This window comes from Erythrolamprus reginae, chromosome 7 (assembly GCF_031021105.1).
Source record: "Erythrolamprus reginae isolate rEryReg1 chromosome 7, rEryReg1.hap1, whole genome shotgun sequence".
NCBI lineage: Eukaryota > Metazoa > Chordata > Lepidosauria > Squamata > Dipsadidae > Erythrolamprus > Erythrolamprus reginae.
The window spans coordinates 61333398-61610746 of record NC_091956.1 but is presented as its reverse complement, the minus strand read 5'-3'; the positions used below and the strand labels follow the sequence as shown (position 1 = coordinate 61610746).

Sequence of the window (277349 nt, the reverse complement as noted above, 5' to 3'; positions counted from 1 at the left end):
AAACCCCAATATATAAAAAACAAGCAAACAATCGAATAATACGCAAAAACTACATGGGCAAGGGGAGATGTTTCAATATACATACCATATTTATATAACTGGCACAAAACATAAGGTATCTGGCTTTAAAAAAAACAAAGACGTGTTTCTGTGTGGCTTTGTTGAAGGAAATCTATTATTTTATTATAGTTTATATATTCTTTTAGTTTTCTCAGTACTATATAAATACAGGTCATGTTGTTTCAGGGAGGAAAAATGCAAGATAGTCACTACAACACCATGAAATTAGACAGGTTCAGTATTGTTCTTCAAATAATGTTCAGAAGATGAACGGAACAATTGTGCTTGGTATTTAATGAATGCCAATCTTTGATCTGCCAAACACTTGCCATCACAAATCCAGAAGAATGGAAGTCTAAGAGGGATGGTTTGACACACTCTCCCAATATGGTAAGGAGTGGAATAAATGTTCAGCTGATGTAAATCAAGAGTTATTTGGAGCATCCTATTGAATATGAGACAAAAAAAAATTGATTTCTGTAAATCTAATTTTTCTTTCTACTCAAGAGAATATTACGTGATTTATTTTTTGAAATATAGTGTAAAACGTTGTCAACTTAACATTATTTAGATTCCACCTTTTGTACAAAACATCTTGAAATGGTGTACAAAATGAAGAGCTTTCAGTGAATATAGTTTGAAATATATAGCATAAAACAACACTGATCGGAAAAGAACCAGGGGGCTTAAAAATATTTTCAACATGTGTCTAATCCTAAATTAATGTATTATGTTTAGAAAGAAACAAGAGTAGATATAAGACAAATTGTCACAATGAAGGTTCCTTAGAGCTATAACATGTTGTTCAGTAACAATTCTTCTGATTGCAAGATGTGGAGAGGAGTAACCCACTGTGATGTAGAATTTTCAGTAAATTCAGAACAGTGTCAGAAAACATATTTTAAGATCAATGACATTCTGTAATTGGAATAAAACATTCCATATCTGAAAATCTGCATCCCTCTGATTATCAGTAGTTGTAGTCTGCTGAACTTGAGGAGGATCTCCTATAACAGCAATAGAACTTAAAGACCAGAGGTGTCAAAATCTAAGGCCCAGGGGCCAGATCTGGCCCATGGGGTGCTTAGATCTAGCCCATGATGCCACTCTGGAAACAGCAACGGACTGGCCCATAGTACCTCTGCTAGTGAAAATGGAGCTTGGGAGGGCCACATGTAGTCCTCCAAACCTCCATTTTCCCTGGAAGAAGGTTGCAGGAAGCTTTCACAGCTGTAAACAGAGCCCGAGAGCCCATTTTTGCTGGCAAAATGTTTGATAGAGAGTGATGTCAAGTGGCCATGCCTACCTTGGCCATGCCCAGTCCAGCCCCCAAGGTCAAACACAAAGCTGATGTGGCCCTCAATGAAATTGGGCTTGACATCCCTGTTATTGACCATCCCTCTGTCCTTGACTCTTGAACGTGCTAATGCTGTTTAAAGCTGTGTAAGATTAATCATTCCAGCTCTCTGATATCTTGTTTCCAATACTGTATATGCAACTATAATTATAATTCCATTTCCACTCTCACAAACATATACACATACAATAATTCTACAATATTAATGTGAATCAAACTGGCAGCAAAATATATGAAAGTTTCTCTTATGTATAGAATCACATTTCTTATTTAGATGGGGGTGTTGTGTAGTATGAAAGCAGTTCACATGAAACATAGATTACCTTCTCCTGTTAAAGTCCAACAGAGAATATCAAGAAACAATTCCAGACATTGAATGGAAGAACCACTTAAAGAACAATCAGCAGTGGATATAGTAATGAGAATAGATATTAATTGATGGAAGTTCCCACAAGAGTGTATCTTTTTTCTCAAAACGTACATGGTTATATTTAAAAAATACTGCAGGATTTTTGTTTTATTTTATATTTCACTATTACAAAACATTTTGTTAATAAATCCACAAATAACTGAAATCATATAAAGCAAGTGACCTCAAAATTCACCATTCTACAGTATAGTTCTGGAGTGAGGTTTGAGGGATATTCTATTAGCGAAATCCAGAATGTACTGTATAACATCTAATTCTAGTTCTAAAATAAAGTGTGGACTCACTTTTCCAGTATACATTTGAACTAATAGCTTTACTGATAGTAAAATCTCAGACCTCTGTGAATGCTTTAATTTATTTACATAATCAAGCAAGATATTCAGCATAAAGAATTATGTCCTAACTGAAGCAAGTAAGTCTCTATTCACAATTGTAAATCTAATTGGGCAGCCAGATCAATTAGGTATTCAGTAGGAAAACTACGCAGAGAACAAAGAAGAGCACTCGTGTCAGTAGCAATGATAAAAAGGATTCCCAAAATGTTCAGAAATAAAGTCCAGGCTTCTTATTTCCTTTGAGTCCAGACTGTCAGGTCCCTTGAAATCTCTATAGGACCATTCAACATCCTTAGGTTCTGATTGGTCCTTTCCAGATACTAAAGAGGATGCTGCTTTTTGATCATATGGCTAGCAGTGGTTACAATTAACATATCCAGCTATTTATTATTCTAATTCACTTACTTTCTGGTCCATCTGCTTTTTTCAAGTAGTAAATGAAACATTTCTTTGGTTTCTTGCAATAAATAAGTTACATATAACATATATATATATATATATAGTACTCTGACATTTTTTTTCTCTCTCTCTCTGTGTATACATGAAATATATTTCATGTACAGTACTGGTTTTTTTAGAGGGGAAAGGGCTTTTTGTGCCAAGATAGGATGTACATTTTACAAAAATAAATAATACAATTTCAGTAGAGGTCCATGATGTGTAGGGCAAGTGGAGTGTCTCTATGTTATATTTCATAGCAGCACAATATAACATTGACATGTCATATATTCTGTAATTGATTATTAATCATTGAGGGTTCTTAAGAAATCATACCAATGAATGAAAAAGACAAACAAAATAAAAATTGGGGAATTTTAAAAAGTTATGTTTGTTAAAGGTGTAACATGTTTGGGTGAATTGATTCATTGCTGAATAAAGCTCGACAATCTAGGAATGAATGGAGAGTAGTATAATTCCTTTAATTAGAAATTTAGCAGAAATATACATATAGAGGCTGGTTCCTGAATATGTGAAAGAAACAGCCTGCAGAAATATTTTTCTTTCTTTTTTTTTGTATCATCTTGGATTCCAATTGGAAACATTTTATGCGTAGTCTGTTGTTTTTAATACCAAGATAAAAAGATGGAACAATGAAAGATCACAATGATAAGAAAAATAGAATGGAGTGGAATAGAATAGAATAGAATAGAATAGGAATTTGGCCTTGGATGCATATGCTCTCATGTAAATACTCACCTCAGAAAAAAATAAGGTTCCTTAATTTTTTTTTAAAAAAGGATCTTTGTGTTAAGTGACATTTATTACAAATAAAATGGGCTTGTTCTGTCAAAAAATAAATAACACCCCAGCATTTGTTTGCATTTTATTGAACACAGTCTATAAAAATCGTCAGTAACAGTAGCACTGTTCAGGTCTTTCATCATCATCTCTTCCTGTCTAGGCCAGACTTTCCTTAGACAAGAGTTAGCAAATGCTATACGGTAAATGGTATACAGTGTTCCCTCGATTTTCACGGGGGATGCGTTCCAAGACTGCCCGCAAAAGTCGAATTTCCGCGAAGTAGAGATGCAGAAGTAAATACACTATTTTTGGCTATGAACAATATCACAAGCCTTCACTTAACACTTTAAACCCCTAAAGTGCCATTTCCCATTCCTTTAGCAACCATTTTAGATCATTACTCACCATGTTTATTTATTAATGTTTATTTAAAAAAATATTTATTAAAGTCGGATGAAAGTTTGGCGATGACATATGATGTCATCGGGCGGGAAAAACCATGGTATAGGGAAAAAACACACAAAGTATTTTTTAATTAATATTTTTGAAAAACCGTGGTATAGACTTTTCACGAAGTTTGAACCCGCGAAAATCGAGGGAACACTGTATTCTGGATGTTATAAAAAGAGTGCTAGAGAGCTTTCTGGCCTGAAAGGCAGGTTATAAGCAAATAATCCATCTTGTTGTAGGCCAAAGTGTTTTTTTTTACCCTACTTTCACGGCATTAACTACATATGTCTAACATTTCTTGAGTTAGAGAATTATATTCTATAATATTTAATATTATAATATCTAATATTTTAATGTGGACTTTTGAGGTTGATTCTTTTTTTCTTGTGACATCCTACAAGTATGTTTAATAAAGAAATAAAGTAAATAAGCCAAAACTTTTACTTTTCAGTTTAGCAGTTTCTGCAGTTCAAATCACAGACTGCTATCTTGCTCTCCTTATTAAGGATGACCATCTCATAATACATTTCCTCAAGACAGCCTACTGGATAGTCACAGCCTGAGGCTTCAGGGCAGCATGTGGCCTCCCACAATTTCAAGCAAGAACATTGCAATTTTTAATGTGTGAGAAGGTGAAAGTTATTAAATACAATACCTGTCTTAATTTACTTGTTATGTTTTTATTAAACTCGGCTTCATTATATTTAGTTTTATGGCATGACCTTATCAATTGTTTTCTGTCTGATCTACTATGGGGGGAATATCTCCTGATGATTATGTTTGTCCATCGTTTTCGATGGACAAACCTTGACATCTTGGAGGGGATATTAAGACTTGCACATGAATTGGATTAAAGTGACAATACAGTATCTCCTACCATGCCACTAAAGGCCAAAATTGGCCCTTGGGCTAAATCATTACACACATTGCTACATGTTGATGCATGGCAATCCTGCAGCTCTGAAGCATACTTACCGGCAAGCTGAAAATTAAAATAAGCCTACCAGCATATATTACTGTCCGTCCAATATTCTGGTGATCATATAGGCAGCAAATTTGCTTAGCAACTTGTATTTGGTGGGTCATCTCATAAGTAATTCAGATCTTCTCCAAATTACTTTTTCATATTAAACATGTAATATCATTTATTTGCATGACTGGTTTTCTTTTTCAGAGAGAAATATTTTCATGGAAGATAAAGTCAAATAATATAACACACATTTTTACAATGTCTCTGTTTTAAAGAAGGCCAATTCTGACAATTATAAAACACAAATATTAAATTATATGAAGTCATTTTATATATTATGGCTTGCTATTATTTCCATGGTAACATTTATCAGAGGCAGATGTGTTCACAGTTTAGATGAAAACAAATGTTCTTAGGCAATTTCAAGCCAAAAATAGCAGCTCTGCTCATAGATTTCTTATATCAAATTGTTATTCAAATGGAAAATATGCTTAGTTGATAAATTAAGTATTATAGATGGAAAAAATAGAAATAAATAAATGCGGATCTGAAAAAAACCCTTGATTTTACTAAGTGATTATTTCAAACTTATTTCCCACTAAGAAGGCTGCATAACAATCTTGTTGCTGCATTTTGTACTAGCCACAACTTGGGACGATACATGCATAAGGGTGCCCACTAAACCACATCACTTTAGTCATAGAATTATACATTTGGAATGGGCCAAATATATAATTCTATTGAATTGAATTCCCAGCTTTGACTAGGAATTAAAATTTGAGAAATTTTGCAGTAGCTTTGCATTCTAGACTGCTTGAACAAGCACTATAGATGTATTGGTAATTTACATAGTATGCTTATTAGTCAAGAGCTTTATTTACCACCGACCTGGCATTGAGTAGCAACAGCCTGAGCCCAGGCCCAAGATTGCACTCGTCACCAGTACCCTGAATTGAGGTCATGGAGCCGGAACAAGGGATCGTTATTAAGCAGCGATCCCTCTTTCCCTGGAATGGCTAGCTCCATGGCTCCCGCCATATCTGCCTCTCCCCCGCAGCACCGGGATATTCTGACCCCCTGCCACCCCAGAGATAGGTGCCCCCTCCCCTCCTGTCTCTCCAATGTCAGGTCACTCCTATTCATCACATCCAATCATGTCATTCCTATTCATCACATCCATACCAAAATTCCACCCACCCCATTTATCCCATTTATCCCACCCATTTATTTATTCCATTCATTTATTCATTTATTCCATTCATATTTCTACACCCACCCCAATTATCTATCTAATTATCTAATTGCCCACCCCTGGTCTAGCAGATGTTATTTATTTATTTATTTATTTATTTATTTATTTTTTCATTAATTAATTTATTTATTTATTTATTAATTAGACTTCTATACCGCTTTTCTCAAAATGACTCTTTTGATCAGAGAAGACTGTGCCAAATAAAAATGGAATATTTGTGATTACTGTTATCTATTGTATTTCTTCTGTCTTCTTCACTGAACACCTATGTACTGTTTCTATTTTTTACCTTTGAAATTGTATGAAGAAGCTCTTTTTATTGTTAACATTATTGCTAATGCCTGCTCATTTTGTACTCTAGTTTTCCTAACAGTTTTATAAATTGGACTGTATATGTATATATGTATATGTGAATTTTAAATTTCAGTTTTACACTAAGACACATTAGTTTCTTTTGTCTTCAGTTTTGCCTACATTTTTCCCCTTTAGAATTCTTTGGGTTGATTCTTTAACATTTAATTTCTATAGAAACTCAAATTGGAGCCCATTTTCCTGTTCTCTTTCTATGAGATTTTGCTCTTTAAATCCACATTCCTGAAACTGAGGTACACTGTACATGGTACATTGATGTAAAATTATCAGTTTAAGCTATCTTTTCCTTGAAGAGATTATAGCTGGGTAAAATAATTCAGCTTGAAGTGAGAACGATCCAGACAGTGAGACAATGACGTAGCACAGGGCAATTAGCTTTATATCTTCATGACAGTCATAATAACACCCACAGCTAAATGGCTATATCTGTCAAGGTTTCAAAAGTTATTGTCCTCAGTCCAACAACATGTTACTGACCATCATATAAAACATTGATGTCTTCAAACTTTCATGGATATAAATGAAGGAGAGACTTAAGCTAGATGACCCTGTGTTGGCTATACAGTAAAATACTTACTAATGAATTATTATGTATAGCTTAGCTGAGGTTTTTATGTAAATATCTTATTCTTAATTTATGATGTTCTTATTTGTGTAACATTCTAACTATTGACATTTGTCCTATGAATATATAGCTTTGGAAATTGACCACTAAGGCAATAAAACAGACTTGTCTCTAAGAGAAAACAAAAGAATATATTTTTTCAAAGGATTTGCTTGGCAAGTTGATCTACCTTCAAGAACAGCATAATGTTTAATTGAAGGAGAAGTCTAGACAATGGCAAAGTTAAAGTTAACAAAACAACACTTATGCTCATCCATGCTGTATATATATATATATGCACACAAACACACACACACAATTGAACAATTGATCTTTGAAAATCGTTGTAAGAAATTTAAGGGCAGGCATAAACAATTTGAGTTGAGGATATTATATTGTAGACTTAGAGAATATTGCAGAAGAGACAGAGTAACGACACGGACACAAGAGCTGGATTTAAAACTGGGTCATTTTTATTAAAATAAATTTGCATAATTTATTTAATTAAATTAGCATAATAAACATACCTAACTATGACCCAACAATGGACCTGCAGGGTCAAACAATTGCTTCCGGGGCGGAAAATGACGTAGAATAAACTTCTGGGGCAACTCAATGGGCGTAGCTCCATGCTAGTCCAGGTGAGGGACCCCTCCCTCACCTGGGACCCTGCCATGCACTTGCCTGTGGGAGGTCCCACCGGCTAACCCCTAACAGGGGAAATTAAATGTGCGGGACTCAAAGACAGGTTCCCCCCAACTGCTCTAGTCGTCAAAACCACAAGCTTGGAGAGAACCTGTCAATCATCCCCAAAGATGCCCAACGGAGAACACGCAGTTGCTAAACCACCACCCAATTTTCCGCCCCTAACCTGCCTACCCAAATGACCAAAGGTAAGCCAATTAGCCTATCAGGTGCAAGCACCCCCTAATCGCTTATCCTTCTCCACAGTGTGGAATAGGCGAAAAAATGGCCCGGCTAAAAGGCCAGACCGCCAAAAATTCCTATTCGGCCCCCTAGGGCGACCCATAATAGCACACTGAAAAATAGGGAGGGCGGGCGGGTGTCTGCTCACGACGATGTCCGAGCGAAAAGGCTGAGCCCGGGCCTGCACGCCCTTTTATAGGGCTGGCAGGCCCTGCCCGGACACGTCATTGATCAGGCCATTCTGGCCTGATCAACGGCTGAAGTCTCGCGATCTCGCGAGACTTCGGCCGAACAAACATGGCGGCTACGCCATGTGTCCTTGTGTCTGCCCGAGCCCTCCTGCAAAAGGCACCGGCGGATAAGTCCGCCGGCACTATTTTGAAAGAATGTATACTGATGTTAATATCTTTTCTTGAAATAATGATTTTAATCCTTTATATTTCTTTTTGTTTCCATCTGCTACTTTTGTTTTACCTTTAGAGAAAATACATGTATCCTTGATATGCAAATTTCTATTCCTTACATCTAAATCAAGTGAGAATATGTGTGTAATTCAGTTCAGCCTTGAGCTCCTAGAAAATAAAAGAGAAAAAGTAAGCTTAAGTAAACAGGCTAATATTTTATTTATTCTTTCCCCACAGAATGGATATTAGAAAATAGAAGGAAGAAGTTGCACATGAATTAATTGGTGATGCCTGGTATTTGATTTAATTGGTCTGCAGAACAAACCAAAACACATTTTGGAGAAATATTTCCACTGCTTAACTTCTGGCATCATGCTTAATATACAACAAGTATTATTTATTTCTGCATTTGGTTACTTTAAATATTATTTTTACTTATCTCATTTATTACATTTTTAGTGTGTTTATTTATAAGATGTGAAACACACGTGGCCCCAAAATTACTTTGCCTAAAGCAAGACTAGAACTCACAATCTCTTTGTTTCTGAGCCATCAGCTTAATTTTAAAAAACCCTAAAGGAGGAATATTCAAAAACAATAATGTGATAATAGATACAGTTTTCAAAGTTGCCATCAAATCCTTGTTATATATCTTTATGTCAATATAAACAACGGATGTAATCTGTGTTCTTATGTTTTGTATGCAGAAACAGTAACAAATCCTATTTTAAATACTCACTGAGTACTTAAAATTCTTTGCAGCTCCTGCATTTTCTCTCTTCCTAAAGTAACAGGTAGATAGGGATGATGAAACAAAGATATCATCTCACCTAGTGGTTATTTTCCACCAGTTATGAAGATGGTCAAGTATTTCTAAACAGAAAACCAAAATATTTTTAGCATCCCCACCAAATAACAAAATATGTTTTTATTAAACATGAAAAGCAAAATAACTTTCAAGTAGATAAATCTGAGAGCAATAGTGAAAGTATCATGAAATATTTAATTTGATTAATAATATGCAGATTCAAAAATTTGATTTGAATTTTAGATATAGTCTCACTGTTTCTAAACAAATGGACTTGATTCTCCCTAGAAATGTTCCATAGTTCTTCTGTCCTATGTAGACTTACTATATTGTTAAGAAGGGAAAATGTTATCTATAGTTTATAGAGAAAAATTTCCCCTTTTTATCAATATAGTAAGTCTACATAGGACAGAAGGAAACATGTGTATTTAAAGTAGCAGAATACATAAACAAACATGAGGTTTTTGTCCATATCTGCACAATCTCTGTACATGCATTTGTGTGAGAATATATTTCTATATGTCTAGTTAGAATAGAATAGAATCTTTATGGATAATCTAAAATATGAAATGCTTAGTTTAATATTTAAAAACCTCAAAGCATAAATTGCTGTTTTTTTTCCTTCAGATATTGTTCTAAGAGATCAGTGAGAAAAGTTAGAATAGGTTAGACAGTCTAGTTATTTGTAGATATGTAATATTCCAGATGCACAGTGACCTAAAAGTCAAGAATGTCTAAAATTTCAGAAGGTTGCCAAACAATGAAGATAGTTTCAGCCTTTGAACTGCTGTGAATTAGGGAAAATTGAGTCAGATTTTACTAAAATGTGCTGAATCATATGGTTAACTATGGGCTTGATCTTTTATTGACAAAAATGAAAGCACCTGGAAAATCTTAGGTCTGGTTTCCCACTGGACATGGAAAATATGGAGTGTAAGTCAGAGATGAAAAGACATAAAGTGATGTGTTGTATCCAGGAATGCGAGCAGAAATTCCTATGATAAAATAATCTTTAGAAAAAAGTATAAATTGTAGAAAATGCAATAAGTGGATCCTTTAGCAATAAAATGTAACTTTTCTCCAAATCCACATCAAGAACTAAAAGGACATAGAAATTAATACCCCTCATTTTGTTAGAACCCAGTATCATGCATTGAAAGTATATATGGTGGTACCTCTACTTACAAACTTAATTCATTCCATTACCAGGTTCTTAAGTAGAAAAGTTTGTAAGACAAAGCAATTTTTCCCATAGAAATCAATGTAAAAGTAAATAAAGTGTGCGATTGGGGAAACCACAGGGAGGGTGGAGGCCCTGTTTCCTCCCAGGAGATTCCTAGAGAGGCCTCATGGAGGCTTCTCCCTGCCTTTTCTGGCCCAGTTTCCTCCCAGGAGATTCCTAGAGAGGCCCCACAGAGGCTTCTCCCTACCTTTTCCGGCCCTGTTTCCTCCAAGGAGATTCCTAGAGAGGCCCTACAGAGGCTTCTCTCTGCCTTTTCCAGTTATAATTTTGGAGAGTTTGTAAGTGGAAAATGGTTCTTGAGAAGATGCAAAAAAATCTTGAACACCCGGTTCTTATCTAGAAAAGTTCGTAAGTAGAGGCGTTCTTAGGTAGAGGTACCACTGTATACATTTTAGAAAAAGACAGTGTTTAAGATTCAGTATACTAAAAGTTTCTTTTTCCCACTATTATAATCAAGGTTACTTTGTGATCATATTTGGTTCTTTTTATAAAAAACATCTTTTTTAGCATTATAGATGAATGTAAAAAATCAAATGAAATCTAAATGGTGTAAAATTAGTTTATATATATATATATTACATATTACATTTTAATGGTGCATAACCAACCCTTGAGACTGAAAATAATATCTGTTTCTTTCTAGTTGCCAAGTATTACCTACATAGAAACCCAATGAGGCTTTGGAGACAATGAAAAAATTGAAATATTTGATCCATGTTTTAAGGAAAATAAAAATGTGCTAAAATAACAAATAAAAATATACGTAACTTTTATATATTTTTGAAGGCTTTAGCAATGAACAATTTAGTAGAATTTTTAGTAAGAAAGAACTAAATACTTGTATCATATTAGGGGAGTAATATATTCCATAGAAAATTCCATAGAAATTCAAAACTTATAGTGTTGCCTGGATTGAATACAAAGAGGAAAGAGAAACTTTTAATACTAAAAATAGCTAACCCAGAATTCTGTTTCTGTTGCCCAACAGCTATTAACTTTTTAATACCAAAAAGACCCTGGAAGCTAAAGAGTGTTCTGTCGAGCTCTCTGGTAGAATCCTCCCAAAAATTCACAGGTACAAATTTCAGACACACACACGTTTGAAAATTCAAAACAATGTTCTTTATAATGAAAATTCACATAAACAAAGCCCTCTTTTGGTATAGCAAAGAGCACTCGTCTCCACACAAACTGGTAAATTGTACAAGTCCCTTATCAGTTCTGTGATACCTAGCTTGCAGCTGTGAGGCAATTCACAGTCCTTCTTCTTCCACAAAGTGAAACACACTTTGCTCTGGTTTAGTTTCAAAGCGGGGAAAAATCAGCACACAAAAAGTCAAAGTCAGTAAAGCAGTCATGAAACACAAAGATCAGATAATCCTCCACAATGGCCAAACTGACAGGCTGCTATTTATAGCAGCCTCACTAATTATCACAGCACCACCCAACCACATGTGGCCTCATTTTCTTTGATAATAATCTCTCAGTTGTTGTTGCCTATGCATCGCTCTCGGCATGCGTGACTGTATCATTAACTCTTGTTCTGAATCCAAGGAGGAGCTAGATAATTGATCTCCTTCTGAGCTGTCTGCCACACTCTCCTCCTCCCTGTCACTCATGTCTTCTTGGTCAGAGGAGCCTTCATCAGCAGATTCCACTGGGGGCAAAACAGGCCTGAAGCATGTGGATGTCTGCCCCATATCCACAGTCCTTGGGGCAGGAGCTAGGCCAGAGCTAACCACAACAAAGAGTACTCTTTCTTTTTATTGAAAAGTATACTGTATCTCTTGAATTTGGTATTTAAGCTGCTAAAATAGTGCTTTAAAAGCCAGCCTAGATATATTGACAAGGCATCAGCTTTTAATTGAAAGATTTTCATTCGTTTTGCATATGACTTTATGATCACTAAATGTTACTGAAGTGAGATATTTGCCTTCAAAGATGCATCACAGAAACTAGCCTACAGATTATTCTTCTAAAATATCTTTCTATCTTTTCTTTACTTGAAGTTAGAAATTGTTGAAAAATGTCTCTTTCATGTGAAAAGCAAGTAGATCAAAGCCCATTGAAAGAACCAATAGTATCAGTAAAACTGTGCTTCATTGAAACTCTGAATCCAGATGAAATTCTTACTCTGTGTGAAGTTTAAACTTTCAGATAAAGCATTGCACATGTACTTTACATTACCTATTACATACAACCAAAAATATTTTCCTTATTTTAATTGGAGCAATATTTCTCCAACATCACTAGAAAAACCAAGATGGATGGAAAGAAGGCAGGCAGGCTGGCCAGGAAGGAAGGAAAATACTGAAATTTTCCCTGCTTATCAGATATATTTTTAAAAGCCTACATTGTGAAATTGCAAACTTGCTGTTACGATGAAGATTGGCATCTGTTGAAACAGTAAAATGAGATATGACATTACATATGTTTTAGTTACTATCTTGATACTCACCCTAACCATACAGGCAGTGGTAGGCTGCTGCATGGTCATGTGGGTTTGGGCAACCCCTTAGCTGTCATTGCAGGCTGGGGCCGGCCACTTGCCCTGGCGCTATGCTTTCCATATGTAACTATCTTTCTGGCTTATTTCCCTCACCCATACTTGCCAGCTGAGTTTTGCACTGCCCCTGTTGTACTCACTGGAGCTGCCTGGGCTGATGAGTAGCACGTTTGAAACTCTGTTTCATGACCAAAGGGGGTATGTAACCAATGAACCACTTGTGAATGTAAGTGCAGCTCACCTCTGCATACAGGGGAATGATGATGATGATGATGATGATGATAGTAATTGATAGATTGTTTAGGGAAACAGACTGTATATCCACAAAACAATTTAAAGAACAGTGTTAGGAGAAAGTCTTAATAGTAATGGGCTGTTCAGACATAGAATCAGTACAAAATACTGTATATACTACAGTGGTACCTCATCATACGAACTTAATTGGTTCCAGGAGGAGGTTCCTAAGGTGAAAAGTTCGTAAGAAGAAACAATGTTTCCCATAGGAATCAATGTAAAAGCAAATAATGCATGCAAATCCTTCAGGAAAATCCCAAACTTTAGAAGGGAGGCGAACAGAGGGCAGGGAGGAGCAGCTAAAGGGGGTGGGTGGAAGAAGCAAGGCTAGGCTAAAGGGTGAGTGGGAAGGAAGAAAGGCAAGGGGGGCGCCCCTCCCTTTTCTTTCTTCAAAAGACACCGTTTCAGTGCCTTTGCAAGCACATTGTTCTCTGCAAAATCTTTCCTCCTCCAAGCCGCCCCTCCCTTTTCTTTCTTCAAAAGACACCGTTTCAGTGCCTTTGCAAGCACATTGTTCTCTGCAAAATCTTTCCTCCTCCAAGCTGCCCCTCCCTTTTCTTTCTTCAAAAAAGGGGGAAAAAAGAAACCCCTTCATCCCAGCAGCAGCTGCTTGGGTTCGTAAGGTGAAAATAGTTCGGAAAAAGAGGCAAAAAAATCTTAAACACCGGGTTCATATCTTGAAAAGTTCGTTAGAAGAGGCGTTCGTAAGATGAGGTACCACTGTATATACAGACACAAGGTAACCTATTTACATTTCTAAACACAATCTCAATATCCAATACAAACCAGTTAACGTCTGCACACAGCTCTGGAGATAATAATAATAATAATAATAATAATAATAATAATTAATAATAATAATAATAATAATAATAATAATAATAATAATAATAATAATTCTTTATGCTGAATTTCTCTGTCTTACTAAAATATTTCAGGGTTAGAGACAATTCTGGATTACAGTTACTAACCCCTTTGATATTGTACTAGGTATAATATCAACTTTATTTTATCAAAATTGGATTATCAGTTTAGCAGAATTTAGTACAATTAGCACAGCAATCAAATACCGTACATTGGATTAAGGGAGGTAATTTGTACATTGCATACTCTGGACACAGGAATAGCCTCTTTTTTTAAAAAAATAAGTTTTTATTCACAAATAGAAAAACAAGACAATTCAAATAGCCTCCTAAAGTTCCCATAGGGAAGCAATGGAGCTAAATCATAACTTTACCACAAAATGAGGATTTAAAAGAAGAAGAAGAAAAAAAATCACTGAAAGGGTATAATTAAAGCCTCCCATGAGAAAATACTTAGTGGGTTAAATGCTGCAGTTTTTGTTGTTTTTACATCAGATGAGCTGGAAGGAAACAGAAAATTGCAACAGGTCTGATTGAAAAAATGGGTTATGAGAAAAAGTAGAAGATAGCTTCACTTAGTTACTGAAGTTATGTCTACATAGCATTATTTAAGGTTTTAAATATGTGCCTGTATTTATATTAGTATCTTTATAGTAGGAAAATGGCTGGCATAATATCAGTACATATTCATTCTTTTGCACAAAACTTCCTGGAAGTATTTTTACCAATAAACAATATCCATGAAAATTTATACTGCATAACGACTTTGGTTGAGATGACAATTTGATATATGAGCAAATATTCAAGTATTTAAGTTCTCTCCAACATACACCTCTTGTTCTTTCTATAACAATATCTATAATACTGATATGCAACCATAATTAAAATGACTGTATTTTCACATTGGTAAAGAGGGACACCATTGATGGGGGAGAGAGGTACTTGATTAAAATTTTGTCTATAAGGAGCAAAAAAATATCTTTCTTTCTCTCTCTCTCTCTCTCTGTCCCTCTTTCTTTCTCTTCCTTCCTCCCCCTCTTTTTTTCTTTCTCTCTCCCTCCCTCTCTCTTTCTTTCTCTTTCACTCCTTCCCTCCCTCTCACTCTTTCTCTCTCTCTCTCCCTCTGTCCCTTTCTATTTCTCTATCCCTTTCTTTCTTTCTCTTTCTCCCTTCCTCTTTTTTCTCTCTTTCTCTCTTCCTCCTTCCCTTTCTCTCTTCCTCCTTCCCTTTCTCTCTATTTCTCTCTTTCTCCCTCCTCTATTTTTCTTTCTCTCTCTCCCTCCTTCCCTCCCTCTCTCTCTCTTTTTCCCTCCCTCCCTCCATTTCTATTTCTCTCTCTTTCTCTCACCCTACCTTTCTGTCTATTGCTCTCTCCCTTCATCTTTGAGTTTCAGTTTAGTATCTATGACCATGACTTGCAGGCTGCTTGGTTTTTCATAACATTAAAAAAAATCAGTTTGTTAACTCCATTTATCTATCTATCTATCTATCTATCTATCTATCTATCTATCTATCTATCTATCTATCTATCTATCTATCTGATTTCTATGCTGCCCTTCTCGAGTCTCCCAATTAATTATAATTAATGATATAATGAATTATATCATGAATTGGACCCCGATTAAAGTGGTACATTGTTCAAAATTGTCTTAATGTTAAAAATTTAATAGTTTAGTATTCACATTTTGAGCATGGGATTTTTTAGACTTTACAATCTGGCCTGTTGAGTCTTCCTTGTAATACAAATTGGATCTTTACAGTCAGGCTATAAGCCCATTGTTAAGGCAAAAGAAAACACACATACTATAGTTCTTTGCCAATAAAACAGCAGGATGCATTCTGAATTTGTCTGCACTAGATTCATGGAACAGATTTCCATGTGTCAATGTTTTCCAGAAAGACCAAATTAATTGTCTTTATACATGCAAAAATGTACCTTTTAAGAACTACATACACATTCTTGATATGTTTCAGAATTATGTCAGACAATCAGATTTCTGTGCAATATAGTGTTACATTGACTGCCTAATCAAACATAATCTTTTAAATATAATATAATCATCTTTCCTTCACTAATTGTAAATGGAGAGTGCTGATTAGACTTTCCATTTAATTATACTTTACTGCTTTGCCTTTTCAGAAATTTCGTTTCCATCATTATGCAGAGACGAAGATATACATACAATGCAGAATACCCATCCTGCTGCATTGAAGTCCCCTTCCCTTAGGGATGGGAAGTTCAGAAACTAATGTGTAATCCTCTTAAGCTGAATGTAGTTACAGTCATTCATGAGATCAAGCATCTTGATTGCCCTACATTTCTCAATAATGCGAAGTTTTTGAAATACATCTGTCAAGCAAAATTACAATATAACCACAGACTTTAACCCTCACAGTGGCGATTCTGCATTGCAAGAGCAAGGCCAGAGAAGATACATATTCTATTTCTCCTCCATGAATAAGTTGAATGTGTTAAAAAATGTACAGGTAGTCCTGGACTTACCATGTTCCCCCAAAATAAGACAGGATCTTATTTTCTTTTAACCCCCAAATTATGGTTCCGGTCTTTTTATCCTGGGGGAAAGGGGATGGGACAGGTCTTGTCATCTTACTGGAGTCTGGCACCTCTATTGCATCTCTCAGCTGGTCTGTGAACGGAAAAACCTTGCACAGTTAAGAAAAACTTCTCACGAGCTTGAGATAAGTTTTTCTTTGCGGCGCAAAGTGTTTCCCTGCATAGACTGGTCAAGAGACACGATGGAACTGCGTTTTCAGTAAGATGTGCATTTCATGTTGGAGTGGTGGTGGTCGGGGCGGGTGATGGATCAGGCTAGGCCACAAGATGTAAACCCTGGTTGGAAGCCCCTGGAAGCACAGAAGATGCCGATTGGGCCAATCACGTGCTGTCTCCTGGCAGCTAGGGCAGAGAGGTGGTGAAGGGAGCCTTAGCCTTAGCAGGGAGCTGTAATCATAGAGCATACTCCAGGAGTGGCCACTGCCAGAAGACTCTCTGCCTCAACTTCCGGAAGATTCAGCAGCAGGTTGCTGGCCCGACCAGCCTATTACTGCTCAGTTGGTGAGTGGCACTCTGCCCGGATGAGTGGGCACTATGACAAGAGGTGTTGGGTGGTTGCTCTCTTTGAGTGTGGGGCAGGACTTTGCAGGGAAGGAGGATGGATAGATGGATGGATGGATGGGTAGGAGGTGGGTGAGTGCCAAGAACACTGGGGAGGGATAGAACAAAGAGGCAGCTTTGGATCAAATCAGCGGATCCACAAGTCACGATTAAGGAGCCCAGCTGCCATTAGCTGACTGGGGAACTCAGGAAACCTGCTGTGTTTGCAATATCCACCCTTTCCCAGGACCTATTTTTGAGGGAGGATTTATTTTTTTATATTTATTTATTTATTTATTTATTTACTTACTTACTTACTTACTTACTTACTTACTTACTTACTTACTTACTTACTTACTAGATTTGTATCCTGCCTCTCTCCGAAGACTCGGGGTGGCTAACAACAATAAAAAAGACAATGTAAACAAATCTAATATTAAAAATAATCTAAAAAACCCCAATTTAAAGAACCACTCTTACATACAAGCATAAAATGTATAAATTCTATAAGCCTAGGGGAAAGGGAAATTTCAATTCCCCCATGCCTGATGACAGAGGTGGGTTTTAAGGAGCTTGCGAAAGGCAAGGAGGGTGAAGGCAACTCTGATATCTGGGGGGAGCTGGTTCCAGAGGGTCAGGGCCACCACAGACAAGGCTCTTCTCCTGGGTCCCGCCAAACGACATTGCTTAGTCGATGGGACCTGGAGAAGGCCAACTCTGTGGGACCTAACCGGTCGTTGGGATTCATGCGGCAGAAGGCGGTCCCGGAGATATTCTGGTCCGATGCCATGAAGGGCTTTATAAGTCATAACCAACACTTTGAATTTTGACCGGAAATTGATCGGCAACCAATGCAGACTGCGGAGTGTTGGTGTAACATGGGCATACCTTGGGAAATCCATGATTGCTCTTGCAGCTGCATTCTGCATGATCTGAAGTTTCCGAACACTTTTCAAAGGTAGCCCCATGTAGAGAGTGTTACAGTAGTCGAACCTCGAGGTGATGATTTATGCAAACTCCAAAAATCAGGCTTGTCCTTATTTTCAGGACATGTCATCTTTTTGGGGAAATATGGTAGGACCACATTGAGACTAGAAAATATATTATTAAGTCAGGCATCATGTGACTGCATCTGATTTTACAACCTTTTGCTTATGGTTGTTAAAGAAATCACCACAATATTTAAGGGGTGTACAACATGATCCCAACTTATGATCTTCAGTGTTGGCTTTTCCACTGAGTTTGCTGATAGGACCAATGATATGACTGCAACATGTAATTGTCATAAGTGTAAACTGGTTATCAAGTGCAAGTTACTTGATCATAGAAACACTGTGATAATTCTAAATGTGAGAACTGGTTGCAAGTCACTTTGTCAGTGATTTGTTTCAGTGTGGTCATAATTTTGGACATTCTCTAAACAAGTGGTCAAAACTTGAGGATTAATAACATATTACATACATTTGTATAACACTTAGCAGATTTCTTCTACTTCTATTGTTTACATTCTTAATATGTTCCTTGTAAAGACACATAAACCATCTTCAAAGATGATGCATTTTGGCCATGCAGACTTCCTGAAATTCTATCCCCTTTCAACCTTGTTGTTCTAAGGCCATAAAATTTAAAGGGGAACTACTGTATAATCTCATTTATTTGATCATGAAACCAGTTCTTATTCAAAATACAAATCTGATTAAACTCAAACTCAAAATACCCATCAGAATACAATTGAAGATGTGAAATACTAAAGAAGTACAAAGAAACTACTGGCACGTATCTTCATCTTTCAAAATCTTTTAACATTTAAGTGCTAAATAGGTCATTCTTGCTTACTGTTTGCCTTGTTTAGCAATCATTTATAGTTACAACAGTGTTGAAAACTACATTGCCAATTCCAATTATAGTTGCTAAGCAAGAATATCCTGTAAAGAATTTACGAAACTATAGATTTTGCATTTCTGCACCCAATTTGAATGAAATCCTCCTTCTAATGCTTAGCTTAACAGTGGTTGTGAAAACAATCTTGAAATGTGGATTAACATATGTAATATAGTTTTAAAAAAGAGAATGCCGTTTTAGGATGCATCAACAGAAAACGTGAGAAATAATAGCTATACTTTATTCCAGTTGGCAAGGTCCCATCTTGAGCAGTTTATCAAAGAAATTGGAGCAGGTCCAGGGAAGGCCAGCAAGAGACTGGAAATTAATGCTGAAGAAACAATAATGAAATAAATGGGAACATTAAACTGTAAGAGAAGAAGATTGAAGGTCATATTGTAGCATCTTGAGATATGTACAAGTTTGTCACACAAAAGAATCATGAAACCTAATTCTCTAGAACACGGGTTTCCAACCTTGGCAACTTTAAGACTTATGAACTTCAACTCCCAAAATGCCCAGCCAGCGATTCAACGCCAGCCAGGATTTGTGGCAGGGCCAGGGAAACGTGGTCCTCGGCCTCTGGCGCCATTTTGTGGCTGGGATCTCTTGAGATCTCGCGAGATCCCGGCCATGCCTTGTCATTGGCCCTTGCTGATGACGTTGCTGGGGCAGAGCCTGCCAGCCCTATAAAAGGGCTGCGCAGGCTCGGGGCTTCCTTTCGCTCCAGACAACGAGCAGGCGAACACCCGCCCTCCTTCCCCATCTTTCAGTGTGCTACAGGGGTCACCCTTAGGGGGCCGAATAGGAATTTTTGGCAGTCTCGGTATTTCCTGCGACCATTTTTTCACCTATTCCATACTGCGGTGCGGGACGACCAGTTAGGGGGTGCTTCGCTCCTTGATTAGTTCTAATTGGCTTACCTCTGGTCATTGGGTTGGCAGGTTAGGGGCGGAAATTGGGAGGTGTTTAGCAACTGCGTGTTCTCTGTTGGGCATCTTTGGGGATGATTGGCAGACTCTCTCCAAGGGCTCATGGTGCCTTTTAAATCAACTTGAGCAATTGGGGAGAACCTGCCTCTGGGTCTCGTCCATTTCAATTCCCTTTCAGGGATTGGACGGCGAGACCTCCCACATGCATGGCATGGATGGGATCCAGGTGAGGGTGCAGCCCTTTCACCTGGATCAGCATGGAGCTGCGCCCTATGTTGCCCCGGAAGTTTTTATTGCGTCATTTCCGCCCTGGAAGTATTTCAGTTGACCTCTGTGGGTCCATGTTAGGTTGAATTAAATTAATTTTTATTTAATTAATAAAAATGACCCAGTTTTAAATCCAGCTCTGTGTCCGCATTGTTATTCCGCCTCTGCTACAATTCCTAAACCAGGAATTCTGGGAGTTGAAGTCCCAAACTCTTAAAGTTGCCAAGGTTGAGACCCCTGCTCTAGAACACAGAATAATAGACTAATGCGTTCTTCCAGATATGATGCAAAGTATCCAGGGGTGGGCTGCTTCCTGTATGTGGGGGGGGACGCAGTGGGGTAACAAAAATGGAGCTCCACCCCAGAGCACCCAATTTGCAAAGAAAGATGTTGAAAGAAAATGCATAAGCCACGCCCACATTGTGGTAATAAAAAATTTGGTATCCCTTCACTGAAGGTATCATTTTTAAAGCACTACATTAACATGGGACAAAACTGTTTGCAGGATCGCCTGTTCTTTGGTTTTTAGTTGTTTTGGATACTCTCAATGCACAAGTGTTGGTGAATTGGTATCCAGAAAGTACATCTTCATAGGAATGCAGCCTGCTGGAATGAGGTCTCATCTGAGACTATTATCCCATTCTGATAATAGTCTGGAAAACCTAGCTATTTACCCAGGCTTTGACCTGCATCATCATCATCATCCTGTTTGTGATCTTTTGTATTTTCTTTGTTGTTGAATTGCCCTCTTGTAATTATTTTGCATCTATTTTTGTCATTTCTTTGGTTAATTTTTGTATTCTGATGTTTTATGGTATTTATTGTTGTGAAATGCCCGGAGTCTGGTATAATTGGGTGGTATTGAAACTTATTTATTTATTTATTTATTTATTTATTTATTTATTTATTTATTTATTTATTTATTTATTTATTTATTTATTTGATTGATTGATTGATTGACTGATTGGTTGATCTGATTTGTATGCCGCCCCTCTCCGTAGACTAATGAAATAAGGTAAGAGGAAGATAGATTCATCTCCCCTTGCCTATGTAATTTTATGTATGGAATGTTTGTGTGTATGCTTTTATATAAGGGTTTTTAAAGGTTTTTTTTAATGTAAAATTGTTATTTTAGATTTTAATATTAGATTTGTTATTGTATATTGTTTTTGTCACTGCTGTGAGCCGCCCCGAGTCTGCGGAGAGGGGCGGCATACAAATCTAATAAATAAATAAATAAATAAATAAATAAATAAATAATAATAATAATAATACAAAACATTAGGAGAAATAAAAAATAATTTCCAATTAACACAACCAGTTTCATCGTGTAGCTCAAATGGACGGGCTAGCTTTCAATGAACACATACTTATGAGAAAAAAGAAAGAACATAATGCTTTTAAAGAAATGATTTAATGTGATCCCTGGCCTGAACAAGGGATTCAATTCAGTGGCCTAAATTTTGCTATAAATTATTTCATAAATATATGGATCCACTTTAGCATCTATGCAATAGTTCTTAGCAGCCTACATAATAACAAATACAGGTACATCAAAATATGCTCAAAGAAATACTTCTGGATTAGATTCTGTTCCATTTTTTTCATTCTTTCCCTCCTTGAATATCCCAACAGATTTCAAAATACTTATCTTCTTTGGTGCTCATACAGTGGATGGTTAGGAGGGAGGGAAAGGAGTTTGTAAAATGAGACAAAGTAGTCATGAAACAAGCATTTGACCACATGTAGTTTAATAGTTTGATTTACGGCGGCTTCACTCTGGAATCCGTGTGTGTGGTTTTCTTTTTCTTGCTGACTTTAGTTTGCTGTATCAGTTTGCAATCTTGGCAAACTTTGGGAACATCCCCCCCCCCAATAAAAGTAAATGCGCTCAGTAGGCAATTTGCATCTTGCTTCTGTCTAGTCATGAGATCATGATAATCAAGAAACAAGGTCCCTAGTAGAAATCTAGGTCACTTGGATGCAATTTATTTTTTCCAGCAAGAGGAATAAAAGAATGGCACAGCATCTTTTATAGCAGGCTGCAGCTGTGGAAACACCAAGTCTTTCATACTTTCAAGAGCTAAGTGCCACTGCAAACCCCCAAACACACTCCCTTTCAGTGATCTTATAATTGCAGCATTATTTAGATTAATTGCCTTGAAACTGCACAGATTTAGCAGAAAACTTGATTAGGAAACCAAAATTGTTTGAAGAAACAATTGTAATGAGAGAGATCCTAGTGGAGTTAAAATACATTTTGATATCCTGTTCCAAGCAAAGAAAGAAATACATTTTAACTGACTAAAGCCTACAGTTTACTCATTTGGTCAAGGGAAAGAGCAGACGAATCAAAATAAATTTATTCAAATTTGGGGTCGAACTTATTCAGGAATTATTTTGTTTCTGGATTTAGATATATTTAGATATATAAGTTTATTTTAATAAGTATTCATTTATTCATACCTTTTCAAATCCAAGATTGTTTCCATACTACATATTTTTAAACACAAGATTCTTCAACACACACATTTTAAATAACAAACACGTCTGTGTACTACACACACATACATAATTTTAACACTACTAAAAATTAGATACATACCAGCAGCAACTGGCTCTTTGGTCTATGTAGCCAGGCTAATATGTAGCCAGCCCTTCATGGCATCGGACCAGAATATCTCCGGGACCGCCTTCTGCCGCATGAATCCCAGCGACCGATTAGGTCCCACAGAGTGGGCCTTCTCCGAGTCCCGTCGACTAAACAATGTCGTTTGGCGGGTCCCAGGGGAAGAGCCTTCTCTTTGGCCGCCCCGATCCTCTGGAGCCAGCTCCCCCCAGAGATTAGAACTGCCCCCACCCTCCTTGCCTTTCGTAAACTCCTTAAAACCCACCTCTGCAGTCAGGCATGGGCAAATTGAGACATCTTCCCCGGGCCTATACAATTCATGTATGGTATGTTTGTGTGTATGTCTGCTTTAATAACAGGGTTTTTTAAAAAATGTTTTTAAATTATTAGATTTGTCTTGAATTGTTTTATTGTTGTTGTGAGCAGCTCCGAGTCTACGAAGAGGGGCAGCATACAAATAAATAAATGAATGAATGAATGAATGAATGAATGAATGAATAAGTTATATAGCATGGACTTTCAATCCATCCCTCAGATGAATTGCTCAGGAACCCCCTGTATACAACATTCCTGGTTTTGCTCTCTGGCTGGAGGATGACCAGGCTGTCAGGTGAACTTATTCTGGAGCATCCAAAATAGAACTGGCCATGTGAGAAACTGCTGAAAAGGAATGTAACTTTCCGTAATCACACCTATATCTCCTTTGATGTGAGGTACTACTGCTGCAAATGTCCCTGGAAAATTGCAAAAGTGAAATAATAGGTAAAATATATGAATGGGGTCAAAATATTTATTGAGATGCCCCTGGAAGAGTTAATTTTTTTTAACCAAAGGCAAGTTGAGAAAGTATTTGCAAATGCAGTTAGCCGAGATTACGTCTACTGTGATGGCACTAATTCTAGCTGATATAAATTGATCTTTGAGAAAATTGTTGTTCTGAAATCATTTGAAACAAGTTGCTTAAATTGGTGAAATATCTGAGGAGCTAAATGTTTAATGAATTCACAAAATATCTTTGCCTTCCTCTCTCCTACTGCTGTTATGAAGGCAGAAAAACCAGAGAACATTACTACAATGGTTTTGCCTGATTTATGGATCAGTTGCATGGGTTTTTTTTTTTTTACTTGAACCAGTGATTACCTGATATCAATCTCAGAATATCAAATATATTCTGTGAATTTTTTTTAAAAAAAGGAAACTTCAGATCATGCTTTCCCAAATATGCCCACATTACACCAACACTCCGCAGTCTGCATTGGTTGCCGATCAGTTTCTGGTCACAATTCAAAGTGTTGGTTATGACCTATAAAGCCCTTCATGGCACCGGACCAGATTATCTCAGGGACCGCCTTCAGCTGCATGAGTCCCAGCGACCAGTTAGGTCCCACAGAGTGGATCTTCTCCGGGTCCCGTCAACTAAGCAATGTCGTTTGGCGGGACCCAGGGAAGAGTCTTCTCTGTGGCAGACCCGGCCTTCTGGAACCAACTCCTCCCAGAGATTAGAACTGCCCCCACCCTCCTTGCCTTTCGTAAACAACTTAAAACCCACCTCTGCCGCCAGGCATGGGGGAATTGAGATCCTCTTTCCCCCTAGGCCTTTACAATTCTATGCATGGTATGTATGTATGTATGTATGTATGGTTTTTATATTAATGGATTTTTAATCATTTCTAATACCAAATTACTATTGTACACTGTTTTATTGTCGCTGTTAGCCGCCCCGAGTCTCCGGAGAGGGGTGGCATACAAATCCAATAAATAAGTAAAAATAAATAAATTATTTAATTAAAATATCAGATTAAACTGCTTTAGCTAATGATAGCTACTGACCATTGAAATTGAAGGCAGAGAGTAACATAGAATACATTGCATTATTTCACTTAGATCACTGCAGATTGAATTATGTCATAGTTGGAATGAAAAGCATCTTGTTTTCTGATGCACTTGTTGTCCTTTGTTGCTGGCTTCTTTTTAGTATTAAATGTCATTTGAAACACAACAAATTGCCTAGTGTGTATCCAATTACAGCTATCATGGGAAATCATAAAGTCAAAACAGAAGCAGCTAAAATCATGAGGCAAAGGAAACTTCAGTTGCATTGGAAAAAAAAACCCTTGTCAGACTCAATTATTTAGGGCCTTGGAAACTTGTGCTCCAGTATATTTTTTTTATTGCATAGAAGAAACTAAGGAAGAAAAGGGTTTTTTTAAAAAACAAAAAACCAGAGCATTATAAAACTATATTCAAACGCTTTTACTACACAAAATATACAGATATACATGCATGCAGTGTTCCCTCGATTTTCGTGGGTTCGAACTTCGCGGAACGTCTATACCACGGTTTTTCAAAAATATTAATTAAAAAATACTTCACGGTTTTCCACCCTATACCATGTTTTTCCCCGCCCGATGACGTCATATGTCATTGCCAAACTTTTGTCTGCCTTTCAAAAACATTTTTTTAATAAACTTTAATAAATAAATATGATGAGTAATAATCTAAATGGTTGCTAAGGGAATGTGAAATTGTAATTTAGGGGTTTAAAGTGTTAAGGGAAGGCTTGTGATACTGTTCATAGCCAAAAATAGTGTATTTACTTCCGCATCTCTACTTCGCGGAAATTCAACTTTCGCGGGCAGTCTCAGAACGCATCCCCCGCGAAAATTGAGGGAACGCTGTACATCCTTTGTAATCCTTTGCACTTGTATTTTAAAAAAAATATAGATCTAAAGGTAGAAGATAAAAATATTTTGGAGCAGTATCAAGGAAGATGTAGGGTTATGATTAAAACATTCTTCCCTGCTATTGTTACCCTTGGATTTACAAGAACGCTTCCCAGTCCTGCCAAGTTTGTATTTAGAGAGTGAATATGACCAAGAGTGAATATAACCAAGCTGCATGAAATAATAGAGAAAAAAGTTATATTTGAGGCTTAATCTCAAATCTTAATCTCCTAGAGGTAAGAAATAGTACAGAAAATTGATAAAAGAAACAAAAGGGCCACAGTACAATAGCATTGTGCTAACCGTAATGGTGGTATTTGATTTTGGAAAAAGTGATCAGAGGAGACATCTACATACACAAAGGTCTTCTCCAGTTCTAGTCAGTTTTCAGACAGAAAGCAATGGATGGCACTTAGAAACATAGAAGACTGATGGCAGAAAAAGACCTCATCATCCATCTAGTCTGCCCTTATACTATTTTTTGTATTTTATCTTAGGATGGATCTATGTTCATCCCAGGCATGTTTAAATTCAGTTACTGTGGATTTACCAACCACGTCTGTTGGAAGTTTTTTCCAAGGATCTACTACTCTTTCAGTCAAATAATATTTTCTCATGTTGCTTTTGATCTTTCTCCCAACTAACTTCAGATTGTGTCCCCTTGTTCTTGTGTTCACTTTCCTATTAAAAACACTTCCCTCCTGAATCTTATTTAACCCTTTGACATATTTAAATGTTTTGATCATGTCCCCCCCTTTTCCTTCTGTCCTCCAGACTATACAGATTGAGTTCATTAAGTCTTTCCTGATACGTTTTATGCTTAAGACCTTCCACCATTCTTGTAGCCCGTCTTTGGACCCGTTCAATTTTGTCAATATCTTTTTGTAGGTGAGGTCTCCAGAACTGAACGCAGTATTCCAAATGTGGTCTCACCAGCGCTCTATATAAGGGGATCACAATCTCCCTCTTCCTGCTTGTTATACCTCTATGTTATACTTATGAATCATTTTGTCTTCTTTACTCCTCAATGATGGGCATGTATCTCTTTGGTGATGAAATGCCTTTTCATCGCCAAGCTCATTCACTTTGTATGGATACTTAATTAAATAAATGGTCTTCTAGCTCAGTGTTTCCCAACCTTGGCAACTTGAAGATATTTGGACTTCAACTCCCAGAACGCTGGCTGGGGAATTCTGGGAGTTGAAGTCCAGATATCTTCAAGTTGCCAAGGTTGGGAAACACTGTTCTAGCTATTTGGCATTGTTTGGCATGGTTCTAGTTTTCTCTTAGAAATTTTGATGTCCAGCAGCAGAAACCATAAAAACAAATCATGGATGGAAAGTGAACACTATCGCTTCCTGAACATATAAAACAATAAAAAACCAACTTATCTGTTGAAACCCACATTTCCCCAGATTTTCTTATTTGTCTTTCTTAATAGTTTCTCATAGAACTATGTACCAGGCAGACATCTTGAAAGAAACATATTAGAAATCGTAAAGTTAATTTCCTTCAAATAAAATTCAACTACAGTATTCTGATTTAATGAACTCGTACTGTAGTTTTCAAGGCAATAATATGGAAGTTATTTACCACTTTCTATTATGTAGTCCTAGATGTGTTCAGGGATCCCCCCCCTTTTCTTCACACTCTAGTTAACAGCCAAATATTTTCAATTTGCCTCCCATCCAATTACTAACCTGCTTCACCCAGCTTAGCTTTCAAGCTCAAGCAATGCTGGCGAAATGCTGCCATCTGCTGCCTGTGCAATGCAATATTGAGAAAAATGTCCATTTCTTTTTTAAAAAATGGGCAATTAATACATATTTGGGAATCTATTTTGGTACTTGGGAACTTATGTTGGAGTTATGCTAGATGAGAATAGATACATTGTGATACATCTATATTTTTTTCATTGTGAAATTTATCAGCTCCTTTATTCTTAAATTACCATTGTACAATTTAGATGTAAAACAGATTTGTTAAGGCCATTTAATGTAAATTATTGATTTTTCTCATTAAAAAAATGCTATGATGAAGCGTTTTTGGTTTATGAAACCAAAATGTAGGTTGCAAATCAGAAATGAGTTTCTCATATTCTCATCTTTTAAATTACTTTTTAAAAACTTATGTCAATTTTTCTTTGGCTGCCTTCTATAGAGTCATGTTTAGTTGTAATGTTTTTAATCTTGTTTGTACACATTGTAAAATACCATTAATGCATATAATGTATTATGAACCTACTGTTATGATATTTAATATTTACTATAATTAACTACATAATATGTGATTCTTTAGGAAGCTGTACTTTTTAAATTTTTTTACTTTTTTAAAACTTAAGTCAATTTTTCTTTGGCTGTCTTCTATAGAGTCATGTTTAGTTGTAATGTTGTAATGTTTTTAATCTTGTTTGTACACATTGTAAAATACCATTAATGCATATAACCTACTGTTATGATATTTAATATTTACTATAATTAACTATATAATATGTGATTCTTTAGGAAGCTGTACTTTAAGAGATTTTTAGAGTGATCTTCATCATTTTGTATTTTCAGTCATCTTTAGAGCCCGAAAAAACAAAATTATGAACCCAAGCAAAAGTTTTGCAAGAAGAGGGAATTGTATAATCCTTCATATCGAACAGATCTAGTATTAGAATTGAACCTATAAAACTCTACTAGTTTTGAGTTAGGAAGACTAAATAAAACATGTATTCTAGGTAAAATGTTCCTCATTGAGAGGCACATCTGAGACTAGAAAGCACTGAGTGCAACAAATGAAAACTTTCACAAAAGATGGAATTAGCAGACATATATGTCTACTTTGAACTATATTTGAAGTTAATTATTAATATTATTATTTATTATTATTTATTAGATTTGTATGCCATCCCTCTCCGCAGACTTGGGGCGGCTCACAGCAGTGATAAAACAGTATACAATGACAAATCTAATATTAAGTCTAAAATAACAATTTTACATTAAAAATCTAAAAAAACCCTTATATAAAAACATACACACAAACATTCCATACATAAAACTACATAGGCAAGGGGAGATGTCTCAGTTCCTCCATGCCTGACGGCAGAGGTAGGTTTTAAGAAGTTTACGAAAGGCAAGGAGGGTGGGGGCAGTCCTGATCTCCGGGGGAGCTTGTTCAAGAGGGTTGGGGCCACCACAGAGAAGGCTCTTCCCCTGGGTCCCGCCAGCCGACATTGTTTAGTCGATGGGACCTGGGGAAGGCCAACTCTGTGGGACCTAACTGGCCGCTGGGATTCGTGCGGCAGAAGGCGGTCTCGCAGATATTCTGGTCCGGTGCCATGAAGGGCTTTATATGTCATAACCGATCGGCAACCAATGCAGACTGCGGAATGTTGGTGTAACATGGGCATACCTAGGGAAGCCCATGATTGCTATTGCAGCTGCATTCTGCACGATCTGAAGTTTCCGAACACTCTTCAAAGGTAGCCCCATGTAGAGAGTGTTACATCGCCTTGAGGTGATGAGGGCATGAGTGACTGTGAACAGTGACTCCCGGTCCAACTGGTGCACCAGGCGAACCTGGGCAAACGCCCCCCTCGCCACAGCTGAAAGATATTTCTCTAATGTGAGCTGTGGATCAAGGAGGACGCCCAAGTTGCGGACCCTCTCTGAGGGGGTCAATGATTCCCCCCCCCCGGCTGATGGACGGACAGATGGAATTGTCCTTGGGAGGCAAAACCCACAGCCACTCCGTCTTATCCGGGTTGAATTTGAGTCTGTTGACACCCATCCAGACCCCAACAGTCTCCAGACACCGGCACATCACTTCCACTGCTTCGTTGACTGGACATGGGATGGAGATGTACAGCTGGGTATCATCGGTGCTATTATATACAGATCCATAAATTTTTCTAAAGGAAATTCTGCATATGCTCTCTTTAAAAATACATTCTTCAAGTACTATTAGAATTTCCACTTGCATCCTCATTGGGCAGTTCAGTGCAAAAATATGTTTGGCTCACATATGAAGTCAAGATAAGAAGACATAGATGCATTGTGAATGTAAAAACAGAAACACATTTCATATGGTCAATACTAACATGAATATTTTTCCTGTAACAAAGTAAATTGATACAGACATTTTTTCCATTTCTATAATCCCAGGCATCATTTGTTCATATGATGCCTGGGATTAATTTCAAAAACATTTGTTCAATGCATAATCATTATTATGACGACAATACTTGATCCAAACAGCAACTTAATAAAACAGATATTCAATATTTCAAGGCAGGAGACCTTATTCCATCCTTAATAAATAGCTGTCTAGTCTTTTATTGGAAATCTCAGTGAGAAGGTCCCAGACAAATAGATTAGTTGATCTATCATACCATTTAATAGAAACTAGAAATTCAATAATGTTGCACTGCTTTGTCCCGGCCAGCTTTCAAAGACATGATAATGTTCAACAACATCCTGAAAAGATATTTTTCTTTATAAATTTATACCAGAGTATATAATACAGTGGTACATCTACTTATGAACTTAATTCGTTCTGTGACCAGGTTCTTAAGTAGAAAATTTTGTAAGAAGAAGCAATTTTTCCCATAGGAATCAATGTAAAAACAAATAATGCGTGCAATTCGGGAAACCACAGGGAGGGTGGAGGCCCTGTTTCCTCCCAGGAGATTCCTAGAGAAGTCCCACGGAGAGTTCTCTCTGTCTTTTCCAGTTACAGTTTCGGAGGCTTGGGTTTGTAAGTGGAAAATGGTTCTTGAGAAGAGGCAAACAAATCTTGAACAATCAGTTCTTATTTAGAAAAGTTTGTACGTAGAGGCATTCTTAGGTAGTATCCGGTTTTTTAGTTTAACTACTATTATATACTGCCAGAGATAGGCACTGTTGACAATCACTAATTTCCTGAAATTTTCAAAAACCAGGTGCATATTCCCTGGCTAGCCAACTATTTGTTCCAACTACTGATATAAACTCTATGCAGACACAGTCTTTCATGTCAAATGCAGTAAAGTTTTGTTCTAGATTCTGTGAACATTGAATTTTAGATCCAGTAAAGTTGAGTAGGAATCAATAAATAAAAATTGTATGTACCATCACCAGCAGTTCTACCGGGTTGTTCTAGCATCTGGTCAACCATAACAACAGGAAGCATAGGTGACACATCACAGCATGGGTTTTCGATTAATTGTCTGATGCCACATTGTTTGTCAGGCATTTGAACAGGACTTAAAAGCTACACTCATGGTACTAAGTGTATACTACAATATACCATAGACAGTCACATATTTTTGAGTTCCAGGGTTTTATGTATCAGAATATAGTAAAAATCATCTGATCTTTAGTAGGTCTTCTTTTTGGAAAATAAATGGTGAAATGATTTAATATGCCATATATGTTGTTGTTCATCTGAGATTTTATTTACCTTCTTTTAATGATTTACCTGTTAATGATTCTTATTATTTTTACTATGTCCATGGATATGAGGATGAATTCGACCAATGAAACTAACCTGCGGGAACTGATGGGATAATGGGACAAGGTAAGAGGATATGTGGTCAATAGAATTTGAGAACAAGCTATAAAGAATAAATTAGAGTTATTTTATAATATGTAAATGGATATATTATTCTTGAGTTAAAACAGTATATAGAAAATATGCCCCCATTTTGGTGGAGGGGTATGAATGTTGTCTGGTGGCGGGCACTTTGACCAATGAGCACATTGTTATATGTTGTGTGCATGTTCCATTGTTTTAATGGTATTATAAAAATCAATTTAAAAAAAAAAGATTTTTACTTTGTCCTGATACGTAAAACCATATAATAAAAGAGGGTGTACTTTCTTTTTCACATCAGATGACACATGTAATAAATAATATAGAAAATTGTAATTGGCTTAACTGATGCATTAAGATCATTGATAAGATTATTTCAATTACTAGATAAATGTTCAAATAATTTAAACTGAATCCAAAGAAAGATTGCTTCTCTACTTTCTACTGGAGATGCTCACTTAAAAGATATGGTCCTATGCCAGCTCAAAGTTTATACAGTGGTACCTCGACATACGAGTTTAATTCGTTCCAGACCCGAGCTCGTAAGTCGATCAACTCGCATCTCGAACGAATGCCTTTAGACTTTGTTTTTCGCGCCGAGATAACTGGAAGCAAGGAGATTCTTGCGCTACCTAGTGGAAGCTCGGCTCGTATCCCGAATTTGAGCTTGGGTGTCAAACAGAAATTTCACTCGCGTCGCGGCTTGTAACTTGGAATACTCTCATGTGGAGCAGCTCATATCTAGAGGTACTACTGTATATTTTTTGTACCTTCAGGTGACTCATGACAGTTCATGATATTGATCCAGAATGTGGTATATATAAACTTGTTTTCTATTTAACCAATATTCTTTGCATGTGAATGTTACACTAATGAGTGGATAACCGCCTACTATCTGGAATTCTGCTCTAGGCTCTTTTTTTTGGGGGGGGGAAGTCTTTTGAACCCTGATGATTGCTTGGACTAGTCTCTCCAATTTTCTTGGCATGATTTCCCAAAGATGTGCCCTTGTCTTCTTTGTAAGACTGAGAATGATCGGCCAAAGCTTATGGTATTAGAACTAGAAGTCTCCGGGTCTCTAGCCAAAATGACAACTTAGTGCTCTTTAAATATGCCAGAGGTGTTATATTTGCATTATAAAATTGCATTAGCACTTGTTTCCATTACTGCACACAATATATTTTAAATAAATATTTTAATTCTATTATTGGCATTGTACACTTAGAAAGCATATGGTCTGTTACAATTTTATCAAAATGTGAAAAAATGAATGTTACAGAAGTAACAAATGTAAAAAAAGAGTATTTTTCTTACTTTTCCTGAAAGTAAGAAAACTATTCTGTATAGGAAAACATTGATAGCAAAAACAGAATTTAGATTAAGAAACAGGCAGAAAAAAGGAAGATAAAATATTAACAAGAACAACCCACTCCCAAACCCCCGCCCCACATTTTTCAACACAGTATAATAGAAGCTTCATGGAAACATAAGGTCATTGTATAATTTCCCCAAATTTAAAACAGAGATGTTTAAAAATTACCGTTTATAAGTGACATTTAGGATTCTCCTTACTACAGGATCATTTTTAGGATAAACTTCTTAGGATAAACTTTATACTCAGTTATGAACACCTGAGCAAAATACATATATGTATTATACAAATAAAGAATGCTGCATGCAAATACTCATAACTTTCTGCTTTTGTCTTTAAAATACATAAAAGTATTTCAGATACTTCGTCAGATAGAGACTGTGCACATTTTCACAATGCATTTTAAAGATAAAAGTTATTCCTGCTGTTCGTAGCTGATTCCATATGTATATTTTTCATACTAGAGTATCTGTATTGCATTACTGATAGAGCAATCATACACAGCTACTCAAAAGCAATTCTCACTAAGTTTAGATGATTTTACCCCCTGGGATAGGAAGTGAAATTACAATCCAGGCTTCAACCTTGTACATGCTGAATTTGATGGAACTTGATCTTGAGTAGACTCTTCTATGACTGCACTATGAGTACATTTTAAAAACCGGTCTCCTGCTCCAAGAGTGCAGCAACTTATACGTTTAATAAATATGTTTATTTCAAATTCTTCTAACACAGAATACTCTGCAGTGTATCAAAAAGATCACTCAAAGGTCCTGCCGGAAGGCCGCGCTTAGAATAATACCCATAATAATACTAAGTATAGTGCTATATGCCTTTTTAATACTTAGGCAAACAATCCCCACTATGCCCCCTGTGAGTAAGAGTCATCATTTTTATTAGGTATAAGCATCTTCTAATTTCTCCAGATGACAGAACTGAAATATCAACAGGGTGGTTTGTCATTCCAAAGTGGTATTAATTGGAACCAACAGAGTTAAATTTTCTATTCTCACTTTGCACTCAACCACATTATCTGTTTTATAAACTCTGTTGTTTGTTCAATTTTATAATGTATATCAGTTTCCATAAAAGCTAAAAATACTGCAATTTGGGGAAACAAGGGGTGGGTGGGAATCATTCAGAAGTTCTCACACATCCTTGTCAAAAATAATGCAATCCTAAAGTGCTCATGAGCTTGAACTGGTTAAGAGGACCCCTTGAACATAAAACAATAATAAGTTTAAGATTATCATTGTTTGAAATATTCAGATTTGAACAACTGGCGGATAGGAAATGTATAGTGTCAGGAAGAATACGATAATTTCATTCCTTCATTCAGCATCTGCAAAATTGCTTCTCTCAACAAATCAACATGGTTGATATTTTTACATTTCGAAACAACATATTCAACTTGTGTACAAGCACGCCCTTCACAACAAAACATTTTGCAGCCATTTTTAGAGCTAATCATTCTTAATTTAAAAATCACAAACCAAACAAGAAATAAAGGATAAAGATCAGGTTGCCACATATAAGATATTTTGCTTGAAAATATAATGCATGCAGTAGAAACAAATTTAACCAATTGTAATTAAATAAAAAAAACAAAACACCATATTTGTCCTTCTCAGCAGCATAGTTGTAATTATTTTAAATGTGTCTAACCACTGGCCCTGGTTAAAACAAAGTATGTCCTTTTTATCTACACTGATAAAATGGCTTGAGTATTTTATGTACTTGTATTTTGATAATGTCAGTTCTATACATACTGTTCAGCTTCTCCATCTTTTGGTTGTGTTGTACCATTTCTGCACTCTTCACTTACATTTGCTGCTGTCTTTTCTGGAAGAGATGCTAAATCTTTAAAAACATCCACATAATGCCCAAATCCAGGGCCCCAGTTCAAAAGGTTGTCCCAGTTGAAATTCCCTCCTTGTGGTCCAAGTTTCAAAGGGGAAGTATCATTAATGCTGGATGCAGGTGCAGGTGCTTGGGCACCCACAGGACCACCACCCTCTCCTCTGCGGCCTGGATATCTCCTAGGCTTAAGTCTAGCACCATAATTGTCTTCATCATCAGCATCTGATTCATTAACTTGAGATAGTTTGGGCATTCTTGACGTATACACCATGGGTTTTTCGCGATCATATTCCATCTCAGAACATGTAAAAGAGTCATGGGAATCACTGTCAGATGATGATTCTGGAGCTGGAATACCATCAGCTGGATTTCTTGTTCTTGACAGAGGCCTTCTGCAGTCTTCCTCGGAAGAAGACCTTCCATGATCAGCACTGCAAATGCTTGGATTTCTAGGGCGTGGAGTGTTAAGTCTTTCTACTTCTTCAATAGAAAGCCCTACAGGAGGACCACTTTCAAGGGAAATTTGTCCTATTGGTTGGTTTAAGCGACTTCCAGGTCTGGAACTATGACCTGTAATCATTTGAGGACTCTTGCTTCTTCTGCTTAATCTACTGGGATAATTAAAGATAGCAGTTTGGCAGACTTCATTGTGCATTTCCAAAGGGCTCCCTTCTCTTATAGAAAGATGCATTTCCCTTGCTGGACTATTTCTGTAGAAAGTGGATGCTTTGGAGAATGGAGCAGGGCTATGACGAGAAAGATGGCTTGGTGTAGGGCAAGCAGAGTGATTTAGTGGAGTCGTCCTTAGACCTTGACTATATGACGGTTGGTAGGTTAGGCTACTTGCTCCCAAGGGCATAGGCGACTGTCTTGCAAACCCTAATGGACTGTGCCTTTGAATGGAAAATTTAGGAGTGTGACTTCGGAACTGCTTATAGTGCTGAATGATGTCTGCATCTGAAGGAGCTATACTGCTTGCATTATCAATGTCATAGTGTTCTATCTCTGTTTCTGGGGAAGCTAGAGGAGCACTGGGTATAGTTTCTGTGTTGTGTGATATATCTGTTTCATCAAATATGAGATAAGGATTTTCTCTTTCGATTATGTCAGGTTTCGGGTTTCCTTCAGGTTGCTTCCGGATGGTCATATCATCACCGTAGGGCGGGATGTTATCAGGATCATCAAATGCGTCGTTCTCACTGCCCTTCTTTTTCTTTTCCTTTGTTTTCTTCTCTTCTTTTGGAACTTTTGCCTTCTTTCCTTTGCACTGATTGCACAGGATCAGGCTAAGCACAAGCAACGCCAACAAAGTAGCACAGCTGCACACAATGGCTGGAACCGCCCATAGTGGTAAAGAAAGTTCAGCTGGATAGAGCTGAGGAATACATTCATAGGCGCCATTTATTCCTGCTTTGCATACATTTCCGTGGGCACATATGGCACCAAGGCACACAACTAGTATTTCACAGGTTGTTCCGGTGTGTGATTCTGGACAACTGCAAATAAATCCAGCTCTTTCGTCAGGTTCACAAGTGCCTCCATTGCGACAGGGGTTAGATGCACAGGCTCCAGGATGAACGCATTCATATGTATACCACTGGTTAATACACATTAGTTCTCCTCTACAAGGATTGCTGGCACAGATGTTGGGACCTCGACAGCCAATCTTCACAGAGGAATCTGATTTAGATATGGTAGCAAGGCTATGTTGTCCTGTGAAGGGAAGGCTTTCGTCACCATATTTCAGGTAGGCAATGCATCCATCAAAATCTAAGAAAACAGAAGAAAAAAAATGGATTTGAAAGTTGCAGTTTAACTAATTTAACAATTTTAATTGACAATGTAATGTATAAAAATAATCTTATAAAGCAATAATCCTCAAATGGGATTTAGGTCACATTCCTAAACCAAAATAAACGTACTACATATACCTGTCATATAAACTTTATTTCCTACCTTTATTATTTTTTAATATAAACTTAAGGTGTCAAATATCCAAGACACATTTTCTCTCCTGTTTCCCCCCAACAAAAACCCTGTCAATTGATTTGGCATGAGAGATAGATTGGGCCAAACATATCTTGCTGGCTTTCGTGGGACTTTTTGCCCGATGCCAGACTGGCTCTGTATTTATGACAATTAGGTAGGAACAACTTTAATCAACACTAAATTTAAACATTTAGCATTTACAGAAAGTCAGTAATATATCATAATCAGTTTGGGATGAAGGCCCCAGTCTAGAAACCAGGAGAATGTGAACTCTAGTTCTTCCTTAACCATGAAAAACAGCTAAGTGGCCTTGAGTCAGTCATTCTCACTCAGCCCAACCCCAAGACAGGATATAAGCAATCAATCAATCAATCAATCAACCAATCAATAAATGTGTAGATCCCTCAACATCTGGCACCATCAAAAAACAATGTACACTCTGTCAAAAACTATTTTAAATTATATACAATTAAAACTTGTGATTCCTGTACTCCTTAATAGCCAAAACAATACACCATAGGGCAAAATGTTTTGAAGCAAAATATCTTAAATGGGTTATTATTATTATTATTATTATTATTATTATTATTATTATTATTATTATTATTATTATTATTATTATTATTTAGATTTGTATGCCGCCCCTCTCCATAGACTCGGGGTGGCTCACAATAAAAACAATGTACAGTAATACCTCATGATACGAACTTAATTGGTGCAAGGAGGAGGTTCGTAAGACGAAAGGTTCGTAAGACGAAACATTGTTTCCCATAGGAAACAATGTAAAGTCAATTAATCCGTGCAACCAAAACCCCCCCGCAAAAAAACGGCTTTCCGGCTGTTTTAAAAGGTGACAGCCAGCCTGGGGGGCTTCCCAGCACCCCCCCCGAACCCGGGTTCGGGGTTCGGGGGGTGCTGACAAGCCCCCCAGGCTGGCTGTGACATTTTAAAACACCCGCGCCGCTTCGCAGCTGTCTCCTGAAGCCGAACGCGGAAGTTTGGGTTTGCCGTTCGGCTTCAGGAGACAGCTGCGAAGCGGCGCGGGTGTTTTAAAAGGTCGCAGCCGGCCTGGGGGGCTTCCCAGCAACCTCCCGAACCGAACCCGGGGTTCAGCAAAATTTTGCCTCTTCTTACGAACTTTGTTCGAGTTACGAACCGGTGTTCGGGAGACTTCTGGGAAGCCCCGCCGCCCGGCTGTCACCTTTTAAAACAGCCGCGCGGCTTCCCAGCAGTCTCCGAATGCAGGTTTGTAACTCGAAAAAAGTTCGTAAGAAGAGGCAAAATTTTGCTGAACCCCGGGTTCGTATCACGAGTTGTTCGTAAGACGAGGGGTTCGTATCTTGAGGTACCACTGTACAGTAACAAATCTAATATTTATGTTATGTTACAAAATGCATCCAAAATCTGAAACCCATAACTCCTTTATAGCTGAAATAACTTTATAAAACATTCTATGGATTAAACATGATCAGAAATTAGTTTATGCCATAATATAAAATCCTGTACTGATGTCCTGTAAGGTAGTCCTTGACTTACAACAGTTCATTTAGTGACCTTTCAAATTTACAATGGCACTGAAAAAAAGTGATTTATGGCCATTTTGCACACCTAAAATTGTTGCAGCATCGCCCTGTTCACCCGATCTACATTCAGATGCTTGGCAACTGACTCACATTTAATCAATTCTGAGTAGAAAAAAGAAGAAAATTTGAAATAAAGTTTATTTTTCTTAAATGTGGGCATATTAAACCAAGCAAAGTAATATGAGTAATTGTGTCTTCCTGGTGTGGTTGATGAATGTCTGTATGGGTAAGAACTTAAGAAGCACGTAGAATCATAATCCTCCAGGATTACAACACCATCTTAACATAATTAGCTGTACTGTGTAGATAAAGATATATTCCGTGCCTCAGGATCTGTTGTAGTTCATCTATGATAGTGGTAGTCCATTCACCCTGGCTCTACTGTATAATGATACAGGAATGGTTTTTTGCCCATTCCACAAGTTGTAAATTATGTGAGGTCAAGGACCATGGGAAAATAAACTTTATTTGGAGTGAAAGTGTGAACCAATGAAGATAGTAAAGTTACACATTTTTTTTAGATTTGTTATTCTAAATTGACTTTCTGTGCTTATCCTTTACTGTAATGAAAATTATGGGCCTTCAAGTCATTTTTGTGGTCATCATTTGTGACCACAAAATTAGATTTTCTCAGGGTGATGTGTTCCAAGCCTGGCCCTTCATATTTTAAAGCAATGCACCCGTCATTGCTGTAACTGAATTCACCGATCTTATTGGTAACTGTCCTCCCCACCCACCTTTTCCCATTCCTTAGTATTATAACCATGTCCAAAGCATGATCATGTGAACCTGGTCATTATTCTTGCAATGATAACTCTAGATTCACTTTCACATACATATGAACTGTATGATATAATATATCATATTTATAATATACAGTGGTACCTCGAGATACGAGTTTAATTCGTTCTGGACCTGGGCTCTTAAGTCGAGCAGCTCTTATCTCGAACGACTTTTCCCCATAGGAATTAATGTAAATAATTTTAATTGGTTCCAGCCCTCAAAAAACTCACAAAGTTAGTCTAAATTATGCAGAAAGACATGTTTTTAATGAAGAAATGTACATGTACATATAAATGAATAATGAAGTTTCTTTCACTTAACTTGTAAACTTTCTTAAAGTTTTAAATTTACATATGTTCAACTTCTCTGCCACCCAATCCTGTAGGACAGAGGTCCCCAACCCTTTTTGCACCAGGGACCGGCTTTAAGCGATCAAGAGAGGAATGGGTGAATGAATGGACGGAGGGTGGGAAGGAAGGAAGGAAAGAGGGAAGGGACAGGAACAGAGGAAGGAAGCAAGGAAACTTATGAAAGGGGAGAGTAAGAGAGGAATGAGTGAAGGGAGGGAGGGAGGGAAGAAGGTGGGAAGGAGAAAGAAAAGAAGAAATAGAGGAAGGGAAGGTAAAAGAGAGAAAGAAAAAGCAAGAAAGAAAGAAAGAAAGAAAGGGGGAAGGGACAGGAACAGAGGAAGGAAGCAAGGAAACTTATGAAAGGGGAGAGTAAGAGAGGAATGAGTGAAATGAGGGAGGGAGGGAAGAAGGTGGGAAGGAGAAAGAAAAGAAGAAATAGAGGAAGGGAAGGTAAAAGAGAGAAAGAAAAAGAGCAAGAAAGAAAGCTGCAAGCACCCCCCGAGCCCCCCAGGCCGGCTGCAACCTTTTAAAACACGCGCGCCGCTTCGCAGCTGTCTCCTGAAGCCGAACGCGGAAGTTAGAGTTTGGCTTCAGGAGACAGCTCCTTGGCGCTTGTATCTCGAATTTGGGCTTGTAAGTAGAACAAAAATATCTCTCCCCTCCCAGCTCTTATCTCGAGTTGCTCTTAAGTAGAGCAGCTCTTATGTCGGGGTTCCACTGTACATATGAACTATATGAACTGATCTTGGCAGTTATAAGCACGGCATCTGAATTCTCTGCCCAGTGTTAGTCTTTTTAATTGATAGAAGCAGTAATGGGCTCCTACGAGTACGGTCAGGTATGCAGAACCGGTAGCAAAATTTTGATTTTTTTTTTCTTTTTTCCCCTTTTGAGCTCTTTGTATGTTTTTCCTATCGCAGTAAATGAGGTTGAATGTGTATAATTTTAGAAGAGCTGTGCATGTGTGTGTGTACGTACACTTTATATAGTAGATAATCAGGGGTGGGCTACTGCCCAGATTGGGGGGGAGATGCAGTGGGGTAGCGAAAATGGAGCTCCACCCCAGACCACTCAATTTGCACTGAAAGATGTTGAAACAAAATGCATAAGTCATGCCCACAGTGTGGTAGTAAAAATTTTGGTAGTCCATCACTGGGTAGAATATAATACTTTTAGCTTAGGGTTGAGCTATGGGATCCTTGGTGTTCTTGCAATAATTTCACTATGAAACTAGGTAACATCTTCTGTGCTAGACAAGAATGAGGTTTGATCTGTTTTATACACTACTGGTTTGCCCTGTCAGTATTGGCAGGAATGACAGCACACAAGATTCTTAGAACACATTCCTAACAGCTTTAGTTAAGACAGATAGTTCTGTCACAGTTCCATCTGCACAAGCAGCTTGCGCAAATGGCACATGTGCATACATGGTCCCTCACTGTTTGTGAAAGTGGGGTTGCGTGTGCACACACACTCACCTGCCACATCTTTACCCTGTTCTAAATAGTTCAAGGCTAAAAGTAGGCTGTGACCTGGGGCTTACGTACAAGGTGTACCGTATATACTCGAGTATAAGCCGACCCGAGTATAAGCCGAGGCACCAATTTTTGCCACAAAAACTGGGAAAACGTATTGACCCGAGTATAAGCCGAGGTTAGAAAATGCAGTGGCTACTGGTAACTTATAAAAATGGAAAACAATAAAATTACATTAATTGAGACATGTTTTAGAATATTTATTTTAAAGAAAACCAGTAAACTAGCTCTGTAAATTTAAAAGAGGGTAAACAAATTAACAATATTAACAATAAATTAAAAAGTAAAAAAAGTAGCTCGATCAGGAACAAAGCTAAAACCTAAGAGTTAAAATCCTTCAAAACTGGATTCCTTCTCATCATTAATTGGATTTACATTATTGTTCTGTTTTTATATATGCTGTGAGCCACCCTGAGTCCTTGGAGAGGGATTGCATACAAATCCAATTAAACAAACAAACAAACAAACAAACAAATAAATAAGTGTATCCAAAGAAGAGCTTCAGCATTAGCTGCTGTGAGGTTATCAGCATAGAAAACCAAATAGATAGATAGATAGATAGATAGATAGATAGATAGATAGATATAGATAGAAAGATAGACAGACAGACAGACAGACAGACAGAAAAATAGATAGATAGATAGAAATAGATACAGATAGATAGATAGATAGATAGATACAGATAGATATAGATAGAAAGATAGATAGACAGACAGACAGATAGAAAAATAGATAGATAGATAGAAATAGATACAGATAGATAGATAGATAGATAGATAGATAGATAGATAGAAAAATAGTTAGATAGAAAGATAGACAGATAGAAAAAGAATTCCTGTCTAGCTCTGCCTCATAACACATTATTAGATCCTATCCAAGCAAGGACAGCAACTACCACAAAATACCAATGCAGAGAGAGCAAGGAATAGTTACTCACCATTGCTTTTTTCCCCTCTCGGTTGGAGCAAATGGCTGCCTCTGCTTGAGCTAGGGAGAGGAACTACGGCGTGCGAGAGGGGACAAAAGCTGGTGCCTCCTCGCTCTGGCTCAAGCAATGGCGCCCTCGTGTGGTGACTTTGTCAATGACCCGAGTATAAGCCGAGGCTGTGTTTTTCAGCCCATTTTTTGGGCTGAAAAACTCGGCTTATACTCGAGTATATACGGTATATATTATATTTAATAATAAAATGATGTCTTTGCTGTTGCCCTTATGGTTGGCAAAATCTACAGGGCTAAATATGATTAATTAGCTCACAACTAGCCAGCCCAAATGGACTAGTCTTTATCTCAAACTCTAATACAGGTTAAGCAAAGGAATCTGAGTTCAAATGAGAATATACTTTGGCAGAAAGGTATCCTGTTCTGGTTCCACCTAGAAATGTCCTAAATGACAGCTACAAACACTTCTACAGAGGAATTATAGAGTCTGTCATCTGCATATAATGTCTGGTTTGGTTTTGCAACCCAACACTTGGGTTGACAGACACTTCAGAAGATAATTAGAACTGCAGAAAAAAATAATTACTACCAAACTGCCTTCCATTGAGAACTTGTATACTGTACGAGTCAAAAGTGGGCTGTGAAAATATTTACAGAACCTTCACATCCTGTACATATGCACTAAAGATAAATTCTTTGTGTGTCCAATCACACATGGCCAATAAATAAATAATTCAATTCTATTCTATTCCATTCCATTCCATGTTATATTTTATGTTCTTTAAATATTTTTGAACATAGATGAACTATACATGTTATGGACTGAATCAACTCATCCATATATCATTACATCTGCATAACACTAACAAGAAATACTATTTATTTTACTGAAGACATTCAATTGAACATTTTCAATTCAGTTGAAAAAAAGAAGACAACGATTGCTCTTGAACTGTGATTGGAATGAATAATAATATCTCTAGGTTTCATAGAAACAGAAAACATAGAAGTCTGACGGCAGAAAAAGACCTCATGGTCCATCTAGTCTGCCCTTATACTATTTTCTGTATTTTATCTTAGGATGGATATATGTTTATCCCAGGCATGTTTAAATTCAGTTACTGTGGATTTATCTACCACATCTGCTGGAAGTTTGTTCCAAGGATCTACTACTCTTTCAGTAAAATAATATTTTCTCATGTTGCTTTTGATCTTTCCCCCAACTAACTTCAGATTGTGTCCCCTTGTTCTTGTGTTCACTTTCCTATTAAAAACACTTCCCTCCTGGACCTTATTTAACCCTTTAATATATTTAAATGTTTCGATCATGTCCCCCCTTTTCCTTCTGTCCTCCAGACTATACAGATTGAGTTCATTAAGTCTTTCCTGATACGTTTTATGCTTAAGACCTTCCACCATTCTTGTAGCCCGTCTTGGAACCCATTCAATTTTGTCAATATCTTTTTGTAGGTGAGGTCTCCAGAACTGAACACAGTATTCCAAATGTGGTCTCACCAGCATTCTATATAGCGGGATCATAATCTCCCTCTTCCTGCTTGTTATACCTCTAGCTATGCAGCCAAGCATCCTACTTGCTTTCCCTACCGCCTGACTGCACTGTTCACCCATTTTGAGACTGTCAGAAATCACTACCCCTAAATCATTTTCTTTTGAAGTTTTTGCTAACACAGAACTGCCAATACAATACTCCGATTGAGGATTACTTTTCCCCAAGTGCATTATTTTACATTTGGAAACATTAAACTGCAGTTTCCATTGCTTTGACCATTTATCTAGTAAAGCTAAATCATTTACCATATTGCAGACGCCTCCAGGAATATCAACCCTATTGCACACTTTAGAGTCGTCGGCAAATAGGCAAACCTTCCCTACCAAACCTTCCCCTATGTCACTCACAAACATATTTCAAAGAGCTTTAGGAATTTGCAATGTAATCTAAAGAGAGGGGTATCAAGTAATTTTTTTACTGTGCAGTGGGAAAATTGCCCAGAACATTTTTCTTCAAATGTGTTTTTCTCCATTACTTTTGTATGTATATTGAATTGTTATACGTACCGGTACTAATTTTTCCTTATTTTTTTCTGTTGATATTTATGAACATCCAAGTTCATGCAGTTATAACTTTCTATAACTTTGGCATGGCATATGAAGTATAATTAAATATTAAGAAAACATGGTATAAAAATGGAATTTACATTTCTACATGGCAGATTCTTATAGCTTTTTAACATAAAGCACCCATTACATTGGGGGAAAATATCCCACAGGTTTATTACATATTAAAGTAGGGGGTATATTTGACTAAACGATACACGTTAACAGCATAATAGAGTTGGAAAGGAACTTAGAGGACTTCTAGTTCAACCCCCTGGCTCAAGCAGAAATCTCTCTATATCACGGGTTTCAAACTTGACATGTCATGTTGCTGTCACATGATATATCATGACATTTTTCCCATTCACAGAGCTCAGATGTGTGTGATGCATCTGGCTCATGAGCTGCCAGTGCGACACACCTGCTTTATACCATTTCAAATAAATGATGGTCCAATCTTAAAAATCGCCAGTGTTGGAGGAAAAATTGGTTTTATTCACATCATTTTATTCACACCTTAAAGCAGTGGTTTTCAACCTTTTTTGAGCCAAGGCACATTTTTTACATTTACAAAACCATGGGGCACATTGGGGGGGGGGGGCGCTAAAAAAAGTTTGGACAAAAAAATTCTCTCTTCCTTTCGCTCCATTTCTCTCTCCCTCTTTCGCTCCCTCTTTTTTTCTCTCTCCATCCCTTTCTTTCTCTCTTCCTTCTTTCCTCTTTTTTGCTCTTTCTCTCTCCCTCCCTACCTCCCTCTATATCTTTCTCTCTCCCACCTTCCCTCCCTCTCTTTCTTTCTTTCTTTCTCTCTCTTGCTCTCTCTCTTGCTTTCTTTCTCTCTTGTTCTCTTTCTCTTTCTTTCTTTCTCTCTCTTGCTTGCTTTCTCTCTTATTTTCTTTCTCTCTCTCTTTGCTCTTTCTTTCTTTCTCTCTCTTTCTTTCTTTCTCTTGTTTTCTTTCTCTCTGAGCTTCGCGGCACACCTGACCATGTCTCGCGGCACACTAGTGTGCCACGGCACACTGGTTGAAAAACACTGCCTTAAAGAATTGAGGTTATTGTTGATTTAATTCAGAAGTGGGTTCCTCTTGGTTCTAAAGAACCAGGAGTAACTTGGTGGCCTGGATCGCTGGAACAGGCAGCAACCCAGCCTTGCGACGCACCTAAGCTGGTCCTCTCCGCAGTGCCATAGACACAATCTTGTTTTTTTGCTTCTGTGCCTGTGCATAAGCTGTGTTTTAGCACAGAGCATGCACATAGACCATGTCCCTAAGCGAACCGGCAGTGAAGAAAACTGGAACCAACCGCTGATTTAATTATTTATATTGTACCCAATGAAAAAGCAGAATAAAATTACAGCAATTACAATTCCTTATATGATGAAAATTCCTTAAAATAAATAATTTTCATATAAATAAATCTAAAACATCATCTATACTGCTTTCATTAGTCCTTAGTATCTGAATATGAATTAATTTTATATATTTAAAAATAAACCAGGCAAAAATATAATAACAAATAAGCTTTTTAGCACAGTATAGACAATTAAACAATTATACTAATATCATATGGTGATTAAAAATTACAATGCATGCTTCTGCTTAAATGAGTTATTATAAGATGGGTACTGAAAAGACTGGGCACTATTGAATATTCCAAAGCATCATACAATTTTTAAAAGGTTATGAATAAATTCTGCCCCTTTTTTGGATACAGACTAAGTTTAAAAAAACCTTTGTTACACTATTATGATGCAGTTCATGACCAGTGCATTACAGGACTTTAATTTCCACATAAATTCAGGGAAGACTAGGAATCTTATATAATGCACAAATGGATTCTGGAACTTTAGATGTTTATTCAATCCCTCTGCTATTTTAAATTAAGATAGCCTTGTATTAACTGCTTCTGCATTTGTATTATTATTATTATTATTATTATTATTACAGTAGTCCCTCACCTATCGCTGGTGTTACGTTCCAGACCAGGCCGCGATAGGTGAAATCCGCGATGGGGAATTTATCGACTGATAGTACTTATTTAAGTATTTATATTGTAATTGTTTGGTAAGTTTTCATTGTTTTAAGTGTTTATAAACCCTTCCCACACAGTATTTATTTTAGATACAGTATTTAAATACAGTATTTACAATTTTAGATATTTATTTATTTTTTTGAAAAACCTGCTGATCGAGTTTGGCGGGCTATTTAAATCTGCCGATCGACTTCCTCAGAAACCCGCGATGAAGTGAAGCCACAGTAGGTGAAGCACGGTATAGCGAGGGACTACTGTATATCCCTTATCTGAAATTGACTATTCATGTTATTATTTTTCTTCTTACCTGGTTCACTGCTTCTAGAAAGATGGTTAATTGGGATCCCACCAAGAGAAATTGTCAAGACGTTTAATCCTCCAAAATCTTGTGTGACGTGTAGAATGTCTCGACTATGCATCTTGTCAACAGTGATCAGTGTGGAAGTCCCATTCTTTTCAATTAACAGAAGATGCCAGTGACCATCGGAAACATAAGCTTCAGGAATACTTCTTTCCACCTTTCCACCTACTCCAGCATCAGAAACATACTGCACTTTGCCATTTTTTATCTGCAGTTAAAAAACAGAGGAAATGTTTAAGAAATAGATGTTTATGTAGACTTTAATGCCTACAGATTGTGTGCACAATGGTTTAAGTGCTTAAATGGTTTTGTGTGATCACATTGCTGGACAAAACTAGTAAAAACCTTCCACAAACATTATGCAATTCAAGTATTTATGCATTCTACAAATATGTACAGTAAGTAATAGCTATTACTCAAAATTTTGTTATTTAAGGTTTATGAAGAAGTATTATTTCCACAGAAATATGAATCCATATGTAGAATATTATACAAGCTTTTAAACTTTCTTCAACACTAATCAGCATGATCCATACAACCATTGGCTTGCGTTCCACAAGGCCTTTGTGCATTGTCATTATCAAATGTCTACTTGTCTACATTGCTGACATATCTACTGCTGACTTGCTGTACTTTTCCATTTTTAACAATAAATTGACCAGAACAATATTTCATCATTTTAAGACACTTGAGATGAAACTTTTCTTTGTTGAGTGTCTATAAAATTAAACATAATGATGAAATGGTGCACTGAACAATAAAACAGGCACAGAGAGTGCGAGAGAGAGAGACAGAGAGAGAGACTTGGACAAGGAAAAATATGTACATCTGCCAAATCAAATAATATTTAAAAATCTGCTGTTTTTTAAATCAGTAACCTTCTGTTTACAAGGAAAGTGTTGTCACCATTGTTCTATTCTATCATTTATTATAAAAGTGAACCAAAAAAGCATTTTTAAAAACTGCATATAAAGTAATTTTGTATTCCAGAGATACCTAACATATCAATAACTCACAACAGACAGCTTATTTCAGCTTTATGTAGAAATGAGATTTCCATAGGAACACATGCTATTCTCTTGCACAGTACAGTGTTCCTTCAATTTTAGCAGGTTCAAACTTCGCGAATAGCCTATACCACAGTTTTTCAAAAAATATTAATTAAAAAATACTTCGCGTTTTTTTCCCTATACAGTACCACGGTTTTTCCCATCCGATGATGTCATACGTCATCGCCAAACTAATAATTTTTGCAAATAAATAACAAAAAAATTAATTATTGTTAACCACTTAATAAATAATTATGTAATAATGGTGAGTAAATGGTTGTTAAGGGAATGGGAAATGGTAATTTAGGTGGTTAAAGTGTTAAGGGATGGCTTGTGATACTGTCCATAGTAAAAAATGGTGCATTTACTTCTGCATCTCAACTTCGCGGAAATTCGACTTTCGCGGGCGGTCTTGGAACGCATCCCCCGCAGAAATCGAGGGAACACTGTATTGCCAAATCTATCTATCTCTCTTTCTCCCTTCCTCCCCTCTCATTTAGAGTTGATCTGAACACACAGCAGGAGTAATTTAAAGCCATTATTGATGACTGAATCCATTGCTTTCTCTTCTTAATCAATCATCAATCTAGTTAGATGGCTAATTAGAACTCAATATAAATGCTTTTACCAAACAATTTAAAATTTGACATGAAAATTGACTTAGGTGTTGGTATGCTTAAAAGATTCTGAATTGGAACATGATGTTTTTATAGGGATCTGAATAAGGAAGAAAACTTAATAAAAGAAAATGTTTTTAAAAACCTGTAGCGTGCAAAGTTTCATTAAGAATATATGTGGTTAACATTGTTCCAACTGCCATTCAAATACCTAGCACATGGAGTCAAGACAAAACTGATTAGAAGCCAAATCATTCAGCTGTTTTAGTAGCTGGAGCTATGCCCAGCACTAGTCAACATTCTGGTATTTCTAAGCTACAATAATTAGGATGAACTCAGAATACACAAAGAACATTTATTATTTATTTATTATTTGGATTTATATGCTGCCCCACTCCCAAAGGACTCTGGGCGGCTAACATTACATAGTTAGCTGCCTAATCAAATATATTTACCTTCACAGTAGTATAGTTGCTGTTTTCCTGAATATGGATTAATACTCCACTTTTACTCCTTGTCCTGAATTTCACCTCCAGACTATCCATATTTTGAGGCTCCGTAATGGCATTTCCAGTATAATATCTCATCATATGCTCCCATTTTCTATTTTGCCTCATGTGATAGTCAAGACGTCCTTTGCCCTCTAAGGACAAGGCAGTGTCAGCTGAAACATCTAAAACAAATATTGGTATTTCATTAATAAAATCTTGACATTTCCAGTTTGCTTTCTACCCATTTCCTGAAAAATTATATATAATTTTTCACATTCACCATCATCAGGGTGAAGTTGTAAGCTTAGTGCTGCTGTAGATATAGTTTGTTTGCAACTGCCATTTGTTCCTTATAAATAGTGGTGGGGGTATTTAATACCATGGTATTTAATACCATGCAAAACATGTGCAGCCACATACATTGGACAAACTAATCAAAGAATAAACGCACGCATTGCAGAACATAAAAATACAGTCAAAAAAGAAGAAAAAACTTCCTCCCTTGTCCAGCACATTAAAAAAACAGGACATGAAATTGACTTCGAAAAAACTAAATTACTTTCCAAAACAGAACACGTATATAAAAGAATAATCATGGAAGCCATAGAGATAGAAAAACACCCCCTCAGCATGAATAAACGTGATGACACGTCCTGCTTACCAGAAATTTGGAAACCAGCCCTAAACAAAAAAACATATCATAATCATCACCATGTCAATCCTTCAACTAAATGTGATTCCACCAATCAATCAAATCATTAAAACATAGCCACCCAATCTATTTGCTACATTCAAACCAAATCTCCACCCCCACCACTATTTATAAGGAACAAATGGCAGTTGCAAACAAACTATATCTACAGCAGCACGAAGCTTACAACTTCAGCCTGATGATGGCGAATGTGATTTCACTGAAATGTCGCATAGACACTCAAAATATTACATGGGGCAAAACCCGAACTCAGAACAATCTACATACATATACCCGTGAAAATCTACGAAAACAAATATATATATATAATTTTAAAGATAATTCAACTATGCAGAAAATAATGATTCTATGCAGTTACAAAAAAAGAGTGAAAATCTGGTTTTTACTTTTTAATAATGAAGAAAAAATAGATAATATCATCATCTTTTATTGCATAACAGTTTATCTTACTTTATGTAGTATAATCAGATTAAGTACTTGGATAAAAAAGCTAGATAAAAGTGATAAAATGTCTGCAAGTATACATTACGTCATTTTTAAATTGTTGATTTCTTATAGAATTATTTGTATAATATTTAACTTTCTATATGTTGATAGAATAAGTCCAATCACTATGTATCATTCCATACATAAAATTGAAATGCTAATTATGAAAAAGATAAATAAATATTATATTTACATTTTTCACAGTGTTTTCCTGTTAGTCCTTCTTTACAACTACACTGTTGCCATGACCAATGATCCAGACATGTACCACCATGTTGACAAGGGTTAATTGCACAAATTCCTTCTAGTCTTGGACACCTAAATAAACAAAGAAATTTAATTTCAATTGCTCCACCTATCACATATGTTTATGCAGATCAGAATACCACATATGGTCTCTTCTCTGTTTTCTAACAAAAGTGAGTGATATTTGTAAGTTCTATAGAAATTTGAACTTAAGATCTTCCCAGATGCATTATTTATATTATTTCCTTATTTATTCATCATGTATATTGAGGGAGCTTGGGTAGAAAGAAAATGAGTGTAGTTTAAAAATTGGGCGAAAAAACATTAATAAACTATGCTACTCTAACGTCTGAAGTGTAAATGTTCTAGAAGCTCTTGTAATGAAAATTAAGGAAAAAATTGGACTAAAATTAAATAGAAACAAAAACAATTAACAATAGAAAGAGTATTCAGTCTGATATCTGACAGTGAAGTTAGAGAAATAAATGCAAAAAAGGAGGGAAACCAAATAAAGTATGAAGTTCCATATTAGTCAACTCTGATTTATAGCACAATAAAATTAGAACAATTTATAAAAAGAATAACTAAAAATCTGGGCATGTTATACTTGTCAAAGAATGACATACTGATCTAAGATGCGTTCAGCTGACAATGCTTGGCTTGGTTCCAAGGGACGTCCATTGACTGCAAATTCCATTATGCAACCCACAAAATCATGGCTTTCCACCTGTCCTTTTCTTTGAAGGATTTGATCTAGTGATTTGATACCTCCAATGGTTACTCTGTTTGGCTGTACGTCTAAAGTCCTATGAGTGGGAAAAATGAATGAGAACTGAGTAATTAACTAATTATAAATAAGCAAATTTGTAATTTTTGTCACAAAAAATTTACAAAAAACTATTTAAATGAAACTCAACCTTTTTCTGTATATTTACATAGCTGTACTTGACTGTTTTTTCAGTAAGCATAAACATTACATTTTAGTCTTTGAGTATTCAGAGAGGGGCGGCATACAAATCTAATAAATTATTATTATTATTATTATTATTATTATTATTATTATTATTATTATTATTATTTATGTACATTTCATTTTTAATTTTGATTGAATTTGGACACCAAATAGTTGCTACAACAAATCTTTTACTAAGAATACCTCTTTCCTTTCCAAATTGTGATTCCTGGTGAGTCAACTATGATACAAGTCAACTATGACCTTAGTTTTAAAAAAGGAATGCAAGTAAATTATATTTTAACAAATTTAATTTTAATTGGTTTATCTATATTAAAATTTAATTCAAGCCCTTAAGTAATTTTGGGGTACATTGTCATAATTATCTTTTTTTTTTGCATTTAATCCATATACAGTAATACCTCGTCTTACGAACTTAATTGGTTCCTGAAAGAGGTTTGTAAGGCGAAAAGTTCGTAAGGCGAAAAGCTTTGATGTCACGAAGACGTCCTTCCTGGCCGGCCGAAACATGGACTCCAGGAAGGATGTCTTCGTGACGTCAAAGCTCCGCCCATGGAATTCCCTATCGGGATTCCCCACCTCCGTTTGAGCCTCCCAACCAGCCCAACAGCTCTGTGGCTCTTTTGAAAAGCTGACAGCCGGGCGGCGGGGCTTCTCAGCATCCTCCTGAACGCGAATGCCGACCCCGAACTTCCGGGTTCAGCGTTCGGGAGAACGCCGAGAAGCCCCCTGGCTGTTTAAAAAGGCGACAGCCAGGCGGTGGGGCTTCTCGGCGGTCTCCCAAACACCGAACCCGGAAGTTCGGCAAAAGTTTGGGTTTGGCGTTCGGGTTTGGGAGGACGCCGAGAACCCCCCGTCTGTTTCAAAAGGCGACAGCCGGGCGGCGGGGCTTCTCGGCAGCCATCCGAACCCAAACTTTTGCTGAACTTCCGGGTTTGGCATTCGGGCAGCAGGTTCGTAAGACAGAAAAAGTTAGGAAGAAGAGGCAAAAAATTTCCAAACCCCGGGTTCGTATCTCGGATTGTTCATATGGCGAGGGGTTCGTATCACGAGGTACCACTGTATATTACTTTTAAAATCAAATGCCAGTATGTAGCCCAGAAGAAAAACATTGAACTCAAAAAATTCACACAAAAATGCAAGATGGGGACTCAAACAAAGCAAAATCCTATTTCTTTTTACACAGTAGGAATGAAGATTTGTTCATGTTGCTGACATCTTGTCATTTTTGATGCCTTAGGACACTTTAAAAGTACCCTCTCTTCCTACTGACCTTTATTCACACTAATGTGAACTTCTGCCTCTAAATTTGGCTATTGACCTATACATGTTTCATCTTTAAACAGAAAAAAAAACACCTTGTCCATTGCTCTACAAATTCACTTTTCTTATGAGTAAAATTATCCATATTGGTTCATAATTTTTAATTATGTTTGATTAACATCTACTAAGCATTTAGTGGTCATAACTGATTTGTAGTAACATTTAATGAATAGTCTATCATTGAGTACTCCAGATTATGCATAACAGTAATGTTGCCCATTCAAACTACTAATTCAGAATTTGGTTAATTATACATACATTTAATCTATTTAAATAGTTGTTATAAACAATTTTGTACTCATCATAGACTATATGCAAAGTTCTCAAATTATGATCACAAATTATGAATTTCTATTGTCAAGTAATGCAGTCATTGAGCCATCATGTGACTGCATCTTGTTTTACAAACTTTTTTCCTCTGCAATTATTAAGTGAATCACTTAGTCATTAAGTAAATTCAATTTCCTGCACTGACTTTGTCAGAAACCAGTTGGGACAATCACAAATGGAGATCAAAAGATCCTCGGACACTGTAACGTTCATAAATACATGCTATTGCCAAGGGCCCAAATTGAAGGCATAGTCATGATTTCAGGGACTTTGCTAAACAAATGGTCATACATTGTAACCTGTACTGGCATTTTCATGACAGATATTAACTTAGTCATTAGAAATTAGTCATTTCTAAAAGAAAGGAATGGATTAAAGATGGCACTTTGCTTTTTCCAATAACTGAATTAATAATTCATATGAGTTCAGATTTGTATCTTATCCTTATTCAAAACAGTTTTTTTTAATCTCTTGTAGATCAGAGTATATAAGATCAAAGTTCCTAACAGTGAAAAAGGAAAGGAAATTATCTTTACCAATCACTAGACACAGCCACATTGCTAACAGTGCAATAGCCTGGTTCCTGTTCATCAGAGCAAGAGTCCACAGTCAAGGATGCTACCTACAAAATTGAAATCAAAAATAGCATTTTGCTTTATACGTAACAATCAAGTTTAAATTACTTTAATATTAAATATTCCACTATTTAGTCTGTTTCTAAAATGCACTTCCTTATACATTATAAAAAGAAATATATTTTAATGTATATACAGTGGTACCTCGACATACGAGTTTAATTCTTTCCAGACCCGAGCTCATAAATCGATCAACCCAGATCTCGAACGAATGCCTTTAGACTTTGTTTTCCCCCCGCCAAGATGACCAGAACCAAGGATTCTTGCGCCACCTAGTGGAAGCTCGGCTCGTATCCCGAATTTGAGCTCGGGTGTCGAACAGAAATTTTGCTCGCGTCGTGGCTCGTAACTTGGAATACTCACATGTGGAGCAGCTCGTATCTAGAGGTACTACTGTATATATTATTAGCTGTCAACAATAAATGTAATGTTCACCTGACCAAACTTATATATTCCTTTATTCCTGGAAAAAATATTCTATAATCCTAAATGCTAATGCTGGATAACAAATGTTCCACAATTGTATGATGTCCTCAAGATAAAAAGCGCTTCTGAATTTTATTGATAAAAATTGATGGAACATTTTTAGAAAGAAAAAAATGTGAAAACTGATAATAATGGTATAATATGCTGAACATATGAAAAATTGAGACATTACCTCAAAAGAAGAAGAAAAATAACTTCACACATGTTAAATTATTGTTTTGTTGTTTGTGGCCTTCAGCCTTTCAGAGAACATTATATGACCTCTGGCCACTCCTATGCATGTCCATTTAAAATAAATCCCATTCAAATATGTTGCTATTATTAATATTAGGTGAATGTGTATTTTGAAGTTATAGGCAGAAATGGAAAGAGAGAGATACAATGGCATAATACAGCATGCCTAGTGCATAGATACTTATTAATCTTAAGGATTCAATAGACAGAAGATGATATTCTTCTTCCAGGAAACAAAGTTATAATGCTTTTATCAAAAAAGTATGGGTATGTGTTTTTCTCTCAGAAGCAGAGCATTGGAAGCAGGGATGGGTTCTATTTTTTTTTTTTACTATTGGTTCTGTGGGTGTAGCTTATTTTGTGGGTGTGGCCTCATGGTCATGTGACTGGGTGTGTGTGACCAACTCAATATAACTCACATCAAGGAGTGCCTCACCTGGCCCCTCCCCTCCCCTGCCAGACATTCCTCCTCACACCCAGCCTCAACATATCTATAGTTGTGTAAAAATGTTGTTCACCTTTTTTCCATTTTAATGTCTACATACTATATATGTACTTTTATGGACCACTGAAAGGAGGAAATGGCTCACATGCTTTGTCCAAGAATGTGATAGGCAACAGGCTTTTAAGGTGCTGCTACAAAGAAGTGTTTTCCAATGAAACAGAAGGCAAAACAAGAAGCATTGTATCGGAGCTGAACAAAGAGAAAAGCAACCTAAAACTAAAGAGAAATTTCCTGAAAGTGAGAGCAATTAACTACTGGAACTCCTTGTCTGCAGAAGTTCTGGGTGCTCCAACACTTGAGGTTTTCAAGAGGAGACTGGACAGCCATTTCTCTGAAATGGTATAGGGTTTCCCTGCCCCCCAAGGTGCCTTCTAAGTATTATTACTGACAACTTTCTCAGGCCCTCTACTCAGATTTTGGCATCCTCAGTTTTCCGGCTTGAGCAGGGGGTTGGACTATAAAACCTCTAAAGTCTGTTATTCTATTGTTCCTGAGCTAAAAAGCTAAGGCCTTCATAGGATACCCCTATCTCCTTTGCTCCTTCTGGAGCTAGGCTGGCTCTAGACATTCATTGTAATAAGATTTTTAGAAACCTCCAGTTTCACATGTCTCCTTACCCTAAAGTCCCAATATCATTTGGAATTTAATCCCAAACTTATTGCCTTTTTAGGATTTATTTTCACACGTCTCCAAAATGCATTCCCAAGAAACCACATGTCAAAAGGCATCAGGGCTGCTGGTAGCTGTTCTGCCGGTGTGTCCCAACCGCCCGTAATCACAGAGTAATTAGTCCAGAAAGACACATACCACACGATAGAAGCAAAACCAAAAGTCTTTATCAACAGAAAAGCAGAAAAAACTCCCTTTTTAAATGTCAAAGGGATTTTCTGGTACACACAAGGCACAGGTTAAATGCAATCCAATTTCTCACCCAGTAACTGGGAAATTGAGTCCAATTCCAAAGTCCAGAAAGTCCACACACAAGTCTTGAACAGGGAAACAGCAAAACCACGATCTTGATGAAACTATGAATCAGATAAACTTCCACAAGACTAAATCAGCACGCTGCTCTTTTTATCTGTAGCACTAATTACAGCAGCCCCACAGGTGGCCTCACTTATCTCCTGTAATAATCCTTCAGTTGTTCTCTCCTATGCATCACTCTCTGCATGTGTGGGTCTGTCATAGGTTCTTGTTCAGCGTCCAGGGATGATAAGGAAGATTGATCTCCTCCTGGGCTGTCTGCCAAACTCCCCTCTTCCCTGTCACTCACACTTCCTTGGTCAGAGGAGACTTTGTCAGCAGATTCTATCGGGAGCAAAACAGGCCTGTGGCATGTGGATTTCCCCCCCCACATCCACCTCCACATTCCTTGGGGCAGGAGCTGGGCCAGAGCTAACCACAACAGTAGCCAAGTGCTAAGGCAAGATTTATCTCTGTTTCTCACTGTCTCTCATTATAATCTTCCTTCCTCCCTCCCTTCCTGGTGGCACCCACAGACAGGCACTGACCATACTGGATCCGCGACATCATTGTAATGTCGCCAGTGGTCACTACCGGTTCAAGTGAACCGGTATGAACAGGGAGGTACCCACCTTTAAATGGAAGTATATAGTTTGTATCAAGGACTTCTTATATCACACATGATGATTTAAACACAAATTGAACAGATCAGGCATGCCAATAATTTTGCACCAATGAAAGGATAAAAACGTAAAATGAAGGCAGCAAACTTTCAGATTTTTTTCTAGAAACAACATTCTCATAATGTAGCAGACTGTAACACTTACATGACAAAGAAAGAAAACTGATGTTAAATTAGTGTTCCATGGTTATTTAATTTCCATATCAGTCTATATGAAACTGTTTAGATAAAGTGAAACATTCCCCTAAGCTACAAATAAAAATCATGCAATCTTGTTATTCAAAGATGGCACAGTTATTTTATCATGGACCCAATTAAGATTAAGAGTCTGATTAAGATCCTGATTATCTTTTTGGTAGAGTGGTTTGCCACAGATTCATTTTAAGAAAAGGTGCAAACAAGCCAAGAATCCTAATCTGGAACAACAGTGGGCACATAATCAAGCTGTAAATGTAAATATCTATGCTGAATTTTTTTAAAAGTCACAGTAAAATATAATGATCATATATTTTGCATTACTCAAAAACATTTTATGTTATTCAGTCTAAATCGTACAGGAAACTATTTCAGATGGCAAGCTATCACGTAAATGTTTTGTTCCACACTGAAACAGGATTGCCAAAGCTGACTCAAATGGACCAACATCTTTAATTATATTAAAGCTGATTTTTATCACTTCTTTTGGATGAAAAGAATAAGAGGAAATTGCTACGTTATGGATGTTCTTTCAACTTGCCGTTGGCCTTGGGCTACAAACATGCTGTATCAGAGCTCATGAAAAAGATTCAGAGTCTATACAGTACAATACACTACTGAAGTTGAATTAAGAATTCTGATGAATAAAAATTCATAGACCCGATGAACCAGAATCAGAGTGGCCGTAACAAGTAATTGTTATAAGACAGCGAGTCCTGGTTCTACAAGAATAGCCTACCCCCTGGCTTCCGCTATATCGACCTCTCCCAATCATAACTGTGATACTCAGGCTCTGCAACATCCTGGAGATCCTCTCCCCCACCCCAGTGACCTCCCTCCTCCCTGGCAGGTACGTTATTCCATTCACATCATATCTAAACCCCCATCTGTCATATCTAAACCCCCATCTGTTTCTGTTTGTACACTCAGTAGAGGGGGCTCTATTTACCCCACACTAAACCCACTCCCTCCCAACAGCCCCCATTCACCCCAATATAAACATTTAATCTATAAATCGGAGAGTTATTGTTAATTGACATCAGAGAGTTATTGTTAATGGCGAGTATTCTGAGCAGAGACAGGTTACAAGCAGTGTGCCACAAGGGTCTGTTCTGGGTCCTATTCTTTTTAATATGTTTGTGAGTGACATAGGGGAAGGTTTGGTAGGGAAGGTTTGCCTATTTGCCGATGACTCTAAAGTGTACAATAGGGTTGATATTCCTGGAGGGGTCTGTAATATGGTAAATGATTTAGCTTTACTAGATAAATGGTCAAAGCAATGGAAACTGCAGTTTAATGTTTCCAAATGTAAAATAATGCACTTGGGGAAAAGGAATCCTCAATCTGAGTATTGCATTGGCAGTTCTGTGTTAGCAAAAACTTCAGAAGAGAAGGATTTAGGGGTAGTGATTTCTGACAGTCTCAAAATGGGTGAGCAGTGTGGTTGGGCGGTAGGAAAATCAAGTAGGATGCTTGGCTGCATAGCTAGAGATATAATAAGCAGGAAGAGGGACACCTCTCAAAAGACATCTTACAAAACAATACTATAGAGGGATATAGCATTGCTTCCAGCTGTACGGATTCAGCTCCCGTGATCTTAGAAGCCGATATCTTAGAAGAACTTGAACGATTAAAGATAAATAAGGCAATGGGTCCAGATGGCATCCACCCCAGAGTTCTTAAAGAACTCTAAAGTGAGCACAAGAACAAGGGGACACAATCTGAAGTTAGTTGAGGGAAAGATCAAAAGCAACGTGAGAAAATATTATTTTACTGAAAGAGTAGTAGATCCTTGGAACAAACTTCCAGCAGACGTGGTTGGTAAATCCACAGTAACTGAATTTAAACATGCCTGGGATAAACATATATCCATTGTAAGATAAAATACAGGAAATAGTATAAGGGCAGAGTAGAGGGACCATGAGGTCGTTTTCTGCCGTCAGTCTTCTATGTTTCTATGTTTCTATGAATTACAAAAGATGGTAAAAAAATAGTAAAATTATGCACTAGAATACTTCAAGGGTAGTCTGTAAAAGAAATGTCTGTTGGCATTGTGACAACACACAAAAAGATGTAGGTTGCAGGGTGATAAATGACTTTCTTTTAACTCCTACACAACTGAGTCTGCAGGGCAAGCACCTAAAAGAGAAAATTTTGGAGAGCAGGGAGGAAGAAGCAACCAGAGGAGGAAGAGGAGAAGAAACAGCGTCCACCAAAATCTTCAAGCTGGCTGTTCACTAGGGGCACAGAAAACAAAATTCCAAAACAATAAAAGTAAAACAATAAATATACAGTGGAACCTCGACATACGAGCAGCTCTACTTACGAGCTACTCGAGATAAGAGCTGGGAGGGGAGCGACATTTTTGTTCGCCTCCCGAGCTCACATTCGGGATACGAGCGCCAAGGAGCTGTCTCCTGAAGCCGAACGCTAACTTCCGCGTTCGGCTTCAGGAGACAGCTCCTTGGCGCTCGTATCCCGCGTGTTTTAAAAGATTGCAGCCGGCCTGGGGGGCTCGGGGGGGGTGCTGGCAAGCCCCCCAGGCCGGCTGCAACCTTTTAAAACACGCGCGCCGCTTCGCAGCTGTCTCCTGAAGCCGAACGCTAACTTCCGCGTTCGGCTTCAGGAGACAGCTGCGAAGCGGCGCCGGTGTTTTAAAACGTGGCAGCCGGCCTGGGGGGCTTGGGGGCTTCCACAGAGAAGGCTCTTCCCCTGGGTCCCACCAGCCATCATTGTTTAGTCGATGGTACCCGGAGAAGGCCAACTCTGTGGGACCTAACCAGCCGCTGGGATTCGTGGAAGGAGGCTCCCCTCGAGCCCCCCAGGCCGGCTGTGACGTTTTAAAACACGCGTGCCGCTTCGCAGCTGTCTCCTGAAGCCGAACGCTAACTTCCGCGTTCGGCGGCAGCAGTTTTTTTTGTTGTTGCACGGATTAATTGACTTTACATTGTTTCCTATGGGAAACAATGTTTCGTCATACGAGCGTTCCGACTTACGAGCCTCCTTCCGGAACCAATTAGTCTCGTAAGTCGGGGTTCTACTGTATAAGTATAATTCAATTTTCTGATTTAAGTATAGTGTATCTATTTTGACTTACGAGATTTCATTTTCTAAAATGTTTATTTGGTTATATTCAACTACATGTTTTCATGTGGGGTGCCTCAGGGGTCGGTCCTCTCCCCCCTGCTATTTAACATCTACATGAAACCACTGGGTGAGATCATCCAAGGGCATGGGGTGAGGTATCATCAGTACGCCAATGATACCCAGCTGTACATCTCCACCCCATGTCCAGACAACGAAGCAGTGGAAGTGATGTGTCGGTGTCTGGAGGCTGTTGGGGTCTGGATGGGTGTTAACAGACTCAAACTCAACCCTGATAAGACGGAGTGGCTGTGGGTTTTACCTCCCAAGGACAATTCTATCTGTCCATCCATCACCCTGGGGGGGGGATTATTGACCCCCTCAGAGAGGGTCCGCAACTTGGGCGTCCTCCTCAATCCATAGCTCACATTAGAGAAACATCTTTCAGCTGTGGCGAGGGGGGCTTTTGCCCAGGTTCGCCTGTTGCACCAGTTGCGGCCCTACTTGGACCAGGAGTCACTGCTCACAGTTACTCATGCCCTCATCACCTCGAGGCTCGACTACTGTAACGCTCTCTACATGGGGCTACCTTTGAAAAGTGTTCGGAAACTTCAGATCGTGCAGAATGCAGCTTCGAGAGCAATCATGGGCTTCCCTAGGTATGCCCATGTTACACCAACACTCCGCAGTCTGCATTGGTTGCTGATCGGTTTCTGGTCACAATTCAAAGTGTTGGTTATGACCTATAAAGCCCTTCATGGCACCGGACCAGAATATCTGCGAGACAGCCTTCTATCGCACGAATCCCAGCGGCTGGTTAGGTCCCACAGAGTTGGCCTTCTCCGGGTACCATCGACTAAACAATGATGGCTGGTGGGACCCAGGGGAAGAGCCTTCTCTGTGGCGGCCCCAACCCTCTGGAACCAGCTCCCCCCAGGACTGCCCCCACCCTCTTTGCCTTTCATAAACTTCTTAAAATCTACCTCTGCCATCAGGCATGGGGGAACTGAGACATCTCCCCTTGCCCATGTAGTTTTAGAAATTGTAGAAATTGTTCATGTTCCTAAGACTCCATACTCTGAAATAACTGAAATCATAATAGCTTTTGCCTAGAACCATATGAATGAACATAGAACGTATGTTCTATTCATACCTACAAGTTTGGATATGTCTCTCTGTGTTAATTTCACAGATCCTCAATATGCTTAATTTGGTTTAGCTAAACATGCCTTGATTTTACACTAAGATGTTAAAATTATTTATTTTAGGAAATTATATATGCCCAACTCGGTACTAGTGTACAAAGATATGATGTTGCAGTATAAAACATTGGAAAACTATTATTTTTGTCTTTAATATGCTATTGTGTCCACAACTGCACTAATATTCCTTTTTTCATTATTGAATATGTTATTATTAGTTAAACTATATTTTAACGTGGGTCCTGGATTTCTTACTTGTTAATGGAAAAAGACAGAACTTGTCTTGGTGTAGTTTGCCTATTGCCTTGTATATACTATGCTTCAAAGTTATACAGTTTCTTATGTTTACATTTATTTTTAACAATATTAATCAATACTAATTAGCAGGGATATTATTCTCTGTTTTAAAATAATAAGATGTGCTGTTTCATAATATGTAAAATAATTACTTGATATTCCATTTAAAACCTAATTATTCTATTTTTGCTGGTGATGAAAAAAGTTTGATTTGTTGATGATGGTTAATTTAAAGCACACTGTAAATGTAAAAGTTTTCCTAATGAAACTATTTTTTATCAAATTGAAATGCTTAGAAAAAAATCCATGAAAATATAGCTTATTTTATAATTTGTTCAAATTGTGATTTCTTTTTTTTAAAGTGCTAATTATATTTTCTTAAGATACAATGGTTTATCCAAAGAATAAAAATTAATTAATCCCTTAATTAGACTTCAGTAATTATTCCACCCAAGTGTACCAACTGATTAGAGTAGGAAAGACATTAATCCCCTTCATTAATTATTCTCATTTTAGATTTATTCCTTTGAAGCAGCCATTACATGCTTAAGAATATTCTTTTAAAACAAAGAAGCTTGTCCAGTTTCAGCTATAATTCTGCTTAAAAAACCCCTTTATTTGTACTTAATACCCTGAAATAAATTGGAGCTTAAATTCCCATTAAAAGAATGCTTACCATTCCTGCCCTCCGAGCAATAACAGTGTGAAATTGTCCATCAGACACCTTCTTTGCTGTGGTAAGTTTATATGTCCCACTGCCAAGATTGTATGAAAATCTCAACCTTTCTTCTGTTATCTCAAGGGCCAAGAATTCTGCCCGATCACCAGTCTGGTTGTCATAATTATATAACATAAGAGCATTACTTTTAATAGTTGAAAACTTGATGTAAATATAATTGTTGTTTGGATCCATACTGGGGAATTCCATGTACGATAATTCTTCAAATCCATAGCTATTTACTTCACAATGTTTTCCAAAAACACCTGCAAAAATAACACAATCAGCATCAGTATTGTTGTACAACATTCCAGAACTAATTAAATATCATTAATATTAAATAATATTAATAAAATAAAATAAGTAATATTTCTTAGATTTCTCTATTGTGATTTTAATAAGCTTGGGTTTTTTTCATAATTATAAGTGAAACAGATCCTGTTAACAATTTAATATAGTTTAAAATATACATCAAGAGAAATAATTTAAAATTTATTTAACTTATTATACATATTCCAACATCTATTTTAAAAAGGGCAGTAGTTCAAGTAATATTTTTGTTGGTTGAATGAAATATATGTTTATATTTAATTTGTGTGCTTCCTTTTTAGGATGCTAGTATTGTTTTATTATATTTAATTTTTTAACTTTACTTATCATTAGAGTAAAGGTACTACTTAAACAAAAACAGAGCTCTGAAATAGAGGAACAAAGCTAATCATAAAATTAATAATTTCAAATAAATATAAATTACTTTTGTGGATACTTTGGTCTTTTTATTTGAGTTTAAAAATTTAGTAAATTTGAGTTACTTTTGAGTTATTTGATTTATATATTTTAGTTATTTAATTTTTTAAATTTACTTTTTATTGGTGTGCAGTAAATATTATCTGATTTGGATAGACAAGTAAATATATACTAGTTATGATTACAGTCCTGGGAGAATGATCTTACGGGAATGAAATATGTTGAAGCCTAAGTTGATGGAAATTTATTTATTTGTTTGTTTGTTTGTTTGTTTGACTTCTATGCCGCCCAATCCCGAAGGACTCAGGGTGGCTTACAACAGCGGTACAAATATAAGAATAAATACAAAACACTAAAAGAAGTTGAATAGTTACCTGAGATTAAAACATAACAACTAAAAAAACCCATTAAAAAGTTATTATTAAAAAAAAAGAAAAACACACTCATATACATACACACCATTCTTACAGTTGGCCATCAAGCTGTGAATTTATGGCCCCCAGGCCTGTCTGCAAAGCCAGGTCTTCGTAGCTTTGCGAAAGGCCAGCAGAGTGGTAGCAGTATGGATATCGGGGGGAAGTTGGTTCCATAGAGCCAGGGCGGCCACAGAGAAGGCTCTCCCTGTGGCCCTGCCATCCTGCATTGCTTAGTCGATGGGACCCGGAGGAGGCCAACTCTGTGAGCTCGTATTGGTCTCTGGGAGGTATGCGGCAGGAGATGGTCCCATAAATAGTCTCCAAACAAAGACATCTCCAAACAAAGTAAAATAGCTATAATTATTCATCCTTTGATAACATTACAATTAGCTTATTGTAAGGGATTCTACATGAGTATGCATGTAAACAGGTTTTAAAAGCTTCAATTGATATTAAATGAAGTAGCTGCTTATTACTGGACCCAGGAAGAATGATATAGCATTCTTTATGTTGTGGTTGGCTCTGGCCCAGCTCCTGCCCCAAGGAATGTGGAGGTGGATGCAGGGGAAACATCAACATGTCATAGGCCTGTTTTATTGCCGACAGAGTCAGGTAGTGAAGTTTCCTCGGAAGAAGAAGAAGGTGGGGGTGACTTGGAAAGAGGGGAGTTTGGCAGACTGCCTAGGAGGAGATCAATCATCCTTATCATCCCTGGATTCTGAACAAGAATTTATGACACATCCACGCATGCATAGAGTGATGCATAGGAAACAACAACTGAAGGATTATTACAGGAGATAAATGAGGCCACCTGTGGTTGGGTGGGGCTGCTGTAATTAGTGCTACAGATAAAAGAGCAGCCTGCTGTTTTAGCCTCATGGCAGTTTATCTGATTCATAGTTTCATCAAGATCGTGGTTTTGCTGTTCAAGATTGTGTGTGGACTTTCTGGACTTTAGAATTGGACTCAATTTCCCAGTTATTGGGTGAGAATTTGGATTGCATTTAACCTGTGCCTTGTGTGTACCAGAAAATCCCTTTGACATTTAAAAAGGGAGCTGTTTCTGTTTTTCTGTTGATAAAGACTTTTGGGTTTTCCTTCTATCGTGTGGTGTGTGTCTTTCTGGACTAATTACCCTGTAATTACGGGCGGTTGAGACACACTGGCAGAATAGATAGCAACTTATAGGATAAGAAAGAATAGAAGTAATATTGGATCAAAAGACAATTGGTATAAGAGTAAAACCAAGGGATTGCGAAATACTGAATTTGATGGATTTGAGAAAACAGAAAGAATAAAAGTTGAAAATAAAAAGTCAGATAAGATTAAGAGGACTAACAAGAACAAAATTGAGCCCCTTCATTATTTTTGCTCAGATTAGCAAAGGAAGGACATTTTATAAAGGATTGTCTCTCAAATATCATTTGAGACAACAGGAATGATCCAACTCTTCTCTCACTCTAACAATAATTTCGGGAATGAAGGGAAACCGAGCCAGCTGAAACCTATGAATATATCTAAATCAAACAATTCTATTTTGTATGAACAGTGGTAATTTAACATGGATTTTAAGTTCATGCAAGACTTGCATATGATTATAGCCAGATGCTGTATTTTCTTTTACATTTTCTATACATAGTAGCCTCACAGTCTAAGCTAGTAATTTCTGACTTCTTCTATAATTACTACCATGTTCAGCATTTGTCCTGCAAAATGCCTTTCTGGCTTTATGTGTACATTTTTAAAAGATTATTGTCTGGAAAAACTTAAAAATGGATGTAACTCTTCTAGTGATTATATAGTTTGATGGTACTATATCTTAAACCTGTTAGGAGAAATTTGTATAACTATGAAATTATAAATATTAGTTTTAAAAAAAATAAATCTTGTGGCAGAAGTTACAAGATTTACATTCTTTTAAATCCTAAAGAATGATGAAAAATCAGCCCTGTAATGCATTTGAATTATTTAAAGGTCAAGATTACACATAGCAAAAAAGAAGTTGTATTAAGTTGGACTATTTGACCAGAGATAGACTATTCGTGCTGTGAGAATGCTGAACAATGCTAAGATTGCAGGTGGAGGTGGTACTGTATACAGCAAACTGTATAAGAATTCCACTGATATAAAACAAATTCAGTTATATTTCCTTTCATTCTCTTATATTTGCTTGGTTTATCATTTCTTCGTCATTTCTTCTCTTTAAGTAGGATTTCTTATCTTGAAAGGACAAAACCTTTTTGATTTTCTATAAAATTTGCTAGTCTGTAAAATTCCTTCCTAAAATAAATTCTTTTATTTTACTATACTGCTTCAGCAGTCTATTGATTGCTGACTATCCGTTAGACTGAAATATTCCACAAAATTTGAAATTGTTAGCTTATTAAACATGATAATTGCTTATTTATTAAATTATAAAATTTAATTTAGTACAGACAAAAATAATACAGGAAAGAAATTTTCTTTTTAATATTGGATGTTGAGAGCAATTTAACACAAGATAATTTAATTCAAATTCCAAGAATTATATTAAATAAGAAGCTAGACAAATTAACCAGGATGACTCTATTTACAGATTTAGAATATGTAGCATGAATCTGAATATTGTTTAATTATTGGAGTAGAACAAAGGAACATGCTTTTATGTATTCCGTATTAGCACATGGCCTTGCATTTAGAATTTTTAAAATGCTTTCTGTATTAAGGACTAGAATACCAAATGGTAGAATTCTCTGAGTGAATCTAAATGAAGGAGAAACAGAAACATTCTTCCTTACCAAATGGACAATGACAATAGTATCCTTCCACGCCATTTTGACAGGATCCCCTATTGAAACAGGGATTGCATTCACAATAGTTGATGCTGGAGTCACAGTTTTTTCCTGAAATATTCAAGAGATCTATTGTTATAAATTTATTCTATATATATTTGCATTCAAAATTTTGTCTCTCTTTATATGCCTAAGTTTAACGAACACCAAATTAACAATTCAATGAACTTATGAACCGTTCATATTGCCCACTTCATCTAAACTAGGATTAATTAACTGTTATTTCATAATTACATGACTATTAAAATTGTTTTTTGGACAACTGTCCCTTAGTCAAGAAATGGAGATTAGCATCATTCCCTAGAGCAGTGATGGCGAACCTTTTTTCCCTTGTGTGCCAAAAGACTGTGCATGCACACTATTGCACATGCGTGAGTGCCTACTCATAATTCAATGCCTGGGGAGGGTGAAAACAACTTTCCCTGCCCCTCCCCCCAGAGGCCCTCTGGAGACCGGAAACAACCTGTTTCCCAATTTCTGATGGGACCAGTAGACACGTGTTTTGCCCTCCCCAGCCTCCAAAGGCTTCCCTGGAGCCAGGGGAAGGTAAAAATGCCCTCCCCCATCAGCTCTCTGGAAGCCAAAAATGCCTTCCCAAGGCTTCTGTGCAAGCCAAAAATCAGCTGGCCGGCACACACATGCACACTGAAGTTGAGCTAGGGCAACGACTAACATCTCTGAGACCGCCTTCTGCCGCACGAATCCCAGCGACCGATTAGGTCCCACAGAATCAGCCTCCTCCGGGTCCCGTCAACTAAACAATGTCGGTTGGCAGGCCCCAGGGGAAGAGCCTTCTCTGTGGCGGCACCGACTCTCTGGAACCAACTCCCCCCGGAGATCAGAACTGCCCCTACTCTTCCTGCCTTCCGTAAACTCCTCAAAACCCACCTTTGCCATCAGGCATGGGGGAACTAAACATCTCCCCCTGGACACATTTAATTTATACATGGTATGCCTGTGTGTGTGTCTGTTAGTATATGGGGTTTTTTAAATCTTTAAATATTTTAATTAATTGAATTATTTATGATTTGTTTTACACTTGTTGTGAGCCGCCCCGAATCTTCGGAGAGGGGCGGCATACAAAGCCAAATAATAAATAAATAAATAAATAAACATGCCAGCAGATATGGCTCTGGGTGCCACCTGTTGCACCCGTGCTACTGGTTCTCCATCACTGCCCTAGAGTCAGATATTGCTGATATAGAAACCTTTACATTTTTATTAAATATGTAGCATGGGAGGAAACAGCCATAGTTTTTAAGAAATCAGAAATCAGGTTGGTACCCCATGTTAAGACTCAAACAGAAGTTGCCCTAAATTCAATGGCATAAGTCATCTCTTAATTCATGAATAGTGCATATATGAGGAATGTGGCAAGAATGGTATTACATCCAGTAGTTGGTATGATACAAGAGAAATGGACAAAGTGACATGGTTAAGGCTGCAATCTCATAAGAAAACAGATTTAGATAGATTTTAATCAATGGGCTGAACTTATATTCAAATTTAAATACAAATTGAAATGGGACATTAATATATCTCTGGAGTATGTTTGTGTGTATTTGGTGCACATATTTACCGGAATCTTTTTTAATGCAGAAAAAAAAGCTGCTGGGGCAGGAACCTTTGTAGAATTAAACTAGCACATTAAGAAATAATTATAAACCCTTGCTGACCTGTAGTAACAGTCCTTTCAAAGTTCTATTTTTTATTTTTAACCATAGCCCTAAAATATAAATTAAAAGCACACGTTCTGCATTTATCTTTATGCTTCACATTCTTTTACTTTTTCATGTACAATTATTTAAAACTGGGACATTTGAAATGAGAAAATAGCATGTTCAGAATATTTGTATGTGCATGTATGATATAGATCTATAGACCTCAAAAATGTATGATATGTATTACTCACATATGGATATAAATTTTAAATATTTATGTTTTTACAGAGGAAGAAAATTACAGACCTATAATGTAGCTGTGCCAAGCAATAAGTATGATAGTCAGGTATGGGAATCAGTATCTTCATTAACTACTATGCATGAACATACTACTACATATTGCTGGCCAAATAATCTGATTTGCTCAGTCAATGTGTAACACAATCTCATATAATTAGATTAATTAAATCAGTTGATCAATTATGAATAATTACGTACGGCTTCGAGCACAGTAGGCAATGCTTCTGGAATTTCCATAGATGCAATGCAACAGGTGCTTCTTATGCCAATAATGATTTAGGCAACATATGCCAGTTTCTGCATGCTTTTTAAACAGTGATGCATCTGACAGCTCTTGCTGTTTAACTTTTGAGATGTTACATGAAGTTAGGCCTATGAATTAATAGATTTCATACAGTGGTTCAATATCCTGATTATTCAACAAAGTTATCAGATGGACAGAGTGGAACTTTGCCAGGGTTGAAGCTGTTTTCTGGCACATCTCAGAAATCCAATCTCTAAGGGAAGTCTCCAAGGCTTACAGTTTATTTTTAAAATATGCAAATTATGTTATAAAACTGCATCTAAATTTTATATCGGGACACATTTGATAAAATTATTCTTAGTATAGTAATATATAAGATGTCATTCCTGTGGAAAGCTAATTGGACAAAGCTATTCTTCTCCATGACCTTTTCCTTTAAATTATATACAGTGATACCTTGTCTTACAAACTTAATTGGTTCCGGGACAAGGTTCTTAAGGTGAAAAGTTTGTAAGACGAAACAATGTTTCCCACAGGAATCAATGGAAAAGCGATTAATGTGTGCAAGCCCAAAATTTACTCCTTTTGCCAGCTGAAATGCCCATTTTTGCATTGCTGGGATTCCCCTGCAGCATCACAAAAACACAGAAGTCCAGGGGTGGGGTTTCCCATGGAGGGGAGCCTCAGGGGAATCCCAGCAGCGCAAAAACGGGTGCTTCGCTGGCAATGTGTGCTTTGCTGGCATCCCATCGGCGGCGGTGTGTTTGTAAGATGAAAATAATTTGTAAGAAGAGGCAAAAAAATTTTTAAACCTGGGTTTGTATCTCGAAAAGTTTGTATGACGAGGCGTTTGTAAGACGAGGCATCACTGTATTTCAAAAAGAAAGATTTGTTTGCTTATTATGAAACACTCAAGAAACAGATTTGTTTCTTGTTATTTGCATACTTTTTATCTATGCAAATGAGAGACTAGTCAGGAAAGAATAAAATTCATATTATTAATGTTGGCAGCATTTAATGCTGATTTCTTGAGTGATAACAACATTGGGGATATAGCCCAACTATCTTCAACAGAATCAGAACAAAAAATTACAACCAAAAATTAAGCCCATTGATACCATATTTCAGTTAATAGGAACTACACATGCAGAAATAATGCCTTACCTGTATAGCCAGGTTTGCAAATACAGTTGAAGTTTCCTGGGAAGTTCTGGCAGAGGGCACCATTTTTACAAGGGTTGGACAGGCATTCATTTACATCTCTCTCGCAGGCTATTCCAGTAAAGCCACTGGGACAACTGCAAGAGAATCCTCCTACCAGATTATGGCAAGTTCCGCTATTGTGGCAAGGAGATGGGGAGCATTCATCAACATCGGTTTCGCACAGTGCTCCATCATAGCCTGGCATGCATCTGCAGGTGAAAGGCTGAAGAGGTTCATTTGCCATAATAATGACTGGCACACTGTCATAGCTTCTTAATTTAGGATTCACAGCCAGTTTCTTCAAGCAGCTGCCTCCATTTTGACAAGGGTTTTGTAAGCAAGAATCATGATCCACAGATTGTATTTGCACCCCACTTTGGCGAAAGATAATTTCCTTGATGCTTTCAAAGAAAGTAATCACACTACCAGGATTCACATACTGGTAATTGTTCCGTTTCACTGCTACCATCAAAAACGTTTGATTGTTGTCCTCAAAAATCCCATAGAGTTGTACTGTAGTTCCTAGTCCAGTTAACTGGGAGTTGGCGATCCGTAGAAAATGAAGATAATGATTAGTCAAAAATTCTTTCAAGGTTGGCACACCCAGATGAAGAAGAATGCTATTATCAAGTGTGGCATTATTGAATCCTGAAAAGAAAACTCTAATGACATTAGTAACAGACTTATGCACGCCATCATTGCTTAATACCGTCAGGTCAAATGTTCCATCTGTTGATCTTGCCAGGGAATTTAAGTCACAAGTATTTAGTGGAATAGTGAAGAGGCTTGTAACTCCTGATGTAAGGGAACATTGAAAGGTATCTAAAATATCAGGATCCTGAGGTTTTACACTGCCTAAGGTTCCACCAGAAAACAGATTTCCATAATAGTGAACAAAGATCTCTACTGTTCTAGGTTGAGATGGGTTGTCGTTTTTGTCAATTACCTTTATGTGAACTGTTCCTGTGGAAGACATCTGAGGAATGCCTGAATCTCTCGTAATTACTGACAAATAGAAGTCACTGATTTGTTCTCTATCAATTTCTCTAGTTGTGGTTAAAACTCCAGCAGTACTGAGAGTAAAATAATTAGTCACTGTACCACTGCTAACCAAATAATAAGAAAAGGGGCCTTGATTTGGAGCAAGATCAGGGTCAGAAGACTGGAGGGTCATCACAAATGTCCCTGCCCGGCTATTTTCCATTATTTCTCCTTCAGTGGTAGAAAGAATGGGGCCATTGTCATTGATATCTTCCAAAGTTACTAATAAAGAGGCACTGCCTGTGGCTGATGGGCTTCCAGAATCAATGGCTAATATAGAAAGATTGTAAACTGGCAAGGCTTCTCGGTCAAGCTCTGCAATAACTGTAACCTGCCCTGTCTGTGGGTTAATAGAAAAGGCACCATTGTTGTTTCCATGACCAATAAAATAGGAGAATCTATTCCAGCTAGGGAGAGAATCAGAGTCAAAGGCACTTACAAATGTGACATGGGTCCCCACAGGAACACCTTCACTGATTCGAACATTGTAGGACTCCAAGTTGAAGATGGGGGGATCATTGGCATCTAATATTGTGATATTCACGACCACTTCATCTATATCCGCACCACGGATGCTCCCCGCATTTTTCGCAAGCACTTTCAAAGAGATCCGTTCTTCCTTTTCTCTATCAAGAGGACCTGTGACATAAATCTGCCCACTACGGCCATCAATCCGAAAACCCTTTTTTCTGCTGCTACCAAATATTAAGTAATGGACATCTCCATCAATCCCTGAATCACGATCACTTGCAAAAATTTCTCCTACGACAGTTCCTTTAGAAGCAGCTTCAGAAACCTCAAAATAGTAAAGCTTAGATACAAACCGTGGCACATATTCATTTGTTCCTCTTAAATGAATGTTGACATTAGCAAAGCTACATTTGTCCTCATCAGGGACGTTAAAGGCTTTTATAGTTAAATGATAATTCTGCTTGGTCTCGTAATCTAGGAAGCCTTGAGTAGTTATAATTCCAGTGTTAGGATCGATAACAAACAAGTCACTGTCTGAAGACTGAACAGCATAGGCAATCACAGCATTATGTCCAGAATCAATATCAGTTGCATTGAGATGAATAACAGTTGTTCCACTAGGAGCATTTTCTAAAACACTGGGAAAATACTCTTCTGGGCTAAAAGTTGGAGAATTATCATTCACATCAATAACATTCACAATGATACTACAGTATCCAGTTCTAGCAACCCACCCTCCATCTATAGCACTTACAGTAATCTCATGTTTTTGGCATAACTCATAATCAAGGGACTTGGCAAGATATAATGTGCCGGTAGATGAATTAATTGCAAAGCACCCAGCCTCATTTCCAGAAGAAATATTATAGTGGATTACTCCATTCATAGCAGCATCTTTGTCCCCTGCTGACATGGTCCTGAGAATTGCTCCAACAGCATGACTTTCAGGAACTGTAATACTTAAATGTCTTTCAGAAAACTCTGGTGTATAGTAATTTTCCTCTGTTACTGCTATTTGTACAGGGACTTCTGATGAGAGAGGGGGATTGCCTTTGTCTTTAGCTTTTATTTTTATTAGAAAGCTTTTATTCATTTCATTCATCAATGAAGATGCTACTGAAATCCATCCAGTCTTACTATCTAAACTAAATTTATCTGCAGGGTTTTTATTTGAAATACTGTATTCAATTTCTGCATTCAGACCAAAGTCCTTAGAATCAACTGCAGTTACTTTAATTAGTTTGGTCCCAATGGCTGCATTTTTAGTAACAGGTGTAAAATATCGATTGAAGACAAACTGGGGTGCATTGTCATTGCTATCCACAACATTTATTGTGACTGTAGTCTCACTCACCAATCCGGGACTGCCTCGATCTGAGGAAATAACTATAAAGCTGTGTCTGTTAAGATTGGCATGGTTAGTCGCACTGGAGTTTTGGAACTTTAAAGGCTGCTTACTGAAAACCTCTCCTGTAGATGCATTAATTCTGAAAAACTCTGATTGAGATTTGATGAAATAGAAGACTTGTCCATTAGCTCCCTCATCTGGATCTGAGGCAGATATCTGGATCACTCTGGATCCAACTTCATTACTTTCAGGGTAATCCAAGTAGTAAGATGGTTTTGTAAATCGTGGGGAATTGTCATTGATGTCTGTCACAAATATGGTCACATCTGTGCTAACAGTCCAGCCAGAGTCATGTGCTGAAACTCGAATCCTGTAGCGATCTGTATCTTCTCTGTTTAGAACCCTGCTAATTGTAATATCTCCTGTGCTAGGATTTATAACAAATGGTATATTTGTATTTCTTATTGAATATCTGCTGATTGCATTGATTCCAATATCTTCATCTGATGTTGTGACTCTTGTGACAGTGTAACCCAAGGGTGCGTTTTCAGGCACAAGAGCACTAAATATCTGAGAAAATTTGGGTGCATTGTCATTTTCATCTAATACATTGATAAGTACTTGGACCACTGCACTTTGTGTAGGAATACCTCTATCTGAAGCTTTGACAGTTAGAGTATATTGGCCTACTCTTTCCCTGTCTAAAGGCCTGATACTTTTAATTTCACCAGTTGTATGATGAATAGTGAAGCTGTTCTCTATATTACCATTAATTATTTCATAATTCAACTGTCCATTGGGCCCATTATCCTTGTCCACCGCAGCTACAGTAATTATTTTAGAAGGTGAAAGGTTTTCTATTACTTCAACAAAGAATGGATCCTGGCCAAATAACGGTGCGTTATCATTTATGTCTATTACTGTTATTTCCAGTTTTAAATAAGAAGAGAATGGTGGGAAGCCCATATCCCTAGCCTCAATCCAGACAATGTATTTCTGTACAGCTTCATAATCTAAAGGCTGGCTGATTGACAATTGCCCTGTCAATTGGTCAATCTGAAAGGTACCTCCAAGGTTGCCACTAGCGATATAATACGACAAAGAATCACCTCTCGATGATACCCCAGAAACAGAAGTGATGAAAGTGCCAACTGCTTGGTTTTCAGGAAACATGAATTTGTGCTGTTTAGTTTGCACTTGAGGAAAATCAGCTCCGTTTACAAATCTTACAGTCACAGTTGTGGAATCAGTCTTTGGAAGCACGCCACAATCATTGACGTTCACAGTAAATGTGATTTCGGACGTTCCGGAAAGTCTGTCGGCCACCATAATTGCTCCTCTTGATGGATCAATGTGGAACTTTTCAGAATTTTTCCCCGAAAGGGAATAGTGAAGTTTAGCATTAGGGCCTGCGTCAGCGTCTGTCACTGTCACGGCAAATACAAAAGTACCTAGAAAGAACAATTAAAAAGTTTGGATCAGTGCTGTAACAATGAACTTATTCAGTCTGGAACTGTCATGCTTTGGATAACATTGAATCATCTCTTATTCCCCAAAACAAACTTGAGTGAAAAAAAAGTTATAGGAAGGAATTGGTGAATGTTTTTGTTTTTTTTAAAAAAATCCCCAACATTCATGGCAGCAAACATGATGGCACTGAATTCTGAGTAATCTTTTATATTCAGCTGCCAGTTATAAGCAGATGCAGATATTTTGTGGTATTTCAAAAACTTTTGTACTAGCTTAACTGTCTCTTAAGTTATTTTATTTCAACCACAGATTGCTTTATGAAGAATATAACTCCCCCCCCCCTTCAAAACAAACTGCTGCAATTTGAAATCCCCTTGACAACATTACTTTTAACCATTTTTGGGCAGGATTTTTCATGAAAATTAAACTTATTCACTAAAAATTTATTTTGAAAGTCAGGATTATGAAACAATTCTAAAGAGAGTTTGAATTAAATTTTTACTGCACAATTTTGCTCCAATAAATATATACTGTAGCACATTGTGACATATTTATTAGAGTGAATTTTAATTGCATTGAGTAAGACCAATTTAGAATTTATTATTATTATTATTATTATTATTATTATTATTATTATTATTATTGTTGTTGTTATTTATTAGATTTGTATGCTGCCCCTCTCCGTAGACATAGATAAGATATACAACTTAATACATGTATACAAAGAATATCAACATATTGAAAAATTGAAAATAATAATAATAGTAATAATAATAATAATAATAATAATAATAATAATAGTAATAATAATAATATACTAGATTTGTATAACGCCCCTCTCCGCAGACTCGGGGCGGCTCACAGCAACAATAATAACAATATAACAAATCTAATATTTAAAAACATCTAAAACCATACAACACAACCATACCGTACATAAACTATATAAGCCTGGGGGATATCTCAATTCCCCCATGCCTGGTGACATAGGTGGGTCTTAAGCAATATATGAAAGGCAAGAAGGGTGGGGGCAATTCTAATCTCTGGGGGGAGTTGATTCCAGAGGGCCGGGGCCACCACAGAGAAGGCTCTTCCCTTGGGGCCCGCCAGATGACATTGTTTAGTCAATGGGACCCGGAGAAGGCCAACTCTGTGGGACCTTCTCTGTAGCAGAAGACGGTTCCAGAGGTATGTAAAAAATATTACAATAAATGAATAAAATATTCTATTTCTCTAGTTATTATCACTGATTTCAAAATTAGGGAATGTAACTTAGCCCATATATCATATAATGTATATGATACATTTTAAGAAGTGTTTTTACTAATCTAAATTGATTATAGTCTTCTTGAATTTGGTAGACTACACAAAATTAAGTTTGTAGTGAACTTAGTACATTAGAGGTATTCCTTTTATGTATTCATAGATACCAACATAAATCTTATGCTTACCAATTTTTAAAATGTTAAATTATTGTATGTCAAATACACACATTACTGGCTTAACCACATTAACTTGTTTTCCTTATTATTTCTTAGGAGTAGACGTTTTAGCATCATGCTTGTATTATTCTCTTACCTGTACTTGTTGGTGAGGGTATATGAGTGACATAAGGATGATGCTGAAATTTAGGGGGATTGTCATTGGCATCTGCAATTGTGACAAGAACACTTGCTGAACTGGAAAGAGCAGTTGGAATGCCACCATCCTTGGCTACAACAATCAAAGTGTAATTCTCTTTAGCCTCTCTGTCCAGCAGAGCACTTGTAATGATCTGTCCAGTGGAAGGGTTGATTGTGAATTGTGAATTTCCACCACTGAGACTATAGCTGCATAAATTCAAAAATGAAACATTTCCATACTTACTGGATTGTGAAATATATGGTTTTATAGTTCATATTTGAATAAATTGTATGATTGCTAATCTTCTCCATTACCTACATAACAGAAACATTTGTACTAGCCTCATCTCAACCTTACTACATACATATCAAGGGAATACAGAAAAAGCATCTCTCTGCTGCTTTCACATATCAATCCTATGACAATACTGTATAGAGTGTTACCAGATTTTATATAGCAGTGCTTAAAATTGGTTGACTAATGACTTAATGAGTGTTCTGTCAAGCTCTCTGGCAGAATCCTCCTGAAAATTCACAGATACAAATTTCACACACAGACACACACACGTTTGAAAATTCAAAACAATGTTCTTTATATCGAAAATTCAAATAAACTAAGCACTCTTTTTGTATAGCAAAGAGCACTCGTCTCCAAACAAACTGGTAATTTGTACAAGTCCCTTATCAGTTCTGAGATACTTAACTTGCAGCTGTGAGGCAATTCACAGTCCTTCTTCTTTCACAAAGTGAAACTTTGCTCTGGTTTAGTTTCAAAGCGGGGAAAAATCAGCACACAAATGTCAAAATCAGCAAGGCAGGCACGAAACACAACAATCAGATAATCCTCCACAATGGCCAAACCCACAGGCTGTTATTTATAGCAGCCTCACTAATTACCACAGCCCCACCCAACCACAGGTGGCCTCATTTTCTTTGATAATAATCTCTCAGTTGTTGCTGTCTATGCATCGCTCTCCGCATGTGTGGCTGTATCATTAACTCTTGTTCTGAATCCACAGTCCTTGGGCGAGGGAAGCCAAGCCGGCAGCAATGTCGCCGCCGCTGCAGCCAACGCGCGCTACGATCTTCCGGGCGAGCCAGGCTCAGTGACGGAAGGCAGCCGCTTGGCCCGGGATGCTGGGCCGAGAGGAGCCGGGCTTGATCCGCTGAGCCTGGCTGGCCCGGAAGATGGCAGCGCGTGTTGCCTGCGCCAGGGCGAACTTCTGCGCTTGGCTTGAGGGCTCAGTTGGGAAGGCGCGCGGGTGTTTTAAAACGTCCCCGCCGACATGGGGGGCTCGCTAGCACCCCCCCCGAACCCCCAACCCGGGTTTGGGGGGGTGCTAGCGAGCCCCCCATGTCGGCGGGGACGTTTTAAAACACCCGCGCCGCTTTCCAATGAGTCCCGAAGACAAACGCGGAAGTTTGACGTTTGTCTTCGGGACTCATTGGAAAGCGGCGCGGGTGTTTTAAAATGTCGCCGCCGACATGGGGGGCTCGCTAGCACCCCCCCGAACCCCCAACCTGGGTTAGGGGGGTGCTAGCGAGCCCCCCATGTCGGCGGCGACATTTTAAAACACCCGCGCCGCCCCAATCTTCGGCTCCTCGCTAGCGCTGCGGAAGTAAAAACACCATCTGCACATGCGCAGATGGTGTTTTTACTTCCGCAGCGCTACTTCGCGAAAACCCGCTCGTTGCTGGGGGTCCTGGAACGGAACCCTCGCAAAGAGCGGGGGATCACTGTAATAGCACCATTATACCATTGAAGGATAGATATATGAATGATAAAATGTTATGAAGAATTGGAAATGTATATATGCAATTGATGTATAATAAAGTAATAAAAGGACTAGACTTAAGCTGCACATTAAATGTACTACTCTTAGAGTAGTTCAAATGTAAATAACGATATCAAAATGTAATTGATAAAGCAGAGTGCTTTATTTTTCTTTTTCTCAATTTCACACCTTTTTCTTCTCTCTTACTCTTTTTCTTCTTTCTATTTCAATTGTGTGTACGTTGTGTTGTATTATATGTATTGTAGTTGTGTGATTTTATATTTATATTTAATAAACTTTATATAAAAAATAATAATAATTTTAGCTCAAAATAGGATATTAAAAGATCCATGGATGATTCAAATGGCATCTTAAGTCTATCTAGAATTGCCTTCAAAAATGTATCATTTATTATTCATAGGAATGTATGAGTTTATAATGTAGAGCTGTTTACTAAAAAACTATTAACCTAAAATTATGAAGAAAAGCAAAGTTCCTGTATTTTAATACACAAATCTTTTAACAATGAAGGTAACACCACTAGCTTTCTATAGCATTATCTACTGGACCCTGCATCAGCAACCAAAATTGTTAGAACTTTCAGCAATGACTATGCTTAATATAATCCTTTATGTTTTCATGTGGCCTAGACTGTTACTCTTGCAAATTTCTTTTCACTTAACAATTGGACATGATGTCATTTTTTTTAGTTGGTAGAAAACTACAAAGTAAATTCTTATATAACTCAGAACTGAATTCATTTTAACCATAATCCAACACAATCATTTCCCATAAAATCTACAAATACTCATGCATACCATTTTCTATGCTACCAAGGACTGACTGGTTGGTAGACTGTAGGGAAGAAATATTTGATAAGGTAAATGGTCAGTAGCAATATTCCCTTCTTTAAATATTTCACAATATCATTCCTTGTATTGATGTTGATCTATTTCTTTTGAATACAGATTGGTTAATGGCTAACAACCCCACCGTCCTTGCCCCAACTGATAGGTTTGATCCAGCTGCAGAATATATTGTAGTGCAAAAGTTATTGTTCAAGACAAGACTGTTTTGAGTTTTTCAGATGTATAGAAGTAAAAGAATGTTAAAGTAACATGACTTCATTGAGTGTCTCACTACCAAAGTAAGCAAACAAATACTCTATATTCTGCAGATTGTCCAGCAACTATAACAAACTGACATTATTTTTAAATAATAGGCATACCCCTTGTAATTGTAATGTTGAGAAATATCTGACTCAAGAACTAATCTAATAAACTGTAAAGCATCTTTTCACAAGCAGATGCCCTCCATATATATTAATGTGCAATTTACAATATATTGAAATAACTAGGAAGGAATGAGAATATTGGACATACATTTGAAAGACATAAATTTAAGGAAAGTTTAGTCAAACTATGTTAATAAGAATTACTACAATTATTATGTAGACCTCAGAGTCCAAATATAATCTCTGATATTAATGTTTGGTATGGATTTCTGTAAGGAGGTCTGTTGGCTCAGGAGTTAAAGATGTTGAACTTGTCAGTTGGAAATTTGACAATCTGGGTTGCAATGCAATGGGGTAAGCTTCTATTATTTACCAAAACTCTTGACCAGTTCAAAAGCATGTAAATGTAGTCATGTTGGCCATATGACCAGAGAAATATCTTTGGACAATGTTGGCTTTTTCGGTTAAAAAATGGAAATGAATATTATCCCCTAGAATTGCACATGACTGGCAGGGACTGGACTTTTAACTTTATGAATTTTTGAAGATCATAGCAAAAATTAATAAAATAGGATTGTGCAAATATTTTTTAAAAAAATCACAGGAAATTAAGGAATTAAGGAAATTAAGATAGCAAAACTTTATTTTCAAGTATTATTTCTGCATATGTAAGACTTTCTACAAATGATTTCCTATACAGGGTAAATGATATGTAATCCTGTAGAGTAAAATTATGTGTAATTTCATTACAACACATTTTAAACAAATTTATTTATTTAATTTAAATGATAGCGATGGCAGCAGCACCACAGTTTTAAGCTTGCTGTCAATCAAATAAAAATATATAAATATTTTAAATTAAGCATGCGTTATTCATTTTGTATTTTAAGAATGAACTAGCGTAAGGGTTAAACTGATTACTATACTGAATTTGCTAACATTTTTTTCAAAAAATGAGGCAAGCTTCTAAATTCCATTTCCATGTTTTTTGGAAAACAACAAGCTGATGTTCACATTAAACTGAAATGGAAAATAGCTTATTCTGGTTTTCTTGAATGACAAAAGTTATTAGAAACAAACATGAAGCTTCTCTGCATTCTATTAAAAACACATAACCCCAATGAGAAAATGTTAAATCTGCTACTGCCACTTAAATTTTACGTAATCCTCTCTCGTTTCCTGGTAATAGTAAATTATAGGAATTTTCTAATTTAAAAAAAAAAAATCATTGTGAAAAATACTGTAAAAAACATTAGACCATAATAATGCTCCATTAATGGAATATTTTGAAAACAATGCATTGGAACAATCTAAACCCAAACCCAAACTTGGGCTGAGATATGTAGATGACACTTGTAATTTGGCCACCTGGAAAAGAAAAACTGGACTACAGTGATACCTCAAGATACGAACCCCTCGTCTTACGAACATTTCAAGATACGAACCCGGTGTTCTTCCGAACTATTTTCACCTTACGAACCCAAGCCGCTGCTGCTAAGATGAAGGGGTTTCTTTTTTTCCACATTTTTGAAGAAAGAAAAGGGAGGGGTGGCTTAGAGGGAGGAAAAGACTCGGCGTTTTTGCAAGCACTGAGGGGGGTGTCTTTTTAAGAAAGAAAAGGGAGGGGTGGCTTGAAGGGAGGAAAAGACTCGGCGTTCTTGCAAGCACTGAGGGGAGTGTCTTTTTAAGAAAGAAAAGGGAGGGGTGGCTTGAAGGGAGGAAAAGACTCGCGTTTTTGCAAGCACTGAGGGGAGTGTCTTTTTAAGAAAGAAAAGGGAGGGGTGGCTTGAAGGGAGGAAAAGACTCGGCGTTCTTGCAAGCACTGAGGGGGGTGTCTTTTTAAGAAAGAAAAGGGAGGGGTGGCTTGAAGGGAGGAAAAGACTCGCGTTTTTGCAAGCACTGAGGGGAGTGTCTTTTTAAGAAAGAAAAGGGAGGGGTGGCTTGAAGGGAGGAAAAGACTCGCGTTTTTGCAAGCACTGAGGGGAGTGTCTTTTTAAGAAAGAAAAGGGAGGGGTGGCTTGAAGGGAGGAAAAGACTCGCGTTTTTGCAAGCACTGAGGGGAGTGTCTTTTTAAGAAAGAAAAGGGAGGGGTGGCTTGAAGGGAGGAAAAGACTCGCGTTTTTGCAAGCACTGAGGGGGGTGTCTTTTTAAGAAAGAAAAGGGAGGGGTGGCTTGAAGGGAGGAAAAGACTCGCGTTTTTGCAAGCACTGAGGGGAGTGTCTTTTTAAGAAAGAAAAGGGAGGGGTGCCCCCCTTGCCTTTCTTCCTTCCCACTCACCCTTTAGCCTAGCCTTGCTTCTTCCACCCGCCCCCTTTAGCTGCTCCTCCCTGCCCTCTGTTCGCCTCCCTTCTAAAGTTTGGGATTTTCCTGAAGGATTTGCATGCATTATTGGCTTTTACATTGATTCCTATGGGAAACATTGTTTCATCTTACGAACTTTTCACCTTACGAACCTCCTCCTGGAACCAATTAAGTTCGTATCATGAGGTACCACTGTATTTCCTCACACATCTCAATAGCCTACACCCCAAAATACAATTCACTATGGAAACAGAAGCCAATGATCAACTTCCCTTTCTGGATGTCCTAATCTATAAAAAACCCAATGGCACCCTAGGACACACCATCTACCAAAAGAAAACCCACACCAACCGTTATTTAAATGCACACTCCCACCACCACCCTGCACAGATCACCTCAGTAGCCAAAACTCTCATCACCAGAACCAAACGCCTAGCTGACCAGGAGCACTTAAAAACTGAATTGAACAAACTCAAAGATGTATTAATTTCTAATGGATTAGAAAGAAAAACAATTACAAACCTAATCAAAAAAGAGACATCCCCCAAAAATCAAGACCAACAACAGGATAACCCTCTTCCCTTACATCAAAGGCACCACAGACAAAATTAGTAAAATTCTCCACAAACATAATATCAAAACTTCATTTGTCACTAACCAAAAAATATCAAACATCCTAAGAAACCCAAAAGATAAAATCCAACTCAAAAACCAAGGAATCTATGAAATCCCTTGCAAAACATGTGCAGCCACATACATTGGACAAACTAATCGAAGAATAAACGCACGCATTGCAGAACATAAGAATGCAGTCAAAAAAGAAGAAAAAACTTCCTTCCTTGTCCAGCACATTAAAAAAACAGGGCATGAAATTGACTTTGAAAAAACTAAATTACTTTCCAAAACAGAACACGTATATAAAAGAATAATCATGGAGGCCATAGAGATAGAAAAACACCCCCTCAGCATGAACAAAAGAGATGATACGTCCTGCCTACCAGAGATTTGGAAACCAGCCTTAAACAAAAAAACATATCATAATCAGCACCATGTCAATCCTTCAACTAAATGTGATTCCACCAACCAATCAAATCACTAAAACATAGCCACCCAATCTATTTGCTATATTCAAACCACATCTACACCCCCACCACTATTTATAAGGAACAAATGGCAGTTGCAAACAAACTATATTTACAGCAGCACGAAGCTTACAACTTCAGCCTGATGATGGTGAATGTGATTTCACCGAAACGTTGCATAGACACTCAAAATATTACATGGGGCAAAACCCGAATTCAGAACAATCTACAAACACACACACACACACACACACACACACACACTAACAAACAAACAAATAAATAAATAAATTCATCACTAAATGCAGAATGATACCTTGTAAATCAAGAAAAAATATTTTTGTAAAATGTATGAACCTAATTTTAGAACATGATAATTATATTTTTGCAAGCATTTGAAACTTTTGTTTCTAATTTTTATCTAAACAAATACTATATTTTTAAAATTAAAATTAAAAACGTTTTAAAATATATTTAAAAAATTTAAAGCCAATATATTTCTTAATGCAGAAGAGAACACCCTTTTCAAAACCTTTATCCACTCCATTCCAAAAATAAAGTTTGTTTATCTTACAAAGTTTGTTTATCTTAGCCCAGCAATTATACTAGATACACCTATGTACTGTATTTCCAATCAGAGAAAATTCCATAACTCTACAGATGTCACTAACATGGCATGCCGATATCTCATACAATTTTGTAATGTCATGAACTATACAAACATTAAAATTCAGAAATATACATTTTGCATATTTTTAAAAAATCTATTTCAGATTAAAGTACAGTAGAGGGAAACTGTTCAGTGAAATGTCAAATCTATTAAATCAATGAAGGAGAAACTCAGAATTGAAATGAGGGGTTCATGATGCTCAATGAGCTTTTATTGAAGATGTTTCATTATGCTAATTAGATAATTAGATAACATCATGAGTACTAGAGTAGCAGAGCCGAGGTGGCACAGTGGGTAGAGTGCAGTACTACAGGCCACTAAAGCTGACTGCTAGATCTACAGGTCAGCGGTTCAAATCTTATCACCGGCTTAAGGTTGACTCAGCCTTCCATCCTTCCGAGGTGAGTAAAATGAGGAGGCGGATTGTGGGGGCAATATGCTGGCTCTGTTAAAAAGTGCTATTGCTAACATGTTGTAAGCCGCCCTGAGTCTAAAGAGAAGGGCGGCATAAAAAAAATAAAAAAATAAAAAAAATAAAATAAAATACCTAGTATGGGTAATGAAACATCTGCAAGAAAATAAGAAAGTTGAAACAGCAGCAATGTCCCCTCTATTAAATCAGTTCAGAATAAGGACAAACAAACTCAAATAAACTCATACCTGATGACAGCATAAGTTCATACCTGATGACAGCATTCACAGAGCCATCAGAATCTGAGGCATTTACAAGCAAAACATCTGTCCCAGTAGGAGCATCCTCTGGAATGGTTTTAGAATACATATTAAAGGCAAACTTGGGCACGTTGTCATTGACATCATCTACTTTGACAGAAATAGTTCCTGTACCAGTAAGGCTGGGAATTCCTAGAGAAATAAAAAATTGAAACGTTGGAATCCCATATATATCACATTTAATACTCACAATTTACCATGCTAGAAAGACAAAATAATTCAAAAATTAAAGATTCCTTTCTGATAGGGAAACCACATCGGAAAATTTTGAACTTCTTGGTGAAATGTTTACCACCTGAAATTTAAAATGATGTATCGATCTCAATCAATAGATACTGGCTGGCTGAGACTGTTCATATCTTAATGCTGCATGCACCGTTTATACAATTTGGCTGGTAAAAACCAAGCTATAATTTAATGACTGCAGGATGGAGAAAGGAAAGTTATACAGTACTCAGAAATTATGTTAGTAGTCATTTCTCTGTTCTTAGACATAGGGAGTAGATTAGAAAGTATGTGGCTTGATAGAAGTAAGAATGTAGAACAAAAATAAAACTTTATCTTTTTCCTCTCCCAAATCTTTGCTGAGTTTGTTCTCTATGGCAACATGATTTGTGTGCGTATGTGTATACACACACATCTATAGCTTTATAGACAATATGTGTTTAGCTGTGCTGGAAAACAAATCATAAACAAAACACAACATTCCAAAGGAATGACCTGCTGCCCAAACAATTACTTGAACATTCAAAATCTATTGAACATGTTTGTTTTTAGGTTTTGTCCTATGCTACATTTTCCATGCCTCTCTTCACTCTTGAACATATATAGTCAATCGTGATTTAGTGAGCTATTTAAGCATAAGTAAAGTAAGCACATATTTTACTCCTGAAGCTGAGCAAGTCTTGCAGATGGCTGCATATGATATTTGTTAAAACCGTTTTAGATAATGGATACAATGCAATAAAATCCAAAGAAAGTTCTTAAATCGTATTTTTTAACCTCCAGGAAACATTTGTTTTATTTTAATTCAACCATTTAGAATTGTGAATAGTAACAACAAATGCAGAGAAAGTCTAGTTGTATATATAAGGATGTTCTGCCGGGCTCTCCCGAAAATTCAAGGGTACAAATTTCAGACACACACAGGTTTGAAAATTCAAAACAATGTTCTTTATCACAAAATTCAAAATAAACAAAGCACTCTTTTTGTATTGCAAAGAGCACTCTTCCCAAAACAACCCGGTAGTCTGTACAATTTCCCTGAAGCAGTCATTAAGTACTTAACTAGCAGCTGTGAAGAAACTTCACACCCCTTCTTCTTCCAACGAAGTGAGACACACACACACACGTTGCTCTGCTTTGGTTTCAAAGGCGTGAAAAAGCAACAAAGTCCAGCAACACAAGTTTCCTGATGAACTCCAATCAGATATTCTTCCACAACGGCCAAACCCACATGCTGCTATTTACAGCAGCAGCCCAAATTACTGGAGCCCCACCCAAACACAGGTGGCCTCACTTATTTCCTGTAATATGTTCTTACTTGGTCTCTTCTACACATAATTCTGTGCTTGCTTGGGTCCAAAATGTCATCATCTGAATCAAGGGAAGATAAGGGAGATTGACTGCCTGGGCTGTGTGCCAAGCCCTCCTCTGCCGAGTCACTCCCACCTTCTTCTTCGTCCGAGGAAACTAAACTCTGAACTGATTCTGTCAGCAGTAACACAGGCCTGTGACATGTTGAATTTTCCCCTGCATCCACCTCCCCATTCCCTGGGGCAGGAGCTGGGCCAGAGCCAACCACAACACAAGGAAAGCCCTGAAAAAGTTTTTTACACTGGAACCCTTCCTTGATACAATTTGTCTATTTGGAAGAATTGTTGATAAAATTATCTAGGAGCATTTCCTTCCTGAAAAATTATCTATCACTTTAATAAAATATGCTGATTGATATAACTTTCTTTTGTGATATCATGGCAAATGCCCAACAACTGCTCCATAAGTATGTTATGGACTATAACTGGTCTATGGTCCCTATAGAGCCCTGGATTCTGAATGCAAAATAAATAGCATCAATTCTAGATAGACTTGAATTCTGCTAGATAGACAGAACTGTCATTTGGACTTCTACCAATAGATGCCAGGTTCTGTTTTCTTAGTTTTAATTTGTTTTGTGTAAGAAACTGTGGTCTGCTAGAGTTTACAGAGAAGGGCTAGTCATCATAATAGTAATGCTCTTTGGAATTTTGGTTCAGCATTATTAGGGAGCCACAAGCAGAAATATCCATAGAATTCAACAGTTTCATCATTTGCCTTTGACCCTGGAAATAGCCACAAATGCCACAAAGGCAGTCTGCCAAGCCAATGACTGCAGAACATGGTCACTGAAGCAAGGTTCACCCAGCATTTCAACATACTAATATCAGAAAATAGCGGATTAGAATATACAATCATACAAAATGAGTATAAACTTCCTTCCTAAACTGTTGATGAGTGAATCCATTAATGTTATACATCTCCCAGTTATACATCTCCACCCCATGTCCAGCCAACGAAGCAGTAGATGTGATGTGCCAGTGCCTGGAGGCTGTTGGGGTCTGGATGGGTGTCAACAGACTCAAACTCAACCCTGATAAGACGGAGTGGCTGTGGGTTTTGCCTCCCAAGGACAATTCCATCTGTCCGTCCATTGACCCCCTCAGAGAGGGTCCGCAACTTGGGTGTCCTTCTCGATCCACAACTCACATTGGAGAAACATCTTTCAGCTGTGGCGAGGGGGGCGTTTGCCCAGGTTCGCCTGGTGCACCAGTTGCGGCCCTATTTGGACCGGGAGTCACTGCTCACAGTTACTCATGCCCTCATCACCTCGAGGCTTAACTACTGTAACGCTCTCTACATGGGGTTACCTTTGAAAAGTGTTCGGAAACTTCAGATCGTGCAGAATGCAGCTGCGAGAGCAATCATGGGCTTCCCCAGGTATGCCCATGTTACACCAACACTCCGCAGTCTGCATTGGTTGCCGATCAGTTTCCGGTCACAATTCAAAGTGTTGGTTATGACCTATAAAGCCCTTCATGGCATCAGACCAGAAAACATACGGGTCCGCCTTCTGCCGCACGAATCCCAGCGACCGGTTAAGTCCCACAGAGTCGGTCTTCTTCGGGTTCCATCAACTAAACAATGTCATCTGGCGGGACCCAGGGGAAAAGCCTTCTCTGTGGCGGCCCCGACCCTCTGGAACCAGCTCCCCCCAGAGATCAGAATTGCCCCAACCCTTTCCCCCTAGGCCTATACAATGTGCCTCCTCTTTAAGAGTAATATTTTGAAAAACCCACAACTTTGAAATGATGATGACATTGCCTGTCATCATCCATACAGTGATTATCCATAAGCATAATAACTGACTGAAGTCAAATGGTTTTATTTTGAATGTCAGATTTCCTTCAAAATCCCATGTCAAGTAATGTAGGTTTTGAATTCATATTACAAATATGCATTAAAATACAATGAAATAGATACCCTGATAGTTTATTTTGTACCCCATTGATTCCTGAGAACCTTATAGTTAATTTTTTTTATTTTTGCCAGTAAATTATATTTAGCTATTCAATATGGATTATTGAATATTGAGTTAAAAATTAAATAGAGCAGTTAACAGATGATTGTTTCTTTTAAAAACTCTTTCAATAATTATATAAGATACATACATACATACATACATACATACATACATACATACATACATACATATATGGTACAGAACCAGATTATCTCCGAGACTGCCTTCTGCCGCACGAATCCCAGCAACCGGTGAGGTCCCACAGAGTTGGCCTCCTTAGGGTCCCGTCGACCAAACAATGTCGGTTGGTGGGACCTAGGGGAAGAGCCTTCTCCGGCCCTCTGGAATCAACTCCACCTAGCGATTCGCACTGCCGCCTCCCTCCTTGCCTTCCGAAAGAGCTTAAAAACTCATCTTTGCCGCCAGGCTTGGGACTCTTAGATCTTCCCTTGACCACTGAATGCCTTAAGTATGATTGCTGAAGGTTTGGTTAATGAGTTAATTTTTTAGGTTAATCTTCTCTTTCTAATTGTTTTTAATATTGTAGAACTAATTGGATTATATTACTGTTCTTTTTTATATATGCTGTGAGCCGCCCCGAGTCCTCAGAGAGGGGCAGCATACAAATCCAATTAAATAAATAAATAAATTAAATAAATAAATACATATATACATACAACAAACCATATTGGAAAACATAATTTAACAGTCTAATTAATTTTAATGGTTTAAATATCTTTTTTTATTGTTCCAAATTTTGAATAAAGGAACTACTTCTAGAGACAGCTATGAAAAGGATATCATATGTTACTCTACAATATATATAACAATGATTCAAATATACTAATTTATAACTGGACATAGTTTAAGTATTATGGATACTAAGTAGAATAATGCTATTTAATGGAAGACTTACAAAATAGAAAGATTCGTATGATGCAAGGGAAAGCACATAGTAGAAATATGCAAACATTTTAATTTTAACAGAATTCCTTTAAAAGGAATAGTTATTTGAAGACCACAGCATGGAATGCACAAGGGGGAAAATTAGAACAAATTTTTTTGGAAATGCGTTATTTGCCAAACCACTTAATGGAACCAAGTAAGCTGCAACAAATCACGATTGGGAAGCAGTATGGTTTAGGTTTATTTTAAGCCTACAAAAGTATACTAGGAAAGATGCTGACTATAAATGTAACTGTTCCTTATACATAGAAGGACAAAGAAGTACAATATGGTTCTGTGTGAAAGGCACTGCAAACAGAAAGACCAAATAATAAGTGTAAAAAGTTACTGAGGTCATCCTAGAAACCACCGTTCCCTGTAAGCTGCGCGCGTGAGCGCGTGCGCACTCCAAAATACCCCCGCGTGCACCCTTTTCCTCGGTCGCGCACTTCCCATCTCCCTGCCTGCGCGCCCACCGGCTGCCCCCCACCCGCTCGTCCGCCCGCCCGCACGTCTGCTCTGCAAGAGAGGCGGGGGAGGCGTTCTCCAGAGGCTGGCGGGCGCGCAGGCTGGCGCGCGCTCTCCCCATCTCCCTGCCTGTGTGCCCGCCCGGAACATTCAAAGTAAGAGCGAAGGGTTTTCTTATTTTGAATGTTCCGCGCCGTCTGGCAGGGAGATGGGGAGAGCGCGCACCGGCCCGCTCGCCCGACATTGTAAATCACTTTCGCCAGCCTCCGGAGAACGAGAGTGAGAGCGTCAGAGCAAGATAGAGAGAAAGTGAGAAAGAGAGTGAGAGAGAAAGGGGGAGGAGAGAGAGATAGCAAGAGAGAGAATAGAAAGAAAGCAAGAGAGATAGAAAGAAAGAGTGAGTGAGAAAGAAAGCAAGAGAGATAGAGAAAACAAAAGGCAACGCACGAGTCTCGGATTCCGAGGGAAGAGGGTGAGGCAATCGGCCGAGAGGCGCCTTAGTTAGGCTCGCTCGGTCGTGGGGGTTTTTGTGTGTGTGTGTGTGTGTATTACTGAACCCGAAAGGGACCGTCAGATGGCCGGACTAGACGGGATGCTATGGCACGCCCTCCTCTCCCCCAGCCTCTTCCTTGGCGTAGAAGCGAGCGAAATGCTCCTTGGAAAGAAAGTGGAAGAAAGTAGAAAGAGGGAGAGAAGATACATGGAGGGAGGGAAAGAAGAGGAAGAGAGGAGGAGGAAGAAAGCAGGAAGGTGCGGGGGAGAACGATAGAGGTGGGGAGTGCAAAAGGCAGCCTGAAGACATGGAATGGAAAAGGGGTGCCAGTTTACGATTGATTGATTGATTGATTGATTGAAAATGTTTGGTTTTGAAGATAGTGTTTATAGATGCAGGAAGGATGGTTGGAAGGCAAGAAAGGAAAAACGCTATTTTTTTTGCTTCAGTTCCCATTCAAACACACACACACACACACACACACACACACAGACACTATTTTGACCGTCCCCAAGTCAGCCTGCAATGAAATCCCGTGTTAGCCCTCCCTACGTTTCAAGGAAACCTTGGCGGGGCAGTTTCTCCTGCCACCTTTGCCCGTCTTCGGCAGCGCCCTGGACTCATTCGCCCATCGTGTTTAAACTTGTTTGGGAAAGTTGCATTGCCGTCTTTGTTGCATCCTTGTCTTTTCTCTTCTCTTCTCCTCCCCCCACAGCTGCCCAATTACCTTTATAAACTTTCTCTGTTCCCTTAAATTGGAAAGGGGTGTATGTGAGAGAAAGAGGGAGAGAGAGAAAGAGAGAGAGAGCAAGAGGGGGAGAGAGAAAGAGAGAGAAATGACTCTTGATTTAAAGCATGTGGTAAAAAGCACCCAAATAATAACAGAGAAAAAAAAAACCCAGCTGTGTGTGTGTGTGTGTGTGTGTGAACTCTTGAACCATTTCCAATAGCTCACCTGTTATTGGAAATGGTTCAAGAGTTCACACACACACACACACACAAGGGGGGAGGAGACAGGGATGGAAAGAGGAGAAGATAGTAATAAAATAGATTTTGGTTTTGTTTTATTATTAATTTCTTTTAATAAAAAAAGGAATTTTTTTCTTATTTATTTATTTATTTATTTATTTATCTATTTATTTATTTATTCTTCTATGCCGCCCAGTCCCAAAGGAACTGTCGCTCAGACACTATACTTTTCCGCCCACACCGAAAAAAAATTAGAGGGAACATTGCTAGAAACCATAGAATCTGGTTAGCAACATAGTTTAAAAAATAATAGCAAAAAATTAAGAAACAGTTCATTAAATGTGTTTCAGGTAAAATTCACAATCATAAATGGAGATACAGAGTAAAAAAAGCCCTATATTTTATTTCTGACCTTAGGGGGAGTGGCACTTTTTCATTCAATGGTGGTATAGAATTTGCATCTGGTCTGTCACATCAGGTGGTAGCTGTGCCAAGGAAAGCCTTTGCAGTTTTTGTTGTGCTCTGCCAATGGCTTACAGAACTGGCAGCAGAATCACACAACAAGGAGGCTGGGAAGAACATGGGCCAGGCCTGGAGTCAGGAGAAGACTTGGTGCCAGAGGCAGAGAAACTGTTCTCACTGCATACATGCACAGAAGGCAAGAACAGTTACAGAGGAGAAGGATTACTCAGGAGTAAGTTGATAATTGGCTCCTCTCATGTAGCATATAAGTGGAGCACAAGGGAGGGCCCGTTGAAGGAAGCAACTTTGATCACCTTGTGTCATTCTAACTTGGACTCTGTGTTTTCTGTTTGACCTTGCCAGGTTTCTTGCTAATTGGTCTTTGACAGCTTGTCAAGGAAGGTCAAGGTTTGTGTGCTTATCTGCCTTTCCCTGAAAGACTGTTGTCAGACGTCTCATCATTATTTGAGACTTATTACAGATGGGAATGAAAATAATTACTAGCCATTAAAATAAAAGAGGTTTTTGGGACACCATTTTTACTGTATTATTGACCAGGAAGCCAAGGTCAGAACAATTTAACCTGATGAACGACTTTTGTCCTTTTCTAGCTCAGGGATTCCTTCTTATAGTCATTCATTTCTTCATCTCTTAACACCTGGCTCTCTGCCTTCTTCTGCCCATCCAGAAGTCTTTCTTCATTGGTTCAGAATACAGTGGTGCAGGGAGAGGACAGGCCTACCTTAGTATACATAAGTAACACTCATGCATTCTAATGTGCACTGATTGTCAGTTGGTTTCAGACATTATTCAAGGCGTTGGTCATTATCTATAAAGTCCTACATGGCATAGAACATGATTATTTGAAGGATCACCTAATTTACACAGCATCTGCCTGTTTTATATGACCTGGTGGATGGAGTGAACTCCAGATTCTTCAATTAAACAAAATTAAATTATCGAGACATCATAAGTGCACTTTCTGTGTATCAGTATCTGTCCTCTGGAATGAAGCCTTCCCCTAAGATCTGAGGGCCCCCAACCTGCTACTCTTCAAAAGTTCCTTGAAGATTTGACTACTCACACATTTGACTATTCACAAATGAGCCGGGGTGGCGCAGCAGGTAGAGTGCTGTACTGCAGGCCACTGAAGCTGACTATAGATCTGAAGGTCAGCGGTTCAAATCTCATCACCGGCTCAAGGTTGACTCAGCCTTCCATCCTTCCGAGGTGGGTAAAATGAGGACCCGGATTGTGGGAGCAATAGCCTAGCTCTGTTAAAAAGTGCTATTGCTAACATGTTGTAAGCCGCCCTGAGTCTAAGGAGAAGGGTGGCATAAAAAAATCGAATAAATAAATAAATAAATTGGTTCCCATCTAATTTTGTCATACTCCCCTTATAATTTGTTGTTGTTTTAAGCAAATTATAAACTGTTGAGAATCACTGGGAGTTGGACAGCAACAGTTCATTAATAAAATAAAATGTCAACATTTTAAGTCAAGATAAAAGTTGATCCTTTCTTAACAACCATTATGTATTTTCCCCCATTGTAAATTTCAATGTATAGATTGTGATAAGTTTCACTTTTCTTATTTTTCCTCACACACACCCCCCCCCGAACAGAAGTACAGTGCTACTCTAAACAGTGTCATGTGTATCAGAGCTCATTAATTTTTAAAGTGCAATTGGGAATTTCATTCTAATTGCTGTAACAGTTCTTCAAGAAACTAGTGTCTGGTGCTTTTTCATAAATCACATTTCTCCTTTGTGGCTTACATAAACTAAATGAAAGAGTATGAGTGGTGTTTTAATTATGAACAAAATGGACATATACCAAGCTTGCTAATTTGGCCTTGCTAATTTTATAACTCAATTTCACTTTCTGGATTTCTGATTAAGGGTTTATGTCAATGACGAGCAATGTGTGATCATCCAAATTAACAACAATGCCCAACATCCCTGCCTCATCTGCAATTCAGTAACATTTGGAAACCTGCCCATATCCCATTCCTGGCTTATATGAATCATAGCCACTAACAGCCATGGGGAAAAGTCATCTCATGCTGATTTCAGCCACATAAATTTTAGAGGGAGACTTAAGAAACCGCTCACATCTGAGATTCAGCTTGTTATGACATTAATGTTTAGTGAAAACTAACTGCAGATTAAATTCTCCATTCTCTGGCGCAATTCATGTTAGCTTTTTCAAACTTGAAATGAGTTGAAATCACAAAGGAACTTGTACAGACAAATATTACACACCATAAATGCCATGGTGTGAATGCATTTATAAGAAAAAGTGAAACTTATCACAAGCTACACATTGAAATTTAAAATAGGGGAAAATACATAATGGTTGTAAAGAAAGGATCAACTTTTATTTTGGCTTAAAATGTTGACATTTTATTTTATTTATAGATTTATATATACAGAGTAAAAATATCATTCAGACAAATATGTTTTCACAAAGGGAAAAAACAGCCCATCCTATCAAAAACAGCACCACAAAACAGATTAGGAACACAAGATAAAATAGGGAAGAAAATGATAAGTGAATACCTGTCTATTCTAGAGGAGTTCAAATCACCAGGACTGGATGGATTACACCCAAGGTTCTGAAGGAACCACTGAACTACAGTATATCTTTCAAAGATCCTGGAACATGGGGAGCTTCCAGAGGACTGGAAAAGAGCTGATAAAGTTCCCATACTCAAAAAAGGGAAAAATATATTCAGGACTACAGACCTAACAGCCTGACCTCAATATTAGGGAAGATTCTGGAAAAGATAATCAAGCAACGAATCAACAAACACCTAGAAGCAAACAAAGTAATAACCAAAAGCCAACATGGGTTGTCAAAAACAAATCATGCCAGACTAATCTTATTACATTCTTTGACAAAATGACAAAATTAGTGGACCAGAGCACCAGTCGATACAATTTACTTGGACTTCAGTAAGGCATCTGATACAGACAAATATTACACGCCATAAATGCCAAGGTGTGAATGCAAGTAGACCACAATCTAATACTAGATAAAGTTGAAAAATGTGGGTTAGACATCAACATCACCAGATGGATTCAAAATTGGCTAACCAACTGTACTCAATGTGTAGAGCTCAATGGAACTGCATCCATATGGAGGGAAATATGCAGTGGAGTACCTCAAGCAGTGTTGGGTTCCTACCGATATGGGCCACTCTATAGTTCCGGTAGGGAAAATGGAGCTGTGCGCACAGCACCGGGTGACTGGCGGGCAGGCGTGCCCATGCAAGATTTGACTTCTGCGCATGTGCAGTAAGCGAAATCTCACACGAGAACACTTGCACGTGTGAGATTTTGTTAATTTTTCACATTTTTTATGTTTCCGCACAATTGCACCAGTAGCGGCAGCAATAAGGAACCCTTGCCTGACCCCATGGCATTGTTTTAGGCCAGGTACTCTTCAATGACTTGTACGAAGGGATAGATAGGGAACACATCAAATTTGAAGATGACACCAAACTGACAGGAATAGCCAACTGTCCAGAAGATAGGCTCAAGGTACCGAAAGATCTTGACAGACTTGAACATTGGGCGCTATCAAACAAAATGAAATCCAATGGTGAAAAAAATAAAGTTCTACATTTAGGCAACAAAAACAAACGCACAAGTACAGTATATGTGGAACCTTGCTCAACAATAGTAATTGTGAGAGGGATGGAGTCCTAGTGGACAACCAATTAAATGTGAGCCAGCAGTGTACAGCAGCTGCCAAAAAAAGCCAACACAGTTCTTGGCTGCATTAAGTGTTATATGGTAAGGCCACACTTGGAATACTGCAGTCAGTTTTGGTCACCACAATGTAAAAAGGATGTTGAGACTCTAGAAAGAATGCAGAGAAGAGCAACAAGGTTATTAGGGGACTGGAGGCTAAAAACATATGAGGAATGGTTGCAGGAACTGGGTATGTTTAGTCTAGTATGTCTTAATGAAAAGAAGAACCAGGGGAGACCTGATAGCAGTGTTCCAATATCTCAGGGGTTGCCACAAAGATGAAAGAATCAGGCTATTCTTCAAAGCACCTTAGGGTAGGACAAGAAGCAATGGGTGGAAACTAATCAAGGAGAGAAGCAACTTAGAACTAATGAGAAAATTCCTGACAGTTAGAATAATTGATCAGTGGAATGGCTGGCCTCCAGAAGTTGTGAATGCTCCAACACTGAAAGTTTTAAAGAAAATGTTGGATAACCATTTGCCTGAAGTGGTGTAGAGTTTCCTGCCTAAGCAGGGTAATTAGATTAGAAGACCTCCAAGGTCCCTTCCAACTCTGTTTTTTTTAAAAAAAATTATTTTTTTATTTTTTTATTTTTTTATTTTTTTATTTTTTTATTTTTTTATTTGTTTGTTTGTTTGTTTGTTTATTTATTATTATTATTATTATTATTGTGATTGTTGTTGTTATTACTACTACTACTACTACTACTACTACTACTACTACTACTACTATTATACAAGAACTGCAGGTGGTTTTTTTTAAAGCCAATTCTCTTTTCTCTTTACTGAGACCCACCCATGCTAGGTAGCATATTGGGTAGCAAGGGATTTCATGTTTGATTTCTTTGATTATCCCACCACTACAATCACTTAGCAATTCCTACATTTTTGCTTTCTTAGTTTTTCACAGCAGTCTCTGAGTGCAAGGAAGTAAGCAATAATTTTCTGAAGCCAGTTTTGCAAAATAATGTAAAACAACTTAAGACAGATATGCATCTAAGTCTTACTTGCTTATACATACTAAGCAAGATGATGGCAATTATTGCCAAAAGCTGAAAATGCTTATGTAATTGTTCTGCAAAATCAATTTGCCAATTACCTGACTGGATTGACTTCATAACTCTCCTAAGTAGGGAGCCACATGTAAGAGCAACAGTTTTAGAAGTTTACAAAATTTTCCTTGCATTACAGTGATCCCTCGATCATCGCGAGGGTTCCGTTCCAGGACCCCACGCGATGATCGATTTTTAGCGAAGTAGCGGTGCGGAAGTAAAAACACCATCTGCGCATGCGCAGATGGTGTTGTTACTTCCACTGCCGCCCGCCCTTCGCCCGCCCACCCCGTTGCTCGCGCCTGGGGTGCGCGCGCGCTTGGGGACACCCCAGCTCCGCTTCCCAGCTGGGAAGCGGAGGTGGGGTGTCCCCAAGCGCGCGCGCTTTCCCCAGCAATGCGCGCGCGGTGGGGACACCCTAGCTCCGCTTCCCAGCTGGGAAGCGGAGGTGGGGTGTCCCCAAGCGCGCGCGCTTTCCCCAGCAACGCGCGCGCGCGCGCGGGGACACCCTAGCTCCGCTTCCCAGCTGGGAAGCGGAGGTGGGGTGTCCCCAAGCGCGCGCGCTTTCCCCAGCAACGCGTGCGCGCGTGGGGACACCCTAGCTCCGCTTCCCAGCTGGGAAGTGGAGGTGGGGTGTCCCCAAGCGCGCACGCTTTCCCCAGCAACGCGCGCACGCGTGGGGACACCCTAGCTCCGCTTCCCAGCTGGGAAGCGGAGGTGGGGTGTCCCCAAGCGCACGCGCTTTCCCCAGCAACGCGCGCGCGGTGGGGACACCCTAGCTCCGCTTCCCAGCTGGGAAGCGGAGGTGGGGTGTCCCCAAGCTCCCGCGCGCCGCCCGCCCGCCCACGCTGTTGCCAGCTCCGCTTCCCAGCTGGGAAGCGGCCCCAGCAATGCGCGCGTGGGTGGGGACACCCTAGCTCAGCTTCCCAGCTGGGAAGCGGAGGTGGGGTGTCCCCAAGCTCGCGCGCGCTGCCCGCCCGCCCACGCTGTTGCCGGCTCTGCTTCCCAGCTGGGAAGCGGAGCTGGGGTTTCCCGCGTGCGTGCCGCCCGCCAGCCCACGCCGTTGCTCGCGCCGCCGCTGGGGTCTTACCGGGGCAAGAGGGGGAAGACCCAGGGAAGCCTCTGCCCGGCAGGGAAACTCCACCATCTACGCATGCGTGGAAGGGCACGCATGCGCAGATGGTGGAGTTTACTTCCGGGTTGAAAACTCGCGATATAGCCCTTTCGCGATGCTCGAGGACGCGAAACTCGAGGGATCACTGTAATGCAAATTGTAGATTTGCAGAATTGGGCAATACAAAGTTTGTGTAAATTGCCCCTTCACACAAAAAAACCCCTGAATTCATATTAATTGCACATCATTTTATCTGTAATCCACTGAGTATTTTTAATAGAAAAGCAGGACAAAAGCCCTTAAAGGAAATAAAATTAACATGCCTTAAGGAATTTTCATTTTTATTTCCCATTTATCTTCTCTATCTGCCTTATTTGATTTCATGTTTGTCATCACAGCAAACAGAAAATGATACACATTAAGAATTACTGTAGTTATCAAATGTCATGTTGATGTGAATGTTTATATTCACATGTGTCAACTCTACTATATCAGTCACAGATGTCCTTGGAAAAAGAAAACAAGCCTGCAACAAAAGACTCCAGAATATATAAAGCAAAACGAACTGTTATGTTGAAAAAAGCCAAATGACATTTTTTACAGGTAATAAAACTCTTTGAGGTACCATCCAAGACTTGATTTATGTTCAGTGATTGTATGAATAAGTGTAATTTTGACGAGGTGTTTTTTTTAAAAAGTTTTTTAAAAAGTCTGAAATCACCTCCCCACTCCTCTATCTTTACTTTCAAAAGAACTAGGTAAATATAGAAATAATAGTGCATTATCAAATAATTTTTATTTCCATTTTTAGACGGGAAATATTGGATGGTGAGAACAACAGCTAATATTTTTATTTTCTTAGGCGCTATTAATGTGCTACATGTCTTCTCTGTGCTGTCTCGGGTGACGGAAATAAGCCACTAACACAGCTCCCAAATCATGACAAACCTTCTGTAATTAAATCAATGATTCCCTTATTAGGAGCACCAGCAGACCTGGCAAAAAGTCTTTCTCTTACAGCAGACTAACAAGTCTGTCCAGCAGAAATGTCTATGCATTTATTTATCTCTGCTTCTGGCATTTTATCCCCAGAGCTAGGGTGGGACTTCTCTAGCAATGAAGACTCTTCGGTCCCAAGTATCAGTCCACAGATTTCCACTGCCCTCCTCTCCTTTGCCTTCTCTGCATCCATGCATCAGTCACTAGACTCAGCTGTTCATCCTCTTCCTCATCAGCCATCTCCAGATCTGGGGGCTGTTGACTCTCCACCTAAGGCTGACGGATGGCCCAGGCTCCACCTGACAGCTCCATTCTCTCTTTCCCCTTAGAACTCTCAGGTTGCCTTAATGGCAGTGGTGGTATTCAATTATTTTCCTTACTGGTTCAGTAGGCGTGTTTGGTGGGTGTGTCTTGGTGGGTGTGTCATGTGACTGAGTGGACATTGCCAACTCAACATCACTCATGGCAAGGTGGGGCTGCACCTTGCTGCAAGTGACATTGAGTTAGCTTTGTCCACTCAGTCATATGCCCCCTACCAAGCCATGCCCACAAAACGCAATAGGAAAAAAACTGAACTTACAGAACTAGATATAAGCAGCAGAGGCTCTGGGTCAAGGCCAGAGCCAGGGAAAGGCACATTCCCTGACCTGGCTTAGGTGGGCAGTGATTGGACAGAGGCTCCAGGGCAAGGCCAGAGCTAGGGAATGGCTTATGATAGAGCTAGACCCACATTGCATTTATGCTTAAGTAAAGAAATTGAGCTTTGAAAATAAACAAAAGAAATTATGTATCCATTCGTATATATATACTACAATGAAGCAGATTTTAAAAATAAAGAGAATAAGTCTTTGCTCACTGAATTTTTTTCATGGCATTAAAATGTAAAAAGCTTATAAATTGCTTACCTGAATCAACAGCTGTGACCAGCAAGATATATTCCTTCTTTTTTTCCCTGTCTAAGCTCTGTACAAGGTGGAACTCTCCATTTGCTGAAAGAGTAAAGGCACCATCTTCATTTCCATAAGTCAGAAAATAGGTTACTTTGCTATTTTGTCCTTGATCATCATCTCTTGCCACAACCTATAAGAGCAATGAAGCACAGAATATAATGGCTTTGTTTATGTTCCCTTCGTTCAAACATTTTTTCATGTTTGTGGTTTTTTTAATTTGACAAAAATATATTCATTAAAAACTTATTTATATTGCTTTAAAACAAAAATTATTACATTAGCAATTAATTACACATATTTAAATGTTATTTTAGCTACTTAAAACTTTTCTGAATCTGCTGCTGAATCCCAACAAGAATAACAATACAGGTGATTATATGTGTGTGTGTATACATACATACATCGTAAATACATACATATATATGTATGTATGTATGTATGTATGTATGTATGCATGTGTCTGCATATACACACACATATACATACACACACACACATATATACACACAGAGTATGAAGATTGTACAAAGCACCTTGTTAAATGGATGGGCAGTTCAGCTAACTGGATCAAATCTTGCTTGACTTTTTCAGCTTAACTTAAAGTCAGTTAGACGCTGCTATATGCTGTGTGTGTGTGTGGGTGCAATAACACATACATTCTGATCTTAGTAAATCTTATAATTATTCCTTACTAAAATATACTAACCTGAAGAATGATCTTTGGTAATGTTTCTAGATTTTCTGGGACAATTACAGTATAGGGAGACAGCTCAAATGTAGGAATGTAATCATTAACATCCAACAAAAAAATGCTGACGATAGTGGTATCAATCCGGGGACTACTTCCACGATCAGTTGATTGGATTGTTAATGAATAGGATGTTATTTTTTCTCGGTCCAAGGGCTTTGCTATTGTTATTACTCCTGTGACAGAGTCAATCCGAAAATCACTGTTTGTATTTCCACTGATTATAGTATAACGAACTTGTCCATTGGAGCCTTCATCGTTATCTGTAGCGAATACTTGGACTACATCTGTCCCCGTCAGGGTGTTTTCTGCAATCTCAACTTGGTACAGTTTTTGAGCAAAAAGAGGATTATTATCATTGATGTCAAGGATTATTGCAACTATATCTGTAGATGAAGAGAGACACGGTTGTCCTTTGTCTGTGGCAATTATAGTCAAGGTGTAATTAGAAACTATTTCTCTGTCAAGTTCTCCAATCAACCTTACTTCTCCATCTATAGTTCCAATACTGAATTTGTTTCCTAAAGGATTTAATAAAGTATATTCAATATAGCTGTTTGGACCACTATCTGGATCAGTTGCTTGGGCTTTGAATATAATGGTGTCAATGGGCGTATTCTCTGGAATGTATGTCAATCTTGGAGAGATAAAACTGGGAGGATTGTCATTGACATCAAGAAGGATAATAGATACTTGTGTTGTGCTTGTATATCTGAAGGCTGGAGTAGAAGCCATATCATTAACTTGAACAATCAGGCTATAGAAAGATTGGCTTTCACGATCCAATGTTTGCTTGATGCTTAGTACACCATTTTTGTCAATACTAAATTGTCCAAGACTATCTCCAGAAGTAATACTATAGGACAACTGTGAGTTAGAACCTAAAAAACAGAAGTTAAAAAAAAAGATTTCATAATTCCAATCATTATGAACATAAAATAATACAAATTTATGTATGACTATATTTATATAATTTCTACATAGCTACATTTAGTGGCACCGGACCAGATTACCTCAGGGACTGCCTTCTGCTGCACGAATCCCAGCGACCAGTTAGGTCCCACAGAGTGGGTCTTCTCCGGGTCCCATCAACCAAACAATGTCGCTTGGCGGGACCCAGAGGAAGAGCCTTCTCTGTGGCGGCCCCGGCCCTCTGGAACCAACTCCCCCCCAGAGATTAGAATTGCCCCCACCCTCCTTGCCTTTCGAAAGCTGCTTAAAACCCACCTCTGCCGCCAGGCATGGGGGGACTGAGATACACTTTCCCCCTAGGCCTTTACAATTTTATGCATGGTATGTCTGTATATATGATTGGTTTTTATATAATGGGTTTTTAACTGTTTTCAGTATTGGATTTTGTTATATACTGTTTTATTGCTGTTGTTAGCCGCCCCGAGTCTGCAGAGAGGGGCGGCATACAAATCCAATAAATAAATAAATAAAATAAATCCAGGCCATTTCTTCTGTGGCACTATAAAATTTATTTATTTATTTGTTTGTTTGTTTTCTCAAGAACGTATTGGTAGTATACAAAGATATAACAATATTTATATACATGATACTAGTAAAAAAGAAACATTAGGACAGGGGAGGGAAGGCAAAAGGAGACTAGCTTTATCACAGGTTCCTCAAAACTGGATTGAACTGTCAGGCCTGGATAACAGTGAAAACTCAGGCCTGGAGAAAAGTGGGTGAACAATCAGTAGTCATAACCCAAGTGAATCTACGTAGTCAGTTGGAACCCAGGTCAAAATCTGGTTGAACAGTCATGTCTGGAGAACCCAGGAACTTGTGAATTATGAAGATGTTTTTAATACTAATAATTGTCTTGGTATTTATTATTTTACCTTGTTTTACACTATCTGGATCAGAGATGGCGAATCTTTTTAGGCTTGTGTGCCAAACAGTGCTCACTCAGGCAATAGCATGCATGCACATGCCCACATCCATAAGGCAATGCCCTCCCCCTGTAACGCATGAATCCCAGTGACCAGTTAGGTCCCACAGAGAAGTGGGCCTTCTCCGGGTCCCGTCAACTAAACAATGTTGTTTGGCGGGACCCAGGGGAAGAGCCTTCTCTGTGGTGGCCCCGGCCCTCTGGAACAGGCTCCCCCCAGAGATCAGAATTGCCCTCACCCTCCTCGCCTTTTGTAAGCTCCTTAAAACCCATCTCTGTCATCAGGCATGGGAGAATTGAGATACAGTGTTCCCTCGATTTTCGTGGGGGATACGTTCCGAGACCGCCCGCAAAAGTCGAATTTCCGCGAAGTAGAGATGTGGAAGTAAATACACTATTTTTGGCTATGAACAGTATCACAAGCCTTCCCTTAACACTTTAAACCCCTAAATTGCAATTTTCCATTCCCTTAGCAACTATTTAGATTATTACTCACCACGTTTATTTATTAAAGTTTATTAAAAAAATATTTATTAAAGGCAGATGAAAGTTTGGTGATGACATAGGACGTCATCAGGCGGGAAAAACCGTGGTATAGGGAAAAAAACCTGTGAAGTATTTTTTAATTAATATTTTTAAAAAACCGTGGTATAAACTTTTCGCGAAGTTCGAACCCGCGAAAATCAAGGGAACACTGTATTCCTTCTCCCCTAGGCCTATACAATTTATGCATCATATGTTTGTGTGTATGTTTGGTTTTTAATAAGGGTTTTTAGTTATTTTAAATATTAGATTTGTCATATGCTGTTTTTATTATTGTTGTTAGCCGCCCTGAATCTACGGAGAGAGGCGGCATACAAATGTAATAAATAAATAAATAAATAAATAAGCGAACGAACAAACAAACAAACAAACACACCCTGCACTGCTCCCCACACATGTGCACATTCTCCCCATGCTACTCCCTCCGTGCAAAAAACTTCAGCTGTTTTTTGTCATCCCCAGGATTCAGAAGGCTTTCCTGAAGCCTGGGAAGAACAAAAATGGCTGAAAAGAAAGTCAAAAACCAGCTGGGCAGCATGAGTATGTGCGCTGGAGCTGACACAAAGGCAATGCCTCATGTTCCCTCAGATATGTCTCGCATGGTACGCATGCCATAGATTTTCCATCATTAGCCTAGAGTGACTTTTCTGCAAGAAGGTTGGGTATATAAATTTAACAAATAAAAATGAAACATTAATCTCTATCATTTTTTTTAAAAAAATTCAGGGTCATGTCGAAAGTATTTTGGTATTTAAGCTGATATCCAGTTTTACACTAAGAGTTTGAGGTTATAACAAATTTATCAGATGAAATGGCTAATATTGTATTGATTCATTTGTTTCTTTATCTGTCTACAACTGAAAACCTTAATGAAATGGATTAGCAATTTTTTAGTGTTTACTTAAAGTTAAGAACAATTGTCTACTGCATAATTCAGATTAACAATCATAAATATATTGATATGACACTGACTTTGCATAGGTATAATTGATCATCAGAGAAACAGGCCTTTTAGTTAGCTCTCCAGAAAAAATCTACTTAGAAAATATATCCACGTCAATAATCAATACAATTGGCTATATTTAGGCTGTGTGTAGCAAAAACAGTCAAGTTACAGCCAAATTTTGACTGAATCTACGTTGAACTCAAACCATATGGAAATTAGCACTTCTGAACTCGTGCCAGATTCAGTTCAGCCTAATTTTGTGCAGACAGAAATTTTTCTGGTATCACTAGAATTTGGGCATGGGTAATTCAGTTTCTTCCTTGTCCCACATATTTTCCAATCAATTGTTTCACTTCACTAGCAAAATAACCTCTGCTCTGATAGTTGATTTTTCCATTGACAAAAGGGAATTTTATGTGGTAGAAATAAATCAGGACATGACATTAGCTGGTTGAGGTCCAAGGCAATCATTCATGAATGAACTACTGCATCCTGAATAATGTATCTCAAATTATTGTTTGAAGTAAATACCCAAAGTTAGGTTTACAAGGTTCCTTAAAGAAAATTAATGTCTAATTTTGACAAATTGTATTATTAGTTCAGCAGTTTGGTTACTAGTAATTAAATGTGGAAAATATGCATATACAGCGTTCCCTCAATTTTCGCGGGGGATGCGTTCCGAGACTGCCCGCGAAAGTCGAATTTCCGCGAAGTAGGGATGCGGAAGTAAATACACTATTTTTGGCTATGAACAGTATCACAAGCCTTCCCGTAACACTTTAAACCCCTAAATTGCAATTTTCCATTCTCTTAGCAACCATTTAGATTATTACTCACCATGTTTATTTATTAAAGTTTATTAAAAAAATATTTATTAAAGGCAGATGAAAGTTTGGCGATGACATATGACGTCATTGGGTGGGAAAAACCGTGGTATAGGGAAAAAACCTGTGAAGTATTTTTTAATTAATATTTTTGAAAAACCGTGGTATAGACATTTCGCGAAGTTCGAACCCGCGAAAATTGAGGGAACACTGTATTTGATTACATGTATATGTCATAGTAAAAAGTTACTATTGGTGGTGACCGGCGTTGACAGTTTATCCTTGGACAAGAGCAGAGGTGGGGTTACTTTTGAGTTGATGCATTTCATTTCTTATAAGTTATCCAGAGTTATTTCTGTAGGGAGCTATATAAATTATTTACACGAATAATTCTAAACTGTTATTTAAAAATAAAAGAAAGAAAATCTGTTTATCCTAATTTTAGTAAGATTATAATGTTCTCTGCATAACACTGCAATAAAACTGTTGAATTTCTTGCACATCGTAAAGCACAGGAGATGACATTTGAACTCATAATGAATAATACAGACAGCAATAACTCTGAGTTCAAATGTCATCTTATATTTTTACAATGTGTAGTATATTGAATTGAAACCAATATCCATTACCTATTACATCCTTATGCTAAAAGCAAAGCATTCATAGCATTAAATAAATAATGTGGAAATATTATCTACCTAATTTAATATTAAAAAGCTCAAGTTTATTTTTAATGGATTTTTATTTTCTAGCTTGTCTTTTTTAATCATTTTACTTTTTTTCCACATTGTAATAAATATCAGATATTAAAAGAATCAATGGTTTCTCAGAAGAAGGAATGTGAAATATGAATTCAGACTCTAATATTAAATTACTAATCACTGCTATTTATTATTTTAAATTATTATGTACAGTATACCAATATGTATACATAAATGTATAAAAATGTTCTGAATACATTTTATGCTAAATAAAGACATATATGATACTTTGTTCAGTATTCTCTATTTAACATAATTTCCTGCAAATAAAAATTGCACAATGTATTATAGAAAGGATTGTAAGAACTGATGACATTGAAATAGAAACATAGAAACATAGAAGACTGACGGCAGAAAAAGACCTCATGGTCCATCTAGTCTGCCCTTATGCTATTTTCTGTATTTTATCTTAGGATGGATATATGTTTATCCCAGGCATGTTTAAATTCAGTTACTGTGGATTTGCCAACCACGTCTGCTGGAAGTTTGTTCCAAGGATCTACTACTCTTTCAGTAAAATAATATTTTCTCATGTTGCGTTTGATCTTTCCCCCAACTAACTTCAGATTGTGTCCCCTTGTTCTTGTGTTCACTTTCCTATTAAAAACACTTCCCTCCTGAACCCTATTTAACCCTTTAACATATTTAAATGTTTCGATCATGTCCCCCCTTTTCCTTCTGTCTTCCAGACTATACAGATTGAGTTCATTAAGTCTTTCCTGATACGTTTTATACTTAAGACCTTCCACCATTCTTGTAGCCCGTCTTTGGACCCGTTCAATTTTGTCAATATCTTTTTGTAGGTGAGGTCTCCAGAACTGAACACAGTACTCCAAATGTGGTCTCACCAGCGCTCTGTATAAGGGGATCACAATCTCCCTCTTCCTGCTTGTTATACCTCTAGCTATGCAGCCAAGCATCCTACTTGCTTTTCCTACCGCCCGACCACACTGCTCACCCATTTTGAGACTGTCAGAAATCACTACCCCTAAATCCTTCTCTTCTGAAGTTTTTGCTAACACAGAACTGCCAATGCAATACTCAGATTGAGGATTAGTTCGAGATTATTATTATATGTAGTATGGCATCTGAAAACTATATTTGTGCTATAACATACATGTGCAAATATACTCCACAATACAGATTGTTAAAATATGGAAGAATACATACCATCATCTGCATCCGTAACATTGAAAATAAGGATAGTAGAGCCTGGAGGTAGGTTTTCTATCAAAGAAGTGCTATATGACGCCATGCTGAATATTGGTGAATTATCATTTACATCTAGTATATTAAAATAAACTCTGTTAATGGTGGATTGCCCACCTCCATCTTGTGCACAAACTGTAAGGACATAATACTGCTGTAATTCATAGTCCAATGTGCAGGTTAAGTTAAAAACACCAGTAATTGGATTCAAAAAAAATGTCCCATCACCATCATCTTCACTCACAATGTATGTGATTTCTCCATTTACTCCTGAATCTTCATCAGTAGCTAATATAGCTGCTACTAAAGAACCTAAATAGGAGAAGAGAGAGAAAGAAAATAATAGGAAAAAAAATAGGATCAGAGCTTCCACCATTTTAGATCAACAATACCACAGAGTTGGCCTTCTCCATGTCCCGTCGACTAAGCAATGTTGTTTGGCGGGACCCAGGAGAAAAGCCTTCTCTGTGATGGCCCCGACCCTCTGGAACCAGCTCCCCCCAGATATCATAGTTGCCCCCACCCTCCTTGCCTTTCGCAAGCTCCTTAAAACCCACCTCTGTCGTCAGGCATGGGGGAATTGAAATTTCTCTTCCCCCTAGGCTTATAGAATTTATACATGGTATGCTTGTATGTATGAGTGGTTTTTAAATTGGGGTTTTTAAAGATTATTTTTAATATTAGATTTGTTTACATTGTCTTTTTATATTGTTGTTAGCCGCCCCGAGTCTTCGGAGAGGGGCGGCATACAAATCTAATAAATACAAATACCTCAAGTGAATGGAAATGGCAAAAAGATGCTATTTTCCTATAGTTTCATTTCCTGTACTACATCTCATGATGTTTGAAGCAATGGCTTAAAGTCAGCAGAAGAAAACTGCTGGTAAGGGAACTGATTAAAGCAGAAATGAATTGGCAAAAATGCTTTGGTTTTATTTTCTCACATATAATAATAATGATAATGATAATTATGATAATAATAATAATAATAATAATAATAATAATAATAATAATAATAATAATAATAATAATTTATTAGATTTGTATGCTGCCCCTCTCCGAAGACTCGGGGCAGCTCACAACAGTAATAAAAACAGTACAGTAGTCCCTCGCTATACCGCGCTTCACCTACTGCGGCTTCACTTCATCGCGGGTTTCTGAGGAAGTCGATCGGCAGATTTAAACAGCCCGCCGAACTCGATCGGCAGGTTTAAAAAAATATATATATCTAAAATTGTAAATACTGTATTTAAATACTGTATCTAAAATAAATACTGTGTGGGAAGGGTTTATAAACACTTAAAACAATGAAAACTTACCAAACAATTACAATATAAATACTTAAATAAGTACTATCAGTCGATAAATTCCCCATCGCGGATTTCACCTATCGCGGTCGGGTCTGGAACGTAACACCAGCGATAGGTGAGGGACTACTGTATAACAATGGAACAAATCTAATAATAAAATATATATGCCTCTTCCTCAAAAAAATAATGCTTTTTGTAATTGGAAATATTTTTTAACTATAAAACCAAATACATATACAGATGACCAATGATTATGTATATAATACATTGAATCAGATTAATGGACAGAAATAACCAAAGGTTTAATATGCAATGTCTCTGAGGTGCAGAAGACAAATTTAATCTAAAGGAACATTTGTTTTTGAGATAACAGCTGCTTTTCTAATATAGGGAAGATACATAGACAGAAATGGAAAGAGAGAGAAAACAAGATCTATGTGAGATGAAGGAGAATATATATTCGACTCAGTGACACCTGTATTTCCTGAAGTCGAATAATAGTCTTTTGAAAAATATACTTCAAAATTGGCTACGACCTTATTGCAAAAACGCCCTTTTTGGGAATTTACACAGTTTCTTTAAAATAGAACATACTGGGTTTTTTATTGCAGCCTTCTTATATAATGAGAGGTTATAAAGTATCAGCGGCTGTCCTTGTGCTTCCTGCCTTTGAATTTCTTTCTTTTCTTGAAGTTAAGGATTAAACTGTATTACAGACAAAATATATTACTTTAGTATATTTTTATTGTAGTAAAAAAATAATAGGATAAATTTGGTCAAATTTATTTCCTGTTCCCTCATAAAGTTCCAATAATATAGATACATTACAATAGATATTCAAGAATACAATTAACTACATCTGTATCTATATCATCTCTATTTGAAACATTTGTTATCTAGCTATCATCTAGCTACCTATCTAATCTCATTTTGACATTTTAAAAATGATTCATCTACTTCAACTAATCAAAATACAGTGTACCCTCGATTTTCGCGGGTTCAAATTTCGCGAATAGCCTATACCATGGTTTTTTAAAAAATATTAATTAAAAAATACTTCGCGGTTTCTTTCCTATACCACAGTTTTTCCCACCCCATGACATCATATGTCATCGCCAAACTAATATTTTTTGTAAATAAATAACAAAAAAATAATTATTGTTAATAAATAATTATGTTTATAAATATCAGGATCACTAAGTGTCTTATTCAATGGTGAGTACCAGTAATAATGGTAAGTAAATGGTTGTTAAGAGAATGGGAAGTGGTAATTTAGGGGTTTAAAGTGTTAAGGGATGGCTTCTGATACTGTCCATAGCCAAAATGATGTATTTACTTCTGCATCTCTTCTTCGCGGAAATTTGACTTTTGCGGGCAGTCTCGGAACGCATCCCCCGCGGAAATCGAGGAAACACTGTAGTTGCATTAATTTCATATTAAGAATTCAGTTTACCTGGAGGGGTATCTTCTGCTATATCAAAAGAATACCATAGTTTGGAGAACTTAGGTGTATGATCATTAATATCACTAACAGTAATGTTGATTCTCATATCTGAAGATTGCAGACCATCATCAGCACGAACAAGCAAAGAATATTTGGAACGACGTTCTCGATCCAACCGCTTGGTAGCTATCAATTCACCCGATTCTGGATCAATATGAAAACTGTCTTCTGCACCACTAATGATGGTGTAAGTTACCAAAGCATTTGCACCCTGGGAAAAAAAATACAAGATGAGATATATTTCATCTAAATCTTCAGTAAACAATGGAGTTACAAATTTTGCATTAAAACTTATTTAAAAAGTCCAAACAAAGCTTTCTAGCCAGTTTAATCATTAAAGTGTTTCTTGATAAAGAAGCATTACCTGAAACGTCAAAGATACTTTTGGATCATATTAGTAGATATTTCATCCTTGCCCAGACAACAAAATGAATAGAAAGCACTGTGAAGAGGTGATTCCCCAATTGTATTGTATTACAGTATCTGCTTCCCTATAAAACAGTATAGTGAAGCAGATCCTGTGATAAAATATTATTGGGGATGTAAACTAGTATAAGATTTTGTTGTAGCTAAGCCTAGATCCAGCCCATGGTCTATTTAATTTTGGATGCCTTGAATTTACTCAGGAAAACTTCCGAATATGTGCAAAGTATGTGCACTGTGTATCAGAAAGTATGTACAATAACTTGAAAACTTCTTGGGACTACTTGCAAAAAATTAAAAAAAAATTAAGTGTAAGATTTGCTACTTAAGATTTTTATGCAACTGAAAATGTCATTTTGTTTCATATATTTATGAACAAAAGTTTGGTGCTGTTCTGCGCTTTTTTATCCAAGAATTTATTCAACAATATGAAGCTCATATGCTGTTTTTAACCATAGTTTATCATGACATAATCATACCTGACTACTAGAATATTTTCTCTTGATTTTACAAGGCCTTTCTCATCTTATACCCAATCCATGACAGCAATAGATAATGATAACATCAAGAATACTAGTATAAATATATATATATACTGTAACACTCTCTACATGGGGCTACCTTTGAAGAGTATTCGGAAATTTCAGATCGTGCAGAATGCAGCTGCGAGAGCAATCATGGGCTTTCCAAAATATGCCCATGTTACTCCAACACTCCGCAGTCTGCCTTGGTTGCCGATCAGTTTCTGGTCACAATTCAAAGTGTTGGTCATCACCTATAAAGCCCTTCATGGCACCGGACCAGGGTATCTACAAGACCACCTTCTGCCGCATGAATCCCAGCAACTGGTTAGGTCCCACAGAGTTGGTCTCCTCCGGGTCCCGTCAACTAAACAATGTCGTTTGGCAGGACCCAGAGGAAGAGCCTTCTCTGTGGCGGCTCCGACCCTCTAGAATCAGCTCCCTCCAGAGATTAGAACTGCCCCACCCTCCTTGCCTTTCGTAAACTCCTTAAAAGCCACCTCTGTCGTCAGGCGTGGTGGAACTGAAACATCTCTCCCTGCCTATTTAGTTTTTTATGTATGATATGACTGTATATATTTTTTTTATATATTGGGGTTTCTTGCTTTTTAGCCTTTTTAAATGTATTATTGTTATTTTAGACTCTAACTATTAGATTTGTTATTATATATTGTTTTTATCATTGCTGTAAGCTGCCCTGAGTCTACGGAGAGGGATGGCATACAAATCTAATTAATAATAATAATAATAATAATAATAATAATAATAATAATAAAAGATATCACCCTTAAGGTGACATTGTTGCATCAAAACTTTCAAGTGTAACGCTTCCCAAAATGGCAATAAATCACAAGCTTCTGGTTTTATATGGATCTTAGGATTTCATACTAAGACTTGGCAGAACTTTCAAGACTTAGCTGTTTCCAATAGGAATCAATGGAAAAGCGATTAATGCGTGCAAGCCCAAAATTCACCCCTTTTGCCAGGAGGTGGGGTTTCCCATCGAAGGGAGCATCAGTGAAATCGCAGCATCGCAAAAATACCAAAGTCCTCGAAACCCCACCTCCGGACCGTTTTTGTGATGCTGGGATTTCACTGAGGCTCCCGTTGCTGGGAAGCCCCACCTCCGAACTTCCGTTGCCAGTGAAGCACCTGTTTTTGTGCTGCTGGATTCCCCTGCTGGGATTCCCCTGCAGCATCACAAAAACACGGAAGTCCAGAGATGGGGTTTCCCATGGAGGGGAGCCTCAGGGGAATCCCACCAACGCAAAAATGGGTGCTTCGCTGGCAACGGAAGTCCAGAGGCAGGGCATCCCAACAGCGGCCGTGGGTTTGTAAGGTGAAAATAGTTTCTAAGAAGAGGCAAAAAAATCTTAAACCCCGGGTTTGTATCTCGAAAAGCTTGTATGACGAGGCGTTTGTAAGATGAGGTATCACTATATATTGTAGAAAATCAATCTGGGTATTCAAATCACTGTAACACCAACACTGTAACACCTTTCAGAAAAGTAACCACTTCCTACCTCATCAGCATCTGTAGCTGTTAGTTGCATTATTTTAGATCCATCCCCTATATTCTCTTCTACAGTCAGATCAAGCATATCTGTAGGAAACACTGGTGGATTGTCATTAACATCCTGCAGAGTTATTTCCACCTACAGTGAAAGTAAGGAAAAAAATAGAATTAATTGAATAAATCCTGAAATTAATTATTTTTGCATTGAAATTGAGCAACTGCAATGCAATTTCTGAAAACCCACAATTCTTTACCATTCTTTATTTTAGAGCTTAGGCCAGTGCGAATTATTTTATGTTTGTATCAGATAAATAGTGCACCATTTAATACTTTAAGAAGTTTCCCAAACAAAAACAAGAAATAAGACAGTGTCTGTTAAAATTCCACATTGTTATTAAATCTTCTAAGAAAAGCTTCTAGCTTCCATAAAGCTAATTTGACTTGTTGATAGTAACTGAATTTAAATGGTCCTAGTCTAGTTTACATTGGACATGGTCCACTGATTGACTGACAATGTAATCCCCAAAAGTTGGCCTCTGGAGGACAGCTGCCAAAACCCAGGGCACAAGATCATTCAACCATTAAATGGTGCCTGACATAAAGATAACGTGGTGTAAAATTCTCCCTGACTATTTATATATTGTCAAGTATCACAACTAAAACAAGGAATGCAACTTTTAGCAAAAAAAAAAGATAGACTCTTCTGTTTGAAAAGGAATCTTAAAAACTTAAAAATTAGGTAGACACATACTAATTATCTCCCAATAAAGAAGAGACAGACAACAGCTGGTTTATATCTATAGTGAAAGTAAGAGGGCCCTAAGCAATAACTTTACCAAAACCTGAAGACCACCAAGGAGATAATGTCACAGTACTGATAGAGTTCCCTTCAGTAAAGAAAGAAAGAAAGAAAGGAAGGAAGGAAGGAAGGAAGGAAGGAAGCAAATACATTAGTAAATGAAAAAAAGAAACAAAGTAAGGAACAACTCAATAGTCAGAGATGTAGACACATTGAAAAGTAATTGTGTTTCAGCACTTCTACTTCTATTCACTTGAGATTTTTCTCAACCTGATTTAAAAGACATGAATTAGAATCACTTACACACATACATCAGCACTCGTGATCTTTTGAACTTATGCTTTTAATATATATTTAGTCTATATATTTTTGGTATGAGAGGCATGCATATGATCTACAAGCCCATTGATCAGTAAACTATCTTATAAATATGTATGTCATTGCAAATTAAATCAAATCTGAATAGTTAATTCAGTTAATATGAATTAGTAAATCCAAATAGAAACATACTATACATTCCTAAATGTGCAATGTTTTTATTTCTTACTAATTTTGATTTCACCTTTGCTCCAGGGAGTTCAAAGTAACATAAATTCCTTTCAATAGTCCTAAAGGTGCTTTTTCAACAGACAACTGGACATTCTAGTTTTTCTTTGAAGATGTTTCCCTTCTTATCCAAGAAGCTTGAAACATCTTCTAAAAAAACCCAGAAAATCTAGTTGCCTCTGGAAAAAGTACCTTTGGGATGATTGACAATCTTCATACATTCCTTTCTATATTTTAGCCTGATTTTAACACAGCATAGATATGTTGTTATAATTGTTGATTGTCCAAAGTTCCCAAGATGTATATGTAGCTGACCATAAAGCAAAGTCTTTATTACCAATAAACTTTTTCTTTTAAAATAATAAAGAGTTAAAAAGCCTATTAAATTTCAACAGATTATGTTTTAAGGTAGTATTCCCCAGTTTATTTATTCATACTATACTATACTATCATGCATAACTGATATGTTAGGTAGTCACTGATATTTTACCAGATCCAATTTCACAATATTCCTTTTAATCTAAAACATTTATAGCCAACCCATAGTTGTTATTTTATGCAAAAATTCATAAGATTATTTTAAGCAAAAATTCATAAGTATACAGAGAATTAACTGAAATAAAGCCTGGATAACTACAATTCCGAATGGAAATTTAAAAAGGATAAACATAAATAACTGATGACAATATGGTATAACTTGAAAATACATTGAACTTTGTAATATGCAGCAGCATTGGAATCTCATTTACACTCAGAGGCTTAAAATTGAAAGTGAAACAATAAAACATCTTGGGTAATTATGGTTTTTAAAAACTTTTTTTTTCAATTAAACATTTAACTTAATAATTCCTGGATGATATGATTACATTGAAAGATGGATGATGGGTGGATGGATGGATTGATGGACAGATTATTTTATCTGATATTTTATTTTATATCAAAATGTAAAGGTTTATTTGCCATTAAACTAAATCACTATTTCAGAAAGTAAAGTGGAATAACAATTCTTCAGTTGTTCCGCACAAAAACAAAACTATGGCATAGGGCATTGATGGCAAACCTTTTTTTGGCTCGGGTGTCAAAAGGTTGGTGCATGCGCACAATAGCATGCACGTAGGTGCCCACACCATAATGCAATGCCTTCCCCACACACATGTGCACTATTCCCTCACTGCCCCCCCCCCTCCCCAACGCATGCACAGAGGCCTGGCTGAAGCTGTGGAGCTGTCCTACTACTTAATTTCAGATAGTTGCAACCAGGTCTCCCACAACTCGGCCCATTTCTTCTGCAGCTTTCAGGTTTTCCTGAAAGCTTCTCCAGATCCTGATCGATCTGGAACTCTGTTATTAGCTGAAGAGGGCTTCAAAAAAGCTGTAGGCTGCAGAAGAAATGGGCTGCAGAAGAAATAGGCTAAGGGATGGGAGGCTTGGTTACAACTGTACAAACCCAAAGACGTTCCTGAAGACATCTGACAGTGAAAAAGAAGCTAACGGTAAGCACACAAGTGAACTTCTAGTTGGGCCATTTTTTGCCATTTCTAGGCTTCAAGAGACTTTCCTGAAGCCTGGGGAGAATGAAAAGAGCCAAAAAGGCAGCTAAAAATCAGCTGGACAACGCATGCATGCATGCTGGAGCTGACATAGAACAATGTCTCGCGTGCCCTCAAATATGGCTCCGTGTGGCACATGTGCCATACGTTTGCCATCAGTGGCATAGGGCCTTGTTAATTGATGGACTGTCTCCATATATCTGTTTAATTGATTCAATTTTGTAATGTTAGTCTGCTGGAGTTCCTTTAATTCAAGCATCTATCTGAATGCCAGACATACAGTCTGTGGGTAGATGCCCTCTGAAAAAAAGTTTCCTGTGATGAGCAGATGGCCCTCATCTTGCTGTAGTTTAGTAGAGATTTTAAAACCTAATTGTTCACTCAGGTTTTTGTCAAGGAAAGTGTAACTGCTTAGCTTTGTTCCTACCTGGTGGGTCATTCACAATAACTTTTATTTTTCATTTATTATATATAATTTATATTCTTCTTGTTCTAGTTGCTGTGAGTGATAGAGTCAGTGGGACCCATATAGTATACAGATTGTATAGATGATAGATAGATATAGGTAAGTAGATAATGTAGGTAGGTAGATGATTGATAGATAGATAGATGATAGATAAATAGATAGATGATAGATAGATAGATGATAGATAGATAGATAGATAGATAGAATGATAGATAGAGGAAAGATAGATAGATAGATAGATAGATAGATAGATAGATAGATAGATGATAGATAGATAGATAGATAGATAGATGATAGATAGATAGATAGATAGATAGATAGATAGATAGATAGATAGATAGATAGATAGATAGATATTAAAAACTGGCCCAAACTCACTGTTTTCATGTCAACAATGTAGTTTGGGAGACTATTACTCAACAATGTAGTTTGGGAGACTGGAAAAAATCTTGGTAAGTAAAAAGATGACATCATTATGAAAAATTATGAAATGGGTATTAATTTGAAATATACCATTGCCAAAGTTTCAATGTCATATATGCTTGGACAACTTTTCTGTTAACTTAAGAGTGTCTTTGATCTGGTCCAATGAGTAATACCAGGAATGATTTTTCTTCAGATTTTCATGAACTTGAGGTTATCAATTCATATCCACAAGATCAGATGCTGCATAAGCCTTTTTTTTTTGCTTTTGGCCTTATACTTTTTCATGAAATTTAAGCACTGGAGCTATAACTTAACTTTGCTCTTGTCAATCGTTTTCTGCAGCCTTTTATTATTAGATCAGTTGTCTAGTTAAAGTACCACTTGATCGTTTTACAGCTCTGACCTCTGCTTCTTCAGCTAGAAAGCCAAAGCCCCCACTGTTTATCATCTGATCTGTCACTTGTAAACTAGCACTTTCAAACTGTCAAACTGATAATTTATTCACATGGAAGAAAATCTACTCCTTACAGACTTTCTAATTACCTAATCCAAATGTGTTGACCATTTGTTCTCACAAAATTGTTCTTTATCCTTGAAGAATCTTGTAGGCAGCAATGTAACTAAGCCAACCAAAGCTATACTTAGGACAGTGCTTAATAATAAAGCTAAGTTCTAGTCTACAAAATTACTTATTTAGTGATCAGTCACTAAACACAAACGGTATGTATTTTTATTTATATTATATTCAGCTTTTTTCATAACATAGAAGATTAATTTCCTAGTATTCTACAACAGTGGGATAAGAAAGGCACTAAATTAATTGTAAGTATTGATTAAAACGCAAAAACAGTTGGATTCAGATAAAATGAAACAATTCATATACCAGTGTTTCTTTTACCTCTCCCACATCCTCTTTATACCTCCACTCCCACCCAGAAATCTTTAGGAATTGAAAAACCTGAGGAAGGTTCTGGCTTGACCTACCAAGATGTAATCCAATTGTAGTTTCACTTCACCCTCTGCCTTATATCATAGGAAAAACAAATAACTAAGATGAGATTCCTTTTATTAAGCAGTATTTTAAAATTCAGTCCCGAAGAAAACTTTCTTTCTCTCTCTCTCTCTCCCTCCCTTCCCCTCCCTTCCAAATTTGGTCCTTCTTTTCAATCTTTTAATGTCAACAGTTCCATAGTTTGCTAAGCGCTGAGCAAAACAATGACATCCTCCACTTATGAAATACTGTAGAAACAATACTCCTTCTCAACAATATTTTTAACTGTCTTGTGAAACCAAGGAAAAAAGCCACAAATATGCTGAACTAGCTTAAATGTGGTAAATAGAGTTTGCACTCGCAAGGCAAAACTCTATTTGATAATTCTTTCTTCTAACCACAGCGGTCTTATGCATATGCCTCATCAGAGACTTACAGATGGGTTGTGATTCGAGTAGAAAGAGGTCACCAGATGTCTTACATTTATTTGTTTGTTTATATGCATACTACTGGTATTTTGTTAGGAGAAAAAAAGACTGCTGTCTAGTTAAATGGGGGCAAATTTTCTCTTCCACTTGAAAGCCTAACCCTCCATGGCAGTCTGGCAGTTTCTAGTAAAAGTCCTTTGCACAGGATGACACAAGGCCTTTAAGAAACTAAGAGTATGCCCAGGGAGGAACAGAAGTCAATTTCAGATACCAATACAGAATATAGAATAGAATAGAATAGAATTTTTATTGGCCAAGTGTGATTGGACACACAAGGAATTTGTCTTGGTGCATATGCTCTCAGCGTACATAAAATAAAATATACATTTGTCAAGAATCGTGTGGTACGACACTTAATGATTGTCATAGGGGTAAAATAAGCAATGAAGAAGCAATATTAATAAAAATCTTAGGATATAAGCAACAAGTTACAGTCATACAGTCAACATGGGACGAGATGGATGAAAGGAATGATGAGAAAAACTAGTAGAATAGAAGTGCAGATTTAGTAGAAAGTCTGACAGTGTTGAGGGAATTATTTGTTTAGTAGAGTGATGGCGTTCGGAAAAAAAACTGTTCTTGTGCCTAGTTGTCTTGGTGTGCAGTGCTCTGTAGCGACGTTTTGAGGGTAGGAGTTGAAACAATTTGTGTCCAGGATGTGAGGGGTCATAAATATTTTCCCCGCCCTCTTTTTGACTCGTGCAGTATACAGGTCCTCAATGGAAGGCAGGTTGGCAGCTGGGCTAAGATGAAAAAAAAAGCCCAAATTCTCACTCAGCCAATGTTTTGGGATCAAAGGACCTACAAAATATTCCATGTTTACCTAGACTGCCTAATCCCTCTTCCAATTCCGTGTTTATCACAGACAAAAATCCTTTTATTGTCCAATATATACTGCTAAAAAAAAAAAAAGGAACACTCAAATAACACATCCTAGATCTGAATGAATGAAATATTCTCATTGAATACTTTGTTCTGTACAAACTTGAATGTGCACAACAGCATGTAAAAATTGATTGTCAATCAGTGTTGCTTTCTAACTGGACAGTATGATTTCACAGAAGTTTGATTTACTTGGAGTTATATTGTGTTGTTTAAGTCTTCCCTTTATTTTTTTGAGCAGTGTAGATTGACCTCCTTTCTTTCTGCAATACTTTTCTTCTTCTTTCTTGCTACAGTATTTTGCCTCAGTTGCCTTAGTACATTTTATTGTTTAAAATTTAGCTTTTTGTTGTTTGTCAGTTCCTTTCACCATAAATGTCAGAACAAAACAAACAACCACCTCACTCACTTTACTGATCATAGTAATTTCTTACTGATCACAGCAAAAAAGTTTGTAATATTGGGCATGACTCACTTAACAACTTTGTTTAGCATCAGAGATACTGATTGTGATCATAAGTTGACACTGCTCTACATTGACTCAAATCTACAGGTAGTCCTCAACTTACAACAGTTCATTTAGTGACTGTTCAAAGTGACAATGGCATTGGTAAAAAGTGACTTATGATCATTTTGGGTGGCATAGAAGTTGAATAAATAAATAAATAAAATTTTCAGTTTATGAGCTTTGAGTAACCCCCTTACTTCTGATCAAAATTCAGATGCTTGGCAACTGGGCCATACTTTTATGACCTTTGCTGTGTCCCAAAGTTAAGTGATCCCCTTAACAAACTTCTGACATGTAAAGTTAATGGGGAAGTCACATTCACTTAACAACCAGGATATTAACTTATCTGCTGCAGCGATTCACTTAACAACTGTGGCAAGAAAAGCTATAAAATAGGGCAAAACTCAGTTAACAAATGTGTCACTTAACAACAGGAATTTTGGGCTCAATTGTGATTGTTAGTCGAACACTACCTGTAAATACATGCATTATTGAAACCCATTTTTATATATTCATTGAAATCACTTTTATTTCCAATACTCATCTTAATGAGGCTAAACTTATAAGAAATATATTATTATTTTTAAATATAGCACCTTATTTTCAAAGACAATATTTAGAATTCAATGGTCTTGGATCTGGATTAATTTTTTCATTGTTTCCTAAATATTTCATCATACATCTGTGCATAAAGTATTTTATGGTTTAAAATGATTAATGTTTGTAATGTATAAAGTTATAAAAAATATTCCGACACCAAAATGTCAAATGTGGGCAATGCAATCTTTATTTTAATGAAAGTCTAAGTTTTTCTATCCAGTATATTTGTTTAAAAATAATAATAAAATTATTGAAAAGAATTGATTATATTTATGGAAGAAGCACTAAACTATTCAGGGTGAGAAAATGTAACTGCTGTTTTTAAGAAAAACCATAGAGCTTTGTATCTCCATGAATTCAAAAATAAGTTATATAGAAAACACATTTGTTGTTTGTTTGTTTGTTTGTTTGTTTGCTTGTTTGTTTATTTATTTATTTATTTATTAGATATGTATGCCGCCCCTCTCCGTAGACTCAAGGGAAACCAATTTATTAGTAGGACAACAATATTTTCCTTTGCAAATCTGTATAAAAAGATGAACATTATACTTTTATTTACATTACTTATTCCAGCTTTGGTACAGGGTTAGATAGGAGTGGGAAATCTAATGAAACAAAAACTAGATCCAAAGAATGAGCCAAATCTTTCTACCTCGGTGTATAATTCCTGATTTCAATGATCAAATCAAAGTTGGACTTCCATGATGAAGCGAACGCTTTTATAAGTGTAAAGTATTCTGCCAAATCAGTTTGTGCAAGGGTTTACATGGCAAGCAGAGGAGGAAGACACAAAACAAATAGTAAACTTAAGCACCATGTCAATTTAACATGAGACGGCAAGACAAGCTTCCCTTGTCTCAGTCTCGAAGACATGGGCCAGGCACCGCTTTTATTTCACAGCTAAGACGATTCCTTCTATGAATCACTATGCATCACAAGCAGCCAGAAGCATATGTTCCTGCAGCTTGAGCATATCTGTTATCAAGAAGAATGGAACAGTGCAGAGGGGGATGAGTGGGGAAGCCCTCTGAATGACAGGAAAACTGGGCGATCGTCCAAGAATTGCAAGAACAGCCACAAGTGTGGATAAGTAGTTAGCAATACTCTTGACAGTGAAAGGCCTTTGAAAGCCCACTGAGTGTGTAGTGATATAACAAAGAGTGGAGTTGTGTGTTTCTCATGTGGCTTGAAAAGCAGGAACTGAAAAAGTTATTTTTCCTTCCCAAAGTGACAGCTCCTCATACGGCTATGTTTAGCTCCCCTTGAAATTAATATACCTTCATAATTGTTTGAATTATTTGCCAATGTTTCCAGACAACTGCTGCCTTTTCTGCAGCATAGGGATTCCCAAAGGCCTTTTTTTAAAATTAAGAACACAGATGAAGCCAATGGAACTATTGCTGAATGTGGTATTTAAATAGTAAAAATATTATTTAAACATGTAATACACATACATACATACATATACAATATTAAAATATTATGAGTGCATAAGTGCACCAGAGTGCCTACTGTCCTTGCCTTAACGTTCCCTTTTATTCGTATTCATTTCGTATATCCAAACGAGTCTATACTTTATATAGGATTATAACAATTGGATCATGAGTGTGTGAACACTGGGGAAATGAACGTGTTTCAAACTGTATGGTAGAAGGAGCAACAAAGATAAAAGGGCCATAATCCAAGATTTTCCCAGTTCAATTTTGAGAAGAGATGCTGGTTAGATTGGGACAACATTAATTAAAACTAAAACTCTGAATAGTTTCTGTTCAATCAGCGAAAGCAATAACCAAAACAGGTTTTCCTTCCTTCCTTCCTTCCTTCCTTCCTTCCTTCCTTCCTTCCTTCCTTCCTTCCTTCCTTCCTTCCTTCCTTCCTGTTTTAAGAAGTCAATGGCTAATTTTCCCCCCTCAGAAATATCACTCATATCTGATTTTGGCTGACTGTTATATAATACTGTAATTCTATTAAATTATTTCACAAACATTTTTCAGGAATGGGATTGATAAAGACCCTCATTCCTCTTAGAAACAAATTTTAATCTTAAAAACTATGCCCAAGTATTTATATTTGATCATTTGCATTTTACATAATTACGTGAATGCTAATTTCATGTGTTGTTATACAGTTGATACAAATTAATATATTTATATATTGCATTGTTAAATAAATGAATTAAGTTTGCATAAATGACAAAAAGGTATAAACTACATTGTTATTATAATAAAAGAGACAAGCTGACACAATTACTATTTAATTACAATTACTATCTAATTACAATTAATTTAATTGGCATTTGTTTTAGCCAAACTTCTCCCAAAATGGTCCATCATATGAAAATATAAATAAAATTTATTCTCCTGGATCTATCTTATTTATCTAAAAGTTATTTTCTTCTTCTTCTCTTCATATTTATTTTTTTGCTTCTACACATATCTTGGTTTTTTTCTATCAGAATACTTAGTAAAAATCACTTAATATTACCTTTATCATACTTCCGCAGTCCGCACACTTTATATGCTTGTACGCCAGATGTTTAAGCATGATTTAAGCATTGATTTCTCATACTGCTGAATAAATGGCTACTTAATATTCAGTATACTGTATTAAATGAATATTGTAACTTTTAATAACAGAAAAAAATTAATGCAATTTATCTGTGGTATTATTTAAATATCCAGTAATATTAATTTCTCATTTCTTAATATGCTGCATTTCTGTTCAGTTTGTTTCCGTTCTGCAGAAACTCTAGTTATAGATGACTTTCAGGTCCCAGACTTCAACGTTTTTAAAAGGTTTGGGGTTTTTTTGTATTTGAGCAAATACATCATATAATTGGAAATAATGATGTGGATAAGGTATGCAAGAAATTTCGTTTCAAGAAAATAATTTAATTTGTAATTTTCACTTTATTTCAGAAATATGTCCATTTGTACTCCTACAGTCTATCTTTCCATTTTAATTCTTCACAATAGGTGTTTTAAACTGAATAGTTTTGATATTTTTTTAAAAAAATTAAATTGAGAGTTCAGTCCTTTTTTTCTAAAAGAAAAGCTATAGTGTCCCCTCGATTTTCACGGGTTCGAACTTCACGAAATGTCTATACCATGGTTTTTCAAAAATATTAATTAAAAAATACTTTGCAGGTTTTTTTCCCTATACCACGGTTTTTCCCGCCTGATAACATCATATGTCATTGCCAAACTTTCGTCTGCCTTTAATAAATATATTTTTAAATAAACTTTAATAAATAAACATGGTGAGTAATAATCTAAATGGTTGCTAAGGGAATGGAAAATTGAAATTTAGGGGTTTAAAGTGTTAAGGGAAGGCTTGTGATACTGTTCATAGCCAAAAATAGTGTATTTACTTCCGCATCTCTACTTCGCGGAAATTCAACTTTCGCGGGCAGTCCCGCAAAAATCGAGGGAACACTGTATTCATAATTTACCAAAAATATCATGACAGGAGATCATATAAAAATAGATAAAGTAGATCAATCCAAAACAGTATTAATAAATCTTTCATTAAGATGGAAAATATGGAGTAATGGAACAATTGTTACAATTTTGAAAAAATTCCCACCCAGTTCTTCAATCTCAATCATTACTTAATCATCCTAGAGACAAGTATAACAATGAACCTGTTTAGCTCTTCTTTTGATTCCCATATCATTCATTCCCAGAGCAAATTTATTTTATAAAATAGACATCCTAGCAGTGAAATGTAATAGGTACTAATGATTTTTCCAGAGAGCTTAGTAGATCAGTAACTAATTTTATCAGGGTCAACCTTTGAAAGAAAACCAAGATTGTTGTTGAATAAAAATGCTGAGAAATTAATTATGTGAATGAAGGACACGTTTGGCATAATTACTGCCCTTTACTGCTTTAAATAGAAATCAGGCAAACTTAGAATTAAAAATATAATTTAAAAATGAATTCAACATTATCTGTCTTCAAACAATGAAAGGAAAATTAATTTGCTTATTTTTTCTAAAAAATCACAACCTTTTATTTATTTATTTATTTATTAGATTTGTATGCCGCCCCTCTCCGAAGACTTAAGTATTTGTTAAATATATATCCTATTTTTTACTTAGGGATTAACAGTGGTATTTATTTTATTTATTTATTATTTATTTATTATTTGGATTTGTATGCCGCCCCTCTCCGAAGACTCGGGGCGGCTCACAACAAGTGGAACAAATCATAAATAATCCGACTAAGTTTAAAATATTTGAAGATTTAAAAAACCCCATATACTAACAGACACGCACACAAGCATACCATGTATAAATTAAACATGCCCAGGGGGAGATGTTTCAGTTCCCCCATGCCTGACGGCAAAGGTGGGTTTTAAGGAGTTTACGGAAGGCAGGAAGAGTAGGGGCAGTTCTAATCTCCGGGGGGAACTGGTTCCAGAGGGCCAGTGCCGCCACAGAGAAGGCTCTTCCCCTGGGGCCCGCCAACCGACATTGCTTAGTTGACGGGACCCGGAGAAGGCCCACTCTGTGGGACCTAATCGGTCGCTGGGATTCGTGCGGCAGGAGGCGGTCTCGGAGATATTCTGGTCCAATGCCATGAAGGGCTTTAAAGGTCATAACCAACACTTTTGAATTGTGACCGGAAACTGATCGGCAGCCAATGCAGACTGCGGAGTGATGGTGAAATATGGGCATACCTAGGTAAAGCCCATGACTGCTCTCGCAGCTGCATTCTGCACGATCTGAAGTTTCCGAACACTTTTCAAAGGTAGCCCCATGTAGAGAGCATTACAGTAGTCGAACCTCGAGGTGATGAGGGCATGAGTGACTGTGAGCAATGAGTCCTGGTCCACATAGGGCCGCAACTGGTGCACCAGGCGAACCTGGGCAAATGCCCCCCTCGCCACAGCTGAGAGATGGTTTTCTAATGTGAGCTGTGGATCGAGGAGGACGCCAAGTTGCGGACCCTCTCTGAGGGGGTCAATAATTCCCCCCCCAGGGTAATGGACGGACAGGTGGGATTGTCCTTGGGAGGCAAAACCCACAGCCACTCCGTCTTATCCGGGTTGAGTTTGAGTCTGTTGACACCCATCCAGGCCCCAACAGCCTCCAGGCACCGGCACCTCACGTCCACCGCTTCGTTGACTGGGCATGGGGTGGAGATGTAGAGCTGGGTATCATCAGCATATTGATGATACCTCACCCCATGTCCTTGGATGATCTCGCCCAGCGGTTTCATGTAGATGTTAAATAGCAGGGGGGAGAGGACCAACCCCTGAGGCACCCCACAAGGGAGAGACCTAGGAGCCGACCTCTGACCCCCCACTAACACCGACTGCGACCGGCCAGAGAGGTAGGAGGAGAACCACTGGAGGACAGTGCCTCCCACCCCCAACCCCTCCAGCCGGTGCAGAAGGATACCATGGTCGATGGTATCGAAAGCCACTGAGAGGTCAAGGAGCACCAGGACAGAGGATAAACCCCTGTCCCGGGCCCGCCAGAGATCATCCATCAACGCGACCAAAGCGGTTTCCGTGCTGTAACCGGGCCTGAAACCCGACTGCTGGGGACCTAGATAATTGGCCTCTTCCAAGGACTGCTGGAGCTGGAGTGCCACCACCTTCTCAACAACCTTCCCCATAAAGGGAAGGTTGGAGACTGGACGATAGTTATTAAGTACAGCTGGGTCCAGGGAGGGCTTCTTGAGGAGGGGGCGCACGAGCGCTTCTTTATAGAGTGTTGGAAAAACTCCCCTCCGCAAGGAAGCGTTGGTAATCTCCTGGGCCCAGCTCCGTGTCACCTCCCTGCTGGCCGAAACCAACCAGGAGGGACACGGATCCAGTAAACAGGTGGCGGAACTCACAGCTCCAATGGCCTTGTCCACTTCATCAGGTGTCACCAGATCAAACTCTTCCCAGACAGGTGGACAAGTACGTGCCCCAGTCACCTCGACTGACTCGTTGTCAGTCGACTCTGTTTTACAATTGGAGTCGAGGTCGGCCCGGATCTGAGCGACTTTATCAGCAAAAAACGTGTTAAAATCCTCGGCACTACTCTGCAAGGGCTCCCCAACTCCCCCCTGGTTGAGAAGGGAACGGGTCACCCTAAACAGAGTGGCCGGGCGGGCTTCCGCTGATGCAATCAAGGCGGCATGGTACGCGCATCTTGCTGCCTTGAGCGCCACTTTGTAAGTCTTAATAAAAGCTCTTACAAGTGTTCGATCAGATTCAGACCTACTCTTTCTCCATTGCTTCTCTAGACGTCTCTTTTGGCGTTTCAACTCCCAGAGCTCCTCGTTGAACCATGGGGCTCTATGGGGTCTAATGCCACGGAGAGGTCGCAAAGGCGCAATCCGGTCAAGAGCCTCCGCCGCAGCTCTGTTCCAGGCCTCCGCGAGAGACTCCGCCGAACTGTGGATGAGTGCCTCTGGAATAACCCCAAGCGCCGTCTGAAAGCCCTCTGGGTCCATCAGGCGTCTGGGGCGGAACATCTTCATTGGTTCCGCCTCCCTGCGGGGAAGGATTGGAGCCAGGAAGTCAAGCGTAGTAGAAAATGGTCTGACCATGACAAAGGCAATGCTTCTAAGCCCCTTAGTCTCAGACCATTACTCAGTTGCTGGGAAAGGAATACCATGTCAGGTGCGTGCCCTCCCTCGTGAGTCGGACCCTGTACTACTTGTGTCAGGTCCATGGCTGTCATGGTGGCCATGAACTCCTGTGCCAACCCAGAGGTTTCGCCGAGTGATGGAAGGTTGAAGTCCCCCAGGACAATGAGTCCGGGGAACTCCACCGCCAACCCGGCTACCTTGAGTAGCACCGGCAGGGCTTTTGACACGCAGCTGGGAGGCAGGTACGTGAGAAATAAGCCCACCTGAACCCCTAAGTCCAACTTCATCAAAAGAGACTCGCAACCCGCAATTTCTGGAGCAATGAGTCTACGCAGGCAAAGGCTCTCCCTGGCTATAATAGCCACTCCTCCCCCCCTTCCCTGGGGTCGAGGTTGATGCCATATCTGAAACCCGGCTGGGCAAATTTCAGAGAGAGGAACACCTCCCTCTGGTCCAAGCCAGGTTTCAGTAATACATGCCAGGTCGGCCTCCTTATCCAGGATCAAAGTTTTCATTTCTTTCACATTTCTTCACAACAACAGTCTTGTAAGGTAGATTGGATAGAGAGATAATATCTGGTCCAAAGTTACAAAAATATGGTAACTTCCAGGGTTGAAATTTCCATGCACTTATTTCAGCTTCATCCACTGTTTCTAAAGACAGCTGGAAAATATTATACATTCAGATTCATATATTCTTTCTTCTAAACTGCATTGTACCACAATACAGTATTATAATAATAATAGTGATCTGACAGTAAGCTAATATATTTTAACAGTGATCAAAGGCAACTATTTAAAAAATCTGTTCAAATATATGAATATTTGTATGCACCTAAAATAAGCAGGAAACGTTTGTGGTTCTACTTAATATTAGTAATACTAGACACATTTCTAATTAATCATTTGAGAATTCATGGAGGTAGAAGGGTGGAAGACGCTAACATTATCAAAGAAAGTTTAGATGTTTTCAGTGACATAGATTAAAATATATATTATATCTATTGTATGCCCATATTTCTATATAATCTATATCTGTATATGTTTCACAGACACAAACATATATACTCATGCAGGCCTGCACAGAAATGTAAACTGTATATTGTATAAGCCGCAGAAGGATTTTTAATAGTCTTATAGTCCCTAGAAAAGACAAGAAGTGGTTTCATTAAAAAGACTCTTCTTTTTCTTCTTGTGCCATATCTGTCATTGGACATTGGCGATCATGTTGGTAATCCTATATTTGAAAATCTTAGTTTCAAATATTATCTATGATTTTTTATAATTATAGCCCAGATTAATACAAATAAAATATATTCTACCTCTTCCTTTTGTAGAATTTTTTCTACTTTTATATTTTGGCAGACAGTTTAGTATATAAACATTTAATTATGAACAACAAGACTATATGTTCCAAGGCAATTTTAAAAAGGAGTATTCTCTCCTCAATTGGTTTAACTTTTTACCATGAAAAGATAAATATATTTATCCTATAAAATATCTCACTCATAATTAAGCAACAATTCAATGAACATCTAGAAGCAAACAAAGCAATAACCAAAAGCCAACATGGGTTTGTCAAAAACAGATCATGCCAGACTAATCTTATTGCATTCTTTGACAAAGTGACAAAATTAGGAATGCTGACAATGTGGTTTTTTGGATTTCAATAAGGAATTTGACAAAATAGACCATAACTTACTATTAGATAAAGTAGATAAAGATGGACAGCAACACCACCAGATAGATTCAAAACTGGCTAACCAATTGCACTCAATGTGTAGTGCTAATGGATCTGCCTCTACATGGAGGAAGGGATGCAATGGAGTATTCCAAGGCTCTGTTTTAGGTACAGGACTCTTCAATATCTTCATCAAGGACTTGGACAAGGGGATAGATGGGAAACTCATCAAATTTGAAGATGACACCAAACTGGCAGGAATAGCTAACTCTCCAGAAGGCTCAAGATACAGAAGGGTCTTGACAGACTTGAACACTGGGCGCTATCAAACAAAATGAAACTCAATGGGGAAAAAAGTAAGGTTTTACATTTAGGCAAGAAAAGCAAAATGCACAGGTACAGTATATGTGGTACATTGCTCAACAGTAACAACTGTGAGAAGGATCTTGGAGTCCTAGTGGACAACCATTTAAATATGAGACAACAGTATGCAGCTGCCAAAAAAGCTAAAACAGTTCTAGGCTGCAAGATCCCGTGAAGTGTTAATATCACTTTATAATGCCTTGGTAAGGGCACACTTGGAATACTGCATTCAGTTTTGGTCGCCACGATGTAAAAAGGATGTTGAAACTCTAGAAAAAGAGCAGAGAAAAGCAACAAAAATTATTAGGGGACCACAGGCTAGAACGGTTGCATGGACTAGTTTAATGAAAAGAAGGACTAGGGGAGACATGATAGCAGTGTTCCAGTATCTCAGGGGTTGCCATATAGAAGAGGGAGTCAACCTACTCTCCAAAGCACTTGAGGGTAGAACAAGAAGCAATGGATGGAAACTTAACAAGGAGAGAAGTAACTTAAAACTAAGGAGAAATATCCTGACAGTTAGAACAATTAATCAGTGGAACAGCTTGCCTCCAGATATTGTGAATGTTCCAACACTGGAAATTGGATAAGAATTTGTCTGAAATAGTGTACTATTATGTTTCATAATTATTTATGGATTACAACTTGAGAGCAAAACATAGTTGAAAAAAAGAAAAGTCTCTATGCTATACAATTTGTTCTTCTGTTTGTAGTACTTAGATTTTCCAATTTATTCTTTTTAATACAGCTGGAAAATTACGTCGAGCTATGCAATCTTGAATGTGTCTCTCATTCACTCTTAGGATATTTATAATATCTTATAAATATTTTTACATATTTTATAATGTGTCTTTGGATGTGTGAAATCACATATTCCAAAAATCAATAGTCAAACAAGATAAATTGAGGGGAAAACATTTTTATTCTAAACCCATTTGGGAATACAGTGGTACCTCAAGATACGAACTTAATTGGTGCCGGGAGGAGGTTCGTAAGGTGAAAAGTTCGTAAGATGAAACATTGTTTCCCATAGGAATCAATGGAAAAGCAATTAATGCGTGCAAGCCCAAAACTCAGAAACCGGGAAGCCGGCCGCCACCACCAAAGGAGGCTTGAGCCTCCCTTTGCCCCACGCTCCTTCGCCCTGCCTGTTGTCCTGGGTGAAGTGCTGGGGGGAGGGAGTCAGGAAGGTCCTCCTGCTCCCCTCCCCAGCCAAAAACACAAAGACAGGCAGGGCGGAGCAGCGTGGAGCAAAGGGAGGCTGAAACCGCCGGCGGCTTCAGCTTCCCATTGCTCCACGGGAGCGGCAGACCGCCTTTGTATTTTTGGCTGGGGGGGGAAGCAGGAGGCGCAGGATCGGGCCGGCGGCGGGCGCGCCGTGAGGTAGCAGGTCAGCATCCTGGGAGGCTGGGCGGCGGGTGAGGAGGCGCAGCCGAGCGGACCTGGCTCCGGCTCCGGCTAGACCTCCAGCGACAATGGGGCGGGCAGTGGGTGCGGCGGCAGCGGTAGCGGCGAGGGTGCGTCCAATTCGGGGCTGGCGGCCCCCAACGCAGTGGGGAACATCGGCGCGGGAGGCAGGAGAGGACCGGGCGACTGGAGCAGCAGCGCGACTTCTTTTTGCCTGGTAGGGAAGGTGAAATGCCGGCGGCTCTAGCAGCTGCTACGAGCGGCATTTCACCTTCCCTCCCAGGCAAAAAGATGCCGGGGAGAGGGGCACGCCTTCCGCCTGGGAAGTCCGGCCCCATCATCCCAGAATGCCGGCAACTTTTTGCCTGGGAGAGAAAGTGAAATGCCGCTCGTAGCAGCTGCTACGAGCGGCATTTCACCTTCCCTCCCAGGCAAAAATATGCCGGCATTCTGGGATTATGGGGCCGGACTTCCCAGGCGGAAGGCGTGCCCCTCTCCCTGGCATCTTTTTGCCTGGGAGGGAAGGTAACACCCGCACCGCTTCGCAGCTGTCTCCTGAAGCCGAACGCTAAAGCCGAACTTCCGCGTTCGGCTTCGGGAGACAGCTGCGAAGCGGCGCGGGTGTTTTAAAAGGTCGCAGCCGGCCTGGGGGGCTTCCCAGCAACCTCCCGAACCGAACCCGGGGTTCAGCAAAATTTTGCCTCTTCTTACGAACTTTGTTCGAGTTACGAACCAGCGTTCGGGAGGCTTCTGGGAAGCCCCGCCGCCCGGCTGTTACCTTTTAAAACAGCCACGCGGCTTCCCAGCAGTCTCCGAACGCCGGTTCGTAACTCGAAAAAAGTTCGTAAGAAGAGGCAAAATTTTTCTGAACCCCGGGTTCGTATCACGACTTGTTCGTAAGACGAGGGGTTCGTATCTTGAGGTACCACTGTACTGATCTAACTTTCTGTCTCCTGGACTCAACTATATAGAAGATAAAATTCTTCCCATATCTTATCTCTTATCCATAAACATATCTTTAAAGTTTCATTATTTGAACTTAGTTAAAAAAATCCATTAGTGTTTACCACCAATAGCAACATATTGAAAATCTTAAACTTCAATTCCTTCATTTAATTCTTTGTATCCCACACATGAATTTATCATCTCCTCAAATTTTATGCCAAACATGCTTTTACTTTCTATGCACCTATGACTCTAATATAGCCATGATTTTTTAGGAATGTATTGTTGTCCACAGAATATTAATTAGGAAGTTAAAAACTCCCTTTTTATAACCCTGTAATCACTTAATTCAGGCTAGAGTCGGGGTGACTGGATAGAACTGAGAGTTTACTGGCCAGATGCCCTTTTTGACAGAGTGTTCATAGCTGATGTTTTTTCTTTGCACCCTAGAAGAGAAACATCTGCTAGGATTGAACATAGGATTGAACTCTCAATCTTCCGAGTGGGCAGTGAGAGACTTTATCTCTAGGCCACTATACTGCTCATAATTAGTGGTGGATGAACTGAACCCGCACAATTCGGGTCCGTACTGAATTTTGCGGTGTTCAATATGCCGAACACAAACCCGAAATTTTTCCAAACTTCGGGCAAGGTTCGGGGTCGTGTTCGGCGTTCGGAGCTTTGACATCACCGGCAGGTTGCTAAGGACGCCAAGGTGATCACTTCCTGGATTCCATGGAATCCAGGAAATGATCACCTTGGCATCCTTAGCAACCTGCCAGTGACGTCAAATCTCCACCCCAGGAATCTCTTCGTGGGAGGGATTCCCCGTTTGGATTCGAGTTTGGGTTCGGTTTGGATTCGGCCGAATTTTGCGTAAAATTTGGCTGAACTTGGCGAACCTGAACACTGTTGGGTTCGCCCATCACTACTCATAATAGGAAGTACATTTACTAAATATTTTGCCATTTCTCCTTTTCTTGGAATATTTTGCTTCTGCTAAAAAAGATTAATTGGAAGACTCCCTAATATCAGGATAGCTGCAAGCCCTGTTCCCAACTGTTTTCCAACCAAGTTACCATATTATAAATGCAACACTAGTGCAATTTAAAAAAAAGATAACATGAAATATATTTTCATGTTTAGCATTGTAGGACTTGTATGCTGCTGTATAGCTGTAATAAATATTTGATTGATAGAATTTAAATCTAATTTGCTTGTTTTATAAATGCATGAACACTTGGTATAAGCTGTAAGAAATGAAATCTGATTTGTTTAACACATCTTTATGAGAGGGAAAAAATGAGGAAAACAACACAAGGTCAGCTTAAGCACAGTTTGTATTCAAATTGCAAACACTTAGCCCATCTGCAATATGTTAACAGACTAAAAAGAAAGATGCAAACTTTCATCAAAAGTATTCATTTGCAAGCACCTAGCAGCGATGAGAAACCTGCATGGCCATTGGACTTGGAGGGAAAAAAAGAGATGTTTATACATGTAAAAGACCATGTATAAACAAACTAACCATAGGTAAACTAATCCAAAATAGAGATTGAGCCTTATGGAAAAACAGTTGTGAAAGGAACTGGGGAAAGCTTTGAGTGCATTTAAAATTTAATCGTTATAACATCACCACTCAATGTGGCTTACATTTGCACCTAGAAGCCTGTTTGTGATTGATTCTTTCCTCCTTTCTGAATGTTAGACTTCACTCCAAAATGGGTTTTTTTCCTCCCAGTGGTCACATAGTTCTTTGCTGGAGAACACACTCCAAGACAAAGCCTCAGGCAAAAAGCTCCATTGCTATTTAATATCAAGAGGAGAGCACTTGTGTTTACACAGGAATTCTGCCAAATATTCCTCCTGAGTTTCATTACCAATAAAGTTTTAGGTTACAGTCACTTCTGTACATCTCTAAGGCAGGGATTTCCAACCTTGGCAATTTTAAGAGCTGGCTGAGAAATTCTGGGAGTTGATGTCCACAACTCTTAAAGTTGCCAAGGTTGGAGACCCCCTGCTCTAAGGACTTACCTGGTTACACATGCCTATAATAACTTCATGATAGTCATCATGACCAGTCCAATCTTCCACTTCTCCGCGTCTTATTTTTTAAAATAATTTTTATTGAATTTCATACATAAAAACCCCCCACAAACATAACATTTAAACAAACATCAACACAAATACAAATACAGTACAGCCATTTTCCAAGTATGTTAACATCCAATTATTTCCTTTTTATAATCTCTTATGTTTCTTAATATCTCTTAAGATAGTTAAGAATGCCAGTAAGGACTGTGATGTTGATGCTATTATACATCTTGACATGAATGATCTGTCCCAAAAAGATGTACTGTCCTTTTCGTGCAGAATGACTTCCAGAGCTTGGAGTATGAATTTAGTAGTATAGGTTGTAGGCTTATCTTTTCAGAGGTTTTACCTGTATATAAGGAACAAAAATGTAAAGGCCAACATGTAGCAGAGTTTAATGTTTGGCTAAAGGAGTAGTGTAAAGGGAAAGGCTTTGGTTTTATTCATGATGTCCGCAGCTGGTCCAAAGAAAAACTATACAAAAGAGATGGTTTGCATCTAACGAAGAAAGGGACTGAGCTACTTGGTATTAAATTCACAGATTTCCTCGATAAACATTTAAACTGAAGAGTGGGGACAAAGAATTAATTGATAAAGAACATTTCTGCCCCCAGCAATTTAAAATTAATATGGTTAACAGTGCACACAACATAGATTTGTGTGTGGATACGTTTATCAGTCCTGCCGTCAAGCAAAGCCAAATATTTAATACTGAGGGCCATATCATCTGCACTAATCAAACAGGGGGTAAAATAGTAGGCGCAGTCAGGCACAACACAGGTCATATAGACAGCAAATACAGTGATACCTTGTCTTACAAACTTAATTGGTTCCGGGACGAGGTTCTTAAGGTGAAAAGTTTGTAAGATGAAACAATGTTTCCCATAGGAATCAATGGAAAAGCACTTAATGCGTGCAAGCTCAAAATTCACCCCTTTTGCCAGCCGAAGCACCTGTTTTTGCACTGCTGGGATTCCCCTGAGTCCCACCTCAGGACTTCTGTATTTTTGCAATGCTGCAGGGGAATCCCAGCAGGGGAATCCCAGCATCGCAAAAACGAGCACTTCACTGGCAACGGAAGTCCGGAGGTGGGGTTTCCCAGCAAGGGGAGCATCAGTGAAATCGCAGCATTGCAAAAGCACCAAAGTCCTCAAAACCCCACCTCCGGACCTCTGTGTTTTTGCAATGCTGTAATTTCACTGAGGCTCCCCTCTCTGGGAAACCGCCCCTCTGGACTTCCGTTGCCCAAGAAGCGCCCATTTTTGCATTGCTGGGATTCCCCTGCTGGGATTCCCCTGCAGCATCACAAAAACATGGAAGTCTGGAGGTGGGGTTTCCCATGGATGGGAGCCTCAGGAGAATCCCAGCAGTGCAAAAATGGGTGCTTCGCTGGCAACGGAAGTCCAGAAGCGGGGAATCCCAGCGGCGGCGGCGGGTTTGTAAGGTGAAAATAGTTTGTAAGAAGAGGCAAAAAAATCTTAAACCCTGGATTTGTATCTCGAAAAGTTTGTATGATGAGGCGTTTGTAAGACGAGGTATCACTGTATAAGGTCGATCCAAAATGGAGTTAAATGTCTATACACCAATGCATAGAGTATGAGGAATAAACAGGGTGAATTAGAAATTCAAGTAAATGAGGGAGGATATGATACAGTTGCCATTACAAAAACTTGGTGGGATGAAACTCACAAATGGAATATACAACTAGAGAGTTTAAATTGTTTAAAATAAATAGACCAATTAAAGGAGAAGATATAGTTGCACTATGTATAAGACATACATCTCTACAGAAATCGAGCACAATAATGAAAATGATCTTGAATGCATTTGGGTCAATATTAAAGGGGGGAGGGGAAATGTTATTGCCATAGGTCTATACTATAGGCTACCCAACCAAACACAGGAAGAAACTGAACTTTTTGCTAGTCAGCCAACTAAGGTATGTAGGAAGCACATCACAATAGTAACGGAGGATATTAATTATGCAGACATCAACTGGGAGACAAACTCTGCACCAAGTGGAAGATCTAACAGGTCCCTAACAAACCTAGCAGACTACTTTGTTACCCAAAAAGTAGGGAAGGGAACAAGGGGATCAGCCATTTTGGACTTAATTCTCACTAACAGAGATGAAATGATAGAAGATGTTGAAGCTACAGGAACCTTGAGGGCAAGTGACCATGCAATATTGGAATTCAACATTATGTGTTATCCAACACAAGCGGTAAAAGAAACTCAAACTAGAATCTTGGACTTTAAGAGAGCTAATTTCAATAAACTTAGAGAAAACTTGGGAAGGATTCCATGGATGAGAATCCTCAAGTGGAAAATAACCCAAGAAGCTTGGGAAATTTTGAAAAGCAGTTTGGGAGCATGGATTGCCGGTCATCGCTGCTGGGTAAATTTCCACTCCCGGTTCTAAATAACCAGTCGGAACTGGTAGCAACCCACCACTGCACTTAGAGATAATCATAGTCAAGTTGCTCTAAAGGCATAATTATAATGATAAACAATTTGATAATCCAAGGGTCATAGCATTCCAGGAAGGCATTCAAAAGTGAACATTGGCGCACAATGTAATTATAGTAATATGTTAGGATATTGACTTTAGTAGCTGGAACAGTAAAGTGTGCAATAGGACAGAACACACAATGTAGTCGATTAGTTAGAGACTACTGATTCATTCATGATGCAATCTAAACTGTGATTGGTTTCCATAAGTACAACATCAGTAACACCTATACTTATATACCATTCCATAGTGCTTTATAACACTCTCTGGGGGGTTTACAATGTGAACATATTGTCCCATCAATCTGGGCCATCATTTTACTGAGCTTGGACAAATAGAATGCTGGTTCAACCTTGAACTGGTCAGGATCAAACTCCTGGCTGTGGGAAGAGTTATCATGTAATGCTGCATTCTAACCACTGTTCCAAAACAGTTCCAATTTAGTTCTTCAGTTATTTATTTGATCAGTTATTTGATTCTTTACTTGCAAAGTGACTTTGGGCGACTAAAACTGAGTACAAACTAATGATAAATAATAAAACAAAATAATAATAAAACTTACTAAACTGGAGACGAGACACCCAAATAATTAAATTTTAATTATAACTTCACTGTAAATGAGATTTAGGTTCATTTATGTTAAAAACATAAGAGTCCTGTTGGATCAATCAATATGCCTATCTAAATCAGGAGCCACTGGATGTATGTTGAAAGTCCACAAATTTGAATTGGAAGGCAATATGGTCATTTCCCAGCAAACACATTAAAAGCATGCAAATAAAGAGGAAGTAAATGTCCATTAATATTGAGAACCACAGATAACCTGATCATCCATGAAATTGTATAAGCTTCTTTTTAAAACACCTGACCTGGCTGCTGTCACAATTACTGGAACAAATTAATAGATCAATACACTTTAACTGTGTGCTGCACATAAAGAACGATTTTATTCCATCACCTTGAATCTCCCTGAACTTGGTTTTAGTGAAATTTTGAAATTGGATATAGTGAGATAAGAAAGCTTATCTCTGTTTATGTTACACATACCAGTGGTCCCCAATCTTTCCGGTTTTGCAGATCAGCAAAACCCACAGCATAGGGAGAGGGGATAGTTTTGCATGCAAATGTAGCCTTGCGAGCTTGTTGGTTCACTGACTCTTGCATTGGAACCCCTGACATATGCTACCTTACCTATACATGATTTAATCTATCTAGATGCCTTAGGCTTAGGGAACAATTCTAGTAACCTACCTCTGCTGCTTTTTTTACATCTCTTCTAGTTTTGGAATTTTTTTAAGGAGTAATGATTAAAGCTATATACTTCAAATATAGTCTTACCACATGTTATTTACGATTAGATTATTATATGCATTATTATTTTTAAATCTCTTTATGATACTTTTAATTACAGAATTTGATTTTTTTTTAAATCCACCATTATACATTAGGTTTGACCGTTCTATTAAAACTATCTACTGAGATTCACAGAATCCTGATCAGTCACTATGAGTTTCATATTGTATGGGAGAATATTTATTTAATTTATTTATTTATTCATTCATTCATTCATTCGATTTTTTAATGCCGCCCTTTTTATTTATTTACTTATTACTTAGATTTGTATGCCGCCCCTCTCCGAAGACTCGGGGCGGCTCACAACACGTGGAAACAAATCATAAATAATCTGACAATTTAAAATATTTAAAGATTTAAGAAAGACCCCATATACTAACAGACATACACACAAGCATACCATATATAAATTAACATGCCCAGGGGGAGATGTTTCAGTTCCCCCATGCCTGACGGCAAAGGTGGGTTTTAAGGAGTTTACGGAAGGCAGGAAGAGTAGGGGCAGTTCTAATCTCCGGGGGGAGTTGGTTCCAGAGGGCCGGTGCCGCCACAGAGAAGGCTCTTCCCCTGGGGCCCGCCAACCGACATTGTTTAGTTGACGGGACCCGGAGAAGGCCCACTCTGTGGGACCTAATTGGTCGCTGGGATTCGTGCGGCAAGAGGCGGTCTCGGAGATATTCTGGTCCAATGCCATGAAGGGCTTTGGACCAGGGCTTTTCCTTAGACTCAGGGCGGCTTACAACATGTTAACAATAGCACCTTTTAACAGAGCCAGCATATTGCACCCACAATCCAGGTCCTCATCTTTTACCCACCTTGGAGGGATGGAAGGCTAAGTCAACCTTGAGTTGGTGATGAGATTTGAACTGCTGACCTGCAGATCTAGTAGTCAGCTTTAGTGCAATACTGCATCCTACCCACTGCACCATCATGATTTTTGATGGTAACAATATGATTTTTAGGCTAACAGGTATCATACGTTTTTTAAAAAAAATTAAACTGGGCTAAAAATTGTTCTGTCGGGCTCTCTGATAGAATCCTCCCAAAAATCCACAGGTACAAATTTCAGACACACACACGTTTGAAAATTCAAAAAAATGTTCTTTATAATGAAAATTCACTTAAACTAAGCCCTCTTTTGGAATAGCAAAGAGCACTCATCTCCAAACAAACTGGTAATTTATACAAGTCCCTTATCAGTCCTGTGATACTTAGCTTGCAGCTGTGAGGCAATTCAAAGTCCTACTTTCACAAAGTGAAACACACTTTGCTCTGGTTTAGTTTCAAAGCAGGGAAAAATCAGCACACAAAAAGTCAAAGTCAGTAAAGCAGTCATGAAACACAACAAACGATCAGATAATCCTCCACAATGGCCAAACCCACAGGCTGCTATTTATAGCAGCCTCACTAATTACCACAGCCCCACCCAACCACAGGTGGCCTCATTTTCTTTGATAATAATCTCTCAGTTGTTGCCTATGCATCGCTCTCCGCATGCGTGGCTGTATCATTAACTCTTGTTCTGAATCCAAGGAGGAGCTAGATAATTGATCTCCTTCTGAGCTGTCTGCCACACTCTCCTCCTGCCTGTCACTCATGTCTTCTTGGTCAGAGGAGCCTTCATCATCAGATTCCACCAGGGGCAAAACAGGCCTGCAGCATGTGGATGTCTCCCCCACATCCACAGTCCTTGGGGCAGGAGCTGGGCCAGAGCTAACCACAACAACAATGATTTTCTTCATCACAATTTTTAATCAAAACAATTAAACAAAGAATTGATATTTTTTCTTTTAAAATATTTTTCTTTAATCTGTTCCCATATTCCTTTGCACAGAATTCTGTTTTTCTGTTTGCAATTTACAGTGTATTCTTTTTTCACCTAAGATTGTCTAATCATAGACGATAAATGGTGGTCTTTGTACAGGTAATCTTTGATTTGTAACCATTTGTTTACTGACTGTTCAAAGTTATGATATATCATTGAAAAAAATGACTTATAACTGATTTTCTTGCTTTTGACCATACAGCATTGCCATAGTCACATGATCAAAATTCAGATGCTGGCAACATGCAATCATTATTTATAACTTTCACAGGTAGCTTCTGATAAGTAGTCAACGGGGAAAGCCGGATATATATCACAACTGCATGATTTACTTCACAATTGCAGTGATTTGCATAGCAACTGTGGCAATAAAGGTCAGAAAGTGGGATGCATCTCATTTAAAAACTGTCTTTCTTAGCAACAGAAATTTGGGCTAAACTGTGGGCGTATGTCGAGGAATAACCTACACATGGATATTAAAACACTTTGGTTAAAGAGTTGTTTATCAGCGTTAGGACACTTTTAAAAGCAACATTTACAATATTCATGTTTTATAAATTATGCTAAAATTTGGCCCCAACTTCATGCACATAATCAATTTTATAACATTTTATTATTTCCATGTAATTACAATAAAATAAAATGTTGTATCTATAATTTCAATATCAAGAATTATACAAATGATTAAAAGATGACATCTTTCCAATCACAATGTTCTAAATTTGAAATTCAACATGAGTCTGGGTTCACACTAAAATGGAAAAAGCGGCCTTATATTTAGCTAAGTATCATTGAATGGTAGGTTGTTCTTGAACCCTAAAAATGGCCCCATGTACTTAAAGCTCAGTAATCTGATTCTCAATATATATCCAAAAGCTATCAACATTATTTGTTTACTCAATAGTTGCAAATGATACACTTGCTTCCCTGTAGATTACATTATGTGTTACATTAATATTTTAACAGCCTTTGCTATCTTATTACCTTATATATATTTAGTAGCTTTTATATAAGGTATATTAAGACCTAGGTTGCTTTTCTACACTACTGTGAATCTTGCTGTAATCAATACAGTTTTAGAATTCCTAACTCAGTTCAGCTCTGCAGAAAAATGTGATTAGAAATACCGTGCTTTCAGAGTGGGTTCCTCACAATTCGACCAGTTCACCTGAACTAGTAGCAAACCGCTGGTGACTTCCACGGAGTCAGTTCTGTCAGTGCCGGTTCATCTCTTTTTCTTAGGTTTTTAATTTTTTTTACTGATTTTTTTTCTTCTGCACATGCGCAGAAGCGAAGTTTCCAGCGCTGCACATGCCATCTTGTTTTTGGATTTTTTTAAGAAAAGATTTCAGCACTGCACATGCACACGTGTGGAAAGTGCGTGCACACCCACAAGGTGTGGTCACACAGCATGGGAATAAGACAACTAGTGGTGAGGTAAGTTAGAGCCCAGCCCTGCATCTTTTATGTTTATGTTTATGTTTATTAGATTTGTATGCCGCCCCTTTCCGTAGACTCGGGGCAGCTCACAACACAATAAAAACAGTTCATGACAAATCTAATAATTTACAATTTAAGATATTTTAAAAAACCCATTATTAAGCAGACATACATACAAGCATACCATACATAAATAGTATAGGCCCAGGGGAGATATTTCAGTTCCCCCATGCCTGACGACAAAGGTGGGTTTTAAGGAGTTTACGAAAGGCAAGGAGGGTAGGGGCAGTTCTAATCTCTGGGGGGAGCTGGTTCCAGAGAGTCGGGGCCACCACAGAGAAGGCTCTTCCCCTGGGGCCCGCCAACCGACATTGTTTAGTTGACGGGACCCAGAGAAGGCCCACTCTGTGGGACCTAATCGGTCGCTGGGATTCGTGCGGCAGGAGGCGGTCTCGGAGATATTCTGGTCCAATGCCATGAAGGGCTTTAAAGGTAATTAGATTAATATTTGGTTATATAATATTTGTTATATAATAATCACACACACACGTTTTTCTGTCAAATTACCTAGTATCCCCAAATATGGGAGGGAGAATACTGCTTCCTTTCACCAGTAAACAGAGAGAGAGAGAGAGAGAGAGAGAGAGAGAGAGAGGGAGAGAGAGAGAGAGAGATGCACACAATACTCCGTAATAGCAAGCATGACTGGAGGAGGAATTCTGTGAGTTGAAGATCACAAGTCTTAAAGCTGTCAAGTTTGAAGTTGTAAAAAAGTGTACATGGTTGTAAAAAGTATATATGTTTGTAAAAAGGAATTCTGCTACACTGGTATTTTATTAAGTAATATATCACTACACCATTTGGTTCAGAATACTTTTTTCCTTGTTTTCCACCTCTAAAATCTAGCTCTAGTGCGACGTATACTCTGAAAAATACAGTAATTATCATTTAAATTATAAAACAAATCCATTATACTAATTCACTCATCTTCTGTAATCACAATAGAAATATAATGAGAAATATAATACAGTGATACTTCGTCTTACAAACGCCTCGTCATACAAACTTTTCGAGATACAAACCTGGGGTTTAAGATTTTTTTGCCTCTTCTTACAAACTATTTTCACCTTACAAACCCACCGGACTTCTGTTGCCAGCGAAGCGGCCGTTTTTGCGCTGCTGGGATTCCCCTGAGGCTCCCCTCCATGGGAAACACCACCTCTGGACTTCCGTGTTTTTGCGATGCTGCAGGGGAATCCCAGCATTGCAAAAACGAGCGCTTCGCTGGCAACGGAAGTCCGGAGATGGGGTTTCCCCGTGAGGGGAGCCTCAGTGAAATCACACCATCGCAAAAACACAGAGGTCCGGAGGTGGGGTTTCGAGGACTTTGGTGTTTTTGCAATGCTGCGATTTCACTGATGCTCCCTTCACTGGGAAACCCCACCTCCGGACTTCCGTTGCAAGCGAAGCGCTCGTTTTTGTAACACTGTAATTCCCCTGCAGCATCGCAAAAACACAGAAGTCCGGAGGTGGGGTTTCCCATGGAGGAGAGCCTCAGGGGAATCCCAGCAGCGCAAAAACGGGCGCTTTGGCTGGCAAAAGGGGTGGATTTTGGGCTTGCACGCATTAATCGCTTTTCCATTGATTCCTATGGGAAACATTGTTTCATCTTACAAACTTTTCACCTTAAGAACCTCATCCCGGAACCAATTAAGTTTGTAAGACAAACTTAAGAAACTGAAAGGTAGAAAGGAACTTAGCCATAAACTTAAGTTGTAGGCTATTGTTCTATTTGAACAGCAGTTCAACATACACAGTATTATTTTAACAGTAAAAAAAGCATTCTATGTATGGCTATCTAGCTTAGAGAAATATAATTCTGCAAGTTCAATAACTTTTTATTCATATAGTGCCTGCTCAACATTCCTAAAGTTTTCTTTTTGGCATATGATCGGCCTTCTGCAAACACATCTGTAATCTATTTGGCCTGTGCTATGGAGACCATAAGCTAATCCTAGTACATTGGAAAAAAACTATGAAAATAAACAACATCCCAAGATTAACAGCCAAACAAACCAAATAACAATTATACATTTGTATTATTGTAGTTTTATCCTTACTACATATTTACATTCATTACAAATGCATGTCATTCTAGGATGGGATGGTATAGAAGCAGAGAACTAAATGCAAAGACTAAGCTTTATTGTAAGAATTTCACACTATTTAAAACAAGATTAAAATCGCAATGTAATTCTATTAGTATCTAATTAGGGACTGTCCAAATTAGGAATATGTAGATCAGTCAGTAATATCAATTAGACCATTTTTCTGCAAATTAGGCAAATAGACAAATGAAACAAATAAAAATATTTCTATAATTATTGCTATTTTCTATCCTCCCCACATTTTTTTCTTCAACAATTATTTATTGCACACAATGAAACTTTCACACAAGAAAGAATGATGTCTCTTCTACACTCCCTGTTTTTCCATGTAATCTCCATCCCATTCAATGGCCTTCCTCCAGCGAGACACAAGGGCATGTATGCCTTGTCGGTACCACTCCTTGTTCTGGTCATGCAGCCATTTTTGCACTGTGAGAATCATGTCTTCATGTCTTCCACGACTAACCATATTTCTGTCAACTGCAGATTATCCATAAACTGTACATAAACATTTGTGAATGTTCCCAACAGTTTCTTTCTCCGCAGTAAGAAATTCAATGACACACGCTGTTTATGATGTACATCACTTACAGACACCATTTTGAAATACTGCTGCAGCTACGCTATCTGTCTGAAGAAATGCAAAATTTACACACACACTCCTGATAATTCAAATAATGTATATCTAAAGTTTCACATTCATACCATTACTGTAGGCTGAGGGGGGGAAAAGTAGTACATCGCTTTCTGGGTGACCCTGTTATATGAAATGTGAATATAATACACCCTGTAATGCAATATAACGTTATGAAATACTTATTAACTCTGCAACTTTGTTTGAATTTAATTAATATTCCATTTTGTTAAACTCTCTATCTAACTCTAAATAACACATCCACTTATATTGTAAAATGTTCTACTTTTGGCGTCCATGTTTTTTGGCTTGAAAAAAGAACCGAACAGATTTGTTTTTTATTTTTAGTATGAATGCCAGTTGCTATTATAACTTTTTATTTCAGCCTTAAAAAAAGTTTAAGTATGGTTGAATTACTTATTATTTTTGAAAATACATTTGTAACCTTTGCACAATAATTAAAACATTCAAAAAGAGGCATACATACATGCTGTATTTTTTGGTGTATAAGACGCACTTTTTTACTTCAAAAAGGTGCATCAAAAATGCCTGGCAGTTCTCGGCTGGAGGCTGGCAGTTCGGCCCTGGGGATGAGTGGGGCGCGTGGCAGCAGCTTTGTAGAAACAGGCAGGCATTCCCTCAATGCATCCAGCCAGCAGAGGAGCCCGCAGGGTGGCTTCAATTATCCGGCGGGATGGGGCTCGGCTCCATCAGCCCCCACCCCAATCTCCCGCCTTCTGGGGCACCTTTGGGAGGGCACAGAGGTCAGCAAAGGTGCTACGAGCAAAGCTGCCTCAGCTCGGGAATTCCGGAGCTGGCGCCCTCTGCTTGGATCATCTTCGCCGACCGCTGCGCCATTCCAAAAGCGCCCCCGAAGGCTGGAGATTAGGGTGGGGGCTGATAGAACCGAGCCCCATCCTACTGGATAATCGAAGCCACCCCGTGGGCTCCTCCGCCAACTGGATGAGTTGAGGGGATGCCTGCCTGCTTCTCCGAAGCTGCCGCTGTGCGCTCTGCCTCACCTGCCTGGCGGCGGGCATTCCTCCTGGGGGCCCTGCCAGCACTGCTCCCAGTTCAGATGCCTGCCTCGGAAGCCCAGGATCCGTGCGCAAGGCTCGAAGACAATACCCCCCTCAGGAGCAGCCTTGGCATGCAGCCCTCTAGCCCGGAAGCTGCTTTTCCGAACGACTGAGCTTCTACAGCACGAGCAGGTAGCTCACTTTTCCTCTCACATGAAAAAGTTTTCCAAGAGGGGCAAGAAAGAAAAACTTTGGGGAAATAAAATGCCTGCCTGTAGGTAGGTACTGTAGTTGTTTTCCCCCAATATGCCGCTCGGCACTTGCAACTCTTTTTTGAGGCTTTTGAGGTTGCTACAGCAAATGAAGTTGATTCAAGAATGGGGAAAATATTTGCAAGTGCCGAGCTGTTGTGCTGCTCTCCTCAGCGTCTCTCTCCTTCGTAGGTTAGTCACGCCCACCTTTCCTTTCCCCTCCTGCCACTCCCACTCCTGCCATAGAAATTAAGCTGAGGGGAAAGATGCACATAGATAAGAATAGATTAAGGGGGGAAGATGTGTTCCCAGTTTATTCCTGGTAAATCTTACAGCTTCTTAAAGCCTTCTCTCTCGAGGAAAACGGGAGTTTAGCTGAATCTTTAGTGCTCTAAAATGGGGGTCTCCAACCTTGGCAACTTTAAGACTTATGGACTTCAGCTCCCAAAGTTCATCCTCCAGCAATGGTGGCAGAGGAACTCTGGGAGTTGTAGTCCACAACTCTTAAAATTTGCCAAGGTTGGAGATCCTTGCTCTAGAAACACTCCTTTTAAGGAGTATTTCAGGTTTATCATCACCACCATATATTTCCATGCACTTCATTTGTGAAAATTGGAGTAGTCAAGAGGGGTCTTCGAAAACCTCATGGTATAGTAGTAATAAGGCAACCTCAGCAGGGAACTGTAATTGTAAATGATTCTATCACTAGCCATTTCTGTGACTAAAGGAACAACTAACAAAATGAATTGTCCCGTTTGTTTGTTTGTTTGTTTGTTTGTTCGTTTGTTTGTTTGTTTGTTTGTGTTAGGGGTTAGTAGTGCAAGAGTCTTCAAATCTAGCAAGTTTAAGGCCTGTGGACTTCAATTCCCATTTCTGAGCTAGCATGACTGGTGGAGGAATTCTGGGAATTGAAGTCCACAAGTCTTAAAGCTGTCAAGTTTGAGAACACCTGAGTTAGAGGTTAGGAGTGCAAGGGTCTTCAAATCTAGCAAGTTTAAGGCTTGTGGACTTCAATTCCCATTTCTGAGCTAGCATGACTGGTGGAGAAATTCTGGGAATTGAAGTCCACAAGTCTTGAAGCTGTCAAGATTTTTTTCCTCTCCTTAAGAATCATTTTATACTTAAGAACCCGAGCCCGTAAATATTTCCCAGGAAATTTGAGAGTGGCAGGAAGGCCCAGCCAGTTTCCTGCCATTTCCCCTTTAACCCGGCCATCTCGGGCTTTACTGGGCTGCCAGAGGAGTCTTTCAGTGGTGCTTAAGGAGGCTTTGGTAGTCCAGAGCGAACAAAGCATTTTCCTTTCTCTGGGTGTTTGGACAGGGAATAAACCACTGCCAGTGCCCAGATAAAAGAAATGCTCCCTTCACTCTGGGCAGTCGAGGAGTGGCCACAGTGAAGGAAAGGTGCCGCTACAAAGTGAGCAAGTGAGAGGAGAGGGGAGCCCTTCAGCATGGAAAGGAAGAGACAGCAGGTAGCAGCAGCAGCAGCCAGTTTATGGGAGGCAGCCTCGCGCCAGGTTTATTGGAGGTGCGTGCTTCTCTTCGCCACCTCAGTGTCCCTCTTTTTTTTTTAAGCCTGAAAGTTTTGGATTTTTTTTATTCCTCTCACCTCACCTTCTTTCTTCAGCAGTGACTGTTCTCCTACTCTCCTTCCTCCTCCTCCTCCCTACCAAATTCCGAGCTTTTATTTCTTGAGTTTGCACACATTATTTGCTTTTACATTGATTCCTATGGGAAAAATTGCTTTTACTTAAGAACGTTTCTACTTAAGAACCTGGTCACGGAATGAATTAAGTTCTTAAGTGGAGGTACCACAGAATATAACAGTGTTATATCTATGTATACTGCCAACAAACAACAAACAAACAAATAAATATTTCAGTGAGTTGAGGAGACCTAGGGTGGTCTTAAGCAAGTGGCCTATTCCATCACTAGTCCACCCCCACAGTCTTTCCCACCAAAGGTAGGTTGCTATTGGTACAGCCAGGATCTATAAACCGGTTGTGGCAGCGGCGGGAGGCTCCACCCACACATCCTGGACAGTGATGGGCTACCAAAATTTTGACTACCACACTGTGGGCGTGGTTTATGCATTTTGTTTCAACATCTTTCAGTGCAAATTGGGTGCTCTGGGGTGGAGCTCCAAATTTTGCTACCGGAACTGTGTTCCTGACCGTTCCCGTAGGAGCCCATCACTGATCCTGGACCTTTCTGCACATTTACAGAAGCATCACATACGAGAGAGAGTATGGACAAATTGGTAGCTCTGGTTTGTCCAACCCATTACTGTTCCCAGCTTGAAATACCTCATGTGCCCTTAATGAGCCATGCATTCAATTATCAAATGTGTGTGCGAAAGGAGGATGTGATTGCATTCAATGTACAAGATTCACACCCATATATCATCATGTTACAAATGGAATGGTCAGGCTCCATTCCATTCATAACTCAAAGACTACCTATATAAGATCCAGCCTCAAAGTTGTGTTCTACAATCTTCAGTAGATCTAGCTTGTTTTGTATTGATTCCTTTGGTCATACTTTTGTTGCCAATTTACGATGATTTCAAGATTACTGACAATGATGTTCTTCCAATTGTTAGAATTTAAAAAACTATCTGCATATATCGAAAAGATAAATATTAGTTTATTATTATTGGGAAATATGAGCAAGCACATTAGGGTTGCTGTTAAGAGCTATAATATATTGTACTGTATAAGCTATATTTGTTAAAGCACTTTTGGTTAAAGCTGGGGAATTTAAGGAAGGCAAAATATTGTTGAACAAAAGAATTTTTTCCCTAAAGAGAAAACAGGATTAAGGCTAATCTTAGTCTCCAATTTTAATTGATATTTAAAAATATTATAGTGATTCCATGCATATGCACACCCTTTCTTTGTAATACGTTTACTCATAAAACATCTAATGTTCAATGAGAGGAAGGAAGTCTATCATTTGTTATAGTAAACAACATATACAAAACCTGGGTCTGGGATTTCTTCACAGAGGCTACTTAGGAGGTTCCATTTCAGAAATTATTTCCGTAAGAAGCAAGAAGTAGTTTTACATGCATTTTAGGATTAAATAATTGAAATTAAACATTTTTATGGTATTCTTTGTTTTTTTAGTTTTTAGTTATTTTTACTGTATATTTATGGAAAACATTTAACTGAAAAAAGAAGGAATCTAAATGAAAACTAAATCTATTAAAAACAAGGAGGTCACATATCTTTTTTTTTCACATGTCAACTCAAAGAAATTTCCCAGATGGATGGATGCAATTTCCTAATGTGTCATTCTTTTAACCCAAGCCATAGAACACCTGCATCATAAGCAGAAGCATTAAGGCTATTATGGCAAATCATTAAGTTTCCCTTAAAGAGTAAACATGAATAAAATATTCAAATGTAAAACCATTTATAAGAAAAGTTCAGTCTGAAACAAAGAATGAAGACATAAATGGTACCCACTTACTGCAGAATGAGTAATGATTAGTTTGAGGTTTTAGATTATATTTTTAACATATTGTATAATTTATAGCAGTGTTGGCGAACCTATGGCATGGGTGCCACAGGTAGCATGTGGAGTCATATCTGCTGGCGCACGAGCCGTTGCCCTAGCTGAGCTCCAATGCTCATGTGTGTACAGGTCAACTGATTTTTGGTTGCACAGAGCCTCTGGGAGGACATTTTTGGCTTCAAGAGAGCCTCCGGGGGGATGGGAGAGAGCGTTTTTACCTTCCCCCAACTCCAGGGAATTCTTTGGAGCCTGGGGAGGATGAAATACAAGCCTAATGGCCCACCAGAAGTGGAGGCCGTTTCCAGCCTCCAGAGGGCCTCCAGGGGTTGGGGAAAGATGTTTCACCCTCCACAAGCATTGAATTATGAGTGTGGGCACTAGTGCATGTACGATAGCGCGCATGCATACTCTTTTGGCACCCGAGAGAAGAAAGGTTTGCCATCACTGATTTATAGCATACAGAGCATCAATTTTCTTCAAATGGGTGCAAGTCATTCTGTATGAAAATGATTAAAGTTCGTTTGAACCTTAATTACCGCAGAGGCGATGGATGGAAGCTTTTTAGTCATTAGTTCAAAACAAGATTTCTTTTATTATAAAAGTAGAAAATAAAACATGTCCCGGTGGACAAAACAACAAATACAAGATTTTAGGATGAAGAAGGAAGTAGTGTCAGATGTGGCAGGATATTACATCATAATAGGAGGAACTTAATAAAGCACACACAGTTAACTCTTTAATTACTAAATGTCTCTGGGGCTGGCAATATTCAGCGTGACACCAACTACATTAACCAATATAACCACTAGTGCTATAATTCTACCCTATTTTCTGGAAGACCTGGCGGCAGCTATCTGGATTATTATTTTCTGGGCTTTTAGGTTATGGCTTAATTTATTCGGAGAGGGGCGGCATACAAATCTAAAATAATAATAATAATAATAATAATAATAATAATAATAATATTAATAATAATAATAATTTTACCGATTAAATAATTTATTAATTTATTTTACCAATTTAATTAAACATTAAATATTATCAACAATTTTTGCTTATAGCGCTCCAGATACCAGAAAGGGAAAGGGAAAGGTTGCATTCACACAGATGTGCTTATCTTTTCCAATTCTAGGAGCCAGAACTCTCGGTTTCAAAGCCAAAGAACCAGCACTAACCAAAGACGTCTCAGTGGTCATGAGGCCAGCATGACTAAACACCGAAGGCATACAGAATACTGTTACCTTCCCACCTAGGGTGGTCCCTATTTTTTTTTTTTTGCATGTTTACATGTTTTCGAACTGCTAGGTTGGCGGAAGTTAGGACAAGTAACGGGAGCTCACTCTGTTATGTGGCACTAGGGATAGTCTAAAACACAGCAACATAAATGCAACAGCTAAGAGACCAAATCAATCTAAGCAAGGGTCCACTAACACACTCCAATCTCCATGCCTGGGAACATAACTGTATCTAGCAGTTTTCGAAAAGGCTGGCGGGATTGGAGCCAACCAAATCTCAAGGGAACAGTGGTGACATGGATTTTGACAGTCTACTGATTAGCTACTTGGAAAAATGTCGCTGTCAGAACACAGGACTGCACTGAACAAACATCCATATCCCAGCGGAATAGGAAATTGCCGAGTATCCTTTATGTGGTCAGAGATTTGTGTGCTCTCGCTCTGAGAGAAGAAGCTGCTACTCTTTTTAGGAGCCTTTACACTTTATAGTTTACCATTAGAGCGTAGGAGAATCTACCACTAAAAGGCTACATATTTTTAAAGCCACGGATTGTAATTTTTTCCCTTTCATATTGTATCCTCAAAATCATAGTTTTATTTCTTCAGCCTATTTTAAAATGATAATCCAAATCAATTATCCCACTGTGCATAGAAATGTCATCTTCAAATGACTAACTCTGTTAACTAATTACTGTTAATTTAATAAATTAATTTCAAGATATTGACACTAGATTATATAGCTTAATGTACATATATGTGTTACACTTATTTGCATTAAATTCTTAATGGAATAGGTACAAACTCTGGGAAAGCTTTGGGAAACTCTGAAAATACCTGTATAGAGCTAAAATTTCATATTTTTACAATGTTAAGCATATTTTCCTCTTTTTTTTGGAGGAAAAAAATGTAGGAAGATGTGAGTGGTGTAAGGTTTGTAATGGATATAAGGCTTTTCACCTTGAGGTTATATTTAAAATCTTGCTAAGGTCATTACTCATTCAAAGCTCTTACAATTTAACAAAAGAAGATATGTAACTTGACAACTGAAGATATCATCCACATTATTTGAAAATACTTCAGTTCAAATGAATTAGGCACATAATTTTAAAAAAATCAGTGAACAACTACAGCAACAACTATAATAATAATAATAATAATAATAATAATAATAATAATAATAATCTTCATGATACATTGGATGTAGGTTAAAAAAACATCAATAGAACAATTACTTTTTATTCCAATTGTTCTCTTAAATTCATATTAAGAAATAATTTCATGATTACCTTGAAATATAATTTAACCAATACTGTACAGTGTTCCCTCAATTTTCGCGGGTGATGTGTTCCGAGACCACCCACGAAAGTCGAATTTCCGTGAAGTACAGATGCAGACGTAAATGCACTATTTTTGGCTATGAACAGTGTCACAAGCCTTCTTTTAACACTTTAAACCCCTAAATTGCAATTTCCCATTCCCTTAGCAACCATTTAGATTATTGCTCACCATGTTTATTTATTAAAGTTTATTAAAAAAAATATTTATTAAAGGCGGACAAAAGTTTGGCGATGACATATGACGTCATTGGGCGGGAAAAACCGTGGCATAGGGGAAAAAAACCACAAAGTATTTTTTAATTAATATTTTTGAAAAACCGTGGTATAGACTTTTCACGAAGTTTGAACTCGTGAAAATCGAGGGAACACTGTATTACCAAAACCGTCATTCCAATTGTAAAACTGTATTAAAATTTATTATTTCAATGTAACTAAATTTCATATAAATTAAGGATTATATTTGACAGTTAAGGCAATGACTCATAAGAAAAAACCACAATACCTATAATTTGTTCAAGTTGCTGATTGTAAGACTGAATGCAAAATATATGCTAGGGAGTAAGGTTTTATGTAATATTTCAAGAAATGTTTTATTTGTGTTCTCATTATGTGAATTTCTGACTAAAAGGAACGATTACAGTATTTATACAAATTGTATATGATAGTTAAACAGTATAAGATTAGTGCACAGCTAGTGCAAAGCTGTTCTCCTTTTTATTTTATTTTTTATTGTAAAGTGCTGATCATTCTATAAAATTAATAAATTGTTTTTGTGGCTATCAAGTATTTTGAGAATATTGCTATATTCATTACTTAAGGATATTCCCATCAGAGGCAGTACGTTCTAGCAGGTAAGTTATCAGACTACAAAGTAAGAGACTATGAGTTCAAGTCCTGCCTTAGCTATGAAAGCCAACTAGCTGACCTTGGGTTAGTCATCAGCCCAACAAAGACAAAGGTGGATTTCAGAAATGGAAAATGGAGTATCAGATAGAGAAGGGGACACCTAAAAGGAACAGGATCTTATTGTTTTATCTGGTATTGCTAATCATGATATGATATATTTTGTTTTTTAAAAATTAACATTAGGATTAAAATTCAAGGGTACACAAGTCTATGTGTTTGTATTCAGCTAATTACTATTGCTTTAAATAGTGCTCTAAGTAATACAAAATTGTGTCATTGTTCATAAGGCATTTACGATAAATATGGGTTTCAGTTCATAAAATCAAATAAGTTCATTCATTTTTATGCATTCATTTATATTTCTTATCTCTGAGAGAGGTTTTCTGAGTGGTATACAATATAAGTAATTTGCCACCTTAATCTATATAAATGATTTAACATCATAAAAATGTTTATAAGGAATTGTTAACACATCCAATAATTCTTTATCTCCAACTATTGCCACATAAAAGGAGAGTGTGGTTGATGTAAATAATGGCACTTTGCTTAAGACAAATTATTAGCTTGTGCAAAAATGAGACCACCCTTGATGCCCCTGTAAGCAATAAGGCAGCTGTCACCTTGGCCTTTGAAAAATTCAAAGAGAGTTATAGTGACAAAGCAGCTTTTATCAGCAACATTTTTGTGCCCTCTAGAAGAAAGTGCTGTAGACATTCTAACGACACCCACATACATACACAGTTAAATCAGCAGGAACACTCATTTTAGGGAATTACTGTGTCAATCAGAATACACAGCTGTAGCACATATAACTTAAGAATGTCAGGCCATATGACATTTACCTTTAGCTAAAGTATGCTCTGATAGAAGTATTTTTTTTAAAAAAAAAAAGGTTTTCAGGAAATATTTTGTGTCTAAAGACAAACATGTTTCTCCATATGAAGAACTATAATAATACAAATATCTGTGAATGTAGCAAAAATGACTAATAGCTCTGCATTTTTGTTTCATTCTATTGTGACATAAATGTCTCTGCAATGTGTTTGATCTAGGAATTTTTACACAGGGCAACATAACCTTCATTATCACTGCGTTTGATTATCAAGATCACTTTATAAATAATTTTTATTAGCATTTTGAACGCAGACAAAAATCAACAAGAAATAATATGTAGAATGAAAAAGAAGAAGCGGATACCAAAGACAGAATCCTCCTAGAGGGAAGACATAAAAATCCATTAATAAATTTAATAAATAAACAAATAATAAACAAACAAACAAATAAATAAACAAACAAATAAATAAATAAAGTGCCGGAATCAAAGAAAAGAAAAAGGATTGTAAAGAGTTGATTTCCATTTTTTTATAGCACTTGTAAGTATATACTGTATAAGTTAATCTCTTACTCTATAGATTATTATTACTATTATTATTTATTAGATTTGTATGCCGCCCCTCTCCGAAGACTCAGAGCGGATTACAGCATTGTTTACATTTTCGCAATATTATTTTTTAATTAGCAAGATCATGTGATGGTTTATTGATTCCTTTCAGAAGTTACCAAAATCCCCATGTCTTATACTTATTGTATAGGTATATACAATAAAGAGATTGTGGGACACTGAGTTGTAACTGACTGCTGGGAAAAAAAGATATTTATTAAGTAAAAAAGATCAGAATTACTTAACTCATATTTTGTAATATGCTATTGGGTGTATCAAATAAACAGAGACACTTTCTCAAACCAATTCTATTTTTTCAATATTTTCTTGCAACAGGTATTTTAGAATAGAAGAATAGTGGCTGGCTTTTATACACTACTGTAGTCATATAACATATACTTGCATATCTGGTATCATCAATGATGTATTAATAGGACATTAATTCTGGCAACAAATGCAAATAAAATAAGATTTGATTTTTTGTTGTTAGAAAACGATTTAGAAGTCTTTTTTATCTTGGGAAGTTCCATAGCTATTTGAACACAATAGACAGAAATACAATTACCGTACTGGCTTAATACTTTATACTGAGATATTTAGTGTGAAAAGTGAAAAGAGAAATACAGTACTGCCTGTTTTTGACACAATAGTTTTTCATATATAGTGAGCAGATGGATTTATTTGATCGAAAATAAGGAATATCCAAACTGACACCAAATGCTGATAGATAAGAATTCATAACCATATATAAGAATAAAGCTTAATTCGTAAAGTTTATATTTGTGAGTGAAAATAAATTATATTTAGAAACATTAAAGTGATGAATGTATGTGAAAGAAATCATATTTGTTCATGAATGAATTAATGTGACTGTCCCGGACTAAAAAATTAGGTAACTAACAAATACTTGCAAGGAATATTTGTTTGCTTTGATGTGTTTGATCGACTGAATGATAATGAATGTTTTAAAGCATTTTAGGATTTTAAAGGTTTTTAATTATATTGATTGGATTGGTTATATTGTTATGTTTTTATATATGTTGTGAGCCGCCCTGAGTCCTCAGAGAGGGGCGGCAGACAAATCCAATTAATAAAATAAATAAATAAAAAATATCACATATATATTTTTTAAAAACACTTTTAAAAATTAGATAGATTTCATCTTATTCGTCATTTCTCTTTTTCAATTCAGTTAATTAACTGGGACATCTCATTTTGATGATTAATATTTATTTTGTATGCTAAATAACATTTTCACTAAGAAAACAGAAGTCCAGTTCTGGACACTAGAACTATTGTTCACCATTCAAATCTTTCTTTTAAATCTTGCCTTACTTTGCTTCAACAAACTACTGCATAATGCCGCATGTCACCCACCCAAACTAGGACTGTCAATATCAGCTTGTTTAGTCACCAAGTCTGCGAGCAAGCCAGAGTCGGTCTTCCCATGAAAATCAAGTCAATGACCTGCATCTCTTGATCCTGTGAACCAAACGATGGCTATAATTTTTCTTTTTCTCTCCCCCAACCTTACTTTTCACATGTTGCAATCGTTCCCTCAAGTCATTAGGCAATATAAAAATGCATCAATTCTTGCAAAGTTAAGTTCTTTCTGAATGACTACATTGTGGCTGATTAGGCACAGTTTTCTTATTTTGTCAAATTAAATAGAGAGAGACAATAATATAAAAGAGAGGAAAATCAGGGAATGTTAAGGTATTTCTTCACTCAGACGATGTTCGCCTTACTATCTAATCAAGTGGAAAGGGCCTTTATTTGCTATTTTCTATTGTGAAAAAGTGCAGCAATAAAATGTCTAAAGATTTCCCAACACTTTTGTTACCCAAAAAGAGCAATGTTAGTCAAGTGCTTTCTGATTTAAAATAAAAAAGAGAAAAAGAAAACAATTAAAAAGAAAGAGAAATCAACTTCTGTAGTGGTTTGAAAATTCAGACAATTGAAACCCATCTATACCCAACAGCCTTTTAACTTTCAAGAAGTTTCCCTTAAAAAAGTTTGTAAAGAGGTTTGAATAAGGGTTTCTTCTTTGTGACCAGAGAAACATTATAAATGATGGAAGAAGCGGTCCACAGAACTTCAAACGATTTTATTTTAAAGCATTGCTAATCAGCATCTAAAGTTTTGAGTGTTAATGCCAAATAAGAGAATAGTACTCCAAAATCTAATAAACTTTTAAGAACATTTATTTAAGATACAAACATATATTTTGCAGAAGGTTAAATATTATTGTTATAACGTCACATCACCTGTTTCTAGATACTAACAACTATTAGATCATATGCATGTAAATAAGGTATAATCATTTTTGTTCGTAATATTCTATAGTATGTGATGGGGAAGGAGGAGATAATGAAAGAGGGGTGGAGAGAATAAAGAGTTAACAGCCCAATCTATTAAGTAAATTACCCATTTCATGATCTCCAGTGCTATAAAACACAATAGCAGAACAATCCAATGAAAGTGGAATGCTCTTTGGCTCCACTAATAGGGAAGGCTACGCTGTTTAGTTTTCCCTTTAAATTTGACATAATAAAAATTAATTTGTTCAAATAATGTTAGAAACTAGAAAAATTGAGCTTCAACTGTAAAATGAACACATATTTTTAATTAAATGGACCATCTCCAATTTGGCTTTGATTATCTGATGGATGTTTTCTCCTGCTGTAAACATCTTTTATTTCCTTGGATCATCAGGATATGCCCTTTTAAGGTACCTCTACTGTTAGAAACTTAGCCATCTAGTACTGTACATTGCTTCTCAACAGAATGTTGCAGCAAACAATTGTGCCAAGGACTTGTTTTTAATGTGAAACAAGATTTTTATCTTCTTTTCTGTGTCCAAAATGTATAACTTAAAACTGTGTAACTTTCCCATGAACTATATCTTACACATTTAAAATTTGCATATATGGTTAATATATTTCTGGGGAATCATTGAACCAGTACTATATTCTGTGCCACAGATTTTAAAAAGGTTAACAACCATTGATCTAGTACTGATTAGTCTTCTGTAAAAACTTATTTTACGTTAACTTTATTAGTCTGCTTCAAAAACCTTAGACCATTGATGGCGAACCTATGGTACAGGTGCCACAGGTACTGGCATGCGAGCCATTGCCCTGGCTCAGTTCAAACGTGCATGTATGTGCCGGCCAGCCGAGGCCCTGGGAAGGCATTTTTGGCTTCCAGAGAGCCTCCTGGGGGATGGATGAGGGTGCTTTTACCCTCCCCCCAGTGATGGGCTAGCAAAATTTTTACTACCACACTGCGGGCGTTGCTTATGCATTTTGTTTCAGCATCTTTCAGTGCAAATTGGGTGCTCTGGGGTGGAGCTCCAAATTTTGCTACCAGAACTGTGTTCCTGACTATTCCCGCAGGAGCACGCATCACTGCCTTCCCCACCCCAGCTCCAGGGTAGCCTCTGGAGCCTGGGAAGGGCAAAACACTGGGCCCACCAGAAGTTGGGAAACAGGCCATTTCCAGCCTCCAGAGGGCCTCCAGGGAGGTGGGGAAAGCTGTTTTCGCCCTTCCCAGATATTGAATTATGGATGTGAGCACTCAAGCATGCGCAATAGCATGCACACACGCTCTTTCAGCACCCAAGGAAAAAAAAGTTCACCATCACTGCCTTAGACAATATAATCTGAGGCTAGTCAGAGCAGCCAATGGAAACCATTTCATTGCAGGCAAAAAATGTGAATCTCTTTCAGTCTGTGATGCTCTTAGACTTGGAACAGCAGATGAATAAATTATAGCACGCCAAATATCCAAGAGACTTTGGTGCTCTATCGAGTTCCCATTGCATATGGTTCTGAACTAAATATATTTATGCTAATACTAAATGCCAGTCCCATTTCATTTATATTAACTGCATATTGTATTGTACCGTCTTACCAGTAATGGGCTGCTATGGGTATGGTCAGTACCGGTAGCAAAATTTTGGGTTTTTTTCTTTTTTTCCCTTCTGGGCTCTGGATATGTTTTTCCTATCGCAGTAAATGAGGCTGAATGTATGTATAATTTTAGAAGAGCTGTGCGTGTGCGTGTGCATGTGTGTACATACACTTTATATAGTAGATAATCAGGGATGGGCTACTGCCCGGATTGGGGGGGGGGATGCAGTGGGGTAGATTTAGCTTAGTTTTTCAAAACTAATATTTTTTCTTTTATATTCATTTTCCCATCACCTTGCCAAAATGGTATTATTTGTTTGCTTGCTGCATGTTTCTCATCCCTATGACTCTTGGTCGTCCACCAAAAGACTATGCCAATAGTAGAGACTAGAGCAGAAATATTATTATGGAATTTGTTAACTGTTGTTTAAAAACATCTGCAGCACCCCACACGCTTCTACATACTCCTCACTTCTTATCTTCAGCAAATACAGAAAACATAAAGCTTTATGTTATTGTTCTTGCTATTATTGCTAGATGCTATTTTTTTAAAAAAAAGTTATTAATTTTTCAATAAAGCATCAGATCCCTCAACTGGAAACCAATGGTAGGTAATATACAAGGCATCCCACAATGACAGAAGTATGTAAAACCACTCATGATCCAACTGAAAAATGTAAATTAAAACCATCACTATTCCCGGAGCTATGTGGCAACATTCAAACCAAACAGAACATCAGTCAGTCTTCTCCAAGTTCTTTCTTTAAGCGGAAAGAAATAACTGAACAGCCAAAGTTCTTTAATACTTGGCTGAAAAATCGGTAGACTCAGTAATGAATATTTTAAGCCAAAGATCATAAAAATGAAATTATTATGATAGATCTATTAAGAGTGATCAGGTTCTAAAGGGTTGTTCATATACACATGTATATAGTATATACTGTGTGTTTGTCTGTCTGTGTGAGTATGTATGTTCACACGTATGCACACACAGATAGACATATACTGTATACTATATATGGAAGATGTATTTGCTTAGACGTACAATATAATAATAATAATAATAATTAATAATAATTTATTAGATTTGTATGCCACTCCTCTCCGAAGACTCAGGGTGGCTCACAACAACAATAAAGAATGCAGTACAAATCCAATAATTAAAACTATAGCTAAAAATTCACTAATACTGTATTGTATATAAAAAAGGCGCTGGCTACAAAGTGAGCGAGTGAGAGGAGAGGGAGCCCTTCAGCGTGGGAAGGAAGAGGCAGCAGGTAGCAGCAGGAGCAGCCAGTTTATGGGAGGCAGCCTCGCGTCGGGTGTATTGGAGGCGCGTGCTCCTCCTAGCCGTCTCAGAGTCCCTTTTTTTTAAGCCTTAAAGTTTTGGTTTTTTCTCAATTCCTTTCACCTCACCTTCTTCGTTCGGTAACAACTGTCTTCCTCCTCCTCCTCCTCCTCCCCAAATTCCGAGCTTTTATTGCTTTCCTAATGGGTTTGCACACATTATTTGCTTTTACATTAATTCCTTTGCTTCATCTTAAGAATGTTTCTACTTAGGAACCTGGTCATGGAATGAATTAAGTTCTTAAGTAGAGGTACCACTGTATATAGATAGATAGAGAGAGAGGGGGGGGGAGGGAGGGAGAGAGAGAGAGAGATGGGGGGAGGGGGAAGAGAGCTTTTCCCATAAATTAATTTGCTGATTTTGAGAAAATGGTATGTAATCCTTAAATTGAAGTATGAAAAATCCTGTGGTTCAACTGGCAAAACAAGCTTCCAAGTATTTTCAGGAAGACAAATTAATTTTGGAAGATGGAAGGTGCTACTTCCACAGTGGAAAATCGTTCTTTCCAAATTGATTGCACATTGCAATCAATTTGCACATTGCAAAATGCTTTTGCTCATATTTTAATGAGGGATTTTTTCCCAGGGCTCTATGATTGCTGAATTCAATTCAAACCTTTATTGTCAGAGTACAGCATGTCTATTATGTGATTGGCTGAGCTTCCCTTCATGCATCCCAATGCAATACAACTCACAGTGAAAGACAGAAAATCCTTATCCTAGTGAATTCTGTTAACAAACACCCAATCCTATTGCACCGTGTGAACTTAGTGCACGTCGCGCCAGCCCAAGTCAATCGTACTATGTTGTTGTACTTATTTTTCATTCTGACAGCCCACAGATAAAAACTGTTCTTCAGCCTGTTTGTGTGGCTGCCTATGCTTCCATGTCTCCTTTCTGATGGTAGGAGAATAAAGAAATGCTGACCCAGATGTGGGTCATCTCTGAGAATACTCATTTTTCTAAGACACCTAGCGATGTCTTCCTATCAAAGTCCAAGTCAAACAAATTAAAATGAAAATTAATTAAATTATCAGGGGACAGCCCATGATGTTATGTGCTGTGCTCACCAGCCTCTATAATGTTTTTCTGTCTGTGGTTGTCAAGCCAGCGTACCACACCGTAATGCAATGAGTGACGATGCTTTCTATTGTGGACTGGTAAAAGAAGATCATCAGTTGTTATTCCACTTTGGGTTTTTTGCAAGACTCGGAGAAAATGCAGTCTCTGTTGGGGCTTTCTGGCCTTGGAGTCTTGCAAAAAAACAAAGTGGAATAACAACTGATGGCCTGGGCCGTGTTGATTTTCCAGATGAGGTTTTCACTGAAATAGACTCCCAGGAATTTAAAGGAGGAAATTACACACAGCCCTCTTCGATGTAAAGTGGGGCAGGTTCCTCCTCTTCTTCCGGAAGTCTAACACTATCTCCTTTGTCTTACTGATGTTCAGGTGCAGGTTGTTTCCTAAGCACATGTGGATAGATTCTGAACCTTCCCCCATATGCTGTTTCATCTCCACCTGTAGTAATACCCAGAAAAGTGGTATAGTCTGCAAATTTAATGACCGCAGTGGATGGGTCAGATGATACACAATCATGTGTGTATCATTTAGTTAATGAAATTAAGTTAATGAAATTAAGAACATGTTAAAAATTAGAAAGGAGATATATTTGATTTTTTTATATATTTCATACATAAACAAATCTATAAAAATCAACATGGAGGGTACCATTTATTGTCAAATACACTCTTCTCTTATAAACTTTGTCTTATGTACAGCAATAGTATGGAGGCATTCACTATCCCAAAAATAGTTCAATTTTCTGATTCCTTATACTTTTATAACAGCTAGAAGTAATATCAGCAGTATACAATTTCAAGACAAAAATAGGTAATATGCATTTTCTAACAGCTTTACAAACATGTATAAATTGAATTGTAGGTAATAACATTTGTCATGTTCAAAACTGATAGTTCAGTATTTTTCTTATCCAAATATTGAAATCTCCATGAATTGTTTTAGAAAAATTATCTTGTGCATATCACATTACAGTAAATGAAAATAAAATTTTATATGTAAAATAATTTGTAGAAATGTGCTCCATGAGATTTGAAATATGGGTGCTTGTAAGTAATCAAGACAAAATATTTATTTTCATTGGATTTTAATAGGATACTTGAAGTGCCATTTTATTTTATTTTATTCATGACTGGTTTTAAGACTATTATGAAGATATTACAAGGTTAGGATTTAATCCTATTTGTATAGGTAATGGCATTTAGTTATTAAATACAATTAATATAAAAACTTTATGAGTTATTTCTTATATCATCCAAAGTTGAACATTGATTTATGATAATAATAGCTCTTTTGGATGAGGAATTTCCTATTGTGAAAAATATTACCATACCAACAATGGGCTCATCTTAGTTCAAATGTTTGGAAACAAAAAATTGCGTTACGCATTATCTGTAGTACCGCTATAATGAACTCTTTACAAAATGTAAACATAAGGGGAGAATGCTAAATGGATAAATTATCTTTCCAAACAAATGAGTCCATTTAAAAATTTCTTAAGAATATTAACGTAAAGGCCATAATTACACATAATTTAATTGTAAACAAATGGACAAGATGTTCTTTGTGGTCATCCAATATGGTTCCAAATTACAAATCCAAATTACATTTTGTTTCATTTTAAAGAGTTGAGCTTATTTCCAGCCAACGTGCTAGGTTGCAGCAATTAACTATTTTTTTTCCATAAAAAGCTCCTGAGACTTAGCATTGGAGGTGGTGATCTGTTTTATATCATATGGTCTCTTATTTAATTGTAATGCAAGAGACATTAATATTACTTTGCTACAAATTCCACTTTAATTATACATATTTTTCATGGAGTCTTAATTTCAAGTCAACAACGTTTGCCCTGTCTTGTTTGCTAAAGCAAAATTGTTGTGTCTCTTGTTAAAGTCACAGAAGAACAATGGTTTCTGGATGTGTTTATCCTTATTTATTTTGTAATTGCTTTTTTATTATAATTTTTCTATTGCATACATACTATGTAGAGTACATGCAAAGAACTGATCAGAGAAAATAATACTAATAGCAACAGTAACAATAATAGTAATGCATATTTATCAGTTAGTATTCCTTGTTCATTTCTTTTGAGGCCAAATATTTTGGCAAGCACATATATTTCCCTCTCTCTTCTCCACAAACTGTAGCTTTTGCTATAGTTTACTATAAATTCATTAGACAATTTATTACTATAATTATCCCTGTCAAGGATATGATTAAAATAGCTTGGTATTATTGATTCTTGTTTAATTATATTTAATTATGCATTATGAGTTGGTAACTGAAACTTTTCTTTGACAGATAAAGGAACTTGTGCCAAATTACATTTTACACAAAATTGTAGTTATTTTCCCCAAACGTTTTACAAAAATGAAAATAGTCTGTAAGTGAAAAAGGGCATTTGACATTTCGAAATGCTCTTTTTCTCCCTTAAAACATGGTATTGAAAATTTACATTATTTTTCTGTTGAACTTTAATTGATATAACCTATTTTCCTTTAATTATCTGGCCTCTTCACTCCTAAAAACTGCCATTCATCTGCTTAGAGATTTATTTAAACACACAAACATATTTGTGCAGATTTGTGCATCACATTACACACACACACACACAAACGCGTGGAACTGGGGTGAAAGGAAAAAAAGGATCAATTTCCAATCTAATTTAAAATGATCATACTTTATTAATGTATTCACCCTTAGTCTTCTTTTTTTTTTTGCCATCTAGCAATAAAAGATGGACTAGAACTAAAATGTATATGCTTTTAAAAATATAAAAGAAAACTAGATGGCGGCAGACTTTGGAGGTTCTGTACCACTTTTCTGCCATCTAGTGGAATATTCAATTTTGCAGCATAGATCAAAAAACTTTAGGTGGACACTATCTGGCTTCCAACTAAGATGATGAAAACATCAAACAAAGGAAGTTTTGAAAATCTCAGAAACGTACCAAACTTTCTTATTTTTGACAAATATCCTTAAGAACCATATAAAACTATCAAAAATTTAACCAAAACCTTCCAATTTAAAAACAAAACTTTCACCTTGCTTCTATCTTATTGTATGGATTAATTTTCATAGGTTTTATCATATAATTGGAGAAAGTAAACTAATTCTCTAAATGCATTGGCATCCTTCAGTCTCGAAAGACCATGGAATCCTGCTCTGGATGGGTAAGTTAGTATGGAGGATAGACTGAAATTTTCTGAGCTGCATCAAGTTTATATAATTCTTTCTTCATTGGATGAGAGTTATGATTATGCGTCTTCACTGGAAGTTTTAGCCAGAGATGAACTGACATTAGCATGACTTTCTCTGGGTGTCTGCTCTCTCTGTTCTTTTTTCTGCTGATTCACTGTGAATGATGATGTAATAAGCTCTGTGTGTTTGATGCATTTATAAGCTGTAATATATGTCTGCTATATAAGACAAATATAGGCTTATAATATTATTACTGTACTGAGAGATATTGACTGATTTGAAAGTGAATGACTGGACCCTTTAACTTGACTGTGCTATTTCTAAAGTAAATTTTATACACTTTAATGTATCTGTCTCATCTCTTAGATATCTGCTGGAATACCACATTTTCCTCTGTTCATGGTCTTGATAACTCAAGGATTCTGCGCATTTCTTAACAATCCTGCTACCTTCAAACTGTAATTCAGTTAAGGAGAATCTGACAGTAATTCAGTTAAGGAGATATCTTAATCTTAAAGTAATGCTACTAGAAATCAAATGTTTTTGTTGACCTTGCAAGCAAGGCTTATGTCTAGGACCCAGTAGAAACAATCAGATATAAGCCAAAGGGAGGAAACCAATAAACAATTGAAAAGTGAGGGTAATCTCGTCCGCCTGGGGTGGAAATATTTCTTTTCTCATTCACACAGCATGAGGCTTCATGATGGATTACAGAAACACCGGTGGAGGAAATAAAATGGAGAAACAGACAGATCAACAGGGTATCTAAATTGTTATATGAAAACTCCAAGAAAAATATCTTAGAAACATAGAAACATGGAAGCCTGACGGCAGAAAAAGACCTCATGGTCCATCTAGTCTGCCCTTATACTATTTCCTGTATTTTTATCTTAGGATGTATATATGTTTATCCCAGGCATGTTTAAATTCAGTTACTGTGGATTTACCAACCACGTCTGCTGGAAGTTTGTTCCAAGGATCTACTACTCTTTCAATAAAATAATATTTTCTCATGTTGCTTTTGATCTTTCTCCCAACTTTCTTAATCATTGCAGAGGACTCTTTAAAATTCAATAATTTTAATGAACCTTTGACATCGTAATACATTTTTAATCTTACACACTGTAAAGTTAGACCAATAAGTTGTATACAACTAAATTACACACGACTTTACAGGGTCACATCTCAAAACTAAAATTACCAGAAAGATGGGGTGCAAAAATTGATACAATAAATATGGTGATTATCCAGATTTTTGCAGCCCGGATAGGGTAACCCTACACAGTATATTCAGTTTTACACAATTAAATTTTATTCAGTTGCTTGTGAATAGATTAATTTTCAGTATTTTCTATTCCAAATAGATTTGGGAGAGGGGAAGAGAGGCGGGGAGGAAGGGAGCAAGGAAGAGAGGGAGAGAGAAGTGTTTTCTTTGGAATCATCTTCTTTCAATTATTTTATTTATTTGTTTGTTTGTTTTGTCCAATACACAATAATACACAATGAAGGTTATAGAGGATATATACGAGTAGAATGCATCAAAGAGAGAATAGAAGAGAAAATATAGGAGTAAAATATAACTAGAGAGAATAGAGGAAAAGATAGAAGAGATAGAAGGGATAGAAGAGAAGATATAGGAGAGATTATAGGACAGGGGCCTTGTATTTCAAAATCAATGAAAAACACTTATCACTTAAGTAATTGTTATATATTTAACTCTGTCCAATAATTAAATAAAAATATGTGAGAAATTAACAAAAAATTCAATTGTGTGAAAAAAGGATGCTCCAACACACCCTGCTGAACAAACCTAACACTTCTATTGTGTAAGCAGCTAAAAATAACATCTGTCATGCCTAAATAAGATTAATTTTCTTCAAATCAGTTTAACCAAAATGTTTCTACAACTTAATATTATGGCCAGATGCTTGTTTAAAACTTTATTAAAAATTTATCTTGTTAAAATAAAGATAGTACAGCAACCAATTCCAGATAATAAATGCCTGCCTAAGTAAAATTGCAATAAGAATTATTCTAAATGGATTTGGGATAGAAAAGCACAAGAAATTTTTTTGCATACATGTTACTCTACCTATTTGGTAAGGAAACATAAACTCTTATGTTGAAGAATCTTTCAAGCCAACCATGTTACCATAAAAAACAAATTTTAAGGCAAAAATTCTAAATCCTTAAAATAATCTTTTAAAAGAATGATTATTTGACCCTTTACCTAAACCACACAGTTCTTGGGAAACAAAGCATGCATGAAACTCTAACCCTAACAAAGATTCTAAAATGTTCTATTTTTTCATGGGATTCCTTAAAAAAAGTAGTGATTAAATATTGTCCAATCAAAGACTGATATGGATCTTCATAACTCTTTCCTAATTTATAATCTGTTGTGAAACATTCTTTTCTCATTAAGTATAGGCGCATCAGCAGTGTTAGTTCCATGTGTAATCCAGGAACTAGTGGCATTAACAGTAGCAATGTGTAGGTCTTTTACTTACTTCCCCTCCCTTTTTTCTTTTCTTTTCTTTTCTTTCATATTTCACCATCTTACTGTAAGGATGTTCAATAAAGCTGCTGATACTGCCATTTACCTAAAATTAGTATCAGGCAGTTTCCCTTTTATCATAATATTGGGACCAGTTTTTTGAACGTTAAATAACTTTCTAAATTGTACTCTAACTTCAAAACATGAAAAATCAAAGAAAGATCATGCTGTTACCTTTTGGAGTTAAGAACTGCTAGTTTTATTACTGACAGAAGATCAAGTGCTATAAAGACTTTTTGTTGCTATAAATAATATCAATTGAGATCAATGACAATGAAACCATTGTTAGGTATAATAATATTATATACTAAGTCTGGCAAAGGGAGACAGGACCTAAGGGAGATGACAATCTGAATAGATAGAACTGAGAAAATAATATTCCTTTGCAACAATTTGTGCAAATTTTATAGAGTCAGCACAACTAAGCATATAAGAACAGTGGTGGTACAGTGGTTAGAATGCAGTATCACAGGCTAACTGACTTCTCATTCCAGGAGTTTGATTCTGAGTAGTCTAAGCCTTCCATCCTCCCAAGGTTGGTAAAATAAAGAACCAGATTGTTGGAGGCAATATGGTGACACTGTAAAACCGCTTAGAGAGGACTGTGAAGTGATAAATAAGTCTAAGAGTAATTGCTATTGCTATATTAGAAATGTCAGAAAATAAAGAATGAAATAAAAACTTATATGAGTTTCCTCTTGTTATGTCAGTTCTAAAGGTGCACCTTGATCCATTTAATATATTATCAGGGTTTGTAATTCCATGCTATGCAAGCTTATGAAAGTCAATAGGACTTTGTTCTAAAAAAGCATCACTGCCAATATAAATTAAGCACAGTCTAGCACTAACAACAAGAACTAGATTTGGGCATACACAATAAATTCATTTTTCATATAAAACTATGTTTTTACTGTTACAATATAAAATATTGTACAAATAATGTAATTATTTTGCTCAAATCTTTTTTCCTTGCAATAATGTACTATTTTCACAGGAATTTCATTACTCAAATAATTCTGATGCATCGCTTAAATAACTATACATAATTTCATTAGGATTCAAATAGCAAAATAAATTAATAATTCCATACAGTTCTATGAAATGTGAAACCCCATTAAGTTCAGTGGGACCAAGTTAATAAGAATGGATGTAACATCACAAACCGTGCTGAAATAAATTTACAATTTATTTTACTGCTTTGGACTGAACTTGAGGATAAAGAAACCAGTTGATGTCATCCCTTTTTTATAATATTATACAGTGGTATTCATTGAATATGTAAAATATGGTAAGATTCCTTCCAATAACAATAATTTAATTACTATTAATTAAAATATATTGATTTTTAATGAAATTATAAATGAAGCAAGAAATTATATGGTTAGACTTGCAAAATGTATCTCCTGATAAAACAAACAAATAAGCAAGCAAGCAGGCAAGTCTTTAAGGACAAATTAAGTTGCTTTAATTCAACATGAACTACATAAAATCTCTTTAGAATCAGACTTGATTATTGGTGATTTCACTGACACATCGGGGGGGGGGGAACCAAGTACATACTAGGCAAAGGAAAAATGTAGTTTTGTAACCACAGAGTAAATAATTCTTTTATATGGGTTATAAAGCCATGTATACCAGATCTCAAGAAAAAAAACTTAATCAAGAATAATGTCATTATAACTGATATCAAATCACTGCATATAATAACAAATATATATCATGCTTACTTCAATTTAAACTACAGCGTTTTTACAACCCACAATTAAGTATGTTTATGAGGAGTTGAATTTCACGTGGCTGCTTAATTAAGTGAGACTATATGCTTAAGATATTATTCCTCTGGCTGTAGTTTTTATACTGTCCAATTCTGTTTGAGTTCGGAGCTTAAGTTCTTACACCATATGAGAAGCCAATGAGTCACTATCTACTTCCGGCATTCCCTGCTGACTGAGGGTTCCAGGTTTTTGTGAGCAAAAACACAAGTCAGAATACTATGCAGAATGAAGACTCAAACAATGCCAAGAGGAAAAAGAAAGCCCCCATCTTAACTGGCATTGTGTTTTCCTTATGTCCCCAACAGACAAAGCAAGCTCTAGCTTAGGAAAGTTATGTAAACAAATATATCCATGACACAAATTGCCCATTAGGAACTTAATACAACATTTTGAAACAACAACAATAATAATGTCCTTGTAATGTTTTGGGATCCATGTAGCCTGAACCACTGTAATAATAACCAAAAAAATTCTGATATTCGCCACTTGGCTTCTGTAACTCTCATCCTCTGTATGTTTTTATAAAGCTGAATATTGGCAGGACTAGAGAAATAGAACCTGGAAAGAATGGTGAAGGGAAACTCATTTGGAAGAACCAGCTAAGTTTTCCTGGGTCACATCCAACACTGTATTATTGTAAAATGATTAAGAAGAAAAAGTCACAGTGTGGTACAGCAAGAAAAAAAAAAGAACATGTATAACAATTTAAGCTGAAATCAGCCCTAAAGCAAAATTTCTTTCTCTAATTGTACTTTGTCTACACTTTGAAATATCAGGTATAAAACAGATATTGCAAACTGCAGGTCAATAGAGATAGAATATAAAATAAAAACATATACTTCATATTTATTACTTAAATGAGACAGTCAAACACAAAAATATTCAATCCATGCACTTATATATAGCAAATATATTTAGGGCAAGTACTAATTATGGAGAAAAATCTTTGTTCAATATGCCATCACACAAATTACTTCGTGTGACAATACCTTGTTAATTCTAAAGAAAGTAACACTTCCAAGATTGAGAAGTCACAATGAATTCAGAGAGAATTAGTACTAATAAATACTGCACACGGTGACAGTTTAAGATGAAAAAACAAACATTAGTGTTGTATTTTGGAGATTAAAGGACAAAGAGAAGGACAGGAAAGAAAAATAATGAAATAAGCAAAAATATTTACCTCAGCTTTCTGGGTCCGAGGGGAAGCTGCAGATTTTTCGAGGGCATAAACATCCACCAGATACAGACGTGCTCCTTGCTCCCTGTCCAAAACAGCAGCAGTCTGAATCACCCCAGTGTGGCGGCCAATAGTAAAAAGGCGGCCAAACTTTTTGTCCTCACAACGTACTGATACAATGAAATACTCCACTAGAGTTTCTGGCCCTCCGAGACTAGCTGCTTCGATGGATATCACATTTGTCCCAATAGGTTCACCTTCTTTTAAAATGGTAATATATTTTGGTTGAGTGAAAATAGGGCCATCAAGTCCTTGTAGAATTAGTGTCATCTCAGTGGTTGATTTTCTTCTCTCGGGCCCAAGGTCTGTGGCTGAAATGATGAAGCTGTACATAAGCTGAGATGGCACCAAAGCTGATGACACTCTCAGTTCTCCACTGTAGCGATCCAGAATAAATATGTCTGTGACCCCATTAATTATTTCATATTCAACCTCTCCATTTGCTCCTTCGTCGGGATCGGCAGCCACAATTGTGGTTAGGACAGTTCCTATTACAACTGAAGGTTCTACAGCCAGAGCATTTGGGGAAACAAAAGTTGGAACATTGTCATTTTGGTCAGTTATAAGAACTGTCACATTCTTCAAAGCAAATCTTCTAGATTCAATAGGCACAGCCTGATCCATGGCTTTGACTGTTAATTCAAAGAGATTAGCAAATTCACGGTCTATTTCAGCACTTGTATATATTGTTCCTTTGGCTTCGTCTATATGGAAATGGTTTCCCCTTGGCATCTGCTGGATGATTGTATATGCCAACTGCCCATTAATATCTGCATCAGGATCATGAGCCACTACAGAAATGACCGAGGTCCCAATAGGAATGTTTTCAACAATAGACTTAAATATGTCTCCAACTGGAAACACGGGTGGGTTGTCATTATAATCCCTGACATATATTACAACTGACATGGTAGAAGACCGAGGAGGCCTCCCTTTGTCTTTTGCTGTTATGTTTAGTTTATACAATGACTGTGTTTCAAAATCCAACTTTTTTGAAAGGAAAATACTGGCAGTATTAGGACTAATGCTAAATGTTCCATGATTATTTGTTCCTGTAATACTATAATTAAGGTCAGCATTGTCACCTGAATCTGAGTCTGTAGCAGTGGCTGAAGTTACAAGTTCACCAATTCTCGTGTTTTCCAAGATATCAACAAATAAAACAGTTTTAGGGAATGAAGGACTGTTGTCATTTTCATCCAACACATTTATGTTCAGCATAGAAAGAGAGCTAAGGGGATCTGTCCCAGAATCCACTGCTTGGATAGTAAGTGAGTAAAATGCAGTAGCTTCATGGTCCAATTTCCCAATTAAAGTCACCTGGCCAGTGCTAGTATCTATTGCAAACTGGTTTTCTTCATTTCCTTCAATTACAGAATAGTGAATTAGTCCATTATTACCTTCATCAACATCTGAAGCAGAAACCCTTAAAACCTGTGTTAGGTTTGGGGCTAATTCTGATATTGTTGCTTGGTACAGTTCTTTCAAAAACTTTGGCGCATTATCATTTATATCCTTCAAGAACACCTGCACTATTGCCTGATCTTTTAAAGGCTTTGGCAACCCTTGATCTACTGCAACAACTGTAAGTGTAAATACAGCAGCTCCCCTTTGTCTCATCAAGGATTCTCTGTCCAACTGATGAGTACTTGTTATTTCCCCACTCAGAGCATTCAATTCAAAATCAGGCTGCATATGTGCAAACAAATATCTGACTTCTCCATTAGATCCACAATCTTTGTCAACAGCACTTATTTTACCTACAAAGGATTCACCTTTCTGTTCCTCTTCATAATAAAAAACATAATTGGTGCTGTTAAACAGTGGTCTGTTGTCATTTACATCTTGCAGAATAACAGTGACATTTACTGTGGCACTGAGTGGCTCTACTGCTCTGTCAGAAGCCTCAACCAGTAGTGTATATCTGTCCTGAACTTCACGGTCTAGTTCACTTTTTATGTACAGCTGGCCATCTGGAAATATGCCAAAGGCATCCCCTGTATTTCCTTCAATTATGTTATAAGCTATTTCACCATTTGTACCTGAATCCTTGTCAGAAGCATGCACGTTAAAAAATCTGGAATTCACAGGCTCCAGTTCAGAAATAACGACTTCGTAAGAAAGCTGGTCAAATATTGGTGGGTTGTCATTTACATCATGAACAGAGACAGTTAAGAAGAAACTAGAGGACCGTTCTGGAACTCCCAAATCAGAGGCCATAATCTCCACTTGATAAGACCCATCGTTTACATCAAGAAGCCCTGTCAAACTGATAGCACCACTTTGTTCATCAATACTAAACAGATTTTTAGGGTTTTGCTTTAGGCTGTAAGCAACCATGCCATTTGCACCTTCATCAGGGTCAACAGATTTGGCTTGGAAAATTGTATGTCCCGTATTCCAATTTTCAACCACATTCACACTTTCCACTGCGTGATGAAAGTGGGGTGAATTGTCATTTAAATCTCTAACCGTTATATTGACCAGACAATCTCCAGTTATTGTTCCACCACTGGCCACTACTTTCAGCTGGTAAAGTGCTTGCTCCTCCCTGTCAATTATACTAGCGGTAGTGATCAAGCCAGTCATTTTGTTAATTTCAAACATACCCCTTTGGTCACCTGTAGTGATCAGATATGTGATGTTGATGTTTAGATCCATAGTGTGAGCAGAAACACTGCCGACGTGATAACCCAGGGCAACATTTTCAAACACCACAAAGCTGTAGATTTCCTGGATGAATACTGGGGGGTTATCCTGAGTGTCCAAAACAGTGACTGTAACTATGGCCTGATTCTGGGATTGCAAATTGCCACCATCACTGGCTACTACTTGTAATTGGTAAGCAGTTTTTTCCTCTCTGTCTAGGGTGGTTTTCGTGGTGATGACCCCTGTCTGACTATGAACTTGAAACCTGGAAGTATCTCCTGCTGAAATACTATACCTAACTCTGCCATTGAGTCCAAGATCTGGATCACTAGCAGATACAGTGACAATGTAGCTGCCTGCAGGTTCATTTTCTTGGATGTGAGCAAAATACTGGATAGGGTAGAACAAGGGGCTGTTATCATTTACATCAAGCAAGGTCACATTGACTAGGGCTGCTGAAGAGAGAGCAGGATTGCCCAGATCAGTGGCCAGGACATGCAGTGAGTAGTGTTCTTGTTCTTCCCTGTCTAACTGCAAGATTGTGCTAAGTCTACCTGAAATAGGATCCAAGCGAAAGGTTCCCCAACTACCACCCGAATTCCCCCCAATTTCATTCTCTTGCAAGCTAAATCTCACAGTCCCATTGTCACCCAAGTCACCATCCACAGCAGTGAGGACTAGCAACTCAGTTCCCGGAGGTGTATTCTCTGATATTGAAACAAGATACCCATCTGGCTTACTAAATTGGGGCTTTTCATCATTAACATCCAGGATATTCACCACCAGTTTTGCAAAGGAAATTTTAGGTTGCACACCCTGATCACGGGCACTAATGTTCAGCACCACTTGTGAAACTATTTCCCGGTCAAGGCCACCAGATGCTGCCATGCCTTGACCAGAAATACCTAACAGGGGTGTAGCCACGACAGTATCAGCGTTCTTAGTAGTAACTAGGCCACTGTGTTCACTAATACAAAACCAACCCAACTCATTTCCAGAAACTATGCTGTACTTCAGGTTGGCATTAAGACCAGAATCATGATCTGTAGCACTTAATCCCTGTACGTAACTGCCTGGTGGTACTTCCTCACTAATATTGACTTGATATACTGATTGCCCAAAAACAGGTGGGTGATCATTGATATCATTCACAAAAATGACAAGGCTGGCCACAGAAGAGCGGCTCACTGGGGCAGGAGACACTCCATCTGGACTCAGAGAAGAAGGGATTGAATCAGGTGATGGAGGAGAACTTCCAAAGTTGTCAGTCACAGCCACAGTGAGATTATAGGTAGGGATGCGTTCTCGGTCAAGAGCAGCTGCCACTTTGATAAGACTGAGATTGGGTACTTTGCTGCTCTGGACCTCAAAATGGCGCTGTTCATTCCCACCCAAGATGGACACAGAAATATTCCCATTGGCTGCTGGTGAATCAGCATCACTCACAGTCAGCAATGCCACAACTGTGCCAGGTGCTGCATTCTCATCTACAGAGGCAAAACGGGAGGTGGCTGGGAAGTAGCGAAATTTGACCCTTGGCTCGTTATCATTCACATCAAGCAGGTGGATGAGCGCTTCAGCACGGCCATTCAAAGCTGGTACTCCACGGTCAACAGCCTGAACTGTTAGTGAATACTGCCGTTGAGATTCATAGTCCAGTACCTCCCGGATACGAATGACCCCACTTTCAGGGTCCACCTCAAAAGGAAACACCCCACTCCCATCTCCTCCAGTACTATCCGACCTTTCCAAACGATATTGGATGTCAGCATTGGTGCCCTCATCAGCATCTGCTGCCGTCACCTGAAGAACACTGGCCCCAACTGGCGCATCCTCAGGCACTCGAGCTTGGTAGAGAGTCTGGCTAAAAACAGGCGGGTTGTCATTGATATCCTGAACAGTGACATTGACTTGTAGGAATCCATGTCTCTGAGGTTCCCCTTTGTCATCTACCTGCACCAGCAGCTGAAAGGCAGAAGTAGCTTCCCTATCCAGCCCACCACGAGAGACCAAGTGCAAGAAGGCCCCTTCCCCACTAGGATTAAGAGTGATGTTAAGTCGGAAGCGTCCCTCTTCATTGCCATCCACAATGCGGTAAGAGCTGTGGTCCACCCCGTTGGTCCCACTGTCTGCATCAGTAGCTGTGTCCAAGATCAACTGTCGGCCGCTACCTGTGTCCTCCTTGAAAGTCACCACGATAGAAGGATCCGGGAAGACAGGTGCATTGTCGTTGAGGTCAAGCACCACGATGCGCACTTCACTCGGGTACGTCGGTTGGCTGGAAAGCACCACAAGGTCCATCACATCATTGGTCAGGCTCTCCCGGTTAATAGTGGCAAGCGTGTGCAGATCTCCAGATGTTGCGTTGATGGAGAAAAGAGCATGGTGCTCGCTTAAGCGGTAGGTGAAGCCCGGACGGGTGGCAATGGTACCTATCCAGGTGCCGGGCGGCTGCTCTTCCAACACTTTAAAAAGCTGCCTGGACTCAGCGGCACCAGGCGGCGGCAGCAGCAGCAGCAGGAAGAAGACAAGGCAGGGGAGCAAAGCAGAAGAAGAGGCGCTGCCCACCCTCCAGCAGCCCATGATGCAGACAACGTGGGGAAGCGAAGCAAATCCCTCTAACAGCCCCAGTCCAAGTCGGGTCTCCAACCAAGACAAACCAATCCGGCAAAGCTGGGAAAATCCAGCCAGCGTCGGGCAAGCAGCGTCAATCCACATTCCCAGGAGCGCTCAGGTGGAAGAGAAGGGCTGTCAACGCCTCCGCCGCCGCGGGCATCTCTCTCTCGCCGCTGCAGACCAAGGCCAGCACAGAGTCCGCGGAGGGTCCAGGAGCCGCCGCCGCCTCTGCCTCTGCCTCCTAACGAGAGGCAGGCTGATCCCAGGTCCCAACCTCGAGCTTCTTGTGCGGGCAGGGAGCGTTTGCATGCCCGGCCACCAGTCCACAGCCCTCCTCCCCGAGATCGGCGCAACGAGGACGGGGGTGCAGCCGCTTCCCCTCCAACAAAACAAACCCCGGTGGAGCGGGAGCGTATTTGAGCCGAGTTCCCTGCTGCCTCCCGGCTTTGCTTTTGGCAGGCAACCCACAACCGCCTTCCAAAGGGGGAGAAGTGATGCCAGCAGTCCCTCAACTTCACTTACGGGCTGTTGCTGTTGCTGCTGCTCCGTAGCTGACTTTTCTCTCGCCCCGTCCGGCCGAAGCTTGAGTTGCCGCCGCCGGTCGAAGACTCTGAGCGACGTACGCGCAATCCAGGCTGCTGCCGGGCATTGTTTTAAACAAAAGTTTTTTTTCAAGCCTCGGCTATTGCAGCGAGCCGCTCCTCCTCCGGCCGCGCCAGTTTCGTGGTCCAGACTCTTGACAGCGAGCCGCTTTTGCAAAAAAAATCGCTGAGCTCAGCGCTTTTCTTCTCGGGAAGGGGGGGGGGGAAGAAGGGAAGAGTGTAAAAAAGAAAAGAAAAAGTGAAGGGCAGGGCAGGGATGCGAGAGAGCCCAACGGAAAGGCAGCCCTGAAGCCGGGAAAAGAAAAGCAACCGGTCCGTTGATTCTGTTAAAAAACCCAGTTGCCCACTTATGTGTAATTCCGACGGTCTGCTCTGGAAAACGCAGCTTCTCGCTCGCTCCGGCGTTACGAACCCCCCCCTCGGACCCTCTGATGGAGCTGCTTGATTCCGCGGGAAGAAAAGAAAGGAGGCGCGCGGGGTGCGCTGGGGGGGGGGGGGGGGGGCTCTTGTCCGCACACACCGCACAGCAGCGAGCCAGGCAGAAACTTTTGTACGGCACTCATTGAGCGCTTGCCTCTTTACTTTCAGAGCCGACTGCCCCCCCACCCCGCTCCCTCCCCTCGCGGCTCCGCGCTATCTTCATCTCCGCCTCCAATTGGTCTTGTCATCGCCCGCCCCGCCCACCTTTCTTTTCATTGAGTCGGAGTCCGTCGAGTCTCCGCCTCTTCGTCGCCTGCTCTCCCTCCTTTTTTTTTTTTTGACCTGAGCCCCAATGGCTCTACAGGGTGTCAATCAAATAAATTGGCAGCCGGGTGGGGAAGGAAGGGAGGCACGAGGTGGAGAAATCTGCTCTGCTAGGCTTTTATTTTATTTTATTTTATTGGCAGGGAAGCCGGGGAGTCTGTCCGCGTCCCTGCTTAGATGTCAGCTTTGAGAGAGAGAGAGAGAAAAGAAAGGATTGGGGGGAGGCAGGGGGGCTAAATCCACCTTGAATGGCCGCAATCGACAATAAGTCCGAAAGGGATTATTAAGCAAGCCTGTCTGGGAAGGGGCGACGCGGATTTAATTTTTAACTATTTCCTCACTGTTTGGAAGGTGGCGGGTTGCTTTAAATGATCTCACAGGACCCCGCGCGAGAATTAAAAAAAAGTTTGGCCGAAGTTGCTTTCTTGCACAGCAGTACAAGTTTTACCTCAGTCGTATGCTTCCAGATAGTGTTCGGCCAAAGTGGCTTTCTTGCACAGCAGCACAAGTTTTACCTCAGTTGTGTGCTTCCAGATAGTGTAGGGTTTCGGCTCGCGCCATGCATCCCTTGCAGGCCTTTGTTGGTGAGGTTTTTATTTCCTGCGGACGAGGATCAGTGCTTAAGGGAGGGAGGGAATTTAGATTTTTATTTTCTTTTTAGAATTTAAAAATGTAGAAAGCATCCTGTCCTTAGTGGAGGAGGTCTCGGTTATTCACTGCTCCCAGACTGGCCCAGTTAAAAAAAAATCAGAAGGCAATGACTGTAGTTGCCTCTAAAAGTCTAGACAGGCAAGGAACCGTTAGTAGTAAAGACTTAAAGACTTATCTTCTTTCTCATGAGGTGCTGCAGTTTGGTCCCTCCAGGTAAGGGCAGATAGAGAAGAAAACATCCGGTCTTTAAAAGCTGCTTCTTCAGTGGCTAATACTCCTCATAGCACATTCTCCCACAGCCTTCTCCTCAGAAGGTAACATGAATGTTGGGAGGCCACCATAAGGACTAGGATCCACACAAGTGAAGAGTGGGTGGCCCAAAGGCAGGTGTGATGCCAAAGAACAGCTGCTGGTGGCATTTGAGCACTCCCTCTTTCCCACAGTGCCACTCAGTGGGAGAGGGGAATAAATAAACGTTTAAAAATGCACCTGCTTTTTTTGATTGTCACTTGATGCCTAAGGAAAGAGCTAGCTTTAATGAATGGCAGGAATTTCCACCATACTCCTATAGGGAGATAGCAGGTAAAGAGCAGCCTTGATTGCTCCTTTAGTAGGGAAGGGAAGGCATGAGGTCAGTACTTTTGTTTCCCAGGTGTGGCTACTAACTGCTCCAACGCAGCTGGTAAGAAAGCTGCAGGTTTAAATCCCCTTATTTCAAGGAGAAAGATTTAAGGATATGTGAATTCCCCACCAAAATCATCTGACTAAAAATTCTCCTTTGGATGGTTTATATATTGTCTCAAGACTTTGTGGTTTATGAAGTTGAGCTCAACTGAAAGCAGATACTACAAATGAGCTAAGACTGAAATTTAACCAAACAGAAATAGAAGAGTATCAGGAAATCATTTTGAAATTTCCAGATGGGTTGTTTATTAAAGTCAATAAACAATAAAATATTGTGTAGGTGTACACACATCCCCACCATTTTAGGAACTACACATATTTTTACAACTACAATTGAAGTGTGTGTGTAAAGTTTAAAGGGAATATAAGAAAAATAATAATAATAATAGAAAATACTGGACTTGGGTTCTATCTTTACAAGAATAATAACCTTGTTCGTTTTTTTTTTTTTTAAATGCTGCTGTGGAGTAAATTTGAAAGGAATCCTAACTTGAATTGAAGGGGAGAGAGAATTGGCATCATTCTAACAAATAAATGTTAGGAGTACAGTCAGCAGCCACAACATACATCACACGAGATGATAAAAGGCAACAATAGAATGAGAACAATTATTCTTCTCCTGCGAAATTCTCTGGTTGTTTTTGTCTGGCCTTTTTATTTAGAAAACTACAGTCAAATTGTAAGCTAGAAAGTTTCATTGGTTTTCAACTTTACAGGGTTTCATGCTCAGTAACTCAACAGCAGGCAAAGAGCTCCCCCTGGTGTTCTTTTATACCAGTAAAGCTTAGGATTTCGGGGGTGGGTGGGTTTCAACTTGCCATTTGTTGTGTCTGTGTGTGAATTATTAATTATATTTCTTTGTAGTTGCCTTGGGACAAAATTAGTTGGATATATAATTTGGAGAAGGTATCTTTTCTAGAAAAACTTCAAATTGTATTCAATCAATGGCATAGGCATCCATGGAACTTATGGTAACATCATGACCCAACGTGTGACTTACTTATTTAGACTGATATCATGACAAAAGTATGAAAGGCCAAGGCTTCTATTAGTGTGACCCCAGATTCATCATTTTCTTGTCAGTGTAGTTGGCACCTGGGGCCCTGGTTTCTGAAGAAACTTCAAACTTTAAAAGTGAAAGATAAATAAATAAATAAAATCAGGAAACATCAGCAAATTAAATATCAAAATAAATGCAAATTCTAGTAAAAGAAATATTTGTGAAGCATTTGATTTTTTTCCAATGTATAATAATGAAGATGCAGGACTGTAAAGTCTAGACAGATTAACTGAAGAAAAAAACTTAACCCATATTATATCTTTAACTTAATCAAATTCATATCTATAAGATTAAATAGCATTAACTTCAATATAATTCTTCATCCACCTTCTCATCATGTATTTGGAACAGGCCAAAGAAGAATGCACATGCAATTAATAGTTATAATAGCCATTTAAGTAAATGGCTAAATGTCTACTTAAATGTATTCAGCAACTCTACCACCACCGAGTAGTTATATTTATCAAATTCCTCTTTTTATAATAGCAATAGCACGTAGACTTACATACAGCTTCTGTTTGGGTATTGATGATTTCACATCTGAAAACAGGGTAACAGAGGTGAGAACCTAATCCTCTTATCTGTGTTGGCCCAATGTTTTTGCTATTTTGTTATTTTGATATGTTGTTAAATTTTATTACATATAATGAAATATATATGCCATTTTCTGTTTCCGTTAATCTTAGCTATCCTGTTCAGGATTCTGTTATCTTTGAATGTGATAAGCATTTCCTGCCTTTCATTGTCCAAAGGAATTTAAAAATAACATTCCAGTTTGGAACATAACATTCTTCCTTAGACTCTTGCATAGACTCCTGTATAGAATTTGATCTCAGAAACTCTAAATATAAAGTGATACTTCTATAATAATAGGATTTATTTGGGCTAGGGAAATATACCGGTAAATAGTAATTAAATATTAAAGCATTTTAAAAATAGTTTGATATTCTAACATTCTGAAAGAATTGTCTAAATATGTAAGCATTAGGTATAACTGCCCACTATAATTAGGACACTGTTTTGTTTTGTTTTTATTTTATTATTAAAGAGTTTTCTATTATATTCTTGTTAGCTTTCTGATTATTTATATATAGCTTAAAAGAACATGAACATTTATAAAAATTCATTCTGGAACAAAATTAAAATATGGCATACCTGATAAGCACTGTTTTCGTGGGATAACAGCCACGCAAGTCAATGTCATAGGACACCGTTGACAAAATAGTGGGAAGGTTTCCATTCTAGTTCATATGTTCTTTTTCAGTTTCTTGTAAAATTGTTGAACAAATATGAATCAGCAAGTTTGATATATTTTTTATTATAATTTCTTATTCAGATTATAAGCAAAATTAAGAAATTTATTTCTTTGTGGTATATATGGTCTTCCTTAAGAAGAGATATGTTCCATCAGCCTATCTACAGAGAAGTGATAAAAGGAAACTACCACTAAGTACGAAAATATAGAGCTAATTTTACCTCATACTGTACATCCTTAGAAGTGATGTAGCAAGTTCTGGTCAAAGATTTTTCAACTTGATTTTAGAAGCAAAAAACTAGGGAACTGAAACATTTATGGAACTTCTCTCCCACAACTACTATCTTCTATACTTTAGCTAGCATGCAATAATAAATTTATAATTGGTTCAAGAATTAAAGTTATTTTTTATATCTTTCGTTCTGAGTAGGTCTATAAATCTTTGTTAGTGAAAAAAAATTATTTCTGCCAATGAAATATATGCAACAGCAAAGACTATCTTATGTTAAAAGAACCCCTGTTGTTTAAATTATCAAAAATGGTTGCTTCTAAATTGATAGACCATTCATTATTATAGAATTTCTAAAATATTTAAACTTTATAAAAACATCGGTATTTGTTTTTGTAGGAGACAATTCTGAATTGAATATGAATTTATGTTCTGGAAACGACCACCTAAATTGCTAAAGTTTATAAAACATTACTTAACATAAATCTGGAAGATGAATATATTAAACACTGTATGGTAAAATGGACAAAAAATGTCAATGTAATGTTAGACCAAAATGAGAATATATGGACCAATGGTTTAAAATTTATTTTGAATTACTATTTGAAAGAAAACCTTCATAAAATTATGTATTGCTGGTATTTGATTCTGGATTGGTGAAGATGTATAGAGAGATTTCCAATAAGTGCTGGAAATACAATCAAATTCCAGGTGTATTTTATATGAAAGAATGCTAAATCATATTAGATAAACATAATAACGGCGATGCAGAAAATATTTAAACTACAATATTAAAAAAAATCTGGAGGTTTTCTTCTAGATATTATAAACAAATCAATTGAAAAGGGGTGTGAAACTCAAGGCCTGTGAGCTGGATCCGGACCATGGGGTGCTTAGATCTGGCCCACGAAGTCACCCTGGAGAAAGTAAAGGACTGGATCACAGTGCCTCTGCCAGCAAAAATGGAGCTCAGGAAGGCCACACGCAGCCAAAAATGGAGCTTGGGAGTCTGTTTTTGCTTGACACTAGTGGCGTCGAGCTGGCCATACCCTCTCTGGTCAACCCACCCTAGCCGCATGAGATAAAACACAACCCTGTTGGACACTACACCAGTTTTACAGTTATTCAAGCTGTATACAGTAATACCTCATGATACGAACTTAATTGGTGCAAGGAGGAGGTTCGTAAGACGAAAGGTTCATAAGATGAAACATTGTTTCCCATAGGAAACAATGTAAAGTCAATTAATCCGTGCAACCAAAAAACCCCCCGCAAAAAAATGGCTTTCGGCGACTGCTGGGAAGCGGCGCAGGTGTTTTAAAAGGTGACAGCCGGCCTGGGGGGCTTCCCAGCCCCCCCGAACCCGGGTTCGGGGGGGTGCTGGCAAGCCCCCCAGGCCGGCTGCGACCTTTTAAAACATCCGCGCCGCTTCCCAGTTGTCTCCCGAAGCCGAACGCGGAAGTTCGGCTTTAGCGTTCGGCTTCAGGAGACAGCTGGGAAGCGGCGCGGGTGTTTTAAAAGGTCGCAGCCGGCCTGGGGGGCTTGCCAGCACCCCCCTGAACCCCGAACCTGGGTTTGGGGGGGTGCTGGCAAGCCCCCCAGGCCAGCTGCGACCTTTTAAAACACCCGCGCCGCTTCCCAGCTGTCTCCCGAAGCCGAACGTGGAAGTTCGGCTTTAGCGTTCGGCTTCAGGAGACAGCTGGGAAGCGGCGCGGGTGTTTTAAAAGGTCGCAGCCGGCCTGGGGGGCTTCCCAGCAACCTCCCGAATTGAACCCGGGGTTCAGCAAAATTTTGCCTCTTCTTACGAACTTTGTTCGAGTTACGAACCGGCATTCGGGAGGCTTCTGGGAAGCCCCGCCGCCCGGCTGTCACTTTTTAAAACAGCCGCGCGGCTTCCCAGCAGTCTCCGAACGTCGGTTCGTAACTCGAAAAAAGTTCGTAAGAAGAGGCAAAATTTTTCTGAACCCCGGGTTCGTATCACGAGTTGTTCGTAAGACGAGGGGTTCGTATCTTGAGGTACCACTGTACTTACTATTTTACATTATAGCCAAATCTCATTTCTTCAATGTTGTAACATGAAAAGATATACTTAAATATTTACAAAATGTATGTGTATGAGAGAGTATGTGGGGGTGGGTGTAGATTTTTTTTAATTGATGCCTTAAATTGCCTTAATACTACAGTGATCCCTCGAGTTTCGCGGCCTCGAGCATCGCGAAAGGGCTATATCGCGAGTTTTCAACCCGGAAGTAAACTCCACCATCTGCGCATGCGTGCCCTTCCACGCAAGCGTAGATGGTGGAGTTTCCCCGCCGGGCAGAGGCTTCCCTGGGTCTTCCCCCTCTTGCCCCGGGAAGACCCCAGCGGCGGCGCGAGCAACGGCGTGGGCTGGTGGGCGGCACGCGCGCGGGAAACCCCAGCTCCGCTTCCCAGCTGGGAAGCGGAGCCGGCAACAGCGTGGGCGGGCGGGCAGCGCGCGTGAGCTTGGGGACATCCCACCTCCGCTTCCCAGCTGGGAAGCGGAGCTAGGGTGTCCCCACCGCACGCGCGTTGCTGGGGCCGCTTCCCAGCTGGTAAGCGGAGCTGGCAACAGCGTGGGCGGGCGAGCGGCGCGCGCGAGCTTGGGGACACCCCACCTACGCTTCCCAGCTGGGAAGCGGAGCTAGGGTGTCCCCACCGCGCGCGCGTTGCTGGGGAAAGCGCGCGCGCTTGGGGACACCCCACCTCCGCTTCCCAGCTGGGAAGCGGAGCTAGGGTGTCCCCACGCGCGTGCGCGTTGCTGGGGAAATCGCGCGCGCTTGGGGACACCCCACCTCCGCTTCCCAGCTGGGAAGCGGAGCTAGGGTGTCCCCACCGCGCGCGCATTGCTGGGGAAAGCGCGTGCGCTTGGGGACACCCCACCTCCGCTTCCCAGCTGTCCCCAAGTGCGCGCGCACCCCAGGCGCGAGCAACGGGGTGGGCGGGCGAAGGGCGGGCGGCAGTGGAAGTAAAAACACCATCTGCGCATGCGCAGATGGTGTTTTTACTTCCGCACCGCTACTTCGCTAAAAATCGATCATCACGTGGGGTCCTGGAACGGAACCCTCGCGATGATCGAGGGATCACTGTATATCCGTTCATATAACTACAAGAAAACTGAATATCATTTTGTTAATTAAAGCTATGCTACAGGCATAGTTCCCTCTAAGCTGAGCAGTGAGCAATCGCTCACTTAAAAATCATCATCAACTCAGAGTTTTCCAAACCTGCCCAGAAGCCGAGAGGGAAGGAGAGAGAGAGGAAGAGAGGAAGAGAGAGAAACAGATAGAAAAAAGAGAGGAAGGAAAAGAGAAAGAAAAAGAATGGGAGTAAGGAAGAGAGAAAGAAAATCAAAATCTAGTTTGAAACTAGCTCAACTATTTAAGTGGCATTTTGATATTGATAGAGTTGCCCTATTATGAGCTCACTGTTATAGACACACAGTATTTGTTTGTTTGTTTGTTTGTTTCTTTCTTTCTTTCTTTCTTTCTTTCTTTCTTTGTTTATTTATTTATTTATTTATTATTTCTGTGCCGCCCAGTCCCGAAGAGACTGCCGCTCAGACACTATACTTTTCCGCCCATCCCCCAAAAAATTAGAGGGAACACTGGCTACAGGCCTTTATCCCTATGAACCTGAGAATAAACCACTAATAAATTTGTGTTGCTATTTTGTTTTTTGATCCAATATCCTACCATGAAGCTAAAGTATAAAGGCGTATTTCTGAAGAGTGGAAAGAGAAAAATACAAAAGGAAATCCCCCAAAACCACAGACTGCTTCTTCCATATAAGTTTGAAATGCCCAGTCTTCTCCCTCTGTTTCTTAGTTGTGGTGTTTTCCCGAGGCTGCAATGAAAGCGGAAGATCAAATATAACCATTACAAGGAGCCTTGATTGAAAATGTTTTGGATGAGTTTACTCTGGAAAACAAAGAGATATCACAGGTCATTAATCTTTTCAAGTCTCTCTTTTATTTGGCATCTGGCATAAATATGACAACAGAACTTTAAAGATTAGACTCTTGCAGAATCCGAATGAAAGAAATACTTGCTGTAAAAGAGAAAAAAACTTTGAAGTCAATTTGATTATGTTACCACCTCATCTCATACAGACTGGCTATTACTGTTTCCTTTGCTCTTCTTGGATCTAATATCCTTCATAGAAATAATTCACACTTTTATCAACCTTGTCTTTATAAGCAAAACAATATTTTTTTAGTAGAAGAAAGAAAATATATATATTCAAAGATGATAAGTCATGCAGGAAAGGATGTTTTGGGCTGTTATCCCTTACAAACTCAGTTCTATTGAATATAAAGAGACTTACTTTTAAGTATGACTGAAACACACCACAAAGAAAGTCATTTCAACTTATTTATTTAAAATATATATAACAATTGACACTATTTTCAGTACAGAAAATAGTAGGAGATATTTAACTGTTCTTCAAGAAAATGTTCAAGTGCTACAGACCAGATACCTGGATTTTAATCACCAAGGCACCAGACGCTACTTGCATACTTATTTATAGGAATACTTCTAAAAACCTATCAGGAGCGAAATAAAGTAGAGAACAGAAAATAAAAATATGGGAGAATATTACTGAACTGAAAATTTGGCATATTTATGTGGAAGAAATATAAGAGGTGATATATTTACCTACATATAGCAGCATAACCTGATTGCCTTTGAACTCTATTCAACATGACCTGACATGTACCATGAATAACACTACCTCAGACCCCAAAATTTATCTAGCATTCTTTCTATCTATCTATCTATCTATCTATCTATCTATCTATCTATCTATCTATCTATCTATTTCGACTTCTATGCCGCCCAATACCAAAGGACTCGGTGTGTCTGGGTACACACATAGACATATCCATTGGCATTCTCAAATAGTAAATATATTGTGTAGATCAAACCCAAAACTTTGGATTGATATCTATTTGCACATTGGAGATGGTGGCAGAGCAGGGGTGAAAGGCTCCTCATTCGCTTATGCCTATTGGTCAGACGTGAAGGGAGTGCGAGGTTCCACCCACCTGTCCAGATACTGCCATTTGGGTTCTCTTACCCTCTGCATGCACAGAATGTTTTGCGCATGAGCAGAGGGTAAAAGAACCCAAGTGGGGGTGTCTGGGCGTGTGGACAGAGCCCAACACTTCTTTCGCAACTGGGTCTCCGACGACTGATTGGCAGGAGCGAACCAGGAACACTTTAACCCTGTGGCATAGATATGATCGACGGACAATGGAAGACGTCCTGAGAAAAAGAGGGCAGGGGAGAGATTAGAAAAGACTAGAATTATTGAATGAATAAAGTTTACCAATTACGTTTTAAGTTAGGAAGTACTTTGTAATTGGCTCTGCCTACATCATGGCAACTATTTTTGAGAAACCTCACTATGTGCAAACAAAGCCAAAGCATTCTTCTCAAAGACAAGCACACTATTCATTCTTGACAAGTAATTATGATGTTCTCAGTAGATTAATAGAATTTCACTTACCACTAACCTTGAATAAACAAACAAATAAATATATGCTCTTTGGCTTAAAAAGTACATGTACTATCCTTTGGTTACATGGCAGGAAGCAAAAAAAAATCTGGAAAGTGGAATGCCACTTTATTTTTTTAGGTTGTAATCTTGCGAACCAGGCAGAGTTTCTTGTGCTCTGTCTTGTACAATATAAAATAAAAACATATCTATATTGATTTTTTTTCATTCTTCCCTTTCTCAAAGGGCGCACCAACTGAGAGAAAAATCAAACCCACTAAATAAATCTTTGAGTAAGAAATAGGGTCTTTTTTGTGAATAAAACTAGTCTGAATGAAGGCAAATATACGTATCCCTGGATGAGATGAATATACGTGTCCCATGATTTAAAATATTCTGGTCTGAGGCCATAATCTTCAGAAGCAATTATTTTCAGATGGCTTCAATTACTTTTAACTGGGCTCTTGACCTAGCCACTATCCTAAATTCCTGGTATTTGAATTTAGACACTGGTTTAGTTTCTCATTATGTTTGCGCTGTGTTGACACTTTTGTGACTGATTCTGGTTTGTTAAGACTTGACCATATTCCCACATTATTGTGTAAAGCTTTGATTAATATCAGTGTTCTCCTGAGAGAGATAAAAATAGACAAGATATTTGTTGCAACAGAAAAAAATTGAGGTGCTCCTTTCCCTGAAAATACACTGTTGCAACATAAACATTTCACCCCAATGGTGTTGATCCACGTACTTGTGCCTACTTGACTCTATCATCAGCCAAGGAATTCCGGTGGACAGGGGCAAGCCAAGAAATTAAATTAGATTAGATTAGATTTATTGGATTTATATGCCGCCCCTCTCCGCAAACTCGGGGCAGCTCACAACAATAATCAAAAACAGTACATAATAACAAATCCAATGCCCACCAATCTAATTACAATTTAAAATTAGTAATGTCATAAAACAATCCCAATATATATATATATATATATATATATATATATATATATATATATATATATATATATATTAAAAAAAAACAGGCACACAGTCAATCAATCAACAAAACAACATGGGCAAGGGGGAGGTGTTTTAGTTCCCCCATGCCTGATGGCAGAGGTGGGTCTTAAGGAGTTTACGAAAGGCAGGGAGGGTGGGGGCAATCCTAATCTCAGGGGGGAGCTGGTTCCAGAGGGTCAGGGCCCCCACAGAGAAGGCTCTTCCCCTGGGTCCCGCCAGACGACATTGTTTAGTCTACGGGACCCAGAGAAGGCCAACTCTGTGGGACCGAACCGGTCGCTGAGATTCGTGCGGCAGGAGGCGGTCCCGAAGATATTCTGGTCCGGTGCCATGAAGGGCTTTATAGGTCATAACCAACACTTTGAATTGTGACCAGAAACTGATCGGCAACCAATGCAGACTATGGAGTATTGGAGTAATATGGGCATACTTAGAGAAGCCCATAATTGCTCTCGCAGCTGCATTCTGCACGATCTGAAGTTTCCGAACACTTTTCAAAGGTAGCCCCATGTAGAGAGCGTTACAGTAGTCGAGCCTCGAGGTGATGAGGGCATGAGTGACTGTGAGCAATGACTCCCGGTCCAAATAGGGCCGCAACTGGTGCACCAGGCGAAACTGGGCAAACGCCCCCCTCGCCAGAGCTGAAAGGTGTTTCTCTAATGTGAGCTGTGCATCGAGGAGGACGCCCAAGTTGCAGACCCTCTCTGAGGGGGTCAATAATTTCCCCCCCCCAGGGTAAGGGACAGACAGATAGAATTGTCCTTGGGAGGAAAAACCCACAGCCACTCCGTCTTGTCTGGGTTGAGTTTGAGTTTGTTGACACCCATCAAGGCCCCAACAGCCTCCAGGCACCGGCGCATCACTTCCACTGCTTCATTGACTGGACATGGCTCCTGTCCCATGGACTATCATACCCCTGAGGTGAGATCTTCACTGACCATTCTGACCTTCTGTAAGTACTGAGGACCTAATTCTACCGGTGGGCCTGTTTTATCTGGAAGAATAACAGAAGGCACTTCTGAGGTTAGGTAGTACAAGAAGTAATGTTTATTCAAGACAATCTTAACAGAACAAGAACCAGCAACCTCTTTCTGTCAGCTGTGCTTTTTATAGTAAGTGTCAAAAAGAGGCAGCCAGTAATAGGTGTCCTTTTCTTCCGCTGGGCAAGCTGTCAAGTTTCAGCCAATGGGGGAAACACCTGGTAGTTAGTAGGTAAAAACAGTCAATGGGAAAATGCCTGATTGTTGCTAGGTAGAGCACAGCATCTTCTCAGGACACCCTTCCTCTCAGTCTGGATTAGGAGTAGAAGATTGCTATCTAAAGATGGCGGACCAAGTTCAGCTAACAGCTAGCAGTTCAGCTTGGCTTGGAGATCGAGGGGACATGGCTTCATCTGCAGGTAAACTGGGCATCAGCCTTGGTTTGCTTGAGGTTCTGTTGCAACTGGTCAATTCTAGCGGCAGGCTGATGGTGGCTGCGTTTTGAGCCCATTCATGTGTGGATTGCAGGACATCAACATGGAGGTAGTGGAACGCCCCCAGAGCTGATTTATATGGTGGCACAAGGTACATTCATCTTCCAACCTGACTATAAGAACAGGGCTTGGTTGTGATGATAATTTGTTCTAGCAACCAGCATGGTTCATCCCCATAGTTTCTGGCATATATGGTGTTTCCTATTGCAAAAGTCCTGACTCTAGTGGTTGAGTCCACCGGACGTAAGGCACATAATTTGGGTTTAATCTGTCCAGGATGGTCCTGAGTCACCGCCCCATAAGTAATTCAGCTGGGCATCTGTTGGTAACTGGGCACAGGGTAGTGTGCTGTGCCAGGAACTTTCTGGTCACCCCTTTTCTGCCCCAGCACTGAGCCCCAAATAATTATTTTATTTTAATATTTATTTTATTTTATTTTAATATTAGATTTGTTTCACTGTTATATTGTTCCTATTACTGTTGTGAGCCGCCCCGAGTCTTCAGAGAGGGGCTGCATACAAATCTAATTAATAATAATAATAATAATAATAATAATAATAATAATAATAATAATAATAATATGCACACTCAAACATGGTTTGTTTTAGTAAGTAGCAAAATCTCATAACTTTTTAGAAATGTACACAATCAATCAAACAAAAATATCTTCCTGTTGGATCAGAGGGACCAGAAGGTGCTCAGCCTGTTAGGACTGAGCCAGGACCTTCCGGAGGAGATGGCTATTAAAGTACAAAACATGTTCGAATGAACTAAACTTTTATTATAAAAAGTAGAAAAAATACAGTTTGTCTTAAGAGACATAAAATGAACGTCTACATTGCTAGAGAACGTAAATCAAAGATGGAGTTTGCTTCTTTTCCTTGAAGAAGGAGGATGTGAGCAAACCAGTTACATCATAAAGGAGGAGCTACATTAATAGACAGAGTTAACTATCTAACTACTGGATGTTTCTTAATGTCTTTGGAGGCTGTCAATCTACAGCGTGACACCCCTTCTTTGTCAGTCATCACAGACATAAGGGACATCAGGACATCAAGGCATCAATTCACTTAAGGCACATTTTGTTGGAAAGGTATTCATGTTGATCAGCTGGCAACGGCTTATTCAGCAAGTCAGCGATCTGCTCAGCAGTAGGAACATACTGAAGTTTCACGAATCCTTCTTTCACACTCTCTCTGGTATTTTGATACCGGATGTCAATGTGCCGTGAACGAGCTCCAACAAATTCAGCTTCAGCAATATATGTGACTGAAATATTATCCTCCATAATAACAATTGGTTTCTTTGGACTTTCCCAAATACTATCAATGAGAGGAAAAAGAGAAGTTAACGCATTACAGCAATCAGAAACACATGCATATTCAGCCTCAGTTGAAGAGCAAGAAATAAACTTCTGCTGCCTGACTTTCCAAAAGAAAGGACAACCATTTAAAAACAGTATATAACCAGAAGTACTTTTTCGTGTTTCTGTGTCACTTGTCCAGTCAGCATCTGCAAAACAAATCACTTCAGGGTACTCAACATGTTTCGGCTCAAGGAACAACTTCTTGTCCTTAGTAAGCTTCATGTATCTCAACAGTCTCTTTATGCAAGACCAGTGGAACATGGTTGCGTTGCCAACGTATCTGGACAGTAGATTCACACTCAGTGAAATGTCAGGTCTTGTCCAACTGCTGATGTACAGTAGCGATCCAATCACTGACCGGTACAGCGTTTTGTTCTCAAAATCAGGATACTCTTCTCGGGTTAACCTGTAAAAATCAGTCTGCATAGGAGAATGACAAGTGTTCGCATCAGACATGTTACAATTCTGCAAAAGTTGGTCAACCTTACTTTCTTGTGAAAGAGAGAATCCCTTCTCAGTTTTCTCAAACTGAACACCTAGATAATCATTAATATGCCCTAGGCTTTTTAAGGTGAAATGTTTCTCAAGACCCTTAGCAAAAGTTTGACTCATGCTTTCATTTGGACCAATGTAAACAATATCATCTACATAAACAAGAACAATTTCATAAGTCTTACCTTGCCCTTTTGTAAACACGCATTCATCAGGGACGGACTTAATAAAGCCCATTGAATTTAGCTTTTGGGTTAAGAGCTTGTACCACATAAGGGCACTTTGTTTGAGGCCGTATAAAGACTTGCTCAGAGACCAGACCTCACCTTCTCGGTCCTGGAACTCGGGAGCACCCTTGATGTAGATCTCTTCATTCAGATCAGCATTCAAATAGGCAGTCTCTACATCGAACTGAAAAACCTCTAGGTCCAAAGCAGTAGCAGTGATTAGGGCAATCTTGACACTCTCATTTTTGACTGTGGGTGAAAATGTGTCAGTGTAGTCATCTGGATAAACTTGAGAGAATCCTTGAGCTACAAGTCTAGCTTTATACAGCTTTCCTTCATTATGTTTTTGTTTGACTTTATACACCCAGCGTGTGCCAATGACTTTCTTCTTCTTAGGAGGCTCCACCTGTTGGAACACCTTAAGTTTCTTTAAACAGTCCAGTTCGCGTTCCATAACCTCATACCATTTTTCTTGTTCAGATTCAGGCAAAAGTTTGATCTGGTGAAAATGATCAGGTGGAAGTGTAAGATTATTACACATGAAAAGAAAAGGAGATTCAGATACTTGCTGTGCAAATCTCTTTGGAGGAGTTCCTTTAGTGGTACTCTTTGAACGACTTGGAACGCTGGTTCATCCTTCATCATCATCTCCGCCTTCAAGTTCATCGCCAGGGATTTCCTCTGCGACTGTCGAAGGCTGTTCATCATCTGGAACATCAGGAATATCTGGCACAGCTGCCTGAGCATCAGGTATCGCCACACCTTCCTTAGGAAAATAAACTGAAGTATCATTACTATGTATACTGGACCAATTTGTGTCTTCCTCAAATTTGGCTGAATTAGAAATGTAGACTCTGTGATGAGAGTCAGCAAATTTGTGGTACTTGGAGACTTCATCAAAGCCGATGAATCTCATTCTTTCTGACACAGGACCTCCTTTCTATGTTCAAGTGGAATGTTAACAGTGGCATAACAACCAAAAATGTAGATGTTTTGAACATCAGGCTTCTTAGCATGGAGCAAGTGATAAGGAGTGTCTTGTATGACGTTACTCCATGTTCTGTTAACAATGTAATTAGCATACCTTACTGCTTCGCCCCAGTATGAAAAGTCCAAGTCTGCATCCTCAAGGAGACAATGAAACATCGTCTGCAGGATCCCGTTACGACGTTCACAAATCCCATTGTGGGCAGGAATCGTGGGTGCTGAGGTCTGCTGGCGGATTCCATTCCTGGCCATCCATCCTTGGAACTGTTGCGACATGAATTCGCCTCCACGGTCACTTTGAATTCGCTTGATCCAGATGTCGTGTTGGGTGAGTATCTCTGCAGCAAAGTCTTTAAAGACCTCAAACACCTCAGATTTTTGCTTTAATAGAAAAACATAGCCAAATCGTGAGTAACTGTCAACTACAGTTAAGAAATACTTACGTTTACCAACAGTAGGCCGAAATGGACCGATAACGTCGGTGTGGACCAATTCAAAAATGTGTGAAGACAATCGAAGAGCAACCTTAGGTATGGGTGAATTTTTGGACTTGGCTGAGTTACAAACTTTACAGTCTAAATGAACTTGGCAAGTCCCATCAATTTTGAAACCATCAACATATTCAGACATCTTTGCTAAGACGGGGTAAGAAGCATGCCCCAAGCGACGATGCCATCTGTGAATGCACCTGGAATGAAAAGATTTATTTGTTAATACATGTTTAACATTTGTAACAGTATTAGGAACCTCAGGGATTTCATTGGCTTTAGAAGCCTCTGAACTAGTAGTTGCACCAGGTTTGCTCTCTGGACCTGTGCTTTCGCCCATTGGAACGTTTGTACTTATACTACCTTTAGTCGGAGGTTTAGGTTTTAAATAAAAACACCTCTGATGGGAATGGCAGCAGCAAGAATTTTGCCATCCTTGATAATGTGAGTCTCTGTGAGTTCATGGGTTACTACAGTCCCTAATTCTTCTCTCAGGCAATACACGCTAAGAATGTTGTTCTTGGCAGTTGGAACATAGAAAACATTTGAAATATGGCGGTCCAGTTCTTTGACGTAGACCTTTCCTTTTCCTTCCACTTTGGAGAGTTGATCTGCAAATCCAAACACCTCTTTGACGTCTGTCTTGTGTAGCTCAGTGAAGGATTCCTTCCAGTATGCAACGTGCACCGCTGCTCCGCTGTCTAGGGTCCATAGCTGATGTATATCATAGAGTGGACTCTTCTCAGGAACAGTTTTGAGAAGGAGAGTACTAACATAAGTAGGTTTCTCACCTTTTGAGTCTTTGGGAGTTGACTTTGCAGTCCCAGAACTCTTTCCTCGGGATCCTTTCTTCTGTGCCCCCATTGGTTGAGTTGGATATGGTGGAGGATCAGATTTGCCAGATTGAACACTTTGCAAATCAGCAGACTTACGAGTGTCATCCTTCTTAGGTTGTTTCTGGCGTGGGTCCTTTGGTGTACTGGTTTTCTGTTGACTGCTCTTAGCCAAGCTAGGTTTGTGCGCTGCTGACATTGGCCTAAAGCTAGTGTGCAGCAACTCTTCTTCTTCAGTTAGCATGTTACAGAGTCTTTGTGTGGTCTTTTGGGCCAATGGAAGTATATTAAACTTGTAAATGACTTCCCTCCATTCGGGACCAAGGGAATTTACGATAGCAGCATTGACTTGGTCATAGCGATATCCTCTCTCCTCCAAATCTCTATGCATTGTTAGCATCTTGGATAAGTGTGGAGCAAGTTCATTCCCAGTCGGAAGTTTAGTATTGTAAAACTTGGATATCAGGATGTAGTTTCCTTCATCTGATATTGGCCCAAACATGCCGTCAAGTTACTCTAACAGCTCAGCAGAAGTGATGTCAGGTGTGTACCTCATTGACAATTGTGAGTCTATGCTCATAAGAATGAGTAGCTTTGCTTTTATGTCAGCTTCTCTTTCTTGTTCAGTCCAGCGCCTTACTGGGGGATTGTAAGCAATCTGATCGATGTCGTGAGCCAGTAGGTGCAAATTAATCCTGTGAAGCCACTTCTTATAGTTGTGCCCATTTGACATCAACACGAACTCACCTTTCAATGCAGAAGAGGTGATAGCTTGCCTTGTAGATGCAGTCATCTGAACTGCTTGCAGTTGTTGGGGTTGGGCCCCAATACCCGCTGGCAAACCTGGAGGTTGAACCATCTGGGGAAACTGTGCTGGCATCTGTGGAATTAGGACTGGAGGTCTCTGTGGTGAAGCAGAAGTACCTGGAATTTGGGGAACTGGGTCCTTTTGCATTTGTCCGGCTAGAGAAGCTCGAGATACATTAGATTTGACAGCATAATGAATCACTTCATGCATACTAGCTTCAGGAAAAACTTTTGCTTTCTGAACATACCATCCACTAGTGGCCGCTGTTGCGTAAGTTGCTGCGGTGGGTGAATTGACACCCCCCCCCCCCCCGTGGCTTCCAACTGCAAAAGGCAGATGTTCCGGGTTTTTTTCTGTGGGTAATTCTACCCCCCCCTTCTCCCTTTGGAAAGGTTTCTATTTGAGACAGTGCAGCAGGATAGAAATGGGTGATCACTGAAGCGTGGCCCTTTTGCGCATGTGTGTCTTCGGCTTGGTAAGACAAAGACATTCCTTCCTTATCTACTTGTTGGAAATTGCCATGCGTGGGATTTTCCAGAGACACAGACTCCATCTTTTCAGTTATTAACTTTAATTGGAGTTTCTTCAATGCCCTTAATTCTGATCTGGCATCAGTCGCTTTCATTAAGTAACTGAAGTAAGATTCTTGCTGCTCATTATTTTTAATAGTTGGTAAACTATCAAGGTGGATACAGAATGACTCTAAACCGTGAATTTCTTTCTCAAGATTCCCAATTAGTTCCTCAATCTTTTGTAGATTCGAGGTGGTTCTCTTTATTCTAGCAGAAGTGAGAGAGACCGGATCATCAGAGTGCTTTGTCTTGGCAAAAGCCTTTGAGGGCAAAGCTGATGTCTGGAGACTTTGAGATTGAAAGGGAGTTAGAGTTTGTTCTTCTATCTCCTCGTCACTGGGCTGATTTGAAATACTGTCTGTGGGAACCCCTAGGACAGATTTAATTTCTTCTTCCCGACTCCCAACCATATCATCAATCAGATAAGAGTGACTTACGATTTGTTGAGATTCGCCAGCTTCAGAATGTTCCGTCTCATGCTGCAAAGACATGATGCATTTCCTTTTATCCTCCGTGGCATGGATGATTTCTTTGAGCTCAGCTAATTGCTGAATCGATGTAGCTTTGCGTGAGGGGATTTTTTTTTCTTTTGGCTGGCATGGGGAGAACAGCCAGTGAGCTTACGGAATGTAAGCGTCTGTTTGTTTAATAGTCAACCATCCTCTGCTACCATGTTGGATCAGAGGGTCCTTACCTTTGCAAGGTGCTCAGCCTGTTAGGACTGAGCCAGGACCTTCCGGAGGAGATGGCTATTAAAGTACAAACAAAACATGTTCGAATGAACTAAACTTTTATTATAAAAAGTAGAAAAAATAAAGTTTGTCTTAAGAGACATAAAATGAACGTCTACATTGCTAGAGAATGTAAATCAAAGATGGAGTTTGCTTCTTTTCCTTGAAGAAGGAGGATGTGAGCAAACCAGTTACATCATAAAGGAGGAGCTACATTAATAGACAGAGTTAACTATCTAACTACTGGATGTTTCTTAATGTCTTTGGAGGCTGTCAATCTACAGCGTGACACTTCCTTCATACAATCTCTTCAGGATTTAAACCATGAAGGGGAAACATAGCTGTATTCCTATTTAATCAATACAAATGTTTCTAATATTTAAAATATTCTATGGTATTGTCAGTCACCTTATTATTATGATTGGTCACACAATTAGCCAGATGTTTAAACTGTATTTGGCACTTTTGTCCACCTATTGATTTTTAACAAAGGATCTGGAATAGACAGATGTTATTGTTTAATAATATTAAAGGTATCATTGTGGTATATAAGCTGTTTTATTTTCCTACCTTTTAAAAAAGGTATAACAAACATACCTAATACTCCTGGTCCTATTTTCCCTACCACAACTCTTTGAGCGACTCCACCCCAAGATGGCTGCTGAACGGTAAGAGTATTTTTTTTTCTTTGCAAATGATATGCTGATTTTGCTGCCGAAACTGATTATCTGGCAGTGCTGCTCTCTGGATTTGAATAGGAACCCTTTGAAAAGACCTATAATTACTTTTGCATGGTTGTCGACCTATCTTGGAAGGGGAGTTTTGAAGATTCTAGTTTCCTTTGGGAGCAGTCAAAAAGTCACTGGGCAAATCCATCTTTCTCTTGGCAAGTCATATTCTAAGCATGCCTTGGTTTTAACGTCACTTTTTTAATTTGTGTGTTCTTCTTTGCTTTTATCTTTAAATGTTGACTGGCTGGTTGAATGGTGATTTATTTTAATCATCTGCTGGACTCTAGCTCTTCTTCTTTCTTTCTTTTTCCCCTTTGGTTTATGTTGTTGTTTTGAATAACTTTAATTTTCTCTATAAAGAAACATGGTGTGGTATTGGATGGTGAAGTGCTTTAATTTTATTTACATTAATATTGGACTATCACCACAAGAGTTTATTTATTTTAATTTTTCTTTTAATCAGGCAATCTCACACTACTCACAAGAGCCTACAAAACTTTTGCCAGACCCATCCTAGACTACTGCTCATCTGTCTGGAACCCATACCACATCTCAGACATCAACACCCTTGAAAATGTCCAAAGATATTTCACCAGAAGAGCCCTTCACTCCTCCACTCAAAACAGAATATCCTACGAAAATAGACTAACAATCCTGGGCCTAGAAAGCCTAGAACTACGGCGCCTAAAACACGATTTGAGTATTGCCCACAAGATCATATGCTGCAACGTCCTGCCGGTCAATGACTACTTCAGCTTCAACCACAACAACACAAAAGCATACAACAGATTCAAACTTAATATGAACCACTCCAAACTTGACTGTAAAAAATATGATTTCAACAATCGAGTTATCGAAGCGTGGAACTCCTTACCGGACTCAATTGTGTCAACCCCTAACCCCCAACATTTCTCCCTTAGGCTCTCCACGATTGACCTCTCCAGGTTCCTAAGAGGCCAGAAAGGGGCGTACATAAGTGCACTGGTGTGCCTTTCATCCCCTGTCCAATTGTCTTTCATTTCTTTCACCTATCATATATATTCTCTTCCTTTCATATATCCTCTCCTCTAAGTTCACTTTTACCCTTATAAATATTACCACATGTCTATTTTTCTTCCTATGTATTTGTGTATTGGACAAATGAAAAAAAAATAATAATAATAAATATCTAGAAAATATCTTTCTTCTTTCTGTTTCAGCATTCTTTGTTCCCTGATTAAGTTACACAAATCAATAATGTATCAGATTATAGATAAGCAACCATGGCCGAAATCTGAGAAAAGGATTTTTAGTAACATGCAATTTTTAGATGAAAGTTTTGGGTTTTTTTTAAGCTTGATGAGATAATAATGGCCATGGAAAATATCCAGATATGTACCTTTAGAGAAGTTATATTCACAAAAGGAACCTTATTTGAAAATTGCAGACGAAAGAGATGAAAAACTTATTGAGCTGACTGCATAATTCAAACCTGCATTCTTTTACAATACTAGAAGCCTGCCTGAATGGAGAAATAACAAATTAATTATTCCTAGGACAGAGGAAGATTGGGGAAGGGATTTATTGACCCTGCTTAACTGGAAACCACTTCTATTTGGACTTTGTTAGAAAGATACAGTAGACTGACTATGGTAGAGAGATTGAATTTATTACATTTAATTAGACCATAATTGGTAAGAGATGGCAGTAAGAAACAAATATGGATATTTGATCCAGAATGAATTACTCTTAATTTTTGTGTCAATTTGGGATATAAAACATGCTGTAGTAAATTTTCTATAAATTGACTACAATAAGTTTGTTAACAGAGGATTTTGAAACTTTAACTTTCTCTTTTTATTGTTGTTTTTCCTGTTGATTATTTTGTAATTGATATAGATATGTATAAAAGACAGATCAAATTATGTCTTCTATATTAGTATAAATTTAGGGGGCGCTATTTTAAAAGGGGTGGGAATCAATGTTGCCATGTACCGTATTTTTCGCTCCATAAGACGCAGTTTTTTTCCTCCCAAAGTAGGATGAAAAATCAGCCTCGTCTTATGGAGCGAAGATGCAGACAGGGAGGGGGGGGAGGCTGCGAATTCGGAAGCGCCATCCCGCCGGCTGGCTGGCTAGCTGCTGCCTGGCCCACCGTTCCCCGTAAGCTACGCCCGTGAGCAGGCGTGCACCCCCAAATACACCCGAGCGCCCTTTTCCACGGGCGCGTGCTCCCCATCCCCCTGCCAGCCCGCGGGGAGGTGGGCGGGGGCGGGGAGGTGTGGCAATAGGAGTAAAGGGAGCCGCGGCCGCCCCTGCCTCCCCACGGTGCCTCCGGCCAAATGCGCCCCTGGCTTCTCCACGCTGCCCTATTGCCCGCCCAATCCGCCTCCTCTGCCACCTCCTGCGTTGGGGCGCGATCTGCCTCCTCTCCTCCGCTGCCTCCTCCTGCCTTGGGGCGCAATCTGCCCCCTCTCCAACGTCGCTGCCTTCTGCCTTGGGGCGCGATTCGCCCCCTCTCCTCCTCCGTCGCTGCCTTCTGCCTTGGGGCGCGATTCGCCCCCTCTCCTCCTCCGCCGCCGCCTTCTGCCTTGGGGCGCGATTCACCCCCTCTCCTCCTCCGCCGCCCCCTGCCTTGGGTGAGCAATCCGGGAGTCTGGGACAGGGTGGCTTTACGCCATGAAGAGAAAACGGCCGACTTTTCCCTGCTGCCGGAGCCATTTCCTCTTCATGGCGCAAAGCCACACAGTCCCGGACTCCGGGATTGCTCGCCCAAGGCAGGAAGCGGCGGAGGAGGAGAGGGGGCGAATCGCGCCCCAAGGCAGAAGGCAGCCATCTGCCCAGACAGAAAGGAAACAAGAGAGAGAAAGTGAGAAGAAGAGAGAGAAAGAGGGGGAGAGAGAAAGAAAGAGAGAGGGGGAGAGAGAGAAAGAGAGGGAGAAAGAGAGTGGGAGAGGGGGGAGAGAGGGGGAGAGGGGGGAGAGATAGCAAGAGAGAGAGAAAGAGAGAGGGAAAGGGGGAGAGGGGGGAGAGAAAGAGAGAGGGAGGGAGAGAGAGGAGATAAAGAAAGAGGAGAGAGAGAAAGGAAGAGAAAGAAAGAAAGAGGGATAGAAAGAGAGAGAGAGTGAGAGATGCTCAGTGAGCCTTTCTTTGAAGTTGCCTTTCTTTCTTTCCTTCTTTCTTTTTCTCTCTTGCTCTCTTGCTCTTTCATTCTTTTTTCTTTCTCTTGCTTTCTTTCTCTCCTTCCTTCCCTCATTCCATTTCTTTCATTCCCCCTCTCTATTTTTATTTCTCTTTCATTTTCTTTCTTTCTCTCTTTCTTGCTTTCTTTCTTGCTCTTTTTCTTTCTCTCTTTTACCTTCCCTTCCTCTATTTCTTCTTTTCTTTCTCCTTCCTACCTTCTTCCCTCCCTCCCTCCCTTCAGTCCTTCCTCTCTTACTCTCCCCTTTCATAAGTTTCCTTGCTTCCTTCCTCTGTTCCTGTCCCTTCCCCCTTTCTTTCTTTCTTTCTTTCTTTCCTTCCTTCCTTCCTTTCCTCCCTCCATTTCTTGCTTTCCTTTTCCTTCCTCCCTTCTTCCCTCCCTCACTCCCTTCTTTCACTCCTTCCTCTCTTCCTCTCCCCTTTTTGGCTCAAAATATTTTTTTTCTATTTTCCTCCTCTAAAATCTAGGTGCGTCTTATCAGCAGGTGCGTCTTATAGAGCGAAAAATACGGTACTTGACTGGGTAGGATAATATATGTATATATTTTGGTCTTCTTTTCTTTTCAGTGCATATTTTTCATTTCTTGGTTGTCTTGTTTTTTAAAAATTGTTTTTTTTATTTTAACTTTATTTTGAATAAAATTAAAATAAAAAAACTCTATGATGTAGATTGGGTTGTAGCACATATCATAAATTTGTTAACTCACACTTGGTAATTACACATAGCAAAACCCATATACAGGTGTAGGTACTATGATACCCATAGTACAATCTATGGCATTTTTTTCATTTTTATTTGTTATAGATCTGTTGTTTATTTATTTATTTATTTATTTTATTTATTTATTTATTTATTTATTTATTTATTTATTTATTTATTTATTTATTTATTTATTTATTTATTTATTTATTTATTTATTTATTTATTTATTTATTTATTTATTTATTTATTTATTTATTTATTTATTTATTTATTTATTTATTTATTTATTTATTTATTTATTTATTTATTTATTTATTTATTTATTTATTTATTTATTTATTGGATTTGTATGCCGTCCCTCTCCGTAGACTCGGGGCGGCTAACAACAATGATAAAAACTGCATGTAACAATCCAATCCAATACTAAAATAACTAAAAAAAACCTTATTATAAAAACCAAACATACATACAGACATACCATGCATAAATTGTATAGGCCTAGGGGGAAAGAATATCTCAGTTCCCCCATGCCTGACAGCAGAGGTGGGTTTTAAGAAGTTTACGAAAGGCGAGGAGGGTGGGGGCAATTCTAATCTCTGGGGGGAATTGGTTCCAAAGGGCCGGGGCCGCCACAGAGAAGGCTCTTCCCCTGGGTCCTGTCAAACGACATTGTTTAGTTGACGGGACACGGAGAAGGCCCACTCTATGGGATCTAACTGTTACCCTTATATATGATTGAATCAATTTAACTAGATATTTTTCCTCCTTCTTCAGCCAAGTCGAGCTGATTACTACACTTTCCATTCCACAGGATGTGATTTCCAGAGCTATCAATAAGGAAATTGGCAATGTGCCATGTGACTGAGATGTCCAAACTACCATATTAAGGAAATTGGGATTGTGCCATGCGACTGATATGTCCAAACTACCACATTCAATGCTTCTGAATTTCATCAGTTATCATAAATTGGTGGGTGGCAGGTAAATGGGATAGATTAGAAAAAAATTAACTTACATAAGGAGGAGGAGCTTGGGAAGGAAGCAGATCAAAGGGAGTATTCAGTCTTATAAAAATAGAATAGTCTAGAGAAACGAGAAAAGGTAGTGTTTTATGATTTTGAACAACATATACCGGTATATATATATTTTAAAATCACAGCTTTATGTCTAGCACTTAATTCTTCAAAGATATCATATTTGGGGTGGACAAAAATGGCAAACATTGAGCCAGCAGAGATAGCTCATCTGAGACACTGAAAGAATTTGCAGCCTTGGCCTTCTGAAACTTGGCCGGCAGGTATGTATAATGCAGAGAGGGGGAATTTAGCCTTCGGTTGACAAATGGAATATTTTAAAAGTTCAGACAACAGGTAGAACAGAAGGATGACTGCCAAAGACATATGGAGCCAATTAGGCTGAAAACAGCTGTGTTAGGCTTGTGGAAGCTCACCAACAGTTGTTGGCTCATGAAGACCGAGGAAGGGCTAGTGGCAGGAAGGAGAACAAAGAAAGAAGACTTATCCAAATAGGTGTTGGTGAAGTGTTCCTTGTTTTCCTAAGTGTGGGAATTTAACTTGAGAATAACTTCAGGATACAAATATATATGTAGTTTCTAGAACCGCTAAGTTTATAGTCAGGGCTGTTCAGATGAGAATACGTTTTATAGAACATATTGGGGTGGCATGCAAAGGAGATGAACTCACTTAAGAATATTTTATATCAGTATTTTAGATTTGTTTAATATAATCCTTTGCACGAGTTATATTCTCATGTTTTACTACTCAATTTTAGCATATTATACTGCATTTTAACTTATTATTTATTCAAATTCCCTCTATTTTAGCCAGTTTTATTGTATTTTAACCAGTCACAGTTTTATGACGACCGATGTGGTCCTTTTCCTCGCTTTGATATGGTCAATTGACTAATCAAATAAAGTTGATATTGCTTGAGAACACAGAAACAGACTCACTTTCACCAGACAGATAATCCCAGCTGTTATCTTTCTTGCAAAATCCCAATTTCTCCTGACTTCCCCTTTGTATAGCATTAAGATGATTCTTTGTTTTTATCATGAATTATCAGATGAAGAATTATAATCTTTCTAGCTTTTCTACTTGATGAAATCTTTTTGACTCTTTCCTTTAGCTGTCGATGAGACTTGCCTTTTCTCTCTTCTTTAAGGAATCTCTTTGCACTTCAGTTCAAAACCTACAACCTTTATTTATTTATTTATTTATTTATTTATTTATTTATTTATTTATTTATTTATTTATTTATTTATTTATTTATTTATTTATTTATTAATTAATAGAGTTGAAAGGGACCGTTAGGTCATCGAGTCCAACCCCCATTTCTGTCATTTCTGTGTTCTGTATATGTGTGTTCCTGGGAATGAAAAATCTATATTAGCTAAGGATTAATGAAGCAAGTTGAAGTACTATAAAGAGAAGATACAGTATTTATTTTCATGAAATATAAGAATGGGCAAAAAAAAAGCATCTCCAGAGAGCAATCAGCCATCATGTATTACAACAAGTGTGTCTGAGAAGAATGCAGAAAACATTTTAAACAAAGAACAGGCAGAGTATTAGGTAGATGCATGAAGTTTAAGCCTTCTATCTATTGTCTACTTCCCTCTGGTGGTTGGTTGATTATTACCTGCTGATGAAAAAGGTCTGTTGATTTGAATCTACATCAGTAAGAATGAATCCGAAGATAGAGAAAAAAGACAAAGTGAGTTAGAGAAAGAGAAAGGGGGTAATAGTCAATAGGTGTTTTACCTTTTTGAGTATCTACGGCCTTACTGCAGAAGTTAAAACTGGGCTATTATCACATAGCAATGTGTTCAGATTTTGCTGAACTTAGAGGTATTTTATCACTCCCCACTGGTCATGCTGGCTGGGCCTGATAGTGTTCAAATGACAGAACATATATTGGTGATTGCCAACTTTTCTTAGCTTTTCCTTTTATATAAAATATTCTATAGAATCTCACTCAGCTGCCCTGTTTAGGGTGACTTGTTCCCTCCTTAATCAGGGAGGAGTTGATGAACCCTTGCAGGGGAGTGCTGAGGACTTCAACAAGTTTTTCGCAGATAAAATCATTCAGATCCAGACAAACCTTGACTCCAATTGTAATAGAGTGTCGGCTGACAACAAGTCATTCGAGATGAGAGGGGTCCGTCCTAGTCCATCTATATGGGAGAAGCTTGACCTGATAATACCTGATGAAGTGAACAAGGCCATGGGAGCTGTGAGTTCCACCACCTGTTTATTGGACCCGTGTTCCTCCTGGTTGGTTTCAGCCATCCAGGAAGTGACACGGAGCTGGGTCCAGGATATTACCAATGCTTCATTGAGGGAGGGGTCCTTTCTGACTCCCTACAAGGAGTCACTCATGCATTCCCGTCCTCAAGAAGCCGTCCCTGGATCCAGCTGTATTTAACAACTATCATCCTGACTCCAATCTTCACTTTATGGGGAACGTTGTTGAGAAGGTGTCAAATTAAACTGCAAGCTGCATTCTGGTGAGTTCTAATAACATTATTCCAGGAGACATCATTTAATTGGAGGTGTCAGTATATAATCTCCTACGCATACATTTTAGTTGTAAACTTCTTTAGGCTTTACCTGTATCATGTGTGTGCTTATAGAATTGAAATAGAAAGCCATAATTCTATACTCACTTGCCTTAATTGAATTTACCAGTCATAAATATTTTTGTTTCTAATAAAATAATATACTGCATATATTCATTGGGTTCAAAAAAGTAATGAATACTGGCTACAGGAAACATCTCGCAAGAAACAGGGTGGGGGGGTGGTAGAAACTGATTTTTGCCTTGTGCATTTTTCTCAAGAGTTTTGAATGGTCTGGAATTAAACTACGATATTTTTAAAAGGAATTGTTAACAGTCAAATCAGTTTTTGGAAACGACGACAGAATGGAAAAATTCTAGGAATATGGACTTTACTGAATATTATTAAAATTTGGGCAAGGTCTAACAATTACAAGTGATTGCAAAGAGACTCAAAAATACTTGTGAACTAGAATTGTTCTGGGGGGAAAAACAGAGCAGAAAGAAACCTGGAACCATGTGGAAGCTGTTATTTGTAGACTTGCATTTTTCCATAGAGATGCTTCAACTTTTGCTGACCTTCTTATCCTATTTGAGGTTTTTTAAATATTGTTAAGTATGTGAAGTTTTGAATTCAATTGATACTATCATTTGTGCTTTAAATTTATTTAAGAAACAAAAGCTAAACAACATATTTCTGAGCTGAAGCATCTACCAACCTAAATATATGTAAAAACAATATTCAGATTAAATAAAACTGAGCCAGTTGCAAAAAAGTGACCAGATACTAAAATCAACTGTTGTACATTCAAGAAATTTACTCTAATTTACTAGTAATAATTCATTGCTGTATTTTAATAATTTTGTTTTGTGAACTCTGGTTTTATGGGAAATGAATGAAATATATGTTACTTGGTTAATGAAATAGAAATCTATATTTTGTTCTAATTTATTTAAAAAATGAAATCCTAGATGAGTTGCTATAAATAATATATGGTTTTAATATAGATTCTTACATGCTGTGTGGCTGCTCTCATCTTGGCCTTGAAATGAGACCTTACTGCAAAAGTTATGTGAGAATGACAGCTTAAGGGTATAATTCTGCTAAAGTATAATTGCTCTATCTGTCTAATTCTCCGTCTTCTGTCTTTTTTTTACAATTTCTATAAAGATCACATTGATTCTTTTAAAAGAATCTTTAATTTGTCCATACTAAATTACATGAGCATTTGAAATAAGTACAACCCTGTACTCATCAATGTATTCATGCAGAAACACAAAGCCTTTAACTGTTTTTTATTGTCATTCCTGGCTTTCTTGAACATGTTAAGAAAGCAGTGTAACAGTAGAGGGCGCTCATGCCATTTAATTTTTAAATAGTTCTATTGGCAAGCATTGTATGATTTGATCTAAAGATGTAGCTATGTATCATTACTATTATAATCAGAATCATTAAGCTATGTTTAATATTCATATATTTATCATTATATTCTGATACTTTCTATACATTTTTTTCCATATATATATAAAAGAAACTTCATTCAAATTGGACAACAGATGTTATTTGCTCTGTCATTTAGGAATATAAGCATATGTAATACATACATTGAATAGACAGAATCTCTTAATTTTCATTAAAACCTTTTGGACAGATTTTGTCAACTGTTTTATTTTACTAAAAAAAAAATTAGTTGTTTCCAATGAAATAATAGAAAAGATTGAAGATGCATTTAATAAAATAAAAGATAAAATAAAAAGAGATTGCTGCTACTTTATATCATTGGCTATCATCAGAATATTAATAAAATTACATATTGTTCTGTCGAGCTCTCTGGCAGAATCCTCCTGAAAATGCACAGATACAAATTTCACACACACACACACGTTTGCAAATTCAAAACAATGTTCTTTATACCGAAAATGCAAATAAACTAAGCCCTCTTTTGGTATAGCAAAGAGCACTTGTCTCCAAACAAACTGGTAATTTGTACAAGTCCCTTATCAGTTCTGTGATACTTAGCTTGCAGCTGTGAGGCAATTCACAGTCCTTCTTCTTTCACAAAGTGAAACACACTTTGCTCTGGTTTAGTTTCAAAGCCAGGAAAAATCAGCACACAAAGGTCAAAGTCAGCAAGGCAGGCACGAAACACAACGATCAGATAAACCTCCACAAAGGCTAAACCCACAGGCTGCTCTTTATAGCTGCCTCACTAATTACCACAGCCCCGCCCAACCACAGGTGGCCTCATTTTCTTTGATAATAATCTCTCAGTTGTTGCTGCCTATGCATCGCTCTCCACATGCGTGGCTGTATCATTAACTCTTGTTCCGAATCCAAGGAGGAGCTAGATAATTGATCTCCTTCTGAGCTGTCTGCCACACTCTCCTCCTCCCTGTCACTCCTGTCTTCTTGGTCAGAAGAGCCTTCATCAGCAGATTCCACCGGGAGCAAAACAGGCCTGCGGCATGTGGATGTCTCCCCCACATCCACAGTCCTTGGGGCAGGAGCTGGGCCAGAGCTAACCACAACACATATCAAACTGGCATATGACAGTTTCATATATGTGCTAAAAAACAGAAAGAAAGGGAACCGACTCCTGTAACATGATGTAAATCGGGGCTACTAGGCCAACTTCTCATTCTAGCATAGACTAGAATTATTCACTGAAGGAGTAAAATCATTGTAAAGCAATACCTCCTATCACCAACTCCCATAGTATTGAAGATACCATGATAAGAGTGTCAACAGGCAACCTGAGCATTAAAAGCACTAACAGAGGTTCAAGGTCTCACATCCAGGCCTGTTTTGGATGCAGGGTGTGCACAGAATTTTGGGGAGAAAAATGGGCCTACCAGAAGTTTTCACCTTCCCAGAGGCTCAAAGAAAGCCTCCGGAGCCCAGGGAAGGCAAAAATGCCACCCCACTGTGGTACAGGAGGTTGATTAGGCCACACCCACCATGACCACACCCACCCACAAACCAGGCAGAGAACACCTGCCTGCACTTTACTCTCTGTTGAAGCTTAATCTTCTCTCTCTCCACCAGATCTTCAGTAAAGGAAGGTGGAGTGCACATTGATTATCATAAATTTCTACAGCATTTAGGAAGGAACAATAGGGGAGTTTTGCAAGGATGGAGGAAGGCAGAGGAATTATTTTGAAAGATGCATAATGAACAAGTTAGTTCTCACAGAGTCAGCAAAAAATTATAATAGCAAATATGATCATTGCAAAAACAAATGGCAGATGGCAACCGGCTATAAAGTTTAAATAAAGAGATCAAGCAATATGTTATGTGGAACTGGAAGAAGAAAGAAATGCAGAAATGGCTGGATATTGCTTCTATGCATAGGACTTTTTCTTGAATCTGTGGTTGCTGAAATTCTTAGGTTATGGATTTCTATATTAGAATTTCTTGTAAGCTTCTATAGTAATTTGCTTCCAGTTGTTGGGTAAATATTGAGAAAGATTGTTCCTTACACTTGAAAGTTCAAGTGCTTTCCACCTCAATTTGTACATACTGTATCTCTCATCTGAGGAGGGAGGTAGTGGCAGGACAGGTATATGAAAACAGATGGATGCATTCCAGGATTAGGAAAGAAGATTGAAAACCAGGATATGTCTACAGCAACCATTAATTTTATTAATTTATTTAATTTATCAAGAACGTACTCGATAAACATGGACATGAACAAGGAATGAGTACAAGCATAAGGGACACTAGGACAGGAATGTCAGGCACAATGGTGTGCCCCCTTTTACAGACCTCTTAGGAATGGGGTGAGGTCCACGGTAGATAGTTTAAGGTTGAAGCTGTGTGGGTTAGAGCAGTGATTTTCATCCTTTTTTGAGCCACGGCACATTTTTTACATTTATAAAATCCTGGGGCACACCACCAACCAAAATGACACAAAATGACACACTAAGACAGTACATATTATTCCCCCCCCTTGTGTGTGTGTGTATACATACTCTTGAACCATTTCCAAAAACAGGTGAGGTCTGGGGAGTTTTCCTCTCATTCTTTAGGTTCTTTTTATCATATGCTTTAAATCAAGAGTCACTTCTCTCTCCCTTTTGTTTCTCTCTCTTTCCTCTCATTCTCTGCCTCAATCCATCATTTTCTCATTTCTCTTTTTTTCTACCCTTTCTTCTCTCATTTCTCTCTCCCCCTTCCTCTCCTTCTCTCTCTCTTTCTTTCTCTCTCTCTTGCTTTCTTTCTCTATCTTGCTTTCTTTCTCTCTCTTGCTTTCTTTCTCTCTCTCTCACTCTCTCTCTTTCTCTTGCTTTCTTTCTCTATTGCTTTCTTTCTCTCTCTTTCTCTCTCCCCCCTCTCTCTCTTGCTTTCTTTCTCTCTGTTGCTTTCTCTCTCTCTCTTGCTTTCTTTCTCTCTCTCTCACTCTCTCTCTTTCTCTTGCTTTCTTTCTCTCTTGCTTTCTTTCTCTCTCTTTCTCTTTCTCTCTCCCCCCTCTCTCTCTTGCTTTCTTTCTCTCTCTCTTGTTTTCTTTCTCTTTCTCTTTCTTTCTCTCCCTCTCTTTCTCTCTCTCTTGCTTTCTTTCTCTTTCTCTCTCTCTTTCTCTCTCCCCTCTCGCGGCACACCTGACCATGTTCCACGGCACACTAGTGTGCCACGGCACACTGGTTGAAAAACACTGGGTTAGAGGATGTAACAATGAAGTCAAGTAGAGAATTCCAGGTGTTGACCACTCTGAGCCATATGAGAAATATGAGTGGAGAGGAACCGAGTAATAATATTAGAAGACAAGCCAAGTAATTTACTATTGCAACATTTGTTTGTTTGTTTACTTACTTACTTACTTACTTACTTACTTACTTACTTACTTACTTACTTACTTACTTACTTATTTATTTATTTATTAGATTTGTATGCCGCCCCTCTCCGCAGAAGGGAGATTATTAGATTTGTATGCTGCCCCATGCTCTACATGGGGCTATTCCTGAAAAGCATTTGGAGAAACAAAAAGCATTTGTTGGTTATCACCTATAAAGTCTTATATGGCTTAGGGCCAGACTATCTTCGGAATTGTCTTCTGCCGCTTACCTCCCAGTGGTAAGGATCCTAAAGTACCACAAGGTTGGCCTTCTTTGGGTCATGTCAGCCAAACAATGTCGACTGGCGGGGCCATGAGGAAGGGCCTTCTCTGTGGCAGCTCTGTCTCTCTGTAACCAGCTGCTTCCAGAGATTTGTATCCTCCCCACCTTACCGGCCTTCTGCAAAGCTGTAAGGACCATAGTTCCCTCTAAGCTGAGCAGTGAGCAATCGCTCACTTAAAAATCATCATCAACTCAGAGTTTTCCAAACCTGCCCAGAAGCCAAGAGGGAAGGAGAGAGAGAGGAAGAGAGGAAGAGAGAGAAACAGATAGAAAAAAGAGAGGAAGGAAAAGAGAAAGAAAAAGAATGGGAGTAAGGAAGAGAGAAAGAAAATCAAAATCTAGTTTGAAACTAGCTCAACTATTTAAGTGGCATTTTGATATTGATAGAGTTGTCCTATTATGAGCTCACTGTTATAGACACACAGTACAGTATTTTATTTTGAAATTATCTGAGGCAAAACAGGGTGGGTTTTTTATTTGTTTGTTTGTTTTTTATTTCTGTGCCGCCCAGTCCCGAAGGGACTGCCGCTCAGACACTATACTCCCCCCCCAAAAAAAAAAAAATTAGAGGGAACACTGGTAAGGACCTGGCTCTTCCAGCAGACCTGAGACCCTTAATTGAATGACATATTGTCCAGATCCGGCCATGAGTGATAATGAGAGTTATGTATGTTTTATTAGGGTTTTAATTAAGTATTTTAAACTGTTTTTATATATTGTTTTTCTTTGTTGGAAGCCACCCGGAGTCCTTCAGGAATTGGGCGGCATATAAGTAGAATGAATGAATGAATGAATGAATGAATGAATGAATGAATGAATGAATGAATGAATGAATGAATGAATATGCAAATAGGCTGACGTCAGACAAGTTGTTTTTCTGATAAATAATAAAGCAACAAAGGCTATTTGTTCTCCATGTTTCAGTGAAACCATGTTTCACTATCTAATAATGGAAGATGGACACAGAATAGAATTTTTGAACCAATAGATTAATTTTAGCATTTCAAGGAAGTGCTTTAAATCCAGTGAAGGGCTACTGCCGCAGCTCATAAGTTCTCGCAGGACCAGCGCGATTTTGCTGCTGCATCTACAGAGGTAGTAAATCACGCACGGAGCCACAGATAAAACCTGAAACACAGGCGCAATTTTATACCTCCATAGGTGCAGCAGCAAAATCGCGCTGATCCCGCAAGAACTTACGAGCCGCAGTTGTGAGCGCAATTTACTGTTCTGGCTTCCAACAAAGAAAAACAATATATAAAAACAGTTCCGGCTCGTAGCCCACCGCTCTTTAAATCTATTTGTAAAAAAATGAAATGATTGGGCAACCCATGGCTCTAGAAAGCTTGTTGAATTCTTGTCAATAACTATGACATTTAAAGCTTTCTCAACTAACAGATTTTAATACTATGATTCTGTTAGACTCTTGGCAACCTGTATCACTAGAAAGCAAGATTTATCTAAAGTTTTTATTTAACAAGTTATATAGAAAAAAGAAAAAGTTACAGAAATATCAATAATGGAATCATCTAAGAAGCCCACATGTTTCAGGTTGCTAAGCAGATTCTTTTTCAGTCTTTATTCATGGTATCAATTGGTAAAGAGGCTCTCCTCTTCATTGATAAATAAGGCACGTCCAGCTGGTCAGCATGAAATTTCTATCAGGCTTTGAACATAACATTACAGATTCATAGATAAGACTATTTTTATGTTTTATTTATGGTTTTCTTTAAAAGGAATATGAACTGCAGTTGCGATAAAGTCCTAGCTGCTAGTAGCATGCAGGGTGGGAATCATTGATTTTATGACATTTCACATCTAGCAGATTCTGTATTGATAAGTTCCATTCATCTTATCTCATCTCTGAAATGAAGATAATGAAATAGATTTTGTTTTTCTAATGGTCAATCAATAATTAAAGGTTAATATTTGCATAAATAAAATTTAAAATAACATATGTTATGACAAAAGCATGTAACATATAAATTAAATGCCATAGGGAGTGCAACCGGTGCCAAAGCACATATACTGTACATAAGCAGACAGATTATGAATATTTATTTTTTCTTATTCTCATTCTAGGACACATTGGACAGTGAGACTACATAGTCTTGGAATAACAATGAAAGGTGTATATGCATAGTTATCAAATTGCTTCTTTTAATAAAGAACAAACATAGTTCTAAATACTTTGATAGTTCATGGATATACATGGATAATCACTGATTATTATCTTAATTGATAATGAAATCATAACTTAATAAAATTAATTATGAAAAATCTAGTCTTTAAAAGATAATTATTAAAAATATAAACTGTTAAACTGAAGAATATCACAGCTTCATTATTAATGAGTTTTAGCACAGAGCCTGATTAAAAATTACATTTTATAGTCACAAATACAATTTGATGAAGCAGAAATCCCCACAGTATCTGCATAGATTTAATTCAGTTTAATTTAATTTCCTGTGGTGACTACTCTCTTGTCAGCTGCAGAACTGTGATCACTTCATTAATTCATTTCTCATTGTTTTTCTCGTTGTAATAATACAGGCATTTTGTTCAGTTCCAAAGTTGAGCTGGCAATAAAGATGTCTGAATACATCCTTTCATCATACAGTATTTGCAGTTAGCAACTATGCAATCAGGCCTCATTGTAGACTTTTTTTTTCTTCCCAATGCAAATTTTTCCTGCAATATAGTTATTTGCTCCATTGAAATGAAATGGGAACCCAAGCATAGGGAATGTTAAAATAAAATTATGATGTAACCGTATTTGGAATATCATGCATACAAGTGGTGGGGTTCAATTTTTTTTTTTACTACCAGTTCTGTAGGCGTGACTTGGTGGGTGTGGCTTGGCGGTTATGGCTTGGTGGGCATAGCAGGGAATGATACTGTAAAATCTCCATTATCACCCCACTGCAGGGGAAGGCTACTACAAAACCCCCATTTTCTCCTGATTAGCTGGGACTCAGGAGGCAGAGAATAAATGTGGGCAGAAACAGTAGTGAGTTCTAAAGCCTGTTGCTACCAGTTTGTGTGTTTTGAGCATTTGCAGAAGTGTCCCAGGCAGATGTGTGGAGCCTCCTGCCACTGCTACCAGTTTGCAGAACCAGGCTGAACCAGGAGCAACCCATCACTGCATCAGATGTGGTGTTTACCAGTTCTCCAAACCAATGTTGTACGCCACCTTGAGTCTCCTCAAGAAGGGCAGAATAGAAATCTAATAAATAAACAAGTAAGTAGGTAGGTAAGTAAGTAAGGTAAGTAAGTAAGTAAGTAAGTAAGTAAGTAAGTAAGTACGTAAGCAAGCAAGTAAGCAAGTGAGCAAGTAAGCAAGTAAACAAACAAACAGCTCAAAATTTCTGCTACTGGTTCTCTGGAACTGATGAGAACATGCTGAATACCACCTTTGATGCACATCATTGAACACCTCACTTAAAAGATAATATTGTAAAATGAGAACGGTACAAAAAAGGTTCACCAAAAATGATCAAGAGGGTACAGTAACTTCTCTGTAAAGTGAAACTTGGGTTTAGTATGCAGGTGTTTTAATGTAGGAAAATAGTGAAGATAAGAATGATACAAGAATGAAAAATCATATACAGTGTTTAGAAAGTACAGAAAAAGTATTATCATTTTCCCATATTGAAACTCTTTCAATTTTACTGCTACTTCTTATAGGAATATTTACTTATTGTAAAATCAGTGTTAAAAATCATAAAACACCACAAAATTATAACTTGCTTATTCTGACCATCTCATGTAATCAAACTCAGTACTGTAATAACAATAACCTGAGTATAAATTATGAAAAAACAAAGATCATGGCCTTTGCAAAAAGGCCAAAAATTTACTCAGATGTATTGCTATTCTATCCTGATCCATGCCAGCACTATATTTTAAATTAAGGATTATATTAAACAGAAAAGCTGATACATGTATCCCAATACAAAAATACATTGAACGTATACTGTATAGGAAGCAGTATTAAATATTACCCAAAATAATTATAACAAAATATTAACACAATATTTCAAACTAATTAAATATTTCCAAAATGAAAACTCTATGGTCAAAATAAGCATTAAACATGATCAGATATTTAATAATGAATTTATTATCATAATTATATACCAAAAGTAATAATCTATATATTACAGACTTAACCATTGCACCCAGTCAGTCAAATTATCCATTGGACTGCACCAGAAGCTTTTAATGAAAGCAAATATAAATGTTTCAGGATAGTTACAGTTTTTGGACTTCTGATAGAGCTCATCTTCACGGAACTTCTCTCTACCAGAATAAATGCTTTGAGCTATTTCTATGTGTTGTATTTTTGTAGTGCCTTATTGAGTGCGACTTCATATTGGTTGATTGAAGTATTGATGGCTGGCTATTAATTCATTGGCTGTTGTTTTCTTGTGTTACCAAGTGCTAGGTCCTAAGTACCAGATAAGCTCACTAGCTTATCTGGTACTTAGGACCTAGCGCTTGGTAGCACAAGAATCAGCACTCCCGTTAACTGACCAGGCACCTTTCCCCAGGCTTCAATCATTCCCTGGCTATCTTTGTACCTGCTCATCCAACAATCTTGGTAGCTGTGAAAGAATGCACAGATTCATTGCAATCCTTGTCTGACCAGTCACTTGTTTCCTTACAACCTGATAGTTAGCTTCCTTCCCATAGTACATCCTACTATTATTTTTAAATAATCTTGCAACTATTGTTAAATCCAATATTCCTATCTATTTCTTTTAAGTTACAATTTTAGGATCCTCAATAATTTATTTTTCAATACAGTATTATACAAAAAGGCTTGATTCTCTTCAGCCCTTCTTGGTTGCAATATAGGGTTAAGTAATTTACTCAGTTTTTGAGCCCACAAATCATAAATTTCCTTTTAATGCAGCCATCTGGTGGTTAACCAACAAAGCCTTCCTACCAGCAACTTATAAACCCAGAATTTCTTTCCCACAGGAGAAGATATTTTTAGTTAACTTCCACATCTTTAAAAAAAATCAATTTCATTCAAATTCTTCACATTTGAGAACTGTTCAAAAAAACAACATACAGTATAGTGCTCCACACAAGTCTGGAAACACAAAGTTCTTTCTTTGTAAATGGACTAAAGAGAGACTCACTCCAGCAAATAAATAGCTGCAAATTATGAATCTTGAAAAGGCAATACACAGAAAATTAAATGCCAAGGTGATTTTAAAAAATGGATTTAGATTGAATTTTGAGTCCGTAAAAAGGCTACGTGAATGGCTTAGAGCATGGTGTAACTTGTGATTCCCAGCTGATTACAATTGAATAGCTCAGTTCCTGCTGTTGATTCCGAAAACAAACAAAAACAGCTGTACAAGAAATATGAGAGTGATTTCAGTATCTTCCATGCCCATAGAGAATTATCAGCACTCTGAATCTCATTCCAGCTACCCTTTGGCCACAATTTCTTCTGTAAAATGCACATCATCTGTTCAACCATGTGTAATTTGGGCCAGCTCTCTAACTGTTTCTCTAATTCCAAATGTAGAGTATGTATGGCATGTATATGTGCATATATGCACATGTTCTGTCGAGCTCTCTGGTAGACTCCTCCCAAAAATTCACAGGTACAAATTTCAAACACACACACATTTGAAAATGTAAAACAATGTTCTTTATAATGAAAATTCACTTAAACTAAGCCCTCTTTTGGCATAGCAAAGAGCACTCATCTCCAAACAAACTGGTAATCTGTACAAGTCCCTTATCAGTTCTGTGATACTTAGCTTGCAGCTGTGAGGCAATTCACAGTCCTTCTTCTTTCACAAAGTGAAATACACTTTGCTCTGGTTTAGTTTCAAAGCGGGGGAAAAGCAGCACACAAAAGGTCCAATCAGTAAAGCAGGCACGAAACACAAGGATCAGATAATCCTCCACAATGGCCAAACCCACAGGCTGCTATTTATAGCAGCCTCACTAATTACCACAGCCCCACCCAACCACAGGTGGCCTCATTTTCTTTGATAATAATCTCTCAGTTGTTGTTGCTTATGCATTGCTCTCCGCATGCGTGGCTGTATCATTAACTCTTGTTCTGAATCCAAGGAGGAGCTAGATAATTGATCTCCTTCTGAACTGTCTGCCACACTCTCCTCCTCCCTGTCACTCATGTCTTCTTGGTCAGAGGAACCTTCATCAGCAGATTCCACCGGGGGCAAAACAGGTCTGCAACATGTGGATGTCTCCCCCACATCCACAGTCCTAGGGCAGGAGCTGGGCCAGAGCTAGCCACAACAGGCACACATGTATTTAAAATGTGATTTAGCAATAAATAAAAATATTTTTACTTTCTTTATATCTCACCTTTATTATTTTTATAAATACTGTAAGACTAATTTATAAAATAAAATATTTTAGAGTCTTGCAGCCGGATGTCAACTTTTCAGGTGCTTTTAACATGAGCATCTACACCTATATCACAATATAATTAACATATAAATGCATTCATATTTTCATCTCTTTTCAGAAAGAAATAAAAACTAATATTTTTCCTAACCTTTTTCTAAAAAACCAAATACTGAAGAAATTTAATTTAATACTTGCTTCCATGTGCAGCAATAGCTATTGTTTTGAGCTTCCATTCTTTTATTTATTAATAATTTTTATTTTTAATCCACCCATCTCACTGATAGAGCAAATCTTGTTGCAATGTGGATTTAATTTAATACTTGCTTCCATGTGCAGCAATAGCTATTGTTTTCGGGTATAAATTGTTAATGGGTAGTAATGATTATATACAAGAAGAATTCTACAATATTATTCTCTTCCCTATACATCTCTATACTTATCAGGTCCCAAGAACAAAGAAAGGAAGACAGAATTACTTCTAAGCAGTTTCCTTTATTGTTCCTCCTAATAAACAAAAATCCTGCTAAATCAAAAGAACAATTTACTTAACTAATGATTCATCCATCCATCCATTCATTCATCCATTCATTCATTAAGCATGCTGCTCAATTCTTGAAGGATTTACAACAAAAACAATATTATTAATTTATTTATTTTATTATTTATATCTGTATGCTGCCCTTCTCTGAGGACTCGGGGAAGTTCACTGCATTAATATTAATTTTAAAACAGCATTAAAAACAATTTGAAACCTATTTAACAAAATCACACATCTCTTCTATAGTCTGATCGGAAAGCACCCGATTCAGGGGCCCAGGCCTGCCAGAAGAGCCAGCTCTTTAAGGCTTTCCAAAAGGCCAGAAGCCACTGTGGATCTCCGGATGTGGGTGGTTCTAGAGAGCTGGTGCTGCCACAGAAAAGGGCCTCCTCCATGGCCCCACCATTCCGCACTTTTTAGCTGATGGGACCAGGAGAAGGTCGACCCTATGGGCTCTTATCAGTCGCTAGGTGATGGTAGTGTGGTAGGAGGCCATGACTCATATATTCTGAGAATTGCTAGGGAAGAGACTTCTTAATTCTCTTTATTCTGACCAAACTATCTAAATGTTGTTGTTCCCTTGCTCTCTAAAAGGCTGCCCTTCCATCCTGGGAATACACACTATATTCTACCACACTGCGCCAGAGAGAGAAACCCAGGCAGGCGAGAGGAAGGTTGCTACCTGCTTCCTCTTCCTTCCCATGCTGAAGGGCTCCCCTCTTCTTTCACTCACTCACTTTGCAGCCGGCGCCTTTCCTTCACTGTGATGACTCCTTGGTTTGGCTGAAGCCAAGTTGATTCGGCCGGGGCGAAGCACCCCCTTTTGCCTTTCTGCACCCAGACACTGGGTGTGTGGGAGACAGCGTGAAGGAGTCAATACAGCAAAGTGGTTTATTCCCTCTCCAAGCACCCAGAGAAAGGAAAACTCTCCATTCGCTCTGGGCTGTCCGGAATGAAGGGAGTGTTTCTTTTCTCTGGGTGCTGGCAGATGTTTATTCCCTCTCCAAGTGCCCAGAGAAAGGAAAATGCTTTGTTCACTCTAGACTGCCAAAGCCTCCTTAAGCGCCACCAAAAGGCTCCTCTGGCAGCCCAGAAAAGCCTAAGATGTCCAGGATTAAAAGGGAATGGCAGGGAACTGTCTGGGCCTTGTCTCCCTTAATTTTCAAATTCAGCAAAAAAAAACCATGTGACACATATAGATAGAATTGTCGGCTATCAATAAAATTAACTGCCTTGGAAATGGCTCTGGGTTGGGCCGAGAGGCAAAAAAGGAGCTGTGATGTTCCTTCAATACACTAGGGTGATTCGACACAAAAATATGTAACCTTTCCCTAGTGCAGAGCTGAAGGGATTGAATACTGTAGCCTAGAGGATAATTCTCTGCCTTACAAGGCAAAGGTTGCAGGTTTAAGTCCAGTGGGTATGGCTAGCTGATGAGACCAAAATAAGGCCAAAATAGATCTATCCTAGTCTCCCTTAATTTTCAAATTCAGCAAAAAAACCATGTGACATATATATATATATATATATATATATATATATATATATATATATGTATGTCACATGGTGGTTTTTTTTTTTTTTTTGCTGAATTTGAAAATTAAGGGAGACTAGGATAGATACAGCAAGTCTTGGTCTTATTACTTGAATTGTTTACTTTTTATTCTTTAAATTTCTCCCCTCACTTTCTCTTTCTCGCTCTCTGTGACGTTGATCATTATTAGAACAAAAGGTTGATTCATAAAAGCCTTTAGCATTACCTGATTGATTGTTGTATTATATCATTTCTCTGGACAAAGTGTCTATAAAATTACAGATTGTCAGACGGAGAGATAGTGGCCAATACAGAATCACTTTGGGATCAAAAGGGATTTGAACTTGGATCTCCTGAATTCTAGTGTTGTGCTTTAATCACTGCACCATACTATTGTGTTACAGTGTTTTCCATAAAGGGGGGAATAAAATTATTTCCCATATGTTATACTCTGGCTCTGAATTATCAGTCTATTCAGCAGATTTTTTTAAATGTGTGTTTTTTAAAAGAAAAGGAAAGTCTGTTTTGACCATCACATCCTCTTCCATGAAGTGACTCTCCATCAGATTAAAACTAAAAATTAATATTTCACCCTCCTGTATGAGAATACCTATATACTGAGGCTTCTATAATACATACTAATGACATTATTTACCTGATTTGCCTCGTGTAGGTAATTTTATTTGGAAAAATATGCCATAAAACATTTGCTTTTTAACAATATAGAGAAAGTTATACCCAAAATTTTCTCCATCCTCTCAAGGACTAAAAAGAAATGGTTCTCGCTGCATGTTCTTTAAGGAGCAATTTCTTTTTATTGACTCTCAGGGGTCTTAATAAAGGGAGTTTAAATCTTTGAAGCATGGGGTTTTCTGCAAGCATGCCTGAACATTTCAGAGGGGTTCAGGAGTGATGACAGAGAAGATTGCTTAGGCTTGTTTCATCTGCTTTGTTCCAATTCCCAACTTATCCCAACTTTTACAAGGTTTTTGTCTGCCCTACATGAATATCCTACAAATCACAAGTCTTCATTTCAATGTTTACAATTATAAACTATAACTTAACAAATGTAAAGCAGAAGGATGAGAATATTGGATGCATATTTCCAATCCCTTTCCTTTCACAGCTAATTGCAATTGATAATTTCTTCAAAGAATTTCTTGAATAATCAAATTTGCATCCACAAATGCCAAGTTGCTCTCTGTTCTTGAGTCACTTGGTACTGCTCATCTGTCTGGAACCCATACCACATCTCAGACATCAACACCCTTGAAAATGTCCAAAGATATTTCACCAGAAGAGCCCTTCACTCCCCCACTCGAAACAGAATATCCTATGAAAATAGACTAACAATCCTGGGCCTAGAAAGCCTAGAACTACGGCACCTAAAACACGACTTGAGTATTGCCCACAAGATCATATGCTGCAACATCCTACCAGTCAATGACTACTTCAGCTTCAACCGCAACAACACAAGAGCACGCAACAGATTCAAACTTAATACGAACCGCTCCAAACTTGACTATAAAAAATATGATTTCAACAATCGAGTTATCGAAGCGTGGAACTCATTACCGGACTCAATTGTGTCAACCCCTAATCCCCAACACTTCTCCCTTAGACTCTCCACGATTGACCTCTCCAGGTTCCTAAGAGGCCAGTAAGGGGCATATATAAGTGCACAGGTCTGCTTTTCATCCCCTGTCCAATTGTCTTCCTTTCTCTCACTTTTCATATATTTTTTCTTCCTTTCATATATCCTCTCCTATAAGTTCACTTTTACCCTTATATATATTACCACATGTCTATTTTTCTTCCTATGTATTTATGTATTGGACAAATGAATAAATAAAAAAAATAAAATTAGCATTCTGTTCAGGCAGACATGTAGATTTATTTTATGAATGAAATTAAAGTCCCCTTCTCTTCTATTGGTGGGGAATAGTATAATATGAAGACAGAAAATGATTAGACAATTTGGAATCTCACCAAATTACAAAGGTTACCTTCAGTCCATTGATTTGGACATATATTTTTTTTGTTCCCTTCATTTTTCTGGCAAGGTTTTTCAGAAATAATATACCGTAGAAAGTTAGCACCCACCCTTCTCCTGGAAGAATGAAATTTTCTAGGAAATATTACAAAGGAAGAAAATTATATTTGTCTGGATGAGAAATGGAAAAACGTGTTTTTAGGCAGCCCCCACCCTCCTCAATAGCCCACAGCAGATGTCAGCACTTAAGAGCTAAAGAAATAGCTAGGTCTATTCATAAGCAAATGCCCTCACTAAAGATCCAACAAAGGTAGAATTGGCCCACAGCCATAATAAGAATTGCCCAGAACCCTCTTCATTACATCATTATCCAGCAAGATTCAACCTGGTCCCATGTAACTCTTAAAACCAATTTATATACATTTGTTACACAGAAACAGGAAACTCCAAGGCTTCCAATGGAGGGTATAAATCTATCTCCTTCTCTCAGCCATGTATTTTTTTTTGTCCAGGACCTGAAAACAATGTGGTTCTGTCCACCCTTTGTTGTGGTTAGCTCTGGCCCAGCTCCTGCCCCAAGGACTGTGGATGTGGGGGAGACATCCACATGCCGCAGGCCTGTTTTGCCCCCGGTGGAATCTGCTGATGAAGGCTCCTCTGACCAAGAAGACATGAGTGACAGGGAGGAGGAGAGTGTGGCAGACAGCTCAGAAGGAGATCAATTATCTAGCTCCTCCTTGGATTCGGAACAAGAGTTAATGATACAGCCACGCATGCGGAAAGCGATGCATAGGCAACAACAACTGAGAAATTATTATCAAAGAAAATGAGGCCACCTGTGGTTGGGTGGGGCTGTGGTAATTAGTGAGGCTGCTATAAAGAGCAGCCTGTAGGTTTGGCCATTGTGGAGGATTATCTGATTGTTGTGTTTCGTGCCTGCCTTGCTGACTTTGACCTTTTGTGTGCTGATTTTTCCCCGCTTTGAAACTAAACCAGAGCAAAGTGTGTTTCACTTTCTGAAAGAAGAAGGACTGTGAATTGCCTCACAGCTGCAAGCTAAGTATCACAGAACTGATAAGGGACTTGTACAAATTACCAGTTTGTTTTGAGACGAGTGCTCTTTGCTATACAAAAAAGAGTGCTTAGTTTATTTGAATTGAGTGCTTAGTTTATTTGAATTTTCGGTATAAAGAATATTGCTTTGAATTTTCAAACGTGTGTGTGTTTGAAATTTGTATCTGTGAATTTTCGGGAGGATTCTACCAGAGAGCTCGACAGAACACCATTAAACCATCTTTTCAAGCAGTCTCCATGTTTCTAGTGCTTTTCTCACCACTTGGAACTGAACCCAGGTAGACATTTCTTTCAACGGTGCATATGAATAAACTTAATGGTACAGCTTCTTCAAATTTGGTAGTGCTAACTTCTTTGGCTGAAATAAGGGCAGTTTGGATTATGCACTTTATATATTGAACAAATTGCAATAAGGTTTGTTGTTATTTTTAAATTATAGAATATATAATATAAGCTTCTATCACTTTACACGAAGCACCTGTAGATTGGGATCAAACATAAAAGCCATAAAAACACCCAACAACCAATTGTTAAAATTGTCAATTTTCACACCTGTTTCAACTGTGGCTTTTATGAAAGTCCTAAATTAAGATAAGGATATTGTCTGTTTGTGAGCAATTAATGTATCTTTACTTCAAGTTTATGAACAAATGAGTAAATATTGATACTATTTTGTATAAATCAGACAGCTTTTCAGTTCAATACAATGTAGCTTTCCACTGCATTGATGGAACCTTGATATACTTGCATGCCAATAAAAATGATGAACAACAACAACAAAAAAACCCATAAGAAAGTTTTCCACCAATCTCCATGGGAAAGTCTGTCAAAAAGCTGACATAGAAAACAACTACAGAGAACTCTATATATTTTCTGCTCTCTCCCACTTTTCCCTCTCGCCCCCTCTCTCTGTGTATATGTGTTTGTGTGTGTATGTGTATGTAAAAGTAGGCTATCTGCCAGGATTTAGCAGCTGAGTATGAGGAGAATGAAATTCAATGTCATGCAAATTAAGTGCCTGGGAAAGCTACCCTGGTGTTACAAAGATAACAGCTGTTCTATAAGCCCACAGGGTGGGATGTGGTGAAAGGATACACAGTAAATGGCTTTTTCAATCTCCACAGCATTATATCCATATGCCATGCATGGAACCCAGACAGAACAAATTATTCTCCATAATATGCACTGTCCTTTTAAAACAGTGGAAAGCATGAGGCATCCCTTCTTGTTAAGTGATTGTTAACTGTGGGTATTACCTATGTTAATAGTGTAAGAAAACAGCAAGAATCCATTTACAGTCATACAGATTTGATCTGCGGGAAGGCTAAAACACCAGTAGCACAGTGAACCCCAAAATGATGCATATGTCATTTTATCAAATGTATCACAATCTAGTAATATAATTCTTGGTTTGGGAGATTGTTATGCGAATATCCCTCAATTCACTCCAGCAGCAGATGGGAGAAAATTAAGATCATCTTGGAGATAATTAAAAAGATTTTCTGATATAGTCACGCTAATAGAAATTAATTTTTTATTACAGCTGTACCTCTCTGCATGGTCTTGGATGGAGAGAAATTCTTGAACCACTTAATTCCAAACTGTACTTATATTTGTATTTTAAAATTAATAGTTATAATCATGTTTATATGTATACAAATGAAGCAAAACTGAATTTCAATGTCAAAATAATGTGCATTTGTTTCTTAATGTATAAAACACAGATCTATTTCATGAGAAATGTTTTCTATTTTAAATTAATAGTTGCAATAATTTTTTTCAATAACTATTGAAAATAATTAATGAAAAGTAGCATTAATGAAAAGTTTCTATAATCGTTTTTAACCTTCTTTGAAAATACATTTCCTTTTAATGTTTCTACTTTCTAAGAGAAAGGTTGGAATCAAGCAGAAAGATAACAAATATACTTGCACATCCAAATGTATTTTCAGAATAATAGAGTTATTAATAAGCCTCGTTTTTCCAACACTCATTTCAAAACATCCCAACAATATTTAGAATGGAAACTTGAAAAAATATTTCAAACATGTATTTCAGTAGCAGTCATTAATTGGAATGTGTTTCAAACTTGAATACATCACTACTTTATAAAAAATAATTTGGTATCCTTTGTTTTAAAAAAAATGGCATTTCTGTTTGTTAATTTGTTAACTCATGCTACACTATTGATTCTTGGATATACAGTGGTACCTCTACTTACAAACTTAAATCGTTACGTGATCAGGTACTTAAGTAGAAAAGTTTGTAAGAAGAAGCCATTTTTTCCATAGGAATCAATGTAAAAGCAAATAATACATGCTATTGGGTAAACCACAGGGAGGATGGAAGCCCTGTTTCCTCCCAGGTGATTCCTAGAGAGGCCCCACAGAGGTTTCTCCCCGCCTTTTTCAGCCCTGCTTCCTCTCAGGAGATTACTAGAGAGGCCCCACAAAGGCTCCCCACCTTTTCCAGTTACAGTTCGGAGGCTCGGATTTGTAAGTAGAAAATTATTTTTGAGAAGAAGCAAAAAAAAATCTTGAACACCAAGTTCTTATCTAGAAAAGTTCGTAAGTAGAGGCATTCTTAAGTAGAGGTATTACTGTATATGACAGTAGACATAATTCCAAGAGATGTAACCCTTTACCTCCAATAGTTCTGTTTTAAAATGTTTTCCATTAGTAAAAATTGGTTCTTCAAAATAAGAAGGAATAGGTCACCAACTGAGACTAAAATTGAAACCTTCTTGATTAAGAAACAACTTAATATCCAAGCTTTTATATTTTCTAATATTATGTCCTTTGCTGAGCATTCCAGTCCTGGTATTCTTTTTCTGAAATTGGTTCACATAATTGATAGTTGTCTCTGTGCAGTCTTGCCTGCTTTGATCCTTATTTTCAATATCTTCTTGTGTGTTTTTGTGTGTGTGTGTTTCTGTCTTTCTTGCAGCTTTAGGTCACCAGAAAATAGTGGCAGAAAAACAACAAAAAACCCACATTGAGAATGATTAACTAATGGGGCAGCTTGTCTCCTAGAGTTGTAGGTGTTCTATCACTGGAGATACAGTATTACTATTTGTCTAAGACAGCGTTTCCCAACCAGTGTGCCACGGCACACTAGTGTGCCGCGAGACACAGCCAGGTGTGCCGTGGAGCTCCTAGGGAAGCTCCAGCTGGGCAGGGCACTGCGGGTGCCGGGGCGGGCTTTCCCGAAACGGACGGAGAATGCCCTCTCTCGCAGCCCCCTGGCTGGGAGCGCTTTCGCTGCGAGAGAGGGCTTTCTCCGTCTGTTTCGGGAATGCCCGCCCCCCCCTCTTGCGTGCGCCGCTCCCCTTTTCTCTCAGCCCTCCCTGGCTTCGCTTCTCAATCCCTCCCTCCTTCCGTCTTTCCTTCCCCTCAGCCGTTCTGTCTGGGGGTCTCCCGCTCTTCCCTTCCCCGCCTCCCAGCTTTGCCTTCACCACCCCCACCCCCTTTTTGGTTGGCAAGGAGTCCTTTGCCGCATCCTGCAGTTCGCACTCGGCTCGAGGCCACTTTCCCTGCTGCGCTCTTTCTTTCTTTCTCTCTCTCTCTCTCCCATGAGCCGGGGGAAGGAAAAAACAAACAAACCCTTCAGCAGCGAGGGAGGGAAGTCAGAGGGCGAGCGAGCGAGCGAGCGCTCTTGTCCTTGGTGCCCTCTGCAGCCTGCCTTCCTTCTTCTTTGCCGCTGCTGAGGGACGGAGAGAAGGATAGAAGGTTTAGGTTTAGGTTTAGGTTTATTGGATTTATATGCCGCCCCTCTCCGCAAACTCGGGGCGGCTCACAACAATAATAAAAACAGTACAGTACACAATACCAAATCCAATGCCCACCCATCCAGATTCCAATTGAAATTAATAATCTCATAAAAAACAGTATATATAAAAAAACAGGCACACAGTCAATCAATCAACAAAACAACATGGGCAAGGGGGAGGTGTTTTAGTTCCCCCATGCCTGACGGCAAAGGTGGGTCTTAAGGAGTTTACGAAAGGCAGGGAGGGTGGGGGCAATCCTAATCTCAGGGGGGAGCTGGTTCCAGAGGGTCGGGGCCCCCACAGAGAAGGCTCTTCCCCTGGGTCCCGCCAGACGACATTGTTTAGTCGACGGGACCCGGAGAAGGCCAACTCTGTGGGACCTAACCGGTCGCTGGGATTCGTGCGGCAGGAGGCGGTCCCGAAGATATTCTGGTCCGGTGCCATGAAGGGCTTTATAGGTCAAACCAACACTTTGAATTGTGACCGGAAACTGATCGGCAGCCAATGCAGACTGCGGAGTGTTGGAGTGATATGGGCATACTTGGAGAAGCCCATAATTGCTCTCGCAGCTGCATTCTGCACGATCTGAAGTTTCCGAACACTTTTCAAAGGTAGCCCCATGTAGAGAGCGTTACAGTAGTCGAGCCTCGAGGTGATGAGGGCATGAGTGACTGTGAGCAATGACTCCCGGTCCAAATAGGGCCGCAACTGGCGCACCAGGCGAACCTGGCAAACGCCCCCCTCGCCACAGCTGAAAGGTGTTTTTCTAATGTGAGCTGTGGATCGAGGAGGACGCCCAAGTTGCGGACCCTCTCTGAGGGGTCAATAATTCCCCCCCCAGGGTAATGGACGGACAATAGAATTGTCCTTGGGAGGCAAGACCCACAGCCACTCCGTCTTGTCTGGGTTGAGTTTGAGTTTGTTGACACCCATCCAGGCCCCAACAGCCTCCAGGCACCGGCACATCACTTCCACTGCTTCGTTGACTGGACCATGGGGTGGAGATGTACAACTGGGTATCATCGGCATTTGATGATACCTCACCCCATGCCCTTGGATGATCTCACCCCAGCGGTTTCATGTAGATATTAAATAGCAGGGGGGAGAGGACCGACCCCTGAGGCACCCCACAAGGGAGAAACCTCGGGTCGACCTCTGACCCCCCACTAACACCGACTGCGACCGACCGGAGAGGTAGGAGGAGAACCACTGAAGAACAGTGCCTCCCACTCCCAACCCCTCCAGCCGGCGCAGAAGGATACCATGGTCGATGGTATCGAAAGCCGCTGAGAGGGTCAAGAGCACCAGGACAGAGGACAAGCCCCTGTCCCGGGCCCGCCAGAGATCATCCATCAACGCGACCAAAGCAGTTTCCGTGCTGTAGCCGGGCCTGAATCCAGACTGCTGAGGACCTAGATAATCGGCTTCATCCAAGGACCGCTGGAGTTGAAGTGCCACCACCTTCTCGACAACCTTCCCCATGAAGGGAAGGTTGGAGACTGGACGGTAGTTATTAAGCACGGCTGGGTCCAGGGAAGGCTTCTTGAGGAGGGGGCGCACAACCGCCTCCTTATAAAGTGGCGGAAAGGACCCCCTCCCCAAGGAGGCGTTGACAATCTCCTGGACCCAGCTCCGTGTCACCCCTCGACTGGCCGAAACCAGCCAAGAGGGACACGGATCCAGTAAACAGGTGGCGGAACTCACAGCTCCAATGCCTTGTCCACTTCATCAGGTGTCACCAAGTCAAACTCCTCCCAGACAGATGGACAAAGACGTTTAGCCCCTGTCACCTCGACTGACTCATTGTCAGTCGACTCTGTTTCACAATTGGAGTCGAGGTCTGCTCGGATCCGGGCGATTTTATCAGCGAAAAACGTGTTAAAATCCTCGGCACTACTCTGCAAGGGCTCCCCAACTCCCTCTGATTAAGAAGGGAGCGGGTTACCCTAAACAGAGCGGCCGGGCGGGATTCCGCTGATGCAATCAAGGCGGCATGATACGCGCATCTTGCCGCCTTGAGCGCCACTTTGTAAGTCTTAATATGAGCTCTTACAAGTGTTCGATCGGAAAGAGGGAGGGAGAGATAGAAAGGAAAGAGGGAGGGAGGAAAGAGGGAGCGAGAGATAGAAAGAAAAGAGATAGAAAGGAAAGAGGGAGGGAGGAAAGAGGAGGGAGAGATAGAAAGGAAAGAGGGAGGGAGGAAAGAGGGAGGGAGAGATACAATGGAAAGAGGGAGGGAGAGATAGAAAGAAAATAGAAAGGAAAGAGGAGGGAGGAAAGAGGGAGGGAGAGATACAATGGAAAGAGGGAGGGAGGAAAGAGGGAGGGAGAAATAGAGTGAAATGAGGAAGAGATTTTTTTGTCCAAACTTTTCTTTAGCCCCACCCCCCGCCCGAGAGGAGAGAGAAAGAGAAAGAAAGAGATAGCAAGAGAGAGAGAGAGAAAGAGAGAGAAAGAGATAGCAAGAGACACAGAAAAGAGAGAGAAAGAGAGACAGAGAGAGAGAAAGAAAGAGATAGCAAGAGAGACACAGAAAGAGAGAGAGAAAGAGATAGAGAGAGAAAGAAAGAGACATAGCAAGAGAGACAGAGGAAAGAGAGAGAAAGAGAGAGAATGAAAGAGAGATAGCAAGAGAGGCAGAGAGAGAGCAAGGGAGAGAGAAAGACATAGAGGGAGGGAAGGAGGGAGAGAGAAAGACAGCAAAAAAGAGAGGAAGAAAGAAAGAGGGATGGAGAGAGAGAAAGAAGGGAAGAAGGACGAGAGAGAAAGAGAGAGGGAGAAATAGAGTGAAATGGAAGAAGAGATTTTTTTTTGTCTAAATTTTCTTTAGCCCCCCCCCCCGTGCCCCCCCCACCCCCCCGTTCAGTGTTCCCCAGGATTTTGAAAATATGAATAATGTGCCGCGGCTCAAAAAAGGTTGGGAAACACTGGTCTAAGATGCTATAAGGATTCCTGCCTTAGGCAAAGGGTTGGACAGAAGACCTCCAAGGTGCCTTTCAGTTCTAAGATTCTATGGTTCTATGTTTGACAAAGTCTGCTGCTGATCATCTAAAACAAAGGTGTCAAATTCGCCTCATCATGTGATGTATCACAATTTTTTCATCTTCGCTAAACTAGAAGTAGGCACGGCCAATGGGCCGTGAGTTTGACACTCCTGATCTAAATGAGACCAAGAAATTGCAATGGAGCAGGGCTCCGGGGAAGAGTCTTCTCTGTGGCAGCTCCAACCCTTCAGAATCAACCTGCCCTTGAGAAATCCATACTATCTCCACCCTACCCGTCTTCCGGAAAGCTGTTAAGACCTGGCTCTTCTGGCAGGCCTGGAATTAAGAATAACTGTGTGTATGTAAGGAGTGCTTAAGCTTTTATTGTATTTTATAATATTGCTGTTTTATTATTATTGTATTTTTTTATTGCTTTTAGTATTTATAATTACTGTTAGCCGCCCTGACTCCTATTGGTGTGGGCAGCATAAACAAACAAACAAACACACACACACACACACACACACACATATAAATAAACTTTAAGGGCTTTACTTGGTTTCTTGTTCACCTCTGTAAAATGTCAGCGCAAGGTATGCTTAAACACCATAGATAAATTTTATTGACTGATTGACTGATTGACTGATTGACTGATTGACTGATTGACTGATTGACTGATTGACTGATTGACTGATTGACTGATTGACTGATTGACTGATTGACTGATTGACTGATTGACTGATTGACTGATTGACTGATTGACTGATTGACTGATTGACTGATTGAATTTCTATGCCACCCCTCTCCGAGGACTCGAGGCGGTTCACAACATAGAAATATACAATACACAATATCTTAATCCAATTAACTAATTAATTGTGGACCCATGTAGGTTTTTTTAAAACGATATGGTGAAAATAAATTGTTATCAAAACGTAGAAGTCAACACATCCTGAGGATATTGTGCAATAATCCTCCAGGGTTGACTTGTAGATAACACTGTTTTCCACTTGATTTTTTCCCCCTTTCCGTATATAAAGAAAGAAAAATCTGTTAAGAGAGAAAAAGCAGATTGGTAGCATGAGGAGCCATCCATCTGTCGGCATCTCAAATCTCTGTTCAGCCTGGAATTGAAGTCCATATATACCAAAATGCACATCCCATCATAGACAGCCTTGACCTAATTTCAGAAAAATGAGAACTTAGATGTACAGCCTACTGCTCTTCTTACTAACTGATTGCATGCAGCGGAATGCACATTTTTATAGACACATAATCCATATAAAGCTATTTTTCTTTTCAAGTCTGTATTTCTTTTTCAGAGTCTGCACTATATGCTATTGATGCAGTTGGAAATTGCATCGTGTTATGCTCTATATTACATTGTTCATTTTTTTGACTCCTGATATAGAATATTAAACCAGATGTGGTCAGGCACCGAAGCTGTGAGGTCCGTTCTTCATGATAGCTTTCAGAAATAGTTTCTGAACTTAAGACAGAAGCATTCAAGGTTTTATCTTGAAATTCTGACAAAAACTCAAATTCAGGCTTTACAGTCACAGGCACTTTATATGGTAATAAATTAATTAGAAAATTATCCAGCTGTGTCAGAAGGTTTTGGCCTCCATGTGTTCATTGCCCCATCTGTTTATTCACCTTGTTTGGCAGCCAATTTATAATAAAAATTAATCTTTTGTGGATTTCCTTTCAACACATTAAGAATTAAAAATAGACTTTTGAAATTTGAAAGGTACAGTGATACCTCGTCTTACGAACTCAATTGGTTCCGGGAGGAGGATCATAAGGCGAAAAGTTCGTAGACGAAACAATGTTTCCCATAGGAAACAATGTAAAATCAATTAATGCGTGCAAACAAAAAAAATATTGCAAAAACGGTGCTCTGCTGGGTGCCGCCGCCCGGCTGTCACCTTGTGAAACAGCCGGGCGCTTCTCAGCGTTCTCTGGAAGTTCAGCAAAAGTTCGGGTTCAGCGTTCGGGTTCGGGAGGCCGCCAAGAAGCACCGCCACCCAGCTGTCATCTTTGCAGAAGAGCCGTGGAGTTGTCGGTCGGTCGGTCGGCTCAAATGGAAGTGGGGAATCCCAATAGCCTCCCGACTGGCTGACAGCTCCGTGGCTCTTCTGCAAAAGAAACAGCCGGGCGGCGGTGCTTCTCGGTGGCTCCTGAACCCAAATGCCGAACACAAACTTTTGCCGAACTTCTGGGTTTGGCATTCGGGCGACAGGTTCATAAGGCGAAAAAAGTTCATAAGAAGAGGCAAAAATGTTCTGAACCCCAGGTTTGTATCTCGAAAAGTTCGTATGACGAGGGGTCCGTATCACGAGGTACTACTGTACATTAATCTGAAAACTAATAGATATCTCACCCTTCCCTTATTGTATATTTCTCTGAATTGCAGTTTGAAGGAGATTTTAAGATTAAACCATTCATTGGTTGATTTAAATTAGATAAGATTAAATGTCACATAATGATAATGATATCTAGCTGCACTGGATATTTTATAAAGGAAAGTTATAGTTATTTCTTACTTTCAGAACATTAGCTGAATCATTCACAATTCTTTATAGGCAATGAAATGACAGTAGGATGGAAACAATCATTTCAATTTAATAAATCTGACTCCTTCATAGCATGGAATATGCACATAATAAATTTATGTGATTAATTACAACTCAATGATTTTCAACATTGCAAAAGCAGCATTTTAAACTCATTAAATCAGAATATATGTAGTACCATATTTCATATGACAATAGGAATGATTCTCATATGATCTATTCAGGAAAATTAGTTTCCATTCCAACCATTAAAAAAAGACAAAAACATTGCTGGAAGATGTTAAAGTGTGGTTTCTGTGAGATCTAGATTCTTTATTTTCACAATATTTTGCTTCAAAGTTATACAGTGATACCTTGTCTTATAAACTTAATTGGTTCCAGGACGAGGTTCTTAAGGTGAAAGTTTGTAAGACGAAACAATGTTTCCCATAGGAATCAATGGAAAAGTGATTAATGCGTGCAAGGCCAAAATTCGCCCCTTTTGCCAGCCGAAGCACCTGTTTTTGCGCTGCTGGGATTCCCCTGCTGGGATCCCCCTGAAGCATCACAAAAAACACGGAAGTCCGGAGGTGGGGCTTCCCATGGAGGGAAGCCTCAGGAGAATCCCAGCAGCTCAAAAATGGATGCTTCACTGGCAACGGAAGTCCGGAGGCGGGGCATCCCAGCGGCGGCGATGGGTTTGTAAGGTGAGAATAGTTTGTAAGCAGAGGCAAAGAAATCTTAAACCCAGGGTTTGTATCTCGAAAAGTTTGTATGACAAGGGCTTTGTAAGTCGAGGTATCACTGTACAAAGTTAACCAGAAGGAAACCAATAATCTTAGTACAGTGCAGCGTAGCAGTCATTAATGTTCCCAAATATTTATAATTGTGGAGCTTGAAGTGTTTTCGGTTTGCAATATGTCCATTCTTAAGAGAGGTAACTTGACCTGGGCAATAATCATTGAAACATGTTTTCTAAATATAGGAGAAATTAAATTTATTTTAAGAGATACATTACATGGGCATAGTATATATCTTGCTACAGGCTAGCAGGAGGACAGTCAAATACCAGGCAAAGTAGTAAAAAAATAAAATAAACCTACTGTGCACTCTACTGCCCCCTTATGTTCAATAGTCATAAAGTACTAAAAAATCAGTGGCACTTGAGTCAGCAAATGTCCTCACAGTTTGATAAACTAATGTAAACTCTTATAGAGTATTAAAGGGTTCTGCATTAATGTCTTGGTGAAGGCTCTAATGCAGTGTTGTCAAACTTAAGACTCACAGGCCCTATCCGGCCTGTGTGTACTTAGATGTGGCCCACAGGGCTTCTCTTGAAACAGTGAAGGACCACCCCACAGTACCTCTGCCAGTGAAATTGGGGCTCGGGAGGACTGTGTGAAGCCTTCTGAGCTCCTTTTTCACTGGCAGAGCACTTCAGGAGGCTGTTGCAGCCAAAAACGGAGCCTGGTGTAAGGGTGCCCCCGACATGAGTATTGTCATGCTGGCTATGCCCACCCCGGCAATGCAAAACCAGTTCCTAAGGTCAAACACAACCCTAATGTGGCTCTCAATAAAATCTAGTTTATTATAGACACCCCTGCTCTAATGAGTGCATTTACCAGCATTTCGTTTTATAGCAGTCTGTGTGCTTTGTCTCCTCTATCCTGTATCTCTATTGTCTCCTTCAATTGTCTGCATAACTGGTTTTGATTTCCTTTTTCTTGGCAATATGGAATAGTCTTTATGGTAAAAAACTTTATTTTTAGTTAGTCCTCTGAATATGTGTATGTCCATCCAGAAATGTCATACTTAGTATTGCACCCAAAATTCCAGATGTGATCGTACTAACGCAGAGTAGAGGACAACAAATATTTCACATATCTTTGATACAATAATGCTTCTACTGTAACACAGCCCAGAACTGTGTTAGCTCTTTTACCTTGCTTGTTTCGGCCAAGATTATTAACATTTACATTAAAGTGCCTTTAAGCCAGGGGTGAGTTCTGTTTTTCTTCACTGCATTCGTTGTATTCTATGCTCCTTGACACACTACATTCAGGCACTTTGTGGTGTGCGCACACATGAACAATGCTAAAAAATTTCTGCATGTGCAGAAGCAAAACCAAGAAGGTGGCACCTATGATGCTGCTGAACGAGCCAGTTTGCGGGCTTGGTAGGCCTGGGTTGCTGCCACTTCTAGCTACCCAGGCCACCAAGTTACTACCGGTTCCATAGAACTGGTCTGAACTGAGAGGAACTCACTTCTGCTTCAAGCTATCAATAGCTAAATCTTTATTACAATCTTTAGGGCAGAGAATATTTCAAGCTACAATGCCATATTGAATGTGTGTTTCCTATATTTGTTTCCTTATTAAATATACATATGTATACATGTATTTGTGTGTCTGTATCCCTGTTGAAGAATATTTCCTTCCTTCCTGCCCAGTCTTTCAATAGGGGTTCCATTTTTTGCACCTTCTCCAGAGTTTCAATGCCTCTTTTGAAGTGTGGTGACCAGAACTGAATACAGTACTCCAGGTGTGGTCGGACCAGGGCGTAGTAGAGTGATATTATGACTTCCCTGGTCTTGGAGTGTATTCCCCTGCCAACACAATCCTAAACTGCATCAACAGGGGAATGCACTCCAAGACCAGGGAAGTCATAAAGTATTCCGTTCTGGTCACCACACTTCAAAGGTGCAAAAAAGAGCAACTAAGATGATTAAGGGATTGGAAACCAAGACTTACGAAAAGAGACTGAGGGAACTGGGCATGGATATCCTAGAGAAAAGGAGAGCCAGAGCAGACATGATAGCAGTCTACAAGTATACGAGGGGATGTCACAGAGAGGAGGGGGTCATTTTATTCTCCAGGGCACCAGAGGGCTGGACGAGGAAAAATGGCTGGAAGCTGACCAAGGAGAGATTCAACATGGAGATAAGGAGGAACTTCCTGACGGTCAGAGTGATCAACCAATGGAACAACCTACCAGCAGACGTTGTGAACTCCAACACTCTGGACATTTTTAAGAGAAGATTGAACTGCCACTTAATTGGTATACTCTAGGGTTCCTTCTTGGGCAGGGGGTTGAACTCGATGGCCTTCATGGTCCCTTTCAGCTCTAACAATAAATAAATAAATAAATAAATAAATAAATAAATAAATAAATAAATAAATAAATAAATAAATAAATAAATAAATAAATAAATAAATAAATAAATAAATAAATAAATAAATAAATAAATAAATAAATAAATAAATAAATAAATAAATAAATAAATAAATAAATAAATACATACATACATACATACATACATACATACATACATACATACATACATAAATTTGCAATCTCATTGTATTATCCTGAGTGCTACTCAGTTCTTCAATTTAATGTTATCTGCAGATTTGACAAACACTCCTTCAATCCCCTTTATACATATCAATACAAAATAATCAATAATATTTGACCCATGATGGATCTCTACCAAACCCAACTGATTAATGTTCCCCAACCCTGAATAGCATTTGATTTCTTGGTTTACAAGCAGCCAAAAGTATGATTGGGCTTTTTGGAGTTAGAGATTGGTTTTTGATGTTAATGCTCATAAATATTTAATTTTCTGAAAATTATCCTAAAAATAGGGACAAAATGTTTTATTCAAAGCCCTGGGTAGAATCTGGAATACTTTCTTTAAATCAATTATTTTGTAATGAGTATTTTAAAGATTTTTCATGACTCTAAATGGATTTTTGTTTCCCTAATTCATGACAGTGGCTATATAATCAACTAATGCATGTTTCAAAATTTAAATATGGACCAGATACTTCAACTCATCTGAAAAACCTGAGGTGTTAATACATTTAATGGAGTCAATGCTTTAAAATACAAACTTCCTTTTTGTATTAAAAAGTAAATACGGGGGAGGTGGGGGGTGAAGTTGGCAAATCTCCAACTCAATGTACAGTTTTTAATATTGAGTGTGGTTACCCAGCCAGTTCTACAGGGTTATCCAGAAAGTAAGGTTACGAGACACGTAGCTCTTGTGGGGAATGTTCGTGGGGGAAGTTGCTATTACTATCGTGTATCAGGAAGCCAGCGGAAAAGAATGAGCAATGCCAGTGGTCATTGTTTGGCATTGTGTGAAGATTAGAGATGAGTGTCCTCATTCCATTTGCCTCCAAGTGTGAAGTGTGCACTGTAATATGCTACCTGAATGCTAAGGGCATGAATGCTGCTTCAATGTGTGCCCAAAATTTGTGCGTAATGGGTGCCCAAGATTTTTCTTGCTGATTGCTGAGTTTTGAATTTTTTGGCTGAAGGAGAAGGGGGTATGGCACCATTGTATTGATTGAAGCTTGCTCTCTGGAGTATGGTGATACCCTGTTTCCCCGATAGTAAGACACCCCCGATTGTAAGACGTATCGGGGGTTTCAGGGGGGTCGGCTAATATAAGCCGTACCCCGAAAGTAAGACATATGTCTTACTTTCGGGGAAACACGGGGGTATTGCTGCCTCCCTCTCATCTAGCTGCGCGCCGCCTCCTGCCCACATCCGCACCGTCCCCCTCTCCATACGTCACCGCGTCTGCCACCTCCCTCTGATCTTAATGAGCGCCGCCTCCTGCCCACTTCCGCGCCACCCCCCTCTCCATACGTCACCGCGCCGTCCCCCTCTCCATACGTCACCGCGCCGTCCCCTGCACTTGTCACTGCTGCCTCCTGCTTAAAATACGGTAATGCACACAGTATTAATCATACATCAGTAAAACATACACACTGGCATACTGGGGTATCATCTGCTGTTTTGTGGTGAATACAATACTGTTCAGGTTGTTAATAAATGTTAATTTTATGGTTAAAACAAAAAAATTGACAATTTTTTTTCCCAATATAAGACATACCCGAAAGTAAGACATAGTGGGGCTTTTGGGGATAAAAAGAAAGTAAGACACTGTCTTACTTTCGGGGAAACACGGTAAGCCCAAGTTTCATCTCCTATCACTCTACAGTCAAGAAATTTTCTGGTGGCCCTGACTCTGACTATTTTGTGCTCTTCAGTAAGAATCTTGAGCACCCATCGCAGCAGCATTCATGCCCTTAGCAGTCAGGAAGTGTATTACAGCATCCTCATGAAAGAAAAAGAACTTTCTTCTTGTTGCGCTGGTGGTGTTGGAATGCCCCACCTCCTGCCTTTATTGCTTTTAAAATAGTGTTCATAAACATAAAATACATATATTATCAAAGTAAAAATCTATAGGAGGTGCTTTTGAAAAATAATGAAAAAATACAACAAAATAAAAATGATAAAAAGATTTACACAATTTTAGCAGTAAATAGTTAGAATTCTGTATAAAATTATCTAGTGCAATAATTATTCAAGTACACCTATATTTCAAGTTTTACCTTTTAAGTTACATTATTGAACTAAATGAATGTTTGCACGATATTTTAATTTTTCAAGTTTCACCTGTAGAATCTAAATTTAATGTAAAAATGTGATTATATGCATACAAATAAAAAGGACATTAGTAAAATGATTGAAAAAAAATTACCAAAAAAAGATATACATGTGTTTTCAATGGTGGGGAATATCTATAACACGGGTATGGGATGAGGGTGGAGGTTCATTCTCCAAGCTTGTGGGTTGATTTCCAAATGTTTCATTGCCAGGCTAGGTAACATCTTCAGTGGAGTTTAGAGGATTTTAATGTCAGTGATTCTCTGTTTATAAAGGCTTTGTGTTGTCAGTAATTCTTATGAAGTAGAGTCATAGTATCCACAATGCACAACCACCACACAAAAACTAACCCTACCATATACAAAAGGAGTGTCAGAAATTATAGCCAAAATTCTCCAATCTCTAGCTCACAAACCTACAGCCACACTTTGCCAATAATTACCCAGAACCAAAGACAAGATACAGACAAATGAATAAGAAACAATGTAATTTACAAAAACAACTGTAACAATTGCGACCGATTCTATGTAGACCAAACATCACATCAGTTAAAAACCAGAATCCATGAACATCAGCTGGCAGTCAATCATCACAATCCAAATTCATAATCAATACCCACACTGATACAAAACTGCATCAATTTGTTTGAAACAGTACAAGAATCATCGGCCTTACTATTACTTGCCATGTTTGTGAGTTATCAAAGCCTGGCACTCCACAATAAATTCTATTGACAGACATATTAACTTATAGCCAGCCTATAAAGTCCTCAGAATTCAAATGAACCACACAGCCCATCAGCAACAGGACTGATAATCAACCAAACCATACAAATCCCCCATCCCAGCCACCATTTCATTTCCCAATGAGTCACCTGATGTGCCTTCCCTATCACAAGAACCATCACAAGATCCTCATCCAATATGACCTCCCCATCACAAGACTTACTGATTGCAAAAAGCCCTTATAAACAGACATTGACATTCCCAAATTTACCTGAAGATGTTATTTAGCTAGCAATGAAACATTCGGAAACCAATCCCCAAGCTTGGAGAACAAACCTCCACTATCAGAAAAATCATGGAACTGATAACTTTTCAAAATGAAAGGCATGGTTGTTTCTTTCTATACTGATGATTACACAACAGTTTCAAACATTATTAGTTAAACAAATGCAGTGTGTGTTAAAAACAAATGGCAAAATTGGCAATATGACCAGAGTTACTATCTTGGAACTAATCATAACATAAACTAAAAAGAATATAGAAAAAAAAAGTTCAGGCATACAGACTTTTAAATTGAGGCTTTTAGAACATAGCTATAGGTAAATTCAGACTTCTAAAGCAGTTTTCATAGAAATCTAGCTTATCCATCAGCTGATTTTAAAAATAGGATAACGGCTCCTTCCTGCACGAATCCCAGTGACCGGTTAGGTCCCACAGAGTTGGCCTTTTCCGGGTCCTCTCTACTAAACAATGTCGTCTGGCGGGACCCAGGGGAAGAGCCTTCTCTGTGGTGGTTCCGACCCTCTGGAACCAGCTCCCCCCAGAGATTAGGATTGCCCCCACCCTCCTTGCCTTTCGGAAACTCCTTAAAACCCACCTCTGCCATCAGGCATGGGGGAATTGAAACATCTCCCCCTTGCCCATGTAGTTTTTGTGTGCTTGTTTTTTATATATTGTGTGCTTGTTTTTTATATATTGGGGCTCTTTTGGATTTTTTAACTTAAAACTGTAATTTAGATTGCGAAATATTAGATTTGTTACTACGTTTTGTTTATCATTGTTGTGAGCCGCCCCGAGTCTACGGAGAGGGGCGGCATATAAATCCAATAAATCTAATCTAATCTAATTATCAAATCTGTGAAACTGATCTTGATTAATGCAAACTGAACTGGAAAATGAATGAAATATTGAAATTGTATTACCATAATTTGGTGAAAATTTGAGCTTTTCAAAACATATCTTTTTAAAAACCTCCATATTAAAATCAGGAAAAATTGATATTTTGCTTTGACTAGAATCCAGTTTCATGGGAGACTTTACTATTTTTGAACACTATTTGTAAAATCTTACATTTTATGGTAACATGAAGGAGATGCACAAATTTGGAATTAGTTCTAATATTTCTCCTGATTAAAGGATGTTAATCACATGATCAATCTTGACTGGAAAATAATTCCCAAACGAAGCAGTTGTCTTAAAAAATCCTCCATAAATTCAGTCAGGTTTGATTATTTGGAAGGGTTGTCAGTACCAATCACATGTAAAGTTTTCCTGTGCAATTGTGTTTCTAAATAACAAATTCATTTATGCAAAATATTATGACTGGCTTGCGGAATTGCCTTATGGGCAGGCAATTGATCCTCACATTGAACTATTTTTTTTAACATCTGTTTTAAATCATGTTTAGGCTCTGCCAGATCTCATTTGATCAGTTTGAAGGCTTGTACCTGAGCCAGAATTTCTTTTAATGAAGCAATGGAAGAATCTTCCTCAGTCATCTTGCCTGCCTTGGCAAAGAATGCTGCAGTTAAAATTAAGTCAGCTGTTGAATGTGTAGATTTAGTTGCCATTCCAATAGCTCTTAAAAGCAACTTGTAATAAAAAAGTTTTTTATTTATGCAGCGATGAATGTCCTTATCTATACAGTCTGATAATTCAGGAATTTGAAAGCATTTTTATCAAGAGAGACAAGAAATATGCACTCACATCACAAACAGAAAGCTTTCTTTATTTTCTTTTATGAGATTCTAGCCAACCACAATAACTCTGCCTTTAAGATTCCTTACCATTGCAACTTTCATACTTGGTTAATAAGATCAGCCATTCTATAACAGATAGTCTGGTATTTAATAGGGTTTTTTTTTACAAGTTCTTTTATTGAAAATCAATCTAAAAAGGATTGAGGGCTTACAACCAACATTTCCATCACTTTAGTACCTTTGGTGTGTTTTTTCATATAGACCAAATCAAAAGTATCCGAATCCAAAATGCAACTTTAGTTTTATAAAAAAGAAAATTATTACCAAGACAAGTACAAATGTATTTGAAATCTCCGGGAACGCCTTCTGCCACACAAATCCCAGCGACCGGTTAGGTCCCACAGAGTTGGCCTTCTCCGGGTCCCATCGACTAAACAATGTCATTTGGCAGGATCCAGGGGAAGAGCCTTCTCTGTGGCGGCACCGGCCCTCTGGAACCAACTCCCCCCAGGAATCAAAATTGCCCCCACCCTCCTTGCCTTTCGTAAACTTCTCAAAACCCACCTCTGCCGTCAGGCATGGGGGAATTGAAATATCTTCCCCAGGCCTATATAATTTATGTATGGTGTATTGTGTGCATGTTTTTTAAATTATGGGTTTTTAACTTCGTATTATTAGATTTGTAGTGTACATTGTTTCTATCACTGCTGTGAGCCGTCCCGAGTCTACGGAGAGGGGCGGCATACAAATTAAATAAATAAATAAATAAATAAATAAATCTTGTGGTATGTGTTCTGCTTTGGGCCTACTGGATCGGAACAAAGAAGCCCCCGCAAGTAAAGGATTCAATTCAAACACTTTTACGTAGTTATAGATGCTTTGTACAGACAGGAGCAGATTTACCAGTTCATGTTGTCAGAGTCCCTCAAATTGGCCAAGAGATAACAAACAGCCGGCAGCTGAGAGACAGTACATTCTTCCTTGAGATAAGGTCCGTAAATCACACACATACCCTTACAGATCTCCAGATTTCTTTTCTTTCCCATTCATTGAATTGACTCTTAAAGAAACCAAAGCAGTTTCTAAGCACAGCCCTCTGTTCTGTGCATGGCCTTTGGAGTAAACCCACCAACTCAAAAATCCCTTATTTTATGATAAAATCAAACTCTTTATTGAGAAAAGCACACATAATGAAAAGCAGATTTTAAACGGCAAGAAAAAAGGAGTTATTTTTCTCTTTGGAGCTAACATGAACAATATCCAGGAAAGGCACCAAACTTGGCATAATCAGCATTCCTTAGATAATAAGTACATTTATCATTTAAGCATATGAATTTGCTAGTCGAAGTCTCCAGCAGAGAATGTCTTTTATTGAGGCAGAAATCATGGTTTTAAAGCCTTGTTCAATCACACATACCCCAGTCTCACATCTCTTCCATTGAACAGCATTGAAACCTCTCAATCAATTTCCCAAAATCCTTTGCCTTTATACTGCCTGGAAATGACATCACACCTCATAGGCTAAGACTGTACACTAGTACCTTTTGCTCCTCTTGCCTTCTCAACAGTCTCCTATAATGAGGGTCTATCCACTGACTTTCCACTCTAATGTCTTCTTCATCCTCCGACTGGAACCACTTCCCATTGTCATACCAGTCACCTCTAGTGGTTTCTCAGGTTCATTCACTCAGGTCACTTTCTCCGTCACTCTCACTCTCTGCATCAGCTGGCAAGCCCCCTGGCCCAGGGTATTTAGGGGGGCCTGGCTCATTCTCCTCAGAACCTGGCATGACAAGGAGCACTCACAACACCCACCATGACAAACGTTGAAACTCTATGCCTCTTTACCCAGAAAACCTCCTTTGTATACAGACTGAGTGTGGTAAACTGTTTCCTAGAGCTATACTAACTAGATTTTCTTTCATAGACTCACTTTTCTGAACTTTTTCACATTAAAATATTCCTGTCTGCTTCTTGGCCTTCTGACATGGGCATAATAATTTAATAATAATAATAATAATAATAATAATAATAATAATAATAATAATAACAACAACAACAACAACTTATTAGATTGGTATGCAGCCCCTCTCCAAAGACTCGGGGCAGCTCACAACACAATACACAATGTACAAATCCAATATTAAAAAACAGATTAAAACCCTTATCATAAAAATTAATCACACAACCCAAGCAAACCATACATAAATCATAGTAGCTAAGGAGAATATCAGCTTTCCCAAGCCTGGCGATATAGGTGGGTTTTTAGGAGCTTGCGAAAGGCAAGGAGGGCAGGGGCAGTTCTAATCTTTGGGGGGAATTGATTCCAGAGGGCTGGGGCTGCCACAGAGAAGGCTCTTGTCCTTGGTCCCACCAGACAGTATTGCTTAGTCGATGGGACCTGGAGAAGGCCAACTCTGTGGGACCTAACCGGTCGCTGGGATTCATGCAACAGAAGGCAGTCCTGAAGGTATTCTGGTCCGATGCCATGTAGGGATCTATAGGTCATAACCAGCACTTTGAATTATGACCAGAAACTGATAAGCAACCAATGCAGGCTGTGGAGTGTTGATGAGACATGGGCATATCTGGGGAGGCCCATGATTGTTCTTGCAGCCACATTCTGCATGATCTGAAGTTTCCAAACACTTTTCAAAGGTAGCCCCATGTAGAGAGTGTTACAGTAGTCGAACCTTGAGGTAATGAGGGCATGAATGACTGTGAGCAGTGACTCCCGGTCCAAATAGGGCTGCAACTGCTACACCAGGCGAACCCTGGCAAACGGCCTCCTCGCCACAGCCAAAAGATGGTGGTCTAATGTTAGCTGTGGATCAAGGAGGATTCCCAAGTTGCGAACGCTCTCTGAGGGGGTCAGTAATTCCCCCCCCCCCAGGGTAATGGATGGACAGATGGAATTGTCCTTGGGAGGCAAAATCCACAGCCACTCTGTCTTGTCAGGGTTGAGTTTGAGCCTGTTTGAGCATATAATAGGGGCTCCTGATCCCCAATGTTTCCCTTCTGTTCTGAGTCAGACATTACCAGCATTGGGGTATCTACAACCTCTGGAAGTTTCTCAGGTTTCTCCGGTTCCAACTCTGCCTCACTATCACTCTCTGATTTAGCTGGCAAAGAATACTGGCCTAGGGTACCAAGATGGGCCCGGTTCATCCTACTTAGAGTCTGTCACTATCTGACCCAGTCGTGGACCACTAACAATAGTATGCAGAATTTATCTTTAAACTAACTTCAGGCTTAAACACAACAGGCTTGTGATGAACGTTATGCATGATTGTTGTCTGAATGGGTATGATTGATTTTTTTATAACAGAATTGTGGATTTTAGACTAGTTTATCTAGTTTTAACTAATTGGATTGATCTATTGTATTTCACTGTTTCCTTTTATATGTTGTAATCCACCCAGAGACCTCAGAGAGGGATGGCATATCAATCAATCAACCAATCAATCAACCAATCAATCAATCAACCAACCAATCAACCAATCAACCAATCAACCAATCAACCAATCAACCAACCAACCAACCAACCAACCCATCAATCAATCAATCAATCAATCAAATAAGTAAGTAAGTAAGTTTACAACTGAGATAATATCCCCATCTCTTCTAACTGATTGGTGATCTGTAACAGAACCCTAGAAAAATATTCCTTCTGCAAACTTGTTTTAGTATCTTAACATAAAAGTTTTCAACTTTAAGTTCCATCAGTTCTGCATATATCAGTTCATGTCTAATACAGAATATACAGTCTTGACTCTTACGTTGCCTCTGAAACAAGGTCTACTAATCAAGCCAAATACATAGTTTTTCTTTTAAAAAAATCTTATTATATCACATTTGCTTTTGATTTCAAATTTTAATCTGCAAATGTTCATGTCTGCTTAGGTATCTTCTTTTCAATAATTCAGCCAGGTTTGTTAAGGAAGATAATTGTCGTTGAATTTCTTGAACTGGTTCTGTTGAGCAGCATGCATTATTTATTTTCATCTGAATCATGTATGAACATCTAAGTAAAGTATATCACAGATAGTCTTTTATGTCATCAGAAAACTCAGTTGTCGGAATGAGGAAAAGACAACCATTTCAAATGGATAATTGCATCTTTCTCCATCCTTCTAAATTCTTTATGATTGACTCCACAGAGATTTCTTCTGTAGTAACTGGCCTGATTGTAATTTTGAGCACTGAGGACTTAATTTTATTTTGACCAGTGTCCTTTTGGATACATATTTCTAATCTCATTTCTTCTGACACAACAGGATTTAGAATTCCAATATAACAAGAATAATGCATCTAAGCAGCATTTCATAATAATGTAGATAAGCCAGTGAATTATTAATATACATATTTCTGAACGGTGTAATTCATAAAAGACTTACCAATAAGTCTCATGCATTTAAAATAATCGCATTTAACATAATCTGCTATATGATCAAACGGTACTTGGATTTTAGCTTTTACAGGTTTATTGAAATCTAGGACACTATTTAAACTTTACAAGATAACACAATTTCCAGACATATTATTCCTAATTTTGTAATATCTATAGGCTACAGCCTTGTGACTGAGAGATGCTGTGAATGTAGTTGCATCACATACTGTTCTGTTGAGCTCTCTGGTAGAATCCTCCCAAAAATGCACAGATACAATTTCAGACACAAACATGTTTGACAATTCAAAACAATGTTCTTTATAATGAAAATTCACTTAAACCAAGCCCTCTTTTGGTATAGCAAAGAGTACTCGTCTCCAAACAAACTGGTAAATTGTACAAGTCCCTTATCAGTTCTGTGATACCTAGCTTGCAGCTGTGAGGCAATTCACAGTCCTTCTTCTTTCACAAAGTGAAACACACTTTGCCCTGGTTTAGTTTCAAAGAGGGGAAAAATCAGCACACAAAAGGTCAAAGTCAGTAAAGCAGTCACGAAACACAACAATCAGATAATCCTCCACAATGGTCAAACCCACAGGCTGCTCTTTATAGCACCCTCACTAATTACCAGAGCCCCCCCCCAACCACAGGTGGCCTCATTTTCTTTGATAATAATCTCCCAGTTGTTGTTGCCTATGCATCGCTCTCCACATGCGTGGCTGTATCATTAACTCTTGTTCTGAATCCAAGGAGGAGCTAGATAATTGATCTCTTTCTGAGCTGTCTGCCCCACTCTCCTCCTCCCTGTCACTCATGTCTTCTTGGTCAGAGGAGCCTTCATCAGCAGATTCCACCGGGGGCAAAACAGGCCTGCAGCATGTGGATGTCTCCCCCACATCCACAGTCCTTGGGGCAGGAGCTGGGCCAGAGCTAACCACAACACATACATACATACATACATACATACATACATACATACATACATACAGTTGTATTACATACACACACACACACACACATGCATAACAAGAAACCACAGAGAATTCCATTCAAATCAAAAATTCAACTGTATTAACCCTTCTCACTCAGTCTGAGTCTGAATGAAACTCACATTTGCGATAATGTATGAGCAAGAATGGATTCATTCATTGCAGTGAAATGAAAAATGAAACAGATAAATCAAGCCATTGCTTCTGCTTAATGTCCCTTTCTAGACTTTTTAAATGAAATGGGTGTTTTTTCCATGCCTCCTTTTCCTGTAATGGCTTTATTTATAGAGAGCTTTGATTTCCATTTTGGTTTCTCTTGTAGTACCACCAACTTTTACGGTTTGTACCCCTCCCCCAGTCCTGCTTGCAATGAATTTTAAATCATATAGTCTCTGAGATGGAAAGCTTTCAGCTGTGCAATTTGCAAAGGGATCAAGTGAGAACAAGACGTGACAACATGCTGCTGCTTAGCAACATGGATATACTCATCCCACCTCCACCCTCTATTATTTAGGATTAAACTTTCCTCACATAAACATCCAACCTAAGATAGGAGACGTTTAATGTAACAATAGCACACAGGAATGAAATTTGGATGCTTTCTTTCAACACTAGTTATTTCCGTTTACCCATAGTTGCTAAAATGTGAAAACACACTTTTAAAAAATATCTTGAATATGCTTTTTGTTTATTTGTTTATTTGTTTATTTGTTTGTTTGTTTGTTTATTTGTTTATTTGTTTATTCGTTTATTCGTTTATTCGTTTATTCGTTTATTCGTTTATTCGTTTATTCGTTTATTCGTTTATTTGTTTATTTGTTTATTTGTTTATTCGTTTATTCGTTTATTCGTTTATTCGTTTGTTCATTCATTTATTTGATTGATTGATTGTTTTTATATAATGGGCTTTTAACTGTTTTTAGTATTGGATTTTGTTATATACTGTTTTATTGCTGTTGTTAGCCGCCCCAAGTCTGCGGAGAGGGGCGGCATACAAATCCAATAAAGAAAGAAATAAGATTGATTTGTATGCCGCCCCTCTCCGTAGACTCAATACCTGCAGTAGGAGAATCAGGATATTTTCTTCATTTTTCTAGAATGAAATAAATACATGAATTTATTTTAAATAAAATAGATAAGTTCCCCTCCAACATGAATTTAATTTTCTGCCCCACAGATGTAGATTCTGAACTCATGAATGAAATCCTAGCTGGAAAAAAAAAGATGGTCCAGGCCTCATATTGCAGCTATCTCCCAAATATGTCAAATAAAAGAGATCTTAGCTTAAAACTTTTATCACTTGAGATCCAAACTGTTGTATCTACAAGTATGCCGACACAGACTTTTCAGTTGGAGAAAGAAGCCTCACGATTGGACGACCTGTGTGACCGATACTATATAAAGAGTTGTCAGAATGAAAGTTGTTGAATGTTGTTACCGGTTTGGGAATTGCCCTGTTGTTAATGTTAGCTGGTTAGCCAAATAAAGGCTTTCTCTTACGGTAACCTGTCTTGCCTTGGTTCCTTGCCCACCTTGTTCTCCAATCAGAACAAAACCAAAAGTATTAAACTAGAATATTAAAAGTTACAATTTGTTTAATATTGCAAGGGGTTTTTTTGCTTCTGAATATGATCTGAAAATGTTGGCAGTTCTTTAAAATTCTGAGGAATATATTCAGGGAATATTCAGTGATACCTCGTCTTACAAACGCCTCGTCATACAAGCTTTTCGAGATACAAACCCGGGGTTTAAGATTTTTTTGCCTCTTCTTACAAACTATTTTCACCTTACAAACCCGCCGCCGCCACTGGGATGCCCCGCCTCCGGACTTCCATTGCCAGCGAAGCACCTGTTTTTGTCCGGAGGTGGGGTTTCCCAGCAAAGGGAGCCTCAATGAAATCGCAGCATCGCAAAAACACAGAGGTCCGGAGGTGGGGTTTCAGGGACTTCGGTGTTTTTGTGATGCTGCAATTTCACTGATGCTCCCTTCACTGGGAAACCCCACCTCCAGACTTCCATTGCCAATGAAGTGCTCGTTTTTGCAATGCTGGGAGTTTCCTGCAGCATCGCAAAAACACAGAAGCCCGGAGGTGGGGTTTCCCATGGAGGGGAGCCTCAGGGGAATCCCAGCAGCGCAAAAATGTGCACTTCGGCTGGCAAAAGGGGTGAATTTTGGGCTTGCACACATTAATCACTTTTCCATTGATTCCTATGGGAAACATTGTTTCGTCTTACAAACTTTTCATCTTAAGAACCTCATCCCGGAACCAATTAAGTTTGTAAGATGAGGTATCACTGTACTTCCATGAATGTATAGGATTTTCTTGTCTTTATTGCCATCTATTTGATCTCCATTGAGAAACCACATCAAAAAAACAAAAGAAACAGGACAAAATTTAATTGTCCACATTCATTGCAGACTTCTTAATTTTTCTTGTTGTCCAAAGCTTCTGCCATGTGTTTTGTTTTGAATTTTAGATTTACAATAGTATGCAATGGGAAAATGCATATGTGTATGAATGGGAAGCACATACAATAGTAGGTCTCAGAAAATCAAAAAAGTCAGAGAGGAAGAATTCTCCCATTAGAATCTTTAGTAAAAGAATGGAAACAAAAGCAGTTTTTGGAAATGTATTTTATTGTCCATTTCAAACCTCATCAATATACACAACATAATAAATACAGATCATAACATAGATTATTCACATATTTTAAACTCAATGATTACATCCATCATATTGTTCTGTTATAATTTGACTTTCTTGGTATTCATAATTATGCCATTACTTTAGTTCAGAAATATGGCTTTAATGTACACTTATAATAATATTTCAAATTTCTGTGTATATTTGGAATCAAAAGCAGGGTTGATTTTATCTACACAACTGGACAGATTATTTGCTTGAATAGTCAACATTTTAGCGCAGTACAAAGGCATTTTCTTAAGCAATAATAAGCATGGTTTTAGCTTAAAATGTGTTATTTGTGGATATTTTTATGACACAGAGTGAATACAATTTTATACATTATATATATGGAATAAAATTGTAATACAGTAGTCCGTCACCTATCGCTGGTGTTACGTTCCAGACCTGGCCGCGATAGGTGAAATCCGCGATGGGGAATTTATCGACTGATAGTACTTATTTAAGTATTTATATTGTAATTGTTTGGTACGTTTTCATTGTTTTAAGTGTTTATAAACCCTTCCCACACAGTATTTATTTTAGATACAGTATTTAAATACAGTATTTACAATTTTAGATTTTTTTTTTTAAAAAAAATCTGCCGATCGAGTTCGGCGGGCTGTTTAAATCTGCCGATCGGCTTCCTCAGAAACCCGCGATGAAGTGAAGCTGCAGTAGGTGAAGCGCGGTATAGTGAGGGACTACTGTATATATATGTATATATATATATATAATACATACATACATTTACACACACACACACACACACACATATATTATATAAATTGCTATTCTTGCTTTCAGTTTGCATGCATGAGAAGTGATGAAAAAATTTAAAAATAGTCTGAAATGAAAATATATGATTTTTAAAATATTAATTAATAATATTAATCAATAATAAATTTCAGCCACAAACATAAAATCGAAAAGGACATTGTCATTTCCTCCCTATTGATTGCTATTTTCCTCACATCATGAAACTAGAAAATATAAGAGGTCAAGGCAAAAATACCTTTATATGACATAATAATTAATAATAATAATAATTTATTAGATTTGTATGCCGCCCCTCTCCACCGACATCTATTTTATTTGCATAAAGTCCCCATCTGGAACCTGGAAAATTGGATTTCTAAAATATTTATGACTCTATCTGAATAAAATATTTCTCTGTTACTAATTTTCTGATGTTCAAAACCTTTGTATTTACAACAGACTAGAACAAGCATTTAGCATTTAGTTAGCCAAAAGCATTTTTTTCTATAGAAATAAAATATATTAAATTCACTTTACATAAAGTTAATGTTTCACATTTATTTTTCTTGCTAATATTTAAAAGTATAAATTAGTGGCAAATTTTGGAGGGACCACAGACCCTGGGGACTGGGGTGATCTTGCTTTTATATTTAGATCAGTATTTCCCAATCTTGGCGACTTGAAGATATTTGGACTTCAACTCCCAGAATTCTCCAGCCAGCAAATGCTGGCTGGGGAATTCTGGGAGTTGAAGTCCAGATATCTTCAAGTTGCCAAGGTTGGGAAACAGTGATCTAGATACTTATTTAGAATAAATTTGGATACATTAACAAATACATATACATACATACACATGCACAAATGTGCATACACGCACACACAGAGACACACACACACAAACACTATCTGAGTGATTGTATTAAAAATAGTTCATCTGTATCTTAAAGAGTTATAAGGACACATGAGTTGAATCAATATTTCTATGGAACATTCATACATACATATCAGGTCTGGGACCATTCCACAGGAAATAGGAAAGAGAAGGCTAAAGGTTAATGAGGATAGAGTAAATAGACTGTTTTTAGTAATGAAAGCATTTGCTGTCTGCAACTATGCTGGAACTCAAAGGAAGCCATTTGAAATATCTTACAAAAAACAGCATTATAATGGCTATAAGACTAGTCATTTATAATGTTCAAAGGAAAACAGCTGAAATAATTACAATTTTTATATTTAGTCTCTTCAAAATCTGCATTGTTTAACTTATATTCTAAAGCACATTTAAAGGAAAAATGAAATTAAAATAGCAAATAGCTCCCAACTTGACTGCAGAAAATATGATTTCAGCAATAAAGTGGTCACTGCCTGGAACTCATTACCTGACTCTCCCCCAACCCCAAAATCTTCAACCTTACATTATCAACAATTGACCTCTCCCCTTTTCTAAGAGGTCTGTAAGGGACGTGCATAAGTGCACTTTTGTGCTTAATGTCCATGTCCTATTGTCTTATTATCCTTTCTATTACTACGTTCTACTTATGTTATGTTATATTATGTTAATATGTACTATAATACCATACTTGTTTGACAAATAAAAATAAATAAAATAAATAAATAAATAAGTATCCACATGCAAATAAATGTTGGATTATTGGGCACTGGGTTTTCACTTATTTTCAGATCTGGTTATAAATGGTCATAAATTGGAAATATTTAGTATTGACTTTGAATGCAGTTGGAAGGATTTCTCATAGACATTCAACAGTAGAACTCTGCAGACTTTTTATAATCCATACTGAATGATGAGAATAGATGGTTTTCCATAGTACATTTGTACAATCATACTATATACAGTGATACCTCATCTTACGAACTTAATTGATTCCGGGACGAGGTTTGTAAGGTGAAAAGTTTGTAAGATGAAACAATGTTTCCCATAGGAATCAATGGAAAAGCAATTAATGCGTGCAAGCCCAAAACTCACTCCTTTTGCCAACCGAAGTGCCCGTTTTTGCACTGCTGGGATTCCCCTGAGGCTCCCCTCCATGGGAAAGCCCACTTCCGGACTTCCATGTTTTTGTGATTTATTTATTTATTAGATTTGTATGCTGCAGGGGAATCCCAGCAGGGGAATCCCAGCAGCGCAAAAATGGGTGCTTTGCTGGCAACGGAAGTCCAGAGGTGGGGTTTCCCAGTGAGGGGAGCCTCAGCAAAATTGCAGCATCGCAAAAACATGGAAGTCCTCGAAACCCCACCTCCGGACATACGTGTTTTTGAGATGCTGCGAACCTGCGCTCAATCCAGGGTGTTTTTAAAGGTTGCTTAATGGGGGGCCAAATAGGAATTTTTTGCAATCCTAGAGCATTTATTACAGATTGTTTTTTTGCCTACTCCATCCTGGATGAATGAAAGGGATTTGTGGTTATGGGGTGCATCTGTCTGTAAATAGGTTTTGATTCAACAGTTGGATGTATATATATTTGGTCACTATATGGCAGAAACGGGGCGGAAAGGGTATCAGTAGCAACTGTGTGTTCTCCTTTAGGTATTTTTGTAAGACAATTGGCTCCTCCCTTTGCACAATGCATGCTGCCTAATCGGTCGGAGCGGTGTGAAGGGGGTGCCCTTGGGACTCACCTACATCATTTCTGGTTCCGGGTCATGGGGGAGTGAGCCCTCCCACACGCTGGGCGTGGCTTATAGGACTGGGTGCAGGCAGGGCATTCATCACCCTGACCAGGCATGGAGTTATGCCCATTAGTTGCCCAAGCATGTTGTGCCCCATTTAGTGACCCCTGCAGGTCTTTCTGTTAATATTTGATAAAATGACCCCTTTTATCCAGCTTGGTTTCCAAATGTTCGTTTCCCGTCCAATGAAATGTTTATTTTTATTTTTATCAGGAGCAAGTCACCAGAACCACACACTGATACTTTTAGGCTAACTTTATTGTTTATCACTTATGCTATAAGAATCTCACCAAAATTATTGCATTCCCTGGGAATGACCACATAAAGCTTCATTGATTCTGGAGTAAGTCATGCTCATGCCATTCACATCTCCATAATGACACCAAGTTGAGCCCTCACTTGACCCTTCCTTCTAGACTCCAGGATATTGTCCCATGATTTTTATTTTATTTATTATGCAATGGCTTTGAACTGTATAGATCACAATTGTGGCTAGCCCTTAGAAACACAAGGATATTAGGTCTATTTATCTGTCTATTGAAGAATTTGTATGACCAGGAAAGTTGACTATGAAATAATTAACATGCAAAAATTAGAAAATGTGTATATCAAGATTGTTCACAATAATTGTCTTTGTCTAATTTTTATGTATAATTTATTTATTTAATTTTCATGTTGTCCATCACTTCGACAAGGTATATAAAAAATTCTGGATAGAAAAAACAGATATTTATAAATTATTATTAATTGCATTGGTATGGATTGAAATAAAATTGCTCAGAAAAACATCAAAACCCTCAGTTATGCTGCTTGATGGCTCTGGTTGAAGAATGCTGTCTTGTTAAAGAGAATAAATGCTGAATAATAACTACATAATGCCAATTTAATATACAGTAAATAGAAAAGAAATTTAAATTCACCTTCCTAGACTCAAAGTTCACAGGGATATTGAGTTTTATGTGGCCATGAAATAAAAATACACCTGCTCCTGGGAGAAAGACTATGACAAACCTACCCAAAACATGGACAGCATAATGTGAACAAAAATATTCACTGCCAAGGCTATGGTTTTCATAGTAGCATTGTATGCTAGTGAAAGCTGAATCATTAACAATACTGAAGAAAGCAAAATGTATGACAGCGTTATTGAGAATACTTTGTCTTGCAAGATGAACAAATCATTCAGTACAGAATGATATTGAAGTAAAACCAGGCTGCTGAAGTATTTTAGGCTCTTATTATGAAGAAAAGAATAATAAGAGGAAATAGGAAAGTGAACACAAGAACAAGGGGACACAATCTGAAGTTAGTTGGGGGAAAGATCAAAAGCAACGTGAGAAAATATTATTTCACTGAAAGAGTAGTAGATCCTTGGAATAAACTTCCAGCAGATGTGGTTGGTAAATCCACAGTAACTGAATTTAAACATGCCTGGGATATTCATATATCCATTGTAAGATAAAATACAGGAAATAGTATAAGGGCAGACTAGATGGACCATGAGGTCTTTTTCTGCCATCAGTCTTCTATGTTTCTATGTTTCTAATATTCTAAGAGGTATAATATTTGGAAAAAATGACTAAAAATTATTTGTGGTGACAAAACTGTAAACTTATAAGAACTCAAAGAAGCAGTCACTGACAGAAAAAAATGTTCCACCAGATCACAAAGTGTTGAAAATAACTGTGACTGAACACCAAGAACAAAAGATCATCCATATTTTTGTAGTCTTAAAATTTACATCGCATGTTGGTTATGACCTATAAAGCCCTTCATGGCATCGGACCAGAATATCTCCGGGAGCGCCTTCTGCAGCACGAATCCCAGTGACTGGTTAGGTCCCACAGAGTTGGCCTTCTCCAGGTCCCGTTGACTAAACAATGTCATTTGGCGGGACCCAGGGGAAGAGCCTTCTCTGTGGCAGCCCCAACGCTCTGGAACCAGCTCCCCCTGGAGATTAGAACTGCCCCCAACCTCCTTGCCTTTTGTAAACTCCTTAAAACCCACCTCTGCCGTCAGGCATGGGGGAATTGAGACATCTCCCCCGGGCCTATACAGTTTATGCATGGTATGTTTGTGTGTATGTTTGCTTTTAATAAGGGATTTTTAGTGTTTTTTTAAATTATTAGATTTGTTGTACATTGTTTTATTGTTGCTGTGAGCAGCCCCGAGTCTGCGGAGAGAGGCGGCATACAAATCTAAATAATAATAATAATAATAATAATAATAATAATAATAATAATAATAATAATTGATACTGCAAAAAAAAGGTCTGATTTGTTTTAAAGTCACTAACGCTTCATTCTTTGCAGTGTTGTCTGATGGAATTAAATGATAGTTGAAAGACTATAATTCTATATCAGCTCTTACTAGAGAGAAAAATTTGGTAAGTATGAAATTATTAAAATAACAAAAGCCTAGCTGTACTGTGTATGAATTTGTAAGGGTATTGTTACCTTTTGTCTTAAGGGGACGATAAGTACAAACCAATAACATATACTCTGTGATTATAAAAGAATATTATCAAATTCAAACCATTTGCTATAAAAATTATTCAGGCACAATTCTAAGATGTTTCATTAAATGATATATTAGCTTAAGCCTTTCAACATAGATAAAGACAGAAAACAACACATGTTCTTCTTTGACTTACTGGGAAAGGATGGAATAAAATATGTCATAAAGAAATACTAAAAATAATCATAGTGTCAGTAAAATGACATAGCTTTAAAATATCATGTCAAATGGTGCACATTTATTTTAGGAATTGTTTTTAAAAATTATGCACCAGAAGGATTTTATATGTAATTATAGAAAAATAATGTCAAATATGCTGATGTGATATAGAGATAAAAAGTTAGGAAGAAAATCAGAGAATTTTGTATCTATACAAATTTTGTATCTACAGTACTTACTTTTCTAAGTACTTTCTTACTTAGGCCTTGGATTGTGATTATATTCCGATGTTATTTTGTTATATCTGCTCTGTCTGCTATGGAAAAAATGAACAGAGAGCATCAGGTGAGTGCCTTTGTGCCGGAAGTGGAGTGGGAACATGTAGACAGAGCTGGATTTAACTTGGGTCGCTTTATTAATTAAATATAACTTTAATTAAATAAACAAACAAATAACTGGGACCTGCAGAGGTCAACTAAAGAACATACGGGGCGGAAATGATGTCGTAAAACTTCCTGGGCAACTATGGGCATAGCTCCTTGAAGATCCAGGTGAAGGGGCCATGCCCTCACGTAGATCCTAGCCATGCCACGCATGTGGGAGGTTTCGCTGTCTAATCCCTGACAGGCAATTGGGAGGGGCGAGACCCAGGGACATCCTTTTCCCAATCACTCAGGCCGGTGCTGACACCCTGAGCTCTTGGATAAAGTCTCCATCATCTCCAAAGATGCCCAAAGGAGAACACGCAGTTGCTAACCACTGCCCAATTTCTGCCCATAACCTGCCTACCCAGTGACCAAAGGTAACCAACTGATCGAATCAACTATATGCAAAGCACCTCCTAACCATCCATCCTGCACCACAGTGTGGAATAGATGAAAAAACGGTCACAGCTAAAATGCCGTAACCGCCAAAAATTCCTATTCGGCCCCTAGGGGGACCCCGAAAGGCACACTGAAAGATAGAAGAGCAGGCGGGTGTTTGCAGCTCGGCTGCTGGGGTGAAAAGGAGGGCCTGAAGCCAGCACAGCCCCTTTTATAGGGCAGGCAAGGCCTGCCCCCGGCAGCGTCATCAGCTGGCTCCATCACCGGGATGGGACGATATCTCGCGAAATCTCACGAGATCTCAGAGCGCAAAATGGCAGCTATGCCAGGAGCCACATTACCACAGCCCTGGCACAAATCCCAGCTGGCCGGTAAGTCAGCCAGCAGGCTATTATTGCCACAAGGTCTGGAAAAATATTGAAGACAATACTGTACAAAATATTTACTAGACCTGAAAGAAAGCAATTATAGATCTTTACTAAATGAATGCTCCAATTCCTATTTACTGATTGAAGAGGGGTAGGTTTGAAAAAGAGGAAATGGCATTTGACTTTACAATCATTAATTGAATAATTTGATTGCTTTCATATCATCCAAAAATCAAAGTTTGATGCTAGGGTTGAGTCTAACCCATAGAACTGGTTGATACCTGAAGAATAAGCCTAGAGAGTGCAATACCTAGGAAAATGAGATAGTTTATTTTTATTTTCATCTATATTTCTTTAGAATTTACCTATGATTAAAATAATTTGGTACCACAATCATTCCAGAAGATTTTAGAATAATACTACAGAGCTTTAAACCTTTGGAAGATGTCATGATAACTGAATCTAACAAGCAAAAGTGACAACAACCTCACACTGTTACAGATTCAATAATGTTAGAATAATTAAAGTAGTAAATGGTTAATATTATTGTTGTAATCACAAATCATAACATAATGAGTATTGCCCACAAGATCATATGCTGCAACGTCCTACCGGTCAATGACTACTTCAGCTTCAACCACAACAACACAAGAGCACGCAACAGATTCAAACTTAATACGAACCGCTCCAAACTTGACTGTAAAATATATGATTTCAACAATCAAGTTATCGAAGCGTGGAACTCATTATCGGACTCAATTGTGTCAACCCCTAACCCCCAACATTTCTCCCTTAGTCTCTCCACGATTGACCTCTCCAGGCTCCTAAGAGGTCAGTAAGGGGCACTGGTGTGCCTTTCTTCCCCTGTCCAATTGTCTTTCCTTTCTCTCACTTATCATATATATTATCTTTCTTTCATATATCCTCTCCTCTAAGTTCACTTTACCCTTATATATATTACTACATGTCTATTTTTCTTCCTATGTATTTGTGTATTGGATGGATAAATAAATAAATAAATAAACAAACAAATAAATAAATAAATAAATAAATAAATAAATAAATAAATAAAGGATAAAGCTACAGTTTTTTAGATAAAATTCACTACTAAAGGTAGCAGAAATATTGGAAAAAGTGATTGCATAATGCTTGACTGCTTGGTTTTTAAAGACAGTACAATGTGGTAAAAGTAATTTATATTTTCATTCTTTTTTATTTTTATTTTATGGCTGCCCACTCATGAAGTATTACTGGTACTTAAAAATAATTTAAAACACCACAATACAAAATATATTAATAAAGGCCCACTGCAACAGGGTCACTAACACCCATAACACACAACTAAAAGGAGTTCATACAATTTCTTGACTTAGAGAGGGATGGAGGTCCCTTCCCTAAGACTATTTGCATCTTGTGGGAATCTTTTCTCTTCTGCAGAAAAGAAACAGTACCCTGCATAGCTAGCACTTTAGAAAGCTGATTTTAATAAACTCAGATCAATGATAAGTAAAGTTTCGTGACAGAAAACGCTAATGGAAAATAATTCTAAGATTCTGGTAAAACACTTAAGATTCCTGGAGGAGGAAATGGAGGACTGAAGATGGAGGACAACTCCAACAAATAATGAACAGCTGGTGAATAAAATGGGTCTTTGGAACATCTCCAGATAAGGAGAGAGTAGAAACTTGCCCACATAAACTCTGAAACAGCTGCTCCTAGAGAAAAGACTGCTAGATAGTGTGGTCTCTGGGCAGTTTTGAGTGTTTGGAGTTGACACAAATAGCCATATTACTGGCAACTGTGATCATCACCTTTTAAGCTGTTCAAACGTCTTTTCTAATCACATTTGGTAGTTGCTTGTTAACTATTTTTAATCTATTAGGGACCTTTGGATTGACAAGTCTGAAAATGTTGGGTGAGTTCCCCTTCAATCCTTAGTGAAAGAAAATTTTAATCATAAGCTTAAGAATGTTTTTAAAAATGAAATAAACACCAAAAAGTTAAATAAGACTTTGATCCTAGAAAGTTGTAAATGGATTAAGGGCCCAGATAAATTTGGAATAAGATTATGGAATTAATTATGAAGAATCCTTGCCTTGGGAAACAGATTTGTTTGGACTTTTTCCAAGAGACAATAAAGATAAGTAATTTCAAAAATTAGACACTAGAGGGAACTAAATATTTTAGTTAAAGGAGAAAAATACACAAGACTAATGACAGCTAATTAACTGGGACTTATATGATGATGCAAATTACTGAAAATCAAAAATCAATATCACCAATATTAATAATGATATTTGCTTCTATATATAGATTGTCCCCAAAAAATGTTATGGAAGCAATGGCAAATGAGGAACAAATTTTATTTGACAAGAGAGAGATGATATTGAAAGTAGATATAGTAATGACAGACTATGAGAATGACATGAAAAAGGATATCTCATTGGACATACAAAATAAAACAGCTTGATATGCCTTATTGATTTGATTTGATTTGATTTGATTTGATTTGATTCGTATGCCGCCCCTCTCCGTAGACTCGGGGCAGCTAACAACAGTAATAAAAAACAGCATGAAAATCCAATACTAAAACAACTAAAAAACCTTTATTGTAAAAACCAAACATCCCTATAAACAAACATACCATGCATAAATTGTAAAGGCCTAGGGGGAAACAATATCTCAGTCCCCCCATGCCTGACAGCAGAGGTGGGTTTTAAGGAGCTTACGAAAGGCGAGGAGGGTGGGGGCAATTCTAATCTCCGGGAGGAGTTGGTTCCAGAGGGCCGGGGCCGCCACAGAGAAGGCTTTTCCCCTGGGCCCCCGCCAAATGACATTGTTTTGTTGATGGGACCTGGAGAAGGCCCACTCTGTGGGACCTAACCAGTCGCTGGGATTCGTGCGGCAGCAGGCGGTCTCGTAGATACCCTGGTCCGGTGCCATGAAGGGCTTGAATCATGGCAACTGGACCAAACTTTGTTAATCTAAGATTTCTGTTGCTCATCCAAGCAACTCTATCAATCAGAGCAAAATTAGTTAGGCAGTCAGAGAGTCACTGGAATGTACCAACTCTTGTCAAGCTAACGTCAAAGGTTTGTCCTCACAATAGTTTGCAATATGCCAATGAAGACTCAGTCATCCAGACCAAAGGTGTCTAAGGCTGAACTATGATGAGCAATGAAATATCTCAGATTAACAAAGTTTGGTCCAGTTGCCATGATTCAACCTTTAGACCTCTTGGGCCTGGGTGATTGAGTCTTCATTCAACCAAGTTGATGTTTCAAAAATTAACAGAAAAATATAAATAATAAACCAACCCTGGATATTTTTTTATATTGGATTTACAAAACAGACTTGTTAAAGCTTTGAAGAATCTTGTGAGAAAGGAGGATAAAAAAGAAATGAAAAGAAATTAAATTCTAGAGATTACGGATTAAAGATTAAGGCTGTTAGAATTAAAAGAAATAAATATTAAGTTGATTTATGTGGTTAATGTATGTTGCTATTTCTGGTAAACCTGAAAGGACTTTTTGCTGATACCAGGTCTAAAAGGATTATTATTATTATTATTATTATTATTATTATTATTATTATTATTATTATTATTATTATTAATTATTATTATTATTATTTTTATTATTAATTAGATTTGTATGCCGCCCCTCCCCGTAGACTCGGGATGATGCTTAGAAATTTGTCTTAGTCTATAGATAAATGGAATACAGGTTAAATAGAGATCATTGGTTCTAAACAAAGAGACTGTGAAGAGTTACTAAAATTACTTGTACATATAATAAAGGCTGCAAGTCACTTCTCTCTATATTTTCTTTTTATTTACTCTTTATTAAGAGCCATGCTGGTGCAGTGGTTAGAATGCAGACTAAGTCTGCCACAGTCTAGAATTCAATCCTGGTGGGCTTAAGGTTGACTCAGTATTCCATCCTTCTGAGATTGATAAAACGAATACCCAGATTGTTGGGGAAATATGCTGAGATTGTAAACCATTCAAGAGGGCTGTAAAATACTATGGGGCAGTATGTAAGTCTAAGTGCTATTACTCTTGCTATATTCTATTGTAGAACTGTTCAAATGCTGTAAAAAAACCTGGACTCTCATAATAGCAGAAGTTGGTAAAAGGCAAAAAAATTGTTTAGATATATTCAAGATAAAAAAAATTTAGTATACCATTTGTTTAGCGAAGATGGCAGAATGCTAATAAAAACACACTATACGTATACAAAACTTACACACTATTATACAGTTTTCTGCAATAAAAGGATATGACATCTACTTTTGACAAAAAAGGCAAAACTGAAGCTAGAAAAAGGTAGAAGCACTAGGGAATGTCTATTCACTTTAAATGAATTTAAATCTCCAAACCAGACAATTCACATCCTAAAATGTAAAGGCAAAAACACCTGGTACACTGGCGAACTTTTATTGTTAGGCTTTGTATCAGGTCTTAGCTGTAAACAGTAAATTGCAGCTTCCCAGACATTAAACTCCTTATTAAGTCCTCCAGTTGCTTTAGAAAACTTTTAAATAATGTCTTAGCTAGATTAGAATCTTTATTGCAACTGTTTTTGTAGCGGTTGGTTGCCTCTTACGATGTAGAGAATTCAGAGCTTTTGCACATAGCTTTTTAACTACCTTCCCAACTTTAATCTCTAGGCTTTTTCTCCTGTCTGCCTGAAATAATACAAACTCAGCTATTCTTCTATTGAGAGTCAGCTAAGATGTTTTTAAAATGGTTCTCTCTGAGCTTCCCAATCGCAGTCCCTAAACATTATGTATTATGCACATAATTATTCCATTAAGTCTTGGAAAATGAGTGAACTGCCAAATGATTAGACAGTTTTCCTAAATAAGAGACTGTAATTTTTATAAAAACATATTTTTAGTTGTTCTGTCTGGGTCCCCCCAGATGCCAACACCAACCAAAAAGAGTAGCCAGACACACTGGTAAAAAGCAAAGGCAGTTTATATACTGGAAAGCAAACACAGGTAACAAAAACTGTTCTTACAGACAGGAACACTATGAAGCTTCACAGAGGTTTCACGAAGGCCAGGCAATAAAACAGGATTCTTGCTGGCACAAACAACACTGGAGATAATAAAACCCACGCCTCCCCCAAGTCTTTCAGCCTTCTAGGCCACAAGCCAAGATCAGAGATGCCAAGAATCGAAGCAAGGTCACAGGACTCCCAGTTGATAACTCTCCACAAGACTGTAAGGGCGGGCCTGCCTTTTCAACCCTGCTGAGGAGAACCACACCCAAACCCAGCTGTTGCCAATTCAGGGATGGAAATATCTTTCTAATTGGCCCCTCCTTTGAGCTGCACGTCTCTGCCTCATGTCTATTATAGCCTGTGCGGCGGCGGCCAATGAATCCAGGCTACTAGCTGGGGAGAGTCCCCCCCGGGGGTCTCAGGCTGCTCTCCCTCCTCCTCTTCCTGACGTTCCTCTCCCCCGTCTGCCTGGTCCTCCCCCTCCTGTTCACTGTCCTCCTCCTCTGGGCATGGATCCGGCAGAACTCCAGCTGGTCCCTGAGGAGCCTCAGGCTGAATCACAACATTTAGTAATGGAAGAAATGTAACTTTTCTAAACTGTGTGTAATATGTATTAAGTTATTCTGTCCTGTTCAATCATTTGGGAGAAACTGTCCCACTGATCCACTTTCAGGAAGGAAAGTGAGCTGAAATAAGACTTTGCCAGTTCTCAGAAGTGTTCTGTCGGGCTCTCTGGTAGACTCCTCCCAAAAATTCACAGGTACAAATTTCAGACACACACACGTTTGAAAATTCAAAACAATGTTCTTTATAACGAAAATTCACTTAACCTAAGCCCTCTTTTTGGAATAGCAAAGAGCACTCGTATCCAAACAAACTGGTAATTTGTACAAGTCCCTTATCAGTTCTGTGATACTTAGCTTGCAGCTGTGAGGTAATTCACAGTCCTTCTTCTTTCACAAAGTGAAACACACTTTGCCCTGGTTTAGTTTCAAAGCAGGGAAAAATCAGCACACAAAATGTCAAAGTTAGTAAAGCAGTCACGAAACACAACAATCAGATAATCCTCCACAATGGCCAAACCCACAGGCTGCTATTTATAGCAGCCTCACTAATTACCACAGCCCCACCCAACCACAGGTGGCCTCATTTTCTTTGATAATAATCTCTCAATTGTTGTTGCCTATGCATTGCTCTCCGCATGCATGGCTGTATCATTAACTCTTGTTCTGAATCCAAGGAGGAGCTAGATAATTGATCTCCTTCTGAGCTGTCTGCCACACTCTCCTCCTCCCTGTCACTCTTGTCTTCTTGGTCAGAGGAGCCTTCATCATCAGATCCACCCGGGGGCAAAACAGGCCTGCAGCATGTGGATGTCTCCCCCACATCCACAGTCCTTGGGGCAGGAGCTGGGCCAGAGCTAACCACAACAAGAAGGAGTGATAGTTCTGTGGAAATTGGTCTTTTTTCCGATTGCATTCAGAATTTTTCTGAAAGATATTCTTATTAGCTTATACCATTTAATTTATGTCTTGTTTTTTAATTATATTATGTATGTATGTAGTCGAAACATGTACAAGGTAACAGATATTGGTATAAACATAAACAACAATTAAGGTACAGGAAAATTCGGACAATAAGACTGTAGGACAGGGATGGCAGGCACAATGGTATGCTTATGCATGCTCTTTACAGACCTCTTAGGAATTGAGTAAGGTTGACTGTAGATAATCTAAGATTAAAGTTTTTGGGGTTTGGGGAAGAAACCACAGAGTCAGGTAGTGCATTCCAGAAATTGATCACTCTGTTGCTGAAGTCTTTTCTGCAGTTGAGTTTCAAGTGGTTTACATTAAGTTTGAATCTATTGTGTGCTTGTGTATTGTTGCAGTTGAAGCTGAAGTATTCATTGACAGGTAGGACATTATGACAGATGATTTTATGAACTATATTTAGATCAGATCGAAGGTGACCTAGCTCTAAACTATCTAAGCCCAAAATTTCAAGTCTGATGGAAGAAGGTAATCTGTTGCGAGCAGAGGAGTGGAGAACTCTTCTTTTGAAATATTTCTGGATTCTCTCAACTGTATTAATGTTCTTCACTTGTTATTTTATTTTTCTAGCATTTGATTTGATTTCATTTGTACTATGAACTTTTAAAATTGATTTCCCCCATACCATTTCATCTATATCATGTATTAACCGACAAGAGTTCTTAGATTAATAGCTTGAGGAAGTATAGAAATGTAACAAACAAATACAAACATGAAAATTTGTATTTACAATATGATTTCTACAAGATTATTAATTTTGAAAGTATTTTACTCACAAATTAGTCAAAGCATAATATATTAATCCATTCATGTATGGATTAATATATTAATGGATTAATATATTAATGGTTTCTGTATTGTTTTATTGTTGCTGTGAGCCGCCCTGAGTCTTTGGAGAGTGGCGGCATACAAATCTATTATTATTATTATTATTATTATTATTATTATTAATATTATTATTATTAATTATTATTATTATTATTATTATTATTATTATTAATTATTATTATTATTAGCTGGGTTTTAGCAATAGCACTTAAACATATATTGCTTCATAGTGCTTTTACAGCCCTCTCTAAGCAGCTTACAGAATCAGCCTATTGCCCCCAACAATCTGGGTCCTCATTTTACCTACCTTGGAAGGATGGAAGGCTGAGTCAGCCTTGAGCTGATGATGAGATTTGAACTGCTAGCAGTTTTTATTGATCCAGTATTACTTACTATTACAGCTTCCTTTTGTGGGCTGTAGTTCTGCAAAAATACCAAAAGTCCTACCTTCCACCAAATCATTCAAAAATCAATCCAATGGAATAATTATTTTTATTTTTTTAGGAAAATCAGATATTGCTGCGTGCAGAGATTTTCTTTCAAATATAAATTATAGTTAAACCAATACAGTATAAATATTCTTCATTAATATGTCACCTATTTCTTCCCAGATTATATCTCAAGCTTTTTTAGTCTGTCCCGTCAAATTTTCTTTTGAAAGGATTGACAGGATAAGAAGAATAGTAGTAAGTAATAGGAGCAGTGGGAAGAGAAGGTGCAAAAATGATTCAGGCCTAACAAAGAGCCAAGATAAAATAATGGCACTAAGAATATAACTTAATCTTGTCAGGTTAACATTATTCTATTGAGTTCCTTCGCTCTCTTTTTATTTCATTTTTACAGATAGAAAAAACAAGTGGTTTTTTTAAAAAAAAACATAAGCAAGCAATAAGATTTGATTGGTTAAAATATTTGACCAACTTTTAATATTTTTTCTCTCCCTTGACTCTGGAACCTTTCAGGAATAACCCTGCCTCCTCCTTACCTATTGTGTTCCCTTTTCAATTTTTCAAGAATTTGTTGGTCATTATAGATATAAGACAAATCTGTGCTTTAGCACTTTTACACTTCCAAGGATTGCTCACTGATTTCACGTTAGGGAGTAGGGTGGTGTGGGGCTGTCCTTCATCAGTCAGTTTTGCAAATACAGTGTTGCCTCGGTTTTCACGGTTTTGAACTTCGCGAATAGCCTATACCACGGTTTTTCAAAAAAATTAATTAAAAAATACTTCACGGTTTTTTTTCTATACCACAGTTTTTCCCGCCCGATGATGTCATACATCATCGCCAAACTAATAATTTTTGCGAATAAATAACAAAAAAAATAATGATTGATAATAAATAATTATGTTTATAAATATCATAATCACCAAGTGTCTTATTCAATGGTGAGTACCAGTAATAATGGTGAGTAAATGGTTGTTAAGGGAATGGGAAATGGTAATTTAGGGGTTTAAAATATTAAGGGATGGCTTGTGATACTGTCCATAGCCAAAGATGGTGTATTTACTTCTGCATCTCTACTTCGCGGAAATTCGACTTTCGCAGGCGGTCTCGGAACGTATCCCCCGTGAAAATCGAGGGAACACTGTAGAATAATGCTATGCCATTCGTGTGTCTTTTGCTTCAGCCAGCCAAATGCTTCAGCTTTCCTAATGTCTTGGGTGTGTCTACAGGGATAGCTAGTAATATAATAATTTCACTGAAGGTAAGGCATCCCTCTGGATGACTTCTTTTCATAAAAAGCGGATGAAGTGATAGAAAATATTCACTCTGTTGCTTAGCAACCAGACTAAAGTCTTATTCAGATCTTTTCATAAGTACAAGAAATTGAACTGAACTGAGAGACATTCTGTTCTGAATAAATATTCAATGATTGGCCTGCAAAAATCCTTAATGTCAATAGCATACTATGATTGAACTGAATATTTAAAACATGATATATTCTTAAAACATAGAGATAGCTGTTTTTCTAAAACCTTCAGGAAAAAAGGATAGCGTTATAGTGTTAAGAGTTAAGACCAGAGTTGTGGTGGCTCAGTAGTTAGAATACAGTATTATTGGTGTTCTGTCTGGGTCCCCCCAGACGCCAACACCAACCAAAAAGAGTAGTCAGGCACACTGGTAAAAAGCAAAGGCAGTTTATATAATTCAAAGCAAACACAGGTAACAAAAACTGTTCTTACAGACAGGAACACGATGAAGCTTCACAGAGGTTTCACGAAGGCCAGGCAATAAAACAGGATTCTTGCTGGCAAAAACAACGCTGGAGATAATAACACCCACGCCTCCCCCAAGTCTTCCAGACTTCTAGGCCACAAGCCAAGATCAGAGACGCCGAGAATCGAAGCAAGGTCACAGGACTCCCAATTGATAACTCTCCACAAGACTGTAAGGGTGGGCCTGCCTTTTCAACCCTGCTGAGGAGAACCACACCCAAACCCAGCTGTTTCCAATTCAGGGATGGAAATACCTTTCTAATTGGCCCCGTCTTTGAGCTGCTCGTCGCTGCCTCATGTCTATTATAGCCTGTGCGTCTTCATCCAATGATTCCAGGCTACTAGATGGGGAGAGCCCCCCCAGGGGTCTCAGGCTGCTCTCCCTCCTCCTCTTCCTGACGTTCCTCTCCCTCATCTGCCTGGTCCTCCCCCTCCTGTTCACTGTCCTCCTCCTCTGTGCATGGATCCGGCAGAGATCCAGCCGGTCCCTGAGGAGCTTCAGGCTGAATCACAACAATTGGGAGACATGGTGCCATGGAGGGAACCCCGATATCCATGTCACCTGAGGGGTCTGTTTCCATTGGAACTTAACCAGAACCACCCTGGAGGGGTGGGGAGGAAGTGGGACACCATTGGTGACCTGGGAGGGATGGCAAAGCCCCCAAGAAGCTGGCATAGAGCCCTCAACCGGTGGCATTGGAAAATGGCTTTTAAAAAGTAATCCAAGCTGTGTTGGCCACAAGCAGTCTGATTGACTTGTTTGAAGATAGGAGGAGGTCGCTTTGGAACAAAAACATAAGTGTGCTGGAGAGTGAGAAGAAGCTGGGAAGTGTTTTTTTGTCAATAGAAGCCAAATGGATTGTGTAAAAAGAAACTAACGAGGAATAAAAGGACAGGAAATTTTTTAAAGTGGCTATCTACCCTACAGAGCAGTGGTCCCCAAGCTACGGCCCGCAAGCCACATGCAGCCCACTGAGGCCATTTATCCGGCCCGCCAGTGAGTGACAAGAGCACAGGGAAAAGAGAGAGAGAAAGAAAGAAAAGGGAAAGAGAGGGAGGGAAGGAGAAGTGGAGAGGAATGAAGGAGGGAAGGAAGGAGAAATTGAGGAAACAAGGAAGGAAGAATGAAATGGAGGGACAGAGGAAGGAAGGACTGTTTTTTTGGGGGGGGGGTAATTTTTTTAAAAAAATTCTCTCAACATACATTCAAACAACACAGTGTACCATCTAATTTTCCATGAATAAAATGTGGTATTTTGTTAGTAACTAATATCAATCATCAAAAAAGTTGCAAAGGTTTTTTTTCTAATTTTGTCACCCAGTTACATTCATTTTCTTTTAATTAAATTCCCTCCTCAATGTTCCTTCAAAAAGTGCAACACCAATTATATTTCTAACTTATTAACCATTATGTCAAAGTGCTTTCTTCTTTTTTTATACATTTTTCATAAGCCAAGAAAACCTTGTATAGCCAATCAGATGTTAACAAAAGAAAATTAAAAACAAAACATAAACATATATGAATTTCAGATCTCCCCCCCTCTAAATAGTACGTTCCCATTTTGTTTTTTACTTTAAAACAAGGTATGTGCAGTGTGCATAGGGATTTGTTCATAGTTTTTTTTATAGTAGTCTGGCCCTCCAACAGTCAGAGGGACAGTGAACTGGCCCCCTGTGTAAAAAGTTTGGGGACCCCTGCTACAGAGGATTATAGAGAAATCGGGTGTGTGTGTGTGTGAAATTGAACTGATGTCTAATCTTTGAGGATTCGGAATTTTGTTAAAATTAAAGTGATCATTTAACAGTTTGGCAAAAAAGGGTTTTTTTATTTTTTCAATGAAAATACTTTTGTCAATAGAACTGAGTAAAAATACAGATCAATATTACCATGAGGGTGGAGAAATAATTGCAGTAGTGATAAACTTCTATGGATGTTTTCACAGCTGTTGACCTTCAACAGAGAAACTTTTTTGATATTAGAAATACTGTGCAAGGAGCAATTTGTTATTCTACTAAAAGATAACTTGGATTTGCTTGAATAAGTATGAACTTTTAAGAAACTTTAATGTTGAAAAGAATAAGAGACTGGAACCAAACTGAGATACCCAAAAATCTGTGGAAGCAGACATCTGTTAACAGCTAGATTTTATATTACTAATGAATTCTTGATATAGATGACATGCAATAAGTAATTATGAAGAATTGGAAGTATTCTTAAAAGACCTTCATGAGGAAATAAAATACACAAAAGATGCCTTATGGGATTTAAAAAGATTTTTTTTGGACTGAGAACTGGAAAGGAAAGCGAAAAAGAACTAAAGGACAATAATGACTTTAAGGACAAACTTGAGCTTAACATCTGTAATGATGAAAATAAAGAACAAGAAGATAAGGAACAGAAGATGAACTTAGAAAAGAATGAATGCTCTAGTGATAAAAAGAAAAAGAACATTGGAAACGAACAAGTTGATGACTCTACGGCAATCTATGATGATTTTACTGGGTATTTACAATAAGCAAAAGAAAATGGGAAGAAAATATTGCTACTGTTGTGATTCAGTCTGAGGCTCCTCAGGGAATGGCTGGAACTCTGCCGGCTCCATGCTCAGAGGGTAGGACGAGGAACAGGAGGAGGAGGAGGACCAGGCAGATGGGGAAGAGGAATGTCAGGACGAGGAGGAGGGAGAACAGCCTGAGACCCCCGGGGGGGAGCTCTCCCCAGCGAGTAGCCTGGAGTCATTAGATGAGAACGCACAAGCCATCATAGATATGAGGCAGAGAAGGGCAGCACAACGAAGGGGACAATTAGCCAGGTATTTCCATTCCTAATAGGCAACAGCTGGGTTTGGGTGTGGTTCTCCTCAGAAAGGTTGAAAAGGCAGGCCCGCCCTTCCTGCATTGTGGAGAGTTATCTTTTGGGAGTCCTGTGACCTTGCTTCGATCCTTGGCGTCTCTGATTCTGGCTTGTGGCCTCGAAGGCTGAAAACTTGGGAGAGGCGTGGGTTTTATTATCTACAGTGGTGTGTGTGCCAGCAAGAAGCCTGTTGTATTGTCTGGCCATCGTGACTTTTCTGTGAAGCTTCATAGCATTCCAGTTTGTAAGAACAGTTTTTGTTATCTGTGTTTGTTTTCAAAGATATAAAATGACTTTGCTTTTTACCAGCGTGTCTGGCTACTCTTTTTAATTGGTGTTGAGGTCTGGGGGAACCCAGACAGAACAGCTACTGAATGAAACAATTAAAAAAAGGAGGAGATAACTTTGAGGAGAGAGGGAAAATTGAAGGTAGAACTAGGCAAGCATTATTTTTAAAAAGGAGGAGGAAAGCTTGAAGAAAAAGAAAACGGGATATAAATGCAAAAAGAAAAAGGGGAAAAAAGAGTTAATAAAAGTGGGATGGAAACATGAAAATGGATGATTTAATAAAGAAAGGAAATTGTTTCTTCTTATTTTTTCCTCTTACTTGTTACTTTCTAACATTATCATAATATATGAGTGACCAAGACTTTAAAAAGTAAAGAGTTGAAGGATTGGAGATGTACTAAAAGAAGTTTCAAATTAATTGATGGAAGAAAGTATAATTTTTTAAGCTATCACTGTTATATATGTTGGTTATAATGTCAATGATTCATGAATTTAACATAATTTAATCAAATAAGTGAATTAATAATTATAACTATTCGTATTTTTTCTTTTTTCTTTTCCTTTTTCTGGATTTTAGTATTAGGGTATATAACATTGTTAACTTTTATTTTATAGATAATGTGTTTACATATAAAGTTTTCCTGATAGAGGATTTGAATAATCTATTAATCAGAGTAAACCATAACGTAAGAATTATGATGATATTGATGTTACTGATGTAAATTGTGTCAACCCCCAACCCCCAACATTTTTCCCTTAGACTTTCCACGGTTGACTTCTCCAGATTCCTTAGAGGTCAGTAACGGGCGAGCATAAGTGTACTAGTGTGCCTTCCGTCCCCTGTCCAATTGTCTCTCCTATATTTTATATATCTTTTCTCCCATCCATATATCCTTCCTCTACTCTTCATTGATGTATTCTATTCTCATATCTCTTCTCCTATCCCTTCCCTGATATTTACTACTACACGTTTTGATTCTGTTTAACTTTCAATTTGTATTTGACAAAATAAATAAATAAATAAAAAATAAATAAATTAAGATACAAAAGAATTGTATTATTGTCAATATTTATTTTATTTATTTATTTGTTAGAGTTGGAAGGGACTTTGTAGGTCATTTACTCCAAAGCTCTGCTCAAGTATAGGAGACCCTATACCATTTCAGACAAATGGCAGTCCAATCTCCTCTTGAACGTCTCTAATATTGGAACGCTCACAACCTCTGCAGGCAAACTGTTCTACTGGTTGATCTCTGTTACTTCCAGAAAGTTCCTCCTTATTTCCAGGTTGAATCTCTTTTTGGTCAGCTTTCATCTATTATTCCTTATCTGGCCCTTTGGTGCTTTAGAAAACAGCCCGACCCCCTCCTCTCTGTGACAGCCCTCAAGTATTGGAACACAGCTATCATGTCAATGGCCCTTCTCTTTGCTAGACTAGCTAAGCCCAGTGTTTTAAAAGCTGTTCAGACAAACTGATTAAAATCCTTTATCCAATACCTGCCATTCAACAGATATAAGGCATATTTTATATATCATCATTATCATAATAAGATATTAAAAGATGCAAAACTGGCATGCCTTTTTATATTGCTCTATATATTTTGCGGTAGAACTTCTTACGGGAAAATGATTTTTAGGTGGCGCCATTATATTGCTTTGAGGGTAGCTGGAAATATCCTTTAAGTTTACCTACCAGTACCACTGTATTCTGGAGATGTATTTTTCTTATTCTAAGTCTTTGAGGCAACTTTATAATTTTATGATATTTATTTACTATCATATTTAAGGAGCTCCCACAAAGATGACAGGATCAAAATATATTCCAAACCATCAAAATGCAAGTTAAGAATAGAATAGAATAGAATTTTATTGGCCAAGTGTGATTGGACACACAAGGAATTTGTCTTGGTGCATATGCTCTCAGCGTACATAAAATAAAATATACATTTGTCAAGAATCATGTGGTACAACACTTAATGATTGTCATAGGGGTCAAATAAGCAATGAAGAAGCAATATTAATAAAAATCTTAGGATATAAGCAACAAGTTACAGTCATACAGTCAACATGGGAGGAAATGGGTGATAGGAATGATGAGAAAAACTAGTAGAATAGAAGTGCAGATTTAGTAGAAAGTCTGACAGTGTTGAGGGAATTATTTGTTTAGTAGAGTGATGGCGTTCGGAAAAAAACTGTTCTTGTGTCTAGTTGTCTTGGTGTGCAGTGCTCTGTAGCGACGTTTTGAGGGTAGGAGTTGAAACAATTTGTGTCCAGGATGTGAGTGATCAGTAAATATTTTCCCCGCCCTCTTTTTGACTCGTGCAGTATACAGGTCCTCAATGGAAGGCAGGTTGGCAGCAATTGTTTTTTCGGCAGTTCTGATTATCCTCTGAAGTCTGTGTCGGTCCTGTTGGGTTGCAGCACCAAACCAGACAGTTATAGAGGAGCAGATGACAGACTCAATGATTCCTCTGTAGAACTGTATCAGCAGCTCCTTGGGCAGTTTGAGCTTCCTGAGCTGGCGCAGAAAGAACATTCTTTGTTGTGCTTTTTTGATGATGTTTTTGATGTTAGGTGACCATTTTAGGTCTTGAGATATGATTGAACATAGAAATTTGAAGGTCTCTACCTTCTAAGAAACATGGATGAAATTTATTAAGGAGAAAAGCAACCTAGAATAAGGAGAAAATCCCCAACCCTGAGAGAAATCAACCAATGGAGGAGCTGGCCTTTGGAAGTTATGGGTGCTCCATCACTGGAAGCTTTCAAAAAGAGTGGGGACAACCATTTGTCTGAAATGATATAGGGTCTCCTGGTCAAGCAAATGCTTGGATCCTGCCAACTCTATTGTTCTATGTTCAATTCTAAATATGAGTTGCCTTTTAAAAATATTTTAGTGAAACACATATTATCTGCAACAGAAATAGATAAATTGGGCCCATGCTAATACTTTCAGCTATTTTTCTAAAAATTAAAAAAATCAGTTTTCATATGTTTGTCAGTAATGCAGCTGCGAAGACACTTTCAGGAAAAGCCACCCTAAGTCCTTGGAGAGGGATGGAATATAAGTCCAATTAATAATAATAATAATAATAATAATAATAATAATAACAACAACAACAATAATAACAAAATAATAATAATAATAATAATAATAATAATAATAATAATAATAATAATAATAAAGCATAACACACCAGACATTGTGATCATGGAGCATAACCCACCAGACATTGTGATCGTGGAGAAAAAGAAAGTATGGATCATCAACATCGCAATCCCAGGAGACAGCAGAATTGAGGAGAAGCAGCTAGAGAAATTAGTGAAATACGAAGATATAAAAATCGAGCTGCAACGACTCTGGCTTAAGCCAGTGAAATTGGTCTCAGTGGTACTTGGCACGCTGGGCGCAGTACCAAAGGATCTCAGCGGACATTTGAAAACCATTGGAATTGACAAAATCTCCATCTGTCAATTGCAAAAGGTCGCTTTACTGGGATCGGCAAACATAATTTGCCGCTACATCACGCAGTCCTAGGTGCTTGGGAAGCGCCCGACTGGTGATGAAATACTAAATCCAGCATAGTGATCTCGTTTGCTGAGTTGTACTGACATAATAATAATAATAATAATAATAATAATAATAATAATAATAATAACAACAACAACAACAACAACAACAACAACAATAATAGACAAGCACCAGAAACTGTAAAATTATACTTTCTGTAGATTATATAACTTATAAATCTAGATTGGAATACACTGGGCTTTTTCATTCTCTTCCCCTCTACTACTTATAGGATCTTTTGTGGGGGAGGGGGAAAAGCTAATTATCCAGGCTATCTCAGCAGTTCAGACTATGCCTTGGGCATCCTAACTAAGTGGGCATCTGCTTGGCTTTCTTTGCCTTCAAATGACTGCCTTCCCTGCTGGGGAAATCCCTGCTCCTTGAAGAGGGTCTTTGAAGGGAAGTGGCCATATACTTTGCCTAAAGCATAAAGAGCTTGGGGAATTGATTTAAAGTCATGTTTTTGTCTCTGATTATTTTAGGATGAATACTAGCCATGTAGTATTTCTCTAGAAAAAAAATAGGCTGACAAAAAATATGTTCATTATGACAGTTTGGTAATTTTTTAATGATTTTTAAGATACTGCACTGGTTAGTACTATAAAATTTCTTCAGGTTTGATAAGAAGGGCCTGGAGTTTAAATTTGTACTTATCTGTGAAGTTCCCTGGATAGCCAAGTTTAAGGACTAGATTTGTTGACATACCATCTTGTGGTCTTTGAAAGAAGATTTGGAAACAAATACAATAACACCATTGCCAGTAGCAGTAGCACTTATTCACATTAACATTTTGTCTTATTTATTTGTTTGTCTGTTTGTTTGTTTGTTTATTAGATTTGTATGCCGCCCGTCTCCGTAGACTCGGGGCGGCTAACAACAATAATAAGACAATATAAACAAATCTAATATTTAAGTTAAATTAAGAAACCCTAATTTGAGAAACTAATCATACATACAGACATACCAAGCATAAATTTTATAAGCCTAGGGGGAAGGGAATATCTCATTATGTATGTTTGGTTTTACAATAAGGGTTTTTAGTTGTTTTAGTATTGGATTTACATGCCGTTTTTTATTACTGTTGTTAGCCGCCCCGAGTCTATGGAGAGGGGCGGCATACAAATACAATAAATAAATATAAATAAAATAAAATTTGCAAAATTGTGGGAAAACCAATAAATTTCTTAGAATTTATTTCTGTAAAAAAATGGGTAGAAGTTTCAACATTATACAAAACCTAAGGATAGTTCCAGTGGTGGGTTCTAAATAATTTTGCTACTGGTTAATTTGTTTGGTCGTGGGCGACTCTTCTGAGCATGGGCAGAAGCATCCCGGGTGGGTGGGTGGAGCTACCAATTCTAAGAACCAGTCCAAACTAGGAACAACCCACTGCTGGATAGTTCAAAGAGAAAGTTTATTCAATTGCTTATTTTCCATTGTAACGTATGATACCATCTATCAATAGTTTAGTGCCCTTTTTGCTATATCTTATAGTATTACTTTTCTTTTTTATCTAAAAAATTTTTTATAGGTCATACAAAGTAAATATTCAAGTTGGTGCTCTTTGCTCACATTCATGCTTCATGAATGAAAATGCTGGTGATTAATTCTGCTTTAAACATTTGAAAAGAATCCAGAATGTCTGTGTCATTCCTTATCAATGGGTTTAATCAACTGCTGCTTTTCAAATAATACAAATCAGTAAGTTAAAGTACTTACAGTAATTCTAAATTGTTCATGAGGAAAATATAGTAAGTTCATTTGCTCAAGACATAATAACTATTCTTTTTAATTTAACTAATTTTACTTCCCCAATTACATGTCAAATGGTCATAATGATTCAGTGGCAGCAGGAAAAACTTTGGACATTAGTCAAAGGCTTGCTATTTAAATGGAGGGCTGAAGAACTTTCATGAAACAGTCTGATTCTTAAAATAGTCATTTGAAACATGAGCATTTCCCTTTCATCAGAAATAATGGGAACAGCAAGCATGGCAGGAAGAAGGAAATTGTGATCCCGCTATATAGAGCGCTGGTGAGACCACATTTGGAATACTGTGTTCAGTTCTGGAGACTTCACCTACAAAAAGATATTGACAAAATTGAATGGGTCCAAAGACGGGCTACAAGAATGGTGGAAGGTCTTAAGCATAAAACATATCAGGAAAGACTTAATGAACTCAATCTGTATAGTCTGGAGGGCAGAAGAAAAAGGGGCGACATGATCGAAACATTTAAATATCTCAAAGGGTTAAATAAGGTTCAGGAGGAAAATGTTTTTAATAGGAAAGTGAACACAAGAACAAGGGGACACAATCTGAAGTTAGTTGGGGGAAAGATCAAAAGCAACATGAGGAAATATTATTTTACTGAAAGAGTAGTAGATCCTTGGAACAAACTTCCAGCAGACGTGGTAGATAAATCCACAGTAACTGAACTTAAACATGCCTGGGATAAACATAGATCCATCCTAAGATAAAATACAAAAAATTGTATAAGGGCAGACTAGATGGACCATGAGGTCTTTTTCTGCTGTCAGTTTTCTTTGTTTCTATTTCAAATCAATCTTTTTTTAAAAAAATCTTATAACATCTTTGAGTGCCTTTTTAAAGACATATGTATTTTGAAATAGTTTGCTTTATTTATTTACATATGTATAACAATATTTTCCATTGTCATCAATGATAGTATAGGCATACAAATCTAATAAATTATTATTATTGGTAGTAGTAGTAGTAGTAGTTTTTACTGAAATATTGCTATGCTAACTTTTTACTTGTTCTGGCAGTACTTCCAAAATGTACTTTAGACGAGAGTTGAAAGGTAAACTTATCTAGAATCCTGTGACATATATGCAAAGAGAAGTAGCTGTTGACAAGAAATTGTCAAGTGATAGTGGTGAGTTAGTTAAAGCAATTTATGGCACACATAGGTGGCAAGGGATCTATATACGGTACTCAGTGGGAGAAATATCACACTGAAGGGCAGTATTTAAGTAAACATGAAAAGTGAGCCACTGGGGAATGGAGATTAGAATTAAATCATGGTCTGGTGATTTATTTGCAAAGGCCAAAAGGCTCATACATCGGGGAATGTGAGTGCCTCTGATTTTAATTAGGCAGTGAATATTGGCTGCTGAAAGAGGAGGATAGCTGTTTATTTAAGATGGATTTGATGCAATCAAACAAGGGTGCCCTGAATTCTTCTTTAATTCTACCCCAAACAGAAAAAGAAACGATGGGATAGGATCATCTGAAGTTGATATAGAAGGAGCTATTCACTATTTTGTTCCTCTGGCTAAAGTTTGCAGCTGCTCTAACAGCATTTTACTACGGTGTGAAAATACCATGTATCTGCAGAATTCCTTACAACGGAAACTCTTTTAAGTGATCCTTCTTTTTGGCTACCTAATTATAGGGCAATATAAGAACATTTATTGTGCCACTCAGTGAGCTTCTGTTCACTATGCTTGCATATGTTTTTATTTTATTTTCCATAACCAAAGAGAAAAATTTGCTGCTTTCTATCAAAGAATGAGCTTATACATATAGTGTCTGAGCACTTACATTTGCAAGCAGAATGTTCTTAAAGTAGCATTACTAAAACAAAAAACAAATATTGTAGAGTACTGCCAGGGTTGTGTTCAAGAATTAATAGCTATGACTTCCAAATTAAAAATGCATTTCTAACATAGGGTGAATATTCGTTCTGAGATGTTACCAGTCACTATAATTCCTTAAGAAAAGAGAAAATAATAATGTAAAATATTTTATTAGAAGACTACCAGGTACTATGATTTAAATATATAAGTGAGGAATAAGTATGAGCAGGCACACGAAATTTCTTTAGGGATTGGGCAATAAGGCAATTAGGGTAAATGCTGGATTGGGGCAATAAGTAGAATTTAGTTTCTGAAAAAATTGCAAACTTTTTAAAATATAAATGTTGAAATATATAAGATACCATTTATTTGGTATGACGATACCCCAAATGTATATTTCAAAATGCCTTTTAACAGCATTCCAGTTTTTTTTACAACCCTTCCTTGCCCTTTTTCAAACGTAATCCAATAAATGCTCATCTTTTTATTATTCATTGGGGTTTATTTCTCATATTCCTTAATTGAGGGTGGACTGGGTTGACGAAATGGAACTGAGCATTTACTGGACAAATAAGATTTTAAAATGTAGTCACTGGATTTAAACAAATCTAAATCTGATTCTAAATAAAGTCTTAACATTTGCCTGCTTTTGGAGGGGGTTAAAAAAGAGTATACTATTTTAGAACCAATGTATTTATTACCTTTGAAATATTTTATACTAATTACTAATATACAATAATTGTATATTATGAAACATGATAATCCCTAATACCTTTTTGATTTTCTTCTGTTCATCAAGAACACACTTACACTTCTTTATTTTTAGTTTGAACTCATTAAAATAAAATACATTAATCCTTTCAGTCGATAATAAATTATGTATACTAGGTTGTTGCGCTTTACTCCAGAAGGATCTGAAGATTTAAAGCCATTTGGACGCTTTACTTATATAGAATGTAACTGCATGAATGCTCACCAGCTGCTATCAGTGGAAGCCTGTGACACCTGAATTGTAAATCCTGAGTTGGTTGCTTATTAGTTTCCGGGTGTAATTTAAAAAGCTGACATTGACCTATAACAGGTTAAAAAAAAGTATAGTCTAAATTAAGCCTAATCATGTTTTGTAAATTGTATTCCAAAAAATTGTTCAAACGTTGTGTAAACTTAAGCAAAGACCTCTCTACTAATTGATAATGTGGGGTTGCTGTTTCTAGCTTGAATAATCTGGAGGATCATTAGTAGGCAACAATAACCATAAAAGGGCCTAACAGGAAGGCTGTAATGATGAACCGATTAAGGCCAACCTCTTCAAGACATTTTTGAATCCTGTCTTTGTCAAAAGCAATGGCTTCTGCCCCTTATTTCCCTAGTTGTACAACAACTAATTGCAATTATACATATTGATTTTACAGAATATAAGGTAGAAAGGGCACTATGCAACCTAAAACCATCTCTATCTATTGGCCCTACTTCCTGAAAAAGCATTCCACTGCCATAGTCGAACCACTAAGCATTATCTGTGAGGAATCCTTCGGAACCAGCTCTTTGCCTGAACTATGGTCATTAGCCACAGTCATTCCTACCTTCAAAAAGGAATATCCCAACCTAGTTGAAAATTACCAGCCAATCATATTGTGTTGCACCATCTGTCATAGAATCAATCATAAACCGATCCTTAACCTTCCACTTAGAGACAAGCAACCTGCTCTAACAAGCAGTTTGATTTCAATAAAATTTGTCCTGTAATCTGCAACTCCAACATTGTAGAAATATTTTGACCACATAACTCAACCAGGGTAAAGCATTAGATGCAATTTACATACACTTCTGTAAAGCCTTTGATTCAGTGGTACACGACAAACTAAAACTAAGCTCTTATGACATTTCCTGATCCCTGAACAAGTGGATAGCCAGGTTCCTGTCAAACAGCCAACAAGTAGTCAAAATAGGGAGTTCTCTATCAAATCAGTTAACAGCTGTGTCCCCCAAGGCAGCGTAATAGGACACACATTATTTCTGCTTTACATAAATAACCTTTACAATCATATTATAAGAAGCTGCATCCTCTATGTTGATGATGTAAAACTATTTAATACCACTGACAATATTACTGTCCTACAAAGCAACCTTGACCATGTGTCAGAATTTCAAACAACTCTAAATCTCAACTAACAAATGCTGTCTTACACATTGACAACAAAAATCAGAACACCAAATACAAGCTGGGTGGATACAACCTCATAGATGTCAGGGATCTAGGAATACTCATCTCAAATTATCTAAGCCCCAGAGCTCACCTCTAATAGCATTGCCAAAAAGGCATTAAGAGTTGTTAACCTAATTTTGCAAAGCTTCTTCTCTGGTAACACTGTCCTGTTAATTAGGGCATACAAAACCTTTGCCAGACCAATCCTCAAATACAGCTCGTTTGCCTGGAATCCACACTGTGTATCAGACATTACTACAATTGAACAGGTCCAGAAGTATTTCACGAGTAGACTACTCCACTCCTCTGCTCACAATAAAGTGCCATATGCTACCAGGCTTGAAATTTTGGGCTTGGACAACCTTGAACTATGCTGCCTACAGTCTGATCTAAAATTGTCTGCTATAATGTCCTACCTGTCAATGACTATTTCAGCTTCAACTGCAATAATACATAGGCAACAATAGATACAAACCCAAGGTATACTGCTTCAAACCTGATTACAGAAAATATGACTTTAGCAATATGGTAGTCAATGCCTGGAATGTTCTACCTGACTCCATTGTTACTTCCTCAAACCCCATAGCTTGAACCTTAAACTGTCTACTGTGGACCTCACACCATTCCTAAGAGGGACCACACATAAGCACGCTAATGTGCCTACCATCCCTGTTCTACTGTCCCCATTTATTTTTTTCTCATTTCATGTGCTCATGTCCATGTTTATACTTATACCTTGACAAACTAAATAAATACTAAATAATAATAACACCTGCCAACTAATGCAAATCAATTTAAGAAGGAAAGGTAACTGGATTGAAAGGGAAAGACCAAGAAATTCATGATTTGATGAAAGTTATAAAAACATCAGGAAAAAGAGAGGTAAATAATGTAAAGAAGAAAGGTAATATAAGAATTGATATATAGAAGCAGCAATGGCAAATGGACATAAAATCAATAACAGTTGTGAAAGCAACTTTCAGATATTTTTCTCTCTTATATCTTTTATTTTAAACCCTGCCTTTATTATTTTTACAAATAGCTCAAGGTGTGAACATATTTAACATACTTCCACCTCTCTTCCTGAGATGAGTTAGGCTGGTTCAAGGTCACCATATTTTTAATTTCTTTGGCATCTGTGCTGTTCATGCCAGTAATAACAGCATGTAGGTATATATGTAGTTGGTGGACCAGCTGGTGATAAAAAACATTTGCAAATTTGGAAAATATATATCAGCCCAGCTCTCCACTGGAATTAAGATCAGTTTTTTCCATTAATATTAAAGAGAATAGAATGTTGCTCTTTATGGTTTTCTTCTTAGTGGGTGCATCTGCCATCTGTGTTGGCTGGCATGAGAGGGTTTTTCCCCCCAAGATGTAACAGATTGATTGAGTTTAGCATCAATGAGCAAAGATATCAAAATATTGACTTACCTCTGGTACAACATAGTTATTCAATATAACAGCAAGTAAAAAAAGAATCCAGAGGCCAAGTGCAGTTATTCAAAGCTATCTGTTTTGTGGCTACTAAGGAATATAGAAAATTCCCTTAAGCATATTTCTACATCTATTTCTCAACAATTACCCTGGCTTATAGATGAAGGGGGCAACATTCAAAGCAATGAACGCGGATAAGACGGAGTGGCTGTGGGTTTTGCCTCCCAAGGACAATTCCATCTGTCCATTCATCACCCTGGGGGGGGAATTATTGACCCCCTCAGAGAGGGTCCGCAACTTGGGTGTCCTCCTCAATCCACAGCTCACATTAGAGAAACATCTTTCAGCTGTAGCGAGGGGGGCGTTTGCCCAGGTTCGCCTGGTGCACCAGTTGTGGCCCTATTTGGACCGGGACTCATTGATCACAGTCACTCATGCCCTCATCACCTCGAGGCTCGACTACTGTAACGCTCTCTACATGGGGCTACCTTTGAAAAGTGTTCGGAAACTTCAGATCGTGCAGAATGCAGCTGCGAGAGCAGTCATGGGCTTTCCCAAAAATACCCATGTTACACCAACACTCCGCAGTCTGCATTGGTTGCCAATCAATTTCCGGTCACAATTCAAAGTGTTGGTTATGACCTATAAAGCCCTTCATGGCATTGGACCAGAATATCTCCGAGACCGCCTTCTGCTGCACGAATCCCAGTGAACGATTAGGTCCCACAGAGTCGGCCTTCTCCGGGTCCCGTCAACTAAACAATGTCGTTTGGCGGGCCCGAGGGGAAGAGCCTTCTCTGTGGCGGCCCCGACTCTCTGGAACCAGCTCCCCCCAGAGATTAGAACTGCCCCTACCCTCCTTGCCTTTCGTAAACTCCTCAAAAACCACCTTTGTCATCAGGCATGGGAGAATGGAGATATCTCCCCCGGGCCTATATAATTTATGTATGGTATATGTGTAGATATGTCTGCTTAAAAATGGGGTTTTGTTAACTACTTTAAATTTTAAATTGTAAATTATTAGATTTGTTATGAACTGTTGTATTATGTTTTGAGCCGCCCCGAGTCTACGGAAAGGGGCGGCATACAAATCTAATAAATAAATAAATAAATAAATAAATAAATAAATAAATAAATAAATAAATAAATAAATAAATAAATAAATAAATAAATAAATAAATAAATAAATAAATAAATAAATAAATAAATAAATAAATAAATAAATAAATAAATAAATAAATAAATAAATAAATAAATAAATAAATAAATAAATAAATAAATAAATAAATAAATAAATGTACCCTTTGAAATGATTACTTGACTTGATCCCTTTCCTTCCCCTCACCTGTCCTCAATGCATGAGATGCCCCTGGTCTCCGTAGAGGGGCAGCATACAAGTCTAATAAATAATGATGATGATGATGAACTGTCACCTTCTCTCCACTCCCACACTAACGCCCCTGCCCCACTCAAGCATGTTCCTTTGCTGATCTCAGAGTTGAAGCTAGTAAGGTGAGAGGGGTGACTGTGGCAGCAATGGTGCCCCAGGACAATCCAGCCTTCCCAGTCCCAGAGCACTTTTTTCCTTCTCATGCTGCTGAGAGTGAGAGAAAGATAAAGATAAAGAAGGAAGGATGGAAGAAAGGAAGAAGGAAGGAGAAAAGAAAGGAAAAGTGCTGTACTGCAGGCCACTGAAGCTGACTGTAGATCTGAAGGTCAGCGGTTCAAATCTCATCACCGGCTCAGGGTTGACTCAGCCTTCCATCTTTCTGAGGTGGGTAAAATGAGGACCCGGATTGTGGGGGCAATAGCCTAGCTCTGTTAAAAAGTGCTATTTGCTAACATGTTGTAAGGCTCCCTGAGTCTAAGGAGAAGGGCGGCATAAAAATCAAATAAATAAATAGATAGATAGATAGATAGATAGATAGATAGATAGATAGATAGATAGATAGATAAAAGAAAAAGGAGAAAGGAAAGAAGAAAATGAAAGAAGAAAGGGGGAGGAAAGGAAAGGAAAGGAGAAAGAAAAGAAGAAAATGAAAGAAGAAAGATGGAAGGAAGGAAAGGAAATGAATGGGAAGTTAAGGGAAGTTAAGGAAAGGGGAGGAGAAAAAAGGGAAGGAAAGAAGGAAAATGGGGAAGGAAAGGGAGGAGAGGAAATGGAAGGAAAGTAATGGAATGGAACAGGGGCAAAGAAAGGAAAGGAAAGAAGGAAAGGAAAGGGGGAGGGAAGGGACTACAGTTCTGGAATATGGGACTGACTTTCACACCAACATCAGCAAGCTACCATCCCTCTGCCCATCTTAATTTTCCTTTCTCAGATTGACCAAGCTTCTTTAGAGAAGGAACACAAAAGAGATATCCAGGCTGTGTGGCTGGACCAAGCACTTTCTTCCACCCAGAGACCTCACAGACAGGTAAGCCTTAAAGTCGGCTGAGCTTCCACCCCCCCCCCCACTAGTGGGCCGCAGGATTTAAAATTATGAATTTTGTGGTCCCTGAGGTCCAAAAGGTTACAGACCCCTGATCTATCACACTAATGGGCAAAGTGTCTGAGCCATTTCCTCCTTTTAATGGTACATGAAAGTACATCTATAGCATATAGATAATAAATTTGGGGGGGGAAAGGTGAATAACATTTTTACAAATCTAAAAATATCTTGCGGCTGACTGTGATAACAAATGACTGGGTGATGTGAGTGACATTGATTTGGCCACACCCACTCAGTCACATGACTGTCAAGCCACTCCCCAAAAAATTAGTCATGTCCACAGAATGGTAGTAAAATATTTTGGAACCCACCCCAATATATAGGATTAAATAATATATTTTGGATGTTCAATAGTAGTAGATAGACAGGGAAATTGGTGATGTCAATTTGGCCATGACCACCCAGTCACATGACCACCCACCAACCCTCACCAAGACACATGACTGCAAAGTCACTCCCACCCAGTCACATGACTGCCAAACTACTTCCACCCACTCACACGATCATGAAGCCACGCCCACCATTACATGACCATCAAGCTACACCCACAAAGTAAGCCACACCCACAGAGTGATATTAAAAAAAAATTGGAACCAACTCAATTTCCTTAAGCTCTCAAAGCTTTCACATGTTATATTATGTTTTAAAAATGGTATACAAGTTTTTAACTGACTTGAACTCCATATAATTAGGTTGTATTGAAAGATAAAATCCTTCCTTCCTTCCTACCTACCTACATACATACATTCCTTCCACTTTTTAAAAGAATCTGATAAGAGAATGATCTGCAGTGAGAAACTGGTTAATTCATTGTAATTAAAATTAGATACTAATATACCTTCTGAGTAAAACAAGATATAATTATTGCCTATTCCATAGTTTATACTGCAAATGCACTTAGTTAAAACCACTGCTATTGCTATATAATGCTGATCACAACCTTTATCGAGTAACATGTTTATGTGGTATTAAGCTATATTAAGCTATAAATCAATTGAAGCAAATCATGCTGTATTGATAAGACACTGAGAACTGAGATTTCTTTATTTAGCAGTGAAATGAGAACTAATTTATTATCAAACTTTGATTCAGCTTTAGAAAAAATAACTAAGTCATCTCTCTCCAAATCAAAGAATATCAAGCCTAAGACTGAGACAATGTTATGTTACCATATAGGAAAGAAAATCCCTAATCTTATGTGCTTCTATCCAGGCAGAATGATTGCTCACTTCCTTAAATAAGGAAATGAAGTTAATGCTGTTAACTGCAGTTTGCCAAAGATAAATTATTACAAAATGACCTGTTCTAAATAAGGATAAAAAAAGGACTCTAAAGCACATCCTGTTTGCTTTATGAAAGAGAACAATTGATTTTGTAATCAGATGTAGTATAGGAATTCATCAAGCCTATTTTGAAAATGTTCTCTTAGGGAAAAAAAAGAAAGAACTGAAAATACTTACTTACTTACTTACTTACTTACTTACTTACTTACTTACTTACTTACTTACTTACTTACTTTGTTTGTTTGTTTGTTTATTTATTTATTTATTTATTTATTTATTTATTTATTAGATTTGTACGCCGCCCATCTCCGTAGACTTTTTTGTTCTTAGGTATGCCAGGTATTATTTTCTGATTTCTCCATTCAAACCTTTGTAGCATAATGTCGCTAAGTAATCTACCAGACAGCTCCCTCACTAGTTTCTCTTTATTATGGTGGACATGATCTAATCATGCTCTAAACTGAAGACTGATTTTCCCTACAACTACTGTCATTCTTTTCTTATGGCTATTCGTTCCCCTATCAAGGGGACTTTTCCTGGACAAGGTTCAGGATTTTTTTATTTATTTTTAAAAGTACAACCTGTTTTTTTTTCCATTATTGAAAATAATTCTACACAAAGAGTGTAAATTTTGAATGTGAATAATCTCTCTGGGATAATTATCTCCAGAACCGCCTGCTACCGCACGAATCCCAGCGACCAATAAGATCCCACAGAGTTGGCCTTCTCCGGGTCCCGTCGACTAAACAATGTCGTTTGGCAGGCCCCAGGGGAAGAGCCTCCTCTGTGGCGGCTCCGGCCCTCTGGAACCAACTCCCCCTGGAGATTAGAATTGCCCCCACCCTCCCTGTCTTTCGTAAACTACTCAAGACTCATTTATACCGCCAGGCATGGGGGAGTTGAGATATTCCTTCCCCCTAGGCCATTACAAGTTATGCATGGTATGTTTGTGTGTATGTTTGGTTTTTATAAATAAGGGTTTTTTAGCTGTTTTATTATTGGATTGTCACATGTTGTTTTTATCATTGTTGTTAGCTGCCCCGAGTCTACGGAGAGGGGCGGCATACAAATCCAATAAATTATTATTATTATTATTATTATTATTATTATTATTATTATTATTATTATTATTATTATTATTTGATACTAAATCATTTGTCCTGTTGGAATTTGAGTTGCATTACTTTCTAGGAAGAATTTCCTTGAAAGTAATAGCGTTAAGGCCATAAGAACACAAGATGATATCATTGGCCTATTTAATACAAGATTCTGTATTAAGAATGGCCAAACAGGTAGACAATACAAACAGATACCTTCACTTCTTACCACACCAGAACAATGAAGACTCTAGTTAAAAAGAAGGCTGGCTGCTTCCTGTATAGCTGTGACCAGAACACAGATCCTTTGTGGTTTCTATATATTGTATAATTCTAAAATAAAATCCACCAGAAAATACTCCTTACCTACCTTTTCCTTTTGAACTACTGTTCATACAGTTGCTTGGGATGAAATGATACGGTAGTACAGAAAAAATGCATATATGTTTGAAATATGATGTCAGTTAAAATCAAAATGTAACTTCAATATGTCAGGTTCTGAAGATTCTTAATTTTTAAGAGCAAAGTTCTTGTTTCATCTACTTCATTTTTCAGTTTTCAGCACAGCGCTAGGCTGGAATGCATTAACTTTCCAGATAGTCCTGGTCATTGGCCCCTTGGATTTCCTTACAATTACTTTTCTACAGCTCTGGAATTCCTTTGAAAAACCCTTTTCCTCTTTTAGCTTTCTAAGATAGCGATCGTCAGAAAGAATGATGTGTACACACTCTTAACAATGCCATAGTCATTTAAGTTATTTATTAGCAGTCTAAAACATTTGTTTTAACATGGTGGGATATATTCGCTTATAGTTGTGAAAAGCACATTTTTATGAGCAAGTTAACAGCTTACCACCCATATGTGATTGCAGCAAAATGGTTTAATATTTCGAAGAGATTCAATTACTTTTAATTGCTGTGCATAGCAATGGTATCTAATAACTGATGTCATGATTAACTTCTAATTTGTTAGCATGGATGTTTTATAATGGACTTTTTCACCTTTTACCTTTTTTTAAAATGGAAACTCGGTGAAGGAAAACAGGAATGACATAATGTTATTGAACTATTTAAAAACTAGTGTCATGTAGTAATTAATTTCTTGGACCAAGACCAGTGAGACCTTGATGTAGGGTCAGTCTTAGAGAGAGACAGGACAATAAAGGCATGATAGGGTGATAGACTAAACTACAGTCATCACATAAAATTGTTATCCTCGGAGAGGGGCAGCATGAAAGTCCAATAAACAAACAAACAAACAAATAAATAAATAAATAAATAAATAAATTTTAAAAACCAAAATGGTTATTGTGTGAATAAATATGAGAGAATGGTATATCTACTACTCGGACAGTGTTCCCTCGATTTTCGCGGGTTTGAACTTTGTGGAAAGTCTATACCACGGTTTTCCAAAAATATTAATTAAAAAATTCTTTGCGGGTTTTTTTCCCTATACCACGGTTTTTCCCACCCGATGACGTCATATGTCATCGCCAAACTTTCGTCTGCCTTTAATAAATATTTTTTTTAATAAACTTTAATAAATAAACATGGTGAGTAATAATCTGAATGGTTGCTAAGGGAATGGAAAATTGCAATTTAGGGGTTTAAAGTGTTAAGGGAAGGCTTATGA

General features: G+C 38.3%; 1 protein-coding gene across 1 annotated transcript; it reads right to left on the bottom strand.

Annotated features, from left to right (window-relative positions):
- Positions 1 to 33905: 33905 nt before the first annotated feature.
- Positions 33906 to 169901, bottom strand: FAT4 (FAT atypical cadherin 4). Its single transcript, XM_070757692.1, has 17 exons — positions 164516 to 169901; positions 109492 to 109623; positions 106974 to 107235; positions 104172 to 104522; positions 97989 to 98911; positions 97238 to 97412; positions 82466 to 82646; positions 74677 to 74927; positions 68730 to 73079; positions 65307 to 65411; positions 61325 to 61632; positions 52902 to 52987; positions 50366 to 50545; positions 49687 to 49811; positions 48260 to 48477; positions 46085 to 46346; positions 33906 to 36222 (listed from the first exon to the last, which is right to left on the bottom strand). The coding sequence occupies exons 1-17, from the start codon at positions 169802 to 169804 to the stop codon at positions 34352 to 34354; spliced, it is 15069 nt and encodes a 5022-aa protein (XP_070613793.1). The 5' UTR covers positions 169805 to 169901; the 3' UTR covers positions 33906 to 34351.
- Between the last annotated feature and the right edge of the window lie 107448 nt (positions 169902 to 277349).

What these genes read in the sequence shown, in the direction of transcription:
- FAT4 (XM_070757692.1), bottom strand. Translation starts at nt 169,804, where the DNA reads ATGGGCTGCTGGAGGGTGGGCAGCGCCTCTTCTTCTGCTTTGCTCCCC. An exon ending in CTCGGACCCAGAAAGCTGAG is followed by an intron (nt 109,624 to 164,515) that starts GTAAATATTTTT and finishes CTTTCACTGTAG; the next exon opens with GTGGAAATAACTCTGCAGGA. An exon ending in GCAACTATACTACTGTGAAG is followed by an intron (nt 46,347 to 48,259) that starts GTAAATATATTT and finishes TTTTAACTGCAG; the next exon opens with ATAAAAAATGGCAAAGTGCA.